General features: G+C 34.7%; 6 protein-coding genes, 1 non-coding gene and 1 pseudogene across 21 annotated transcripts; 1 reads left to right on the forward strand and 7 right to left on the reverse strand.

Moving 5' to 3' along the window:
• Positions 1 to 7811: 7811 nt before the first annotated feature.
• Positions 7812 to 20241, reverse strand: LOC126974119 (uncharacterized). 5 transcript variants are annotated; one of them, XM_050821541.1, is made up of 7 exons: positions 20095 to 20241; positions 17454 to 17571; positions 15997 to 16233; positions 11435 to 11677; positions 10208 to 10372; positions 9127 to 9357; positions 7812 to 8073 (listed from the first exon to the last, which is right to left on the reverse strand). In XM_050821541.1, exons 2-7 carry the CDS (start codon positions 17542 to 17544, stop codon positions 8060 to 8062), a joined length of 981 nt encoding a protein of 326 aa, XP_050677498.1. In that variant the 5' UTR covers positions 17545 to 17571; positions 20095 to 20241; the 3' UTR covers positions 7812 to 8059. The 5 variants fall into 5 exon arrangements, with proteins under 5 accessions (XP_050677498.1, XP_050677499.1, XP_050677500.1 ...); XM_050821542.1 differs by having other exon boundaries at positions 19998 to 20137; XM_050821543.1 differs by lacking the exon at positions 10208 to 10372 and having other exon boundaries at positions 20095 to 20229.
• A 96440-nt stretch (positions 20242 to 116681) lies between these two features.
• On the reverse strand, positions 116682 to 139695 carry LOC126974122 (homeobox protein XENK-2-like). Of its 2 annotated transcripts, none has more exons than XM_050821549.1 (3): positions 139486 to 139695; positions 126249 to 126472; positions 116682 to 118355 (listed from the first exon to the last, which is right to left on the reverse strand). In XM_050821549.1, the coding sequence occupies exons 1-3, from the start codon at positions 139632 to 139634 to the stop codon at positions 117775 to 117777; spliced, it is 954 nt and encodes a 317-aa protein (XP_050677506.1). In that variant the 5' UTR covers positions 139635 to 139695; the 3' UTR covers positions 116682 to 117774. The 2 variants fall into 2 exon arrangements, with proteins under 2 accessions (XP_050677506.1, XP_050677505.1); XM_050821548.1 differs by lacking the exon at positions 139486 to 139695 and adding an exon at positions 128061 to 128290.
• Positions 139696 to 141572: 1877 nt separating this feature from the next.
• Trnar-ccu (transfer RNA arginine (anticodon CCU)) lies at positions 141573 to 141645 on the reverse strand. Its single transcript has one exon. It is a non-coding gene; the product is annotated as a tRNA-Arg (tRNA).
• Positions 141646 to 154429: 12784 nt separating this feature from the next.
• Positions 154430 to 170010, reverse strand: LOC126974070 (vam6/Vps39-like protein). Its single transcript, XM_050821465.1, has 13 exons — positions 169660 to 170010; positions 169419 to 169568; positions 168927 to 169054; positions 167653 to 167856; positions 166581 to 166824; positions 166055 to 166175; positions 165404 to 165530; positions 163566 to 163946; positions 162185 to 162407; positions 160984 to 161439; positions 159984 to 160213; positions 158337 to 158471; positions 154430 to 157154 (listed from the first exon to the last, which is right to left on the reverse strand). The coding sequence occupies exons 1-13, from the start codon at positions 169727 to 169729 to the stop codon at positions 156996 to 156998; spliced, it is 2628 nt and encodes an 875-aa protein (XP_050677422.1). The 5' UTR covers positions 169730 to 170010; the 3' UTR covers positions 154430 to 156995.
• Positions 170011 to 174727: 4717 nt separating this feature from the next.
• On the reverse strand, positions 174728 to 175355 carry LOC126973981 (uncharacterized; annotated as a pseudogene).
• Positions 175356 to 181303: 5948 nt separating this feature from the next.
• On the reverse strand, positions 181304 to 240696 carry LOC126974100 (glycogen synthase kinase-3 beta-like). 9 transcript variants are annotated; one of them, XM_050821506.1, is made up of 11 exons: positions 240292 to 240696; positions 214756 to 214818; positions 208035 to 208225; positions 206833 to 206916; positions 206486 to 206548; positions 204187 to 204297; positions 202876 to 203113; positions 201279 to 201376; positions 200628 to 200723; positions 192083 to 192341; positions 181304 to 184387 (listed from the first exon to the last, which is right to left on the reverse strand). In XM_050821506.1, the coding sequence occupies exons 1-11, from the start codon at positions 240398 to 240400 to the stop codon at positions 184335 to 184337; spliced, it is 1365 nt and encodes a 454-aa protein (XP_050677463.1). In that variant the 5' UTR covers positions 240401 to 240696; the 3' UTR covers positions 181304 to 184334. The 9 variants fall into 9 exon arrangements, with proteins under 9 accessions (XP_050677463.1, XP_050677462.1, XP_050677468.1 ...); XM_050821505.1 differs by lacking the exon at positions 240292 to 240696 and adding an exon at positions 214982 to 215240; XM_050821511.1 differs by lacking the exon at positions 214756 to 214818 and having other exon boundaries at positions 240292 to 240695.
• A 13130-nt stretch (positions 240697 to 253826) lies between these two features.
• On the forward strand, positions 253827 to 268638 carry LOC126974114 (leucine-rich repeat-containing protein 58). The gene is made up of 4 exons (XM_050821532.1): positions 253827 to 254441; positions 263565 to 263781; positions 264683 to 264872; positions 267957 to 268638. The coding sequence occupies exons 1-4, from the start codon at positions 253921 to 253923 to the stop codon at positions 268130 to 268132; spliced, it is 1104 nt and encodes a 367-aa protein (XP_050677489.1). The 5' UTR covers positions 253827 to 253920; the 3' UTR covers positions 268133 to 268638.
• On the reverse strand, positions 268196 to 269883 carry LOC126974134 (28S ribosomal protein S2, mitochondrial). 2 transcript variants are annotated; one of them, XM_050821568.1, is made up of 3 exons: positions 269865 to 269883; positions 269518 to 269610; positions 268196 to 269300 (listed from the first exon to the last, which is right to left on the reverse strand). In XM_050821568.1, exons 2-3 carry the CDS (start codon positions 269603 to 269605, stop codon positions 268636 to 268638), a joined length of 753 nt encoding a protein of 250 aa, XP_050677525.1. In that variant the 5' UTR covers positions 269606 to 269610; positions 269865 to 269883; the 3' UTR covers positions 268196 to 268635. The 2 variants fall into 2 exon arrangements, with proteins under 2 accessions (XP_050677525.1, XP_050677526.1); XM_050821569.1 differs by lacking the exon at positions 269865 to 269883 and adding an exon at positions 269682 to 269849.
• Between the last annotated feature and the right edge of the window lie 3581 nt (positions 269884 to 273464).

A 273464-nucleotide genomic window follows, 5' to 3' on the forward strand; every position in this document is an offset into this window, starting at 1 on the left:
GCAAACATTCCAGAAGCGCTACAACGCCATGGTAGCCCCAACAGCCTCCTAAACGCATTATTATATGTGACACGTAGAACGCTATAAGCCCCGCGCGAATATGACACAAGCCGCTCGAGTAAAAAGACTGGCAGAATGCTTTGAATAAAAACGCTTTAACATTATTTGTGCTTCGAGCAAACCTGCGGGCGAGCATATTACTCCTCACTGACAGCGCTCAAAGTATATTTGACAAGTTTCATGCAAATTACAAATACAAGTTGTATGCAATGTTTTCAAAACACAATAACATAAAACTTGTCGTAGACAATATTTGTATGAAACTTGTCTGATCAATAGGTGACAAATCACCTATTAGTTGTCTGCATGTATGTGATGTCATGTTTTATACTTGTTGAAGGCTTGTAGCTAAACTTGTATAAGACATGTCAGTGAAGAAGTTAATGAATTTTACAACACAATTGACTACTGGCACAGACAATAGAACGTGAAGGTACTGAGGAACTTTGCTTCATGAGTGCAGTATACTTGTACATCATGCAGACTGAAGGAAATTCAAGAAAACCACGCAAGTACTGGTCGCTATCATTTTGGAGGAGACGACACCAAGAAGGGCCTATCGTTCCTTATTGAATGATTTAAGAATAGAAGACAGAAGTGGATTCAGAAATTTTGTTAGAATGAGACCAGTTTTGGAGAATTGGCTTCAAAAAGTTGCACCATACTTTTCTTAGCAGAATTCACAGTATGAGACTCCATACTACTCTCATGAGATGCTATCACTCCGGCAGAGCAATTATTTTTTTTTGTGCAAAAGGAGGACAAACGAACGTACGCACGGGTCACTTGGTGATACGTGATCACCGCCGCACACATTCTCTTGCAACACCAGAGGAATCACAGGAGCGTTGCCAGCCTTCTTTGGTTGCTGGTTAATTGAGATATGTAGCTGGTGACTCATATTCTTCTTTGTATTTGTATCGCAATTTGCATATCAAAGGCAAAATGTACTTAATGCATTACCTACTCATGCTTGAGAGATGATTATAAAAGTATCGAAAGAATATCAATATAAGAAATATTTTGGATGCTTGGGAGGATTTATGTGATGAGTTAGGAGTGTTTTGTGATTTATCCAAGGCATTCTACTGCGTCCATCATAAAACCTTACTTCAAAAATTTCACCACTATGGGGTTAGGGATGTTTCACTAGATTTAATAAAATCATACTTGTGTAATAGGATTCAAAGAGTAGACATTAATGGAAAAAGATCAATTATAGATATAACTATATATAGAACAAAGATATCATATCGATGGGTGTACCGCAGGGCTCAATCTTGGGTCCTTTTTTGTTCCTGGTTTACGTCAATGATTTACCATACCTTATTCAAAATAAACATGATATTATACTATTTGCTGACGATACATCTTTGTTATGTAAAATAAAGTGCCAGCAAAAAACTTTCTGTCAGGCTGACAACGACATTGCTGAAGTAGTAAATTGGTTTAATGTTAATAACTTACTTTTAAACGAAAGGAAACCAAAATGTATAAGGTTTACACTTCCAAATATAAAGCACCAACCAACACCTATAAAAATTAATACTGACAAACTTGATGTAGTAGAAACGACAACATTCCTAGGCATTACATTAGACTTTAAGCTACAATGGGGTGCTCACATAAAAACTTATTTAATCGACTTAGCTCTGCAGTATTTGCGATAAAAAAAATTAGGCAGCTGACAGATGTTGAAACGGCTAGACTTGAATATTTCAGCTACTTTCATAGTGTCATGTTACGGAATTATATTGTGGGGTAGGGCTGCAGATATTGACAACATATTTGTGCTGCAGAAAAGAGCAATTCGAGCAGTCTATAAAATGCCTTCAAGGGATTCATTGAGAGAAAAGTTTAGTGAAATAAATATTATGACAGTACACTGCCAGTACATATACGAGAACCTCCTATACGCCCATAAAATATTAGCCAATTTAAAAAGAATAGTGATGTACACAGTGTCAATACTCGAAACAAACATAAACTCGCAATTCCATCTACTAGGCTCCGTAAAATTGCTAAAACTTTTAAAGTGGATTGTGTTATATTTTATAATAAACTCCCAAATGAAATTAAAATGTTACCTATTAAAAAATTTAAATGTATCGTAAAAAATTAATTAACATCTAAGGCCTATTATAATGTGAAAGATTATTTGAATGATAAAGATAGTTGGAAAAATTCTAAATTTTGTTAATGAATATTGTTATACTCATTCGAATGCTACTGTAACTTTTGTACTTCATCCTGACTTGCACTAAATAACTTATAAAGTTTTACAGTGAATAAAGATTTTTTTGACTTTGACTTTGTCTATCTTAGTATAAGCCGAGATAAATATTGCTAATAAAGCTTATGTCTTTGACCACTTGTCTTTTCCACCAAAAAAAGCGGTGCGTCCGGTAAATGTTTAAACGTTAATCCACAAAGTATGGATAGAGTATAAAACTTGTTTTAAATAAGTATTATACATAAACTTTTTTTTATGGAATAGGAGGACAAACGAGCGTACGGGTCACCTGTTGTTAAGTTATCACCGCCGCCCACAATCTCTTGCAACACCAGAGGAATCACAGGAGCGTTGCTGGCCTTTAAGGAAGGTGTACGCCCTTTTTTTGAAGGTATCCATGTCGTATGAACAATAAAACTTCAATAAAATTAACAATACTTGTTAAAAACATGTATGTTTTATGTTGGTGTGAACGCTGTCAATGTATCAGAATGTATCAAACATGTCTCATATCTATATGTGAACGCAAATGTGTTTTATACTTGTATAAAAACTTGTTTGCAACGCAGTGTCAACGTAAGAATGTTTCAGACAATTACAATACATGTTAAAAACAAATAATTATGTTTTGACAAGTATTGTATAAAACAAGTTTTTGACTTGTTTCTTGGTGTTAACGAGGGGTAAAAGCTTAGAATATTTGGAGTAACGTAACATAATATTTTCTAGTAACCTGTTATAAATTGAAAAGTAAAGATAAGGGTGGCGCCAGTTCTAGTTATTTAAAAAGAGTTCTTCTTTTTCTCTCTTCAATCCTGAATAACATGAAGGATAAATAATTATTAAATAAGTATGCATAGTATATTTTTTTTCTGTGTGTATGATATGTGTGTGATGTAATTATATGTATGAGTAAGTATGCTAGAGTACTGATTATCAGTGTGAGTAGTAAATAGTGTTCAGTCTAATGGGCATCGTTCTCAATTTGGGATATGTGCTCGATCACCAAGTTAAAAAATTTATTACGGCTGAGGAAAAAATGTCAATATCTTTTCATATAAGTTTATTCTATGCAGAAAAGAATGCCATCTTTTAATACTATAATATCATTACTTTTATCTTTTTATGTGTATCCCGTGAGTGTTTTGTGAAATAAATGTTTTTCTTTATTTCTTTCTTTTTTTTTTCATTGGCTGTAATCAGTACGCAGTTGGCCAACGCCGAAAAGGCGCCTACTCCGTGTAGGTACGTACTCTACTAGCCCACACTCTGATCCTTTCGGTCAGAAGCAAACCATCTATTATAAAGAGCTAGCCACATAATTTTAAATTTTTTACGCTTTACAACGCCCAATAAGAAATTTGGTTCCAAAAATACAGTTGAATTGAGAACCTACTCCTTCTTAGAAAAATAACTGTTAAGGCGACACTAAATGCCGGCGACCTTGAGCGATATGAGTTCACGGCCCCTATGTAACAAAGCCAATATTTTCAAAATTCTAGCGTCGAAAATTTAACATTTTAACAGGTGCAAACAGTTTAATTGCTTATAATCCTCATTATTGATTACTAATCTTAATAAATGTACCAACACAAAAAAGTAAAAGCTATAAGAACAACTTCTATGAGAGCAGTATACTAAACAAATGCATCATGCCACAAAAAAACTTGTTTAACTGCAAACACAACTGGTAGTTCATAACAGCTCTGGAGTGTTAAGTTTAACTAATAGCAAGCATAAGCAACCTACAAGTAAGACTTAAGGGTATGTGTAACAGGATAAAGTAGTGTTTATAGGTCCAAATGCTATATTTTCACCACAAAACTTGTCTAAAAACACCATGTTTGCCTGTTTTCTTCGCCTTAATAATTCTGTTAGAAAAATAACATGACAACCCTATTGCTTCAATGGAGTGTAGGCACGTGTAGGTAAGTATTTTATCGGCATAGTTTCCGTACTGGTACATAAATTATGTCTACTGTGTATGAAGCGACTGTTTATTTTTTCCATACTTTTCATGTAAGATTTTACGGCGGTCCTGTAGTCTCAGAGACCAAGTTTCGGCTCCATAGAGAAAGATTGGAAAAAAATGGCATTTCATCAATCTGACTTTAGTCTTCTTGGTATTCCTTCTGTCCCTCCAAATCTTTCCCAGTTGTTCCACTGCAGAACTGGTGATGGCGCACCGTCGTCTGATCAAGTCGCCACATCCTCCAGTACTTGATATAGTAGAACCAAGATAAATATAGTTCTGTACCACTTCACAGTTGGCTATATAGGGTACGTTGGTTCCAATTTGTTCGGCCCGGTCTACTATCATCACCTTCGTCTTGTCTCGGTTAATAGTAAGTCCGAATTGGAGACTGGTAATCCGCATTACTTCATTCGATTTCTCGCTTTATTTATTTATTAGGAATGGCTTTTTTACATTGAACTTATAACATAATAAAGGTCCGTTAAATTATGTACAAATTAAAACAAAGACAAAAGTTGTCATAAAGTTAACGGAAGAAGGGTGCGGGGACTTCAGTCTTTATCAGCCGACGTGATAGTGGGCGCAGAATTTTTGTTTTTTTCGAAGTTTTTCCCAATATTTGGTAACTTGCTATTTTTATAATACATGTACGGCCCTACAAAAAAAAATGTTTTATAACAACTCTACTCCACCTCTATACTGAGTATGGTTATACTTGGTATAATAGGAAAATAGAACAACAAAGTTGTTGACAATTAAACCAAATATTGCCTTCTCTAATTCAAATTCAAAATTCAAATATTTTTATTCAAAATAGGATGTGACATCACTTATTGAAAGTCAAAAACTACCACCCATTCCAAAATAAATGCCTCAGACCTGAGAAGAACGGGCGCAACAAACTCATTCTCTTCTGTGAAGTCAAAATACGTCCAAAATCATGTCTAAATGCACGGTTCGGCATCAGCGCAACCAAAGAGAAGACACAAAATCTGTGTATCTTTGTCTGCTCTGTGTATGTATGTTAGTTTGACGAATACGTCAATATATATACTGAAGTATCAATAGATAATTCACTATATATATCCATGTGACCGCGTGCAACGCAGAGCAGCTCGAATTGTCAGAGACCCCGTACTCTGTGAACGGCTGGATCACTTGGCGTTGCGTAGAGTATCGTTTCATTGTGTTAGTCCTCCTGTTCCATAAAATACCAAGAAAAAAGCAAGCCTCCGCAGCCATATTTATCTCTTGACATTATATTAATTGTATGTACGCATTACCTATGGTGTGCCATGTATGGTGTAAAAATAGATACTGACAATTTTTATGCACTTTTCAAGGAAATGTTGGTTGCGCTTAGTTTGCAACGAGCTGTCATAAATCGAGCGGGCCCGATGGCATTCTACGATAATATCGGGCATCACTAGCTGTAGACATGTGCTCCGGAAGTGGCGCCGGTCCTTATCCGTCTTTTCCGGCTCTCCTACTCATCAGGCGTAGTCTCGAAATCATGGGAGGCGGCTTTAGTGCACCCGATCCCTAAGAAAGGTATACGCTCGGATCCCTCCAACTACCGCCCCATTGCCATTACCTCCATTTTCTACAAAGTAATGGAGTCGATCATCAACCGCCAGCTCTTGGGATACCTAGATGAGTACGGTTTCCGTCAAGGTCGCTCAGTTGGTGATCTTCTTGCATACCTCACCCATAAATGGGGGCGTTGGCGTTGAGGTTGGACGCTGTGCAAATGGGTCACTAGCTATCGAAGCATCAAGGTTGTTATCAACGGTGCATGCTCCATGACTTAAAACCTATAAACGCTGGTGTCCCGCGCGGCTGCGTGCTATCCCACTGTTTCTTCTGCATATCAATGATATGCTGCAAATCAGCAGTATTCATTGCTATGCAGACGACAGCACAGGGTATGCTTCCTACACCCGGGAAAGCGTCGACGAGAACCGGAACAAACTTGTGTCTGAAATCGAGACTATGCTTTGCAAAGTCTCGGAATGGGGCTGACAAAATTTAGTCTAATTCAACCCCAAGAAGACACAAGTTTGTGGGTTCACCGCTAAAAAGTCTCCTTTCGTCCTATCCCCTCGATTCGAGATAACTCCTCTTTCTGCCACAGCCTGTATTGGCATACTTGGCGAGTGTCGAGTGAGAGTGTTGAGTGAGAGTCGCTTACCGAGCGACGTTCAGTTCCGTGGTCACTTGGAAGAGAAGGCCAAACATGCATTTTAATCAGTGGCAGTAGTATTTTTACTTTAAAACTTCATCCGCAGCATATGTGTCATTTATCCTCAGTTTACAGTGACACACCAGAACCAGTTCAGCTGCTATGTTCTGTAAAGTTTCTGCTTTTGTGTGATAGACTTTAAACTGAATATCATTCAAAGTAAGCTTCACTAATATTATTTAATTTGTTTGATTTTGCGATGAAAAAATTTAGTGATTCAGAGATGGCAGCAGCAGCAACGGCTATAGGATAGCGCGTAGATTATTTATACATCTAGATAGAGCCGTTATATATACATCTAGATTGCTGTTAACAACCGATGAAAACAGGCCAGGAATATTACTTTCTCGACGTTATCACAGTCAGGTATACGTATAAACGATCTAAGGGATAGAGCGACATCTAAGTGTGGTCATTGGAATGATACATGCAAAAAACATCGAATTTACTCAATTAAGGCTATAACTATGTAAAATGTATAGCTGTTTGTTTTCCAAATAAAAAAAAATTTAGTCCCTAAAACAATCCGTACGATTGGCAGTGAAGAATTTTCCCATGGAAAGAGTGCGTGCTTCTATTGATAACTGGCCTCAACGTTTAAAGGACTGTTTTGCAGCCAATGGAGACCACTTCGAATAATATTTTTATTAAATTGTTTTATATTTATGTATTAAACTAACACATTGTTAATGTAATAAATGTTATAATGCAATAGATATTTTTTTTCTTTGTTTCAGTATTTATCGCAAGATTAGGTATATAAATCCAGTGTCCCGATGTTTGTTTCCAGTGAACTTTAAACTAATGGACGGATTTTAATGGGGATTGCTTCATGGAGTGCAGTTTCATACAAATTGAGAGAGAGGATAGTTTTTATTCCCATTATTTCCAATATTGGTTTTTTACAGACATATTTTCTATGAGAGATTAATGACGCAAGGTTTGACAGTACTGCTGTGAAAAAAACTCATTATCACAACAGGGAGCATATTTTACGAAATACTTCTAGATGTTATGAAATATGATTGACAAACTCATAAAAAACCGTATTTTATTTATTATATAGGTACAGTATAACGTCTGTCGGGTCAGCTTGTATCTATATAGTAATAACTACTTAAAGCGCACACATTGATAAATAAAAACATGTCACGTATTATCGGGCTGTAGGTGTTTATTACCTATGTTAGTATATTGTGATAACAATAGGTACCAGGTACCTACACTCAAACCACCACCGTATATTTTTAGGTATTTATAAAAAAAACAACAGAAGAAAACAATAAAAAATAAAAGAACAATTGATTTCAACATTTTATTATTTTTTTTATATCATTGTACATAAAAATAAATATTTAAAAGGGCAACATTGTAACAGAATAATAAATATTGCTTAGCAATAATGACTATGTTATGGCAGTCTTAGAGAATTAACAAAAGATGTCCATTCATTATTAATATTATAGTCATTCGTAAATGTAATATATCAATAAAATTATTGATATTGTTCTGAGAGTTTACTTTGGCTGTGACACTGTAAGCCGGCCCCTTAATAAGCAGCAGCTGAAAACAAAGGGTGATTAAGATTACCTATATAAATATATAATCAAAAATAATAATTATAATTATACTTATTATGTATATATACAACACAGTAACAACTATTTCACTGTCAACCCTGTGATCAATCAACACTTAAGTTGTAAGCTTAACTACTTAATTATTATTTTTGCACCCAGTTGATATAATTTAATTTTACAATGTTTTCTATTCAATTTTCTGTTTTGTATTATGAAGATTAAAATTCAGGGTCGACAGAAAGACGATTCCTAAAGCTACTGTAAAACAGATATGTTACCAAATGATTGTTTTATGTTAATAACATTTTCAAAGACGCATGGTAACAAAATCTTACATCACGACATAAAAATGCCTCCAACCTTCTGTAGTTAGACAATAATAAAACAAAGCATCACCTTAATTGCTTAACACAGGAGGTAAAAGTAAAACTGAAAGAAAAAACAGATGAAAAATGGAAATAATAAATTGTTAAGCATAATGGATGTTAGTTAGGATAAAAATGAGTGAATGAAATATCTACTATGATATCAGTGTGAGATTATTAACTTTTTATGTATTCTGAAAATATATAGATGGGTAGGTACTTACGAAAATATTAAAAAAAGATTTAATAAAGTGCATAGAAAATTGTATACAAGCGCAAGAGATGATTATGAATTACAAAAAGAAGAGATGTATTTTATGAAACATCAAACTCGAGCATCAAGATAGCATCACTATTTCTGGAACTGAACATAAACTTTCAATGGACTCGAAACTAAATACCAGCTATCTACGTGGGATCCAAATAGGTATATAATATACCTACTCGTTTACCTGGTGTGTTGACAATTTACAAACTACGTATGTATGGCAAACTCTTGCTCAAGTCATCCACAGTGAATAAGTCTGCCATCATTAAATCTGTTGTCACCACAATTATAAATTAGAATCATATTTGTAAAGTTAGCCATAGAGCTGCTGTTTGATATTAGAAGGCGAGTGCGGACAGCTCAGTAATGATAAAGCAACTAAATAAGGTAACGCGTAACTAACCTAAAGGCCGGATCGGGTGTTTGTCCCACAAGAAGGTGCGTTTGACAGGTGACAAGTAAGAATCGCGTATGTATGAAGGGCTGCGGTCCCATCTTGCTACGGGCCTCAGTTCGGGCCAGTCGTACCAAAAGGGATCCCTGGTAATCGCCGAGATCGGTAGTGATGGGCTGGGGTTGAATATGTCAGCCCACGGCCTTCGTCTCAATCCACCCGCGGTGTACAACGGCGCACCTATATGTTACACTCATTAGTGAAAGGACAACAGATACCATTTCCGGAAGTACTTCGTCATAGCTAGAAAGCTTTCTAAAAACTATTACAGTTGAACCTCTTTAGATCGAACTCTGATGTGTCAAAGTAACTCGAAAAAATATCACGTTCCTTACTTTTCAAGACCCAAAACCGCCATTAGTTAGGTTCTGTAAATCAATTTTTTTAGAAGTCAAAATATTCGATCAATCCTAAAAAGCCATTTTAACATAATATTGGTATTTTATAATTATATGACCTGTTATTTATTCAAAACCAAGAAAAGTAAACCTTTGCAATTTGAATATTATTATAACACCTGCACCATTTGAAAGTCTTCATATTATGTTAAAAACGCAATTTATCGCAAGGAGCTCGTCCTGCAGAGGTTCCACTGTATAGGAAGTCTAATTTAGTGTTTTATTTACAAAATATACAAATCTAAATTAATGCTTAGGGTCTAATATCATGTCAATATGAATGTATTACTTATTAGAATGTAATAATTATTTGTAAATGGATGTCTATTACCGTTTTATATACTGTTAACTAGTACACAACATTCGAAAACTCTAAATTACTATAATTAGTGTCATTTATGAAATTATGTTATGTTATTTAAGGTTATTATGTTATCGCAGCAGATGAGAGCTAACAGAACACGAACAATATTTTGTGAATGTCGATGTCTCTAATGGTTGTCATTCACTTGTATCAAGAAAACATTAAGTATAACTAAGTTTGTCTAAGTTATTAGATTGAGAGCCAATCAGGGCACATAAAAGTGTTGAGAGGGTGACGAAGACAAAGGGAAGAGATCTGTTGCCCTTACCGTCGGCGTCAAATGCGATCTCACAATCGCGAGGTTGGCTAATTCTTGGCTTCACCGGTGTTGGGGATTTTCCTCGGAGTGAACGATCAAATCCGGCCCATTTTTCGGCGTCAGCGAAAAAGGGATCCTTATTGAAGACGTCCGAATTCCTTGACGGCCACGATCCTTCATGGCAAGTCTCATAATTAACTCAAATTATATAATTCGGGAGAAGACGTGATTCCAATGTCGTACACTTACATTCTAGTTCGATGAAGTGAAGTGTTCATGAAATGTGACGCACTTATTAGAACATTCCAAATTTTCTTGCGCTTATATACAATGCAGTTCATGCACATGATTTGAAATATGTTTTTATTCAAATGAATTGAGTTCACAGCACTGTAGATAAAAAATAGTATGAGATATAACAGGATGAGAATGAAAGGAAGGTTCTAAGCTACTAAATTAAACACGGTTTTGTCTCTTATTTTTTTTAATAAAAATATGAATTGGGGTTAGTTTATGTAAATAAATTTGTATTTGGTAATTTACTTATAAAAAAATATAAAACCAATAGAAATAAATATTTTGTCATGACTGTTACATTCTGTCTTTAGCTAATAAATTTCAATAACATTGTTTGTGGTGAATACTGAACAGCTTTGAATATACAAGAAAAATAATAACAAATTGTATAAAATTGTAAGTAAAAGCTTCAATCTTAATAAAAGATGTACCAAATAAATCTAAGAGTAGATCACATCACATACAAGATTATTTTACAAGCAAATCTTGTTGTAAATATGATCTATTCTTGTTACACTGTTTCTGAATCCACGGAGCTCGCTGCGACCGGAATGTATTCATTACTTTGAACAAATCCAATGCAGTCCAGCTATGGACCAGTCGTCAAAATTGATGGCCGTTTGTTAATTTTCAACACAAGCAGTCTTTTCGAGACACGTAAAAAGACGTTAATGAAACCTCACGAAGAAGTTCTATCATCAATTACTATAGATGAACATCCAAGTCTTAATCCCGCTTAAGAGCCTGGAATTATCTGGTGCTCAGTATGCCAGCCATGTGGCGTGTGCACCTCGTGATGGTCCTTCGAGCCGGATTTTTTATCAGTTTACTTCAAAGGTTTATTAACTTGTGCTGAAATCTAACGTTCGACCCTCAAAAACTAAAACAACTTAACCAACTTAAACTAAAATGTTCGTGCATAGATTTAATAATATTTACCTGTTCCCCAGTGCGGCTTATTGTCGGGTTCATATTCGATGCCTTTAAGACTCTTGGGCGAGAGGGGATCGATGATGGGAGCGGTCAGGTCGGTGATGGGGTATGCGCGGTCCTTTAAGTAGAGTCCGTAGCGGGACGGATAGAGACGGTCGATAGCTGCCATTCTGTCAAGATGGTCCTGCCACGCCTTGTGGGCGTCGAAGGGGTCAACGCCGCGCCTGGTGCGCCTTGGCACATGGTAAACTAACAAAGAAAAATCTTATGAGAATACGTATTCGGCGGTACTCCATAATAACATCAATATGAGTAGTAATTCTAAAATGGAATATGTTTCTGCTTAGATAATTTATAAGTATAGATAGACTGTGACAACTGTGAACATGTCCAAAAAAATAGAAGTGAATTTTTAACCACTATTTTCAGCAAACGCACGCACACTAAAACAAAGTATGACGTATCGCTTAAGACATTGCTAAGCGAGTTGTCATGCATTGGCTAACAGGAAGAGGTTCTATCTAGACGTATGAATTATCTAAGTGTTTCTGCTTTAAGTTCAAGGCCAAGATCAAATTAAGATCTTTTTTTTTTATAATTACATATATTACAGAAAATTATGAAAGTCAGGGCGAGGCACAGATTAAGAAACTCCATTTGCTTCAATTCTTTTAGCACTCCATGAATAGTCTGACCTGATCATACACATAATACTGATAGTATAGAGGGGTGACTTCTGAGTGTTAGAATTTATAAAGGCGTGGTCGACATCAACTGTCACACAGGGAAAATTTTTATGATTATCTTCAATTAACTCCAAATTTGAGCGCTTGACTCTAAAAATGATCTTCCAGGTCGATCTTTCACCAAAATACCTCAACATCCCTTCTTTATACTGTCAGTTCATCTTTGACTCTTCGCCCTGTGCTTTCTCGGGGCATCAAAATAATAGGGAAGAGTGTGCTCAGAGGCGACTAAGGGCATTTACCAGTGGTAGGCTCCTTTGCACAGGATGCCGGCTAGATTAGGGGTACCCCAACGGCGCCTTTTTCTGCCATGAACCAGTAATGTGTAAGCATTATTGTGTTTCGATCTAAAGGGCGCCATTGCTAGTAAAATTACTGAGCAAATGAGATTTAACATCTTTTGTGTCAAGGTGACGAGTGCAATTGTAGTACCACTCTGAATTTTTGGGTTTTTCACTATATTGTGATGGGCAGGGCATATCAATTACCATCAGCTGAACGTTCTGCTCGTCTCATCCAAGTCCATCACTTCGTTACAGTAATAATGTTCTGTGACGTACACACTTCACACTGCTCTACCACATGCGTTTTTTTTCTCATCTTATAATTTCCTCACTCTCTATAAAAGCTATCACGGTCTAATAAGAATACATAAAAGCACTGCGTAAGCCTTAGTAATGTATGTTTATATCCACATAGAACTCACCTCTTTATCAGCAGGGAATAAGCAATCCATTGCAATGATTGGAGTAATTTAGGGAATTCAAGGATTTATAAACGTGGTGCCTGGGAATGCTTGAAGATTTAATTAATGAAGCTGAAAAGGTTATTCGACAAATTACAAGTGTATATGCGTAGTATGTAAGAGGTGATTTCTATTTCATGTGGCATGCGGTTTTATTATTTTGCAAGCAACAATTAATGCTAGACAATTACATATGACTTAATAAAATGCATGGGCTTCCTGTAAAGCTACGATCAGCACAACTGGCTCTACGGGATAAAATTACTAATCTGGTTGTAATAAGTGATAAAATTTTAAAACTCTTCATAATATTTTTTCTGTATGTGATGAGAAATCGGAAAATCTTTAGTGAAAATGAGTATGTTATAATTATTGACACATTATCAACAAAATATGTTTTTTGTAGGAAACTTCACATAAATAAGAATATTTTAGAATAATTACGTTTTTTTGGTATGCGGATAACGCGACCAAGAATAACATAATATGACATCAAGGGCACGGACTACTAAAAAAAGAAGGGCACGGACTAGTAAAAAAAGAAGGACTCCGCGCCGTGATATTAGCAAGTGAAGCACCTTTATGCTAGTGTGTGTGCGGTTACGGGGTATACCAGATACACAATTTTTTCTCCCTTAAATAATCATGTATCCACAAATACTTTTATAGTATTGTTTTTACACTTTTTAACCGACTTCAAAAAAGGAGGAGGTTCTCAATTCATCTGTATGTTATTTTTTTATGTTTGTTACCTCAAAACTTTCGACGGGGTGAACCGATTTTGATAATTCTATTTAATATATTCATTATAGAATTCTTATTTTATTTGAAAGCTGGTGCTTCCCGTGTGGTCCCATTGTAATTTGGTCCAGATCTGACAATGGCATCCATAAGAAAGCCATAAAAGTCTTAAATTTGCTATACATACGTATAGCAAAGTGGATGATAAATTTACGAATAACTCAATATCGCGCCAACCGATTTTGATGATTCTTTTTTTGGTCATCTACCATAACATAGTTATGGTTAAGTAATTGTCGTCGTCGAATATGATGATCAATGGGACTCCTTAACGACTTTACAGTAAGGGTGCGATCTGTGGCAGAATTTCTAACTGTCTGTAATCAAATTGCAAAGCACTTACGTTCATTGCTGCATTGAAAAATTTTGTTTATCTACACATATTTAGACAAATTGTTAGTTAGTGTAATTCAAATTCACTACAAATCGTAAAATAAAAAAAAATTAAAAAAAAACAACCGACTTCAAAAGACTATTCCAAAACAATAGATATTGTGCACTAAAAAGTATAAAAATATTTGCGTATTTTTATACAATCTTATTAATTAATCTAATTCTAGTTACGATTATTGTAATTTTTGGAGTCGGTGTCATCCAAGATAGGTTTGTTACTACATACATAGTTATAGGTGAGATGTGCTTGAGTCGTGAGGAGGCGAGAGCGGGTCGCGGCGGAAGGACACCGATTCCAAAAATAACAATAATCGTAACTAGAATTAGATTAATTAATTAGATTGTATAAAAATACGCAATTATTTTTATACTTTTTAATGCACATTATATCTATTGTTTTGGAATAGTGTTTTTGAAGTCGGTTGTTTTTTTTTAATTTTTTTCACAACGCGCTACGGAATTTTCATTTTTTTTATTGCGACGCAAACTGATCTGTCACAGACGATGGCAAATCTCATAATGGCGGCCGATCGGCTTGTATTAGTGTAAGTGTATGCGTTAGGCTATGTAGTTACACGTTTATCGGCTTGTTTTGGTGCCTCACAGTTATGTAAGGCGACACGGAGTCCTTCTTTTTTCACTCGTCCGTGATCAAGGGGTGAATTTACAAAGCATGCAGAAAAATAGTGACAATATTCTCATAATATCACTGCGTAGATTGTCGTGACTCACTTACATAAACAAATTATATTTAAATTTTATTGATATTCGCATGGATAATTTTTTAAGTATTTTCTTGAGTTGAAGTGATTCAATTTAATAGCTGTTGATTTTCACTAGTCACTACTACCTGACATATTAATTATAATTCAGGAAAGCACAAAATTAAGTAGCAGTTACAAAAAGCCCTGCAATTATTTTTATTATTCTGTTATTTCAATAGAAGATTAGTTCTTCTTATAAACCAGAACGTAGTTCATGTCAAACAGAAGATAAAAAATATTATGATGTGTTTAATATTGCACTTTCGAATATGATTGTTGGTATAAATGAGAATGCGTGCGTATGACCACAGTATATGATGGTATCGCTTTAATATTGTGGTTTGACAGTGACACGAAAACAACGTTCATATGTCAATTCGTAATGTTTGTGGCTCTGTGATAAAAGAGTTTATGTCATGTTGTCATAAATCTTCGAGCCTTCAACAGGACTCACTTCAAATAATTTAATAAAATATTTATTTAAAAAAACATACAAATTGGAGACTTTGCAAGCAAAGCATATTTTATACAATCACATTATGTTAAACTGACATTTATTTCTAAATATATTACATTTTATAATTCAACATTATTGTTTTACTACTGTTTGCAACCTACTCTAATACGCTCCGACTTTTGGCGCTGAAACAATGAAAAAAAATGGAGTATCGTTTATACAAATGATAAATGGCAGTGTTAGCTAGAACTCAATCATAAAAATTTATGTAATTTTAATAATTAATTTAATATTATTCACATTTATTTACATAAATATATGCATTTAAATTTACAATAGTACACAAGGCGTATATAACAGAGGAGAAGAGGGACACACGATTCAATTATGAATGTAGTGAGTGTTTTCAAGCATATGTTTCAACAATTTATGTCGAATAAATTGACCGCCTAAGAAAATATTATGTGATACTCCCCAGGGAAACAAAAACTTGTAAAGCTAAAATCGCTAGACCGATAATATAAATCCATGTCATGTGTCACTTAAGCAATAATTAATATTCACATAAGCAAAAAGTGTCCCCCGTCCCCGATAATTATTGTATTTAAAAAGCAAGCTATAATTTAATAATTTTTGTAATTAAGCGGTTATGAGGTACTTACTTGGCCTGTACGCTTCGATAGAACGAGGGTAATTGTGGGTATAGATGGGGCGTGGCGAGTAACCGTAGGTCTCGCGGTGGACAGGCAGGTAGCGGTAGCCAGGGACTGTGATCCTCTGGGCGGCGCCCACGGGGTCATCGTAAATGGACTTGCTGTAAGGGTAGGTCGAGAGCAGCTCAGGGAATATGCTGCGGCGGGATGGTCTGTACCTCTCCTCTGCTCTGATGTCTTCCGATCCTAATCAACAATATTTACAATTTAAACCACAACATATGAATAAAATACATGAGTATACTTTTATGTAGCTCAGTAATAGGGGTTTAACTATGAAATTGCGTACGGCCACGTTGCGTTTTGGCGTACTGGTTTGAAATAAGATCCTCAACGAAACCTCTTTGGTGCGAGATTTTAGAGGGAAACTTTTTTCACATGACAGCTAGAAAATTCTAGATCAAACTCTAGATACAACGTGTGATTGTTTGATTTTTAATTGTAATTTTTGAAAATGGGACTTGGGGTGAAACCAACGCATCAGAGACAGCTCGCGATATCAATGCAGTGTATGGAGAGGAAGAAGCTAATAAACGAGCCATAGGTTTTTGGTTTTTTAATCGCTCCGAAGAGGAAACTTCGACTAGTAGAATGAACTCCCAGGAAGACCAGCCACTGAGGAAAACAATGATGAGTTAAGTGGAAGCCGCTTCCCATCAAACTATCAAAGAATGAGCGGCATGGTCTGATATTAGCATACCCACATTACACGTATTGAACTATCTGTATCAAATCAGAAACATTTCTTGAAAAATGGATGAATAAATGACACACAGATAATCGTGCTTTGGACTGGCTTACCATATTGAACTAGCATAGAAGTAAAGGTACCTTAAGGTGAATGCACGTGATGAATGCATTCTCAACAATAACTCTAATAATAAAACGAAGCCAACCGCAACTGTTTGGTAGTCAGAACAAGATGTTATTCAAACTACAGTTTCCTTAGATCCGGTCAAGCAATATCTAATGTCCGTTGTACGGAACTTCGAGCAATGGTCTTACTGTGAGTCAGCCACGAGTGGTCAACCGAAGCTCCTTGATGAAGTAAGATACCACATGGCTCGAGAAACTGTTTTGACTCCGAAATCCTTCGCCGGACCTGGCTCCAACTAGTACCATTATTTCTTTTCAAGAAGGAATACAAAATAACTTTCTTCTCACTCCGATCAAATAAATATAACTCATGAAATTAATTTGTATGTATTCAGTACAAACCTGGATTGTCATACTTGACCCCTCATATGGATTACTTTTTTGGTTTATATTTGTTTTCTTCATTTGATGATGATGTGGATTTTCGATGAACTATGTTTAGCCTATGTTTTGGCTATATCGGAAGTGCTATAAACTCGGGTCAGCCCTCGAAGTACATCTTACAATTTAAATTATTTCATTGTTCTTACCTTTTAGAGAGCGCACGAAAGATTGCCAGAACCTGGCCTTCTTTGACGCCGTCTCATTCCTGCCAATCATTTCTAAATGACTTTTAAACATTTTGGCAGTTTATGTCGAGCTCGTTTTCTGCAACAAAATTAGTTAATTCAGTGGAATCGTTACGACTCAAAGGGGTCGTTAGGATGTATTAATTTATGGATGACATAATACAATGAAGTCTATTGTAAATAGAGCATTGACGTACACAGTATTAGAACGAAGCATCTGGGACGTAAATAGCTGCGTCGGCGTGGTGCCGTGCTGAGTGGCCCATGGATCTGGCAGTTGGCCAATCCAGCAGTAGCTAGTGAAACTTAAAAGACCGTTTTTACGGATGTTAGATAGCTATTTTCGATGACCTTGCTGTCGTTTTTTATTAGACGACAACAAATTTTATAAAGAGATGACGTTTGTGATTTTGTAAAAGGTTATCTCTTGATCAACTGAAAATTCTGTTACTGCTAGAAAGCCACATTATTTGTGAGTGTCAATGTATTAACCCGAAAATTTAAAAGATTTTTTCATGGTAGTCTGATTCGCAATAGTAGTAGGAGAAAAAACGATTCTTACGAAGGCTGCCATAAAAATGAGAGATATATGATTGTTTTGTATATATGTATGTGGCAACACTGGCATACCAACTAATGTGGTAACACTGGTGAATGCGGACTAAGTTGTGAGTAACAGCCAGTTTTTTCGATATTCTAACTACCTACGTGAATATAAAATATAAGGGTAAGAATAAAATAAAATAATAAATATAAAAAAATATGAATTATATAACATTAGACTGATTCTTTTATATGACTGATACTTTAACATTAATCTGATTAATTTCTCGTTTAGCGTAAGTCGTATAAACGTTTACGATCAAGGTTCAAGAAAATAGTTAACTATATATCGAATATTGGTAAGAGAAAACTTTTTAGAAAGTGTAATATGTAATGCAAAGATACATATAATATCAATGCATATTCTATTATGAGTAGCTATGTGTTTGTAGTAGGTAGGTAGATACATCAAATCAACTAGTTATATATTCAACACAGATGGATCTATCAATTCTGTTAAGTATAAACATTACACGCAAATCTTTAATGATTTCCTGAACAGATTTGCGTCATTCTTGAGGTTTCAGTTTTATAGACAGTTTACTTTATTTATCATCATCCAATTGATATGTGATTGACTTACGCCAATTAATTATTAGATCTAAGTAGTTGGCGATTACTTCACATAGGTAGACACTGAATGGTAATTTTGTGCAAATGTGTTTCAGCTCAAAATTTTGTTATTCATAAAATAAACTAATAATTAATAATTAAATACAAAAAAGTATAAGTCAAAACAAATTTAGGTGAAAATAAATTTATATTAAAAAATGAGGCACCTAGTTTTATATACGTTCCAATTTTTAAGTCTTCCATAAAGTTATCACTCTTAATCTGAAATATCATTAAACATGCGCTAAACTTGGGTATAAGCTGTAAGTCATCAAAAATATTTAACAATAAGGTCAAGAACGAAGGCCAATGTCAAAATATTAGCCGTAGCACGGTGTCCTATTTAGTAGACCAGGTTTAGTTGAGCCCTCTCAAAATAGAGCTCCTTACAAGTCATTGAGTAAGGTGTAAAAATGTAAGATTGTGAAACGGATACGAAAATATACCAGAGTCGTTATGTGGTGATTGCAAATTTGGCGCGGCTGATGTCGACAGAAATAGATTCGGAGCGTAAACGGGGACGGATCGAATTCACGGCATGAAGCATCGCGAGCCCATAACGTACGTCATCGATACCTACTCTTTGTAACAAATCTTTAGCATTAATTTAAACTTAAAAAAACTCAAAACATGCTAACACCACAGAGATGCAAATAAATTTACAATAAGTTTTTGTTATAGTTTTTACATTTTCATTTTTTTTTTTCATTGTAATATTTATTAAATAATAATAAACGATTTTTATAGATAGAACAATTGAGATCTTGTTTTAATGTGAGTTCTTTTCAATTCTAATTTCAGGACCTTAACTAGCTGTAAGTTTTCCACAGAAATTATAAATCTATGGAGACCGTATATGATATTTTCATCAAAGGATCAATGAAATGAGTCATATGGAAAATACTTGACGCGTTAATTCAAAATCATATGATTAATTTAACAATAAATAAATAAATGCTAGAGAGCGGTGTAAGGACAACACAAATTTGACAAAATTTTTTTGATTATGCGTAGACGTAACGCTATACGATACATGCATGTTCTACAGCATGTGAATTATAAGTTGCATGTGGCGCACAATCGAATTAATGATTTATTATAAATAATATTTGTATATTTAAAAACATAACAAAGCAGCAGCTTCTGTAGTATTCTTTAAAGGTATTAAATACTTATAGTTTTATTTTAATTAGCTATTATAAGGTTAATATAATACATCAGAACGCCAGAAGCGCCCCCATTTCAGTGCTGCCAACTTATACTTGACGCGGTGTAAATCAAATAACTCACGTGCCGTCGAGTTGATTCAAAATATATGTAAGTTAATGAGTCGCTAAACACTTGTATCACATCAGAGAACACTTGCACACGTGTACACTCAGCTTACCGGTAAAATAATGATCGTATTAGCGGATGTGTTCCACGGGAGACGAGCCGACGTCGAGTGTCGGACCGGGGCGGGCGAGCACTGGCAACGGGCGACGGAGACACGAACTGGGCGGGCGGCGGGCGTCGCCTGAAATACACAGTACACACATACTGTTTACTAGTTCCTGGGTTCCTTACCTAAAACGAAACAAAATGAACTATTTAATATATATAAACATTTAATATATACAATGTGTCCCGGCATGTAGCAATAAAACTTTAAGAATAGTACCTATAAACTATTTCATCCACCCCAATACCCCATATGGGAGTCAATTACTAGGTGCTCAAATACTGATTCACAAAAAATCAGTTATTTGCCATCTTTTAATAGTATTAGTTACTCTACACCTTTGCCTTTAAAATAAGACCAGCATTGAGCCCCTACAGGACGTAGGACTTAAACCGCCTTTGTTTTACAAATAAAGGGTAATTTTGCTAAGATAAAATAAAACTAACTGCAGACTGGTTTTGCAATTGACCCCTATATGGAGTATTCCGTCGATGAAATAGTTACTACTTCCAAAGTTATAGTACTGCATGCCGGGACACATTGTAAGTATACATATTTTATAATAATAATATGATAATGAGCACACGTTCACCCTGGATCTAATACAGAAATTTCCTTCAGGCTTTCGAACCCGTGCCTGTCGGGATAGCGCCCCAGCGCTTGACCGGTTAATTGTAAATGTGTATGTATAGATATATACACCTTTAAAGCTATTTTGTATCGAAGCCTACCAGGGTAGGTAATAATAAATTCTTATTTCTTATGTTTTAAAAATGAAAACCACTATTAAAACGACGACCACAAAAAGAACGACGCTTTTTTGTGAATTTTTATAAAATTTTATATCTACTCCCGAAATCTAAGCGAATTCTCTTCAAGTAAAAGTCACAACTGATAAAATTACGAGATAAACCTCGACACAGCCTAGCGAAACTCTCTAAGAAAAATGCGATTCACTCGATTGTATGAAACGTGTAGTCATTGATAGATTGACAAATGATGGTTATAACCTTGTAAAAAATGGAGATAGCCGATATCCACAACGTTTGAAGCAACTGTATCCTTTCAAACTTAGCCATATCATACTTTTTCGCCTATCGCCGTAATTACTACTATTTCAATCTCATATTTGACATAAGACTGCAAGTTTCATACTAAACTAAATTTAAATTTTTAGTTAGGCAGTCCCGCTTCTTAATACGTAATATTTACATCCTCTTTGCTCGCATTGAAGTCCATGACGTAAGAAATTTTTCCTTTAAGTAAGAAAAAGAAGGTTTTACTATATATATATATGGGCAAATAAATAGCAATTATATAAACTGACGCAGAGAGTTATTTAAAGCATTTTTGACAGACTAACAAAATTTAAAGTTGTCATAAGATTGTAATATGTTGATAGTAACTAGGCAGTATCGATTATTTTAAAATAAATTGACACACTTTTACTCAAATTATCTTACCTCAAACTAGGCATAAGCCTGTTCTATTAATGAATATACATATATAAATACATATAAATATCCATGACTCGGAAACAATAATCCACAACGCTTCAAATTCATCATATATTGATATGCTGTATGTTTGCACTACCGGGATTCTAACCCGGGACCTCTAGCTCAGTAGGCATGGTCACTAACCACTGGGCTATATGGGTCGTCATTTATTAGTATTATTATTGCATCAAAATATCCGATAGCCAAACAAATGAAGAACAGACTGAAATGGTTTTTCATACAAATTTTCCGCCCCCATAATAGTTCGTAAATGCCCGAACAATCCAGGCCCAGTTGGCGGCACAACGTTACAAAGGCACTTTCCGAAAAGGTATTGCAAAGAAAATGTTTACATCCATTGGCGCACAATGTACTAGAAGATAATTAAATTACATCGTCGAGGAAGACTCAGTAATAAAGTCCCGTTGTTTACGACTAAAATAATGATGACGTCATACAATCTCGTGCATTTGACGCATTTGCAGAGCTGATGCACATACATTTGTCGACCAATTGATGTATCGCAGTGAGATCATTTATGTATTTACATAACTTGCACATCACGACGGAAATAGAGTACCTTAATGCTTGCGAAGCTAAATCTGTTTGTAGTCTGTAGTTTAATATATAATAAATATAACAGTATAATATCCAGTGGAGCTTTACCAGTGGGAGGCTCCTTTGCACAGGAAGCCGTCTAACAACGGCGCTTATTTCTATCGTGAAGCAGTAATCTGTAAACATTACTGTTTCGGTCTGAAGCGCGCCGTAGCTAGTGAAATTACTGGGCAAATGAGACTTAACATCTTATGTCTCAAGATGACGAGCGCAATTGTAGTGCCGCTCAGAATTGTAGGGTTTTTCAAGAATCCGGAGCGGCACTGCATTGAAATGGGTAGGGCGTATCAATTACCATCAGCTGAACGTCCTGCTCGTCTCATTCCTTATTTCCATAAAAAAAAAATAAAAAAAAAGAGATACATAGTAATTTACACATTGAAATTGTGAATGTAAAACTGTTTTTTTTAAGGAGATGTATTATGTAGTTGCAATACGTCATTAATAATAAATTCATAGACCAAAAGATCAATAGGAAAACTATTTATTATTGTTGTTTGTGACTTGAGTTTGAGAAAATTCCATTTGAAGTTTTTTTCTATGTAATCTTCGTGAGGCGGTACTTTAAGCCGCCTTCATCTCTATGAGACTCAAATTAGGTCCCATATAGCTCCCATAGCGCAGAGACTGACCGGCTCCTCGAGCACATCCAAATGGCTACAGATTCCGTGTTGGAGCAGATCCCCCGTACAGAGATCGAGTTTCTTGGCGATTTTAACGCCCACCACACATTGCTGACGCGAAGTCGAAGCACATTGACAGAATTGGCGAGAGACTTGCACGCCTTCCCTCGGGAACTCGTGCGTTCTGGTCGCTCGCCAAGGCTGGCCAAGGAAACTTCTGCCAGCCAGCCTTTCCGCCACTGCATAGGGATGATAACTCGCTGGCCCATGACGCGAAAGAGAAAGCTGATCTTCTGGGCAGGGAGCCCAGCATCGCATCCAATTTGACTCTAGATGACCAAGGTGCACCACCACCGCATATACCGCGAGTCATACATGCGGGAGGTAACAATCCGGCATGGCACCCTGCTTAAGGTACTTTCAACTTGGACATTTATAAATCGAGCGGGCACGATGCCATTCCCCCGATAGTTCCTTTCCCGTCCTTTCTGGTTCTTCTACTCATCAGGAGTAGTCCCGAAATTATGGAAGGCGGCTTTAGTCCACCCGATTCCTAAGAAAGGTGTACGCTCGGAGCCGTCCAACTACCACCCCATACCCGTCATCGGGTGGCAAGTGTGTTTAGCAGAGAAAAGGCAACACGTGGCGGCTCTCTTATACTTATAAGTAAATCATTAAAATTCAAAGACCGTAAAGATATTGTGGGCCTCTCTGTTGAACGTACCATTGAAATAGCCTGTGCAGAGCTTGAGTGTGCCATTGCTGTAAGCATATACAGACCCCCCGATGCATTATATGAGTTATTTGAGAGTGTATTGGAGGAGGTTCTATCAAAATTATCAGAATCTAAGAAATATATTATGATTTGTGGTGACTTTAATATTAACTTATTAGAAAAATCCACCACAAGTATTAGATTCAAATCTTTGTTTAAATCATATAATTTATCAAATATTTTCTTAGAACCTACTAGAGTAACCAGCACCTCTAAAAGCTGTATTGATAATATTTTTACTAATTATAGACCTATTTCTCAATCGATAATTAGTAAACTGAGCTCAGACCACTTTGGTCAATTAGTCTCTTTTAATATTGAAGGAAACAAATGTACTTCAACTAAAAAGTTTATGTTTGTTCCGGTAAACAATAGGCGAAAGGAGAAATATAGAGGCAATGTTTCAGAAAAACTCTCAAACTTGTATTTGAATTAAAACAGTACTCCAAATGAGATGTATGATAAATTATTTAAAATAATTAAAACAGAGTTTGCTTCTATATTTACTTCAAAGACAGTCAACTCGGGTGGTCTCTTGTCATTTAACGACTGAGCAACAGCTGGTATTCCTAGGAGCAGACAACGGTTATATGAACTATATAGTGAGAGATCATCATGTAATCATGATGCATCATTCCTTGTATATGTGAAAAAATATTCAAAATTATTTAAGAAAGTATTTACTATTGCTAAGTCAATGCATATTAGAGAAATAATTAAAAATGTTTCAAATAAAATAAAAATGACTTGGAAAGTTATTATCTAGGAATCTGGAAGAGCGAAAGACTGCAAGTTTGAATATAATCTAATAATAAACAATACAAAAACCACTCTGAGCAGGAAGTAGCTTCTGCTTTTGAGAAATTTTTTTCCGACATTCCAGTTTCCATCTCAATCACCCTTGTCTCCTCCACCAGTGTTGCCGAGTCACTTCTTTTGGAAAATTTTAAGGAATTTAAATAAAATTTCAAATTTAGTGTTGTTAGCCCAGCAGAAATAATTAAAACTTTCAGTTCCTTAGAAATGAAAAAAACTGCGGATATATGGGGCATATCTGTAAAAATAATAAGTTCTGTTATTGACGTCATAGCACCACATCTAGCACTAGTTTTAAGTAGCTGTATTGAACATGGCGTGTTTCCTGACCTTCTAAAGTATAGTAAAGTACACCAATATTTAGATCGGGACTCACTTCTGACCCGAATTACTATCGCCCTGTTTCGGTGTTGCCGACCCTTAGTAAAATTTTTGAAAAAAATATTTTAAGCCAAATGCTTACTCACTTTAACACTTATAAGTTACTTCATATAAAACAATTTGGCTTTACTAGGGGACGCTCGACTACGGATGCAGGTGTTGAACTCATCAGGAACATTTTTGAGGCCTGGGAGGAATCACAGAATGCACTTGGTATCTTCTGTGATTTATCTAGGGCTTTTGATTGTGTTCAACATTCAACGCTGGTCAGGAAGCTATGCCACTATGGTATAAGAGGATCTGCACTCGATCTTCTGATCTCGTATTTAAATAATAGGATTCAGAGGGTCAAGGTGAATGGCAGGAGATCTCCTGGGATTCCTCTCGGTATGGGGGTACCACAAGGGTCTATTCTTGGACCGTTCCTCTTCCTAATTTATATAAATGATCTACCTAACCTTGTAGAAAAAAAACACAAGGTGGTACTGTTTGCGGATGACACTTCACTTATATTCAAAGTGAAACGAAGCCAAGTTTATATGACGAAGTAAACAATGCTCTATCTGACATCGTGTACTGGTTTAGCGCCAATAACTTATTGTTAAATAATCATAAAACCAAATATATTAAATTCACCGCGCCAAATGTCAAAAATGTAGATGCGAATATTTTATTAAATGGAGAGGTGGTAAAACCAGTGGAATCTACTATATTTCAAATCATTACTCTTGATTCCAAATTGCAGTGGGGCCCCCATATTGAAGGATTGGCGAATAGGCTTAGTTCTGCAGCATATGCGGTTAAGAAAATTAGACGGTTAACTGACATAGATACGGCGAGATTAGTATACTTTAGTTATTTTCATAGTATTATGACCTATGGTATATTGTTATGGGGCAGTGCGGCCGATATTAATACTATCTTTGTGCTGCAGAAGAGGGCTATTCGCGCGATTTATAACCTAGGTCCTAAAGAATCATTTAGAGAAAAATTTAAAGAAATATACATTTTGACTGTTGTTTCTCAATACATTTTTGATAATGTTTTGTATGTTCATAAGCACATTGAGGAATTTTCTAGAAACTGTGACATTCATAATGTTAACACGAAGAACAAACATAAACTTGTTATGCCTACTACTCGGTTGGGTCGAGTTAGTAAGTCTTTTGTTGGGCGATGTATATGCGTCTACAGTATGATCCCAGAAAATGTACAAAACAAATGTGTTACGAAATTTAAAAGAATTGTTAAAAAACGTTTGTATGGGAAAGGTTACTATAACATAAATGTCTTTCTTAATGATACCACAGATTGGGAATGGAGCGACCCCTCAGGCTATTAAATAATAAGTTTAATTGTACAATGTTACTTTGTAAATGTTTTTGATGAAAAAAAAAGCCCGCTGAGTTTGTTGCGCCCATTCTTCTCAGGCCCGAGGTATTCATTTTATAATGGGCGGTAGTTTTTTGACTTTTAATAAGTGATGTCTCATCCTATTTTGAATAAAAATATTTGAATTTGAATTTGAATTTTGGAATCGGTGTCCTTCCGCCGCGACCCAATCCCTCACGACCCAGTTATAACATACCTAATCAATTTGTCGTTTGAAACTGGTGAATTCCCAGACGCACTAAAATTATCGGTGGTCAAGCCACTACATAAAAAAGACGATAAAAAACAACTTAATAACTACCGCCCAATTGCACTCGTATCTATTTTTTCAAAAGTCTTTGAGAAAGCAATGTATGGCCATTTAACAAATTTTTTTACAAAAAATAATATAATAAACAAGCAACAATTTGGCTTTCAAAAAAACAAGTCGACAACATTAGCTGCATTTAAACTGGTTAACAAAATAGCAGAAAATATAGATTCAAAAAAACCAAAGTGTGTAATATTTTTTGATATGAGCAAGGCTTTCGACTTCGTATCACACACCATCTTGTTGGATAAGTTGGAGCAAAATGGCGTTAGAGGACCAGCTCTTAACTGGATGGAGTCCTACTTAAAAGACCGTAAGCAATATGTGGAGATCAATTCTATCGACGAAAAGGTTACCATAATTGCCCAACAATCAAACTTTAAATTAAATAGATTTGGTATTCCGCAAGGAAGCGTCCTTGGACCATTATTATTTTTAATTTATATTAATGACCTGCCTAGTGTGACAAAAAATGACTGTTATTTATTCGCCGATGACATATCAATAATTATGACATGTAATAATAAATATGAGATTGATATTTATGAAAGTGAAATTAATAATGAAATTAATACAGTGGTAAATTGGCTAGAGGATAATAATCTTCAAGTTAATATTAAAAAAACCTCATTTACGCAATTTAGTTTAAATAACCGCTCTAATAACTATAGCCTTAAGATAAATTATACAAATACCCAAATAGAAGAAGCTCTGCATTTTAAATTTTTAGGAGTACTTCTAGATAAAAATCTTAAATGGAAAGAGCATGTCGACATGGTATGCCAAAAAATTGATAGATATGTTTATGTGTTATATAGATTGCGTAAAACGGCTTTACCAAGTACAGTCCTGGCAGCTTATCATGGTTATGTCGCATCAGTACTTCTATATAGACTCATCTTGTGTGGAAACTCTAGCGAGGCTAATAGGGCTTTCATAGTCCAAAAGAGATGCTTAAGAGCTATGACAGGAGCTTTTTACTTAGATTCGTGTGAACCAGTTTAAAGAATTACGTATTTTTCCATTTCCCTGTATGTATTTATACGAAATATGTATCTATGTCAAACAACATGACCATTTATTTACAAAAGCAACAGATATTTATCCGAGAAATACAAGAAACGGTGACAGACTGGTGATTGCACACAAATTTCATAATGCATCCTACGGAAAATGTAACTATGTCATGTGTATAAAAATATTTAATAAACTCCCTCCAAGCTTACGCGTATTACCCGTCCAACGATTTAAAAAGGATCTTTTTACATGGCTTATAGATAAATGCTTTTACTCCATAAATGAAATGTTGCACATTAGGTTAAATTAAATTGACTTTTAAATATATATTAATTCTAGTCTTTAAATAATGACATTTAAAAATAATAATTATAATTTAAATTAACCTAAGTGCTTAAAATATAGAGTTTGTTAATCAATTATAATAATAACTAGAATTTTGTTAATAATAATTTTGCATGCCAGAAATGGCCGATATCATTGATACATTAAAACTATTTACACCCATTGTTACATCTTTTCTAGCAAAATAAAGAATTTTATTATTATTACAAATGTTTATTGTACGATATTACATTGTTATTCATATTTTATATTAAAAAAAAAAGCCCGCTGAGTTTCTTGCGCCCATTCTTCTCAGGTCTGAGGCAGTCTCTTTTGAATGGGTGGTAGATTTTGACGTTCAATAAGTGATTTTAAATCCTATTTTGAATAAAAAAAATTGAATTTGAATTGCCATTACCTCAATTTTCTCCAAATTAATGGAGTCGATCATCAACCGCCAGCTCTTGGGATAATTAGAGGAGTACCAGCTAATCAGCAACTGCCAGTACGGTTCCCGTTGGGTCGCTCAGCTGGTGATCTTCTTTCGTACCTTACCCATAAATAGGCGCAAGCGGTTGAATCGAAGGGAGAGGCGTTAGCGGTGTGTTTGGACATAGCGAAGGCCTTCCATCTGGTGTGGCTTAAAGCGCTCATAGTGAAACCGCCATCCTATGGGCTTCCCGAGAGGTTGCGCAAATGGGTCACTAGCTTTTTGGCCGATTGGAGCATCAAGATTGTTATCAACGGTGCGTGCTCCGACTTAAAACCTAGAAACGCTGCGTGCTATCTCCTATTCATTGTTATGCAAATGACAGCACAGGGTATGCTTTCTAAACCGGCCGTGCCAACATGTCCCGGGATAGCGTCAACGAGAATTGGAACAAACCTGTGTCTGAAATTGAGACTAAGCTTTGCAGTCTCGGAATGGGGCAGACCAAATTTAGTCCAATTCAACCCTAAGAAGACACAAGTTTGTGCATTTACCGCTTAAAAAAACTCCCTTCTTCGTATCGTATCCCCTCGATTCGAGATCATTCCTCTAACTGCCACAGCCTGTATTGGGATACTTGGTGTCGATATATCCAACGACGTTCAGTTCCGGGGTCACTTGGAAGAGAAGGCCAAACTAGCCCCTTAAAAGCTTGGTGTACTCAGTAAGTCGAGACAGTACTACATTATAAGCCACCGTGTGCAACTATATAAGGCGCAAATTCGGCCTCACATGGAACAGTTATCACCTCTGGGTGGGTGTTACCCAGTATCAGCTTCTTCCATTTGAGTGCATACAACGAAGAGCAGCTCGAATTATCAACGATCAAGACATCTCCAAACGGCTTGATTCTTTGGCGTTGCGTAGATATGTGAGTTCTCTCTGCATCTTCTACCGATTAATCACGGGGAGTGTTCAGAGGAGCTGTTTGGGTTGATTCCAGCGGCTGGATTCCACCATCGGACATTACATGCAAAGTACCACCCTCATCACGTTGACGTCTGGCTAATCCAAATAAGTGGGGTCTCTTTGCAAGTATTTTTGTATATTTCAAGGAGAGTGTTATTACTAGCTGCCGAGTTTCACTACCTGAACGTATACCGTTTCCTGCACCCCGTTGATGTATAGCGTACCAAAACCACGCCATTTCAAAGAAACTTCTTGCCTTCACGACTGGATTCGGAATTAGCTGCCTCATACAGTATTCCCGGACCTTAAATAGTGTTTAGGGACCTTCTCTACTAAAGGCCGCCAACAGATCTCTATGATCGATATTCCATATATACATGAGCGGCGGTTATTTCCATCGGATGAGTGAATTGTCTATTTGCCTCTAACATGAATAATCTACTATTTTATGCTTCTTACGCTAAGCTACAAATACGTTATTTGATTACCTACTTACTAATAGTACCTATAGTTATCGACAACACGAGGCAACTGGGATATAAATTAACTATGTAATTTGCACCTGTCAACACATTTGGCAGAAGAATTACTGAAGAATAAACATAAGCTTGACATTGGCAATAACAACATATTATAGCATACAATACGTACATATTATTGGAAGTGACTAGCCAGATTGGCGACGATGTCTGATTATAAAAATAGATAAATGTAAGTCAAATTTACCAAAAATAAATGTTTTAAAAAGATATGTCAAAATTGAAATGTTAAACAGTTTTGAATGATAGGTGACATATTATTAATTATTAAATTCAAACTGTTTGAATTTATAAAGTACACATTAGAAAGAAAAGCAAAATTAGAATAGTATCGTAGATCTTGGAATCAGTTTTTGTGCAATCAAATCAGATGAAATTTCAGGATTATTTGGAGAATTTGTTACTTTAATAAGTAGATCCACGTATATTGTTCTTCACTTTCATGGTCTCGATGTTTTTAGTTTTTTCATCATTTTACCTTACCTGATATTAGTAATCTTCGGTTGACTTATGTACATACATACGTGAAGACATGATAGAGAGGAAGCTAATGACGCAATTAAGGAAGTAATTTGCGCTTCGTGAATAGAATAGGTTTTGCTCGTGATGATCTGACTGCTAGTAATAATGGGAACAAAATAAGTTTATTATTAAAGAGTGGCAATGAGTTACTTGCCACTTCTTCTCATTAAAGTTCAACCTTTCTGGAATAAAATATTTTAGTACGAAAAGAACAAAAGTGGTGGTAAATGTAAAAAAGAAAACTTTAGACATTCATAAAGTATCATTTCCTTGACCTATATGAATAAATTGATTTTGATTTGATTTCGTGTACTATAATTATTATACGAAAATTAAAATCAAAATTCGCCTGGCACATCGCAACACTACATGGCTTGACTTATGACTTACTCAAATGTTGCAATACCTCGTTTGTATTCCCTTATTAATAACTTATAAAAAAAACTGTTGTTTAAATTTTGTAGAAATATTGATTTAGAAACAGTATTTATTATATCAATAGTAGTGTGACTAGAACTTGTACTAAATTCTCTTTGCCTGCATGAACACGTTCAATAACATGTTACCTTTTCTTTTCAATGCCGGCAGAGGTCTTTTTTTGGTAACGGTGATCGGTGACCATGAAATGATATGCAGACTGGCTTAGCTTCTATTAGTTAGTAAAGCTATTTTTTGTTAACTTCATAATTTGATAAAAATTGACCAATAAATGAACTAAACATACTTTAATTGTTAGTGAGGCACCAAGTGACACGTCTTCCTAATAATAAGCTTGTGAGTAGGAATTAATAATGATTTCCTCATTCTAAATAGATCCTTGTACCTCATATTTTCTTATAATGTATAGTATACATACGATAATTTGAGTAAGATACATATTTAGACACTCGTAAACTCAAATTATCAACATCCGTGTTTCGACGTAATGTGCATTAGTAAAATTTTATCATCCGTAACAATCATTGTTATATGTAATATTCGAATAGTTCATAAATTTTAATATAACAATATTTAATATAATTATATTCAAATGTACCATATAACGGTATATTTTAATGCAATAAACATACATATATGAGAAACATACATAATAATTACTTACATTACGTGTTCAATTCATTTGTCTATAAACAGTAAAGAACGAAGTAGCAAAATGAGAGACTTTAACACCATTGGAAGTAGCTGTAAAAATATTGTCAACCTTGCCGTTTATTATTTCTAATTCTTTTATTACAGTAAAAAAAATGGTACAAAATAATAGTGGACCTACTACTGAGCTCTTTTCCATATCAGTTTCAAAAGTACCAAAAGTTTTAGGCTTACATTTTAGATCTAAAAAAATATATTACAGAGACAATAATGTCAATGTGTGTGTGTGTGTGTAAGTGTTTTGTTTGTTTGAGGAATCTGCAAATATAAATAGAATCAACAATCATCAAATCAAAGCGATCTCGTTCTTGGAACTCTTGACCTCGTCTCTTTTTAATACACCCGCGCTGAATGTGGACTGTACCCAGAGTCACGATATCTTGACCAGTCAGTCGGTGGCAAAATAGGCATCACTGTTGAGTGACCAGAGCCCCCCCAGTTCGATCCATCGTACCAATGAGTTTTCAGTTTTCAAATTCATGTGTACATTTAATAGACGGTGTATGAGCTCAGCAACGATCAGGTGTTAAAGAGTATGTGACCCGTGTGTTCGTGTGGACTCCTGTTCCATTCAAAAATAACATTTTGTAAACTCTATGTTCATCCATAACTTGCATGACTAGCACTTCAAGATAGACGTGCTAGTCCGTGTTGTGTTACCAGTGGGAGGCTCCTTTGCACAGGATGCCGGCTAGATTATGTGTACCACAACGGCGCCAATTACTGCCGTGAAGCAGTAATCTATAAACATATATTATTGTGTTTCGGTCTGATGGGCGCGCCGTACCTAGTGAAATTATGTACTGACAAATGATACTTAACATCTTATGCCTCAAGGTGACGAGCGCATTTGTCGTGCCGCTCAGAACTCACCAGAAGCACTCTTATGAGCAGTGCATATGAATTACAATCAGCTGAACGTCCTGCTCGTCCCTTATTTACATTTAAAAAAATATACATAATTAAATATGTTGACAGAATCTTATATTATACAAATTTTATTTAAATTGCATAGGTACCAATTCTCGCACCATCCACAAATTTTGGTATGTAAATTAACTTAAATTCGTATATTTAATCCCAAAAGTGAGGGGAATATTAAAACTAAAAAATTATTAACATTTGTAAGAGCAAAAAATGCAGAAAATGCAATTTTTGTATTAGATCCAAGGTGAGGGAATCACTTAACAATAACAAAAAGTATCTTTCAAACTTATGGACGTCATTACTAAATATACTGTCGGCGGTACTGTGTGGTACTGTCAACGGAAATAAATTTATTTCAACACACTTGATACTCGATGCCACACAAACTATTCAAGTACCTACTAAATAATATTGGAGACACAGTCATTCTGAGTGCGTTGGTAATTATTAATAAAGATAATTCTGTTATACTTTTAGAATGAATTATGCTTGTCAATAAAAGTCAAGATTGGACATAAAACGAGTGAATTATTATTCTTCAACATGTTGTACGTGTGTTCTTCAGACTTTGGTCGTTTGTGTTAAAAATATAGTTTTTTCATATTCAAATTCAAATATTTTTATTCAAAATAGGATTTAAAATCACTTATTGAACGTCAAAATCTACCATCCATTCAAAAGAGACTGCCTCAGACCTGAGAAGAATGGGCGCAAGAAACTCAGCGGGCTTTTTTTTTTTAAATATAAAATATGGATTACAATGTAATATCGTACAATAAACATTTATAATTAAAGAGCCTGAGGGTGTTCGCTTTGTTCCCAGACCGTGGTGTCATTAAGAAAATCGTTTATGCTATAATAACCTTTCCCACACAAACGTTTTTTAACAATTCTTTTAAATTTCGTAACACATTTGTTTTGTACATTTTCTGGGATCATATTGTAGAAACATATACATCGCCCAACAAAAGACTTACTAACTCAACCCAACCGAGTAGTAGGCATAACAAGTTTATGTTTGTTCCTGTTTGTTCCATATGGAAAAGACCAGAGGAATCACAGCAGTGTTGCCGGCCTTTAATGAAGTAGTACACGCTTTTTTTGAAGGTAACCACGTTGTATCGTCCCGGAAACACCGCACAAGGAAGCTCATTCCACACCTTTGTAGTACGTGGAAGAATGCTTCTTAAAACCGCACTGTGGAGGACCAACACACATCCAGATGGTGGGAGAGGACGTGTCGTGCGAAGGTGGAATTCAGCGGCAGGAATTAGCTGAAACAGCTCTTCCGAACACTTCCCGTAATAAATGTGGCAGAAAAGACACAATGCAGCGACGTCTCTAGACAACGCCAAGTGATCCAGCCTTTCACACAGCACTGGGTCCTCGACAATTCAAGCTGCTCTGCGTTGCACGCGGTTAAGTGGATTAAGCTGATACTGGGGTGCGCCAGACCAGAGATGACAGCAATACTCCATATGTGTCCGGACCTGCGCTTTGAGTAGCGCTAGAATGTGGACTGGCTTGAAGTATTGCCGTGCTCTATTTCTGACGCCCAGCTACTTCAATGCCATTGCCCTCCAGATAACCGCGAAATTGGTAATCGCTCGTGATTTCGATACTAGGCGAGGCTTTAAGGGACATGTTGTCGAAGAGCGGTGATACGATAATGGGGTTAGTTATTGGTAAATACGCGAACTTAAGTCTTATGGGGGTTAAATTGGACAGGGTTCAATTTACCCCATTCTGCCACCTTATTTCTCATGAGAGGATTCGATAGAAGACACAAGTTTCTCCCGGCACTGGTTGACGATTTCCTGAGAGAGACCTGCATGGCCCGTGTATACGGTGATTTCTTCTGCATAGCAATATATCATTGATATGCAGACCAAACAGTGTGTGAGATAGCACACATCCTTGGGGCAATCCAGCGTTCACGGGCGCTTGGGTTAAAGCAAAAACCGTCGACAACAACCTGTATGCTGCGCCCAGTGAGGAAGCTGGAGGAGGAAGCTGGAGGTCTACTTGGATAAGCGCTCGGGAAGCCCAAATGATGAAGTTTTGAGAGAAGCGCCTTGTGCCATACACGAGCAAAGGCCTTCACTATATCCAGGTGAACTGCCAGGTCTTCTCCCTTTCCTTGCGATTGCCGCCGCCCCCCAGTGCTATATATATGGGTATACTAGAAGACCGCCTGCCGACGGACGGTGATCAACTAGTAACCCTCTGGGATACCAAAAGCTGGCGGTTAATTATGCTCTTGATAATTTTGAAGAGCAGGGAGGTAATAGCTATATGCCTGTAGTTTTCCGGATCCGAACTGTCTCCTTTTTTCGGATTGGATGGACAGGAGTCCATGAGTCAGGAACTACGCCTTTTCAGTATGAGTGCTGGAATTAACGCGTTAGCACTGGCGTAATAAGTTGTTTGGGATACTTACAATCAAAATCATAATTTTGAAACTAATTCAAAGATTAACGAGCTTGAGAAACTTCAGCTTCAAATTATCTATCTTATTAGTTTTGCTGAGCTACTAATAATTTTCAGAATGAATTAATATCCAGTAGGTATTTATTATATGTTGGTATTAGAAGTAAGTATTTCTTATTACCTATCCTGGTAGATTTCGATTGAAAGAAGCTTTAAGGGTAGACATATATTTACACTTTTACAATTAAGTGCCAGTTGAAGTGTCTATAAATTTTATTAAAAACGCGCTCATATCTAAATACCACTCAACAGTAGAAAGAAGCAGATTTTTTATAGCAATAGCAGATCAACACAATATTGTGTTGTTTTTAAAAGTAATGGGAGTCTCCGCCGTTTCCTCTCTCTCACCGTCAACTGAGAGAAAAAATGTAAAGAGGAAAGAAAGGAAAAAGGAAAGAAAAAATCGTAGAATATCAATATATATTTCTTTGAATTACAAATTAAAGGTTTGCTTAGGTGTTTTCGTAAAAATAACGAGCTTTGAATCAAATATGTAAATAAATTGATTGGACAGGCACAGAGTCCATTTTTTTCAATTCGTTCTTGCGAACAGGCTATAGCCCGGGATATTTCATTATTTTTTTAAAGTTTTTAAGAACACGATTAACTTTCCGCTATGTAAGTATCAACTTTTTTCAAATCGCTCACTTTGACACATAAGCTATCCAGTAGGTTGAAATATTACCTCATGGTACGAATGAATGAACGAACTAAATCTACTTGATATGACGTCAACCTTAATTCGATCGCTTAAATGATGTCGTCAAATGAATCGCAATAAGAGTCCATGGTAGGCCCGCAGGACGTGAGTTCACACTTTGACCTTCCCTTTGCGAGAATAGATAAAAGAATAAAATATATAAGAACAGATAAATGTAATACGTTAGAAGAAATAGAACCAACATTTATAAAATTATTGTGGTAACTGCATAATATTTAAGAAAATAGATGTAGCTGTGGCTGTTAGGTGATTAGGTTACATACTCCACAGGCATTATTAAGAGAATTATATAATATGATATCCTGTAGCTGTACGCATTCATATAAGAATATGAAGGAAAGTGTGTGTACGAAGACAAACACATCGAAGGTGATCTTGAGAATCTACCAATTATCCTAGACCTCTCATTGAACACTTATTCTTTAATATCAATACAAATCGGAGAGATCAGGTTAAAATTGTTATAGAAAATGTGTAATACTATATTTCAACCTTGCTACAAATAGACACCACCTACACGCTCGCTTGGGATGTGATGTGTTATTTTAATACACTATTCATATGGAAATAATAATAATATTATTATCTAGACGTTTATTTTAAGATACTACACTTTACAAATAAGAAAACTGCGCTCCAAAACTGGCGTTGCTGATTTGAGAGAAAAAAGGCTACAGTGAAACTGAGCTGGGCGTGTATGTCGGATGTACGCAGACCGGTGGATACAGGTCGTCATGCATTGGGTGCCTCAGGACGGGCAAAAACGTCAAGGCAAACCCCGAAAACGTTGGCGTGACGATTTGGATGCCTATAATAAGACTTGGTCAGAGCTGGCACAGGACCACGATAAATGGAGTAAAACAAGGGAGGCCTTTGCCCAACTCTTATGTTGAACAGGTCGGGGATTCGATTCCCGCTGGGATTTTTGCATATTTTCCTTAGTCTGGATATGTTTGATTTGTCATTTCTGTTGCGCCTGTATATATCTATACCTTTATTCTGGGTTGTAAACAAAATTTATTAATAAGATATCTATGACCCGTAGTCGTATCTATGTTGTTAGATATGATGAATAAAAATCATATAGGTACTTTCCTAATATATTTTCAAGGCCTTTTTGTATTGTCGTGCTGATGGTCTCTAACTCTCCTGTGAGGTGACTTATAGACCACTTCTTCTCTTCATGGTTTGCATGCTCACGACTATGATGACGTTATAAAGATTTCAACGTGACAATGTTCCAACGCGGGTGTTATAGCTGCCCGGTGATAACCAACCATCAAGCTAATAAAATAAAATCAATATTGTTTTGGACAGTGATAAAAAGCGATTCAAAGAATTAAATATGTTAATATCGCTATATCTAGCTCCAGGTAAAATATCAACGCAAGTTAATTTCATTTCATCACTTGTCTCACTCATATTAACAAAACTTAAATAACTTAACTTAATTCAAAAAAACTAACCAATTTATTATTTATTTTATTTATTTAAAGCAATGGTAACAAGTGGTTTACTTGATGGAAAACCAAACAAACCAACCACCCATGAACAGTTATTCCAGGAGTCAAGCTGCCGGTAGTTGGTGCGAAGTTGCGAGCGAGGCAAATTTTTGGGAGCCTACCCTTAAATACACTTTTTACTCTTGAGGTACTTTTACCTTTCTCAATTTGGAATGTTTCAATTCTTCAATCTAATTGAGGTAATGAGGTCACATTGAATCAAAACACATTCTGTTTATTTATGCTACACACACGTCTTCATTTAAATCTAATCAAAATAATGAACAAAATCCAAAAATAATCAAAATAAATGGTTTTCCTTTTTTAGTAAAGTTCATTTTCAGTAGATAATGATTTTACATAACCATATATCAACTTTTTCTGATAACTGGTATTAAAAAAATAACATAGGTACTTCATTGTTTTGAACCTCGAAAAATCGTAGACTTTACAATATTATAGTGTAAGCAGTCATAAGACTAGCGACATGAAAACAGATTTAATTTTAATCTTTTATTTGTATTTTTACTAAGCCGTGTGAATTTTTAACCTTGGCCTCCCACACAAGACCACAAACCATTAGCAAACCACACACTTATGGCGAGAACAATAAAGTTATTTAAATAAGTGTTATCTAGTACAGCCCCCTCTTATGCAGTAGGCCCCCGCTCAACAACTGCTCAAATCAGATACAAATCTTTTTTTTGGGAGAGAAAGAAAAACGAGCATACAACTCCCCTGATGTTAAATAAATACCACCACGCTCTTGACCTTCCACCAGAGGATAGATTTAAATTAAGTCTTCTAAGTTTTAATTCCTACGACACTTGGCCCTTATCTTTCACTAACTATAAAGTATTAAAGTTTTAGAAGTTTTTAAAGACAGACATGTGGGTACGCGGATGAAGGCGCGGGTATCAGCTAGTCTTTAATAAAAATATATGAATTTGATGTATAAGGAATTGACGTGTCGTCCGAAGGTGGAACTCAGCGGCGGGGATCAGGTCCAACAGCACTTCGGAGCACGTGATACGGACAATGGCATAGAAGTCACACAACCATAATAAGCGAGGTCTCTACGCAGCGCCAAACGAAGCAGCCGCTCATACAGTAGCCATCTGCTGGTTCCGTGACACTTCCAACAGTACTGGGCTGCACGCTGCCAAATTACCATTGACTTCTTTGCATTCGGTGTCAGCTTGGTACCACAACTGCGCCTTTTCCTTTTTTTTTTGTTTTTTTTTTATGGAATAGGAGGACAAACGAGCGTACGGGTCACCTGCAGTGTGATTCTCTAACAAACGTTTCAACGTAGCCAGCATCGATGCGGTCTGCGATGTAACATCGTACAGATCGACAAGGCCAGCAACTGTTGTAAATTTGTAATTCTGTAGTCACTTTAAGTTCATCGGTGATCTTATGGTCGAGACGGGCTCTATGATGTTGTCTCGAGCGAGTCAGTGATGTTATCTTATTTTTTTTAACCGATAAAAAATACGGTTACGAAATGTGGCATTTAAAGTGGATTTTAAATTAATTTCTAATTACTTTTACTATTTTGATACTAAGTTGAAGTAAGTAATGCAAAATGGCAGAACTTGTCTTGCTTCATTAAAAAAAGTTGTTTATCGCCGCGCGAAATGTAAACTCAAGATTTGAAGTGGTTTAAAATTAATCACCAACACCCTTAGAAATGTGCTTACTCCGCAAAAAAGTCCATGTTGAACCGAACTGCACAAAAAATAAACCTAGCGGGACACTTAAAATTCCTATACAGCCATGGGGATTATAGTTCTTTAGAAATCAACCAAATAGCGTCAATACAACACTATAATTTCAAACAAGCGATCTATAGATATTTTTGGAGATACAGTAGCACAATTTAAGAGAAACCTGACACTGATTAGTAAAATGTAATGACCTAATTTATAATAAAAACGCATTGACAAAATATATTGTACCTATATTGTATTTTAGTGATTATAATGAAGTGACTGTATTGTAGCTTGTAATGATTTGTGGAATTAATTTATCTTTTTATATTGTTTTAACATGTTAGCGTTATAGGACTTCAATTTACTTTTATATAATTAAGAACTAAATTGTTTGTATGTTTATGTGCATGATGTGTTCACCTGTAATTGCAGGAACACGATTTTTGAAATTAATGTTATAATCTTATGAATTGTCTTGTGTATTCTGTGTTGGTGGACCTTGAATACATAAATAAATAAATAGTGTCGTTTAATTGTGTTTTGTTTTAAAATACAAGTAAGTATTAATTAAAGCATTGCTAGTATGTTCCTTGATTGTGTACAAACTTTTATTAGAGAGATAATATTCATTGTGTAAAACTATTTTTTCAATGCCTACATTATTAAATAAATTTCAGTGCCTCGCAATCTTGCCCCACCCACTGCTCAATTGGAAGTTGGTCGAATTTATGGAGCCAAAACCATGGATAGCCACCGGGCATGCTCGCACTCCCGTGCTAGAGAACGCAGTCATCAAGCATGGATGTAAATCACCAACTTCTTGAATAATAGCAATGGAAATGGATGCATCAAAACATGGCAACAATGGCAAAAGGTCTGTAAATATTTATTTTCAAAGACACACATAATTTACTTTTAAGGAGAATAAATGCTAGTATAATTTTTGTCACACAGTATTGGAAAGATAAAAAAGGTGCCGTAAAGAGGAAATGTAGCATTGCCATTGCTAGAAGAACAACAGGCGGCGGCATGGATGAAATAGCAGTAGCAGAACTGACTCACCTAGTACAGAGAATTGTTTCTCTTATGGGGGGAGAAAGTTTTGCTACAGGACAGGAAGATTTAGAATTGCCTGTTATCCATGTATGTATTTGCCTTAGTATACATTAATATTTAATTATGTACCTACTTTTAGTTTATTTATATATTTATTTACTGTTTTAGAAAGCTGAAAGTGTTGTTCATAATCAAACACTTTGTAGTGGACAATCACAAAGCATACTGCTACAACAGGTAGGCAACTTATTTATATTCAATTATTTAAGATAGTCTTAAATTTTAATTAAAATAAGTACAAACATGGAAAATTATTTAAAATGCTTTTTTATTTTATTTCAGATTAACATAAATGATGACACGTTACCACAACTTGTAACTTATTTGGCATCTGAGGTGAGTATATTATTGAAATAAACCAGAGATAAGTTGTTAGTAGGTTTTCATTGATGTACACATTTTAGCCATTAAATAAACTGCTTTAATGGTGCAGGAAAACATTGTGAGGAAACCTGCATGTTGGAGAGTTCTCCATTATGTTGGACAGTATTTTGGCCAGCAAGGTGGAGTATGGTCTCAACCCTTTCAATTTAGATTGCAAAGCAATGCTAATGGGTTAATGATGTTGAATAATTATTATCATTGAAATATAAAATATACAGAATTTTGTTAATTAAACATAGAGTTAATGTAATTTAAACTATTTCAGAATCTCTCTACTGTAGCTGTTGCAGGCGAGGAATTCACAAGAAAAATTTCTACTAATACTTCGCAAGCAGAAGAAATTTGTCAAACTCCTAGATCTCCTGCAGTAGAGGAGTAGGTACAGTTAAACATTGTTTAATTATTGACAACATTATAAACAGAATTATATATATAGCTCATGTGAATCATCATTGTAATGTGTTCTTATAGGAAAATATATTATCGTAATATTATTTACTATCTTTATTCAAAAATACTATCTAACTACTAAATGTAATTATTTTATGCAACCCAAAAAAGGAGAGTTTTCAGAGTTCATGTATGTATGTATGTATGTAAAGTAAATAATATGCATTTCTTTGTTCCACTGTAAGTTTTAAATGCCTGAATAGATTAGGATCTATGTAGCATTTTTAGAACTCTTACAATATCTTTTTCTTTTTTAATTCAATGTGGCACAGTAGTAGTTTTATTTTTTAAATTGCTACTTAGTCTTCTTAACAGGTGCCGCCAACAAGTAGAGTCACACACATCACATTCAAGACTTGTAAGTGATAGCACCCATATGTCACGTAAGCAATATTTTTTAATTTAGGTAGGTACATAGGTACTTTTTGCAATTCTATCAACCTAGTTATAATACCAAAAATGTTTCAGCTGGTGAGAGTGAAGGTCGGCGATGGGCGCACAGTTCCCCGAGAAGGCGATCGAGACGTGGTGGCAGTACGCCAGCGGCACGACGCCGACTCCTGCAAAGATCTCCTCCGTCACAACGTCGCTCTGAAATAGCTAGTTTGACCGAAAGTTTTATAGCTATTGAACAGCGACGTGTTGAAACAGAGGCGCGTATCGCTCGAAATGTACGCCCAGGCTCAGCAGAGGACTAGAGAGAGTGTAGCTCAGCTGGCACAAGCTTGGTCTGCACATGCTCAAGCCCTCAATAGTTTTGTTGAAGCTCTAACAAATAGAGATAAGAGTTAGATTTTTTTATGAAAATAAGGGACAAGCCCAGCCCATTACAATGCAGTGCCGCTCAGGATTCTTGAAAAACCCCAAAAATCCTTAATGGCACTACAACTGCGCTCGTCACCTTGATACATAAGATGTTAAGTTGTTTGTTCAAATAAATACCTTTTTATACATGTACATAAATGTTGGTGCACATAAAAATGTTTTAATTGATTGTAAATTATTTTATAAAAATTTTATTATTTTATTACCCATGTGTTTTATTCCACAGTTTAGTGTAGTGTAGTTTATTTGTATTTACATAAAGTCTACTAAATCTGCAAGTCTGTAAGGTAAATATGTAATTAGGCCATCTTTGGTTTGGTAGGTCCAGTAAATTCTTTTTGTGATAAAATGAAATTAATTTAATGAAAGCATTTCGTAATTTATAGGTTCAGTTATATCAACATATCATTGTACATAAACCAGTGATTACCTGGACGTCATACGAATTGCTTTAATTTTGAGATTATATTACATTACTAGCTGACCCGACAGACGTTGTTCTGTGCATAGTAAATAAAATACTGTTTTTTTTTTATGAATTTGTCAGTAATATTTCAGAACACCAAGAATTATTTTGTAAAATATGCTCCCTGTCAGAGACGTTCTATATTATCTATAGAGCGTCATTGCTCCCTGTTGTTGTTAACTATAACGAAATTGTTTCACAGCAGAACTGTCAAACCGTGCGTCAATAAATTCTCTCATAGAAAATATGTCCATACAAAACAAATATTGGAAATAAAAATAATTATGAGTCCCAAATCGAAATAAAAACTATCCTATCTCTTAAGTTGGGCTAAATTGCACTCCATGAAGTAATCCCCATTAAAATCCGTTTATTAGTTTAGGAGTCAATTGAGGACAAACATTGGGACACGAGATTTATATATATTAAGATGTCAAATAACATCAAACTCGGGTTTTGATTTCAAAAATGATAATTTGATGCAATTCTAGGCGATACATTTTAGAGCGATCTCATTTAGCGATGTCAAGGTGTGAAAACGAGTCAAATAGACACACTTTCGTATTTAAAATATTAGTTATACTATAGTATCGCTGATCCGACAGACGCTGTTCAGTCAATAAAACAAAATATGATGTAAGTATTCGGGAATAATGTAAATCCATCGGAAATGTTTAATAAAAGTTTATGATGTAAAATAAAACAAAAACGTATTTCAGTACTGAATAAGAAGGAAAGAAGACGTTCACAGCTGGACAAAGGCCTATATTGCTTTTTTCTGAATGCTTTTATGAGGTAGTAATTAAATGAATAAGGTTAATTTAGTAGCTTTAAATTAAGTAACACTTTAATTACCAATTTTTTAAAACATTAAAATGGATATAGTAAAGGCATATGGCATCGCGGACTTTTCTGTAGACTAAATATAAGATACACAATTCCATCATACATTATTTTTTATCTCAAAGGGCTTAGATAGCGTTTTCGCTGAATGATCCCAGACGGATTATTTTTTCTGACACCTCCAACAAATATCGTTAATGTATACAAAAACTTGACAAATTATATACTACTCAAGCGTCAATAACCACGCTATCGATTAGTAACAAAATGCATGATATTGGAATGCATAGATTTAGGAAGGTACCTATATGTTTTGAAATGGTTTATCTATTCTTATTAAATACAAAAATGTAAGTATACTATCTTTATACAAATACTATCTTTATACAAACTTTATACACAAGAAATAAATACAAATGAATGAGAAATACAATAAAATATATTATCGAAATGTTGTGAATTTTCTTGAGTGTTAATTCCGTCTAGTGCCAGAGTTTGAAGAGTCAACGTCTCCTGAGGATGCCTCGCGTAGAGGCGAAACACGTGTCGAATTGTTTGAAGACAAATATTGGCGGAATTAACACTTAAGAAAACTCACGTTTGGAGAAATCAAATCAAAATCACGGAAATGACACTTATGAATGTCAAAAAATTATTGAATTTACACTTCGTAAAGGGAGAATTGGCAAGAAACTCATTGCCACTCTTAAAAAATCATCATTTTGCAAATCATTGTAATTACAATACGTATATGTTAAGTGATGCAATAAAAATCAATACTCAAACATCAAATATTTAATGCCTTACGTATGTCAAAAAAATAAATGTAAATTAACAAAACAAAAGTTATTTAGTACAGTCTGCATCATACACACACACCGTAAATAAATAAAAGTATTTTGCTAGCATTTTATAACAAGTAGCGCCCATTCACGAGAATGACGCATGGGCTAGCCATCACCTCCCTCAACCATATTTTAGGGAAGAGAATAATCCGTCCCACGTCGCCACCACAAGCAGTGAGATTTAAGTGAGCATGATGAAAACTGTCATGAGAACTCAACCAAATAACAAAAAAAGAATATTCATCTACACTGCTGTCTACTACTGCTTTCTAGCAAAGAAAGACTTAATAGAAATCATGGTTGAAGATCTGCAAAATACAGATAAATTTGACATACTATGCTTCACGGAAACATTCATTCCAAAAGGGCATGAAAGTAATATAAAACTAAATGGGTATCTGTTAGCATCAAATTACAGTAGAATAAAAAGAAGGGGTGGTGTTTGTATATTAACATGACAAGGGATAGGATCAAAAAATTTAGAATACCTACATACTTTGTGTGAACCGAAAGCATTTGAATGTTGTGGGATAGACATAGTGGATAAAAATTTGTTTATCATTTGTATCTACAGGACACCTGATTCTGATGTAAGTATATTTTTTGAAAAACTAAGAACCGTGCTTCAGAAATACTGTAAAAAGAATAAAAAAATTATTATATCAGGAGATTTTAATATTAATACACTGCATTGTAATAAAATCTCTCAACAGTTAAAGCAAATCGTGCAAAACTTTAACTTTAGATTACACATTAATCTACCAACGAGAAATAGCACATGCATTGATCATATAATAAGTAATATTGATGGCGCTATAGGTTCTTTACATAATTACGATATTTCTGACCATAACACAGCACAAATTCTAAGTTTCGAAAGTGTTAACATTAAAAATAAAATATCTATGTTTATGTACAAACGTAATTATAGTAATTATAATATTGAGATATTCAAAAATTACCTAAAAAGCTTGTCGTTGATCTATGAAGAAAAAAATTTCAATAACGCTTTTAGCAAATTTCATTCCTTAGTAACTCTATTATATAGACTTTGTTTTCCGAGAATAAAAATTAAAAATATGGAATCCAATGGAAAGCCCAAATGGATAACTAAAGGTATTCGAATAAGCTGTAAAATAAAAAGAGTATTAAGATATAGAAAATGTAGAAAAAAAGACGATAGCAATAAGAATAATTATTTGAAATATGCAAGAACACTTGTATTATTAATATTGTATTGCCACATCAAAAAAATTGAGTAATACCCATTATGTAGCAAACAGTAAAAACATATGCTATGCGACGTGGAGAATTATTAAAAATGAAACAAAAAGTAACAATAGTGACACTTGTATAGAATCAGTTATAGTAAATAATAATGAGATTAATAACACTAAAGATATAGCAAACAGTTTTAATGATTATTGGATAAATTTGACTAACAGCAGTGATAAATGTCTGACAAAGCGAAAGTTGAAACCTTGTATAAATCAAAATAAAACTGGAAGTAGTATTTTTCTCAATCCAGTAACAGAAAACGAAACATTAAAAATAATACAATTGTTGAGGAATACTAAAGCAGTAGGCTATGATGAAATTCTCACAAAAATTATTAAAATATGCAAAGATGAACTAGTACCAGTTATAACATACCTAATCAATTTGTCGTTTGAAACTGGTGAATTCCCAGACGCACTAAAATTATCGGTGGTCAAGCCACTACATAAAAAAGACGATAAAAAACAACTTAATAACTACCGCCCAATTGCACTCGTATCTATTTTTTCAAAAGTCTTTGATAAAGCAATGTATGGCCGTTTAACAATTTTTTTTACAAAAAATAATATAATAAACAAGCAACAATTTGGCTTTCAAAAAAACAAGTCGACAACATTAGCTGCATTTAAACTGGTTAACAAAATAGCAGAAAATATAGATTCAAAAAAACCAACGTGTGTAATATTTTTTGATATGAGCAAGGCTTTTGACTTCGTATCACACACCATCTTGTTGGATAAGTTGGAGCAAAATGGCGTTAGAGGACCAGCTCTTAACTGGATGGAGTCCTACTTAAAAGACCGTAAGCAATGTGTGGAGATCAATTCTATCGACGAAAAGGCTACCATAATTGCCCAACAATCAAACTTTAAATTAAATAGAATTGGTGTTCCGCAAGGAAGCGTCCTTGGACCATTATTATTTTTAATTTATATTAACGACCTGCCTAGTGTGACAAAAAATGACTGTTATTTATTTGCCGATGATATATCAATAATTATGACATGTAATAATAAAAATGAGATTGATATTTATGAAAGTGAAATTAATAATGAAATTAATACAGTGGTAAATTGGCTGGAGGATAATAATCTTCAAGTTAATATTAAAAAAACCTCATTTATGCAATTTAGTTTAAGTAACCGCTCTAATAACTATAGCCTTAAGATAAATTATACAAATACCCAAATAGAAGAAGCTCTGCATGTTAAATTTTTAGGTGTACTTCTAGATAAAAATCTAAAATGGAAAGAGCATGTAGACATGGTATGCCAAAAAATTGATAGATATGTTTATGTGTTATATAGATTGCGTAAAACGGCTTTACAAAGTACAGTCCTGGCAGCTTATCATGGTTATGTCGCATCAGTACTTCGATATGGACTAATCTTGTGGGGAAACTCTAGCGAGGCTAATAGGGCTTTCATAGCCCAAAAGAGATGCTTAAGAGCTATGACAGGAGCTTTTTACTTAGATTCGTGTGAACCACTGTTTAAAGAATTACGTTTTCTTCCATTTCCCTGTATGTATATATACGAAATATGTATCTTTGTCAAACAACATGACCATTTATTTACAAAAGCAAGAGATATTTATCCGAGAAATACAAGAAACGGTGACAGACTGGTGATTGCACACAAATTTCATAATGCATCCTACGGAAAATGTAGCTATGTCATGTGTATAAAAATATTTAATAAACTCCCTCCAAGCTTACGCGTATTACCCGTCCAACGATTTAAAAAGGATCTTTTTACATGGCTTATAGATAAATGTTTTTATTCCATAAATGAAATGTTGACACATTAGGTTAAATTAAATTGACTCTAAAATATATATTAATTCTAGTCTTTAAATAATGACATTTAAAAATAATAATTATAATTTAAATTAACCTAAGTGCTTAAAATATAGAGTTTGTTAATCAATTATAATAATAACTAGAATTTTGTTAATAATAATTTTGCATGCCGATAACATTGATACATTAAAACTACTTACACCCATTGTTACATGTTTTCTAGCAAAATAAAAATTTATTTATTTATTTATTTACAATATATTAATCAATACTCACTAAATAAATACTACTACATACAATTTGACCATTTTGCTAAAACTATAATTCATTATAATATTTTATTAAGAGTAATTAAAGCTCAAGTCTTTTACACTTAGAGCAATTCATACCCAATCATCTGAATAATCATTTAAATTTTAATACAATTTTCTTTATATTTTGTTTCATAAAGGCTTTGAACTTGTTGAGGGATATTTCCAAGGGAGAAAAAGGGAACCAAATCCCTTTCTAACACTTCAACAAGTTCCTCCGTGAGCGTAAATATTCTCACATAATCTCTGTCTGTCGAGAGTAGACGAAGATCTCGTATTTGGCAACCTTCTCGCCTTTTTGTTTCATTATCCTTTCGTTTACCTTCTTCTAATAAGAAAAATGTACAAGCTAAGCGAGCAGCCATCTGAGTAACGAAAAATAATAAATAATTTACGCAGATATTTTCTTATTAACTAATTATACTTACTTTCGTAGTTAAATAACAAAATAAAACTCACACTTTTTTTGTTTTTAACTATTTTTATGTTCACAACAAAACTTTACGCATACATCGATGGTGCATCGTAGGAAAAAGGTACAAAGGAGACGCTTTTATGTTTGACACATAAAATCGAAGGCGAGGGCGTACGATGTAGTCGAAGGCGAGCAATTAGAATAGCAAATTCCAAACATATATGTCAAAAAGATGTTTCCTACATTCGTCACACTCGCTCGTGAAGCGCTAGAGTCGCAGAGGCGGGTCGAACGTAACTAATGGAATAACAAAAATTCTACATCTGAGAAAACATCCGATGTGCATCCGATGTAAATATTATTTTAACTTAGAGAATCACACTGCTGGTGTTAAGTGATCACCGCCGCCCACGTTCTCTTGCAACACCAGAGGAATCACAAGAGCGTTGTCGGCCTTTAAGGAAGGTGTACGCGCTTTTTTTGAAGGTACCCATGTCGTATCGTCCCGGATACACTGCACAAGGAAGCTCATTCCACATCTTCGTAGTACGAGGAAGAAAGCTCCTTGAAAACCGCACTGTGGAGGACCGCCACACATCCAGATGGTGGGGATGATATCCTAACTTGTGGCGTGTCGTGCGCTGGTGGAATTCGGCGGCAGGAATCAGGTTAAACAGCTCTTCGGAACACTCCCCGTGATAAATGCGGTAGAAGACACACAATGAAGCGACGTCTCTACGCAACGCCAAGTGATCCAGCCGTTCACAGAGCGCTAGGTCCCCGACAATTCGAGCTACTCTTTTTCTATCGTGTGCAGGCATTTATTGTGTTTTGGTTTGCGCCGCAGATAGTAAAATTACTGGGCTACCAGCGTCATATAAAGTAATAACGCGACAAATAAATATTTGTCCTCTAATATATTGTTTATGTTAAGTTCTTTGATATTATTTCATCAGCATGCAACAATGAGTGCACGAATAATAATCTATTTTTGGGTTAGGTTCAGTATGACACTGAACCCTTATATTTGATGCGATCACTCGCGGGTCTGTTCATCTGTTGTATACTGTATGTACTGTATGTATGTCGTGTTACGTAAATAAATTAATTTTGAATTAAAGGTCACGAAAATCAAAAACTGAAAATTTTCAAACTGTACGAGGTAACAAGCGAGATTTTACGAGGGCCGCAAATATATTTATCTATGAGTTCTAATTCTAGAGAAAAATATCAGGTAAATTTTATACTTATACATATTAAGGAAAAAACCATCAGCAGATTTGTGTGGCTGACCCATATTAATATAATAATAATAATTTGCAATAAGATCTTACAGAACGCTGTCGTAGTGAGTTTTAGATGGAATAAGATTTTTATATCTAAATATGTTATGTATTATGTCTTTCGAGCAACAAAACACCGTGAGGGAAAAGACATAAGTTCCTGCAAGACGATAACTCCATATAATTTCAATAAGAATTGGAATAGTTCGTACAAAAACCCTCGAGGAAACTCTACTTTCCAAGTTGAAAGCTCAAGACTTTTTGAAGAAAAACCGGAAACACGTCACTGTACCGGACAGTCCTAGACGACGTCACAATGGCAAATTTGCGACTTACCCTCCGTGAGTTGTAAGTTCACAGCTTCCGGTTGCGAGTTTTCCGCATAGAAATGGCAACATTACACACTGTTACACAAAACTTTGACAGTAATGCTCTTCTATCTATGCGTACTTCACTCGACTTGTCAGAATGGACTTCCTTATGTACAAGTTGGTCAATAAACATTTGTGATTCATGACTCTCACTCTTGTTTGACTCATTTTTTATTCATCTTAAATCAAAAGTTATATTTTTAGTCATTTACTTTAAAAACCTTAAATTACATACATAGTTTACAAGCAATACCCTATTTAATTATTATATTATTAAGTTTATTGTGGGTTAATTTATTTAATAAGTACAACCACATTACACTTATGTGTGTACAAAACTTTGCCAAATAACTATGAGATAATAATAATACTAAATGATTTTAAATTTTAAATAATTAATAACAATAATTCAACTAAATATTGAAATGCTCCCAAATCTTTTTCTTAAAACTATATAATAACTCGATGCGACCATTTAATAAATAATTTATACTCCTCAAGAATGCGCTTAACCGGAGACTGTAAGCCTAGATTTGCTCACAGGGCGGAAAACTATAGAAATATAGACTATAGAAAATTTTGGATAATTTAGCTCTCGGATACTTGTAAGGGACCTTAAGTGCAACGCGACTGAGCAGGTACTCCCAATTTACTTTATGGTTGTTGTTGTACAGAAAAAATAGGTCGTACATCAATCTCCTGTCTCTATGTATGACCATGTTAAACTTAGCCAGTCGTTCCTCATAGGGTTGTCGATACAAAAAACCATGAGAACAGAATGCTAAGTGACGCGTAAATGATCTTTGAATACTCTCAACTCGTTGTGATTGGTTTGCATGAAAAGGACACCATGCAACACTTGCATATTCGAGATGGCTGCGGACTAAGGAGTTGTAGATCAGAATTTTAGTTTGATGAAATTTAGTTTGAAACCATTGGTATTTCTTTTGATAAAACCTAACATCTGTGCTGCTTTAATAGTACAATAGTTTATATGAGAAGTGAATTTCAGCTTATTATCCATAATAACTCCTAAATCTCTCATTTCTTCCATCCTCTAAATGAACTCCGCCAATCTCGTATCGATAGACAAGTGGTTTTTTCTTCCTAGTGTACCTCACCAGAAAACATTTATTCAAGTTGAGAGTCATAAGGTTAGCGACGCACCACTTTCTTATCTCATCAAGGTCGATCTGGATTAAGGTGCAGTCGTAGTGAGATTTGACTGGATGAAAAACTTTGCGATCGTCGGCGAATAGGAGTGCCTTGCAATGATTAATTTTATCTGTTATATCATTTATAAATATGGAAAAAAGTAAAGGCCCTAGATGGGAGGCACACCAGATGTAGCAATATACGTCTGAGAATTATTTTAGCTGCTGAATCAACTCAAAATCAAAAAAGGCAAAATAACATTACACTAATTATAGCAATTAATATAAGCTATTGTAACACTAGCTAACAATGCATGGAATAGTTAACAGGTAAATAAAGTGGAATCAAGTCCACAAAGGGTGCGGCGTGTTTGTTAGAACATGACATACACCGCCTCTGAACAAACCAACAGAGTGCACACGAGTGACGACTCGTAAACCGTTCTCACAATATCTATTTATATTTGCTCTATTTGTTACGGTAATGGCCGATTTAATTGTCAGCTATAAGGTCATATGTTATTTGTTTTTGGCGCGTGTATTACATTTTACTTTCTGTTATTCTAAATTCACATTATCTTGTTTTCACAAACTTATATTGTACCGTTTTAGAGTAACAAAGTAATTGCTATATGTTTTGATACTAAACTGCCTTTTGACTGACTCTGAATGTAGGTAATTTTTATGGAAGAGGTGGTCAAACGAGCGTACGAGACACCTGGTGTTAAGTGATCAATGACACCCACATTCTCTTTTAACACCAGAGGAATCATAGCAGCGTTGCCTGCCTTTTAGAAAGAGGTAAACGCTTTTTTTGAAAGTACACCGCACAAGAAAGCTCATTCCACAGCTTGGTTGTACGCGAAAGAAAATTGTTCGAATACCATACTTTGGACGAACGCCACAATCCAGATGGTGAGGATGATATCCTAATTTGAAGGGTGCCATGCGAGGTGAAGGCGGCGGGAATCAGGTCGATCAGCTCTTCGGAACACTCCTCATGGAGGTCATTATGCAGGGAGGTGTGCTTAAAAGTATGGTATAGTACCGATTTTAAACAAAAAAATATAGTATACCTTGAAACACCACTGATTCATGTATCTTGTGTCGTAGACGTATTACTTTGTAGGTTAAGTTGGAGGATATTACTACAAACTTCACACAGCCACTTTGTGGAATCAAATACCGCTTGCAGTATTTGCGAACCGCTCCGAATTATCTTCAAGGTGAGAGCATACCTACTTCCAACTGGACCTAGACCCCCGGTGTTGTCTCACCACTTCCCATTACGTGAGCCTCACACCCGTTTGCACCCTTCTTTCATCTTATAAAAAATAACCAAAGTGAAAAAAAAACCAAACTTGGTGACATTTTATCAAATTTTTCGCTAGTTAACTTCATTTAAATAAAACATTGATGGTTTATTGGTTGGAAATTACATGATATACTTCAAGGATCTCTCTCCTTCTGGGGTCAGTCCCTCATGTCTGTGGATCATGGTCAGCATAAGGGTTACATCTGGAGCGGATGATCTGCCTCCACCGGTTTCCACCCTACAACCGTTAATAATTTGGAGTTCTTAATCTGGTCGGTCCATCTTGTTAGAGAGCGCCCACGCGATGTTTTGCCTTCGATATTTTAACCGATTTCAAAAAAGGAGGAGGTTCTCAATTCATCGGTATGTTTCTTACCTCAAAACTTTCGACTGGGTGAACCGATTTTGATAATTCTTTTTTTATTTGAGAGCTGGTGCTTCCCGTGTGTTTTTTTAATTTAATATCGCGCCAACCGATTTCGATTATTCTTTTTTATGCTATTAGGATATTTAAGTCATCTACCATAACATAGTTATGGTCAAGTAATTGTCGTAGTCAAATATGATGATCAATGAGACTCCTTAGTCGTTAACGAGTTAAAGTAAGGATGCGATCTGTGGCAGAATTTCTAGCTGTCCTTAATCAAAGTGCAAAACGTTTACGATCATTGCTGCATTGAAAAATTTTGTATATCTACACATATTTACAAAGATTGTAAGTGTACTTCAAATTCACCAAAAATCAAAAACTTTTTTTTTTTTTTAACAAAATCATCAAGTTATAGGTGAGATGTGCTTGGGTCGTGAGGGATTGGGTCGCGGCGGAAGGACACCGATTCCAAAATTCAAATTCAAATTGAAATATTTTTATTCAAAATAGGATGAGACATCACTTATTAAAAGTCAAAAAACTACCGCCCATTATAAAATGAATACCTCGGGCGTGAGAAGAATGGGCGCAACAAACTCAGCGGGCTTTTTTTTTCATCAAAAACATTTACAAAGTAACATTGTACAATTAAACTTATTATTTAATAGCCTCAGGGGTCGCTCCATTCCCAATCTGTGGTATCATTAAGAAAGACATTTATGTTATAGTAACCTTTACCACACAAACGTTTCTTAACAATTCTTTTGAATAACGTAATACTTTTGTTTTGAACATTTTCTGGGATCCTGTTGTAAAAGCATAAACGCCCCACAGTCATAAACGTCCAGTTAGCAAGTCTTTGCTAACTGGACTAAGTCTGTTCCTGGTGTTAACATAATGGTTTTGACAGTTTCTGGCAAATTCACTTATGAACATACATAACATTATCAAGAATATATTGAGAAACAACAGCCAAGTTGTTAATTTCTTTGAATTTTGCTCTCAACGATTCCTTAGGGCCTAGGTTATAAATACCGCGAATAGCTCTCTTCTGCAGCACAAATATTGTATTAATATCGGCAGCGCTGCCCCACAGCAATATACCATAGGACATAATACTATGGAAGTAACTAAAGTATACAAGTCACACCATATCTATGTCAGTTAATTGTCTAATATGCTGCAGAAGTCGCCAATCCTTCAATATGGGGGCCCCATTGTAATTTGGAATCAAGAGAAATGCCAAGAAATTTAGCAGATTCCACCGTTTTTATCACCTCTCCGTTTAATAAAACACTTGCATCAACATTTTTGACATTTGGTACGGTAAATTTTATATATTTCGTTTTCTTGCTATTTAACAACAGGTTATTAGCGCTAAACCAGTACACGATGTCAGATAGAATATCGTTCACTTCGTCATACATAGATTGGTTTCTTTTCACTTTGAAAATCAGTGAAGTTCGCAAACAATACTACCTTATGTTTTTTCTCTATAAGATTAAGAAGATCATTTATATCGATAAGGAAGAGGAACGGTCCGAGAATAGACCCTTGTGGTACCCCCATACTGAGAGGAGTCCCAGGAGATCTCCTGCCATTCACGTCGAACTTCTGAATTCCATTGTTTAGATATGAAATCAGAAGATCGAGCGCAGTTCCCTTTATGCCATAGTGACATCGCTTCCTGACCAGCGTTGCATGTTGAACACTATCAAAAGCCTTAGATAAATCACAGAAGATGCCAAGTGCATTCTGCGATTCCTCCCAGGCATCAAAAATATTCTTGATAAGCTCAACACCTGCATCCGTTGCTGAACGTCCCCTAGTAAAGCCAAATTGTTTCAAATGAAGTAACTTATGAGAGTTAAAGTATGTAAGCATTTGGGTTAAAATTGTTTTTTCAAAAATTTTACTAAGGGTCGACAAAACCGACACAGGACGATACTTATTCGGGTCAGAAGAGCATCCCGATTTAAATATTGTTGTAATTTTACCATGTTTCAGAAGGTCAGGAAACACGCCATGATTAATACAATTATTAAAGACTATTGCAAAATATGGTGCAATTATTGAACTTATTATTTTTACAGAAATGCCCCATATATCAGCAGTTTTTTCCATGTCTAGAGATCTAAAAGTTTTAATTATTTCTCGAGGGCTAACAAAACTAAAATTGAAACTTTGTTGACATCCTATAACATTTTCCAGAAGAAGTGACTCAGCAACACTGACAAGAGTGTTTATGATAGAAACTGGAATCTCAGAAAAAAATTCTCAGAAGCAGTAGCAACTTCCTGCTGAGATTAAATTATTGTATTGTTTATTGATAGATTATATTCAATGTTGCGGTCTTTCAATCTTCCAAATTCCCAGTTAATCACATTCCATGTCATCTTTATTTTATTTGGTGCATTTTTAATTATTTGTCTGATATGCATAGACTTTGCAATAGAACAAATACTTTTAAATAATTTAGAGTATTTTTAACATACTCGAGAAAAGATGCATCATTATACAATGATCTCTCACTATATAGTTCATATAGACTTTGTCTGCTCCTATAATTGCCAGCTGTTGCCCAGTTATTAAATGACAGGAGACCACCTGATTTTAGAATTAGAATTAAATATAGAAGCAAACTCTGTTTTAATTATTTTAAATAACATATCATACATTTAATTGAGATAAGTATTATATTTGAATAAATCCAAATTTGAGAGTTTAACTGACACATTGCCTCTATATTTCTCCATTCGCCTATTATTCACAGGAACAACGTAAACTTTTTAATTTTAGTACATTTATTGACCTCAATATTAAAAGAGGCTAACTGACCAAAGTGGTCTGAACTCAGTTTGTTAATTATAGCCTGAGAAATGGGTTTATAATTGGTAAATATGTTATCAATACAGCTTTTGGAGGTGCCAGTTACTCTAGTGGGCTCTAAGAAAATATTGGTAAAATCATATGATTTGAATCTATTTGAAAAAATAACAATAATATTAACTGATTAATGAATTAGATTGTATAAAATACGCAATTATTTTTATACTTTTTAGTGCATATTATGTCCATTGTTTTGGAATAGTGTTTTTGAAGTCGATTGTTTTTTTGTTAAAATTTTTTTTCAAACATTATTACTTTTTCCGAACTTTCGTGGTCTCTGCGCATTGATTGATTGATATGAAAGAATACGTTGTCTGTATATGGTGGACAAGCGAGGTTATTAGCAAAAAAGACGAAGGATGCTAGATCCCTTTCAAAGAAAACTGATTTTTTAATGCTCGCCTTCACTTAGTTGTACCTTTCAAACTTAAAAGTGCGTTAAGAATTTTTTATCATAAGGATAGGAAGTATTCAATACTATCATACTTATATTTTTTATCACTAGCTTTATGGTTTAGTACCTTCACCATAAAGGACTTGCAGCCTCAATGTCTTGTGCATACCACGAGCGATAGATGGAAATTTTTAATCATCTACTGTCCGTAATAATCCTACAACTTTTGCAGATAGGTGTGATTTGCATGTGTTGATTACCAGAATTATTTTCACCCGACTTCAAAAATAGGAGAAGATTCTCAGTTTGACTTTTTTTGTATGTATGTAGCGTATGTATGATCTTCGCTATTTTTGGAGCGATTCGAAAAACAATTTCTGAAAGGTAGTATTTATAAGTTAATTATGACTACCTGAAACCAATATAAGTATTAATTAATATCACAATTTTCATGTTTTACTTGTCGTCGACTTTAAAATGTTGTAGGTAGTATGTAGTAGATGTTTTGGCTTTTAGTTAGGTACTTTGTGTATTTACCTTTATATAATATGCATGTTTGAAGTCGCTATTTGTTTGTAAAATTTATTTTGAAGAGAAACTTCTTTGGCGGCGTTGAGCACTTCTCTTGGGATGGGTATAAAATGTTAAACTCGCGTCAGGACACGTGACCTGATAAAAAAATCATAAGACAGTCATTGAAAATAATAATAATAAAATTAATAATAATAAGTTGTAATAGTATTGAAGTGTTAAATTTTTAATATTATACAAATTGTTAAGTTTGTGTACGATAGAGCAATAAATGAATACTGTAATTAACCACATTAATGTGGTGTGGTGCTAGTACTTTTATACTGATAAATAAAACAATTCGTGCGAAATTATTGCCTAACCATTCCAAAATATTCAAAAATGCACACGGTTAATGTTCAAGTTTTCACTTTTGCCGGCACTCCCGAAGTACAATCCGTAATTCTTTTTTCATAATATTATAATATTGAGTTTTGTATTTTACTTACGCCACTGTATTTGCATAAATATTTACGTAAATAAATTGTAATCGATAATAAGTTTACACCAACTCATAATACTAATATTGACTGTATAAATTTATTCATTTAAAGTCACTGACACGACTTTAAATTATACCCATCCTGTGATGATGTCTAAAATCATTTTTTAAATTATTATTGACTATAACAATAACTTGATTACTGGCACTGATATTTAAAAATAGTTTTTATTCAAATGGGATACGGTTGTAAAGTGTACAATCAAATTTAGAAACTGATTGTTATTTTTGCTGGCAACATTGCATGCTCTTTGTAGGGTGTAATCGAAAGATGGCGCGGCACGTGTCGCACCCGTGTCGGAAGTGGGGCCGGAAGCACACGAACGCCCTCGCCCGGTGAAATAGCCGAAACAATACCATCGTGTAAATTGAAATAAATTGATGCACTAATATTGTTTTTAGACTCATTACAGAGGTCCTTAAAATTGGGCATCATTTTTAGATCGGGTACATAGCGATCGGGGTGTCGTGAGAAATGCAGGTTTATTTTTAATTATGAGATTAAATGAAAAACCAGTGAGCCATAAAGTTAGCATCAAATTCGTTTTGAGTATTGAAAATATAATCAATATTTTATTGTTTATTATCAGACATACTTTAGTTTTATACGACTTTACAACTTCCTCATGATATATTAAATATAATAAAAGTTATTTTTATCAAAATTAATCACTAAAATTAATATATCCATATTTAAAAATTAGTTTCTCGTTTTTAGTAGGATTAGCATAAATCATACCAAACACTTATACATTGGTTAAGTAACATCAACTAAGAAACTAAAGTCACATTGTTAATTGTGTTTGGATTCTAATACTTCACTTTGTCAATTTTTATATAAATTAAGTTTTATATAATATAGATATTAACAAATGGTTTTTAAACTTGTAATAGGCAGGCATATTTAAAATGGCTTTGTTAAGATATTATAATATTATTGTCAATGTTCTGATGTGCATTACTGTAAGTGTACAAAATAAATAAGTATTTAATATATATTTTGTAGTATAGTTTATAATTGTAACAAAATTTAAAAATTGGACTGAGTTACAAGTTTGCATGTCATATAAGTTAGGTTAAGAGCACCTGTTGGGAGTCACCTAATTATAATCCAACAACACCATATCCTGCAAATAAATATGATTTGATTTGAATAAATAATTATATTAAAATAAATACAGCGTATTGTTTGAGTTTCTTGATATATATTTTAACTTATTTCTTTTCTCGTCTCAATAGTCAATCTCAAAATTAAATTATCCATATTCAAATCAATTTAAATCAACATTGGTCCCCTAAAAATCGTCATCAAAACATTTAGTAAGTGAGTAAACATTAGCAATTAATAGGTCCCACGGGTGTAAAAAACAAAGGAGCGAGGGTTGGTGATTCCCGCGCCCTCAGTGACTTGTCGCGGTAATTACGCAATCAGTTCTCACAATTAGCTGCGACACTAAAGATGACCCGTTTATAATAGCCCATATCAAATTTTCATCATGAATAAATTGAGTTTTGGTGTATTGCCTTTATTGCGATTCAGATATTTTTTTAACCTTGCTGTTAGAAAGTTTAGATATTAAATTAATTATTAAATAATTTTAATCCTAATTTCTACTAAATTCTACCTTTAGCAACATCTTCCTCGTATTGATCTGCTGTTAGTCTTACCTTGGTTTCTGATCTTATATTTTGTCTTTCTTTACGATTACCATTCTATTTACCTCCACTCTACCACGAATGCGTGTCACTTCAATTATCTATCATTACCTACCTTAGTTACATTCTGTTATTTTCCTAAAAGTGTTTTCTGTATCTAAACAAAAAAGTGCAATAACGTAGCTAAATTAATGAATGTTATTGGTATAAATGAATTATAATGATAAAATATTATATAAATGCAATAAAAAACTTGGGATGTTTTCAAACAATTTATTACAATATTTATAAATAATAATAATAATTTATTTCTGACATACTCATATAAATAATACATAATTTGTTAGTTACAATATTCACTTCAACCTAAGTTGCAATCGCTAATCCTTAAGTTTACCTTATAAAACTACTTGCACCCCCTAGTGCTAACATGAGCCTCGTTCCATGTTCTCCAGAGGGAAGTGTCTAGTCGACATGCCAATGTCTGAGGAGGGCGTTAGTGCTACATGCAAGTCTACTCATCATGGAAGCAGCGTGTTTATACATAGCCGCATAGAAATCGTAACGCGAGCATCAGCAAACATTGGTGACTCGCTGCAGCGCCGCGGCTTCCCCAACACTCAGCACATTGTTGTACTGAACACGTAGGGCGCTGTAACTTCTCTGCGTATAGTTAGTCCACAGGCTACACGTATAAAAAGACTGGCAGTATGCTCTAAACAGAGTTATTTTGACATGCATAGTACACCGTGCAAATCTACGACCAACATGTTGCCTCGGACCGACAGCTGCATCGCCCTACGCTTACGTTCCATGTCACAGTCGTCATCGATACGTTCGGTCACTACGTGTCCAAGGTACCTGAACTCAGATACTTGTTCTACGGGGGCTCCGCACAGATGTAAAGTAGGAGAGGATGTGACTCTTTTGTACCGCTCCCTGAAAATAAGAAGCACACTCTTTTTTATTTGTATATGAGTCCATTTATGACGACCGATCAAAAAAACAAAAATTTCACTCTCATCATTTTTTCATAACACACCTAAAGAAGTATAACATCAATAAAAATCTTGCAACGATCGCTTTGACAATTAATTATTAAATAACGAATACGGCTGTACGGGCTTGAACCCTTTGCCTATCCTAATAATGGACGAAGAAACCAAAAAAAACATAACGAATGTCGCAAACGTCAGAATATTTTAGGAACCAACTACACCCTGTTACTTTTGTGGTACAGTGATGCGCGCGCATCTTAAAATTTCACTCTCATCATTTTTTCATAACTCGCCTAAAGAAGTATAACTTCAAAAAGGGGCCTTTTATATCTTTCTATAAATTGTAATTTAAGTTTCATTAAATTTAAATTACAATGACCGTCCTAGTTTCATACCTTTATTAGGCTAATATCCGAGTAAGTATTATGTAGTATCTAATTTAATATTATGTAAAAATATGTAACGCTATTAATGATTCAATTCTTAAAAAGTGGATAGTGGGTATCCTATCCACAAACTTGTTCACCTATAGAGAGATAAATTAGTTGTTACGAGGTATATTTTATTTTCAATCCAGATCAGAGATCCTAATGATAGTTATAATAATATAACCAAGAGCACCAAACACCTAAAAACCCAATATTATACTTGCACTTTGAAAAGGAAGCAACAGCGAGTAACTAACGTTGACGAGCAATCTGTTGATTTTATGTCAAAAAAGTATTATTGACTTTTTACTAATATGGGCTGAATATTTCCCATAACCTTAGGATATTACCTCAACACTAGATTGGCAACACCGGGCAATGTAACTTAACAAACACTACTATAATTTCCAAATTAAGGATTAGCATTCATCGACATGCAATAAATAAAAAAAAAAACAACAAATTAACAATATGTCGAGATAATTATCGTTTTTTAACGCAACGTACCGTTAATTGTATGAACTTATTTTTTTATTTTCCAGCATGCTTATGAGTTTTGATAAAAGTTTACACAACAACAGCACAACACGGCACAGTATATTTTTAAAGAGAGTGAGTGTTAGCTTACATCATTAATACGTCTAAATAGACTATGGCAGCTGTGAAAACGTTGAAAAAAAAAATTGAGTTAAGAACTATCCTCTATTTAGAAATTAGAATAATTCACGCACACTAACGCAAAGTGTCATACAAATCGCGAGGGTAAGGCGTAGCTTGTCACGCACACTAAACTAATATTCCTGGCCTGTTTTCATCGGTTGTCTAACAGCAAGAGACTCTATCTAGACGTACAAATTATCTAATAGCGTAATTAATCGCGTTGTAATTCATGTGACACTGGCGTAAATATAAAGCGTATCTACCATATTATATAGGAGATATTTTATTGTCCGTGTATTGGCCGACATCTACACTATGGGTTTATAATATTATATCGTTTATTTAGAACATATAAATGGTACTTTGATAATAATACAAAGTTGGTATTGTATACGGAATAAAAACATATAACATATAAATAGAGCCTACCAAATTATTTACATTTAATACGGTATTTCAACATTATTCAGTACCTAATTATTCTATTTGGATTAATTGCTATTTACAGAAAATTGTTTATGTCATGGACCATTACATTAGGACTTCGCCCTGTAAGTGTTTGTGAGGGTGAATCCCTCCGATTAATGGAAGCCAGGAAAGTACACGATAACGGATTGTTTAGTGTTGCCAACATTACACCAAGATTAAATCTGATATTGTTGGCAATCATTACTCTTTATGATTATGATATATTCACTGCCGGACGTATGTGGGGCTGACTTGTAAAGATATGAACTGTATTGAATATATTTAACATTAAACATTTAACAAACAACAAAACAACTAGGTGATATAAATTATAATAGTTGTAGGATATACTGAAAGGTATTTGAGAATGGAACACTCCACGAGTACATATTAGTTTGCGTGATTGTCATTTGAAGATTAAGGCATCGTTTTTGAAATTGTGTGGCGGCAGGGCCTTACTTCGAACTTGAGAAAAAATTCGCGATATGATTTTTATGATTTGCCAAAGGCTTAATCGGTACTTGGCGATGAAGCTCGATTTCGTGGCTGTTTGGACGTAACCCGTGGACATCCTAGAGATGATTGAGTGTACTATAAGGTCCCGGTACTGCTGTTACTGAAAAGAATACGAGTATTGATACCACACGACAAGATTCAGTTACATACCGAGTTCTCCAAATTTCTTCTTAATTCTAGTTAGAAGAAGTACCTACTAGTGTTATAATCTCATTAGAATCTTTTTCTCATTAGAATCAATAGCCGGTTAATATAAAAAAGTCTTTACCTAAATAAGATTTTTTTCTATCACTTTGAGTGAAGTCGTTTATTAAGATCGGGACCAGCCATCGAAGCATCGAAAAGAGAAACTTCTTTGGCTTGGATTTTTGGTGGAGGCAAACCACGTCAATATCGGATGACGGACGCCAATAAAATCGTAAACGAATACTTTTACTTGTAGGCTTTTACCATCCAAAATAATTTTATGTATTTTTGCCATGCCCCCTTGCTTGCCACAGGTGGAAACACTTGTGAAACCGCGTCCCCCTGCTGTGAAGTCACATTTTAAAAGTAATCAATTTATAGCTATTTTGAATTTTCCAAATTTTCTCTCTAACATAGGGCTTCGACTTATGCCTATAAGCGCTCTTATAAATAAATTTCGAGTAAGTACCTAATTGTTATTTTTTTAAATTTTGCGTTACATGTTACATAATATAACTTTCAAGTTTTTGTATTTGAATGTGATGTCACAAAACTTTTGACACCTCCCCCCTTGTCCTTGTTACCCAATGTCACATTTCGTCGAAAGTGCGACGTAATATTTTGTGAATGGTCTATAAGTCATTATATTATGTTCCTATTATTATTACATTGCACATTATAGGCACTAACAAGAAAATAAATGTGTAAAACTTAATGCCATCAACGTTTATAAATTCTACTTCTGTTTTACTAACTAGGAAGAATGGGAAATGACAAATAGATTCCGGAAGCGATCCATTTCGGCGGGAAACGGTTCTCAGGAAGTCGATCCGCCGACCGCGAATATTGTCGGCGCCATCTTGGGACTATGCGGTTATCCTTTTCAAAATCACTTTATCCTTATTTTTGTTTATCATCAATAAATCATTTCGTTATTCGTTTCAATGCTAAAATATTTTATTCTAAGACTAGCTGACCCGGCAGACTTCGTACTGCTTCAATCGATAAATAAAAGACCTAAACTTTTGTATAAAATAAACTTAAAACAAACAAAGGGAATTCTTTTATTATTAAAACAATGCTCGGTATGAATGAAATTTTATTATTATCTTATTATTTCGATTAATTACACCTGATGTCGCTTACGTACAAAACAGAGTTTTCCTGAAATTCTGGCTATTTATGTGGATTCAATTTGATATTGACAGACACACACAGTTATGATACAGTCTATTATCAAATTAAAGCTTTCTGATTCTGATAAACCAATTTGTTTTGTTTTTTTTTTATGGTGCGGTTAGGTTCAGAAATTTTATTTTTTGACTTAACTTAAGATTTATCAAACTACATAAATACTTTGTTGTCAAATGTAAAATAATATTGTTTGCATACAGAAATTTAATTAGTGACAAAACTTAAAAAATATCAATGTACATAAAATTAATCCGATGGATAGTTAACAACTGTAGTTAATCTACCTACTAAAATAACCTAAAATGAAGTTTATTTTTTACCTCCTGAGAAAGTTAGAAAGATATAAAAATTATAATTAGGTAGTTATTCATTTTAAACTATTATTTTAATTTGATTTCTAAACGACGGGGGACACATCAAAGGAAAATCAAAATCGTTGTTTTTATTTAATTCCAAACATTTTCATATTTATTCACCTTTTAAACCTTGTCTGGACTTCCACAATTAATTTAAGACCAAAATTAGCCAAATCGGTCCAGCCGTTCTCGAATTTTAGCGATACTAACGAACAGCAATTCATTTTTATATAAATAGATAAACTAATATATCCTATTTAAGACCTGAATTCTTCTTCTACTGAATACTTAGATCATTTAGACATATAGACTGTGACAGCTGTGAAAACGTCGAAAAACATTGACGTTGAGAGATAAACTCTATTTTGAGCACGCACACTAACATAAAGTGACATACAGATCGCGAGTGTCAGACGTAGCTTGTCACGCACACTAAAGTAATAAATCTTGTCTATTTTCATCGGTTGTCTAACAACAACCAAATGTATCTAGATTCTAGACGTATAAATTACCTAAAACTTAATATTCGTTACGGCTAAGGTATAATAGTAAGTACAATATTACAAGTGCTTTTTGAATATTACAATATATTAACTCTAGTTCTATACTTTTTATACAATTTAAGTTGTGTAGCTATTAATATGACGGTCTTTCTTTAGATGGAAAATTCAATAATATCAAATAACTATTTAATGCTATCTCCATTATAACAACGGATTTGATAAAATTAAAACGCATTAAACTTTAACATTAAATATATCAAAAATTCCTTAAAGTTACCCTTATTTTCCTATGATGGTAGTATCGGGCATCTGAGGTTGATAGAGAAGGTTCAAGTCAAAATCACTTCACGGAAAAGCTTCTTAAAGACAGGTACAAAAAGTGTGATAATATTAGGGGGGAAGCAGCTGCAATTCGTTCAACCCGCCCCCTGCATCTGCACATGTTTAAAGAGCTACTTAAATAAAGTTTGAAGATTACATAATATAAATTAAACAATCATATTGACAAAGTCGGTGGCGTCGCGAATTTATTGTGTAGAAGCGTTACGGTAACGGGTCGTCGCGTGATAGCCAGGTGCTTCTGCGGAGTCAACTTTTGGTGACAAATTATAGCTTTATATTTTGTACAGTTACGACAAAGGGAACAAAGTGATGATAATACTTTTTTGATTCTAAATGATTTGATTGATGACGATGCCACGTTACCTTAAATAATAACTACCTTTGCTATTTTGAATACTCTACGCTTTTAACCGACTTTAAACATGAGGAGTTTCTCAATTCGATAGGTATTTTTTATGAATGTTCAGCGATTACGCTGAGATTTATATTCCGATGTTCATGATTCTTCTTTAGTTCGATGCGGAATATTTGAAATTGGCTTACAAAAATTTTGATTTTAAATTTTTATTTGTGATGTAAATGTAGTTTGTGTACGGTTTTTTAGGAGTTTTCATTCAGGTTAATATATAGGTATTATTATCAACCCATGTCCCGATAAGTGGGTCTAAGGTTGCACGTCATTCACACCAAATAAACGCTCTTCACGATATTTCACCGTCTCACAAGAGCGTAAAATAGAGTTTCAAACAGAATTTTTTCGGAGTCAATTCCATGTTTCCGTTCCGAAGTTGTTGCCAAACCAAAAAGGTTACCTCACTTTTTATATGTATATGTTTTTGTTTTTCCATTAACATGAGTAATAAACGAATTTTAAATCTTCTGCGAATAACAATGGAGTTGACTTAGTAACTACTTGGGGTAGATCATTTAAAATTAAAATAAATAGTAATGGTCCTAAATTTCTACCCTGACTGACACCTGACTTTGTGGCATAGGGCTCTGAATTATATCCGTTACAGTCGACATACTCACTTGTATCACGTAAATAGTTGGAAAAATAACGCCAAGGTGTGAAGAGTGCAGCCTACACACGCCAGTTTATGTAAGAAAACATCGTTACCGTTATAATATTTGAGTATATTAATAATATTTCCTACTGTTAATACAATCTGTACTTATAGCTAACGTTTGGACGATGAAACTCAGTAATCTGTCACTATGTTTAGCCGTGAAGTTAGAACCGTGTATGTTATGGAAATCTATGTAAGAGGACTGAATGTATTTTGAGAAAGAGTTTCTTAATATTATTATTTATTTTGTACTCTTATATTAAATGTAATAGATCCTTGGATCGTTTATACGTGTCCATATCAATGTCAGTTGTAAGACTCATGGAGTAGAACCACTTTGATATTGGTTCCACAACCACAAAAGAGGCCAATTAAAATAGTTTAAACGGGGGTTTCTTGTAAATGCATTCAGCCTGATGACGTCATTTGAGTTTGGTGTTATTAGTGTGTTACTTACAAACAATTTAATTTTAATGAACTACAGCTGCGATGTTTGATATGTTAATTGCAGGTAGCTTCATAATACAAGTTCATAAAGTCAGTATTTCTGTCAGTACTGTAATTATTTTGTCACATTCTCTTAATTCCGTTCAGCCAGATCTTCTTTATCGTACGTAATTTTACATTATTATCATCTAAGCTTTGTTTATTCTAACTCAAATTAAGAACTCATACTACTAATACTAATAAATTAAATAATAGAGGATAACAATATAAGCCTTCTCCATCCTCTTCCGTGTCTCCCTCTTCTTCTCTCATCTCTATTTCCATCCAGCCAGGAATGATATATTCTACCCATAATTTTTTGGCCTATCAATATTCCCTTTTGAATGCAAGACCAGCCCACTTTGTCATTAGCAAGCCAACAACCAGTTTCTGCAGTCTCTCTACATATTTTCTGTTCAAATGATGAAAAATTGCATGATTGCAACACAAATTTGAGTAAATTAATCCCAAAACTTTGCAAATCTAATATTTTTTTACAAAACTTACTTTCTGTCACAGAGGCTAATGTATTAGGTAAGTATCTATATGTTCATAAAATATATCATTCTTATTTCAGCTAGGTAACAAAACATAGATCTTTTTTAGATAGTTTTGGTGCTTCATTCCAAATTCAAAATATTTTTTGTGTAAACTTAAAAAGTATTTGTAAATATTCAGAATATATACTTTCCATTACAAAAACGTAATAAAATATAATAATATAAACGTGACCCGTACGCTCGTTTGTCCTCCTATTCCATAAAAAAAAAAAAAAAAACAAGTCCGCAAAAGCGTCCATAAGTAAACTTCGTAAGCAACGTAAAATATTCTTATAAATTGGAGGCACTAGATAAATTTCCAAGTAGATACCAAACCAAATTTAGCTTATCAAGTTGAAAGTAAAAAAATACGTTAGTAGTAAGGAGGCGTCATTTTAGTAGAGTAGTTTAATAAATTTATGTATAATTTTCCTAGTAAACTCAATATTTTGATAAATGTATTCTGATGTAATCGTTATCTTAAATAGTATGTACTGCTCTTTGTTTTGTACCCCAGAACAGAATGTCGGACGTACCGACCGCGACAGTTGCCTTATCTTCCACACTGCGTAGGAAGCTGAACTTAATCAAGATTATGTAGCGTCTCGATTACTGTTGATGAAACTAAGTCTACTCAAATTAAAAACTAACGTAATTACACAGTAAAGGCTGTACAGTTTAATCTATAAGTGTTTTATGGGTCCATATTGGCTCCCATAAAATTCTAAATCCTATTCTTTGTCTTACTACCGGTCTGTGCTCATAATAATCTCTCTTCATAACTTTTTTTTCATACTTTTTTATTCATACATTTTTTATTACTACCAACGGATCTCATAACCGTTAGTGACCATATATTTTTTTAATTAATACTATTAGTACTAAGAACCAATTTAAAATTATATTTTTTTTCTTCATAACATTCAATAATCATATTGCTATAATTAATAATGTTGTACTTAAACATACTTCACCTCATAACGTCTTCCTACGGAATAGCTTACTGTGTAACAGACAATTATCATAATATTTGTATTAATAAAGGCTTGTTATAAAGATTTTGTATTAATAATAACATTTTGTATTTAATAATGGTTTCTGTAAAAGGATTTGGTTTCTAGATTAGTTTTAGCATGGTATACCCATAGTAGTTGTTGCCCGGCCCGAGGCCGGGTTCTAACTTAACCTAACCTATCTTTTGTTTCTGGAATAGGATTTGGTTTCTAGATTAGTTCTAGCTTGGTATACCTATTATCTTTAATCTCATCTAGACTCTGTTATCTGAAATATTACTGTAAATACAGGAGGTCTACTCGCAAAATCGACAACGATACATTCGAAACGATACTATAATACTCCAAATATATCGCTACTGTCCTACTCTAACAAATGTTCGAATTCCTTATTGTTTATCGTTACCATAGACTAATATTTTGTTTTTTTTACGATGTTAGTGTGAATAAAATATGTTCAAACCTAAACATTATCTGTGCTATGTCGCTGTTAAGTGTCAAAAGTCAAAACATAGTTTAGGCGCTAAGGACCATGCCAGACTCTGCACCACCAATTTGGTATCATTTAAATATAATGTAAATGTTAAAAAAATATGTAATGAATATAATATGACTATTTAAAATTGAATAAATAATACAAAACTTGCGGATAATAAAATGTAAAAAAAGTAACTCAACCCTTCTCGTCGACTTCCTATTTCTCAGGCGGCCATTTGCATTTTTTCTACGCATAAACGATCAACAAAATGACTTAAATGACTTATTCGTAAAAAATCCTGTTGAATAGTAAATAACAAATAATTATTTCAATAATATATATTAATTACGTATATTGTTTGGCAAATATATCTATACAACTTGAAACGTTAATAGCCTCGACAGCCTAGAAGGTGTCGTTGAGATTATCGTAAAAGTGACGTTTGAATATTTGTGAAATTCGAATATTCGTCTCTGACATTTTCAACTAAGAGTAGGGTTAGGACAGATAATATGGAATAATGTTTCGTTCGTTCAATCATCGTTTCGACATTGATTACGATGTAACTAAGAGTAGGATTCGACACGACTAATGCTACGATTTATCGAATATCGATTTTAGGAGTAGGCCTCTGGTTGTTGCCCGGCCTACTGCGGCCGAGCTCATACGTAGGTATTTATGTTCTAACATAACATAACCTAACCTACCTTTAGTTTCTGGAACAGGAATGGTTTATGGTTCATATCTATATGAAAATGAATATGATTATGGTTTATAATTATATGGATAAAAACACTTATGATTAAGAAATTTATAAAAACGAATATTAGAATAAAACACATTTATTAATACTACATTGGCAGAATTGGGGAGAGACTTGCACGCCGTCCCTCGGGAACTCGTGCGTTCTGGTCGCTCGCCAAGGCTGTCCAAGGAAACTTCTGCCAGCCAGCCATTCCGCCACTGCACAGGGATGATGACTCGCTGGCCCATGACGCGAAAGAGAAAGCTGATCTCCTGGGCTCCCTCTTCGCGTCCAACTCGACTCTGGATGACCAAGGTGCACCACCACCGCATATTCCGCGGTGCGATTCATATATGCCGGAGGTAAAAATCCGGCATGGTGCCGTGCTTAAGGCGCTTCTCACCATGGACATTCACAAATCGAGCGGGCCCGATGGCATTCCCCCGATAGTGCTGCGGACATGTGCTCCGGAACTGGCGCCGGTCCTTACCCGTCTTTTCCGGTTCTCCTATTCATCAGGCGTAGTCCCGAAATTATGGAAGGCGGCTTTAGTGCACCCGATCCCTAAGAAAGGTGTACGCTCAGATCCGTCCAACTACCGCCCCATTGCCATTACCTCCATTTTCTCCAAAGTAATGGAGTCGATCATCAACCGCCAGCTCTTGGGATACCTAGAGGGGCACCAGCTGATCAGCGACTGCCAGTACGGTTTCCGTCAGGGTCGCTCAGCTGGTGATCTTCTTGCGTACCTCACCCATAAATGGGCGCAAGCGGTTGAGTCGAAGGGAGAGGCGTTGGCGGTGAGTTTGGACATAGCGAAGGCCTTTGATTGGGTGTGGCATAAAGCGCTTATAGCGAAACTGCCATCCTATGGGCTTCCCGAGAAGTTGTGCAAATGGGTCACTAGCTTTTTGGCTGATCGGATCAAGGTTAAGATCAGGTTCAGATCAAGGCATCAAGGTTGTTATCAACGGTGTATGCTCCGACTTAAAACCCATAAACTCTGGTGTCCCGCAAGGCTGTGTGCTATCCCCTACGCTGTTTCTTCTGCATATCAATGATATGCTGCAAATCAGCAATATTCATTGCTATGCAGACGACAGCACGGGGTATGCTTCCCGTGCCGTGCCGTGCCAACATGTCCCGGGATAGCGTCGACGAGAACCGGATCAAACTTGTGTCTGAAATCGAGACTATGCTTCGCAAAGTCTCGGAATGGGGCCGACAAAATGTAGTCCAATTCAACCCCAAGAAGACACAAGTTTGTGCGTTCACCACTAAAAAGTCTCCCTTCGTCGTATCCCCTCGATTCGAGATCACTCCTCTAACTGCTACAGCCTCTATTGGCATACTTGGCGTCGATATATCGAGCGACGTTCAGTTCCGTGGTCACTTGGAAGAGAAGGCCAAACTGGCCTCTAAAAAGCTTGGTGTACTCAGTAAGGCGAGACAGTACTTCACTAAAAGCCACCGCCTGCAACTTTATAAGGCGCAAATTCGGTCTCACATGGAGTACTGTTCTCACCTCTGGGCAGGTGCTCCCTAGTACCAGCTTCTTCCATTTGACCGCATACAACGAAGAGCGGCTCGAATCATCGACGATCAAGTCATCTCCGATCGGCTTGATTCTCTAGCATTGCGTAGAGCTGTGGGTTCTCTCTGCATCTTCTACCGCATTTATCACGGGGAGTGCTCAGAGGAGCTGTTCGGGTTGATTCCAGCGGCCGAATTCCACCATCGGACATTACGTGCAAAGTACCACCCGCATCACGTTGACGTCTGGCATTCCGCGCGTTTTGGAAGAAATTTCTTGCCTCGCACAGCCACTTTGTGGAATTAATTACCAGCTGCGGTTTTCCCGAACCGATACGACTTAGGGACCTTCAAGAAAAAAGCATACTCCCACCTTAAAGGCCGGCAACGCATTTCTTGACACACCTGTTGTTGCGGATGTCCATGGGCGGTTGCCTCACCTCTCCCCATCCCGATATATTAAAACAAATATTAGTAAAAAGAAAATGTATGATCAGTGATATTTTTAATTTCAATGATTATATATTATAATATTAACTTGTCAATATTTTATAAAGAATGATCATTATGACTTAAAATGGCATGAAAAATATTTTCGGTTATTCGATGATAGGAGTTGAAAAGTTATGTAACTAAATGCGCACCCGTTTTTTATGTATAATGTGTTCGCACCGATAACTGTTGCTTTCCCAATATTGCAAATATTATAATAATAAATAAAAATAATTTATTAGTATAAAGTGTACCTATATTTACAATAAGTGCCTAATTACACCAGTGGGAGGCTCTTTTGTACAGGATGCCGGCTAGATTATGGGTACCACAACGGTGCCTATTTCTGCCGTGGAGCAGTAATGTCTAAACATTGCTGTATTACGGTCTGAAGGGCGCCGTAGCTAGTGAAATTACTGGGCAAATGAGACGTGACATCTTATGTCTCAAAGTGACGAGCGTAATCGTAGTGCCGCTCAGAAGTTTTGGGTTTTTCAAGAATCCTGAGCGGCACTGCTTCGTAATGAGCGGGGCATATCAATTAACATCAGCTGAACGTCCAGAAGCTCGTCTTTTCCCTTATTTTCATTACAAAAAGAAATAACGAATAGTACGAGGAACTTAGTGTGCCTAGAATACTGGCTGAGTTACCGCGTTGGATAGCTGGGCTGACCGTTGACCGAGGTTGTTGACAACACTCGGGCTTCCAGTAGCCCCCCTATTGAGGCGCGTAGTTATTACTTCTACATTCTCCGCGCCTCTGAGCCACATGGGCCAAGTGTTTTCATAATATTATAAAACTGTTCAAGAACGAATGGATCGGCCCGATCACACTTTTCGTAACGCTCTCGTAACAAATTCACCAGCTTCCTCCCCAAGTCATGCGTGCGTTACGAAGTTTTACTTCAATAAGTTTTTTATGAATGTCAGATTTAATAAATAGATTTCGCCAACTTGAGATCTGAGATGGAATGTCTCAAGGGCCAGCTTTACCAGTATTGCTTTGCGTTGTTATAAAAAAATCTTAGTTATTCAATATAGTAGTGTAACGAAATAATTAAGGCATTTATGAGGCAGTGAAATATCGGCGGCTAATGACAGTGCTGTAATGACGACCAATAGGCCGTAGTTACGATACGCGATAATAGTAACAATGAGGTAATGGCGGCAGCGACGCCGCTTGTGTCCACATTGTCGCCCCACGCTAACAGTACCATCAATTCATTACTGTGTATTTATTGTTACGACAATTACTTTGAACATATTTTGTAATATCTGACATTAAATCAGTTCAATCAAAAGAGCAAGGAATACAGAAGTTAACATATTTTGAGGTAAATGCGTTTCGACTTTAGCCATTTCAACATTAAACCTAAACGCGATCTTTCAATTTTGTTTATACGTGTTTACGAGTTTGAAGCTGTTATCAGTTCGCATTTCACCGGTTCACAAGCGCAGTGTTAGATGCTGAACGCCAACTGGTCAATTAAATGCATTCAAGACCTGTCAGTGTTCATACATATTGATGCTACATACAGGTCCGTGACGACGGTTATTGCTCGAACCCGAAGCCCGTGAAAGTAGGAGTTCCCCAAGGCTGTGTGCTATATGCTACACTGTTTCTTCTGTATTTCAATGATATGTTGGACATCTCCAACATTCATTGCTATGCATACGACAATATTGGTGATGCCGTTAACACGGGCCATGCAGGTCTCTCCCGGAAAATTGTCGACCAGTGCCGGGAGAAACTTGTATTTTCTATCTTGAGACGGTCGCGTAATGGAGTAAATTGAACTATATCCAATTTAATCTCTAGAATACTCAAGTTTGCGCGTTTTCCACTTAAAAACCCCATGTATCCTATCACCGCTCCTCGAAAACACTTCCCTTAAAGCCTCGCCCAGTATCGGAATATTAGGTCTCGAAATCGCGATCGATTGCCAATTCCGCGGTCATCTGGAGAGCATAGCCAATTTGGCTTCGAAGGAAGGCAATACTTCAAGCCGGCCTAAAGTCTAGCGCTCTACAAAGCGCAGGTCCGGCCACATATGGAGTATTGCTATCATCTCTGGTCTGGCGCACGCCAGTATCAGATTGATCCATTTATCCGCATGCAACGCAGAGCTGCTCGAATTGTCGAGGACCCAGAGCTCTGTGAACGGCTCGATCACCTGGCGTTACGTAGAGACGTCGCTTTATTGTGTGTCTTCTATCGCATCTATCATGCGGAGTGATCCGAAGAGCTGTTTCACCTGATTCCTGCCGCCGAGTTCCAGAACACGCCAGAAATTAAAACATAATTCCCACCACTGTGATTCCTTTGGTGGTGCAAGAGAGTGCTGGCGGCGGTAATAATTCAACGCCAGTTGACCTGTACGCTCGTTTGTCCTCGATTTCCATAAAAATAAAAGTTAAACTATATTGAATATGTTGATACAGTTAGCTCGTTACGAAATAGGTGATACCGTGTCGGACAGGTGATAGCGTGCGGGCAGACTCCCAACTCCAACAAATCTGTCGTCAGATATAAGCTCGTAGGGCACGTTCCTGACCTATTGACAGGTTACTCACACTACTAGGTACTAGGTATGCAGAGATTATCATGAAACTCTTGGAATATTTTTAAAATTTCAACATTTGAAATTAATCAAATATAAGTAAGTCTTTATAACGGAGTTTGTGTCAATTTGGTCCGGTTTGTTTAATTTAAAGTTATAAAGAGAATTGATTTTTTTAAATTTGTATTTTTATTTGTAATGTAATAACTGAAAAAATACTTAATCGATTTTAATTATTCTCTCACGAACACTACTCTAATCAAGATATGTAGGTGAAACAAATAAATATATACTTTCAGATTTGTTTTACATGTGTGAGTTATGAGCTACATTTTATTTTCATAAACATATTTATGAGTGAGAGCTATATTTTCCCATATATACTCGTATATGGGAAAATAAAATCAGATCTTTCAGTATTTATGTATCCAGCGTGGCGCTAATTGTCCAACATCCCGCCTTATGTGACCACGTAAGAATGATGACAATTTTGTTTCTTAAATATATGATTTGTTTGTTTGAAAATTTGACAATTTCTATTATTAACTTTAATTTTAGAATATTTTTTCTACCGCCATTTTGTCACCATTATGCCTCTACGCTGAATACCCAACACATCATATTACTCTTGCTATTTGAAAACTATAGATGACGCATAGAATATTGTATAAAACATAACGCTATCGGTAAAGTTTATAATTTGGATTTTATTTTCATGAGACAAGACAAGACAGCAAGTCGTTCAACTCATGGTCCATGCTCTTACTATGGACTTAGAATACACTAGCGTATACACCACCTGACAGCCAGATAATGTGTGACCAATTATATTTGTCAATGTGCGCGTTAACAAGCGATTTAATATTCAAAATGCTAAGGAACTAATGTCAAGCGTGGCTGACTGTGTACGACTTGTTACTCAAAATCGGTTACAGTAACAATAGATTCGCTTACCTTTTCTTTCTTGCTGTATCTCCGTTAGAGATGTTCTTTTCTCTCACTCACTCTGTTAGTTTGTTCGCTAGTATATTGTGTAGTCTATCCTATTACAATCCAGAGCGTAGTGCTAGCACGCATTGCAAATTTTTCCCGCACGGTTTCTTCCGCATAATTTTCTAGCATAATTTGAAATTCAATGCTGCTGCACGCACTTGCGGAAAAAAAACCGCGCGAATATTTTACCGCAAACAATCCGCGATGCGGATTTTTTACGTGGGCGTGACCGCTCAGTTGCGTATCGCCTATGAGAGAAGCATGTCGTGCTCTTAGCCTGTTGCCTTCAAACTAATGATTATATAAATGACATGATGAGCAGAACACACACACACACGCACATTTAGAATTTTGAAAGAAACCATTCAATAATTTATTATATTTCATTATGGCTAGTAAATACTATATGGGACCAAGAGGGTCACTTAGATGTATATTTTAAAATTATGACAATTGACACGGACGGTCGACTCAGTCGACATTGTCCTAAAAGCGCAACTGTGACAATTATAATGTCAACACGAGGAACAAACAAAAACTTGTTATGCCTACTACTCGGTTGAGTCGAGTTAGTCAGAATTTTATTGGACGAAGTTTATGCTTTTACAATATGATCCCAGGAAATTTACGAAACAAATGTGTTAGGAAATTTAAAGGAATTTTTAGAAACATTTGCGTGAGAAAGGTTATTATAACATAAATGATTTTCTTAATGTTACCTTCCACAGACTGGGATTGAAGAGAACATCCTCAGGCGCTTTAATTAAAAATGTTTATTGTACGCATATGATACATATCAAAACAGGTTATATGCATGTAAATGATGTAACTTATAAAGTTGAAATATTATTAAAGTGCAATAAATACGCGCGAAATATAAAACATCGAAACAAATATATATATATATATATTATACAATCTATCAATAAACAATACAATAATTCAATCTCAGCAGGAAATTGCTACTGCTTTTGAGAATTTTTTTTCTGACATTCCAGTTTCTATCACAAGCACTCTTGTCTCCTCCACCAGTGTTGCTTAGTCACTTCTTCTGGAAAATGTTAGAGAATGAACAAACTTTCAATTTTAGTTTTGTTAGCCCTGGAGAAATAGTTAAAAATAATTAAATAGGGCATTTCTGTTAAAATAATAAGTTCAATAATTGATGTCATAGCACCATATCTTGCAATAGTCTTTAATAATTGTATTAATCGTGGCGTGTTTCCTGACCTTCTGAAATATAGTAAAATTACACCAATATTTAAGTCGAGATGCTCTTCTGACCCGAACAACTATCGTCCTGTGTGCCTTAGTAAAATTTTTGAAAAATATTTTTAAGACAGATGCTTACTTACTTTAACTCTCATAAGTTACTTCATTTGAAATAATTTGGCTTTACTAGGGGACGTTCAACAACGGATGCAGTTGTTGAGCTTATCAAGAATATTTTTGATGCCTGGGATGAATCGCGGAATGCACTTGGCATTTTCTGTGATTTATCTAAGGCTTTTGATTGTGTTCAACATTCAACGCTGTTCAGGAAGCTATGTCACTATGGGATAAAGGGAACTGCGCTGACTTCATATCTAAACAATAGAATTCAGAAGGTCGACGTGAATGGCAGGAGATCTCAGATAGTTACACTGAACTACTTATATTTAATATTTTACTTAACTACTATCAATTTAAGTTCTAGAATCTATTATCTGATCGACGCAATAAACAAATTACATTTCATTTTAATAAAGGTTATAAGATTTGCTATGCAGATGACAGGGTATGCTTTTTACATTACTTGACAGCGTCGACGAAAAACGGAACAAACTTGTGGGTGAAATCGAGAGTATGCTTTGATAAGCTTCGAAATTCGAAAAAAGACACAAGTTTGAACGTTCAATGAGACTTCCCGGCGTCCCTTTGCCGTACACCCTTCATTCGAGAATATCACTCCTCTAACTGCTGCAGCCTGTATCGACATACTCAGCGTCAATATATGGTCACTTAAAAGAGAAGGCCAAACTGGCCTCTAAGACGCCTGATGTAGGTACTGATTCAAGCTATTCCCCGTTTCCACCTCCTATAATAAAAAAAATGGTAGGAAAACATGAATTGTCAATTATGTAAATTGTTTTCCATTTACTTATTTTTTTTACAGTTTGAATTCAACATACGACATTGCTGAACACCTGTGTGTACGTCGCAATATTAACGTCATTGAAACTTTTACTCGCATTGTACAAACAAGTGCATTAAAGGTTCCGAAAGTTCGTGAAGTCATTTCCGACTGTGAGTAATGAACGATGGGCTCTCTACAGATTGTGGGTGGAAACATCCCCGCCTCCCCTCCCCCCCCTGCCACAACGTCCGGAGCATTCTTTGCCGTTGCGTAAAAAAACTCTCTATTGCGTTTGACGGCGATTCGGCACGAATTGCATCCGCTGTTCCGACTTTGTCGTTCCGCCATCCATTGTGGCTTGCGATATATTTTTGATAAAATTACGACGTACAATAGGAAGAACGCTCAATAGCTTGTTGGTCGATTGTTACCTTATTCAGTGAATGATGTATGACCTATTTTACTCCCTGTTCCTTCCGATTACATTTGTGTTGCTAATATTGCGCAACATTTCGATTGCAATACAATTTTGACCCGAATGACAAGCGATTTGGGAGTAGTAACAATATCTAGCAGGCTTGTGGCTTAGATTACTTGGCATAGATCTTCGTGCTACGATTTTTTATATATTTGTGTATTTTTCAATTGTTAGAAGAGCTAAATTCTAAAGATCTATTAGAGATTAGATTAATTTGTAAGTCAAAGGTAGTTGTAGTAGTAGTAAGTTGTAGGTTTAATAAAAATTATTTCAGGGCCTTGTTTGAATATTGTATAGAGCCACAATAATAATGATTCTACCAAATCGATAGAAAAATAGAACAAACAAAAATAAGTAGACGAACTGTTAAAGTACAATTGTATCAATACTAATGGAAAAATATTACTTTGTCAATATATATGTATTAGTAACAATAAATCTATACATACCTGTGTGTAACTGTTAGTATATAAATAAAATCAAACTGTCGGTGTTTCATATCAAAGGGGTATCTCCATCAGCCATACCAACTTCGGCTACGAGTGCACACACCGTAAAGAATATGGGGATTACAATATGAACTATAAATAAGAAAATAGTTAAGATAAAAATGGGTTTTTAAGAAAAAAATATTTTGACTTTTCATAATATCACTACTTTTTATCGTATTCCAAATATATTTTTCGTAACTTACGCATTATTTTGTGGGACATACATTATAATGCTTCAAAACAATAACAAAATAAAAAAGGATTAAAAAGCAATAACAGAGAAAAACAAATTGAAAATGCACACGCAAATACAAACATTTTGTAACGACATAGATGTTGCCAAATAAAAGATAAAGAAATTGAATAGATAAAATATATCGATTTTAATTAATTTAAACTGTGCAACAATAAATTTGGTACAACATCCAATGAACATTTATAAGTAGGTATTATGACTGTATGAAAACACGCCCAATCATTATAAAACAAAACGCTATTCATATAATCCTGTTAGATAATATTTATAATAATAATACCATAGCATATTGTAATAAATATATTGATTATTATAATAATTATTAACTGGTTCAAAGTAGATTTAGCATCGTTATTAGTAATTGGCAGCACTGTACAATACAAACAACAATATTGGCCTATGGACTTGCATCCCGTGCCACTAAATAAATTAAAAAAAAAATCAAACAACAATATGTCGTCATAATATTGTAGTTTGTATTGTAAAATTATTACGTACTCATTCCATGTATAAAATTATAGCAATATTTTTTTGATATAATATTAATATTTTTATAAAAGAAGAAAAATATGATTTTTTTTTAAATTAAAGTAAATTACTGGGCATTTGATAGCCTAAAATGGGCATTCCCCTTTAGTTAATTTGTCTTTACTCTCGGTCATTAATCAGGGTGAGTGTTCGCGAGAACGTCCCGTCTCATACCTGCTGATAGTTTCATGTGGTTTCAGTGTGAAACGGGTCGTTATCAGACCTCCAAATGGTCTGAAACTAGTCAATACCAAGACCGACGAACCGTGAGTGAGGCCGTTAATAAAGATTATCAACTTTAAATTATTAATTTGACGTTTGAGTATTTTTTGCGCCCTCTACATACGATTGCAATTAAAATAATTGGTAAGACGGTGAACTTGTAAATGCTGATCTAAAAGACGTTTAACATTTCCAAAGTCATTTATTTGACCTAATTTAATAAAGTGATTCTAATTTTATTTGTTCGGATAGGTGCAATTTTATATTTTATTATTTATTTAATATTATACAAAATATTGTTTGCTTAAACTCGCTAATCTCTGAATGTAGCAGTGGTTTTTAAATTTTTAAATAATTTATGTCAGTTTTTATGGAAGAGGACAAACAGAACGTAAAGAGGACGAACAAAGTGATCACCTTTATTACAGGATACTCTTCTGATGGCCTCTTAGGAAGGTATTTGTGTTTCAGAATGAATGTTAGATTCACGAGGAATAATGACAAGATTCATTATTATATTTTATGACATTCAAATGTTTTAGTTGACAATTTTATAAGTAAGTTTAAAATTAAAGTGATTTAAAATTAACTTAATTTTTCTTTCAATTATTAATTTTATTTCTATTATCTCTTTTACGTATATTTTAATTCCTTATAAAATATAATAATATATAATATGGCCATGGAGTAGAACAAGATAGTCTAGCGAGCGATGTCCTGTTATACATTACGTGGCATATTAGACTGTTATAAGTACATTAAAACAATGTTATCAAAAGATACTTTAAAAAGTCGGGGGTAGCAATAAGAAATAGATTTGATTTTAAAATGTATAACCCGAATATTGATCAGGCGAACAATATTAATGCAACATTTTATTTAATCATACACAATAATTATCGTAAATAAAACACGTCAACAAAAATTAGAACCCTTTTGAATATCCTTGTCAGAGTTAATAGCCCGAAAAGAGTTCTACTTTCCTGATTTCGGGATTGTTTTATGCGCAATTAAACTTGCAATTCAATTATGAAAAAAGGTTGAAGAGTCCTGTTTGTTTTGTTATTGAAATGTAGAAGGTACAGCCAAGAGTTTGAATTATTTATAATAGTTTCATGTGGAAGGCTCATTCTAAAGATTTTCTCCTTAATTGGTTAACAACTCTATATATATTTGAACAATGGAATAATAGGTAGATCGAGCAGATGTTCATTATCTGCCCATCAAGATGAACATCCTCCTCGATCACATCAGGAACACACAGGCTCCACATTGTGTGGCTTCTACTACATTTATCATAGGGAGTATTGTGAACAAATTTTTCACCTGATTCCTTCCGCCAAATTCGGTGCGGTTATCAACGAACTAGACTCGCTTTTCAGTAAAATGCTGATGGTTCACCAGTGAGAGGGGTCTGTCTCTAGGGGTACAGCAAGCTACAGCAATGAGCCACGCTTTACCGTGTTTTGTCAAGATAATTTATACGTCTAGATAGAGCCTGCTATTGTTAGACTACGCATTACTAATGGCCAGGCCAAGTCTGAGCAAAGCTAAATGCTTTGCTTATGCGAGAATTTTAAATTTGCTAAATTCGAATAAATATCACTATGTTACAATCTTATGTCTCAAAGTGACGAGCGCAATTATGCTGCACTTAATTTTGGGTTCAATCAAGAAGCGACACTGTATTGTAATGTCTAAGTTGAGATTATCACATAACATAACGTGAGTTGTGATTTAAAGGTGTTAATTGGTTGCGAACCTTGCTAGTTTTAATATATATTACGTTTTTGTATACATTAACGAACGATATTTGTTGGAGGTATCGGAAATAAAGGCTGTCTGGGAGCTTTCAACGAAAACGTTGTCTTAACCCTTTGAGATATAACAAAACAATGTACCGTGGAATTGTGTATCTTATATAGCCCTACAGAAAAATCTGCGATCTCTTAAAGATAAAACTATAACCATTTTAATACTTTATAAAATTGGAAATAATAAAGCGGTAATATAAAAGCTGTTTACACAATAACGATATTTATGCTTATCATTTTTTATTACTACATATTATAAAATCATTCAGAAATAATTTTTTGTTTCATTTTTAACACATTAACTTTGTTTACACATTTCCGATCGCCTTAGACTACATTATTCGGCTAGTCAGCTAGTATTCTAATAAAAAAGGTAATATCAGGTAAAGGTAGATCATATTCATATGTAATTGACTCATCAAATGCAGTTTAATCTAAAGGTTTTATCGAATCAACGGCGTGGGTGATAAAACACGATGAATGTTAAAACAACTGGTTGTTAGTACTGGGTGTAAAAGCGGGGATGATTAGACAATATCCTGAACCCTCCGCCGCGACCCTTGCCCTTACATCTTACTTAATGCACCCGAATTAACTTGATCGGGTGTCTCATTTCCCTTCCCGTTTTGTCTATATGTTCTGCTTATAAACTTTATTCAAATCATTTAATATCCGGGTGATTAATATAATTTCAAAAAATGTGTGTATGCACTTATGTAGGTTAGAAGTTCTTAATTCTTATTTGGCGTAATAAAACAAAAATCCTTAACAATTTTGATTCGTCGTGCTATTTTACGATTGCAGAATAAACAATATCCTAATAAAGAAGCTATTAAATACAAAGAATGAAGATATACCACTAGGTTGACATACAACTCGAGACTATTTATTGAGATTGGTGGTGAATAAAAAAATATTTTTTTTTTGGGTTTTCTTTTTTTATTAATCAATTCATTTTATTATGAATGAATATGTATAGGAAAGTGTTTTTTTTTTATTATAGTTTTGTTTAAGTTTATTTACATTTAATTACAGTATATAATATGAACAACTGTATATTCTATTTTGTTAGATGACTATTTACCATTGCTTGTTTATAGAGACATTTTTATGTTTTATGGAAGAGGTGGACAAACGAGCGTACGGGTCACCTGGTGTTAAGTGATCACTGCCGACCACATTCTCTTTTAACCCCAGAGGAATCACAGGAGCGTTGCCGGCCTATTAGAAAGGTGTACGCGCTTCTTTTGAAGGTCGTATAGTCTCAGAAACGCCATTCACCCAGGTGATGGGGATCATATATTAATTTGTGGCGTGTCGTGCGAAGGTGGAATTCGGCGGCAGGAATCAGGTTAAACAGCTCTTCGGAACACTCCCCGTGATATGAGACACAGAATGAAGCGACGCGACGGCTCGACGCAACGCCAAGTCATCAGTTCTCGACATTTCGAGCTGCTCTGCGTTGCACGCGGTCAAATGGATCATGCTGATACTGGGGTGCGCCAGACCAGATATGACAGCAATACTCCATGTGTGGCCGGACCTGCGCTTTGTAGAGCGCTAAAATGTGGGGCTTGAAGTATTATTGCCTTATCATATTAACATTTTAGATTAATTAATAAACTGTATAAAAATGTATATACTTGCTCGGAGTGCCAATATATGTAGAGTTAACAATATCAAAAGTTATGAAATTCAATCAATTCAGATTTTAAAATACAAAAAATATCACAGTTATTCCATTATTTTGAATTTTTAATTCTGTGGGTAACCTTTATGACTAATAACCTCTGTTTTTATTTCAATGTATTTTTGTATCCATAGTGGTATTCATCAGCTTTGATTTTGGAATCATTTAATTTGATGAAGAAAACGAATATAAATAAATAATTAGCTTTGGCATTCCTACAAAAACGCCTTTGAGAATATAATATATTGAAAATGCAATAATGATTTATCTATATAATTTCAACTATATGCTATTAACCTACAGCCAATAGGTTTAAACTGACTGTAAACAAGGGGGCTGAAGTCTAAATTAGACGTCTAAGGCGACATATTAAAATGATCCATCACAACAGATTTGTGGTGTCACCCTTTATTCGCTTAATTACATTCTCATTGTTACTTTGTGCTTTATTCTAATTTTAATCTCATTTCGAATTAAATTGACATCTGGTCTGTATCATCCTCATATTTTTAAGGTTAAATTAAATCTTCATTCATATAATTTATAAAAGTATTTTACAAATTTTAATGTATTTTTCCCGTATATCAGAATTTCTACATTTATATTATTTTTCCGTCTAGGGAACATAAACATAAAGTTATTATAATGTTGCCCCACTTGCATTACAATCTAGCCTTAACTTAGGCTAATAAGTATTTCTACTTTAATTCAAACTGCTATAAACTAAGAATTCGCTTTGTTCATGTATCTTTTTTAGTATCCCTATTTTTATATTGTTTTGTTTACTAGCACTTTACTAACTCAAGGTTTTGTTTGTTTTAGTCTTCTTACTATATCAGTGTTATCAAGGAGCTGCAATGCCTCGACATTCACGTGATTGTGAACTCTATGTTGATGAGCTTCAGCGTATTTTTGATTACTTTGTTATGATGTTAAGGTCCCGATGGAGTACGCTGTTATAATGTACCAAGGTGCATTCAAAATTAACCTTAATACTTTAATCTGCAAGCGTTCTGTGATTTCAATATTTGTTTGTTGTGTGCAGCCTCACAGCTGGATCCCATAAGTAGGTAGATACTTGCTTGTACAATATAACTATATTTTGTACTGACATCTAAGAGTGACTTCCTAGAAGCCATTAGATATTTCTAAATGAAGTTCTAATTGATATCTGTTTTTCTTGACGTGAGTCTTTCAGCAGAGCTTTGTGTCAAAAGTCATAGCCACATATTTACCTGTATTTTCGTATGGTACTATTTTATTATTAATGTAAACTGGCTCGTAATCTGGATTCTTATTACTAAAGTTTACACGAATAGATTTACTTTCATTAAGTTAATTAAATCTCCATTTTTTAGACCACATAACTACTTTGTTTGCCGCTATTTGAACTTTCTCTGCAGCCACATTATTTTTACTATCCATATTTTAATAGGCGTGTATATATCTCTAATGAGAAGTATTATCATCAATCAAGGGTCCCAACAGCGTTTGTGTATAGTAGGTACAAGACCGGACCTAGTACACTTCCCTGAGGCACTCCAGGTTTTATCTCCTTAATTTCTGAACAGATATCCTCTTGTCATCTACTATCATATAATGTCTAATATTACTTTATGAGGTAGGCAGGATGGAATACAAAAAAATCTTGTTCATTTGTATCATTATTAATGTATTATTATCTAAATAATTAAAACGCCTGAGGTCACGTCCTATCGTTATTAAAAGGTAACCGTCATCAGAGTGTGATGAATTTCTTTATTTATTTAAAAAAAGAAGTAGTCCAGTGCAAAAACTAATTACATTGTAACATTATTACCAGTAGTTTCATGAAACAAAATGATTCTATTCTTGCATTGATATCATATAATAAACAAAATGTCTGACATCAAATTTAGTACAATTAAAGTCGTTTTGTTCTACTGCTATTTAGGAATAAAATATATTTTATGAGCTGTGGTCATATCACTAAATATGTCCCTGCGTATGTATACATCTATGAAAGATCTACCCAGTTTTTATAAGAACTCTGGATAAACCAATAGGATAAAATTAAAAATTGTTCTTTCAGGACTGTTTATGATACCAACTTAAAGTTATATAACGGCATTAGACCGAAAGTAAAGAGAAACAGTGTTTAAGACCGATTGCAGCACAGTACATAGAATTATTATACTTACTTTGAATTTCCTAGGAATAATAAAAAATTACCAAAATGAAACCTGGGCTCACTTATTTATGACTGTACCGGTGCTTGAATGACGAGGAACCGATGTTAATAGTCACTTGTGCAAAATTATTTTTATTATATATCCTACTGAAATACATAGTTTTCATTTTATTTTATTTCAACAACAGTAAAAACATACAAGTTCATAAAGCATTTTATTAGTCTCAAATAACGTATATATTGCACCCATGCAGAATAAACAAACATGCAGTTTAATAAAGTTAACATGTTCATATTGGTACCGTCGGGAGTCATAGGACATAGGTTAGGATTAGAGATAAATCCGTGCATGGGTTCGCATACTCTGAGGGTCGTAACTACTCTTACTCTGTGGTCCACTTCATAAGCATTAGCGGTGAATACATTCTACAATGAATGATTGCAAAGTTCAGCGTCATTTATATTCATAAAAGTTCGTCTTATTTCATACAATGCTAATGCAAATATCAAATTGGGAGATGGATTGTTGATATTTTGAATTGGAATGAATAATTTATCGATATATTTCTAGTTTTATTTATGTTATAAATGGTATGCTTTGATTTGTGATATGTATTTCTTCCAAACCTATTTGATGAAAACATGCGGTAGATACAGTAAATAAAGTGCAATAATTAATATGAATAACTGGAAACCCAAGCGCTGGCAGCTATTACGGCCAACGGGTCAGCCTGGCTATCCAACGGTTATGTTGATAGTAATGTAAATACTCTTCCTTTTAGTGATAGTTTATCTTCATTCAATATGAATTGAGTATTGTTTTGAGCATTATTTTGTTATGAATAAATATAGAACTGAAATGAATAAATATTTGCAAAAAATATTTACAGTAAGTAATTTATAAAATATGACAAACTGATCTCCGACTAAGGGTGGGTCCGCATAACGAAATAGAAAGAGTGAGTAGCGAGATGAGTGAAAAAGAAGGAATACTATTAATTCGTTCGCCGTTGTCTTTTGCATGTATGTATATATAAGATAACCTATAACATTAAAAACGCGTTAAGATTGTATGTTAGACCAAACAGTACGGCGTGAGGGTTGTATCCGCGAGACAATCAAAATGTAATGGTGGTTTTAATATTGTCAACGATTTATAAAGATAAGTCAGAGAGAGTAAATATTAAATTTGTTAACGATACTCAGAGATTAAGTGGGAGGGAACGGCAACTTGTTGGTGTGGACGAAATAATAAAATTATTAGTACAATTGATTTGTTTTACTGTGACACAGCTTCGCTCTTTTATGTATGTTATAAATACAATATTTCTTTTTTAATCTCTTTTTCGTTTTAAACTCATGGTAATATATCTAATATTTTCACTAAGTTTAACTTTTCAAATCATAACCACTTTAAAGTCAAAGTCAAATAAACTTTATTCAATTAGGCTTAAGCTAAGCGGTTTTGAATTGTATCTATAAATATTTCTTTTAAAATACTGAATTATTGTGAATTGAACATACTTACAATAAACTCAACGGCCACTCTTTTTAATCACATAATATAAGAAATTATTTTCTAAGGTGCTGCATCCAATGTATGAGTCGTGTTAAAATAATATAAATTATTTCATAAAAAGTAATAAATAATTAACTGTATAAATATAAATTATCGTATATTAGGTGCATCAACCTTTTGAGCCTGAATTCATTGTTTCTATAAGGATGCTTCGTGAACATGATGGTCGTGATTACTGTCATTAATATTTAGTAATTACATCCAATAAATACAATGATTTATTAACTATAACAGGTCGACCTAGCACCACAAGCATCACCCGTTCAAGAGATGACACACGACGCCGCCGCAAGCAATGGCATTTCAGTGAGCTCTCAAATGATTGTATATATAATAGTGGATTCTATATTTAAACCAAAGAATATATTATATTCATGTTATATTCTTAAGTATAAACTTCTATTAATTATATAATCATAATATTATGAAGAATTAATATTAGGTCGATAAGGAGCATCATAAGGATGGTATAGTAGGCTTTTATGATTTTAGAAGATATTACACATATTACTTGGAATTTTATTAAAGAACTTCACACTGAGACAAACAAACGAATTTTGTATTTTACTGAGTTATATTATATAGAGATATATCAGATGGCCCTGCCCTAATCGCCCTTTTTTGCAAAACAAATAGCAAATAGCAAAATTCCATGACATGCTATGGAAATTACTGAAATAAATCAATCATTAATTCATGTAGGTAAGTCAACGAAATGACACTTATGAATATCAAAAGTTTTCATTTCTTTTAAATTTACCACCACTTCGGAAAAGGTTGAGCTTTATTGAGAAGAAGTGGCAAGAAACTTATTGCCACTCTTTAAAGCATCAGTTCGTCGTTTTACAAATTATTTAAATTACAACATTTGTAAAGTGACCAGACCTAATTAAATATTTAAAAACTAAGCGCTTTACACGAGTAAGTGTAAAAATAATAAATGTATATTACTAAGTAAAACACAAGAGTTATTGAGTACAGTACTTGCATCAATCCACACAGACCGTAAATAAATAAAGGTATTATTTTCACATTTTATTAGCGATTATTAACAATAGTTAAAAAATGAAGAATAGTTTCTGGTAACATGATCATGCTGCCACTATCGTCTCCCTCGACCATTATTAAAATAGTTCTTTTAAGGTAACATAAAAGTGTAAGTGAAGCTTGTATGAGCGTCGGAAGCAGTGATCACTTACTATTAGCCTCAGGTGACTTGTAAACATTATCGTTCTTCAATCACATACATATCTACTATTTGCAATATCTGTACGGGATTTGAAATTAGTCGTATTTTGGGTCGCAAGTGAAAGCGTTTATGATAACGTAATGGTGTACCTTTGGTTTCCAACATACGTAACTTGTACATTTATAAATCACCTTATATTTATTTATTTGTTTCAGAGAATCCCTCATGTTAGTAAATGTGCTAATAATAATGTTTCTTAGTATTGAGAACAAAATATGTTAAAGTAAATGTCTGATTTTAATATAAATTATTTCTAAAAACAGTCTTCGATAAATTGAAGTAAATGGTATCTACATCGTAAGTATTCCCTGAACTCCCCGCACCGAGCTCATAAATCTCCTCATATTGCCTCGCTCCGAGCACGCCTAGTGAAACTCTAACCCTTGGAAGCCTCGTTATGTAGCTCTCACTCATCTCTCCTTTCCTTTTCTCTCCCGCGTATTCCTAGCTTTAAATAACAATGTTCTTTCTCCTTTCAATTTCAATTTACTCGAGACGGATTTTCAGGGCTTTGTGAGATCAGCGAAATGAAGGCGAAAACAAGAATAAATAATTTTCGCTAGCAAAAGAAAGTTAAGGATTTATATTGATATTACAAATTATATAGGTAATTAAGTCTCAACTTTGTGATTACTTCGAAGATCCTTTGAGTAGCTAAGGTGAAAATCTATGTTAATCTTGTTATAAATTACTTTGATACTTGTGGGTAAAATATTCTTGTAATTGCTCGTTTTTTAATTCGAAATTGAGTAAAATTCTTTCAACAAATCATTCGTTTTATCATTTGCAAAGCTCTTTTTCTTTAATTATGTGTAAAATATATTGAAATGATATTGAGCTCATTGTAATGCATTGGATTTGGACATCAACCCGATCCAAGTAATAAAATGCCGCATCCAAATATTACTGGTATCATGCTAGTGATGCGAATTGACATTCTTTTCACGGCTAAATTACTCACACGGTTATCATGGAATGATGAAGAAACTTGTAACAGATGCAGAAACGGATGTGTGGCAGAAAAGGAAGGAATCTGGTTGTTTGGCGTTCTTCCACAGTGCTTTCCAAGGAACTTTATTGCACGTACTACAAAGCTGTGGAATGAACTTCCTTGTGCGGTGTTTCGGGGATAATGCGACATGGGTACCTTCAAAATAATCGCGTACACCTTCTTGAAACGCTCCTGCGATTTCTCTGTTGTTGCGGTAGAGTGTGGGCGGCGGTGATCACTTAGCACCAGGTGACCGGTACGCTCGTACCAACATTTTATTTGGTAATTTTGAAGAAACGCGATAACAAGGATTTCATGTGTACTATGTCTCGGGCAGAACAGAATAATAATTTAATAGTACAACCTTCAAGTTAGCAAAGAGACACAAAGTTATGATCCAAATGGATAACAACAGAACATGTGGTGGGCGGAGAAGTATTCATGTTAGAAGTGGGAGTGATCAGCTTTATAACTCACCGCTGCTAACATGAATGGTGCACATTACTGAAATGGCATTACGATGTCCTTCGTTCAACCTTTGATTAGTTTTATGTTTATAGCCCGCGGTATAACCTCCATTCACATATATTTAAACATGCTATGACACATTGATATACGTAAAAAAAACAATTTTAAAGGCAGGCATTTATTTTTTTTCTCAAAATTGATCCCTTTAGAATTCTTTTTGATGTCATTTCTAATAAAGTAGATACTACTACCGCTTCAGAATCAAATGGCTCTCTGAGAGAAGAAGGGGCGCAAGAAACTCTCCCAGAATTCTTTTTTTTTTCGCTCTTTTCAATAAAAATATACAATATTGTACAGTCATTTCTATCGCTATGAAATAATTAAAATCTAGTCCCAGGCTGTCCGATCACTTAGATATTCAACTGTGGAATAATATGATTTACGACAGAGCCATTTTTTTATAAAACATTTAAATTTATTTATAGATAATGCCTGAACAGTGGCTGGGACTTTATTATAAAAGTGTATACATTTACCCCTAAAGCAATATGTATCTTATGAAGCCTACTAGAATTAGTTACAAGCAATCCATTATTTCTAGTGTTATAATAATGAAAATCACTATTAGGAGCAAAAAGGTGACGATTATTGTGAACTTATATTAAATTTTCATAAATGTACTGACAATGAACAGTCATAATATTTATTACTTCATTTTTTTCTTTGAGAGACTGTCTATAACCAAGCTAATATATAGCACATTTTACACCAAGCTGATATTTAGCACACCTCCGCCCAAAATTCACTTTTCTATCATGTTATTCCGTGCATCATATCATTCGTCAACAAATTTAGAGGGCCGAAAAGTGAAAGGCACTTTTCACCCGGAAAACATTATAAAAAAGCGAACTTTCCTTTACAAGTGTGGAAAAAATGTACTTGCCATTCATTGACATTTTGCACGCGGTTTGGAATGGCCTACTTCTTTGTTATAAAAATATATACTGTTGTCACAGATCTGATATCATTATCTATAAAATCATGTTTCTATGCGACACCGGACATTACATTATGACTCAATTCCCTGGTTTCATTAACTCTCATCAAAACGAGGGCTTGTTTGAATGAACGGATCACACAAGCTCTGTTATTCTGGCTCCTACAACTATTGCCCCGGCCCTTTTCAATATACCCCCGACATAATCCTGAAAAGTACGCCTAGGTAGGTCTAACTACCTCCATCCAATTTCGCTGTGTAATTTGCTCAGTCAATCTACTAATTCTTAGTCTACATTACATTTTTTTATATATATATATATATTCTTCCTATATTATATATTACAGATGTCGACATATGTATTGACTCATCACGATATCTCTAGAACCATAAGGCGTAAGAGCTTGTGTTATGAATTTCCACCCGCAAGAGTTGTCTTTTTACTATGAACAGAATAACGTGTGTCGGGTCAGCTAGTTGCTAATAAAATGCTAGCATAGTACCTTTATCTATTTACAGTGTGTTAGGATTTATACATCTTCTGTACTCAATAACTCTAGTGCTTTTATTTATTGACTTCTCGTGTAAGACATTAAATATTTGACACTTGATTATTTTTGTCGCATCACTTTACATAATGTTGTGTTGTTTAAAAAAGTTTGTAAAACGACGAAGCTGTAAATGTTGATTCATAAGAGTGACAATGATTGTCAAGCCACTTCTCATTAAAGTTCAACCTTGAAAAAAGTTTTGACATTCATAAGTGTCATTTCCTGGACCTCCTTAGATGAATGAAGTTATTTTAATTTGATTTGATGAATTTATGTAAGTATAATTAATATGCTCACCATCTGGACTCTAGGTCACATAAATCGCTGTCATATATATAAAGAGTAAAAAGTAATTCACCGGATGGCGTAACACATAAGTTATTTTTACATCAGTCATTGAAATAACTCAACAGCGTATTGATCTTGAGCAGCTCGCTGGGTGCGTACGCGCCGAGTGTGCGGTCGTCATTCACGGAACATCCCTCATTGTTCCATTGTCCATCTGTCAGTGGCATCCCAAACAAGTATTCTCTCTGGGCATTTGAAAAAATCAATGTTTACCTTTATACTCGAGGACATATTTTTATACAAAGTGTGGTTTCATAATGAGGAGCGTTTACAGAATAACGCCCGAACACAATGATATAACGTAGGCTGGAATTAAAGGTGTCGTGATAAATGGAACTGATTGTAATTTTAGTATGGCACCGAGTAAAAGTTTGAGCTTTTTATTTGTGTACAACAGAGTAAATATTAGATAGACTACAATACACAAATCTGAATATATATTTCTTTAATCATCATTCAAAATTAAAAACTTCATGCAATAAATCGAAAGAAAAATCAGAAGACAGTAACCCTATTCTGAATGTGTAGAGAGACTCACTCAGTCCACTTTTTGTATTTATCAACTGGATAAGCGAAATCATGCCCAGCAAATTAGTATGTCATATCGCTGTGCTAATAATGTGTAGCACCTTGTTAACGATCGTCAGCTGAAGACAAAATATTAACCCGCTTATTCATAATGCTCCGCTAACTTAAAATAGCCGCTAAGGAGTGTTTTTTCTCATTCTGACTTAGGTCAATAGAAGAAGACAGAGTGAAAATTAGCAATGCTTTAAGTTAGCAGACTATTATGAATAAGGGGGTAAGTCTCAATAGTAGAGTTATTTCAAAATCTAAACACACAGAAATATAGGTGCTGCGGCCTTCTAGCAATCATACAGGATGTTTCAGAAGAGAGCTCTGTACCCATAAACCTCAGTAACTACTACTTCTTGGTTTTAACTTTCTGGACCAAGAATAATCGTTTCCTTAAATTAATCCAAATCTGTTCGAACATATACTTGATAGTTTACGAATTTCGAAAAGAGAAGTATTTAACTGTTATAGTTGATGCTGGAATTTTACAGATGGTGTGTTTTATACATAATTTAAAGATTTCTTACTTTAATTCGTTTATTTTTAGATATTAATATAGATTAAGGTCATCCTATAAATTTTTTTGATGATTTGTAGCTGCCCGTCTATATAACAACTAACTCAAACGTCCAAGAAGGTCGAAATGCAATGAAATTTTGAGCCTGAACATCAGATAAGGGCCACATGCTCGTAACTTGTAAAGTAGTCTTTACTAAAAAACAATACATGTCGTGTATCTTCTGCGTTCTACATTTTATAAAATGATTATTTAATTAAATAGAAGTTAGTCACATTATCTGAGTGTTGCGAGCGAAGTGATCCGTGCCAACATTTCTTCGGCCTTCGCCTTAATTCTCTGTTCTCGTTTTTGATGGTCAGTATATTTTTATATTTTACAATCAATCTTTGCATTCTTGCGTCGCAGACATTAAACAGAATGTTTTTTATTGTGTTTGTCTAGAAATACCTAGAAACTATTCAGATAACTTATTACGCAAATTATAGTTAACAAATTCATTGTATTGGCATTGCAAATACTTTTACGGCTGTTTAAGTATAGTGAGGTAATACAAATGTGTAATAAATAAATGCAGGTGGGGCAACGAAGCCCGTTCACTAATATATGAAAGGACAGTAATGAGCGGATTGCAAGTTTGGTTTCTACATTAATGTTAAAATAATTAAAAACTCATCATACATTTAACTATATGTACCTGCGAATACTATGAAAGTCTAAAAAACCGATAAAGTAAATTTAACAATTATTCAAAAATATGTCGCGTACTTTCTTGGGGCCATACATAACAATAAGTACTGGCTAAGTTCCTGGACACACTGGGTGGTCAGATCTATTGTTAGTGACAATAACATTGCACACTTCCGTACAGAACACCGGAACAATTTTGTTATTAATAATATTTGAATCTTTATTTTATCGTACAAACTATTTCTTAACGTTATTGTTGCATCTACTTACCTAATTACTTTTAGTTCTTTAATTGACATGTCAATATATGGGACAAACAAACAAACCGTGGGTACACTTACTTACAGCACCGCTGCATGAGGAATTATAGTGTTACTAGTTTTTAAAGATATTCATGTAATATATGCCTTGGAAACACGAAACAAATTAAGTTCATTCAACAGTTTAGTCGAAGACAGTTCCTTGAAAAAGGCGCTGTGGTCTATGGAGAAACACCATACCATTCAGTCGTGATTATAACTTAGTAAATTGCTGTTTTGCTCAATATGATAATTTGCATGTTATTCGTATTCAATTTTCATAATACATTACATAACTTTAACTTAAATAAAAGTGTATGTGTATAGACGCAACAACCTATACTTCTGGCGTAACAAAACAAAAATCTTAAATAAAAATGTCTTATTTTACGTTTGCAGAAAGCACAATTCCTACTAATATTATAAATGTGAATGTAAGTTTGTTTCTTACGCTTTCACGCCTAAACCGAGTACAGAGATAGACTAGAGCTTGAAAAAGCCCATAGGCAACCTTTTATTGCAAAAAAGTAAATGGACGGGTTGAAATAGGGGATGGTAGTTTTTATGAAATTCGTCACTATCGAAGATAAAACCATGAATATTTGTATTTAGGCACTTGACAAGACATAATATATAAACATTTGTTCGAGCATTTTCGAAACTTTGACCTACATGAGGATGAAATAGGAGATTAAAGTTCACAGGGAAATACTTTTTTTTATGGAATAGGAGGACAAAGAAGCGTACGGTCTCATGGTATTACATACTATTAAAGAGACTGTCCACAATGACAAGGGATATGCGCTGCATCAAAGATGAGCTGCCAGCAGCGGAAAGAGCAGTTTGTATGTGTATTATTAAAAAAGTATACTAAAAATTGCTCAAAGTAACTATTCAATGCGGACGAAAAAGCGGGTAAAAGCTAGTATTATTATAAAGAAGCTTTAAATACAACCAATAAATTATATTAATTTTATTTAAATTATGATAGCTGTAGTATGATACAAATGGTCTAGTTGTCCAGCTAACGTCAGTGTGTCTGTTGGTGTGCGCGCGCATCGTAATAATTCACTCTCATAAATTTTTGCAAATGCCAAAAGAAGTATAACTTTAAATGTTGAAATGTTAAGCGAAATATTTAAGATGATGATTTTGATTAAATAAATATGTTTAATTAAAAAAAAAAACAATTTATCAATACAAATCGGCAATTTTATACTTTAACCCCTAATACTAAGAATAAGTGACGTGTCGATTTTTATCTTTGGTATTTGTATTTTGTAGTATTTGGATAATATATATTAAATTGTAGTGTGCCCAATGCTAGTCGTAGTTTTGTTCTCCTTTGGAGGTGTAGAAGTAATAATGCATGGAGATAATATATTGTCTTCTGCTGCGTAGTTGCAATTTTACTTACTTGTATCATGACATATAGGTCTTGTATCTCGACATTTTCTGTTTTCGTCTCTTCGATAGAATATAGGAAACCAGATAGAAGAAGCAGGTGCTCAGAAGTCCTAACCAGCAATAGTATTTGTAAAAAATGAGAATTCAAATTAGATATTTTTTGGAGGTAGGCTTTCGCTGGATAGCAATATTTTATTAAGATGCAGACTCTTGTACTTTTTAGGCAATTTTTTGGATTAATGAAAATTTATTTAGTCACCTGACATTTGATCGGTTCGATTTCAAATGAATTAAAATAATAGAGTATTTGCCCATTTAGCAAATACTTAAATTAAATAAATACTTAAATTGTCACCGAAAGTGTAGATGGTGGCAACATTATGTCCTAAATATAAATTAATTGATTTACGACTTGAATAATACAATGATTTTTATTTATGTTAAATAGTGCGGGGATGAAAAATCGTGCCTGTACAACTTACTTATAAACAGGGATAGAGAAAATTTAAACATTTCCTTTATAAGTTATGAATCATCAGGCGCTTTGTCAAATGAGCGGCCCTTTTACAAACAATGAAAATAAGTGTTAAAGTTGTCACTTATTAAAGCTTAACTGTCCTTAGTCGTGGGAACCAAGCTAGAATCGTATTCGCATCCGGGTCCTACCTGACTTAGTGTTTTTTGCATTGTAAAACACTTGTACTACAAGTTGTATTGAAAGCAATATTTAGTGTCCATTCATTGATGAACTCTTCGGTTGAAGTATTCAGTTATATGACTCATTGAAACAATATGAACATTGAAACAAATACATGTGTTCTATTCAAGTATCTTATACGTATTGATACTGTTACTGTTAAGTAAAATAAAAAATTCTTCTTACTTCTCGCAATAATACAGGACTCTTAGATAATTTATACGTCTAGAATCTAGATAGAGCCTCTTGCTGCTAGACAGCTGATGAAAACAGACCAGGTTTATTAGTTTTGCGTGACAAGCTACGTCTTACACTCACGATTTGTATATCACATAAATGATCTAAGATAGGACCATCTTTTTTCTAGTACGTAATAAATACGTTTTAATAATAATATGTTAGTTATGACAGGTTTGGCTTGTTTGTGTTCTAATGTATTATTGTGGTATTCTTCAGCTCGAGGCGACGGTTTTGTTTTATATTCTTCTTCCATCGAGTCAGTGGTCTTCTTCTGCTTTTGTTTACCTCGAGCTCAACCTTGTATACCTATAATTGTTGTGATTAGTATAAATTTATTGTATTTGAGGTAAACCCCAGACCCATTTTTATATCATATTAAAATAAATACTATAATCATATTATAAGCATGTAAGATTCTATCTTTATATTATTTATAGTAATAAAAGCTGTAATTCGAGTGATGTTATATACCTAAATAAAGTAATTTAGACGTATATTACAATATTTAGCTTATGTATGCTCGATGGCTACTTATCTATACTAATAAATGGAGAGCCCTTTTTACCTTCGTTTATACTTTATACTGTGAAAACTACTGAACCGATCCGAATAATACTTATAGCATAAGATGCAGCGTGTTACGGAGAATGTTTTAGTATGTATCTTATGATATGTTGGTGATTAATTAGCAGGAATATATATTTTTTAGTTTAATATACCAATATATTTGCAATACAAACAATTCAGGCAATGACATTTCGTTACATATGACAATTCATACAATGAACAAAGCAATCAACAATAATTTACCTATATGGCAAAACAAAGTTTGTCGGGTTGCTTTTATATGCAATATGTAAAAACATTTAAATTCTATATAAGTATATAGGTATGTAAAAATATATATGTTTATAGATAGATATAGATATATAAATATATCTGATATTGAATAAGTAAGTATTTTATAATTTAATTTATTTATTTGTTCGCAATTTATGAAGAGACACTCTACTATAGGTACTCGTAAGTCGTAACTATTAAAGGTATTACTCGTATTATACTTCCCAGTTGTCAGTCAGTCTGGGAAACATGAATGAATGAGTAAATTTGAAGTGACCATCAAATACTACCTGCGCTACGGCCTTACTACATCGAATATTTATGAATGAAACTATCTAAAGAAGGATTGGACCTTTGGGCAGAAACTTCCGTTCTTTTGAATTATATGCGACGAATCAATTTCACGTTTTACACCATTGCATAAAACTGACTTCAACTAACTAATGTACCGTGAAACTAACTGAATACACAGCCATAAGTCCGCAGGGATTTCGTACCCAATAACAAATGAACATGAACCAACACCTCACAAGAATAAACTTGATTCAAAACATGCGTTGGTTGAGTAGCTGCCTGCGATTGTGTTGAACTAAATATACTGTCATATAAGATTAGCTGTTACAAATATTATTTCATTGTTAATTCACCCCAAACATGTAATGTGGTCAATTCGTTCAAATTGCTGGATTATCCACCTAAATCTCAGAGTTATTAACATTCAATTTTAGACGATTTTTCTAATTGAAATTATTTAAATTTTTTGTTACATTGTTTCTACTAAATAATAACATCATATTTGTCATTAATATTTAAAAGAGGATCTGTTAATTTTCTTGCCGATTCTTTTCATCTTTTGAAGTTTCTTATATAAAAGCTTTAATATTCGGCGGTAATTATAATAAAGGCGTTCTAAACAATAACTACTTACTAATATTTTATAATAACTATTTGTGTTTGAGTTAATATTAAATATCACCCGGCCCATGTAACATTATTGCCCACAGATTGTATGTATGTTTTATTATGATTCTGATGTTTTCGTAGATGCTTGATAGTTTATACCAAAATAGTTTATGGATTTATATCATAACTAGCTAGTTCGACGGTTTTTCACCCAACGTATTTTACAAATATAACTACTATGAAAAAGTATGTTCATTTTTGGGTTAATATATAGTATATACATATATATATATATATTTGACACTCACAATAATTTTAATTTCTATTCGTAACAGAATTTTCAAAATCGGTTTAGTAGATCCAGAGGTAAAGGCGGCAATGCTCTTGTGATTCCTCTGGTGTTGCAAGATAACATTATCTGGGCGGCGGTGATTACTTAACATCAGGCCCGTACACTCTTTAGTCCTCCTTTTCCATAAAAAAGATTATCCTCTAAAAAATTGTGATAATGATTTTAAATGTAAGAAAGTATTTTCTTTTGTCGTCAATTTTTCAATGATTTTATATTATTCTGCGATTCCAATGCAAATGATGATCCGATGCAAATCCAACAAATTAAAAAATAATGAAAATCAGTCCAGTCGTTCTCCAGATATAAGTGTTCGAACAATTATATTGTTTAATGTATGTTAATTTGTACTAATAATTTTTATGATGATTTCACCAATAGGTATTATAAACGCTATAGTTAGTGAGGATTAATTAGGTATCAACATGCCAAATTATGTGCATATGTTGTTGTGTACTTCGCTATATAAGTGAGTAGAGATTTTTAACTGTCCCACGGGATCTCTTAAATTTTCCCGGATGAAAAGTATCTAAGATGTTGACCGGAGATGTAAAGTATCATCATGCAAAATTTCAATTAAATCGGTCTAATAGTTTCAGAGATTAGCCCGTACAAACAGACAGAGAAATAAGAAATTCCAAAAAAATCGGGACTTGTTCTATTTCTCTTCTTACATCCCCTTGACTCGCTTTTGATCATTTATTTTCTTTGTACAGAAATTTGATCTCTACAGATTTATTATAAGTACTTATAGATGATTTCAGCGGCAATATTGCTATCAACATTATCGCATTTTCTATAATAATTAATTAATCTATTAGATCTATCATATATCAGAATTATGCTTGAGGATCACCTAAATGAATGATATATATATTTCATTCAACAAACAAAATATAAATATAAATTCACATAACGGACAGATAGCAACCACGTATCACGGAAAACGGAGTGTTGGTAGGACCGCCACAAGATGGTCCGACGATCTGGTCAAGATCGGAATAAGTTGGATGTAAGCAACACAGGACCGATCGTCGTGGAGATTTCTCGAAGGTCCCTAAGTAGTATCGGTTCGGGAAAACCGCAGCTGGTAATTAATTCCACAAAGTGGCTGTGCGAGGCAAGAAATATCTTCCAAAACGCGTGGAATGCCAGACGTCAACGTGATGCGGGTGGTAGTTTGCATGTAATGTCCGGTGGTGGAATGCGGCCGCTTGAATCAACCAGAACAGCTCCTCTGAGCACTACCCGTGATAAATCCGGTTGAAGATGCAAAGAGAATTCACATCTCTAAACATCGCCAAAGAATCATGCCAATTTTGTAGATACATGTGATTTGTTTCATGTAATAAGTATTAGTAATATATTTGCTCGTGCAAAATATTTATCTGGTTGGTGTTTAATAATCTGTCTGTAATCAGCGCTATTGGCCATTAGATACTAATAATTGCAATACTTAATGTTATCAAACAATACAAATTGATAGACGTCAAATCACTATTATCAATTGTTTATTATCTAAATATTGTAAAAGTACTTCAAAGTAATGATAGCATCAGGTTTTCTTATCGTCAGTCACCGTATTAAGGTTTTAGCAGTGTAATGTAAGTAGGTAGGCTCTGACCTTCCATATAATTCACTACTGATGACTTATATAAATAATCTTCTACATTGTTTTATCTGTTTAAAGAAAGGCATTTATTTTCTCAAAATTGATTGTAGTAGGATTTACGACAGAAATTGGAATTCATTTACAGTTAATGCCTGAACAGTGGCTGGGACTTTATTATAAAAGTGTATACATTTACCTTTAAAGCAATTATGTATCTTATGAAGCCTACTAGAATTAGTAACAAGCTATCCCTTATTTCTAGTTGTAATAAGTAAAGTCACTATAAGGAGCAAAAAGGTTTTTGTGAACGTATATTAAATTTTCATAAATGAACAGTCATAATATTTATTTCTTTAAATTTTTCTTTGAGAGACTGTTCATAACCAAGCGTATATATATAGCACGAACAGCTCACTTTTGCAGCGCAAACACTATCAATGTCAGCAGCATATGTCATGACCCCATAGTAAAATACCGTCACGTATGTTTTTTACCTCAATATTATAGACTTAATATTTAGATACCTCTTAGACTCGACAAAGATATTCTATTCCTATCACTGAAAAAAGATCTTTTTCTTCGCAATCCATATTAAAAACAAGAGTTTTATTAAGTGTGTGTGTATCTGTGATGGAATCATTGCCGATCATAGGTATATTAGCCATGTTATAGTGAAATGGCGAACTCAAAAAGTACTAATTGTAGAATGCACGGTGAAAGATAGGAAGATGAAGAGTTTCTTTATGTAATAATGATCCACGTCATGCTTATTATAAAATTGCATTGTCATGAAAATCAAATGCGTCGAAATTTGCAAGCATACGTTGATAATTGACCCACACAATGAAACTAACTAATATTAATAAGACTTATTAAATAAAAGCTTATACAAATAGGCCTCTAAATAGCCAGAAACATTGGTGGCGTAAAAGTCTACCGCCTCTTATCCTACGCCTATCCCGGAAGCTGCGGGTTCGATTCCCGCCCGCCATCTACCAATTAACGTCATGTGTGTGTGTGTGATATAATTATAAAAGGTATAAAACAAAGTCCCTACTGCTCGTATTAGAAAACGTTTTCCAACAGCGTTTGTTTTGTTTGTGAAAACTGAAAAGAAAACGAACACTAAATGTTGAATAATATTATTGTTATAATTAATGAGAATTTATTTAAGGCATTTATAATTAAATCTTTAATTCAGATTTTTTCTCATATAACCAGATATTTATAAAATTATTATTACTACATCATTTGACAAATTATTTTTATTACAATCTATGTGATGTGATGCAACAAAAATACTCAAATGTCATTTACTCGAGCCTGTAAAAAAAAAGGAAATTAATTTAAAAACAACCACAAGAGCTATAATAATTCAAAGTATTTTATATACTTTTCCGATTGTTTTAGTAATTAGCAGTACCTACACATACACAATGATACAGCCTTATTAACGCCTATGTTAGTAAATTCAAAATGAACATTAGACTGTGGTAAGAACCAGAGCCATGTATCTAATGTTTTGTGACAGAATATTGGCGACAGACTGTCTGGTCACATCACAATGCCATTGGCTATTCTCAAATCACAAATCTCTTTAAGGCGCGATACATTGACGTGGGTCTCCTTTCCGGTGGCAACACATAATAGAACCAATTATAAGTATTGCCTTCGTTTCTTAAAGGGCTCTCCACTGTAAAAAAAACGGCTTCCGAGTTTCAATGAATCAAACAATCGACGGAGATTAATCATATTCAGTTTATTTTTATAATTGTAAATAGATAATAGTATAGATATGGACCACAGTAAGTGTGGACATTAAGTGGACACGCTGTTGGGTGAAGTTACAGGAACAGATTGTTTTTGACAACGGACCGGACCTCCCGTAGTCATCCTATTTCCACAAAATTTTCTCATTAATGTTTTTGAAGTGAAAACTTGTTTAGCCGCTTTTGGCACTTTTTAGTAGGGCAAAATGTTTTGTGTTCGCTTCACCCACATGCTCATGATGGGCGCACGCGATAGATAAATAATTCAAAAAATAAATATATAATATATTAAGACACTTTTTGGATGGGTCAAATCTCATGAGTTTGCCTCACTATTTCAGTGTAAGCATTTGCTTATAGCAGTATATCTGTAGCTACACAGCTGCCGTATTGTGCTATATTAGTGCTGTGTTTATACTGTGCATAGTAATTGAGATCGTGTTTGTGTTTGATTATTATATTATTAAAAATAAATAGAAATTAATACTATAATTGTTTTTAAGCATTATGAAATATCAAATTTTAAAACGACTTCAAAAGGAGGAGGTTACCAATTCGATCGGTTTTTTTTATGATCCTAAGAACGTAATTTTTCTTAAGTTCGATGCAGAATAGATGCCATTTGGTCCCATAAAAATTTTAAATAGTTTGGCCCAGTAGTTTTCATTTTATGAACATTTATAATGAAAAATTTTGTTTACCTTGATGTTATAATTGTTTTTTGTGTACGGCTTTTTTTCATTCAGGTTGATTATATATTATAATTATTAAATGACACTAAAATGTAAAAAATAAAAAAATTACGTTTAAAAAAGCCGACTTCAAAAACTGAAAAGTATCAAATAACCAAAAATTTAATTTAATACACCTTTACCTTTAATATTAATAAAATACTATTATTTGTATATGTGCTACATATTGATAGCTTTGAAGTCGGTGCCAATCCAAATGTACCATGTGTAAGTACCTACACTCGCCACGCGTGACTTTGAGCGGGATAGCTTCGTCTAGACTGTAGAACAAAACAACCCCAGCGGATAGACACGCGTGGCCAGACAACCTTAATAATTAGAATAAGTAAGCTGTTTATAATATTAAGTTTAATATTATTAAGGGCTGGCACCGACTTAAAACCTATCAATAGGTAGCACATATAAATAATAGCATTTTATTAATATTAAAGGCAAAGGTATATTAAATTAAATTTTTAGTTATTCGATGCTTTTCAGTTTTTGAAGTCGGTTTTTTTAAACGTAGTTTTTTTTAAATACTTATAGTTCTAAGTTTTGACTTTTATCGGCACTCTCTACAAGTGCCAATTGTTTTATAAACTATTGCGTAACGCTTGGTTGTATAAAATTCTGTGCCTATCTAACTACCTACCCCTATGTTACGAGACATTTAGTCGTTAATTGATGTCGTATTATATTTTTAAGTCTTGCTGGAGTTATGTTGGATGATTTCTAAACCGAGTGCGCGGTACAAAGTAGTATATTCAGTGTGAAGTAAGATATAAATAGTCTAATGACCAAGTAACGTCAGGTGGTCAAGTTGTCCACTTAGGGTGTCGATGTACGCTCGCATCGTAAAATTTCTCTCTAATAATTTTTCCTTAACACGCCAAAAGAAGTATAATACCTTAAAAACTTACATAGATAATTTATTCGTGTAGATAGAGCCTCTTGCTGCTAGACAACCGATGAAAAGAGGCAAGGTTTATTACCTTAGTGTACGTGCGTTTAGCTACGTCTTACGCTCGTGCGTTGCTCAAAATAGAGGTTAACGCTTTCACAGCTTTTACAGTCTATCTAGATCAATAAATAATCTAAGCTTAAATAGTAGTGAAGAATATATAATTGACAGTTGTAGTAATGTCCATACTATTCCTCGCTAATGGCAATCTTACTCTATTAACAAGATCGGCTCTCATCATAGAGCCATCAGCTGGTTCGGCTCGGACGCGTTTTGATAAGAACAATTAATCATGTCCCAACAAACCAAATGACCATTAGCTCTCTGCTGACTCACGCATCAACTGTGGTGGTCGGCTCCAGGGGAGTCCTTACCTCGATACAAACTCGTGCCACACTTTTAAACTTAATGTATTTTACACAGTACGATGACAATTTATTGCAAACAATTTACTGGTCCTTTAGCAATAGATATCTGGTGGCTATTTGTGGCCTCATTAATTGACGTTTGACAGCTCTTTCACAACAATCAGCGGGGTGCAGTGGCCGGAAACACGTCAATATAGATGTCTCAATTCAGATGTATCAAAACGACGGAAATCGCGATGAAAACGCTTGGTGGTGGTGGACCGAACTGACAGAAATACTTTATTGATTGACCACATATTATAGTATAGTTACTTTAGAGAATACACACTTAATAATAGTGTACAGGAATCAAACCACTTTTTAGATTCAACTCATCGCGATAGTCCTAAACGCGCTTAAAGTAGTATAACTTAAATCATTATTATATTAATAAATTTATAAACTATTGTTATATCTCATGCTTTTATTATAATTTTCTATAGTTTTACTAATTATAATTTGGTAATTGATTCGTCCTATTATAATATACTTATACTTATTAAAAATAGCCAAATCAAAAAATATAGTAGGTCAGTACATCTGCAGATGGTGGTGATATTAAGTATTGTGCGCTCTTTGAAGATACCGAGGGGACGTACATTACTGATAATTAATACTATTCCATGGATAGCAGAGGCTAAAAATTGTGTAGAAATTGGGATGAAATGTATACACGGCCTTGTCGACGATACACTCTCATTCCATTTTTTTTTTGTTTTGATATAACTCCTAATAATTTTACGCATATTTAACCTTTATAATTACTTACGGTCCAAGCATTGGCTAATTAAAGGTTTGTTTTGAACTTAATGTCGCTTAAAAGCAATTTAAAGAAAAAAAATATTCTTATTAAATTATTTAAAATTATTCTTATTTTCAATAATATAATAATCAAATATTAACACAATTTCAACTATGCACTGTATAAACACAACACTAATGTTTCACAATACGTCAGCTGTATAGCTACAGATATACTGCTTTAAGCATATCGGTGACGCGAACTCGCGAGATTTCACCCATCTCAAAAGTGTCTTACTATATTATATATTTTTTTTTATTTATTTATCGCGTGCGCCAATCATGAGCATGTCGATGACGCGAACCCAAAAGTATTTCCCCAAACAAAAAGCGCGCAAAGCGGCCAAACAAATTCTCACTTTAAAAAATGATTATTTACATAAATAATTATTTATTATCTACTGGTATATTAAGATTATATATTATAAGCATATGAAATTCATCCAATTTATATATTAATTTTCGCCCTTACACACATGTAAGAATATAATATTATATAGCATCGTCTCAAATATTAGAAACTTTAACCAAAACATTGTTAAGTAAAAGTAAGTAAGCATCAGCCGAGCGACGAGCACAAGTAAGTCGCCGTCGTTCATTATTGATTATTTGATTTAGCTTCCCCTTTATATAGCAGGCGACAGGTAAAACTCTGTTTAACTACAACATTTAGCACCAATTTCTTACAAGTCTACTAACTTTTACTTTTATTTTATATTAGCATTTCATCGAATAAATAGGTATCTACTGAACCATGAAGCACATTACGTTATAGTTGAAAGTCGACGATCTTTGAAGACATCATGCAATGTGACATTACGAAAGAAGAATTTATTAGATAATTTATACTCTAGATGGAGCCTCTTGCTCTTAGGCAACGCATCACAACATTCCAGGTTTATTACTTTAGTGTGCATGACAGCTACGTCTTACACTCGCGATATGTCAGTGACTTTGTTTTAGTGTGCGTGCGTTGCTTAAAATAGAGGCCCACTGTTTGCTGCTACTTTTTTCGACGTTTTCGCCGGTGTCAGAGTGAATCTAGGGATATAAATTATGTAAGCTACATAAGAATCATCATATTATAGAACTTATTTAAAAAAGATTCTTTGAGTTTATAAATTCTGTTGGATTAGATAAAGATTTATTAAATTGTATTAATAAAAAGCAGACAATTAACAAAGCGATGATATGGCAAGCGATAAAAAAGACCAATAAAGTAAAGTATGGCATTAATAAAGATATACGGCGACACAGCGAGGAGGTTTCTTTGATTGGGCGGCGATTTATTGTGCGGAAATAACCTAGCCGTTACTCGCTAATATTTCCGGCCCGCAATATTCATTTTTTCCTTTTTTACGAAAAAAGGGCGCGAGACAACTTAATCGAACTGAACGTTCATAATTCATATGTTCAACAATGATATCTTCAATTTGTTCCTCAGTAAGTTAAGTAAAAAGGGCAGTTGATTAATTCCTTTTTTTGCTCGTTACTTTAAAGATTTGGCAACGTCTGGGATTGGAAAAGGGATAACCGTTTTCACCGCAGGGGACATTACAGTGATTGTATTGTTTTCAAATTGATTCTTTTTTTTTCTTTCTAAATTATCACCATCAACATTAAGTATCTGCTATTTTTTTGCCAAATTCATTTGCTTATAGTTCTTAGTATCCAGTTTGCGATTTCAAACTCAACACGTTAATAATAACGTAACATTAAATTTTTTTGAATTATTTATAATTAAATTTACTTTTTATAAACACAACTTAAAGTTTGATTGCTTTAGAATTATTTTTGACGCTAATTAATCCACCGCATCAGAAATAAATAGCACTCTGAAAGATATGAATCGACGCAAGAAACTATTTCGTATGCTCTGCGCTCGTTTAAAAAATATCGTTATTCAATATTATACAAAATTAGTAGTGACAAATGCATAATCATAATAATTAGTCCCAGGCAGCCTGCTCATTTAGTTAATCTGCACTCAAGTGACATGATGTTGGTGACACAATATGAATCGCACATCTCACGGACCACGGCTAGTCTGTGTATAGCCTGTTTAAAAAATTAAAAAGAGACTATGGGTAACAGCAATAGGACGACAACCTCAGCATAGACAATAGTTACACAAAATATAAAGAGTAAAATAATAAAGCCCTCTCATCGTCCTTTACAACAAGCAAATTTGAGGACATGGGAAAAAGAAATTGAAAAAAAAAACGGATTGAGTGATTCTAAGCTCTCATATTGCGTTTACCCTTATTAACATTACAATGAATCACATTAAATTAAATAGTTTTTATATGGATTTTCAAAAAATTTTACGTAATGAATATTTATGCTATCATTTCATCTGTTTGTTTATGCCAGAAACCTATTAATCCAGTGATTACTTAAGGCTCACTTTATTCCTATCGATAGATTGTATTCTCATAAGTAATGCTTGGTGCATTCATCTGTCCAAAGCTTTATTTATCAATTTTAACGGAAACTTTGAGATTCACAATTTACTTCAAGCCCTTTATATTTGTGAATTATAACGAAAATTCCTCGAACACGTAAACGTGATTAAATATTTTTTAATGGAGGATTTAACAGCAACAATTTTTATGATTTCGCGCTTATGTTGTAGCTATTAGTAGTCTTGTAGTACTTCGAGTATTCAAATAAAATCAATGTTAATGTTAAATTTAAAATTAAATGTTATATACGCATCATATTCAACATTCGTATCAAATTCGTATAACAGTTTCATCAATAAATGGTTGCTAAATAAGTTCAATAATATAATTATACGATTTAAGTTAAATAAATTATGAAACACAATATTTAGTGCCTTCGGGGCTTTACATTACTTTCACTTTAAAATGCATGATTACTATCAATCTATATAATAATTAAGAAAATGCTGATAAAATGAATGCTCGAAAAATATTGCAAATTTGTATATTAATTCCCAACACGGACTAATCCCTAGTTCAGATACAAACAGACTGAACTCATTGACCTAAAAGACAAATGATCACCGGGCTCGCCCTCCGGAATTGAGACATAACCCCAAAATGTTCATATCCGCCGAATATGAAATACGCGAGGGTACATCCTGACGTCGGCCAGTTGCTACTTGATTTAGCGGAAAGTCAGATAAAGCTAATGCGAACAACAAAAAATATCACAATGCCGACTATAAATATGACGGTCCATCGTAAACCTTTATGTCGTAGGTGCCACGTGAAAAATGTATCTTGCGATACATAAAACATGAAACATTATTCGGTAATAACGGTGTTTTCGTCGTATATTCGCAACATAAAGTTTAAACATCGAAGACGAAAATAACATACGTTTTACAGATTATATTATTTTATATCTTGTTACGTCTTTTAGAACATAACTTTTACGCTAACAATACAAACAATAATTTCATTTGCAGAAACATTCATTCAGCAGTCTTTTTAACCGACTTCAAAAAAGGAGGAGGTTCTCAATTCGTCGGTTTGTTACCTCAAAACTTTCGACTGGGTGAACCGATTTTGATAATTCTTTTTTTAATTACCACGCATGCTATAACTGAGGTCACATGCGACTCACACGCAGTCTGTAAAGCACGCGACACATCGAAATAATAATTTCAGCAACAATTAAACTTTATGTTTTTAATAGACAAGTTTTAATATATAATTTGATATGATAGTATTATCAGTATTACGCGACGTATTGTTTTTATACATTTATGGCCCATTTAAACGGAGATATTTTCTCGTCTCGAAGATACGGTTATTGAAGAAATATAAAACATTTTTGTATATGTCTAAATGGGACATAAATATATAAAAACGACTATCATGCATTATAATAATTATCTTTGTTACTTTAAGAAATCAACCATTATACTAAATGTCAATTTAACTAAACATAATATAACTTATTTTTATTCAAAGTTAATTTTCGTTATTATAACTAAGTTACTAAGTGGCTGTCATTACACAGTGATTGCTGAGCAATCGTAAACACAACAACAACTTTACTGACACTTATATCATCATAATTGCATATAATATGTTAAATTTAAATAATAAAATATCATCAACAAAAATCATCAATTGTGGACTTATTAAAGTCAGCACCAAATTATGTATTTATTAGCGATCGCAAGTTGCAATAAACGTCGGGTGAGGTCGGCGGGCGGGTTAGCCGCAGAATGGTTTAAACGCGTGCTGTTAAGCCTCAACGATGTTCTCGAAAGCTCTACAACGTGCTTCGTAACTTTGATTTACTTTAGGATTTAGTGCACGTGCTTTATTTGTAATTTACTCCGAGAAGCGTGTCAGTATCGTGAATGTTAGCTATTAAATTCACTAATACGTTTCTGTGGATATAAGGTTCAAGTTAAGTGGCTTAGATTAATCTACAATAAACTATCAATAACTTACAACAATTCGCCTTTGTACTGATACATCACTTTATTGACATGTTAACGTTGGAATAGAAAAGAAATATATGTATTTATCATTGGGAGTGACAATAACATAACATATTATAACAACACTTGGTAAACGTCATGAAGCTGCATCAGTTCTAAAAGGGCCTTTGACATGGGAAGAAGAAATGATAGGAAACTCCCAAACCATTTTTTTATCATACAATAACTATACTATGCTTATTCTTCTTTATGTTATAATAATATTATATTTATATTAGCTTCAATGGCAATGCTCAGAGAACAAACATGAGGCAGGAAATTTGTTTTTTTTAAATGAAAATGTTAATGTATGGAAGTGAGAGTTGGGTATGGCAGAAGAAGCATAAAAGCAGAATTAACGCAGTTGAGATGCGATCACTGCGTAGTATGTGTGGGGTAAGACTGACTGATAGAATTCCGAATGCGGTAATACGAGCGCGCTGTGGTTTGAAAGAGGATGTTGTGACAAGGACTGAAAAAGGAATGCTTAAATGGTTTGGACACGTGGAGCGAATGAGTGAAGAAAGAATGACGCATCAAATATATAAGGCAAGTGTGTGTGGGCAAGCCGGTCGCGGGAGACCTCGTAGAACATTCGTCGATCAAATTGGGGACGTTTTGAGAAAAGGAGAGGTCCGAAGCACCCGCAACCGGCGAGCATGTATGAAAAGAGTAATGAATGTAGAGGAAGCGCGTGAGGTTTGTAAGGATAGAAGCAAATGGCATTCTATTGTCTCTGCCTACCCCGACGGGAACAAGGCGTGAGTATGTGTGTGTGTGTGTGTGTTAAATGAAAATAAGGGATGAGACGAGCAGGACGTTGAAATGATGGTAATTAATACGCCCTGTCCATTATAATGCAGTGCTGCTCAAGATAATAAAAAACCCAAAAATTCTGAGCGGCACTTAAATTGCGCTTGTCACCTTGAGACATAAAATGTCAAGTCTCATTTGTTTCCCAGTAATTTCACTAGCTACGGCGCCCTTCAAACCGAAACACAGCAATGTTTACACATAACTGTTTCATGGTAGAAAGAAGCGCCGTTGTGGTACCCATAATCTAGCCGGCCTCCGGTGCAAACGAGCCTCCCACTGGTTGATACACTTCTAACTGCATGAAGAAATTAAATAGTCATATGATAAAAAAAAAACTGGAAATGCACAGGTGAAGGTTTTTTGTTAAAATAGCTATTAGCTATCAACACCACCAAGTGAGATGTGGAACTATAGTGCCAGATTACATAAGATACGATATTGGCGTTATTTTCCATTAAGGAGAACGTTTGTTTTCAAGCTGAAATCCTTAGTACGTTTGGACTACTGCAACCCATAATAACAAAAATGAACAACCTAATCTTGACAGATAGCCATGAATGACTTAGACTCCTATCATTGTACTAAAACACTAAAAGCAGGAGAAATTAATACATATTGGTGCTGGTAGTAGCACTACATCTACTCGGCTTGTATTAGGGTACGGGTTTGTAGAGGTACGCTATGATGGACTGGGCTGACTACCTAGATAAGGCATAGAATGATCTTCCATAATGCCAGAACATTTCTATTGATTGATCAAATAAACGAAACAAAAATTATTATCTACGTGGGATAGGTACCAAGCAGCTCTGATAGAAATCTGATATATTTCTCAAGAAGGACGGTCAGATTTTGTTAATTAGGTTAAATTTAAAAATAAAATTTGGATGTAAGTTAAAATTATGCCATGCTATATGAGTTGCTGCTTAATTTCTAATATTGTTGTATATTTTTGCCAACCACTAAAAGCAACTTCACTTTGTTAGCAGACAAAGTACAATTTGGTGCAAAACCTCTCTTATTTGAGCTTCACCTGAGCTATAGATATTAACATACTATAATGTGTAGTTACTAAATATATTCCACATCGCGGTGAACAAACAAGGTATATGAGTAATAAACATGGAGAGACATTCCTGTTATCGCGTTTCTGCTTGATTGCCCGCTGACCAAACACCGCTCGTCCATCATAACGATATTGCGCTTACATCAACAATATTGTCTCACTTACCTCAAATACTGTCACACAATAGCCAACCTTACTACGCTCTGATAAGACCAAATCTTGCACCCATGGTTATCAAATCAATACAACCCTCTCGTGTACGTCTACCAGCACTGTTCCAACCCTTAACTAACTAAGGAGAATTGAACTCTAAAACCACAACAATAGAATCCACTTTTATTTTTTTGATTTCTTGATGGTATTTCATAGTGTGCCTTGCTTTCTCAAAATGGGAAGCATAAAGAAAATAAACAAAATGATGGCCATATTAATCAAATAAGACATTAATATTGATTCAATAGTAATCAGAGGTACAACGCCTCAAATACTTACGCAACTAAGTATTGTAAAGGTGTTTAAGAAATAGATGAGAATTTACGTTACACAAAAGTAAATCGAATTTTCGTAAAACAAATTTGAAATGACACTAGTGAAAACCTGTTCACACACATTACACGATTTTATTAGTACTAAATTTACGCATTAAGCTTGACTTTCGATACTGCAGATCACCTATCATCATATGAGACGGGTGATCAACTACCATCATACGAAACGGTTGATCACCGTTAACTAACTTCGTGAAATAAATTTTCAATACTGTTATAACTACTGATATAAAAGATAAATCTTGTTTATGCCACAATATTACCGTAATATTTGATTTATTGTGGAATAAAACAACAAGCGTCTACTTGCGCCATACTGAAAATTTCTGGTCTAGCCATATAATTTAATAACTCTCCCAGAGTATGTGTAGATTGAAATTTTAAAAATTTGTGGTAATTTTTTGTAATAGTGTAGGAGCAGTTTATTGAATTTCTTGAAAGAAAATATTCGTGCCATTATTATTTATTATTTTTGGTGTAGCTTAAGTCAACAGGAATGAGAGACTTCAATTGACATTTGGTGATAATGCGGCACCTCATAGCTCTGTGTATTCCGCTAAACTTAAATAATCGGAACTAGTATTAGAATAATTAATTATTAGATTGTATAAAAATACGCAATTATTTTTATACTTTATAGCGCACATTACATCTATTGTTTGGAATATTGTTTTTGAAGTCGGTTGTTTTTTTGTTATTTTTTTTTTATTTTATGGTTTTTAGTGAATTTGAAGTACTCTAACTAAAAATTTGTCTAAATATGTATGTGTAGATATACTAAATTTTTCAATGCAGCAATGAACGTAAGTGCTTTACAATTTGATTACAGACAGTTATATCTGCCACAGATCGCACCCTTACTGTAAGTCGTTAAGGAGGGACTCCATTGATCATCATATTCGACTACGACAATTACTTGACCATAAATATGTTATGGTAGATGACTTAAATATCCGGCTAGCATAAAAAAATTGGGCTGAGTATCGTTAATTTTCTCCTAAGAATTGAAGAGTTCCGTTTCTTTGTCATGGATTCCGTAATCAGAACCTAACCAAACTCTGACTAAACTATCTTTGAAGTATATCCTTTCCAATAAAAAAGAATCATCGAAATCGGTTGAATATCATCCACTTTGCTATACGTATGTATAGCAAATTTAAGACTTTTTTTGGTTTTCTAATGGATGCCCTTGTCAGATCTGGACTAATGCGACAACACGGGAAGCACCAGCTTTGAAATAAAAAAAGAATTATCAAAATCTGTTCACCCAGTCGAAAGATTTGAGGTAATAAACATAAAAGAAGAACATACCGACGAATTGAGAGCCTCCTCCTTTTGTTGAAGTCGGTTAAAAATAGCACAAAAATTTGTTTGTTTTAAATAGTATGTCCATTTCAAACAATACAATCATTTTTTAGCACAAATCACAAAATTATCTTTTTTTTTCTCCGAAATTTGGACTAGAAACCTCGTGGCTATTGTAAGTCACGTGACCTTATTAGAGCCAATAGTAACGCGCCAAGCAAGAACGCAGACAGCTGCCGAAAAGCGGTCTCTCTAACACTACGGCTTCCCTATAGCGCTTCCCACTAGCATCTATACATAACGTTTTAGATCACCTGGCAGATAGAAAGTCCCACTAAAATGACCTGTCTTTTTGGGAATATTATTATTTTGTCATAAATAATGCCCTATAAAAAATTTCAAGTTGTCTCAAAAACATTTTTTACATATTTTTGCAAAATATTTTTGCACGCGCCTGGCAATCTAAAAACCCCGACTAACTGTCTGGCTTATTTTTTTTTTATTTTGTAAACATAAAACTACAACATATATAAATTGCATGTCAAATATATTTTTTGAAAGAAAAAAAACAATATTTTTAAAAATTTATTTTATGGTAGTTTATTTTAGGGTTTATTTAGCCTCGCTACTCACCAGCCAGGTCTGCAGTTCCAAGTTGGGGTATATCAGGAGAGGTATAGATAGACTAGTTTTCAGGTTGCCTCAAATACCTACCCAAAAATTGGTGCCAGCTCTCGGACCAAGAGTGTAGTTACCGTAATAAAAAAAAATAAAGAGTTCACAATCTGAATTAAGGATGTAATTGCAGAATCTAAATACACAATTAGATTCCAGTCCAATCCAGAATCTAAATCAAGTGAAAATTTGTCGATGCAAATAAATAGGTACGTGCAATACTAAAAGCACCGCACCAAGAAATGGCACAAACAGGTAACAGTCTGTGTTTAGACGTGTTAAAACTTGAAAATAATAATGTTTTCTTCACATTATTGTTAATGCCTCTGTTAATTATATCTATCGTTCATTTTCTTAAAAATATTCCATTATATTTTAGCCAGATTATTAAATCTACTTAAAAATTAAATAAAACATATGCATTTTTAAAGTGAAACTTTTATTACATCGTCTCAAACTATTTCGTCTGTGTGGTGCATGTCGCGTGACGGTCGGGCGGCGCCTATAATTCGCAGTAGCTGAGCGGTAGTGAACTGTAGTGTATAGACTCATTTGTGCCAGTGCTCCACGCTATATTGATTATTTTTGTCAATGTTTAATGTAAATGTTGTTATTTATTAAAGTGAAACTTTTATTTGCTTAGTCTACTTTTATTATTTCACATTATCATTCAAATTTTCCAAGTATAAAATTAAGATTGATAAAGCGATTTTAATACCATTAATGGAATATTATTCCAAAAATTTTTAGTAAAATGTCTATAACGTGAAAAAAAGTTTTACTTTTACCGAGGTCTCATAAAACCAAATTATCCTTTTTTTAAATTTGTATCATAATATAAGTAGAAGATACTTAATTTATTGTAATGAAAAAGTAAAATATATTAATTGTAGAACTTGCAATAAATTTACGATCGAATATTGCCATGAATGCGTTATGACGTGTGAATAGACAAGATTCGCCCGTTAACATATTAGGTACCTATTAGGGTAATTCACATGTGTCACATTCGGCAGTTCCTCTCAACTGAAAGGCTGTATTTGTTGTGTATCGAGCTAATCGGCTTACGTCGAGCTGCGTCGATCAACACTGGCCCTTTTAAAACGACTCTTGCAATTGAATCGAAGGCGTTTTGAGAATTCATCGAAATTAATTCTCAGTTTGTTTGGCCATTGTCGAGCTACCGGCAAGATACGGCTTTGTATGGTTATTTATTTAATAAACGGCGACAGGGCTTTGTTGAATAGTTCTCAATCAATGCGCGGAGGCGTTAGTGCATTGTTAGATGTGGCATTATCGGAAATGTACACGCCTTTACAAACGTTTATAGAAGTATTTCGGTTTGATAGAAACACGAAATAACAAACATTACATAGAAGTGATTGTTACATTTTATACAATGATCCCACGATACTTTTATTTTTGAAATCGAAAAGAGGGTAGGAGGAGATAATTTGGTTGATTAAGTTAAGAATATTAAGGAAATACTAGATGTCGTGTAAGATACAAAGGTAGATTTCATTAGCAAACTTATATTACAAAAATATGTCAACATATCTAGGAGATTTAAGCAATTTATCAATATCTATACTAAAATTATAATACAGAGGATAGATTTGTATGTTACGTATCTTTTACTGAATGGATTCCAACACTACTTGTGCGATTAAAAATATCACAAGTAGAATGTAGTAGTACTAAGTACAATATAAAACTACCTTACTGGTGGTACTGTACTAGTATGGACGTGCTGCAACAACTTTTCACTACTTTATTAACTTTTATTACAACATGAGGTCGCAAATGGACACAAGATTAATTCACAGATTCTATTGCTTTGTTTCTTTATACCTGTAATGGAACTTAACGTTTCCTTTCGTAACAACGATTTCATAACATTCTGTCTTTTCGAAGACAAATATATAAATGAAAGTGTCTGTATTATTTCTGTGATTTCAGCAATAGGTATATTATAATATATGTAACAGCTAGCTAGACATGTAGTTCGTAGTGGTAACAGAAATAGACAAACACCTCTACAAACCTACTAATTCTAATTTTAATTATTGAACAAACGTTAGTATTATAATACACTTGCATTTTATTCCGCGCTTAATATATAAATACATCGTCATTCCAATAATTTTAAACAGTCTTTCCAATTTGAAATATTGGAATAATTTAAAGGCTTGCACTACGGCTGAATATTTATCTAATTCAAATGAATATCTGTGGATACAAAGAAGATTGACTAGAAAACTTTGCAACAGTAAAATAATATAGGACATGTATAAAATATACTATGTGGTGCCTATCTGTGTGAAACAAGTGTGTCAGTAATCGGGTCGTCGGCTATCTCTTCGGCAGCCTGCGATTAGATAAAATGTACCAGCAAATATTTAACTGGCAAACAATGGTCACTCTTTATATATTATAGTTAAATATATATTACCACCTCGCTCCAGTTTACTCACCCAATGTTACTTAGAACGCCAATACTTCTCATCATTAGTTTCAATATTGTGCGAGTAGATATCTTCTAGTCGATTTTATTCACAATTGTCTGAGATATCTTTAGCTTGACTCTCATAAGCGGTCTTGACCTGAATATTTCTGTACATATCGGAGTCAATGCAATAATAGTTTGGAATCGCTCAATTCGTTTTTACTTTAAATTTCTTCCTTAAGATTTGTTTTATCTACAAGATTTGTTTGTTGTAATTGAGATGATTTTATATTTTGCAGTTTTATATCGTGATGGTGAGGCATTAAAGTTGCCAACACTCTCTTGCAACAACTAAAAGAGAGTTGCCATGGATATGCCGAAAGTAAGTTTATTCCAAACTTGATTCCAAAAAAAAACAGGTAAAATAGCAGTTCTGTTTCTGATTTTTGGCAATATATCTTATGACTGAGATCATTAATCTAGTTAGCAACATAATAATTATATGTATAGTAACATAGAAAATTTAAATTCTTTTATAAGCCTGGTCAACTGGCTTGGTAAAAGCGTCATATCTAAATCTGTTTGGCTTATATATTGGTCAGATTCATTTTTAGGTAGGAGTAGGTTCCTGTAAAGTACCTGCATATATGGAATTTATATTTTTTCCACAAAATCCTTTTACAACCATTGAAGGTCATTAAAGTGATTTATTTTCTCAAAATTTATTCCTTTTGACGTCAATTAATATAAAAACAATTATTATTTATCCATTTAAAATTTAACCTTCAATATTGGTGTGGCGTGAAAGGCTCCTCGGCAATTAAACTCATCAATCGGATCCAATTTTCGTGCAGGTTTAGCTGGTTACTCCAACCAAACCAACTTCTTTTCTATCAGAAGTTTTAAACCTTCATGGAATTTTAACAGGCATTTCGAAGCAAAAGCATAGCATTACAAGAGTGACTCTATCGTCCTTGTCAGATAACCTGTACACTTGGGTCTGTCCGTTGTGACGAACTAAGAATAATAGAAACAAACTCACATTTGCTTTTTAATATAACCAGACAGATATATATATTAGCAGTGTAAAATATGTGAGCATTTATTTTATATACCTAGTTTCTCCGTAAGTTCTGTAACATATACAAATGCACTTGTTTCTTGTGACGGAATCTTAATAAACTTGTATGTTTATTGAAGTCTCGGGTAATAGGAATTCTATGCGCAACGACTAGGTACATTTGGCGCTGCCCTCATTACGAGTCCAGTGGTTACTTCATTCAAGAACCAGGTGCCGAGTCTTGCTGTAAAGTCCAGAGTATATTTTTTTGCTAAGAGTATCACAACAAAATGAAAGACAGTCTCTTATACACATTGGTTTAAGACTTCATTCTTTTTCACAATGAGGATGCTTTATGTCTTCTTGTTAAGATCCACACCCCACACAGCTTGATAACCACGTTGCACCATTCCGACCACTTGTGAGACTTCTTTGGAACTATGAGGTCCTGGTACTGTTGCTTATTGTAGTGAAATATTTTCATTTGTTTAAATCTGTGAAAATGATATTTCTGTTCTTTTCACCGCATATCAGGAGACTAAGAACGATCGAGCAATTCTCTTTCATCATCACCATCATTACGGTTGGAAGACTTCACTTGCTGAACAAGGGCTCCCCCAAAGATCTCCACGATTATCGGTCCTGCGCTGCCCTCATCCAACCTATTCCAGCGATCTTGACCAGATCATCGGTCCATATTGTGGGGGGCCGAACTGCACACCGTCTTTTTTTTTTTTTTTATGCAATAGGAGGACAAGCGAGCGTACGGGTCACCTGGTGTTAAGTGATCACCGCCACCCACATTCTCATGCAACACCAAAGGAATCACAAGAGCGTTGCCGGCCTTTAAGGAAGGTGTACGCGCTTTTTTTGAAGGTACCCATGTCGTATCGTCCCGGAAACACCGCACAAGGAAGCTCATTCCACAGCTTAGTAGTACGAGAAAGAAAGCTCCTTGAAAACCGCACTGTGGAGGACCGCCACACATCCAGATGGTGGGGATGATATCCTAATTTGTGGCGTGTCGTGTGAAGGTGGAATGAAAGTGAAAGTCGTCTTCCAGAATCCATTATCTTTAACGGTGGGGATTGATTAAGGATAAATACTGTATGCTAACGATAGACACCAAGCTTCAGTCTTCGTCTTTGATGATACGGAAAAGAGTCCTAACAGGAATCTTAATTTCAACAGTTGTAACAGTACGCGGTAGCCTCGACCTCTTATGATCTTCCGCAGAGGATGTGTCTTTATATCTATCGATAGTACGATATACAAGCAAACGACTTTTGAAGTGCAAGCTAATCTGTTTCTTTAACACAGGCTCAATTAAACTCAAAAAATGCGCAAAGTACGGGATATGATCGAAGCTTCTTACATAGTAAAGGCATTCCAAATATGAATTTAAAAAAAACTTAGAAGTTTCTACGTTGTGACAATATTTTTATAGCCAGATTAGTAGTAGATATACTGATAGTCTTTGAGCCCACACAACACCCGAAGAGAAACTGATCACCACGCAGACACATTGAGATGATGATGGCGTGATTAAATAACCTTGAAAGTAAGATGACAGCTAGTCTTAATCACCTTGTGTAAGTAAACGTTACTGACCTATGTCAAAATAAGTCCCAATAAGGACACTTTCAAATCTCACGATGTGCCTGCTCTTTGTCTATTACTCCTTTTTTAATATAATATTAGTGCTTCTTACATTATGGTATTTGAACGTACCTAGAGTTTTATAGTCGGACATTTAAATTTATTTCTCGTAGAATTCAATCATATAATTGTCACTTGTAATACCAGCGGAATAGCAAGATCATTGCGGTGTTTCTTGCTTAATATAATTAATTCAAAATATTTAAGAGAAGAAATAAAATAACATCATAAATTTAAATCATTTAATATAGTATAGAAATAATTTAAAATAATAGATACATTTTTACAAAGTTAAGTACCTACTGGGGTTCTCACTCCTATAACGGTCTATGACAAGAAAACCTGTGATAAATTATCTACACATATACATGTTTTTACAGGCTCTAATGACTTTTATAAATATAATATTCTATTCATCATAATATACATAAATAGCTACTCTTAGCATAATCATGCTGTGATAATACTGCACCTTATATTTATCTAAATATTGCAATCTGATAAAATCTGCTAACATAATATTCTCCCAATCAGTTCTAGGTTTATACATCGCTATATACATTATACTAACAAATGGAATGTTACAATGATTATAATACTAACTTACAACTAAAGTAAATACAAAAGTGAAGTAGAGTTTTTGACCACAGACCTCGGTGTCTATAATGCATCAAAAACTTAGGTCACTGTCATCTGTTCCGCGATACTACAATATATTATAGAATCAATAATAATAACAAACTCAGATTTTTCGATATTGGTAAGAAAAACATATTTGAGTTCTTAATAATTTCAAATTTTCTTGTTTGCCAAGTTAATGATAGTACAGAAAGAGTTAAAAAAGTAAAAGTAGCTCAACATTATACTTAATATAGATTATAATGTAAGTGACATTATAATAACATCAGTATACAAAATAAATAGGAACTTTTGACACCTTGCTGTATAAGTAACAGGGTAATATAAATATTTAATAAAATCTTTTGTTTACTCAGTTAGTTTATATTCGAGTTACATGAATTTCTAGGTTCTTTGAAAACAACATTTAAGAAGACAAAATAGAAGGCCTTTCAAAAGACTAATTTAAAAGGAAAGTTCTTTGGTAATGATTTCGAAAATCATTGCCTCCAATAATGTTTGTATTAAATTTAACTAATGATAATCTGTGAGACCATGCATGAGCCCATTGCGTGACACAAACGGATAAGTAAATATTCCAAATTATTGTTGATGCTGAAAAAATATTCGATTTATATTCGTATTTCGATTACCATTGCTCTAAATTTAACGACTAGTATTCACTGGAAGGTATCTGTATAGTTCACCACCAACAGCCGTTCTGCGCTGCGTGGCCTGACACTGACTGATGATGCATCCCCTGGTACGGAGGGAGAGACAAGCCCAACGGTGGCAGGCCGTCGGGCTTCCCGAGACACGGTCGGCCATCTTTCACCAACACTGGTACGGCTACGCGTCGGGGTGAATTCAAGCCGCCTACATTCAGATCGTGGCTGCCCTTCTCTTGCACAGCTCGTTTGGTCTTGTATCTGTGGTTCTGGAACCAGATCTTCACTTGCGTGGGTGTCAGTCGTATCAGGCTCGCTAGATGTTCTCTTTCTGGTGCAGACAAATACCGCTGCTGTCGGAAGCGTCGCTCCAACTCATACGTTTGAGCTTTGGAGAACAAGACACGCCGTTTGCGTTTCTTGTGAATCATGGGATCGGAGCTGGGTGTCTGGTCGAGGTCGTGATCATCGTCGTGCTCGGTTGTGTCGTGGTCGTTGTCTTGGTCGTCGTGGTCGGGTCTCTGGTCGGTGGAAGGGGAAGTAGCAGAAGGACCGACGTAGGATAGTTCAGAGGCTCGCGATGTGCTGTCAGGACTTGCTTGCTGTCCGATCATACCTGGAACAACATATTGACATTAGCATTGATAAATGGCAGTGGCAAATCAATGAGAAAAGCAACACCAACAAAAAATGTAACGTTTAAAAATGTTTCCTCAGGGAAAGAAAAAGATTTAAAGAAATGCATTGAAGACGAATCACACATACTATAAGTAAAAAATTGCTTTTTATTGATGACTAGATAGTCAATAGAAAAAATGTGAAAGTAATCAAAGTTAATCAGTTTAAAATTAAACAAAAATGTATTATTAATGTAGTAAGAATGACTTTATTTTATGTAGTAAGGTAATAAAAAATATTAAGGATTAATATCATATTTGTGTAACAGATTCTACATTACCGCTTCATTAATACCATTATACCATAGACATATACCATTACAGACTTTTCGGTAGACCTAAGTATATAAAATAAAAAATCACGATACATTTCCAACAAATATCGTATATACAAAAAATATACAAAACCTCACAAATAATATACTAAAATCTTTCTCGAGAACCACACAAGTGGATTATTTGTGAAAACATAATGAAAATCGGTGCAGTAGTTTTCGAATTGATCGCGAACAGACAGACACACGCGGCAGAGGATTTCGTTTTATAAAGTACAGTTTAAAGTTAACGGTTACCACTCTAAGAGGTGCGTTAGCTTTTAAAAGTTTGTAAGTCATTTCATAAATAGTAAGTACCTACTCATACAATATGGATGAACAAATAATATTATTAATAATCTTGGTATTTGTCACTACTATTTAAGATATTTTTATTCGACTTTTTCTTAAGCAATATTTAGTTGATACTGTCTCCACGTACGTAAATATTTTCTTCTACAATTTATAAAACGATTTCTATTTTTACAACTACCATTATTAAACTTTAACATTGCATACAAGGTCAATATTTTATATTTTTAACAATTGTGATTTGTGGTCATGTTGTAAACTGTATCTCAGCTGGTACACAGAGATCTAATATTCTTATAAACTCCCATATCACGCTGCTAATCTCTACCAGTCGCTTTATTTAACCATAACAGAGATCGTTTCAAGCCCCGGTCTGTTTCCATCTCCCCTCGGTAATTCGACTCTTTTTCACACGGATATGATAATGCCTCGCAGGAGTGAAGCTGGGCGTGGTAGAGTCGTTTAAGTGGGGGAGCCACACCCAACCCCGTCGCTCTCCATTGTTCTAAAGATATATACTTAATCGCCGTTCACGTTAAGATAAATGAAGTAGATATGGAATAAGATAAAGTTAAGAATTGTATTATTATTATTAACGCTACTATGGTTAAAGTGGGGACATACTCAATTATTATTTGTCAGAAAATACCTTTTCGGCCTGACATATAAACTTGGTATATAGTTATACCTGAGAATAAACCAAGAATATGGAAAATGTTGACTATATCGCTGACAACACTGTCATTACAATGATACTTATGAAGTTTCCCGATTGTCAGGTAGCCTTGCAAATAAACGCGGGAAACGTTATATGTTCGAATAAACCGATCATAAGCAAAATATTAATTGGGTCGGCCGTACCAAATCGGAACATGTGATTACGCTATAATATTACACAATTTCACTATTTCTCATACATGAGGATAATACACAGGATGAGTTATTCAATTATACGGGAAGATGCAGAAATAAGAGCGTTCAAAAGAACAAACTACACATACGAAAAAAAATATCTATAATATCAGTCAATAGCTGTAGATATCGAATGTTTTTTTTTTTTCAAATTATTATATTAACATTCATAAATGGTTGTAATTCTTAAGTAATTGTGACTTTGTTAAATTATCGTATATGGATGTGTGTCTGAAATAAACATTTATTATTATTATAGTACAGATATTTAAGTAGTAATAGTACACTGCTTTGTTTTTAATATCGAATGTTCAACAATCGTAGACGCTGAGTAATCTCAGCGTACCTACGTAATGTAATTTGAAATAAAGAAAATATAATAATTGAAATAATGTTTAAACTACCCTAGATGATGTTACCTCATAATTGTCACGAGCAAGGCTTAATGACTTTATATAAAAAGGCAAAAATGAATTTTATTTTATTAAAATTGATTCCTTTGGAATTATTTTTGATGTCAAATAAACGCTACCACCGCTTCGGAAACAAATAGCGCTCTGAGAGAGGAGAAACGGCGCATGAAACTGTCCCAGCATTCTTATGGGATGTTATGAATGTGATCTTATGAAGCCTTCTATAATAAGTTACAAACAATCCCTTATTAATAGTGTTATAATGATGAAAATCATGATTTAGACCAGAAGTTTCATGCGCCCATTCTTCTCAGGTCTGAGGCAGTCTCTTTTGAATGGGTGGTAGTTTCTGACGTTCAATAAGTGATTTTAAATCCTATTTTGAATAAAAATATTTGAATTTGAATTTGAATTATCAAAGTATATTAAAATTTCATAGATGTACGGACAATGAACAGTCATAATATTTATTTCTTTAAATTTTGGAGCTTACTCCTTAAGACTCGATTTTAATATAAGGCGCCCGGTATGAGAAAAATATGGAGAGTAAAACCTACTCATAAAATGGCATAGTAACGTTTTTGGTTCGCATTATTTCTCGCGCACCTTTCGCTTTCCTGTATTTGAAATGATTTATTATTACACTTTCATAAAGTTAAGTGAAAATTCTATAAATTATGGAAGAAAGTGGTGCAAAATAATAGTGCCGGAAAATTTGATAAGCTCGTGGGTATTAAGTTACAATTCATATATTAATATGACATGTATTGTTTATATAAACATGTGTGCTTTGTATTTATTTAATATTGAATTATCAATATAGTTGATACAAATTTATATGAGCTGTGCACATAATTAAATGTTTAATTTAATATGGAGATATAATTAAAAAGAGAAAATTAAAAAATACACACTTTTTAACCTAACCTACTTTTTTTTAAATATCTGTAAGATTTTTTTAAGTTATTATGATTTATTTTCTATTAACTATTTTTGTAGTTTCGGTTATGATAATTAATGATTCGATTGTATAATTACAATGATGTAATAATGTAAGATCTACTTAAATGTAAAATATTTGATTTATAATAATAATATTTGATAAATATGTATATATATTCTTTAAGAATTTTCAATAATGCGTTTATTTACCCTTACATATGATGTGGATCTTTTTTAATTAATACGCTTTTATTAGCTTCTGCTGTATGTCTGTTTGTAACCGACTCCATTGGACTTGAATTTGTTTAGTACCTGTTCAAAGACAATCGTTCTTGAGGAGTAAACTCCAGTCGTGCGTCGAAGCTGACACACACACTTTTTTTTCTATGTGCACTGCACGTGCACGAATCGAATTGACATAAACTCATTGAGAGCAATCAAAACTTCCATTACAAGTTTCAAAATTTCAAAACAATTATTATAATATATGTAAGTTAAGAGCTATGGTTTCCAATTTACCACACATACCTACACGAACACCCTCGAACAACATTACATACTATGGGGACATCCCAAATCATGGGACAATAAAATGTTTAACTGTCATGGAATAATAAACGTATAGAGCCCTAACGACCGCAAGTTTAGTGTAATTGATAGCTCACAGCTGCTCGCAGGGCATCAGCTATTGGTGACGAATTTGTTCCGCATCACCCCTCGGGAATGAGGTTAAACAATCAGCTCACAGCCCCTGGAGGAATAAGGGCGTGATTGTAACCCGCGGAGAAATGGTTCGCGCCTTAAAAAGTTGTTTAATTCATTGTTTTGAATTCAATTATTGAGTGTCGAGTTCAACTTAGGTAACAACGAAAGACGTGATCGTATACAGTTTTAATCAAAAGCTACAAACTAACGACAAAACTACAAATTGACACACACATTTTGAGTATTTAGATAGTTCATATTAATTACGTATAGAGATTTTATTTTATATGAAATAATAGATGGGGTGGTCTTATTTCGTCTATTTCAGCCGACTCTACCCGAACGAGAGTTACAAATCCGAGCGTGACGCCTAGTCTCGTTCAATACACAAAAAATTAAGTCGTCAAGAAGTTAGGATCAGAACTCGCTCTATTTAGGGTAAGGGTCTAGTTAAGATTTCGGATGCCAATCTTAATAAAATAATGTATCTTTGACAAATAAGCAAAGTCATAAATTTTCGTTATATACTTACTTAATTATGTTTGTTTTTTCATTTATTATTATTTATTTGGATCATTTGTTACCTCATTACAATAGTAATAATTACTGGAGATCAAAAATTATCAGCATACAAATATTAAATTCACTCTGTGCAAATTGATGCAACTAACTACCTACTTAAATGTTAGACAATTCATGAATTGTCTTGAATATGTACATTATGATTTTGTGTATGTACATTATTAATATCATTTTTTAATCCTATAAAAGTAACAATTGGTTAGAGTGAGAGAGGAGGAGGCTGCGTACCGCCGCCGTATGCGTGAGAGAAAGGGAAGCCAGACAGACTGGCGCCGTAACGCGTTACGTTATGGAGCGGTTTACCCTCTCTCAAGAAGAAGAAAACTTCAAAAACAAGCTATTTGTTTGTATCTGAAACCTTTTTAAATAAACCTCAACAAATAATCAATCTCAACCGATTGGATTATCGAATTACAAGCAATCGAGTACAAGCAAGTGCCGAAATGTTAGATAAGAGATAAAAATAATTAATGACAACTACAGATTAGCGGGCTGCCACTTCATTGGAGGAGCATTCGAAAAAATAATCTCACTCTCCAATATTATGACTTCCGAAGTGGCTACCATTATGTTTCGAGTGGCCTAATATATTTTTGTATGATAATTCGTCTAGTGTGTGTGAATATGTGATAACTCTTAAGATATATAAACAACAATCTGTTCTCTTTGTAACAGAAACTTGTTGTTTTTGGAAACACGAGTAAGTGTATATACGTGTGTTATTATCTTTTTATGGTGGGGAGGAGATTTTTTTTCACGACAGACTAGTCTATTTCCGAATCTCTTAAACAGGTATGATTTATGCGAATTCATATAACTACATATATATACCCTGACATTAATCTTGAGCGAGTCTAATTTGCAAGTGGGTATTACTTGTGTATTTACCAGTCACAGGCTCCTTTGCACACGATGCCGGGTAGATTATTATTATTATACATTATACCACAAAGCAGTAATGTGTAAGCATTGCTGTGTTTCGGTCTGAAGAGAGCCTTAGTTAGTGATATTACTGGGCAAATGAGACTTAACATCTTATGTCTAAAGGTGACGAGCGCAGTTGTAATGCCACTCAGAATTTTTAGGATTTTTCAACAATCCTGAGCGGCAGTGCATTGTAATGGGTAGGGCGTATCAATTACCATCAGCTGAACGTCCTGCTCGTCTCGTCCCTTATTTTCATTAAAAAATACTTAGCATACGTTTATATATATTATACAAGCGAGAAGTTTTTAATCCGTTTTGTAGGTATATATTATTTTGTTATCTTTGTTAATTTACAAGTACAATTACTATTGTACGATTTACGAAGGTATCTTGTTTTGGATCTTCTGAGATTGGTCTTCGATTACGGATACAATTAAATTGCTTAGTAGCATGAAAATGATACCTGCCATGTAGATTGCGCGCTTCACCCCTGAGTACGTACCAAATAAATACGAGTTTTAGTAGAGTAGTACTAGTGTGTGTTAACTAATTTATCAATGTTTTATTAATCCAGCGCACCTATGAACTGAGTACGATTAAAAATGAGTCTTATCAGTGGACACTTAAAGCAGCTTTTTACTGAGTAAACTTTGTACCTATACTACCTAGTTACTCATGTTGCCTATACGGTCTGTGTGCGAAAGAGTGCACAATATTGGCAACACCGTTCTTATAAGGTTTTGATAATAATAAAATAAAACTAACGGTTGTTGTTTAGATGGTTTTTAAAGCAATTTATTGCATAAAATAATAATATAGTATCATAATTTATCCGACGTGTCAACTTTTATGAGATAAATGTGTGATATGTGTCGTAGAGTAGGTATAAGTAATATCTCTCAGTAATATTATGAGATCAAATGGAATTATGATAAACTCACATGTATTTTCTTACGTTACCTATACTTAGTATACGTACATTAGATACCTATCGAATAATAATAAGAAAAGTAAAAACTACATTGAATAATTTTTAAAGAAAACTTTATGTGTGATCAACAAACTATAGTTTGGAAGCAGGAAACCAAAATTGTACTTTATAGAATTTTTGTCTGCTTGTTTGTATGTGTCCGGGCAAAACGCAAAAAATCTGCATAGATTAAATTCTTACTAGACATGAATTTAGAAATAAGAAGTCTGTAGAACATTTTGTATGTCAAATATGTTATAAGTGTGTGACTCTAGATGTTTGTCCATGCGGAACATGTCACCTGCTGGTGTTGTATAATAAAAAAAAATATGCCAAACTCACGCTTCAGTCATATATTTAAATAATTACTGATTTTTTTTAACCCCATTCTTACATTTTTTTCTGAATACTTATCTCATTTGTAACTAATTCATTATAGTATTGTATAATAGGCGTGTATAGTATTGTGTAACTTATATAGCTTGTAATTAGTTGTTAATTTGTATTACTTTTGTTTTGTGATTCTTATCTTACCGTTGCTTACCTTTTTATTAAAAGTGGACCGTATAAATTGTTGGAAACTTCACTGGTGAAAGTGTAAGTTTTAAGATTTGTTTCCTTTACATGAATAAATAAATAAATATTTTATAAACGACGCGACATTCAATTTATAATAAACTTTGACGTGATTTTTCTTTTTATCAACTTACGAAAGAAAATTGTGTAACTGTATTGAACTTATTATCATAATGTATCACATACGAGTATACCATTATTGACCACCTTTGTGAGTTATCCATACAGTCGACAGTCTTTTGTTGAATCTCATACCTATCTTAACACTTGCCTTCTAAACCCACCTACAAATAATATTATTGAAAGGCAGCTTTATCGTCTTATAAAAGTACCTACGTAATCGAAGGATTGTTTCGTGCTAAAAATAACCTCAAAATGTTTCCTTTTTTTTTCATTAGTCTTGTAAATTACATAAAAAAATACCGATCGAATTGAGAACCTCCTCCTTTTTGAAGTCGGTTAAAAATAGTAAATCATTGAAAAATGTTGTTTAATTCACAATTTCATTGATAAATAACTAGTTCAGCTTCACTCACCATCACCATCAGCGGTAAGTTACTTATTATATTGATACTCTCCTATTAGTATCGTATCTAGTATTTAAGGCAGGAATTTTAAAAAGTTTAATATTATGTGAGTATTCTGTTAACAGCAAAAAAAAAATTGGCAGATGTACAGACTGCAGAATGAGGTGTAAACTTAGAACTTAAATTATAAAAAAATTGAAATTTCGTACTGTTTAAAAACAATTTAATTATTACTTTCTATTTATTAAATTCTATGTTTTAAACTTATTTTCAATAATAATATATTAATCAAACAAAAATACTATTTCAACAAGGCACAGTATATACACAATGAATCGTTCACTAAATCCATTAATTTCACGTATATGATATATACAGCACTAATGTCCGCTGCATAGCTACAGATATTCTGCTCAAAACATTTCGGTAACGCGATTTCACCTACCCAAAAATAACTGTATATTTATATCTATCTTTTAATTATATATTTATCGCGTGCGCCGCTCATATGATAGTCTGTGACACGAGCTCATAAGATTTTTTCCTTCCAAAATGTACCCAACGCGGCTAAAGATGTTTTCACTTAAAAAAACTGCATTTTTACGATCTCTGAACTATTTGAAACATAATGAGTGGAGAGTGAGAGACATACCTGTAGTGTCATGCTGTTCCAATGAGAGCCAGGGTTGGTGGTGTCGGAGGAGCTCATGAGAGTAGCCAGTGTGGTGGGGGGGGCCGTACGGAGGCATATCCAGTGGACAGCCACCCAGCGGGCCCTGCGGAGGAGCCTCCAATCCCTTCGCTTCGTTTAATCCCAGGATGTCCGATATTTGGAAGCCCGGGCGTTGTCCTGGCATTTTCATGCTGTCTAACAACCTAAAACAAATTATTATATTTTTGAATAATGGTGAATTAATCAATCAGTCAAGTGCTTTTTCTGCCGTGAAGCATTAATGTGTACGCATTATTGTGTTTCGATCTGAAGGTGCCGTTGCTAGCGAAATTACTGGGCAAATGAGTCTTAACATCTTACTGCCGCTCAAAATTTATGGGTTTTCCAAAAATCCTGAGCGGCACTGCATTGTAATGAGCAGGACGTATCAATTAACATCAGCTGAACGTCCTGCTCGGCTCGTCCTTTATGGTCATAGAAATAAGTCTTAGGTTTTATTAATACATCATAGAGATTGCTCGAGATATATTTTCTAGATGTCATTCGATGAATCAAATGAGTTATAGCTCATATTTTCAGGACCACTACTTGTTAACTTATATGATAGATATCTGAATTTCCCAGATTTTGTATAAGTAATAGATGTCACTTAAAACATTTTAAAAATAGAATAACTGACTTTAAACAGCATCAAATGAACCATTTGTTGCTGTTCAACCTTTAATATTTTGGAATTGAATGAAAAGTAAAAATAAAATGACTTGTTTGTTATCCATATACTCGTAAGATAGACTTAGATGAAAATACAAATATTATTAGAATTTGTACTAAAACAAGAAAATTAACAATGTATTTAAAATTTAATAACAAATATTGCTTTAATAACAGTCCTTACTGTAGTTATGCTTAAAAAAATTATTTAAGTGAAATACCTACCACTTCAATTTAAGTATAAGCCACTAAAACTTAAGTTTACAATACTTATGTAACAGTCCTCATAGATATTACAGATCTAAGTGGAACATGTATTACTCACAATAAATACACTTTCAAGAATTCTCGAATTAATTAAGAATAAGTACACAAAATTCTGTCAAGGGCTTTTGTAGATCGAGTACCTCTCCAGAAAACGTGACAAGTATAAAGGAATCGGTTGCTTCAATAAGCACACGAATAGTCTCTATTAAAACATACAGTTTACATGGAGCTGAGAAATGTTCCCGAGATTGGTACGTGACGTGCTCAATAGGCGGTGTGTGAAAGAACCTCTGGCAGGTTGTAAACAGAACGATTAACAAGCTCTTACGACAATAACTTAAATACTGTCACATATCACGGCTTGGAAGACTAGAAACCACGTAAATATGATTAGTTTATTGATAATATATAGATAAAAAATAGATTCCTTTATGTATATCGCCACAACAAATAATTAAAATGCGATATAAAAAATATAAGTACTATTACAGAAAATGATGATGTCAAAAATAAAAAATGTACAAAATTTATTGGAAAATAATATTCTGAAACACAATGTCTCGCAAGAGAGTGGAAAGTGAGTTTCTTTTATGTTATCACATAAATTTATTATGTTTATTATTTAATTAGAACAGTTTACACCAATTACATTTAAAAAAATAAATTTTTCTACATACGAAAATAATTAAAGAATTTTTTTTTAAATTCATTGTAAGCACTGTCGACATTAAGAATTATTTGATTTTGCTGAGTTATAAGACACTTATTGACACAAACACTAATTAGTAGACCGAAAATGAATCCAAAGCTCACCCTGGGAACGCAGAGCGAAACGCCGCCGGATAAAGGGCTGGTAGAAAAGCAGGTCCCCATGGTGGTAGTAAAATGGGACTCCAGGCCAGCAAGGACGCCGGCGGCAGGAGCGGCGGTGGTGACCGCTGACTGTCAGCCTCCTCGCACTTCATCTCCCGAGTGGGAGAGCTCGCTTTTGGAATAATTTTGGAGAGTGCTCGAGCACACTTTCCTCAACACGTGCTGCGCCTTGTGACGCCGCTCCCGTACTAAACAACCCTCGAGTGGCTCTCGGGGTGAAGAACACCCTGTGCCGCCCTCGTGACTCGACAGCCTACTCACTTGGAGGGTGCTCCATCGCCGCGCACCAATCACAGCGCCGCAACCGGTAGGCGTCACCCTCGCCGACCAATAGCAACACAACGAAAGCCTTCCTAACCAAAAAAACTGAAGTATACTCTTTGAATGGAGAACCTTTCGAGGTAGAACGTTACGTTATGTCGCTTTTGTAATGAGTGTGCGCATTAAGCCTATTGTTGAAGCCGGGTTCGTTATGGACGCCGCTCTAAATGCTCGGGATAATGATTTTCATTTAGAGTGTTAATAACATTGTATAAGCTCATTCTTTACATCGATCGATGTGCGGGGCTTTCATAACTGTTTAAATGCTTTACAATTGACATCTTATTTGAGCCCTACAGTAAAGCATTTTGTTTACAAATAGGTACTTTAAAATAAGTTTAAATAATTTAAAGTGTGGCATGAACACAATGACTATGTCATAGTAGTAATACTTGATGTAAATAATATATTTTATCTAGTAGGTAATATGTATTACATTGTCCACCGTGTAGCTAGTCAACTGTTACTTGAGATTGTTTCATCAGAGGCTTGTGACTTACTAGCGTATAAATCACCTGACAGCCACATAACACGTGACTTATTTTGATTTGTAAATGTGAACGTTAGCCAGTGGCTTCATATTCAAATTACTCAGGAACTAATATCAAGCGTGGCTGTACAGATAACGGTAACAGTCACAGTAGGTTCACTTACTTACCTTGTCTAAGTTGTTGTATCTCTGTTACAGATTTTCTTTTCTCTTGCACGCATTGTTTGTCTATACGCTAATATATAGTTTGTCTATGTGTGTGTAGACAGGAAGTATGTAACTGTCCAGAAAGTTCAATCCAAGAACTTGCATGGAAGGGTTGATACGAATGGAATAAGCCAGGTATGTACACAAGATGTAATGCAAAGTATGTACGTACCATCCTAAATAGTATCTCATGTCGAAGTATTTACTTAAGAACTTACCTCAAATCCATTGCAGGTGTTTGTAACGATCCGGACCTGATTCTCCGACCCAACAAACACCAGCCACATGTGCAACTACTTAACACATTGTCACTTTACAAAACAATAGAGAAATATCTCGAGGTTCCCTGAACCAGTACAAAAGTCCCAATTTTTATCAGTTTATGACTTGCACGTGTGCGATGTGCTATTGTTTTGTTTTCGTGTTTCTCTAAGTAATCTTATTGTAATAAAGTTTGCCTTTCAGTGATCGAATCATAAAAGGTTGCTTGGCTAATTGAAGCTTTAATTATTTTGGCCGTGTCTATACCTGCTATGGCGACGATATTCAGAAGATAAGCCCTTAGTTAGGTACGTAACAGTGGATTACTTTGACCCGGGGTTACTTTAGATCAAAATAGAAAACGATATTTTCACTGACCTGAGTCTCTTTAAGAAACAGTTATCTCGATATCATGTAGTACATGCACGAAGGGCAGTTAATATATCGGTTGCAAATTTAGGCTTAAGTATCCCTGCAGGGCTCAAGTTACCCATTCCTATGATCTAGGTATGAGTATCTGTTGTAACGTTGTTGCGGATCCGACTTGTGTTAATTATTCGAGCAATAGTGGTAATTAATAAATTGGAACAGCATGATGCTTATAAATTAGACGCGAATTTGGACGCTTAGGGCCTTACAAATAAACTTGGCATAAAGTTATACCTAAGAATATATCAAGAATATGCAAAATGGTTACAAATAGACATCTTGCTTATGATTGGTTCATTTGGTCGTCTAATGATTCCCAAGTTTATTAATTATTACAAGGCAGCTTCATTGTCGAAAAACTTCACAATTATCATTGTATTGATAGTGCTGTCAACGATATTTATTTTATTTATTTAAGCAAACCTTACAGCATTTCTATAAACTATATACATGTACCTTTTGCCTTTAACAAAGTTTGTCAGATTAAATTATAATGAAATAATAACGCTGGTAAATAAATGGTTATTATATAAAAAAAGAAGAAGAAGTAGTCCTGAATAATGTGTGCTTGTGATACATGATTTTTAAATAGATGTGTGTATAGTGTGTATGAATATGTGTGAGTGTTATGAGTTGTGAGTGTAGTGTTCAGTGTAATGGGTATCGTTCTCAGCTAGGGACATGTGCTCGATCACTGTGTTAATAAATTTATTACGGCTGATGAAAAAAATGTCAATATCTTTAAATTTTTTTTCGTATAAATTTACTATCTTGTGCAGAACAGAATGTATGGCATAATAAGTACGCAGCTGGCCAACGTCGAAAAGGCGTCTAGTCCGTGTATGTGCTGTACTGGCCCATACTCCGATCCGTCCGGTCAGAAGCGAACAATCTATTGCAGAGTAAACCACATCGAATAATAATTTAATGTGTGCAACTTTCCGTCTGTCTTCAAGGGTAAGTAGACCAAAATATGTAAGTCTATCCTCGTATTCGTCCTTTTTTCGTAGAACATAACTTAGGCGACGTGTAAAGGACCGCTGAATAGACTCTAATTGGGCTGTGTAAGTAACATACGATGGGGAACAGATCGGTGAGGCGTACTCCGTAATGCTACGAACATAAGCAAAATACAAAGTTTTATGGGAGGCAATTTTTCTAAAACTTTTAACATTTCTATATAAAGTCAATATGTTGCATTATTTTGTTTTATTCTTAGGTATAAGTTACACCAAATTTATTTGTAAGGCCTTTAGTGTTTAGTTTGTGAATACCTGTACTACAAAGAAAGATACAAACTCAATCAGCGGTGCATTATTACTTAGTGACGTACCCGTTCCCATATGGAATCGATCACCTACTCGTAACATCAAACGAGCCCCATTCTGTCGTCCGTTGATGACTCTCATAAATCATCAAATTTTTTTAACAAAATAATTAACAAGTATCTATATTAATCTAATATATAAAATTCTCGTGTCATGGTGTTAAACATTGAACTCCTCCGAAACGGCTTGACCGATTCTTATGAAATTTTGAGTGCATATTGGGTAGGTCTGAGAATCGGACAACATCTATTTTTCATCCCCCTAAATGTTAAGGGTGGTCCACATTGGACGAATTTTTTTTTTAATTTTTTTGACATCTACGATCAACAGTTACTTTTGTATCGCGATTTTAATATCGGCAATACAACGTTTGCTGGGTCAGCTAGTATTAACGTATATTAATTTGTCAATCATCGCAGAGAAGATGTCGTCATTAAACGAGTGAGTCCCTTATTGAATTAATAATAATAATAATAATTAATTTATTGATTCGTTACACGTTACAACGTTGTTCGTTGTAGCTGACTGTACTTCTCTATGTCAACTTATTAGCAGCACAACTACTGCTATTAACAGTTATCCATACATGACATAATAGAAAAAATATTATAAGAATGGATCACTTGGCGTTAGAGAAATAATTTAGCCTATACATTGCCCTTCGTCCATGTTACTCATGTTATCAAGTTTCTAGTAGTAGACTTAGGACAGTCAATGTATCGCTTCAAATTTTGAGCTAAACTACACTTTTCAAAAAAGGTCATGAATCCTTTGTTATCCCGTTGACGCATATGATCGTTTGTCGTCATCTTCCATAAAAAAAAACTGCCAGTTGTAGAGACCGCCGATAGAAGTGAAAACTTCTAGTTTGATTTGATATTTCACAATACTTATAAACAATTAAATTATTATTTTTAATAATATAATAATCAAACATAAACACCGTTCCAACAATTCACACAACCTACACATTTAAATTTTCACTAAATCCATTCAATTTCTCTTAAGTATAAGATATACATTATACACAGCACTAATGTTGCACAATACGTCAGCTGTATAGCTACAGATATACTGCTATAAGCATTTCAGTGACGCGAACTCATGAGATTTCACCCATCCAAAAAGTGTCTAACTATATATATGTATTTATATATTTTTAAATTATTTATTTATCGTGTGCGCCAATCATGAGCATGTCGGTGACGCGTACAGGTAAGATTTTCCCCTGCCAAAAAGTGCTCAACCCGGCTAAAGAAGTTCATACACTTCAAAAAATATTTACCAAAAAATTACATTTTCCCGTGCCCTACAAAATTCTTCAAATGGACTAAAGTTTTCGCATCGTGTATTAAAATATACCTAGCTATTATAATGATATTTCATTGTTTTACCCCATCATGGAGCAACAAGCTGATGTTATTATTGATATCGGAACCGGTGCATGATCCCTGACGTGGCGTGGCGTTGCGTGGCGTGGCGTGACGTGCAGCGCACAACACATCACTGTTTAATTGACTTATTGAGAATCGTTTTTTAAAATTATCTATTGTGAGCTTGCATACGTTCGTTTTATGTACGTTTTAGTGTATAGTATAAGGTCATTTGGAGAGAAAACATTTAATTCAATTTAAAAATATCTAAGTTTTAATAGTTTAATTTTTTATCACGAATTTAAGTACTTACATGTTTAAAATAGATATGCTTTATTAAATAAAAATTAAAAATTAATGTTTTTCTGTATTTGGTGATTTAGTGGTCATTAGTCAGTCATTAGTCTTATATTACAGAATTATAATTCAGACAAAAATCCAACCCAGATCTAGATAGACTTTTAGACCAGAGATCGGTTGTTTTGACAGAATGGTAGTAACGAAACCCAAATATTATCTTTTAAATTTTAAATATTGTCAAACAAACAAGGAAGTGTATAAGGAACTTCTGCAAGTGACTAAGTGACTAGGGAAATAAATAAACAAATGTTGACAGTGTGTATCATTGTTTCTGTAATCGCAACTTATCATAAAAACAAAATGGCAAATTTCAAAATAGCCGAAACACAATTTAACAAAAATATTTTGATCAAAATAATTATCGACAAAAGTATATAAAACTTTTGATTTTGTAACGTATGTGGACACCCCAGCTCGTACAATATGGGCCCTACTTCAGAGCCTAAATACGTTAAGTGTATTTTCCTCCTGTCAACAAAAATAAAATCAGAGAAAAGCCATCTTCTCAGAACATGAAATAAATATAACACTCGCTTACCTTCTCATCAAAGCATAATTAGTATAAAGTAGTTACTATATTGTAATCTAATATAATAGTTATAATATAAAAACATAAAATAAATTCAAATTCAATGATAACCTAAAATAAATATTTCAAGATCTAGCAAAATTTTGTCTGCCTTTTTATATCCCTGCTGTGAAAATACATCATGTTTCTTATAAAACATTTCTTATTAAACTTGTACTTTCTTGAAAATTACATTTCTATACCAAAAACTAATGGACGATACGGGACTCAAACCCGCCTCTCGGGTTATGTTCCAGCGCTCTACCAACTGAGCCAATCGTCCCCATGCCGCATAATCCGAACATTCTCCCTGAACTTCCGTGTCATAGTAGTAGTCATATACAAGGGTATCATTTATATCATACAACAGTTTAAAGAGTTACCTATTCTGTGATTTATATCTACACTAACTGTTCTATTCCAACTGTCACCTCGCCGCTAAATAGATAAAAAATCTAAATGCGATCGTCAGATTACATTACTGTTGACTTATAAAATTCTTATTTATAATCAGAATTCTGGTGAAGTTCACACTGTACTATGTTGTGAGGGCCAGATTTGTTGGGGTTGTAGAGCAGGTGTGATAGCATCCCTCCGATACGGAGTACGGAGTGCAGGCAGGACTCCTCACCTCATAAAACACGCTTCATTAAACATTACTCACACTCACTCAATACACACGGTCAACATTTTACAGAGATCATTGATTCTCAATTACAATAGCTAGGATCATCGAAAGAAACAGAAAAAGGAATTGCAATCAACACTAATTGTCTTGTTATCTGCAAAGTGAAGGTTAAAAGTTAAAACGTTAGTTAAAACTTAAAAGAAAGCCTTATCATATTCAAAATCTCATTGGTTTAATTATAAAAAATGTGTGACGGTATATAGTACCTACAGCTAAATTCAAAATATGATATTATGATATCTCGTAATGAAAGTCAAAAACTACCCATTCGAAAAAGTATGCCTCCGCCCTGAGAAGAACGGGCGCAAATAAACTTTATTTGGTTAGGCTTAAACTATGCGCTTTTAAATCGTCACTATAAATATTTCTTTTAAATTACTGACGCCATATGTTCGGAAAAATTATAGCTCGTGAGAAGAACGTACAAGAAACTTAACGGCCACTCTTTACAATCAATAGAGTATTTTACAATGGGTGTAATTTGTAAAACAAAAGAATCGTGTTCAAAGTCAAAAGCGTTTTAAACATCAAATATTTCATAAAAACTTATAAAGAATAACTGTATAAATATAAATTATCCTATATTATATTATGCATCAACCTTTAGCGGTTGAATTCATTGTTTGTGTAAGGATGCTTCGTGAACATGATGGTCGTGATTACTGTGCAACAGTAATTACAAAACAAATACAATATATTATTAACTATAACAGTTCGACCTGGCACCACAAGTATCACCCGTTCACGAGTTGACGTTTGAAAAAGCCATCATTCACTTCGCACATATTTGAGAGAAGGAGACAAGTCTGGCATTGTAGTAAAAAATAGATTGTCTTTTTAATATTATAATAGCCAAGTTTCTGTCTGGATGAATTAAAAGAAATAGAAGATGACTAAGTCATTCCATTTTTCTATCATTTTTCAATCCATATTGTAAAGAATTTAAGTTAAGATACCGCCGACTCATGACTGCATATTTTTTATTTTTTTAAAACAAAAAGAAATTAGAAGTTATAAATCCTACTGGTGTTGGTTTTTGGTAGGTTAATTCCTATTTACTCTACCAATAGATAGAACTTGGAAAGTAATGATTTAAATCAATCTTACTGTTCCATCAATATTTTGGGTCACATTTGCTTTTTAATTAATCGAATTGTGGTTAGATTTTACCCTTCGTATCATTGACGAGCATTGTCCGGAAAACTTTAAAGACATATTCAATGAATGAGCTAATCAGAATATAATTTGATAACTTTCACTCTTAATTCATTAACATTAATTTTTATTTTAAGGCCATAGAGCTACAAACCTAGAATAGACACGTCCAACTTGTACGTCCTTTGAACTGTGATATTTGTATGTTAACTAATAATATTCCCCTTCAGAGTTATTTGTTCTATTAATTAATACTGCTACTAGATAAGACTATTATGCTAATATTAAATTGATGCTTGATAGTGATTTAACACGGTCCTCGCCTGTTTACATGTTACCTTATCACCAATCCGTAACAATTTGAAGAGAGAAATTTCTCTTGACAGCAGCTCACGGCTCTAATAATCAACGATCTAGTCAAAGATGACTTGAAATTTCCACTAGAAATTTCTTGCCAAGCACAGTCACTTTATAGAATCAATTACCGGCTGCTGTTTTCCCGAATACTATTAGGAACCGTCAGTAAAAGAGATACTCCCACCTTAAAGGCCGACAACGCATCTCTTGACCTCTGTGTTGCAGATGTCCATGGGCGATTGCTTCACCACTGTCCATCACGTAAGATTCTTGCCCGTTTGCCCCCTCTTATATAAAAATACCACAACTGATCGACCAACAGACAGAAGTCTGAAAAACATTCCTCAACTACACTAGACAGAAATAAAAGTTTAAAAGCATGTCGCAAAATCAGGTATCATTAAACCTAACACAAATAGGTTGAACCATAACATATTTGCATAGCTTAATGATAAAATAATGATCCCTGATAGCGGGCACGATAGGAAAGTAATTTGTGTAAAAGTTGAATATTGTTCCTTTTGGTTGCCGCGCCGTCGGTACCACCCACCGAGAATTGTCAGAAAAAAACTACCCCATAACTAAATTACTCAATTGTATTCCCTATTACAAGAGAATAAACAAGGAGACGACGCTGTTCAACGACAATCATTTCAATAATTTTGCGCGTTTTTTCCAAAAATGGCATTTTTCCTGCAGAAATTATATCGTTCCTTTCATGTCGCATTTGAACTATTACAGTACTTTTAATTTTTGTCACGAAAGACAAACATAATTCTAAAGACATCTAAGTAGATTTCTCGCCTAGCGCCTTAACTTAACAATGTATATTTACAAATGTATTTGCAAATACAAACGCGGAAAGAGAAAGTCGATGGGTTTTCAGAACATTTAGTTACGGCAATCTGGTTAGGCGCAGTGGGTTTAAATGGTTACAAGCACGCCAGCCCACGAAGAGGGCTTCCAAACCAATTAAGGACTTCACGAAGGCATGGGAAGGACGACAGCTGTTGGATTATGAGCTCAATGGTACTCAGGGAGACGACCACCACCAGGGAGCGGTATGGGTGTGCGACATACAACTGTAACCACCCGAGCGAATATTACTTTATGTAAATAATCTTCACTGTAATTTTCCCTTATATTTAATTTTCCGTTAATATTATTATTGTTTCCATTGCGTAGACATTATCATATCACATTTTTACATTCAATAAAGTGCTTGGTGTTTCACCAATGGTGTAAGACATTAACGGCCTTACTAATAAACTTGGTATAAAGTTAAATATGAGAATAAACTAAGAAATATATTTTTATGAATTGAATTTGACAATTTAAAAAAAAAACTTTAGATATAAAGAGAATTCACTAAAAATATACTTAATTAATAGTGACTTGTAATTTTGCGTTATTTAGCAGTGAAAAGGTCTGAAGTGTCATGTTACGTATTAGGCTGTGTAACGACAAAATTTTTGAAGTGAACACTTCTATAGCCGCGGTGGGCACTTTCTAAATAATTCAAAATATAAATGTATATAGTTAGACACTTTTTGAGTAGGTGAAATCGCATTACCGAAATGCTTATAGCAGTATATTTGTAGTTATACAGCGGACATATTGTGCAACATTAGTGCTGTGGCCTGTATATATGTGAAAATGAAAAACATGAAATTGAATGGATTGTTGAAAAGTTCAATGAAAATAATTATACTGAAAGTTGTTGAAATAGTGTTTTTGTTTGATTAATATATACTTAATTGAACATTTTTATATAATTTTTAAAATAAATTAAATTGTTTTACAACATTATGAGACTTCAAGTTTTAATATTAATAGTTCTAAGTTTTCACTTCTATCGGCAGTCTCTACAACTGCCAATTCTGACCTTTTTCAACTCACAGTGAAAAAGAGAAATAGAGACAAGGTAAACAGCATTTTTAGAAAAAAGACCCTCAATCTATACTTACAAATGTAGAGCCGTTCTTCTGTTCGGTCATAGATACTGCGAGAACTACTGAACCGCTCGGATAATACTTATACCATTCAGCTTGTTTCAGAGAATGTTTTAGTATATGATTTGTTGCTGATCACTTCATTAAAAGACATTGGCCATTTTCCCAAATTAAAGTTGAAATATTTTCAATCAATTTTTTTAAATCACTCATTCAAGTTCAAATATTTGTCAAAAACTACCTCCCATTCGAAATAGTGTGTGTACCTTAGCTAGTGTTACCTGAGAAGAACGGGCACAAGAAGCTCAGCGAGCTTTTTTTTCATAAAAATATGGTTACAATTTAATATCGTACAATAACAATTATATGTATTTAAATAGCCTGAACGTGTTCGCTCTATTACTCTAGCCATCATCTTTTTAACAATTCTTAAATTTCGTAACTATTTTATAACAATTGAATGACATAATCCACGTTAATAATACGTTTGACATTAAGAATATTGTATTTTATAGAACGTCATTGTATTTTATATACTTATCTCAATGACGTGACTTACCTAGCTAAATAAATAATATGCTGAAAATATACCATATCTACTAGTAAGTACTACTAAACAGAATAATCATTTAATCACATTGTACACAGATACTACATAGGCTTGTAAGACAGTGGTAACCACTGAGTCACAAGTACTTCTAGGAAACTTAGCTAGGAAGGTTCCAAGTGCGCATGTAACAACTTTACTTATCTCAACATTTAGGTAGCAATTTTAAGTCGACACTTGACTAGACACTTATAACATGTTGGCATTTATAGGATTAAAACGATCTTAATAATAATTTATAGCGCCAGCCCACAGACAGTATAAGCTAACCTCGAAAAAAAATGCACAGAGCAACTACACAATTAAAAAACATGGCACGTTCCTAACCCTTTAAGGCCAAAAATCTCACAAAGCTAACTAACCTTATAAGACATAGTTATCAGTCATTCCCATAGATATATTATTCCACTGACTTCGGTATACATCTACGGTCGTTCCCAGCAACCCATCCTAATTTAATTTTAATACTTAAGTATCCATCCCTACTTTGTGTTACTACACATCAGGGACTCAAAAATCGCGTGTCTCTTGAAGTTGGTCTTTCAGAGGCTCTCCTATATAATATATCAGATGAAAATGATCAAGACAATTTAAATTCTATTATATTTTCTCAAAAAAAGAATTTAAATCAATTATTCAACGTCAAACCTACAATCAATACGAAAAATTATGCCTCAGACCTGAAAAGAACGGGCGCAAGAAACTCTGCGGGCTTCTTCTTTTATGTTAATTAAATTTTTCGTATTGGTTCGGTGCCTTCGGAATTTAATAAAAAACATCTCTACAAGCCGGAATGTGTGACGTTTCTTTACAGGGCGGTTTCCAAGCAACTTTCTTCCATGTACAACCAAATTTCAAGAGAGGTGCGGTGTTTCTAGGACGATACTATATGGGTACCTACATTAAAAAGCGCATACACCTTTCTAAAAGGCCAGGAACACTGTGATTCCTCGGGTGTTACAGGAGAATGTGGGTGGCGGTGATGAGGTAGATTATGGGTTCCACAACAGCACCTTTTTCTACCGTGAAGCAGTAATATGTAAGTATTATTGTGTTTCGATCTGAGGGTCGCGGTAGCTAGTGAAACTACTGGACAAATGAGATTTATCATCTTATGTCTCCAGGTGACGAGCGCAATTGTGGTGGCACTCAGAATTTTTAGGTTTCTCAAGAATTCTGAGCGCCACTGCATAATAGGGTAGGGCGTTTCAAATATCAATTACTCGTCTTGTCCCTTATTGTCACAAAAAAATTAAAAAGTATACTAACGCGTAAGTATTGTATCTATAGTCCTCCTCGTACTGCGGCTGACGGTACTGGCAGCTCGGGTCCCCGTTGTACTCCGGAGGAAGGGCCCAGCCGTCGTAGTTGTAGTAGTCTCCGTAACCCATGTCGTTGTCTCCCATCATTCTCATCATCAATCACAACACAGATCACAAATTACGATAATTATCAAATAAAATCATAATCCCACGTAAATCCCCGATAGCGAGTCTTGGTCCGAATCAACTCAAAATATCAACTGATCGATCGCCCGCACTGTGTTATCGATAAAATTGTGCTGTTATCATATCTAACAGCTTTCCCCGCGATATGGGACTTTTATAAACGTAACTCGCAAGTATATAGTAACGTTTTATCAGTTTCAATAATCGCGGTTCATCGCGATTTTGAGAAACAATAATGTACGAATCACTTTACTAAACCTTGCTGTAACATGTAACTGCAATTCCTATTCCATCGAGATTTATTGATCGATTTCATCAGGATTGTTTTATCTTAGAGGGAACATACGGGCAAATGGCTCACCTCCGTCAAGAGATGTGTTACCGATCTTTAAGGTGGAAGTATGCTCTAAGTTTGAAGTTCAGTAAGTCGGTAATTGATTCCACAAAGTGACTGTGTGTCAAAAAGATTCTTACGAAACTCGCGGATTTTATAAGCCATTAACGTGATTCGCATGAACTTATACAATTTGACGTGATGTCCGGTGTTGTATTCGACTGATGGTTCGGCTGTTAAATGAATTGTCTGTCTGCGATTATAAGTATCTTAATGTTATAAATTATGTTAAGTGTTCAATACGATAAGGTTTGTTATTAGTCTACATGCTGAATGTAGTAAGGCGGTACACACATCCTCCAAGAAAAGATCAGCCCAGATGTCTCGCCGAATTCACTGAGTTGGTGAAGCAGAGTTGATTGAAAATTGAAAACTTTATGAATACTTAATTAAATTATTTCAGGTTATGTAAAATGAAAGACTCTAGTTATTTGTAAAAAAAATTACTAGGCGTGCTTATTTACACAATACATTAAACATTATCTTTATACCTTGCTTGAAACTACCTACCTTTATATCCGACATCAATTTGTGAACTAGACGCCCGTCACTCGCTTCAATCTTGCCGCACATGTCGGGCAGGCGTTAATTTCTTTCAATTCATTTTTTTCTGTACTTTTGACTAACTATAAAATAGCACCTACACATAATATGGTCAGAAATTTGAATGCCCTGAACTGAGCGTTTTTATTCCCGGACACAATGACTCTCAGTGCAGGAATTTCCAGATTTCTGCCCGTCTAGTGTAAATACCACGTTTTTGTCATTATTCTTATAACAGATATATTCATAACGGATTTGTTTGTTTTCACTGAGGTGATCACTAATGTATTATACTTACTTGAAGTGCACGTAGACAGGTGACATGTCGATAATATTACTTTTATTTCAGATGGCTTACACATAAAAAGATTGAATTATACCTACACCTTCTGGTCCATACACAATAAATACACTATGCGTCGAGTAAATATATTACAGAAAGTTGCATAAAATTCCATTTGTAACGTAATCCTCGTCAGGTATTTAGATATTTAATATTTTGATGGACAAAAACTGTTGGCTAGTAACTGTTTATATACAAACTATGTGTCAGCTATATTTTTTTATTAAAAGGCAATTAAAATACTTCAAATAACTCTCTGCGTTGAATCTATAAAATTAATATTTGCAATTTATTTACTAAAATTTGTTTTCATATTTCTGGAGGAATTGCGTTTCCTCTAGGTACTTAGGTGTATTGAAGCCCTCGGCTATGTCTCGAGTCTACAACTGCACACTCGTAGGATTTACCCACTTTCTTCCCTTGGTAAACAATGTATTAGGTCAAATAAAACAACCCAGTCTTAAAATTAAACAAGTTTTAAAGTAACAATTGCAGGGAAAAGCTATAATATAAATTTATATAAATATTATGACATAATAAAACACAGTACCTATGTCTTTCGCAACTTTATAATTATAACGTACAATTAACATAAAGTAAATAAAACTACACTAAAAATTGCAAGATGTACCTCTGGTGGGACTCGAACCCACAATCCTCGGCTTAGGAGGCCGATGCCTTATCCATTGGGCCACAGAGGCGAGCGACGATAGCGACGTATTACAACTACCAGTTCCAACACGATATGCGTCACATATTGGTTACAACACGTGAGTAAATTAAGAACAGACAGACTGTATATTAATTATGTTACTAAATCAATCTTATTACCGACCGCGACGTAGCGTTGTGATGTATGTAAAATGCTTATTGCTGTGTAATATTATATTTGTAACTTGATATAACAAATATATAATAATATTATGATTTAAACATCGTCACAGCTACTTCAATGGCGCTATTTAAAAAATCAATATATTTGAAAAACGGTCAAAATCTGTTCGGCATTGAACGGATCACTTATTTTGTGTTGTAAATATCAAATTTGTGTTTCTGTCTGATGAGTCTTAACTGAATATGTGTCAAAGCGACGAGAATAATTATGATGCCGTTCTGAATTATATTTTTTATGAAAAAAAAAATATATAATAAAAGGGTCCGAACAAGAATATTAAGCGGCACTGAATTGCATTTGGCAGGGCGTACCTATCAAGATACTACCTACTTTTTTCCTTGCATTTCTTGTATGTACAAAAAATAATTCATAGGTTTCTGAGTTTTAATGTTTTTATTTTCTTTACTGCTCGTGTATTTTGTGTAAGGACTGCTATGAACTTATCTACAGGGTGTCCCGTAATCAGTGGACCAACGGGATACCCGTGATAGGGGTGGTCATCATCTATCGAAAACACCAAATTTTTCTGTTCTAGGGCCAGTAGTTCAAAAGATATGATTTTTTAAGCATTATTTTGAAAATTCTACCCTTATCAACACAAAAGTTGAAAAAAAATATTTTTTATTTTTATTTTGCCCTGTTTCTTAACTTAAGGTGGCTGAGGAAACATGTGTCTTCACAATTAAATCCATTTTTGTGAATAAATATTGCCAAATTGAAAATTAAAAACCAAAACATGCGCAAATATCAAATAACTAAATTTGGAACGTGATGTTTGAAGCAAGCTAGTGCAAAAAAAATGTATGACAGCCTTGCGGACCATTATTTAAAAAACATCTGCAGTTCATACTGATTCCAAAAAGGTATAACAATATTACATTTTACAAAAAAAATAACTTAATAACCAATTTTAGACTCCAATTGCGAGAAACATTTAAGCGCTATCTATTCTGAGAATTATTTTGTTATCGAGAGAGAGATAACACAATATGCTATCTCTTTCTCGCTCAGGTACCTTTTTCGTTTACGGGGTCCTATTGGCCGACGCCTATGATCCCCACACCCTAATTTTTCAAATTATTCTTAGTTTCATCAGAGACTTGCTCATAGCTCGTAGCTGCACACGTGTTTTTTACTTCGCTACCATTACGACTCTTTTTTTTGGTGACTGACGCTTGAATTGGACCTTGTTTGTCTTTGTGATTTGGATACTGTTTGCCCGGATTTTATAAAATGCCTAATACCTATACTCCTCGTGAATATGCTGAGATGTATTTTATTTACGGTCTGTGTAATGCAAACGCTCGGCAAGCAGCCCGTACGTATCGTGAGCGCTATCCTAATCGCGACCGCTATCCGGATCATCGAATTTTTCTCCGTGTAAATAACGCGTATTTAGAAGGCAGAATTCCCGGAGCTGCAAACAACGTGGGAAGACCTAGAAGAGTCGATGAACTTCAAATACTGGCCGAAGTGACAGAAGAACCTTCTACGAGTGTTCGTCGTATTTCAAGACGTACTGGTATAGCAAAAACAACAGTACATCGCATTTTAAAAAGAAACAGTTTATACCCTTATCATATTCAACGAGTGCAGGCACTATTACCTGCTGATTATCAACGGAGGATAGATTTTTGTGCAGAGATGCTTCGCCGATGCCGACAAGATCCACTATTTTTCAATTCAATATTATGGAGCGATGAATCGTGTTTTAAAAGAGTTGGAGTGTTTAACATTCATAATTTACATGAATGGGCTGTTGTGAATCCACGTATTGTACGAGAAGATAGATTCCAGCACCAGTTTGGAGTCAATTTGTGGGCTGGAATCTTAGATGGTAAACTTATTGGTCCATTTGAGCTCCCACCGAGGCTTAATGGTGCTCGGTACTTGCAATTTTTAAGAAATGACTTAAGTAATTTATTAGCAAATGTACCACAGGAGGTATGTGAGAGGATGTGGTTACAGCATGATGGCGCACCCGCTCATTATTGCAGACAAGTGAGGGAATATTTAAACGAGTCTTACCCAAGTAGGTGGATTGGACGAGGAGGTACAATCCCATGGCCAGCTCGATCACCTGATCTTAATCCATTGGATTATTTTTTATGGGGATATTTTAAAGAATCCGTATATGAAACCGTTAACGATAACGAAAGACAGCTAAGACAAAAACTGAATGTGGTGAGTGAAAAAGTCAAAAATAATGAAAGGGCGTTAAAAAGTTTAAAAAGAAATTTTATAAGAAGATGCCGGCTATGCCTTAGAGTAAGAGGAAGACATTTCGAACATTTATTATAAGAAATAAATAAAAAAATTCTAACTATTTACTTTTGTTTTATTGTAAATTCCGCCAAGAAATTGCTATCTAATGTTGATTTAAAATAATTATTGTCTTTTATTGTTTCACAATAATGATTAATTATACCTTTTTGGAATCAGTATGAACTGCAGATGTTTTTTAAATAATGGTCCGCAAGGCTGTCATACATTTTTTTTGCACTAGCTTGCTTCAAACATCACGTTGCAAATTTAGTTATTTGATATTTGCGCATGTTTTGGTTTTTAATTTTTAATTTGGCAATATTTATTCACAAAAATGGATTTAATTGTGAAGACACATGTTTCCTCAGCCACCTTAAGTTAAGAAACAGGGCAAAATAAAAATAAAAAATATTTTTTTTCAACTTTTGTGTTGATAAGGGTAGAATTTTCAAAATAATGCTTAAAAAATCATATCTTTTGAACTACTGGCCCTAGAACAGTAAAATTTGGTGTTTTCGAGAGATGATGACCACCCCTATCACGGGTATCCCGTTGGTCCACTGATTACGGGACACCCTGTATATGCAGTCATTGTTAATTCACCAAACATAATTATAAGTTAGTTGTGATCATAAAAAAATGTATGTATGTACCAACGTAAAAAGTTTTACTTCATAAGCGTAAAAAAACTTCCTTAAATTTTTTATTCCTCGTGCTATTTTACGTTTGTACAATATTGTAATCCTATTAAATTATATATTACATACAACCAATTAAAATATAATGACATCTGCCGCATAATTCATAAATTAGTTAAATAACCTTTATTTAAATATAATTTGGTAAATTATTTTCATATAATTAAAAAGAAATGAATTTTTTACTTCTTTTGGCGCGTCAGGGAAAATATCAGAAAATTTTTACGATGCGCGCGCATTCCCAAATTCAACACCCTGACGTTACCTTGTCAACTACACTATTAATGTGTCTACTGTCTACAGCCAATGGACGAGATTTAAAACAATTTCAATATAATATTTCATTTCTATATTTGTATAAAAATATTTTAATAATAAAAAACGTTATTTGCTAAATTATGCGTTACCATATTATTTTGATTGTGAATACCGAATATCAAAGTATCGAATATGCGGCGGTGTCGGTAAATGTAAACAGAAAAGATAATTTGACATTCATAAGTGTCATTTCCTTGACCTACATTAATAAAGTGATTTTGATTGACCTTATTACTAAAAAATAAATATCGCGAGTAATATTTTTTAATGATTGTTGTTTTAATGAGTGTCATGAGTTTCCGCCGACATATTGTGACGTTTTAGCTGAGGCATCACAGCCAGCTATTAAAATAGAATGAAAAACTTCCATCGACACATTTTAGAACGCTTAAACAAATGGAAGGGATGTAAACCTATCTTTCTGGATAACGAAGTTTGTAACTATTCCCACATATTGTACATGTTTGTTAAATATTTACATAATTCATGATATTAAGTTTCTAGCCATCTCTTCTCAGCTCGACTAAGGGACCATGAGCACCTTAGTAGGGCAACACCGGCGCCGTGCGGAAACAAATAGAATAGAATATAAGAAAAAAATAACAATGGAACAGCTTATATAAATAAATATACGGTTATTTTAAGCCCATGATGAAATTTATCGAGTTAACAATTCCTATAGCACAGGTAAAACACTAACTACCAAATTGCGATTTATTATTATATTATTTATTGTATAGTTATATGTAAGTGTAGTACTTACTACACATTTTGGAGAGTGGAACCAAGGCCCTTCAGTGTCCGAATATAACTGGTTTGGTGGCATAATGTAGGTACATGTTAATTTGATCTCGACTATCTCGACTGAACCGAGTATGAGGTATAACAGGTTTGTGTTTGTAACTGGTGTTAGCATTGTGATGATCACAGTTTCTAGATAATGTTCTAATTATCTAACCATACATAAGTACATTTATTTAGTTTCAGTACATGTTATGAGGTCATTCGTTCGGGCTTTCTGCACTTCTTTCTTCTCCTTGACGTAGTCTTCCACTACACCAAAACGAACACAACCCCGGTCCCAAGACATTCTATACGAGTGATCCAGTTTTCGGTTAAATATTCATATTATTATCTCGTAAGATTTACACATACAATAGGTAATAGCTAGAACAATAGATAAATAGCAACTTCTTAATTTTCCCGCCATTTTAAGCGTATTTTCAGGCACCCATGACCAAGATGTTTCAAATAATGTTGAAATATTTGGGTAATTCAACCACTAAATGTGTACCAAACTCCAAGTGGAATATAAAAACATTTCTTCAATATAATCTAACTGTAGGTAGTAAGGTGTGTTCCTTTTAGGTACCTATAGTCGGAAATGTAATTCGAGATCAAAAATGTAAATGGTGTTGCTAACTAAAAATAATAACCTTGTTCATTGTATGTGTCGAAACATACTAAAATATTATTTAAAAAAAAATTCTTGAATTAGGCGTTACTTTGCGGAAATCCAAAATTATACAAATGATTTAAGTTTTCTTTAGTGTTAATTCTTTAATTAAAATAGTGTTAATAATATTGGCGGAATGAACACTAAAGAAAACTTAAATAATTTGTATAATTATGGATTTCCGCAAAGTAACGCCTAATTCAATAATTTTTTTTTTTTTAAATTTTTTGTATAAAATATTATTTTAAATACATATTAATAAATATTGCACAACGTTTTCTCTTTGTAATATAGCAAACATTGCTCTTACACCTAGAAACTCTAAACATTTGGCATGTCTACAGAACAAAAACGTAAATAATGTTTACTTAATAATAGTGAATTTATTTACTCAGCAATAAGACGAAAAGTGAATGCTTTCTTTTACAGAAGTGAACCACCTACAGAAAACCAGGTTAGTATGTAACAGTATTAATTTGATGTAAAACTTAATTCTTATATAATTTTTCTGGAGTGGTAGTGCCATGTTGGGTCCTCACGGACACAACCGAATTGGCCCGGCACGCCCGGAGAAATACCACTCCCCCACTTAAAAACCGGCGTGAAATAGCGGCTATGCCGCTGAGTTTCGTCCGATGAGTGGGGTATCCGGAGGCCTACAAATAAATACAAGGGGGGCTTCGCTCAAATTTAAATGTTAAAAAATGTTAACTTGTACCTGGAGATGGCGAAGCCGGCCCTGCCCTTTTTAACCGAGACACAGATATCCTCTCTGGCTGATTCATCTTACCTTTCATACCCGGGGTATAAATTGGAACACTCCTTTATACCACGGGCTGGCGTGTGCGTTTACGTCAGCGAGGATGTCTGTTCTCGACGCCTGAGTTTTTTTGAAGGACAGGACCTATCCATCATCTGGCTGCTTGTAGACTGCGATGACCATCCGCGAATCTACGCATGCCTGTATAGGTCCCTTAGCGATAACGCAGAGACTGACCGGCTCCACGAACACTTTCAAATGACTTTCCACTTTCACTGTTGGACCTTCTGTTGACGTCACATCCAGACGGCTACCTAGTTTCCGTTAACCCTCCTCTGGGATCGTCGGACTACTGCCTGATCCGGAGCACTCACCTAACACGGCTCTATAGGTCAGCAGAGTGGGACGAGATGCGGTGTTTTTTTGCATCTTACCCGTGGAGGCAGATCTGTTTTTCGCTGGGTGATCCAGATGCCGCTGCTGACGTTGTTGCTGATGTGGTACTGCAAGGTATGGAACTCTTCTTTTCATCCTCCTCTGTGCCCATCGGTGGCAGGTCCCAACATTAGTTTGACCGCTCCTGCAAAATAGCCTCTCGCCGAAAGCAGGAGTGCTATCAGGGTTGGGTCAATGCGGTGGTATCTTATCATGTGAATTCCAGCGAACTTAAAAAACACTTTAATCATGCCTCCAGATCCTTCAAAAGAATTATTGCTGACGCGAAGTCAAAGCACATTGACAGAATTGGCGAGAGACTTGCACGCCTTCTCTCGGGAACTCGTGCGTTCTGGTCGCTCGCGAAGGCTGTCCAAGGAAACTTCTGCCAGCCAGCCATTCCGCCACTGCACAGGGATGATGACTCGCTGGCCCATGACGCGAAAGAGAAAGCTGATCTCCTGGGCTCTCTCTTCGCGTCCAACTCGACTCTGGATGACCAAGGTGCAGCACCACCGCATATTCCGCGGCGCGAGTCACACATGCCGGAGGTAAAAATCCGGCATGGCACCGTGCTAAAGGCGCTTCTCACCTTGGACATTCACAAATCGAGCGGGCCCGATGGCATTCCCCGATAGTGCTGCGGACATGTGCTCCGGAACCGGCGCCGGTCCTCACCCGTCTTTTCCAGCTCTCCTACTCATCAGGCGTAGTCCCGAAATTATGGAAGACGGCTTGAGTGCACCCGATCTCTAAGAAAGGTGTACGCTCGGATCCGTCCAACTACCGCCCCATTGCCATTACCTCCATTTTCTCCAAAGTAATGGAGTCGATAGCACAGGGTTTCCTTCCAACACTGGCCGTGCTAACATGTCCCGGGATAGCGTTGACGAGAACCGGAACAAACTTGTGTCTGAAATCGAGACTATGGTTTGCAAAGTCTTGGAATGGGGCCGACAAAATTTAGTCCAATTCAACCCCAAGAAGACATAAGTTTGTGCGTTCATCACTAAAAAGTCTCCCTTTGTCGTATCCCCTCGATTCGAGAACTTGGCGTCGATATATCGAGCGACGTTCAGTTCCGTGGTCACTTGGAAGAGAAGGCCAAACTGGCCTCTAAAAACCTTGGTGTACTCAGTAAGGCGAGACAGTACTTTACTAAAAGCCACCGCCTGCAACTTTATAAGGCGCAAGTTCGGCCTCACATGGAGTACTGTTCTCACCTCTGGGCTGATGCTCTTCAGTACAAGCTTCTTCCATTTGACTACATACAACGAAGAGCGGTTCGAATCATCGACAATCAAGCCATCTCCGATCGGCTTGATTCTTTGGCGTTGGATAGAGATGTGGGTTCTCTCTGCATCTTCTACCGCATTTATCACGGGGAGTTCTCAGAAGAGCTGTTCGGGTTGATTCCAGCGGTCCAATTCCACCACCGGACACTACGTGGAAAGTACCACCCGCACCACGTAGACGTCTGGCATTCCACAAACGCGCGTTTCGTCAGAATTTTCTTGCCTCGCACAGCCACTTTGTGGAATGTTTTACCGGTTGCGGTTTAGGGACGACTTAGGCACCTTCAAGAAAAAAGCATACTCCCACCTTAAAGGCCGGCAACGCATTTCTTGACACACCTGATGTTGCGAATGACCATGGGCGGTTGCCTCACCTCTCCCCATCCCGTGAGCCTCTTGCCCGTTTGCCCCCTCTTATATAAAAAATATTGTGTGGTTTTATGAAACCACGGTAAAAGTGAAACTTGTTTTCACATTATAGACATTTAACTAAATAATAAAAAACATTTACATGAAACACTGATAAAATCAAACAAAATAGCGTGGAGCACTTGGCACAAATGAGTAATAATAGTCTATACACTACACGGTCAGCTGCTGCGAGCCGCCCAGGTGCCAGGTTATAGGTGCCGCCCGACCGTCACGCGACATGCAACACACAGACGAAAATTTTTGAGACGATGTAACAAAAGTTTCACTTTAAAAAATTACTTATATAAAATCATAACTTTGCACTCATAAGTTATTTGATTTGGGTGATTAAAATATTAATAATTATTTAAGATTGCTCAAGCTGTAAACTCCGATCCTTATCTGCCTGGTATTTCAATGAGAATCGTCCTAAACGTATAAATTTTAAATATGCTATCCGCAAGTGCCACAGCAGTTTTATAGATCAGCATGATGGAGAAAGCGATACTTGCTAACTATATACTACCATAACGAAACATGGTTCAATGAAGATAATTTGTTATGTTTTTAAAGTGATAACCCTCACTTCTAGGATTAATACACAAATAAAATTTGAAAAACAAAATTTTATGAAATGTGTATTAATAAGACATTCCTATACTATATACATATTTATGTGGCAGCATATTGTGTATCTTATATTTGCAAAAAAAACTGGAAAGTTAATATTTTGCTTATATACAATATAGAGATGTTATGATTACAATTTTTTTTTTTGGGTTTAGTCAATAATGACTATGTCACCCCCGTAGCTTACAAAACAACCTTAATTACCTCACACAATATATAAAAAAACAGAGAGCCACATATAGCCAAAAAATTTAAAACACATTAATAACACATCTTAACGAGCGACCGCGTGGCCCTTGATAGTGGAGTACTGGCTAGTAAGCTATTACACATACCCACATTGTAATTATTCTTAAGAAGCCTCGGCCGCTCTGAAACGTTCCGTACACATTCCATCAAAAGATGGAAAGCATCATCGATTCTTGTGCCTCCACAGTCTGTACAATTTTGTGTAAGCGATCTTTTCATTCAAAATTTAAATTTATTTGATGGAATGTGCCCGGAACGAAGTCTTAACATTGTTACGATATCCGTCCTTTTAACTTTGGATTCTATAAACCATGGACATCGAGGGAGCTGACACACTATTGTTTTATACCATATGCCCTTTTCCCGCGATCTTTCGTCAAAATATTCTTGCCAATCTAGTATACAGTCCTGTTTAAATTTTATCAAAATTTCATTTGGTAATGGGACAAGGTCATATGGTACTCCGTCGCCAGTGGCGCTTTTGGCTGCCGTATCTGCTTCCTCGTTGGCCATGATCCCTACATGGGAGGATATCCATTTAATTATGACGGCTTTATTTTTATTTCTAATTTCGCATATGGATTCTAAAATGTCATAGGCTAATAGGCGAATATTCGGGGTTAGCCGAGCTAAATGTACAAGGGCGCTCTTTGAGTCAGCTAAAATCACAAACTTATCACATTCGAGTGACAATATATAAGACAGGCATTCAGATATTGCAATCAGCTCAGTGTGCATTATGTTGGTATCCTGCCTGATTCCTGCCTGAGGGTCGAAGACCGCCGCTCCTGAACCTGACACATCTTTAGATCCATCAGTATACAATTTATAAAATGAGTTATATTTATCATATAGAATCCTTTCACAGTAGTTAATCGTGTTCCCTCTATTACATTTTTTCTTTAAGGCATATTTAGCCCCTCTATAGTCGTAGTGATAATCTTTGACAAGTCCAAACTACCAATCCATGTAGGGAGACATTGAATTTGAAGTTTTTTAATGGATTTAATTGAATGTTGTTTTAAGTTTTCGTGGACTCTGATTAGCAACGGTAATTTTTTATTTCTCCAATATACATTATTAATAATAATAATAAACTTTATTGGCAACATAATTACACTGCTAAAATAGGTCATAGTTTATAATATAATAACTTTAACAAACAAGTAATTTTAACATAAAATATTAGATTAAAATTATAAGTTAACCAAAATTATAAACTTAAACTATCAAAACCACTAAAAATAATTAAAACAGACCTAGTAAAATAAAAATAAATAAAACAATTAGATTGAGAAGCAGTGCAATCACTTTAGTATTGCCAATCGGAGGCCCACTCAGTATACGTCAAAGAGTATAATAATATATAGGGCACCGTGTTACGCAGCACGGACAGCGACTGCGGTAGACAAATACTTCCTACATCTTCAATTACAATTTAAATACATATTTCTACACTAAAAGCAAAATTTTATAACTATATTAGCAAAATAAATAAAATATGACACTATTCTGATGTTTATAAATTTTTATAACACATATCATTAAGTGACTTTAATACCTCTATAGTTATGTTATCTTCAAACGATCTAGACTTCAACCAGAACTTACCAGCCAAATATTTTCGGCGGATATGTAAAGGTTGGAGACATAATTCACTCCAATGACTCGCATAGCCTGATTCTGGACTTTTCTAGTTTGTTTAAATGGCTTTTAATACTATTATCATATAAAAAACTTCCATAATCAAGCCTACTTCGTATAACTGATATAAAAAGCCGTCTTAGGTGTTTCAGATGAACCCCCCATTTACTGCCTGCTAAGACTTTTAAAATATTTAAGAATTTTAGCGTTTTGTCTCTAGCCTCGTTTATGTGTCTACCCCATTTTAAACTTCTGTCAAGCCACATACCATGATATCTCACACTGTCTACTTGATGGATTTTGTGATTATCACAAACTAAATATACATTAGGGCTAGTTCTACGTTTGCCCCTGCTAAAAATACATGCTTTAGTTTTTTTATGAGAGATGTTAAGACCAAGTTCTTCTAAGAGTTTACTGAAGTTAGGGTAGTCCCAGGCCTTAGGGTGTCGTAAGAGGCGACTACGGGCTTATTGAAAGTGGGAGAGTCACGCTACCGTCTTTTGACGTCAGCACAATCGGGCCAGACTCGTCCGGGTTACTTACCACACTCGCACAGAATACCGGCGTGAAGTAGCGGCCTAGTGCCGCTATGTTTCACATAGGTTAGTGTCGAGGACCGGAGGCCATTAACATTATTATACCACCACAAAGCAACCAACTGTTGGGATTCCCTTTGTAAAACCTTTTTTGTGCGAGTAATTAATCTTACTAAGTTGTCATAACTGGACCGAGATCTTCTAAAACCACTATAGGTTTACTCCTGAGAGAAATGATCACTTTTTTCTAAAAACCAATCCAATCTACGCGTGAGAATAGTATGCAGTATTTTGCAGACACAGGATAACAGTGCAATAGGTCTATAACTAGCTGCTGAACTATTATCTCGACCAGGTTTCGGCACAGTAACAATTTTAACTTTTCTCCATTGTTTTGGTATAAAACTTTGAGTAACGAAGCGATTGTAAAGTATTACAAGTATATTTTTCCCTGCATCTGGTAAATTGAAGATCATAGAGTATAAGATTAAATCTACTCCCGGCGCTGTGTCTCAGCTAACCTACCCAGCGATTTAAACTGTTATTTAATATAATAATTATAATAAAATTATATGTATTATCCTATACTACCTATATACATATTTATGTGGCAGCATATTGTGTATCTTATATTTGCAAAAAAAACTGGAAAGTTAATATTTTGCTTATATACAAAATAGAGATATTATGATTAAAGTTAATAATGGCACCTAAATACATTTACAAGACACGCAACATCGAAAATGTGGTTTGATACTCAAATTTTATCTCCTAAACAAGCCTTCTTAGAGGGGCTTACAAGCTCCAACCGGAAAAGGAAAGCGTCTTATAATATCTCATATAGGCAGTGAGGACGGTTTTGTAGATGGAGCATTATTACATCGGATCTAAAAAAAACACTCAAGACTCGCTCATTTTGAAAAGTCGTTAAAGGGACTACTCACTGCCCAAGCTAAAAACCAATTCGGTATACGTTTTGATAATGCTCCTTACCACTCCCGACCGGTTAGAATCGAACCTACAACAAATTACATATTTTTTGATCTCGAATGACATTTCTGTCTATGGCTACTTGTGTTTATGGGATTCGTTGACCTGTACCTACAAAACACCCGTAAATTCCTATACTCTTGTATTGTTTTTTTTATGTTTCTTAGAACTATCGACTGGGTGAACCGATTTTGATAATTGTTTTATTTGAAAGCTGGTGCTTCCCGTGTAGTCCCATTGCAATTTAGTCCAGATCTGACAATGGCATTCATGAGAAAACCGTAAAAACTTAATATAAGTATATGCGCGACAAATTAACGAATAACTCGATATCGCGCAAATCGTTTTCGATGTTTGTTTTTTATTGTAAAGGATATACTTCAAAGGTATGTGAGATCCATGACAAAATAACGGAATTCTTCAATTTTTAGGAGCAAATTAACAATACTCGGCCGAATCTTTTTTGTGCTATCCGGATATTTGAGTCACCTACCGTAACGTCGTTATAGTCAAGTATTTGTCGTATTCGAATATGATGATCAATAGAACTCCTTAACGACATACAGTAAAGGTGCGATCTGTGGCAGAATTTCTAACTTTCTGTAATCAAATTGCAATGCGCTTACGTTCATTGCTGCATTGCAAAATTTAGTAGATCTACACATATTTAGACAAATTATTAGTTAGTGTACTTCAGATGTGCTTGAGACATACGCGCGACGTGAGGAGCCAGAGCGGGGTCGCGGCGGGAGGACATCGATTCCAAAAATTGTAACTAGAATTAGATAGATTAATAAGATTTTATAAAAATACGCAATTATTTATAAATACTTTTTAGTGCATATTATATCTATTTTTTTATAGTTGCAGTAGGCACTTCCTAGCAAAATAAAAGAATGGTTATAAATAAATGTTTATTTTAGCTAAATATACAAATTTACAAATACATTGCTATAATTCTCGCCATAATCCAACACACGGAGACATAAATAGGTACTTATATTATCAAGCAGTAGTGGCCCATGAGTGTGAGGGAGCACGCACCATGGGAATCACCGCTCTGAATGTACGACAAGAGCCTTCTATATAGAATAGCATAACATTTAACTTAAGCGCACAATTCCTTTAATAATATAATATACTTAGGAATGCTTTATATAATATACAATAAAATATTTAGTAGGAAAACGTTGCCTTAATACACGGGCGAATTTATATGAAATTTAAAAGTATTTCATCATTTATAAACAACCAAATAATGTACCTGTTATTTACAAACTAGGCTATGTTTTAACTTTACAGTAAGTATAGAAACACCTTTAATAACAACATTTCTATACCTACATTACGACGTGGAAGACCGACTAAAAGTCATTGACATGATGATTCCCTGGACTTCTAAATTACGAACTCTTAAATTTTAAGCTGAACGACACAAAATACGCATTAGGTCGACTTCTAAACCGTTACAAGAGGCATGATGACAAATTTTGGATATATTATCAATTACTTCGGTGCACGTCTATTAGTTTGCAGAAAACTTTATTTCACCAGTTATTAATCTGTAATGCACATTCATGTATTTTCTAGAAACAAATTTTCTACATGCAAAAACACGCGTGTCTTGGGTGCCCTTCAAATACATTCGTTATATGAAAATCCAATTTACAAACGACGCAGCGATGACAACGAGGAGTGACGCGATGTTTTAGTCAAAATGGCCGATTGCCGTATTGTATATATCTATATATAATCTCAGTATATAATGAAAACTTTACAATTTTTTTTAAATTTTTTCACCCTCTATTTTTTCTTAAAGCCATTCATTCATTCTTTGGTTCATTTATAGTGTTATTTCCATATAACAAGTTGTTTTAAATTCGCTTCGTCAGGTTGATAAATATTCGATCCGTCCCTTACTCCAATTAAAAAAAATGACCAGTTCTGCTAGTATAAAATGAGTTTTGATAACATTTGTGATGACGCAGGGAATTGTTTATCTCTGTTAGGATTGGTCCCCGCTGCGCTCCAACTAGATACTGCACTACCTAAGAACAATAGCTTTTATATTACGACAACTTTGTTTTGAAGTGTGTATCTGCTATTTGTAAAGATGCTTGTGTGCGTGGCATATTAACACTTAGTTGGCATATTTCAAACTTTATAACTTACTAGCTGACCCGGAAAACGTTGTTTTGCAATATATAATTCACGCGATAGTTTTATAAATGATAAATAGCCTATGTGTTATTCTGGTGTGTAAGCTATATTATTAAATAATTAATAATTAGTAGTTTCATCAAAATCCAATCAGTAGTTTTTGCGTTAAAGAAGTTCAAACATACATCCAGACATACAAACATTCACATTTATAATATTAATAGGATAAACGCTACGTGTTATTTTACATTTAAATTAATAAAATACTTACTGATGATATGTGATCCCAGCGTCTTTCAGAGATGTAATACGCACCCGGCATTTTAGTTTCAATTAAATATTAGCAAAGTTTAACAGAACACGTGGCACGTCATCGTCACACATTGATCGAGACTGGCTCGAGTATGCCCACTTGGGCGTAGTATTAGTTGCTGCACTTTGCGACTACGCCTGCGGTATCTAGTTGGAGCGCAACGGAGACCAACTCTTAATCTAAAGTTTTTACTAAGTGGTCGTTGAGGTGGACTTAAGTGTGAGGTAATGCTCTTAAGTCAACTCTACTCAACTCACACATTAATCTATTAAAATATGTAATACACACACCTGATTCCTGCTTTATGATATGAATTGTATTTAAATCGGAAAATCGTGATTACCGATGTTAGGAAATCCCTCCGTTGGATAGATTTTTATTGCGGCTACGATTTTTACAGTCTAAAATGGCACAATAAAAATTTGTATTTTGTTAAATGGTAATTACGCTTCACTTGACATCAAATGACTGATCTCACTTGAGCCTCGAGTACGTACATTTGATTTAATTAATTAATTTTATTGCAACTAAATTTTATTCAAAAAAAGAAGCCCGTTGAGAATCATGCGCCCATTGTTATCAGATGTGAGTCAAACATATTCCAATGGCTGGTACTTTATGACTTTCAGTAAATGATTTGAAATTTTTTTCTGACAGTAAGGGACGAGACGAGCAGGACGTTCCGCTGATGGTAATTGATACGCCCTGTCCATTACAATATAGTGCGCTCAGGATTCTTGAACAACCCGAGTGCGGCACTATAATTTCGCTGGTCACCTTGAAACATAAGATGTCAAGTCTCATTTGTCCAGTAATTTCACTAGATACGGCGCCCTTTAGACCGAAACACAGAAATGCTCACGGCAAAAATTGGCGCCGTTGCGGTACCCATAATCTAGCCGGCATCCAGTGCAAAGGAGCCTCCCACTGGTAAAATTTTAAATTGAGTTTAAATTGATGAAAACATTTGATCAAATAAAATTTGTGTGGTTTTCAATACTTGTCCATCCGACACGAGTAGTGCACTATGTCACCGTTGGGATATCGGACGAAGGCGCTCTGGTTGCCGAACCGTTTCTTACAAACTGGACATATGTTGTAGTCGTTTATTATAATACTTTGAGACTCGTGGAATCGCTTCATCTCTTGAACCTGAAATTATAACAAAGACCAATTATAATACAAATATACTGTCTTATTTATAAGAGCAATGTAAAGTTACTTCAAGTTTAAAATTACTGCTTCCTGTTATGTAATTCTGTAGTGACGAAGGTAAGATAAAGACAAACAGTTTTAAATTTGGAAAAACTTTACTTCGCGTCTATTAATAGCATAGATGGAGACTAAGAAGTTCGTGAAGACTATATTTCATTACTCCCGGCATGAATTTGGCAAAGTACGTCGAAATATTTACGTGTAAAGATTGAAAGCAAAGTATACGCGTGTAATCAGCGCGTAAAATGGGGATCAGAGTTTGAATGCAACATTGAAGATCAAACAATTGTATGTTAAGTAAATAAAGCTAGTATTCATTATAAAAATGAAAGCTACATTTAAATATTTGAAATAGGACGTCAATGCTCACAACGAATAAGTAATAGAATCGCGACAAATGTTTATTTTCAACAAATCCTCTCCGCTTTTGTTTTTATAATCTATACCGTCATTGTTCGCATAGAAAAGAGCACCAAGATGACTGGCTTTTAAAATATCCACCTCCGCTAGTTTAAACTTTCTATAAACTTAATAATGATATAACATACATTTGATATTTTCATAATTATTTGGCATAAGCGCGTATAAGGAAGGTGTCCTTAAAGGCCGGCAACGCTCTTGTTATTCCTCTGGTGTTGCAAGAGAATGTGGGCGGCGGTGATCACATCAGGTGGCCCGTACGCTCTTTAGTCCTCCTTTTCCATAAAAAAATTTATATCGCAGGTCATATTTTCTGGCGCTGGACGGGACTTTGGCGAAATTGAATGACTCTATCCTATTTTTTGGTAGCATTATTGATTGTAGATTTAATTTGGGGATTTTTAAGATCCCACGTGTTGGAATTTTTGCACTGTAATTAATTAATTAATATAATTCTTTTTGCCAAATATATGCAATTGCCTCAGCCCCGTAGATTTATTAATATAGGTTGAATTACAGCAATTATTGAACGCTATTCTAATGAAAGAAGTCCATGAAGTTGGTCTATACGGGTGAAAGAATTATTTAAATTGGTAATTAAGTATTTTTATTACCTGATAAATAGGTATAGGTACTCAGACATATTATAGAAATAAGACAAGTGTTTCAGACCCAACACGAATCACAAACCCCTGTTACCTGTGTATGTTCGGCGTACAGCAGTCCCTTGAGTAGTTGTGTACGTCGTTTGGTAGTAAGCTGGGTTTCCAGAGCACATTCCAAGAAACTCTTCAGCCTACTGAGCGGCACTGAATCTGGTAACACTGACAGAGCCTGCAATATTAAATTTATTACGATATAACAATACATTTGTTTGAAATGTGCTAGGCATAGCCAAGCGGTATTATATTTACCCTCGGGTATACATGCGTGAGTGGATGAATACAATATATCTCCTTCTCATTTCTTTTAATAAACATATCTACTACCATAACGGTTTTCTTAATGTGTAAGAGAGACCTCACCGATTAAAAATATCCACTTCTACAACGCATAGTAAAAAGTTATGTTCAATAAATGCTTCTGATTATGTTATACTGCAATGAAATACGATAATACTCAATAATGGCTTCGACTTCTGTCTTAAAACTAGTATCAAATACGAAATACCATTGTATCATGAGACCTATTAGTAATCTAATATAGTTTAGATATTTATACAAATAGTAGGCATATTAAGTGTAAGCGTTAAGTGAAAAGTAGGGAAATAAAAAGGTTGTGGCTTCTATTTCAAAGAAAACAGAATCTTACAATACAGGGATTATAAATATGCTTTTATATTACTAGTAGATAATTAGTGAAAGTATTTAGAAAAGTGATAAAAATAGCCAACCGACGTGGACACTTTAAACGGCTATCATTTGAACAAAGACGTCATAGTTCATGACATCTCACAATCAAGCGGAGAGGATTGGTTCAAACTGATTTTTGTCAAAATTATTTAATTTTTATTTATTTATTTTTTATGCGGGAAACAAACAGTACAACTTAATACACTTAAAAAATAAAATTTAAAATATAAATCACTAACCAATAAAAGTTTCCACAATTAAATTATTTTATCTCAACTATTTTTTGACCAATGGCATTTCTTTCCAAATATTTGAATTTAGAATTTTTTGTAGTTTCTTAAGAGTTTATTTACCTACCATACCATATCAAAAATATTGATGTATAGGTATGTATAGATATAAATGGCATTATATACCAATAAACATATTGTCAAACAGACAGTGAACCGAAAGCGTGGTGAAGCGTTTTCATTTTGTTATGTATAGTATCGTTAGAATCTAGTCACATAGTAAAGCGAAAGCAAAACGAATACGTGGCGAACCGAAATTCGTGTCACGCCAGGACAAACGCGATATAAGCGAGATAGTTGTATTAGCTGGCTTTGTATGACCGACGTCAAACAGAGAGCGAATGAGAGACGCGAACCAACAGCGAGACGCGAACCAAGAGCGAAACGTGACGATTGTGTTTATTTACAAAACTATGGCACGAGTGGCGCGGGCGGCCTGCAACGCTTCGCTTTCGGTTCGCTGTCTGTTGGACAATAGCTTTATTGGCAGATAATAAAGATTTTGGTAGTTTGACGTCTCTGCTTAGGATCGAGAAGCAATGTAGTCATCACCTTGAGACTAACGCTGTAATTGCATTAAAGATTTCTATGGCTTGAGCTGCTTTTAATATATGCTATGGTGTGGTATGATGATGATTTAAGAGTGTTAGTTACAAAACACTCTAAAATCGATTCTAAAACAGTTGTAGAATATTGAATGATACCTTAATGGGCGATATTTTATCACCATGTTTCTCCAGTATAGCAAGAGCCGTCTCCATATCTGGTATAGAGGCTCTCGGGTGCCTGGGGACATTGGCCAGCGGGCCGGTCAGAGGTGTGGCTTGCTCCGGGTTCATAAGTATCTTCATCAATATAACGTAAACACCTGAGCTTTTGTCATTCGATTTCTCCCACACATTGTCACAGTACCGAATCGCTCTTTCGACATCTCCTGAAAAATACATAAAATTTTTATTTTATTAAATAAATTAAAAAGTAATTTAAAGATTTTTTTATAATCACACTATTGTTTTTAGTATAAATATGAAGAAATCATCTACTTGAAAGAGTTGGAAAGCACCAAGTTTTAATAAGAAACTTGATGTCTCGAAGATAGATAGATCACCTACCGCCTTCTAGAAAGACATATACTATGGGTGAAGACACATTAAATTTTTTAGGGCTGTAGTGCTGTGGGATACATAGACATAGACAATTTAGCACTCCGACTTCTAGCACTCTCAGCTCACTCTATTTCTCTCGTTTCCTTGTCTTTCTATGTTGGAAATACTCAGCCCATTCTCTGCCTATAGTCTGAAATAGCCCTTTGCCCTCTTCTGTATGTATATGTTAATTATGTGGCCACAAATATTTTTAGTTAAATAAAAATTTGCACCACAATAATTAATGATCAGTCCATCAATGATGAAACGCCGACATGAAGTTGCTTAAGAAATCTCTAGAACTAGCAGTGACTAAATTTCCCCTGAGAACAGTGCGTAATTCAAAGATTCGTGACCATACCATTAAAGGTCTACTTTAAAGGAAAAAGTAGTCTTTTCAAATAGAGTTCTTTTTTATTTATTTATTGCTAAGGCTTCAATAAATAAATACATAGACCAATAAGTTTTATTAAGATGACATTACGTTATAAAAATAAATGCGTTCTTATTGATAACAGAACCTATGGCCCGACGAGGTAGGTATATTAAAACTACTCACCTAAAATGTGTACATAAATAGCTAAGGCCTGCTCATGTCTGTCCAGTTTTCCCAAAATGATAGCCCTCTCTTCGAATAGGGTATCATTAGGGAAATGCAGAATAATTCTCTCTGGCGTGTAATGCGAAGACCTTTCCAGAAACGAAACTAATTTCGACTTTATATGCTGTAGTTCCTCCTCTGTAATGTTGGCTTTTTTATCCGTGATTTTCTCTCGGTACATTGTGACAAGGGCGTCGTGAAACAACGAATTAGTATCGTTCCAAGTGTGAATGACGTGTTCCAAATACGGAATAACCAATGGTTCGTGTTCCCGCAGCAAAAAGTCTAGAACCTTCGCACGGGGAAGATTCTCGACTTTGGCTATATCTTCGGTAAATATCTTGAGCCCTTCTTCGGGGTGCTCTTCCAAAATCCAGTCGGAGAATTTGAATATCAGATTTATATGTTCAGCACCTGATGATATAAAAGTTTAAAAATAATCTTATTTCTACAGTTACATTTACAAAAAGGCAAGACAAAACAAACAAAAGACCTTAGCAATAAATCAGTTATTCTAGCCATTTTACATTATCATTTACGAGATTAAAATTTTGACACACATAAAAATTAACAGATATTTTCCAAAAGTTTCACCAATAAAAAGTATTTAGAAGTCTGTTAATATTTAAATTTTTTTAGAACTAGTAATTTTTCTTGGACTCTGTCACATGCCATGAAACTATTTACAGCAGTATTCCTTATTAGGGATCTCTTTCAGGTTGTTTTGAACACAGCCTATCCTGTAGTATTTCTCATTGATATAATTTGTTTTTAATGTGTTACTAACCCTAGAATAAGATTTTTATTAACATTATATTGGCCACATACAGCCTGAAATAAATTATATTATTATTATTATTATTTCTTCAAAAATCTTTCTCAAAACTCATTAAACTTATATATTAAATGTGCAGTTACTTCGATCTTTATTAGAAATATTAACTAATTTATACAGACAACATTTCTTCAAGGTCAATTCTCAACACTTTTAGTGTAGTCATCATAAAGTTAGCAACTTCCTCGCCTGTTAAATAATTAACTATGCACACCGTCATATCAATGACCGAAATAATCTGCTCCGCGACGAGAATACTCTGGTACGTATAAATTAGATAATATTTTTCCAAATAAATAATTAATTATTTTAATTGTGTGTTACCCAGATTCTGCAAATAGTTCTTAGTTCTATGGTATCCCTTCAAGCTAGAGTCGGCTTGTTTGGCTTGCTCTTTAAGTAGCTGGAGTGCTTTAGTATGTTGTCCCTTTGTTTGGTAGAGTATTATCAGCTCGCTATGCTTCCCGTGCTGTAGCAATGTCTTCTCTGCTTCTTCAAGGCGACAGTTGTTTAGCCGAAGTAGTGGGGCTACATAGGCGTCGTTTGTCTGAAAGGGTTATTTACGCCAGATCTAAAAACCTCTTCGAAAACATATTTTGAGGTTATTTTTTTTTTCATTTCATACATATACTATGGGTAGATAGACAAAGAAGACACCATTCGTGTTATTTTAATTATATTTTTTACTGATTGTCTGTTTATTTCCATTTACAGAGGTAAATTGTTGCGAATTATTGCTTTCCTTAAACTAAACAATGTTTGTTAATTGTATATCAAAACAAAGTACACCTTATGTGGGAATTTAAAGCACAAATTGTACTTTGAATTTAAATACATTCAGACTATACTAGGACAGTTTACTGTTAACTTACGAGATCGGTCTATTTGGTCTTTCTGCGAAGTAAAAGGGGACAGATTCAAGGGCATGCAGTGAGCCATTTGAGCTGAATACTGACTGTCTTTACTATTGCTTATTTTTACCTTAGTACTTGGTGAGGTTTAAATTAATTCAGAAGCTAGGTCAGGTTCAAGAGGGAAACATAAATTCTTGCCTTTTTGCTTTGTCGCAGATAACTTATATCGTAGAGATTATTTTCATCAGCAGCTGATAATTGTCCAATGAAACACTGTTTAATTAAACCCCGCTTCATAGTGCCACGACTAGCTAAATTACGAACTGTCAAGAGTTTTTCCTTGAATGTATATGTTACAAAATATTTATTATATTAATAAAAGCCCCAAATACGCAATTTACGGATAAAAAATAGAGGATCTATATCCTCTATTACATATATCATATTATCTACACTAGGTTTGTGATTTTTTTATTTTATCCTATTATAAAATAAAAAAATCACAAACCTAGTGTCAATAGTTCTTCAGTAAAACTCAATGTTCTTTCACTGTAAATTTAATATTTGGGGTATAATAATACAATTTTTCGCTATTAAAACTCCTATGCTACACTAGTATTCAATGCAACTAAATTCTTGTTTTACTTAAAGAATAACCTGATTGGTCGAGTAAATAGAATGCGGAAATTTAAAAACCTGAAGATTTTATTGTGATTGTTTCATTGTGGCCTGTGTTTCATAGATCCCCACTTGTCCCTACTTATATTAGTAACCGTGGCTATATTAATGACAGATAAAGAGTAGAGGAGTAGAAAAAATTATTGAAAGTCGATTTAAGTGAGAAGCGTTACCTGTAAATAACATTTAAGTAGAGTAGTATCAATCAGCTCCAGCTGCTGCACCACATTCCTCTGATTCGAAGCATCTTCCTTGACTTCCCGAGACTCCAGAGCCTTGCCGATCGCCAACCGCGTATCAACCAGGTACTGAATCAACGCACTTATAGCGTTCTCAAGGTCTTTTCCCTTCAATTTCTTATCGTCACTTTCGGTTCCAGGTTTACAGTCTAGTTCAGGGAACAGTTTGATAACGTCAACAGGATCTGTGTTCAGTTTAATGAATTCCTTCATAGACTGTGCATACTGCTTGTTATCAAATAGCTCCATAGCGTTAAGCATTTGAATGGAATGTATTGTTTGTTTCTTCTCTTCTGGCGAGCATTCTGATAATTTCTGTAATACAGACCATTGGATAAAATAATTAAATTTACACGAATATTTTAGTATATATTTGAAAGAAGCACTGTCTATATTATGTATAAGTATGAAAGTTTAGAAAAAAAATAATGGAAATCTATCTGTGAATTTGCTAGAAACTGTCATAACCATAATGTTAACACCAGGGAGAGACATAAACTTATAATGCCTACCACTCGGCTAAGTCGAGTTAGTAAGTATTTTGTGGGGCGATGTATATACTTTTACAACAACATCCCAGATAATGTTCAAAACAAATGTTTTAAGTTATTCAATAGAATTGTTAAAAAATGTTTGTGTGGTAAAGGTTACTATAAAATATTAAATGACTTTCTTAATGATACCTACCACAGATTAGGAATGGAGCGACGGCTCTCAGTCTATTAAATAATAAGTTTAATTGTACGATATTACATTGTGACCATATTTTAAAAGCCCGCTGAGTTTGATGCGCCCAGTTTCGGAATGGGTGATAGTTTTTGACTTTCAATAAGTGATGTCACATCCTATTTTGAACAAAAATATTTGAATTTGAGTTTGTGGATTTCGTCTTGGTGGTACATGACAACATAATGGACGTTTCAAGTGTTGAATAAACTTCATTATTAAAAATTCTTTGATTTTAACTTAACTTTATAATATTTATAGTATGTATTAAATGTCGTAAGTGACCGTAAGTAACAGTCTTGGCACACGAAACGGTACCTACAATCTTTTTTTTTCGGAATCGCAACATTTGTAATACGCAAGTGCTGTATTTGTTTGTACAGTGTTGAAACAGGGAAGAATGTGATGTCACCAAGCAGTGGTCAGCTTGCAAACGGTACTTTTGATTAGCTATTTATGGAGGGTATGCCTGGAATCTGATCCTGACGTCACTTATATGGCGGTCTATCCACATATCATCGCGCGGGGGTTTTTAAGATTCTCTTATGATAACATTCATGAAATCCCTAAATTGTGATCGGCACCGCGGTTATACTCATCACTAGAGACCGGATTATATGCTTTTGCATATTTAGTACCTTTTCAGCGGTAATTGCATATTTTAGAGAAAAAAATCCATTTTTACGCTCGATCTCGCTCATCGTTCGATGCTTTTCATAGTAAGCCCAAACTTTGCACTCAAATTTAAATTCTGCCCAGTAACCTCAGTGGACGTTGAACGCTCCTTTTCCGCTTTCAAATATTTACCAAGCGATAGTAGACACAATTTGTCTACAGAACAAATACGATTGTCAGTACAAGCCTTTATAAAAATAAAAATATTTAAAAAAATTACTTTTTATTTTTTCCTGTTCAATTGTATGCATATTTTGGCCCTTTTTATGGATTTTTGTGCATATTTTAGCTAATTTACTTGCATTTTTGCATGCATACTTCGGGAATTTTTTGTAGCATATAATCCGGTCTCTACTCATCACCATACATACCATTAAGTCGATGGCAATCTGGAACTGTTTGTCTTTCAGCAACTGTTGCCTCTGCTTAGTGATGTCGACGGATGTCAGACACCACACTTGTCCAACAGACGAGACAAAGATCAGTCCCCGCTTACATCTGGCTCGTAACAATATATATTTGTAAGTGATACACTTGTATTTTCTGTGATTAACGCGACTGTTACTACACCCATAAATAAACACTTAAATGGATTAACACGCGTGTTATTATTAGTTATTCACGATTAAAACAATAAATTTGTTGTATCATATACACATTTATTTTTCAGTATCGCAGTGTTAATATAAAATCTAAAAAGAAAATTTTGCAACACAGGAAAGCGGAAGAAACGAACTCTAACAAAAGCATATTGACTTACGATCTTATTATGAATAAGGTACATAGTGAAACTTATAGGGTTTAACTTGTTATAGTTAAAAAAATACCGCGTACACCATACTGAACGGCCGGCAAGGGTCTTATCGCTCCTTTGATGTTCTTCCATAAAAGTGGGAAATGTTCGCAAAGATTACACCACAGTCCTTTAAACGGTGGATCGATGTAGGAAGCTAACATAACAACAGGTTGGTCGCATTGTTACGTCACCATTCCATAAATTGCGGAACGCTAATCAAACTTACCTATACATCAGTCTTGCCTTGTTCAATTCAGGTAAAGTTTGAATAAACATCGGTGGCTCCACAGTCTGCACGACAACATTATCTTGTGACAGTAGCCCCAGGACGAAAGGTTCGTCCCATACTGAAATTATAAAAGTTTATCAGAGTTAGGATATGGAACAGGCGTTCACAATAATCGTAATGACGAGAAATCCGATATATATTTGCAATTAATAAACAGATTTCGACCAGAAAACAAACCACAATTCACAATTTAATACTATCACCATTTAATACTATCTTTGTGACTAACTTAAGCTCAGCATAATTTCAGCTGTTAAATGAATATAAAAATAAAAGATTATGCAAAGCTTACACACAGCTATGTTTTACGTGAGTAAAGTCTGAGCAAAATATTAGTGCACTCTATAGATCTCAGTCTAAGACTTAAGTATCAAAATGTCACTTATTCTATTGTGTTGGGTACTTTTATGTAATGTATATTAATTCATTTTGAGTGATAAAGTTTGTAGCAAGTAGCACATACCAACAGCAATGGGTGCATCAGTCCATTTGATTGTTTTTTTAATAACAATTCCTTGTGCCTCTTGCCCAGTTTGTTCCTCCTGTCTAGCCTGTGCCTCTTGCCTGACCTGTGCAACTTCTTCAACAAGTACCGAGGTGTTGTCACGACCCAAAAGGAATGACGAGTCAGAATACTTAGCTATTGTGGGCTCAAGAGATTTTGAACTACTTGTAGGAAACAGTTCCTTGGAAACATGTGAAGACAGCTACAATATAAGAACAACTGTATAACTATTAGACAGTTTATGCAATGGCAGTGATGCTGAGATTACATATGTAAATCTCAGCTGAGTATTAGCTTAGCATATTTCTTAAGTTTTCATGTCAAATCCCTTTGAGAAGTCAACAAAGCATATGTTAGTTGGCTTTATGAACTCTTTGACAAAAAATCATAATAAAGTTCAAACTTAAAAATTAAATAAATTCCTAGCTAGACTAGTTTGTTTTTATATTCCAAATAGGTGTATTGAACCCCCTACTTTGTGTGTTGCTTGCAATTTTCACCCCTTGTTCAACAATATACTATTTATGGTAGCCATCAACATCAAACTCATTTTAAGAGAGTCCACTTCTAATGATGTAATTAAAATGTCAAGTTAGGCTTCATAATTCTATGAAATTAATTTCTAATAGCAGGTGCAAACATTTGTATGATGAATATGAACATTTGTTTCTAAGTCATGAATGTTTATATTGAATTTTTTATTATATGGCAACCATTGTACAAGCGTAGATAATTTATATATCTAGATAGAGCCTCTTGCTGCTAAATTATCAATGAAAACAGTCCAGGTTTATTACATTAGTGTGTGTGACAAGCTGCAAGATATGTCAAACACTCTCGATTTGTATTGTCAATTTGTGTATGTGTGCATTACTCAAAATAAGTGTTAACTGTGAACCTCAATTTTATTCCACATTGTCAAAGCTGTCACAGTCTATCTAGACATATAAATGATCTTAGAGTACAAGCTATGTCTAATATGATAAGTTGTTTAAAATAGCTTGTGAACAGTACTGGCCATCATACTTACATCAAAATATGTATATTCTCCTTTGAAGCCAACACATAAATACTGCTGACCCCAAGACATAACTTTTGGTACATCAGGTACAGTGAACTCAAATAAATGTTTCTTAAATTCTCCCTTCTTGCCACAATACAGTTGTAATTTTCTTCTAACTGCCACACACAATTGAAGAACAGAATTTGATTCACCTGTCATTAATGTTGCCGACTGTAACATGTGTTAAAATATAATTTGCTTATTGAATCATAAAATATAATTAACTAGCTGACTCGGCAAACGTTGTTTTGCCATATAAAGTATAATTCACGTGATAGTTTTATAAGTAATAAAATAATGCCTATATTATAGCCTGTACATCATTTTGTTCTATTGTCAATAGTTTTTGCAGCGCACACAAAAATAGGTTTTCGATTTTACACCTTGTGTTACAAAATAGCAATTTTATTACGGATCCCTAATTTTGAAAAAAAGAACATAGCTTATAGCCTTTCTCGATAAATGGACTACCCAACACTGAAAGAATCATTTAAATCGGACCAGTAGTACCAGAGATTAGTGCATTCAAACAAACAAACACTGCAGCTTTATAATATTAGTATAGATTACTACCTACAATACAAAACATTTACACTCTAAAAATGCAGTGTTCATTGACTACATGAAAATCATTGCTTGTAGAATTCAACATCTTTCTCTCATATTGTATTACCGTTACAACTATAGATATGACATTATTTTTCACAATAAGACATAAGATTTTATTGCAAAATTCTACCCACATCATGTTGGTGCCTGGTATTCCATAACCACACTTTCAAACCACGCTTCTCAAAAAACTTTTTGCCTCACACAACCATTTTAAAGGATCAATTGCCGGTAATGGTACTCCAAAATGGATACATATAAAAATATTTGTGCAAACAACTGGACAAACTATTATTGCAAAATTTTTTTACATAAACATTCAAACAAGAAATGGTAGTAGGTTTTTATATCACATTTTTGTGTGTTAACAAATAAGAATATCACTCATTTAAATTCAATACTTTAAAAGGATTAAGAGGAAGGGCTGACACATAATATAAATTAGGTTTGTTTTGTCACAGGCAACGTAACCTGACCATATGTGAACTGGAGACTTGGCTAACTGATGAGATAAATAAAATAATGTTCATTTTGAAAAATATTTAATATTAGCTTTCACAGATATTTATATTTTTTTTACCCCTTTCAGAAGTATTTTATTTAATTATTTATTGTACTAATTGATTACATACCTTATTATCTAAAGCGAACAGTGATGCACCTTTGGTATCAGAAAATGTGTTTACCAAAGGAAAGTTCACCCCATTAATATCATAAGACGAGAGCATATTATCGGTGAGGCAAAGTAGTAAATTATCTTCTGAAAAACACAGGCCATACACATTTAATTAACACTCATTCATGACTCTATGAACATTTAATACAAGTACAATCAAATCAAAGCTTGTTAAGTGGTTGGCTTTACTAGAGAATTAGAGATTTCTTAACAGAGTAGGATAAAGTGTTAGTCTAGAATAGACCAACTTTGTATAATGTTTATGGTGGGATTAACTTCATCACTTCACATTAATATAAATATGTAATCAACATCATAGAAAATTTTATATGAAGTATTTGTAAATTCAAATTCGAATTTAATATAATTTTTTAATCAATTTATAACATTTTTTAATTATTTAATTTTACAATGATTCTCATTTCACACACACATCAATTACACTAACCTGGTATGACCTCTATCTGTTGAATCGGTTTTTTACTAAAATTTTTGCAATACCTTAACATTTTTAGCTCATATTTCTTGGTATCATTATTGAGAGACAATGAGTACATTAAGAGATGCCCTTGCCGAGTTCCCAAGAGTAAATTTCCATCTAGAATAAAGATGTTGAGAAAGAAGATAAGGCAACAAAGTTACTTACATTTAAAAATTTTAATATTGAAAAGTTATTGATAATAACTTACCATATGCTGCAATGGTCTCAATTTGAACAGAAGCATTTAACAAATGTGTTACCTCATATGCCTCGTGCATTTTGACTATTCATTCAATAAACTTGTTGGTTTTCAGAACCCTAACAGCTTGATTGAAAAACAGGTAATTGTTCTTAATTTTCAGATACTATAATTATCGTATACTGTAGTATATGTTAGTTTAAATCATTATAATTATATGTTGCACAAAATATCGGATAAAATCGTTATGACACAAGAGCAGAATTTGTAAACTAAATCATGTTATCAGAATTTTATATTGTTGTTATTTCACTAATTAGGTACATTTATTGATCAACACCAAATTACAAGTTCAAAATAAATAATATAGTTTTTTTTTGGGAGTTTATGGCCAAAGAGTATTTAAGCACTACGTTCAAGAGACGGTAGTGCCATACAAAATAAAAAGAATTAAGAAATGACACTCGTATTGTATTGTACTAAATGTTGATCCCAACATAATCAACTAATGACGTAATATCAGAGCTGCCAATATCTATATATATAGGGTTGGAATCAATCCATATTTTTTATCGATAATTATATGTATACATATATATATATTTTTTTGCACATCATAACTACAATATAATAAAATAAAAAGGATTTTAAAGGTTATTAAACTTACAAACTATTTAAAACTTAAAACTTAAAAAAAAAATGCACAAATAAACTGAAAATAGTATTTTACAGGCTATATCGCCACATGAGTAAAAAAAGGTAGAGAGACTAAGCTTCATACAACCACGCGAAACGGCTACACTTCTACAATGATCCTGGACCATGTGTGAGTGTCCGCTGGCTGCTTATTTTTGTTGCGTACGCGGCGAAACTGGATATAACTGGCTGACGATCGCACAGACAGTTGACAAGAGTTAGCGCGACACATGTATGGTTTTATTTAATTGCAAGTTTGAGTATTTTAACAAAAGTGATATAATTAAAATGGTTGATTACTGTACTGTATGCATAAATAATACGAGAAACAATAAAAATGTATCATAATATTATGTTGACTATCCCATGGTCTATAATAGGAAAGTAAATATTTCATGATATATATGTTAAGGATTATAAAGGATTTTATGTATGAGAAGAGATTACATCACGGTATGTTTTCAACATTTTATTATATCAAATTCTGAAAGAATCGTTTATAACACTTCCCGATATCTGAATGAGCTAAAGTTTTGTACGCCTACATAACATTGATGAAAATGCAATTATATGATATTATACATAATCTGACGCTGCAGCCAGGCTAATCTCTTCAATGGAAAACTCTTCAACGGTTAGTGGCACGGTCACGAAATTTTGTATGTAAGTTTAGTTTTCGTATATAATCACGTTTTTATTACGAACCGTAGATGATGATTGTAGGTAGGTAAATATATCTTTATTTGGAATAAATACGACAAATACATGTAAACATTTACAAAATATAATAATAAATAATATGAACAAAATATGAAAAACTTATCTAAATAATTACAAATATAATATACATGCACAATTAATTTAATTAAAACTAAAATACATCAAGAACCAAAGAAAAACTAAAGTTAGACTTATTCTAGATCATCATGATGGTGGTCAGCTGGTGTTTGCAATATTTTGCCCCAAAAAGGTTTGCTACTCAGCATATAAGTTGGGTATAACCCAACAGTGATTTTCAGTAGCTACCTTCAAGAAGGTGGTTGTTACCTTGCGAGTGGGAGGCTCCTTTGCACAGGATGATTGCACAGGCATACAATGATTATTGTAAAGTATTCCGAATGTCAGGCAGCCTTGTAAATAAACGGGCGAAACGCTGCACCTTCAAATAAACTAGACATTAAAAGGGGACGCTAGCAGCGTTATTCCATACAAACGTATTCCCCTTTTTTCTCCCTGAATAATGCTTCTAGAGAGGAGATTTATTTGTCAAAAAATCTAGATGCTAGAGCTATGTCGGTACGTTTTGTTTTTTTCAATCAACTAATGACATAAGAAAATGTGACTCTTCAAACATCGTAGAAAATGCCATTTTTATACCGCCCTGTTCAGACGAATACGTAACAATTTTGAAAAGTTTGTAAGAAAAAAGGAAAACGTACCGACACAGACTCATTATTCCCGAAAATATTGTACCAAAAACTTTTTTTGTAGGTTCAATATTCTAAGGAAAACAGGGGAATACGAAACCTCTATTTAGTCAAAATTTTATAGGTAAAATCAGTCTGAGCTGCATTTGTCAGTTGATTTAGTAGAATTTATTTATTGATAATTTTCGTGAATGTGTGATGTATAGTATGTGTGTGACTGATGATTGATTATATTAATTTATATAGAATAAATCAATGCAAGCTACCTACGGATAGACAAGCATGTATAAATAAAAATAAACACGCAACTACAAGTATAAGGGCGGGTTTCCACTGACACGGAGCTGGGCGAAACTGAACTTGAAATAGATCAATCACAGCTGCTTCCATGAACGACATGGAGTAGAGTTTTTGAGTAGGTAGAATGTATATACTGTAGACATACTAAAATAATATACATATGTAAAAGGGGCACTTATTATTACACACAAAACATAATATAGTTATTTTTCAAATATTTAAATAATTTATTAAATCGTTTTTCTACTCTGCCCCGTACAGGTAAATTTCTTGAAATACGACTGTCAATCAATTCGGCTAGTAGCATTCGTAAAAATATTACGCAATAATACGCTTGCGCCTCTCTAAAGCCTACAATTCATCATCACTCTGATCAATTGTAGTGTGTTGAAGCTCTTCAGCTTTTTATCTATAAATTTAACTTATACAGAGGAGACATATCACTTATCAGGATCCTATTCTATCCGACCTAATTAGGTACATTCTTATCATCACCAGTATCAGAAACTTTTTACTTTGCAGTCCAACAATGCAGCACCGGGCGCTGAGCTACATACAATTTTGTATGAACGCTTTGCCCAAGAACCATCTGCAACTACTGCTATCACAGGACAGCAATCTTTATCCACTTCTCTGTTTAAAATGGCAAGCATTTTTTCTTCTACACCTTCTGCGATCAAAGAAGTGCTTCTTCCATAAACGTTTTATTTATACTTTGTTACAAATTAAGGTTTTCATTATACACTATTTCAATATTTATATATATTTTTCATTCGTGATTGAATGTAAAATGTACTCGTATCATCATCACGACAAAGTCGTTCCCGCTGTCTGTCCCTATGTATCCATAGATCTTTAAAACTACGTAACGGATATTGATGCGGTATTTAATAGATATAAGATATAGTGCTGGTAGGCCCCCCACATGGTCCGGAACAGGTTGGATGAGGGCATCGCTGGACCGATCGTCATGGCGATCTTTGGGGGAGGTAATTTGTCAACATTTGTTTGTAACAGAAGTGGACGTCTTCCAGCTGAATGATAATGATGATGATAGTAGAGAAACACTGATCATTTTAGAGTTTTCTAATGTGATGTAAATAAACACATTGTTGTTCGATAAACACATGCGCGATGGTAGGAATATGTCTATCTCTTAGTGATAACCCACAATAACCATTTTTCATACTTTACTATTTACGAGAAATAATGGTTTATTTACGAAGCTAATTTAAGCAATACAACATTAATCCTTATAAAATAAAGTATACATTGTGCATTTAATATATTTCAACATGGCCTTTTACAGCATTTAATTTAAATGAATATTTTCGAAGATATTAAAGATTTAAAATATATATTAATACATAAACTTTTCAGTAGGTAGTGAAAATAATTACTCAAAATCTGATTCACAAGCCAAGAGCGAGCAGAATCAAAGTATAGCAACGTTACAAGTCCGTGTATCAATAGCCAGGGTCAAAAACTAATTATGAGCGAACACAGAGTAAGTTGATAAATCAAACGGGATTTGTGGCGTGCGCTACCCCAGGGGCGGGAAAAACGGCTCATCAAACTTAGCCCTCCAAAAAAAAATTTTTTTCTATTTTTGTATTTTCAATATCGCATATCGTTAGTTCGTAGTTTGTTCTTAATTGTTCGCTATAAATAATTGTTTGCTATTTATTTAAAAACAATTAATTAAAAATGAGGGGAAACGCCTACTATTTGGTTCTGGCACTCGCCGGCCGCTGCCGCGGCACGCTACGCTCGGCTCGTGCGTTGTTTTAACTGTTCTAACAACCTAACCTAACCTAACCAATTTTAATGAATTACAAATTTAAAAAAAAAAAAAAAAACAAAAACAAATGTTTATAGAGAACAACTAAGAACAAACTACGAACTAACGATGTAATAAAAAAAAATAAATAAATAAAAAAAATGTGGGGGGCTAACTTTCTTGAGCTGGGACAGACGCCTTAAAGTGACGTTCTCAGAAGACTGTAGTGCCATCTGTTAGTTGGCCCGAAAATGAAAACTTTGTCAGCTGTCACTCGCTTTGAAACCTTTCAACTTTTCTTTAATTCTGTCACTGCTCACTAAACTGGTCATAAAATGGCGGCTACTTCTAACGTTTGCGCATGTACTCTTGTGTTCCATTTTGCATATTTACACTACTAAATTTCAACATGGTAAAAAATTGCAATATCTACATTCAAAATTAGAGTTAGTTATTCAATTGCGTCACAGCATTAAAAATGAATTTTATAATTTCGAGCTTATATATAGTTATTTTCGGGGCCAATCTCCAGATGGCGCTAGTTTTCAAATAGACAGCTCATAATGCGTATAGTGCGTTTCATCAAATAGTTCCTATGCCGTCATGTTGGCAGTAATGGAAATAAGTGCTGTCACGTTACCCTTTTGCGATTACCCCAAATTCAGGGAGATTAAAAAATTAATATGATGAGTCGTCCCTATTAACTACTAGCAGTCAATATTTCAGTCCTCTTTATTGTTAAAGGCGTGGGAATAACTTTTAATATCATTAATATTATCTTTCATTTAATAAAAAAATTATGTATAGAATAAAAATAAAAATATTACAGGTTCAATGAGAACAAAACACGATTTTAATCTAAAAATGTTTATTTTCATAATTTTTTACAATAATTATGTTCATCTAAATCTGACAAATTATTATCCTCAGCATCGCTATCATCAGAAGTATCAGTATCTTCGCCTACTTCGATTATGAATCTTTCCGTTTCGCTATCTATTACTGGGCCGTCGGCGTAGTATTGGTCTTCTATTTTTATGACGTGCTCGCATTCTTTGTTCCATTCCTCTACAGTAATAGTTGCAATTTCTTCCTCAGTAATTTGCACTATTCTATTAGCTTCTTGGCCAACGTTTTTTTCAGCAACTCGTCTTTTTAACACACTCCATATAAGCTCAATTGGATTTAAATCACAATGATAAGGCGGAAGTCTTAATACTTTATGGCCATTCTCTTCTAACATTACATCTGCTTCATTTACAGGTAGTTGTATATGTTCTATAATTATTTCATACAGCTGCGCTTTCAACATCGTCGGCAAATACAAAAGTCCTTTACTTGTGATCCAGGACTGCATTTCGGACTTAGTGCTTGACTTTGTTGGGTGCCTTATCAACTTGAACAGTATGATAGGAGGCATTATCCATGACATCAATTGATTGCGGAGGTAGATTTGGTATCAATTTTTCCCTAAGCTATTTATTAAAGTTAACTTTATTCATTTCATCATGATAATCAGCTGATTTTGATTGAGATCTAAAAATTAGCTGAGCATTGGGTAAAAATCCCATGGCGCCACCTGCATGAACGATAATCCAACGTGGGCCTTTAGAATCAGAAGATAAAACACCTTCTTCAGTTTCGCTTTGCCAACATTTTCCAGCGCAATATGTGGCGTGTATGTATGTACAACTGGCCGCTGGGTTTCAAGACAATTTTTTCTTAATTCTTCCAGATAGCGATGACGCCAGGCAACAATGTCGTATCGTTCCATCAAAAGCTTTCTCTTGGATTTGCATTTTTTGAAATAAAATCCCATACTTTTTATAATTCTCCACAATGTGGTGCTTTTATAATCTATCTCATTTCGCATTTCATGCAATAGTTTTGTTAATGTAGGCAATTCCTTTCTTACAGAATAAAATTCATGTATTTTATGCCTTATAGCGCACAGTTCAAAATCATCCAGTTCGTGGGTTTTTCGTCGTGGGCCACTTTTGCGAGGAGTAGTCACTTTAGTCGACGTTGAAGCTGCTACTTTACCTTCTTTAGTAATTTTCGTCACGGTCTTTTCAGATATTCCTAAAAGAAAATTCAATTTTATAAATTATAAGAAGAGCACATTACTCCGATATTATTGCTTTCAATAGGTAGAAGATAGCTAGTTCTACTTTTGTAGTGCAACAATTATTATTTAGGTTATTAACAAATGACAAATATTTCAGACCCTGACTATTGTCAGATTTTTGTACCTAGGTACTTTATTAAAAAGGTCAAGTGAACTAACACTAAAAATACTATAGGTAATTAGAATAAAATACAATAGGAATATTAGAATGTTAAGACACAATAATTTGAGTTTAGTCGTGGACCTGGTAATCAGGACCCCAATTCTCGAATTACCCGATAAGCATATCACATACGATATAATGTCCTGTCTCGTTTGCGCGCACGGAGAAACCTGCACGCGCGATAGTGACAGGACGTCATATCACACACGATATTTATATCGGGTGGCGCGAGAATTGGGGCCCTGACACTGGCAACCCTATTTGACTTACCTGTAATGGCGGCGACCCGAGCTTGTACACAGCTTAATGGAATAAGTGGGGCCTCGTTACGTTTTTCACGCTCACAAAAGTCTTTCACTTTCAACACCATCATTCTTTCACCACTTTTTAATGTTTTCGGCATGATTTATGACTGAATCTCATTAACTTGTGAAAATTTGGAGCAGCGGCACACCGTGTTGACACTTTTGACAACCAATGCTACCAACATGACGGCATAGGAACTATTTGATGAAACGCACTCTAGAGAGGGCTCTCTTTTCCCTATATATTTTTTTTCTCTTTGGTGTACCCCATCATACGCATTACTCACACAAAACCCGGGCTATTCATACACACATAAATTGTTGTGTTTCGGGCGCGGCGCGACAGAAATAGTTTCTTCAAATACCTATTTTCCAAATTACGCTTGACCCGGGTCCCCTATTAACAAAATGTCTACTCATAAGATAAGAATAATTTATACCTCATATGTAATTACGCTTTATACATATAGATATATCTAGATAGATATTATCTCAGTAAAGTCGAGGATATTGTCATGACGATTTTCTTCACTCCAACTCAACTTACGGAATCTATATATACAGGGTGGCGCAATAGAACGTGCATATTGCATCATCTTTTTTCGCGGGGTAGAAAGTGCGTGGGCGGGGGGAGTCTGCATCGTTGGGTAGGCGGGCTCATGGAGTTTTAGTCACTACTTCGACGGGAAGCGTCGCGCATTTTACGAGAACTCTCGTTCATACATCGTTACTAGGCGTTTATATTGTTCTGAATATGGACTACGGCAAATTAGTGAAGCTCCGAGTGCTAATTTACTTAAAATATGGGTACAGCGTTTTGAAGAGACTGGTTCAACGTTTAAACCACAAGCAAAAGGTCGTCCAAGAACATCTAGGACCGACGACAATATTGAGAGAGTTATGCAGTCTGTACGAGGAGATCCACAAATGTCTACTCGCAAGAGATCGTCTGTCTTACCCTTATCGAGACGAAGTTTGCAACGAATTTTAAACTTGGATCTTAAACTGCATCCTTACAAGCTGCAGTTAACACAAGAATTGAAAGAGTCTGACTTCGGAGCAAGGCTCGCATTTGCTAATGAAATGCTTAATCGATTTTCCAATTTTGACAATATCCTTTTCTCAGATGAAGCCCACTTCCATATCAATGGGTTCGTAAACCGTCAAAATTGTCGTTACTGGAACAGTGAGAATCCCAAACTCAAGCACCAGAAACCACTGCATAGTCCTAAAGTGACAGTATGGGCAGCAATCTCTGGTAGAGGAATAATTGGACCGTTTTTCTTTGAAAATGCGCGGGGGCGAAACGTCACTGTTAATACCGAACGCTATGTTGCGATGTTGGAAGGTTTTTTGGCTCCAGAGCTTGAAAATTCAAGAATAGTGAATTCTAGGACTTGGTTTCAACAAGACGGAGCTACCTGTCACACATCAAATGACTCCATGGCGGTTGTGAAACAGATCCCTGGCAGACTGATTTCGAAAAGAGGTGATATCCCATGGCCCCTACGTAGTCTAGACGTGACGCCTCCTGACTTTTTTTTTGTGGGGATACCTCAAGAACAAAGTCTACAGCAATAATCCGAAAAACATCGATCAGCTCAAGGAGAATATCCGTGGTGAAATGGCAGCAATTACACCAGCATTACTGAAGAAAGTTTTCAATAACTTCCGTTTGCGATTAGAGGAGTGTCGTCGTAGAGAGGGTCATCATTTAGACGATGTTATTTTTAAAAAATAAACTTCAGTTATTTCTTAATAATACCTCAGTTTTATTTTAACTATACCTTTTGTATTTATTTTTTAATCAATATTTTAAATATGCACGTTCTATTGCGCCACCCTGTACTTACCCCCTTATTCATAATGGTCCGCTAACTTTAAACAGCCGCTTAGGAGTGTTTTTTCTCATTCTGACTTAGGCCAATAGAAGAAGACAGAGTGAGAATTAGCAATGCTTTAAGTTAGCAGACTATTATGAATAAGGGGGTTAATCTATAATTAGGTATGGTATCCCAATATGGGGGTAACTCAACAGTAATAAATAGACTCAAAATAGAGCAAAAAAAAATTTGAGGGATTCGACTGCTTTGTCTATACATTTCGGCGTTTACTCCAATTGTTTAAAATATTTTTAGTCAATAGGCAGCAATGTAAATATTTTTTCAGTTTATGCTTCGTATTATTGAATGAAGAACCCGAGGGGACAGTGACATCAGTGGAGTAGCAGTGAGGTTATTTTTTAAGCCCTGACGAAAAAGAGGGTTAGTATAAGTTTTACGTTAGTCAGTCTCTCCCTATTTTGTAATCAAGATCTGTTCAGTCGGGAGGTATTTTACGTTTTTAATCAAAAATTACACTCATAAAGGGGAAAGTTTGTGTCTTTGTTACTTCTTTACGTTCTAAATGGATTTGGATTTATTAAGTTAAGGTAACCTTTAATCAGAGAAACTAACACTAAAATATAATATTTTTATTTACATAAAAAAATAGTTAAACTGGTTATGAAAATTTTAAGTTGACATTCGAAAGAGATTTAAATTTTTTGGTTTTGTAAATTTCTTCACATCTCTCTCTTGCTACCAACTGGCGCCAATTTTCGTGTACTAATGTATTCCATTATCTCGTGTAGGGGAGAGCTGAAAAATATTAGCTTTTACATATTTGCGGTGTAAATAAGTATCAATTATCAGTAGGTAACGATAGTTCCTTAGTAACGTGTAAATATAGCACTAGTATGTAATTGATCACTAGTTGCTTATAATTATTCACTATGCCTTTAAAAAAAGAGCGACTTTACATTCATTTCTGATTGTGTCCTTTCATCTGTCCCATTCTGACAAGCGGGTCATGTCTGGAGACTTGCTAATTGTACCATATTTAATAAAAAAATATACGTTTTACTAAATTATTTAAGCTTTTTGCAAATCAATCTTAAATAAATAAAATAACCTTACCGGTGATAAGTCACACCATCTCCTTTTTTGAGTCGCTAACGTATTATTTAAGCACTTTTTATAGCACATTAACACTTTTTGATTGACACACAGTTGGCACTCGACTAAGGAGAAAAGTGTGCTTACATTGTTTTTTAGCACACTTTTGCCGTTCCGTTATCAGACTGCGAATGATATGTTCATATTATGTATAAAGCAGGGCATTGCCTCATTTAAGTGACATATCAGCCCATACAATGATGATTTTGATGTTATTCTTCGTTGTTTAAGTCTAGTATAGTTATGAAAATAACAGTTTGAGTGTGTTTGCATGTATTTCCGTACCTATTACTATTTTACTACAATTGAATTAAGCCTTATGGATAAACATGGAGAAAAAGAAAAATTGAATGCTCTTAAAGAACAAGGAAATCCTCGCCGCTTTCCTGGCGGGCCACCCCGACACTAAACTGCCACCTGCCGCTCCCGTCGACCTGGTGACACTCTCCTCCCCCCGCCTCCCGCGGTCGCCCCGCACTCGACTCCGCCCTTCGCGACATGCGAGTGCACTTCCACTCGTTTGTTCTTCCGGAGGAGAAGAAACTGTTGTTATCGTCCCGAAGGAGTTAGATACTTCAGATATAGAGACCTTAGATATAGAGTCGCAAAACTATCCCGTGCGTGCGGTTAGCCGCATGCACAATCGCTTCTACCCTTGTTCTTGTCATTCTGAATCCCACTCGCGATGGGAAACAGATCTTCGGGATCTCGACCCTGTGCTTTCTTCAGGGTATCAAGGTAGAGATTAGTCGCCGTAATGGCCCCGGGCGATGCCACCGGTGCTAACAATACTCATACTGCATGTCCTCGTCCCGGCCACGGCGCGAGCCCACCCGCCTGCGCCCTTTGCGGCGCCGAAGGCCCGACCACGAGCTATCGCAGGTGTCCCAAGGCTGCCACACACTATATACATCTAAGATGGTGGACAAGACCACGGCCTCCTTAGACAACTTGAATCGCTTCTTTTGACTATGAAGCGCTTGGGGTCTTTGCCGCCAAGCGTAGAGATCCCGATGACCACTTCCAAGCCTCTTGCGTACTGAGGTACATCTTATAATTTTTAAGAATTTATCAGGTGTTTTAAATGTTGAAATGAGAACTTTATAATTTTGATTTTTATGTGATGTCATCAGCTCATGAGCGCCCGCCCACGTTTTTAAAAACCTTCGCCCGGAAATACGTACGTTGATCGTAAATATTATCTCAGGCATTTTTTAAGATATTAAAAGTAAAAAACAGTTTTCTTTTTCATATCTTAAAAAATTGTATAAATTTTTTGTAGATTTATTTGGCTTGTAAAGTAAAAACGCACTCAACAGCGCGATCGCTTGCATTATATACCTCAATATCGCTTCTTTGTATATCTTCTAGCGAATGATTCAAGTCGCGGAATTCCACCATCACAAGATACGCCACAAACTTAAATATCTGGATGTGTCGTTTTCAAGAATCTTTCTTCCACCTCCAACCAAGATGTTGAATCGAATGAGCTTCCTTATGTAATGTTTCCAGGACGATACGACGTGGTTACCTTCAAATAGAGAATATTGTTTGTGCTTTGTGTAATTTTATATAAAAAATAATGTCTATGTGCAGAAGATCATTTCGTCTGTTTTTTTAATAGTCTTGTTAGAAATTTAGGATTTTCCTCAAATATAACTGAAAATTTAAATAATATAATAATTTATGATACGTGTGCCACTTACTAAATAATATATAATATCAGATTATAACAAAATTTAATATGCAATCATGATAATATACTGTAGTGGAACCCCAATATTGCCCAATTTTAAAAATAACTATCTTATAAAACAGGCACAAATAAATATGGACTATTTAAAATAAAAAGCCATGCTACTATTCATTTAATATTTACTTTTATAATTATGTTATTTTCATTCATAACTAACAACGATATGGGTGTTATGATGCTTTCAGTTTCAATAAAACAAATTAAAACAAAATACAAATTTCACTCACTATTAATTTAATTATACAGAACTAGTAATAAGAAAAAACTCTTTTACTTTAAATAATTTATATGTCAACCCCACTGCCAACAATGTGATACGGAGACTAACATTCTCAATAGGAGGTGCACCGAGTGGAGAAGGTGACAGTTCAAATAAGTTGCACGTGTTTACTTCAAATGTTCAGGTCACTAGTATATAATGTCTTAACTTTTTACACAGAGGATCTTTAGAAGCAACATTGATTACAAAATTCATATTAGATAGTCTTAATAAAATATGCATATCTAAACTATCATACTCCTTACTGAAATCCCAAACTGCCCGTCGTTAGGGTTAGTGTGGCAGCTCCCACACATAGAGAAGGTGAGTTACTCTACCGATAAACTTTAATCAAAAGTCATATCATAAAGATTATAATAATAATAATAATATATTTACATCAACTATAAAGGTGTGTCAGCAATTCAAACTTAGGGACAACATCAGCTAAGCTCCACTATATGTGATTTGAAATCTTGCGCCGAGCGCGTTATACTCTTAAAATACTACAAATTTATATGTTATTATTAGATACATAATAGTAATACAGATGTATTGATCCGCAGCCGGAGCCATTCCGGGTACAAACGACTAACAAAAGATTGATATTGTAATTATTATTACAGCATGCGCGAAGGTACTCCGTGGAATGAATACCTTGTCTTTGTACACAAAAGATCAGGTCAGATTGGTCACGGACATTTGGTGACTTTACATAAAACCCGTGTAAACAAACCGAGCGGACACCCGCTTCTAGTCTCTATAAAAGAGAAGTGGTGCAACACCACACCCATGATTACGCATTACAGCTACATCTAAAACATGAATGAAAGATTTCGTTACACTATATAATAAGAAGGTCTCAAGTAATACCTTTTCTAATCGTAACTGTACGCCAACGCGAAAGTGCAAAATCAAATTGATCAAATACTTAAAAACTATGACAATGAATTTAATTATCTTTAAAATGACTACTTTATCGTGTTCTCGATGATAATTATAATTTTACATAGCTGAATTAATGATTGATTTAAATATAAGAATACAATATAAAATCGAAAATAGGTGTTTCAGTAGGACATAGTGCGATAAATAACGTTGTACATACAATCCGCCATTGAATAAAATAAACAATATATCAATTAGCAAATTGTACAAACAAACGTACAGATAACACATTTATTTATACAAAGTCCACATTTGTAATACACATAATTAAACATTAAAACTATCTTGAGAGATCAGTTAGTGCTATATAATTTACAAGATATCTTTCACATGTCGTGGAAGTGCGGTTGGGCGATGAACGGGCGTGCGCTTACGTACGCCATTGCGTGCATGTTGCGTCCATGGTGCGTCCATGGTGCGTCCATGGTGCGTGCTAACGAACCTACTGTATACACCCCCAACCGACAAAGCACTACCGGTGATGCTCACTAACGAATTACAACGGACACGGCACAAGCATTGCTACTAATTACTGTTTACTAAAGCTTATAAATATCATGGCTATTGAAACGTACTACACGGCTAGAACATCGCGGATGACGAATCTATCGAAAGAAAAATGTAAGCAAAACAAAATATATGGGACAAATGCACATGTATCATATAGGTATGTACACAGAGGAGTTTTGAGCTTACAAAAGTACAAAGTAATCACATCGCGACGGTTTAGATTTACCCTTCTTACCGACTACGACAGCTCAAGCTTGTATCGACAATTATTACACTACAGTATCACACGACAACTCGCCGAAAACACCTATTATGCATTAAAATTTTCCCGATGGCCAACACAAATAAAAACTATCACTAAAACAGCGTGAACGACTCACGTACGTCATCCTACACGATCGATGTTGACAACTAATCGGTAATCCGTTACATTACTCTCATAATTTAAATCGCCTACTCGAGCAGTCACACATAAAATATATTTATAAATCAGCTGTCTGGGCATAGTCAAAGTTCAGAGACCGATAATATACATGGCCGATATTGTCGGCACTCACATAAACATTTAAACCGCTCTAATACAATGGGCACTAACAAATAAGGCGTCACTTCAAATTCTAATTTGAAAGCTTTAGTATTGAACGTTTACGATACTGTTGACATGTACTATGCTTGTACGGTACTTCCACCAACTCATCCTATTTAACAATAAATCCTCATTGATATTAATAAATAATAAAAAGCAAATCACTACCTGGTAACCACAAATCGATAGATAACTTTAAGATAGTTTCTTTTATCATTTTAGCATTATGGCTTTACAATATATGGTAAAATTATTCATACCACAAACAAAAATGAGACCACAGAACCTTAACACATTGTACAGAAACCCAAAAACTGTGTGTTCAATTAAATGTTTTTTTTTTTTAATAAAAGGCCAAATGAACAAGCGAACTGATTTTAAAAACGAAAAACCAAGATGTTTTTCTAAGCTTCAAGGTTAGACTATATTATGCCCTTGAAGGTTCTTTTGGATATGAATTAATATGTTTGAACAAAAGCTCTATGCCGTGTTTTCCTATTTATACTTAAAAAAAAAAAAACAGTGGATACATTGATCGATAGCCATTGGTCCACACTAATTAGTTTATTATTTTTGAAGGCTGCTAATGAAAATTAAAAGCATATCCTTGTCAATTTGTGAATAAGACTCAGTTTATAATGGAGTTAACATACTTGGAAGATAAGTGGATGGTAGACGTACAGGCAGTTTATGGTGTTTGTTTTTGAGGTATTTGGGTAACGTATACCTAAGGGTACAGTTATAATTCAATCGGACTGGATCTGTTGGAGGGGTACCGGCTGGTATCGGCTGGTATCGGCTGGTATCAGGTGTGCCGCACGCCGCTCGCTCTACGAGGCGCTCGGGGAGCCACCACTGGTGCCGCTGGCGGCCGCGTTCTCGCCTGCGACAGACACACGACTGAGTACAGTGGTTACATACACGTACAGGATAATGGAGGATTAGTAATTGTCTGCGTCTGTGCAGGACACCTATAATTATATAATACGTAGGTCACACTAAAATTTTGCTTAACTTAAAAAAACAACACGTTATAACCAAAATATTATGTTAATTGCTTTTCACAATGCTCTTCTTTACATTTTCCATGCGATAGAACCATTTTTTAAAAACTTCTCAGGTCTGAGTCTCTTTTGAATGGGTGGTAGTAGTGGTAGTAGTGGTTTTGACGTTCAATAAGTGATTTTGAATAAAAATATTTGAATTTAAACTGCGTCTTCGGAATTGGTATAAATAGTGTAACCTCTCATCAAATCTTTGAATTTGGGGAAAATATGGAAATCACAGGGTAGGTCGGGGATATGTGCGGGACGGTTAACGAATTGTACTTTTCGGAAGCTAAAAATGGCTGGGTTTTGTTGGCCGTGTGAAAAAGCGATGTCATGTAGGAGAACGCGGCTTTTCGTGGTCGTCGTCGTAGAATACCACTCGGCATTAGCACCCTTTTTTATCTTCAAGTCGAACTGTGCAGATGGGACCCGTAGCTGAGAAAAAAACGCGATAATTTTTTTACCAACGTTTCTCGCCTGCCTCACTTTTGTTGCCCTGTTCTCATTTTCAAACACAAATTCACAAGAATGCTGTTTTTTTTTTTGGGTTCAAAACAATAAATCCACGTTTCGTCTCCTGTAACAATGTCATAAGCAACATTAGAATGTCGTACTTTCACGCGAGCCCGCTTCTGCTCCGCTATCAGTTCATAAGGGATCAAACGACAACAAAGTTTCCGAACTTTCAATTCTTGGTGTAAAATTTTCTAAATTTGGCTCATACCCATCCCCAAAAATCCTCGAATTGTCTCATAAGTAATCCGCGGATTTTCTTCAATTAGTCGCTTAATACTGGCCACATTATTTTTGTTGACAGCAGTTGAAGAAGTTCATAAAATTCGTCATGTAAAGAAACCCGACCTCTCTTAAATTCAGCAAACCATCGCCTCACAGTGCTCAAGCAAGGTGCTTCTCTCCCAAAAGCATTTTGAAGACGAGCGGCACAGTCTTGCGGGGAGAGAACTTTTAAAATCGTAAAAAATCATCGCTCTAAAATCTTTTCGACTTAATTACATTTTCGTTGCGTACCTAGAACTTTGATGTGTGATAAAAACAATTGTCAAATGATATCCCGACAATTGTTTTTTTTACTATGAAGGTTGCAATGTTCCAAAAATATAACATTCGAAATTCAAATAATTCCGATTAGCTAGAAGTGCAAAACTTTTAGTGTGCCCCATGTATTAGATAAAATACGCTAAGTTGTTAAATGATTTACAAGATGGGCTGGGAGTTTCTTATCAGTTCTTCTCACGACGTCATAGCCCCTTTACGAACTGATGTAGCTTCATGACGTTTCTTCTTCACAGTCGTTCCCTCATTGCTAAGGATCGTGACTCCGCTTAAGTTTGTCTACAGCTTTCCTCCATCTGTTTCGGTCTGTCGCATGTTGGAGTGCGATGCTGATGGGTTGGTTAATCTGCTCGGATATTTGGTCAGACCAGCTTCGTGGGCTCCGGCCTCTTGGTCTCTTCCTTTCAATTTACCCAGTGACCATCAGACGTTCTAGGTTATCAGCACCGCGTCGTGCAATGTGGCCAAAGTATCTCATGATCTGCTGCAGACATGTAGTGGATAGACGTGGACTGCTCCCTATTTTTAGCTGTTTAAGGATCGAGGAGGCGTTAGTGCGGTAAGCCGTCCATGGTATCCTTAGCATGCGGCGCCAGCACCACATCTCAAACGCATCAATCCGTTGTGACAAGAGAGCGGACCAGGTGAGTTTTCGTCTGATTGGTGATATTTCTGTCCTTCACACCTTGCTTAGCTGTGTCATTGCTGTTTTGGCCATTCCAATTCGCCTCCTTATTTCGATCTCGTAGTTACCTCTGTTCGTGATCACTGAGCCAAGGTAGTTGAACAAGTTAGTGCGCGGGATGGATGCGTAGCGGTCGACGACCATGACCTTGGTTTTGGCCGTATTTATTGCCAGACCCATCCTGAGGCTGGTGGCCTCTAGCTTGTCCAGCAACTCTTTCATGTCCACTTCGGATGATGCGAATAGGGTGGTGTCATCGGCATAGCGGAGGTTCGATATTTTGACTCCACCTATCTTTATGCCACCTTCCCAGTTTTCTAGCGTTTGTCGCATTATCTGTTCTCCGTATATGTTGAATAGGATAGGGGAGATCACGCAACCCTGTCGAACACCTTTTTGGAACTTAAATGTGCTCGATGTGACATCCTCAATCGTAACTTTGCCATACCCTGACTCATAGAGGCTGCGTATTAGCATAACAAGATGCGCTGGAACACCTGACGTTGAGAGTACATGCCACAGTTCTTCCCATTTTTCGCAGTCAAAAGTCTTCTAGTAGTCAACAAAGCACATGAAGGTCGGCGTGTTGTACTCGTAGCATTTTGCTACTATTAGTCGCAGATTCAGGATTTGCTCTCTCGTTCCTCTGCCCTTTACAAAACCTCTGTTCTTGCGGTATTTGCCAGCCGAGAAAGGATCGCAATCTCGCGTTGATCGCGTTGAACTCTTCCATCGGTTTGGAATGGTGATGTAGTCCATCTGATTCCGATATCGGTCACCAGGGGAGATCCAAGTATAGAGTCGGCGTTTGTGATGTTTAAAGCAAGTGTTGGTGACTACCAAGTCTTGGCTCACGCAGAAATCTATAAATTTTTCACCCCTTTCGTTCCTTATACCAAGTCCATGTTTACCGATTATGTGGCGAATATGATCATCGTGCTCCGTGTTTCCAAACTTAGCATTCCAGTCTCCTTGAAGTATCAGCATTTCACGCTTACAGATACCGTCTATGGTCGTTTGTAGTATCCCGTAAAGGTCATCAATGTCTTCCTGTGATGAATTTGACTTTGGGGCATAGACTTGAACGATGTTAAGAGGGAGCGGTTTGCAATCTATTCTGATAGTCACTATGCGATCGTTTATTGTGTTATAGCCAGTAACGTGATGGGCCAGTTTATGGGGAACTAAAATTCCGACGCCATTCTTGCTTTCGAATTCGTGGCCCGATAAGAAAAGCGAGTTTCCGTTTGACGTTTTGTAATTACCTCTTTCCTTTATGTGTGTTTCACAGAGCCCCAACAGCATAAGTTGGTATTCTGACATTTCTTTCTCAATAACTTCGAGTTTTCCAGGTTTTAAAAGTCCTCTCACATTCCAAGTACCTATGCTGCGGTTCGAGCGCATGGATGGTTTTGTTTTTCCTTCAGTAGCATTAACTGCTTCGGTAGCCTGATGGTTCACCGCCGAAGAGTCTTCGGTAGCATATTTAACCGTCGTAGTCCGACGTTGTTTCTTTCATATCTGTGAAGTCACAAAACTCCCAAGAGAACTCCATGAGAGAGAAGCAAGTCTTCATGGAGTTCTCTTGGGAGTTTAAGCGTAGTGGGTTCCCATTACCTTCTACGTCGTTCTTATGGCTACCGTTGCCTATGTTTGAGTAGGCGGAGTCATGACGTTTAAATATATATAATTATATCATATAGTTAAATGCCTATCGCGCACCCTCTTATTGTGTGAAACATGTAAGATATCTCAATGAATATTACAGTTTCTAATTAATACAAACCAAAAACCAATGAACCATAATATATAGGTCGGGGAAAACGTCTTTTCGAATATAATATGCATAAACTTGTAATAGAATCAATCATTTATTCTATTTTATGGCTTGTAGTAAGATTTCTGACTGGTTATGATGACACAATATTTCACATTACATTTCAAAAATAGAAATATATTAGTGTTATTTTATTAGTGTTCACGTTCTGATTCTGAACCTAGTTTCTCTGATGCTAACTGTTTAACTTGCAAACTACAATTAAATAATCTGATAATTATAGCATTATATCGATCACCTAGCGCCCACAATACAAATAACTTCTTAGACAGCCTAAATAATATTCTTACATCCACTGCAAAATCAAGCGATATCGTTGTTATGGGGGACATGAACATAAATATATGTCCATCAAATCAAAACCCAGAGATTCATGAATATCTGACCTAATATGCTTTGCATGGATTATTACCTACACATACTTTGCCTACTCGTGGAAGAAATTGCCTTGATCACGTCTTTCTTAAATCCAAATTTAAAACTACAACATTAGTAATTGACACATATATCACGGATCATTATATTACGGATCCGGATCGGATACTAAACTAACACCTGCTAAACGCATGTAGACACGCACCCAAATCGATTATCCCGCTATTCATAGTGCCATATCGAACACGGACTTTAGCCAAGTATTAAACACCTCCAGCGCCAACGAAGCAGCTGAACTGTTTGTGAGGAAACTTGGCGAAATCCTTAAACAGCACACTAAAATTAGATAAGTTCCATCTAAAAATAGATTGATAAAACCATGGATTACACAGGTTTGCTTAAATGCATTCGCAACAGAAACGCTATGAGCCGTAAACTTAAAAGTGAACCTAATAACTGCACTTTAAAAATAACTTATATAAGGTATCGTAATTTTTGCAATAAATTGCTAAAAAAATTGAAATTAGCATATGAGAAACAAGAATTCCTTAAAGCAAAAAATAACCCCAAACAAACATGAAAAGTGATTAAAAGCATTGTTCAAACAACTCCCGCATGCAACCCACCACTGGAATTGCTAAATCTAGAAAATAATACTATGTCGTCAGTCAACCAAGTTAATCACTATTTTGCAAATATTGGCAGGGACCTCGCGTTAAGGATAAACAATAAAATGACGCCTTCCTTGAAGCCTACTGGTGACCACCCCCAGTGAACTGTCTTACTCTCCTTCCAACGGATGAAGCTGAAGTGGCTGAACTATCTTACTCTCCTTCCAACGAATGCGAACCAAAGCTTCATTGCTTTTGCGTAGGCTAGAGATGATCTATAGCCTAGGCAAGGATGCTGCCATTGGATGAGATGGAATTACGAGTAAACTACTGCAACAATGCAGTAGTATACTGGTCCCAATTATTACCAAAATATGTAATAACTCTATTATGAGTAGTCAATTTCCAAAAGTATTTAAAAAGGCTATCGTCCATCCTATCTACAAAAGTGGAAACAAAGAAGATATCAGTAGCTATAGGCCAATATCTGTGCTGTCAACTCTATCTAAAGTGTTAGAGAAAATACTCAACAATCGGTTACTTTCCTTCCTAGAGACTCATAACATTCTAGCCCCAAACCAATTTGGATTCAGAAGGGGAAAATCAACGGAGGACGCAGTGTCATTTCTTGTCGACTATATTGTTAACAAACTTGACACACATAACAAATGCATAGGAGTTTTCTTAGATCTTTCCAAGGCATTCGACACGGTCTCTGTTCCACATCTGCTAAATAAAATGGAAAGAATGGGGATACGTGGTGATGATCTAGACATCTTCAAAGACTATCTTTCTGATAGAACCCAGTGCGTAAAAATTGACTCATTTGTGAGTGGTGAAGTATCTCCCACTTTTGGTGTTCCTCAAGGGTCTATCTTAGGCCCCACCCTTTTCCTCATATATATAAATGCCCTCTGCAATATTTCTATTACTAACTGCTCGATCATCACCTATGCAGATGATACAGCCCTCCTAGTCCATGGACGCGACTGGCCTACCACTTATGCTTTAGCGGAACAAGCTCTCGGAAACGTACTTGACTGGCTTTCTAATAATCTCCTGACCCTTAAACTTACAAAGACAACTTACTTAACCTTTTCGATAACAGCTCCAGGTCAACCATCTCCAGAAATCTTCCCGTTTAAGGCTCACTCCTGCCGAAATCGTTTCTCACCTTCTTCATGTGATTGCCCAACTTTATCTAGGTCTAATAATATCAAATATCTTTGAGTCTATATTGATAACCAATTTAATTGGAAAAAACACCTGGAAAAACTCACCTCGCGTATACGAAAATTAATATACATATTTAAAATGATAAGATCATCCGCTGATAGTGATACGCTAAAATTAATTTACTTTGCTCTGTGCCAGTCCATCATCAGCTATTGCATTTCAATATGGGGAGGTGCCACAAAGACCAGATTTCTGGAACTAGAACGGGCACAAAGAGCTGTTATCAAGGTAATGACGTGTAAACCTTTTAGATACTCTACGCGCTTTACAAAGCAAGCGCGTAGAGCGTAGAGTTCGACAGCTCTTTATACTTCATTCCATATTAAGAAAACACACCACACTCTCATACGATAAAAATAAAAGTAAAAGAAGAAAATCGCAAAGAGTTTGTCCAGTTCCAAATTTTAGAACTTCTCTAGCCAGTCGACATCATCAAGTAATCGCAAGTCATCTCTATAATAAAATAAATCAACAATGTAACATATATCCTCTTGCAAAATATACCCATAACACAAGTTAGATCTTATCATGGGTATCAGAGTTCCAATTCAACACTGTATTTTATTTAAGATAAGTTAATTTTTAAGACGTACTTCACACAGAGGTTCAGAACCTCTGTTTTTGTGAAATAAAGTTTATTATTTATTATTATTTTTACTTATTATACTGTTTCTAACTATTTTTCATTTGAATTTTTTCAGTCAAAATGAGTGATTAAGAAAATGTTATTAAGATAATAATAATTAAGAAAATGTCGTACAATTTAAAGTTCTACTAAAAAAGGGCGCCGCAAATAATTTTGTAACGTTTATGAACCTAATGTAGTTTTAGTAAGAGGAGCACAAAGTTGTTTAAGTGTTTTCAAATCGGGACTGATGTCAAAGACACAACTTGCTCTGGTCAGCCTCTTACAAAATGGACGCCCATGTTAAAAGGGACAAGCAGGATCGGCAGTAGTTACTGCATAATTGGAGAAGTGGGAATTGACCGCAGAACAGGTTTCAGTCATTTGGAAAAATATTAAGACTTGACACGAGCTCACCAAAAGAAATCTAATGAATTGATACTCTTTTGCGATTTTACCTGATGATGGAATGTGGTACACATCGGGTAAAGGCAAAATCGGCATTTATTTTCTCAAAATTGTTTTTATAGAATTATTTTTGATGTCATTTCTAACACTACCACGGCGGAAACAAATCGTGCTTTGAGAGAGGAGAAGCGGCACAAGAAACTTTCCCAGCATTATTTTGTGCGCTCTTTTTAATAAAATATACAATATTGTACTGTCATTGTTATTGCTATAAATATTATGAGCTTTTACCGCCCGGCGGAACCATTAATTCGGATCTCTCTTGCCAATAACTGATGAGATTAAGGCAAGAAATAAGAGAGTCGATCAGTAGAAAACACCAACTTTAGGCGCTCGGCAAAAATGAAGATAGTTAGGCTGACAGATGTTAATGCATCCACCATATTATAAGCCTTGGAGCTTTAGATTTCCTCCTGTTTAATCTTTAGACAAGTTAACATAGATGCCTACAAATCCTTATTGTATCGTATTGTTATCACAAATTTCTATAGCAACATGGGGTCATGCCACACGATAGCGAAAACATCATCGACCAAAATGGAACAAAACTGAAAAAAATGTCTCGAGCTTTCATATAAAACGCGAAGAATCGTAATATAGTATAATGAGCGTACACACCCTGCGCGTCGTGTTCCTTCGCGGCCTCGCGCGGCTTGAGCAGGTCGTTGAGCGACGGCTGCACCGACAGCTCGTAGTCCGTGAAGTTGAAGAGCGGCGGCAGCGGGCGGCCGTTGGGCAGGCGCGCGCCCGCCTCGCGCAGCTCGTCGAAGAACGCGTGCGTGCACGCCTGCAGCGGGGACAGGCGCGCGCCCGGCGTGTACTCCAGCAGGCGCGACACCAGCGCGATGGCGTCGGGCGGCGTGCACGCGCGGAACACCTGCGGCCAGTGTGTGATGATTACATGCCCACAGGCACAGCCTGCCTACCATACCCGCACTAGATTCTAACTTAATTCAAATAAATTTAATTCTATAATCGAACTTCTATTGAACACAGAACCAGTATTTTTTTCGTTACGATATACACTAAATACCAATAGTAGGCAGTTCCGATAATGCCTACTCGAGACTAGTAGAATACGTTCAACTTCTTTAACAAAATTTATTTATCAAGGTTATCCGACCGGTGCAAAAAATATACAATGACTATGTTTATCGTTCTTAAAAATGACCATCGCAATTTTACTTCTTTGGCACTTCCTGGGTAGGCAAGCTTATGACAGTTCGAACGGACAACTGCAGCGGTCCTAGATTAAACTAACCAAAGTTATTATACCTACATTATGATTTATGAGTGATTATTATGACGTCTCTCGTTCGCTTAGTGTCCGAATTACAACCTTATTGCGCTGCCATGAGAGTTTTTAATCAACAATGACAGCGCCATTTTTTACTTGCTATGTTTTCATATACTTTATATCACGGGCGCGAATTATTAAACTAATTACATTAGTTATTTGTTGTGTGTTGTGTGTTGATTTGTTTATTGTTAATAATATTTAGTGTTTGTATTGGCAAAAAAAAGAAGTTGCTGTGTTTTATGTTTAAAATAGATAACTAGTAAGGAATTAAAATATAATGAAAAAATTCAAGTGTCGCCATTGTGCTGAAAATACGATTTGTTTTCAGAAACTAGGTACGTATCCTTTTACACAATTTTGTTCGTAGATAAACAAAAATTGTTTCTCTTAATACACCAATGCCAAATATTAGTTTAACTCAACAAAAAGGAACTATGAGATATTTCAATACTAAATATTACGAAAAATACACTTGGCTAGCTGAATGCCGCCATTCCAATCTATTGTTCTGCTTTCCTTACTGTTTATTTTCTACAACGAAGAATGTGAATTGATACTGGTTACGGTTACTTGAATAATTCTTGCTAAAAACACGATCAATCTGACAGAACGGCAGAGAAATGTTGGTAAGTGAACATATATTTACCCTTATAACAGGAACAATTTTTTTAAATATTAGCGATTAATATTAACTAACTACGACTAGTTAGGCTTCCAGTGTCTACCGCGCTGGAAAACCAACGCACGCCCCTGTGCAATATGTATCTGTTGTGAGACACTCGAGTGTACTAGTGTAGTCGCTGAATAAACGATCTGTGACAAACATGATAATATATTAATCCATCACGATGGTCTACACATCACGATCACAGTAGACATATGTACCAGTACGGAAACTACCTACAAACGTTCGAAATGACACACTCACACAAACAAGCGCATCGACGATGCCCCTAAGCGGTTTTCGCGGTCAAGATGAGTCGAGTGTAAAGTTGTTATTTGTTTCCGTAATCTTTTTAAAAATGCCAGCGTATAATTATAATATATTTATTTGCAAAAAACATAGTATACATTGGTGTTATAAATATTATAATAATGAGCTTATATGTTTTGCGAGCACTATTCCTAGCATGCAAATATTTAACTACAATGAATATCAGAATTTTATTTCCATAAATTCCTTAACAATATAAAAAATTATAAGCATTTAGCCAACTATATAGCTTATTCTTAAATAATCTAGAATTTAAATTTTTAATGCTACTCGGTAACTTATTACGAACACAATTTCATACACAACTTTTATTATATTTAGTAATTTTTGGATCATCATGTAAAACGAGTCTGTGTATCACGTCGGTTCCGCGGATTTAGATCATTAGCTGATTTAAACAATTCTTTATTTTTTTTACAAACATAAATATCTCAAAAATATAAAGCGACGGCAAAGGTAACAGTCCTAGTTTTTTAAATGTGGGTTGACACGATTGCTCAGGATGCATCCCGTACATTGCCCTGATACACTTTTTTTGAGCAATAAATGCTCTGTTTATATCTGTGCTGCGTCCCCATAATATAAGCCCCTAGCGCAGTAGGGATTCCACATGTGCGTGATAAAGTAATTATAGCAGTTTTTAAGCTTGTTACGTTTTTGACTTGCTTAAGCGCATGTACGAACTTATTTATTCTCTTAGATATATTATCTACTTGCTCTTTCCAATTGAAATTCTCATCTATTATTACTCCTAGAAACTTTGTATGTGCTACTTCTTAATAATTGTTGTTATTGTTACTTGTATATTGTATTTAGGATTATAACATTTATTGAAATTGATATATACGGATTTATTAAGATTTATTTTTGTTTTATTATTTTATTTCTTTTATTATTTATTTTGCACAAAAATGTTTTGTCATGATTTTCGTGGGTGTTGAAACCAATACCTACCAAGCTAGTGCTGTCAAAATGAAAATTCAAGATGGCAGCTATTATCAACTTTTACACGGGTGTCGTTTTCATGGTTTTTAAGGGTACTAAAATTGATAGGGCTGTCAAAATGTAAATCCAACATGGCGACTGTGTCCAAATGGAGCTACATAAAATTCGAAATTAACAACTTTTTTAACATGGGTGTTGTTTTCAGGATTCCCGAGGGTGTCGAAGCCGATAATGCTGGACTTTTGCAATAAAATTTAATTATTTAATTATTATTTTTTTATTCACCGACACTCCCGAAAATGTCGAAATTGATACCTATTTTGATTTTATTGTAAAAGTCACATCCGCCATCTTGGATCTCAAAATTCAAATCAAATCAATCAAAATACATAGACTATACATAAAAATCTTACGCTTTTTACCTTTTTTATGCTCCGCAACGCCCCATAAGGAACATTTTAAAGTCGGTTAGAAAAATAACCTGACAACGTGAAAATGAGTGTACGCACGTATAGGTAAGTATTTTGTCAATAAGGCTTAGTTTCCATACTGGTACATATGACTTCTGTGTCACGATCACCCCTATGCAAGTAATAGTTCAAAAGGAATAATATAAATAGTATTCAAGCTTTAGGATACACAATATGACAGCCGTGAGTGAGGTACATGTAAAGTAAGTTCCGCCACGGCTGTATATTATTGTGTCATTTCGCACGCAATACGCGACAGGCTCTTGAGCAAACATTTTTTCTCATGCAAAAGTCAAATTTTTTATTTGCATAAACATGTTATATACAAAATACATTGTTATTAAACATTACTAAATAATTAATTACATAAATATCAATTTAATTCATATAATTGCACATCACATAATTTTTTAAAGTAGTGTTCCACACTTCTTAAAAAAATTGTTGGTAAAGACAGACCTGTTAACATTAATCATTGCACCTTGAAACACATAATGATTTATGTAATTATAACACCATTAAATGGATTGCCCTATTTTTCGGGTAAAGTCCCCGTTTATTTTGCGGTCACACCGGATGTTACTATCACGCGTTTGTATTATGAAAAGATCATAAAATAGTGTGATAAAAACTATTCTATCTGTGAAAGGTAATTCCTTGACACTTATTGTATCCTAGCATTTTTTTTACACAATTTCTCAAAACACGGCAGCATTTTAAAATTATTTATTGCGACGTAAATTGATCCGTCACAGACGATGTCAGATGTCATAATGGTGTCTGATCGGCTTATTTTAGTGTAAGTGTGTGTGTGGGACTGTGTACTTACACGTTAACTGGCTTGTTTTGATGTTCACTGTTAATGTTGTTGATTCACTGTTATGTTAGGTGACACGGAGTCCTTATTTTTTTACTCGCCCGTGCCAAAATTTATCAACGATGCGGGACTCGAACCCGCCACCACTCGGATTTCGTCCGAGCGGTCTAACCATCTGAGACAACCGTGCGAGTGACGCATGGATCGTAAATGTTGGTATATGTAAACAACTCTCAAATTGTGATTGGTATCACTTGGGGTGTGGACACTGAGGAGCGGTTATTGTACAAATTATTATTCTACGCATCTCTATATAGCATAACTGAAAACACAAGTGCTGGATGTTATTATTCTGAACATGAGAATTCTGCCAGTATTCTTATTACATTTCCTCGTAGCGATAGTTTTTGCTACGTGTAATTAATTACAAACAGTATTGAAACGTAGTTAGTGTAACTATAAATATATTATTAACTATCTATTCTCTCAGAGAATAAGGATAAGGAAGGAGAATGAGAGTCAACGGTTTAACCTATTGCGTCACCGACGCTTTTAATAGTGTGTGTGTGTACCTTGTATGTAGTAAGACATTTGTGGATATTTAACCCTCCACTCTATATTATACAATTACTAATATTGATAGATATAGGAAGTAATCGTGACGAAATATCATAAAAAAACATTTTGATTATGAACACTACGAAGCGGATCACCAAACCTATGAAGCCAAATAATTGCAAAATAACTAATAATTACATTTGGGTAAATAATATGTATTATCTAATTTAATTGCATTACATTGACATAATATGAAACCTACCAAGTCCCACACCTAATAACACCATATAAGCAAACATACATAATATAATCAACTAGTGGTAAATGAGATTACAAGTGGTGACAATATTAGTGATGTTACGAATGATAAAACACTCTCGTAGCAGATGTGTTTGTGTAATTATTTTGTACATTGTTAGACTTTGTTAGGGCACTCGTTCAAATATCATTTTCTCACATTATGCTGTATCTGGTACACAGTAATGGTTTCAGTAAAATTGCCATGATTTTTAATTACGCTTCAACAGTAAAAAATAATTGTAAATTATTATTGACAAAGTTGCACATCTCAATGCTATTGACATATGTATTCATTTGGTTCAGCACTCTAGATAGAACACGGTTACTTTGTGTGTATTAAAAAAAAATGCAGTATTCACACTGAAAACCAACAAAAATCAGCAGTGGTATTGGTTTAACACGTGCCCACATTTATAATGTACTTGCTTGTATCAAATACACAAATAATATTAAAAGTTTTCATGACAATATTGTACTTATAAATATGTAACATAAGGGTTATGTTTTCGCACTGTAATAGCCAGTCATTGCAGTCAGGAGGTCTACTCGCAAAATCGACAACGATACATTCGGAACGATACGATAATACTTCGAATATATCGCAACTACCCTACTCTAACAAATGTTCGAATTCCTTATTGTTTATCGTTACCATAGACTAATATTTTGATTTTTTTACGATGTAAGTGTGAATGAAATATGTTCAAACCTAAACATTATCTGTGCTACGCCGCTGTTTACTGTCAAAAGTCAAAACATAGTTTAGGCGCTAAGGACCATGCCAGACTCTGCACCACCAATTTGGTATCATTTATACATCATTTATTTATTTATCAAAGATACAATGTAACATTACAGATTAAATCTAAAGCGTTACAAAGATATTATACTAAAGAAAAAACAAACAATGAAAATTATAAACTATTTATCTTATTTTATAGAGGCAGGTCTCTTACAGGCATCAAACTCTCAAATCTTTTCTTACGTTCTTTGACCAAACATTCCATCGAGCTGGCAAATAGAATTTATATTCAGAAGAAATTATATTCATTACATATTTTTTTAACATTTATGTCAATGTTAAAAAAATATGTAATGAATATAATATGACCATTTAAAATTGAATAAATAATACAAAACTTGCGGATGATAAAATGTAAAAAAAAGTAACTCAACCCTTCTCGTCGACTTCCTATTTCTCAGGCGGCCATTTGCATTATTTCTACGCATAAACGATCAACAAAATGACTTAAATGACTTAGTAGTAAAAAAAATCCTGTTGAATAGTAAATCACATATAATTATTTCAATAATATATTTTATTAAGTATGTATATTGTATGGCAAATATATCTATACAACTTGAAACGATATTAGCATCGACAGCCTTGAAAGTGTCGTTGAGATTATCGTAAAAGTGACGTTTGATTAATTGTGAAATTCGAATATTCGTCTCTGACATTTTCAACTAAGAGTAGGGTTAGGACCGATAATATTGAATAATGTTTCGTTCGTTCAATCATCGTTTCGACATTGAATACGATGTAACTAAGAGTAGGATTCTACACGACTAATGCCACTATTTATCGAATATCGATTTTAGGAGTAGGCCCCCAGGTACATTAAGGTAGGTCGTTGGGCCTTGCGTGGTGCCGAATAAAAAGAAAATGAACCATGTTGTTTCACCTGTAACATCTTGTGAATGTATATGTAATTTTTTACAAGACTGGTTGTAGCTTGACCAGGAACCAGGACTGATATTTTAACTGCAATTTTTGTGTATGTTTTATTTTACATCTGGTAGCATCTCTTTTGAACGGGCTTCTAAACAACGGAGATGTGGAGTTACAATTATTACATAAAAAACACTAAATTTTAAACTCCAGGTCCTGCTTCTGTTTGCAAATTATGCTATAATAGAGTGAGGGGGTTTCAACTTTTATATACATTCATAATCTATAAGCTTCGATTTTTTCTATATCAATATTCTATTACACTTTTGAGTTGTGTTAAGTTTTTACTTTTTTTTGTCAAACTAAAGGTATCTTTAATACAGTTATAGGTGGTTTCGGCTTGGGTTTACACAGTGCGAAAAAATAAGCCTTTATACTTATTAACTTCATTAATTTTAAAGGATGTCCAGTATTTTTTTCACAAAAAAATACATTACACACCTCATTTGTATATATATCTCCATTGATATGTTTATACATAACGGAATACAATATTATATGTATTATTATAATAAATATTGTGAGATTAACAAACATCTGATCTAATTATCTCTGTTTCGTTAAGAGAAATAAGATGACGAATATAAAACGTTTGGGCAGGCATAATAATAATAATATATAGTTTCTAGTACTATATATACATGTTATGTATTGGTGTTTATTTCATTTGTGTTCGAACACCAATAGTTATTATTAACATTCTTACAAATAATATATTACAATGATTAAAATAACTATTTGGACTAAAACGGCAAATCCATAAGGCACCGCCCCCACCGGCCGGTCCAGGTTGGACTTTATATTGAGTAGGTAATGTTTGTCACTGGGCCTACCCAGTGGCATTGGGCTTGAACTTGCTTTCGACAAAAATCGCTGTGTCTATAGACACACGTACTTAGAGCCCGCTCCACATTCTCGCCTTTGATCTCAACACTCACATGTTTCTTAGTGTTGGTGGCGAACGAATCGTCGCTTATAACATTTAAGCATGGTATTTACTGAGCAGGACTTGGGAGACCGAGCTAGAAATGGATTTCCTACATTATTTTCATTCAGAACCAATTTTGTGGAATATAAGTGTAAAAGATTATAAAAATAAACTGAAAATGTACGGTGCGTGGAAAGTATTAGCACCTACATGAGATGAATTAAAACACTAACAAAATAAGCTTTCGCAGCAGTTACTTGTGAGTCCGTCGTTATCGAGCGTGAGAATTGTATTGAGAACCTTGCGATTGTACCCAAAGAAGCTCTCGCCGAGAATGTCGCTCAGATTCTTGCACAGATTATCGGCGTAGTTCTGGCGTGAATGAGGAGCTGGCTCGACAGTGGACGTGGAACACAAGGAGTGGGAGCTGTGACCGGCAGCGGGGCCGGCGCCTGAGCCAGTTGTATTGTTAAATGGAGCATGACACAAAATGTAGGCACTTGGTTGTTAGCAGTGTCTTACTCTGATACGTTGGTGCTCAGTGGCCGACTTTGGCATCGTCAATCGCTCCAACATATGCTGTAAGTATGCGATTCTATCAAATTCACATCTAACATATTATGACATCTTCATACACTCTTTGAAATTACATTCTGAATTCCAGTGCTATGGCAATATTTAAATTAGTAATGACTAATGAATTCATAAGAATATTGTATAACATAATAAATAATATAATAACACATAAATATTTTCAAAACATTATGCGAGACCGTAAATAAGTTATTTTAATGGATATTAAAAATAATTTATACGTCTAGACAGACTGTGACAGCTGTGAAAACGTCGAAAAAATTAAAGTCGACAGTTAACCTCTATTTTGAGCAATACCCGCATACCACCACATACAAATTGCGAGTATAGGACGTAACTTGTCACGCACACTAAAGTAATAAACCTTGCCTGTTTTCATCGGTTGTCTAGCAGTAAGAGGCTCTATCTAGACGTATAATTTATCTAAGGTAAATATATAGAAAAACATTGACAAAAATATATAAAGCGGTATGTATAAAAAATATAATATACTTATAGCAAAAGACAAGAATATTTTAATATCACCTTCGCCCACGGATGACTCTTGATTTGTGGAAACTTGAACTCTGTGTAGTTTGGATTCATCTCGCGAATCTGTTCTCGTGTTGGTGTGCCCAAAACCTGGAACAAATATAAATGTTTTAAGAAAAAGAAAATTAAGCAACACGTTAATGTTGTTGCATTTTACTTTGACTTAACTTAGCGAACAGCTAAATATAGAATAATTATTTGAGATTATATAAATAATAAAATGAAGTAAGCCGCTAGTTTAGGGTCACATTCATATGTTTATTTAGGTCGAAGAACCAACAATAATAATAAACCTTAAGCTGAGGTTTAACCAACTACAGATTCTAATATATATCTATCCTTTTTATAGAATTTATAATAATAAACACAGCATATACAAAGTTTCATTTAACAATGTAACAGTTCTGAAGTTATTCACATGAATTTGGCATTAACAAAGAATATAGTTGTGTATAACAGAAAAAAGGAATAAATAATCAATGAAACAAAACTAATGTTGCAACTCGAAAATTTACATTACGATTTTATCGGGTTGTATCGAATTATTATATAAATTGTGTCTTATTTCATATACCACTCAGTATAAGGTGTCTATGTGCTTGATACATCAGTCGCTCCTACGAACAGACAGAATGCGGTAGTCACCTTAATGATCTCGACGAGTTGGTCGACCCCTGAGTCACCGGGGAATATGGGCTGCCCCAGTAACAGTTCGGCGACCACGCAGCCGGCGCTCCACACATCTAACAACAATCATATAACAGTATTAATCCAATCAAATCAAAATCACTTTATTCATGTAGGTCACGGAAATGACACTTATGAATGTCAAAAAAAAATATTTTTCTAATTGAATCTACCGCTACTTCGTAAACGGTTGAGCTAATGAGAAGAAGTAGAAAGAAACTCGTTGCCTCTCTTTTATATCAAGTTTACATTAACATCGATTTACAAATCATTTCAATTACAATATAATATGTAAAATGATGCAACAAACATACTCAAACGTCTAATAGTCAATGCCTTACAGTACTGCACATGAGTACAGTAGCTGCATCATCCACACACACACCATAAATAAATAAAAGTATTCTGTGAGCATTTTATAAGCGATTATAAATAAAATATATATACACACATATATATATATATATATATATATATGATAACTTTAAAGAATCTAAAACCGAGTCTCCGGCAACAGGATTATCCTGCCACCACAAGCAGCGCCCGTTCACGAGCATGACGCGTGAGCCAGCCATCGCCTCCCTCACTCAAGGGAAGAGGACGACCCGTCCCATGTCGCCGCCACAAGCAGTGACATTTAAGCGAGCATGACGAAACCTGTTACGAGAACTCAAGCAAACAACAATAAAAGAATCCTAATCTACATATCATACAATACTCACCAAATACCTCTACTTACAATTTGACAATTCTGCTTAAACTTGTAATTAATATAATATTTTTACTAACAGTAATCAATAGCTCATTCCTTTAGGGTAATCAAATCAAAATCACTCCATTCATGCAGGTCAAGGAAATGACTTATCTTTTTATATTCCCACCGCCTTTGAGGGTTGAGCTTTAATAAGAAGACGTGGCAAGAAACTCATTGTGACAATCACTCACTCACAAATCATTTCAGTTACAATATATGTAAAGTGATGCAGCAACAATACTCAAACTACAAATACTAAAAAAGTAAATTATTACGTAAAAACAAGAGTTATTGAGTTCAGTCACGGCCGACTACTACTGTACCAACAATAATAGTAGGCCATGGTACAGTAGATGCATCAATCCACACACACCGTAAATAAATAAAGGTATTATTTAGCGACCATTTAATATAGTACCGAACTTATCAACGATGTATGATTGGAACCCACGCGCTCTTTTGTGCCTCCAGCACTCCTGAGTGAAGTTCATTTAAAAACAATTTAACAAATATAATGTTGCAGATGCCAGCGACCTCGTTTGGCCCTAGGGTTGTAACTCTTTCGGTGTACTATATATCTTACATCCTTTTCTGTACTCCTGACAACGTGTGTACTAAATTCTGGTTAATATTCTTTCGACGTTGTTTCAAATATCATCACATCAACGTGAAACATTGAAGAACCCAAAAATATTTTATTATTGTTTTGACTATAATGTTTAATGAAACAGGATTTAAGTTACAGTGAACAAAGACTCAAAAGGGTCTTAACATGGGATGGCCTGTGTCTGAAACACTCACCAATCTTAGTCGTGTAGTCGATGGCGCCGAAGATGAGCTCGGGCGCGCGATAATACCGCGAGCAGATGTACGACACGTTGGGTTCGCCGCGCACCAGGTGCTTGGCCGAGCCGAAGTCGCACAGCTTGAGAACGCCGCTCTTGGGGTCGAGCAGCAGGTTCTGTGGCTTGATGTCCCTGTGGCAGATGCCCAGCGAGTGGATGTACGCCAGGCTTCTGAACAGCTGGTACATGTACAGCTGGAACACGCAACAGGAAAATCATTATAACAAGTTCTCTGTCTATGGAACACTATCACAAATAACCGACTTCTAGTCACCAGGTGCAATATGGTGCAGGCTATTCTATCATACTTTTAAAACAATAATAGTTTGGACACTGTTTGCAATAAGATCGGGTATTCAAGGACCTTTTTAGTTTGTAAAGTTTTGTATGATAATTAAATGATAAACTTATAGATTAAAATATGTATAATAAAGTAAGAAGCAGATTTACAGTTTGATATAATGATTGATTGATACGCGGTGAATCACTGTGTGATAGATCGCGCGGAGTGCTGTATTACAACTACTGAATATTTGAAATATACCAATCAAAATCAATGCGCGTCGTACGAGTTTTCTCGTACACTGATATTTCGGAGTAATTTCAAACGTTATGGTCACACTACGGCATGTGACAGGATCTACAAAAATTATTAAAATTGTCTTATATTAGTAACATTAAAAATATAATATGTGGCCAAGTAATATAACTATAATAAGTTGTAACTCTTAATAGAAAAGAAAAACTCATGTGCATATACACAATATACTTACACATATCTTTCAATGCATTATACCTAGTGCTGGTTATAAGAGAAACAATGTTTTATTATTAGTACAGAAAGGAAATAGAAAATATTAATAAAAAATTACCTGATGTTTATAAAATATCCGATAATTGTTCTTTCCTAAGCTAAGTTAAGGTGTACATTAAAAATAAACGAATCAAAGAATAAATGATAACAATATAGTCGACAAATAGATCGTAAATAATTACTCACCTTTGATTTAAACAATGTTTAAAATGCGGCAGTCAGTCATATTTACTGAAGACCCGATACCAGAATGGATTACGCCACATTTCAGTAATCAACACAGTGTCGTTTAAAGCTAATATTGTCATTTTTCATTGATTCCTGAAGCGTGACATCATAAGCCCTCACCATAAAACTTCCATTACAGCTTTGATGAAATAAAAAAAAGGTTGTGTTCGGACAATATAAAAGAAGTACGCACAATCTGAGATGATGTCTTTCAAATAATCTCACCTTTATAAAACTAATAGGTATGGTTTGTTCGTCTTTGGAGTAGTGACGTGCAACCTTATACACAGTCTCCGGTATGTACTCCAGCACCAGATTCAGGTACACTTCGTCTTTCTGTAATCAAACGTCAGCTTGAAAGACCTCAAACCGAGCATTAATGTTCAACACGTTCTAAATTAGTACTGAGTATACATATCGGCAAAAGGGGCTCTATAATTTAAAAAGTCTTATTATAGAAATAGACGACATTAGTATACCGAAATAAAATTTATCTCTGGGCCTACATTGAATGGTTTAAAAAAATATAAATTATTGCAAACACAATACTGTTAAAAGACTTAAACGTTAGTAAATATGGAATAATTATTTTGAAAACAATTTCTAAAGCATAATACGAAGAAAATAACATTGAGGATGTTACAACTTTGAAATGACAGTCAAAGTGATATTTACAAAGAATCCGAAAAGATTTAAGGCCTGAAGTGCACAGGAAAATGGAGGGTGTCGAACAAAACAAAAATATATTTAGAATGATAAAAACAAATATGTAAACCTTATCAATAATTATATCAAACCACCAACCATACATGGATCAATTGTCATCGCCTCCGTCAAATGATTTGTCTTGAAGGGAATTTCAAAGGTAAAATGAACAAGAGTTTACTATGATGCACTATGTTGATAACGAGTGAAAGTTGAACGATGAAATAAAGTCGAACTAAGAGAGAACATTATCAAGTTTAAAAACAAAAAGTGCTTTGAACCATTGTGAAACCGGTACAGAAACTCTATATTGTCGGCCTCGGAGTAACTTAAATAGTCCACTAACTAAGGTCTCGGCGGGGATAAATTAATTTATGAGCGGCTGCCCGCAACCGAGTAGATTTGTATTTGAACTAATATCAGTAACCTAAGTGACATTCAACCTTCCTACACTAACAGCCTAACCTTTCCAAAATGCCTATACATTACTCTTTCATTAAATTACTCAGATTACAAACAGTGGAAAGATAATAATATTCCAGGTCTACATCCACTGTTACTGTTACCGTAAAAACGTAAAAGTTTAAGGTAAATTCAAATATTTTAATTTTAATTTATTTTGCTCATAATAACACTTGAATCCTCAACTATTCGTTTACCAGCACCGATTGGTAAAGTTTATATTGAGAAGAATTGGCAAGTACAGAATAATACACTTACAGATATACCTACAACCGTAGGGACCCACCACAAATGTTATCACACTTCAAAGCAAACAAATATAAAGTCACATTGTATATTATACACAGCACTTACAAAGTGCACTTTGTAATAAATATTATTGCATTTACTTTGATTAAGGCGAGTGTTATACATTTAAATAAAACACTTTTTAATGATTAAAACTGTGTTTTGACCATTACATTATCGAAAATCAAACATAAAAACACAGTTACAATAACACGCGTTTTAATCCTTTAACAGTGTTTTATTTAAATTAATATTATTGTCAAAAAAAGTCGACAAATAAACAGGATATTAATTTGCGAAACTATTTTAAATCCTTTTGAAGTCTAGTGGGAAACTTATTGTATTTTCAAAGAAAAATTGAGTTAAAAAAGAATTAATATTTGATTCTACTTCTAATACAATTAACTGCCGTTTTCAATAACCTAACAATCCTCAGTTTAACTTACTAGAGTTAGACAAATCTGTCCTTTTACTCTTACCTACATTTCAATAACCTATCGACATAAAGCAAGGACTATAACTATATTGGACATAACTATGGATAGATAAGATCTTGTCATTAAACGGAGACAGCAATGTTTCCGTAACTATAAAGATACGTTATTGAAGACGGCCGTAAATTACACCTGGCTTTGTACTAGCTTGTTTAGAAGATATACAAGATGCTAAACACTTTGTTTATTTTTACAAGACAGACAAAAAAGTTCAAAAATGATAAAATATCAACAATATTAAATGAGAGCTAAATGCCTTGCTTCCTACTCAAATTGACATCCTGTTATTTAAATTAATAAGACAATTTTTCCATTTTTTTTTTAATATTATTAAAAAATGTGCAAACAAAAACTTAAAACCCAAAAAAAACACAAAACATGTGCCATGTTGCGGCAAAACAGATGAACGAAGTAAAGATGAGAGAAATGGGAGCGATGATATAAGAATGAGCAGAATGTAAAGCACATAGCTGATCCTGAACTAAGTCGGTAACTCCAGTTGATCTAACAGACACTTGTCGGTGACCTAACAAGTACGCTAGCATATAATAATTATATTGAATCATGGGACATACTGCGACGTCTTTGGGCTGCATTGCGTTTAGCAGTGAGCAAGTTACGGCCTCGGGGACTGCCATCTTAACCCCAAATAAAACAAAACATACAATTTATAACCCACATTGACACAGGGACATAAATAACAATATAATATATATACAATTTGTTAATTTCAAAGTGATATCCCTTACTTGTGGGATTCATTAAATTAAATTTGTAACCAAAATTTATGAACGATTCGGGACTATAACCTGCGACCGTCTGAGCGCTCTTCCAACTGAGCAGACCGCTCGAGTGACTCTCAGGTTGTGGCTCCATCTTATTATAATATATAGGTAAATAGTATGTAAATATATTCTTTTACCTTCTCTCCACTGGAGTAAAAGAAGTATTTCAACTTGACAATGTTACAATGCTCGAGTCGTCGCATTATTTGAAGTTCTCGGTTCTGTGGAACAATAAAATAAACAAATGTAAGATTAAACACAACGAAAGTGATCACGTAACTATTAACGTAACAACCAGATAAAAGGCATACGGAATAATCGTGGATACTATTAACAAGAATCTACCTTTTAAACATACGTATAAATATTATTATTACTTCAACCTTCAACAAAATAAGAAATTAATGTTCGAACTATTAATATAGCAATACTGAGTAAATGTTATAGAAGAGGAAATAAGTTGAATTGCTTTTTTACATATTTGGAAAAATCGTGTGTTCAAGAAGACTAACAACACATTTTCATACTAAAACGCGTAAACATTTCTCGCAAACATTATGAGTAACAATAAACAAATTTGAACCACATATTTAAAATATAATAATATAACTGAATTCATATTCAAAGTATCTTAGATATAGACAAGGCAATATCACTGAAGTAGAGACTGTCAATGTAAATTTAGCGCGTTTTCAAACGTCAGGGTTTACATTTTTAAACTATAAAACATAGTTAACATGTGGAATAAATGTGAAATGTGAGTATCTCCTTCGTTGAGCTGTTATACGAACAACGCTGCCTCGATGTCTAGTAGCCGCCTGTAGAAGTATGCGAGGGTTGTCACCCAAACAACGTCTTATACGATGTTGACGCACACTTACGGCATATTTAAAGAAACAAACCACTAATTTGATAATTAATTTCACGAACTACTAAAATCATGTTGTGCCACGAGAACACCAAACTGAATCAGGTGATTTGTACGTGACACCAGTGGAAAGAATCGGTACGACCGTAGACATCATTTATTATCGCACCACATCGTTTCTTCCTTTCATCTTATATCTATCTAGATTCACATTCTATTATATTATAAGGGATAGTTCTCCATTCCAACTGTTTTCTCATGAAACATTAAGGGATGTTCAATACAACAATAATTCACTACTGCTCTATTGGTCGGGGTACCGCCTACGTACTCTCGTAAGGGCGGTACCACAACTGCCTATTTCTGTCACCAAGCTGAAATATGCGCTATTCCTAGGGGCAGACAATACGAAGACTTACTTTACTTAGGCACATTATTGTAACAGGCGGGATCAGATAAAGTGTTGCTCACCTTAAACCTCTTGTCCTGCAGCACTTTCTTGATGGCGATCAGCTCGCCAGTGTCGCACAGTTTGGCCTGGTAGACGACGCCGAAGCTGCCGTTGCCGATCAACTTCATGTCGGCATAGCTGACCTCCTGAGGCCGGTCGGGGCCCTGCCCCGGCGTCGCTACCACAGTCGTCACCTTCGAGCCGTCCTTGCCTGCAACGTGCAACGTGACCAATCAGTAACACACGCACACTCACATAACACGCACGCAATTAGTGACATTCTATTTTTAACGAGCGGCTTATTGTAAGCTCGCTTCACTAATGCCGAAAATTACTTTGGCACATCACTTAAAGTATGATTAAATTTTATTTTCATGCCATCTATTCGAAAGGTTTATAAGTGCGCCGCAAAAATTTTAAATTTGGAACATCTTAGTGTTCAGCGCCAAAGAAATCGAACGCAAATATTGTTTAAATAAAGACTGGCTGGTACAACGGCCCATAGTCACGCCGCCGCCGGCTGAATAAAAAAAAAATACAAACGCGCGAACTACAGCCCGCGTTTTAGTTAATTTTCAAGGATTGTTAGAAATTCACGGTTTTGTTTTCAAAAATGAGTTAATCAAGTGACAATGACTGTATAGAATTAACTCCTATCTATTACTTGCAAAATCCCGGGAGAAATATATGAAAACCTATGGTAATTTTATTGAATGGAGAAATGCAAGAGGCGCCAAGAATTTTTCAGAATCTGTGTTTATGGCCTACTTCCAGTACTTGGCCAAAACTAAACAACCTTCCAACTCTTTGGAGTATGTATTTCTTTTATCTATTATTTTATTTTATATACCTACTCAATACTAAAATCAAGTCAGTTCTTATAACGACGCAAAACTGGACACACAATCGTTATTAATAGCGTATCTGAAGAGGATTTAAATCTAAAAATGTGGTTTCAGTCAAAAATGTTTCCTCAATGAGGCACCCGACGAAGCCTTTCTTGCGGTAAAAGAAAGTAACTATGTATATATATGGTTAATTAGTAAAATATAACCATAGTGTTTTGAAATGTGCATTTTATCGTTTACTTTTTTATCTTTAATTTTCGGAGTACGTGGAGCTTTTCGTGGCAATGAACTTTAAAAAAAAATCACTCGGATGATATACTGTTAGTAAAACTGACATACACAAAAAAACAAAAACTGACCTCGATCCTTCGTTATCCGAGAAGAATACAAAACTATTGTACAAAAATACTTGGACCTGTGTCCTTCTGATATGAAGACCAATCGTGTTTTCATCCGTTATCAAAATGGAAAGTGCTTATACAAATTATGGGAAAAAATAAAATTTCTGACATGCCACAAGAAATCGCTACTTATTTGAAGTTATCAGATACCAAGGTGCATACAGAATATTGTTTTCGCCGTACTTCTACCTTTTTGGCAGATTCTGGAGCGGACTTAACTGTTCTCAAGCGACATGGAGGATGGGTGTTGTAGCAGAGGGTATATAGAAAATTCCATTGAGATCAAGGCGAAAAAATGTTAACGCATCGTGGAAAACAGTTAATCCATCCATGCCACTCATCTACATCCAAACAACGAGAATTACCGTCACATATTCCTCAAAATGAGCCAGATTCGGACATTATTTCGAACACGCAGAATATAAAATCTACAACAATCTCTATTCCTAATAAAACAATTAATTCTCCATATTTGGGAAAATTTCTAAATTGTAAATACTTATAAGTTTTTAGTTGTTTCATGTTTAGATACTATTTCATTTTAATATAGTTGTTACTCTATATTTAATTGAAAGATAATTGTATAATATATGAGGCGCCTTTTGTTTCCTCACAGTGGATGATGAAAAGTAGATAGAGTGTATCGCTCCGAAGACGTACTTTGAATCCAACAATTTGTTCAGGGTTCAAAGAAGTGTCCTCGCTGTAAAAATATTATTTTGCTTCCATAAGATACAATCTACTATCACTAACGTTAACTACGGAACAAAGAGAATGAATATTATAATGTATATAAATTATTATATGGAAACTAGATATCAGAACAGGATGGTCAAACTACTTGCAGTCAGGAAGGTCATGTCAGAAATACAATATTTGTATAAAGTATCTGGTGCGACAAGGGATAACATGTTTTTTTCAGGTTTCACGCAACAGGAAACAATTTTTTCTATTTCCACGAGAGGCGTACAGAGTCGTACCTACTTAACCACAAACACGAATTTCCTACGAGCGATTTTTCTTGTCGGTAGACTTAAATAAGAGAGATAAGTTTAACATGAATATTGTCTTCTAATTTGCTTCAATATTGCGAGCAATCAAAAAATTATAATCCACATCCAAAGTTTAATCAGATTGCTAAAGAATCCAAGAAATATTGTACTTATATGGAGTGAAGACTGTACATTATTGCGCCCGGTAGAGGGAGGAGGCAACAATATGTAATTTTCAATATGACGTCCCTGTTCATGATCACCAAGTGCAACAAAATAAGTTTTTATAAAAAAATAATAACTACTATAATATATTTCTATGTGTTTTCTTTTATTTTTTTCTTTAAATACTATATATTTTTAATAAATCTTATTTTGTAACACACTTTATCTTGCCGAAAAAAAATGTTGGCAACCCTCGCTGCGGCCGTACGACACCAAGATATGACTTGCGAATTGTTACAGATAATATAATATAACGCCAACTATGACGGACTTAAAAGATTGTGTGAGGAAACAATACCTAATCACTACGTAACATAGCTCATTTATTTTTGTAGGATCGGTTGGACAGGATGTTCCTATCTTAATCAGACATTTTACCTCTTGTTAGGAAAGTGAAACGAACTTACATAATATAAGCATCCTTGGAGAAACAAAAATCATGAACGAAAATGAATATGGAAATTGGTCAAACAGTCTGCCTCTCGCTTCGGCTGCGACGAATCGTAAATGACGTATAAAAGTGGTAAACTTACTGAAATAAACAAGTTTTGTTTCATAGCTGAATATAAACAAATAATAAAATCAATTTTAAGTGTAAATGACGAAATAGCATTGAATCTTAACGTTAGAGAGTCCGAACTTATTCACTCATATAATATGTTGGTAAACGAGCACCTCTACCCTTCACGTTCCTTGCTATTAGGAGAAATTTGACCTCGTTTCGTAGATGGGATCGATGCGGTTCAAACAAATATTTTATTTTTATATGATAAGAGATGATGGATTTGATAAAATAATATTAACGAGCTGATCCGACGGACGCTGTTCTGTCAATAGAATTAAATGTAAGTATTGGGGAATAATTTAGTCTAAAGCCATCGGTACCTGATAAAAGTTAATGAGTTAAAAATTAAACAAAAACGTATTTCTGAATTATCTTATAATATGTAAGTAATAAGAAAAACTATAAGAATTACGTTGTAAACTCCCAGATGAATGTTTTTTCCGACACCTAAAACAAATATCGTTTTTTTATAATATGTAGTGATATTTATTACAGACTGAATATGCATATCTACGGACAACATGAAAGGCGCATCGAATTATATTGGACATGATTATTAGATTTAACAATTTAACTGAGTTAAATTAAACATACCATAATTTTCATGTTATTAAAGATTACTTAAGTATTTAAAATGACGCTACCTTGTGATATAACAAGTAAAGACTACGAACAAAGCGACACAAAAACATAATAATGTGACGTTAATGTTCTTTGTTTGTCATTGGCAATTAGGAAGTCGTAAAAGGAACTACAAGCACCGCCTCATTACGAAATAAGTTGCGCGGAAAACTAACAGAAATCAATAAAAATATCCGTAAAAATAGGTTTTGAAATTCCGTATTTTTTTACAAACCAAACAGATTTGTAAAAAGCAATTTACCGGTAGGAGGCTCCTTTGCACAGGATGCCGGCTAGATCACGGGTGCCACGACAGCACATATTTCTGTCGTGAAGCAGTAATGTGTAAACATTTTTGTGTTTCGGTCTGAAGGGCGCCGTAGCTAGTGAAATTACTGGGCAAATGAGACTTAACATCGTATGTCTCAAGGTGACGAGCGCAATTGTATTGCCGCTCAGAATTTGTGTGTTTTTCAAGAATCTTGAACGGCACTGCATTGTAATGGGCAGGGTGTATCAATTACCATCAACTGAACGTCCTGCTCGTCTCGTCCCCTATTTTCATAAAATATTAATATATTTAACTCCTTAGACAATTTATACGTGTAGATCCGTCGAAATTTGTGACCGTTCTCGTGACATGTTTTCAAACAACAACTGTTATAAATTGAATTTTTTAGCAATTATCGTTAATAGTAACGACATAAGAACATTTCTATACGTCACAAGGTAAATACCAAGGCCCAAGGTGAAATTAAATTGATTATAGAAGCCCGCTAAATGGAGCCAATAGTAAAACAATCGTAACCACTTTTCTAGGGCGTAATAGATTTGCGATGACTTTTTTATGAAATGCTAAATAACACTTGTTCATGCGAAGACACGTCTATTATACATATACAAAGATTTAAAAAATATTATAAGTTTCTGTTTCACTGAACAGAACACCCAAGCTTCTCAGGAAAGCATAATATTGTACTTATGTCGCATGTGGTTATATTATTCTTATTATTTAAAATATTGCATATATATGATTTATTGAAAATGTAAAGTAAAATAAATTGGAAATAGAATGCGATAAGGGTTATTTTATTTTTAGAGGTAACGTTAGATTTTAACGTTAACTTTCTTTGTAAAGTAAAAGTAATCATATTTCCAGATTGTACTATTTATTCATTGAGTAAATGATATAACCAAAGCTTAATAATATAATAAGTATACAGGAAGGTAGCCAACGAACCCTTTTATTTATCAATTAGAACCTGCGTATCGCTGTCTCGTCGGACACAACAACAGTATTAGAGGATTGATAAATTATCACATTATTAAATATTGGAGAATTTTATTTGTAAAATTTAATTAAAATATACTCTAATATCTTTTTTATAATAAATCTATAAAAGTACCAAATAATCTTATAGAAAACAAGAAAATTAATCGACCACCACATTGGGGCCATTAAGTCCACAAGACTTAACGAGCCAGACTCAGCAACAATATGTTGGTAAAACTGCAATATATTTCAACGACAAATTTCGACAGAGAAGCCCGTTGACAGATCTAAATGCCGTGTAGGGCGAATTGCACTAAAACTTTATCGGCAGCCAATTTTTAGTTATGTACCTATAAGGAAGGATTGAAATAAAAAAAATGTACCATTTCTACAATATATGTACCTAAGACAACATTTATATGACTATTTACAACTTTTTTAATTAAAATGTATAGGTAAGCACCTCGTATTTACAAAATTAGGAGCCCTATGAGAAATTTATCTGTATCGAACTTCTGCCGGACCAAATCTTTTAAATAGAACAATGATGGGCAGTGAGTACTCACACAAAGTCTTATACACTTAAATGTTTATTAACTTTTGAAACATGGTTTAGGTTGCTTATTGACTGATAGGTGCAACCAGGCCTTCACAAGATAAAAAACACAAAAAAACGCTCTATAGTATTTAAAAGAACAATTAAGAACTTATTTGACAGTAGATGTATATTTACTTTCCAATGATGCATTCCTCTTTTCGCTTGATGCATACAGTAATAACAGACTAGTTATGATCGCATATGATGGAGTCAGTATTGAGTATGTTACCGCTAACAAGGCTGTCAATCATATAGGTATACTATACCTATAAGGGTGATATTAGATTGCCACGAACAAACAGGGTGTAGCCACCAGTCTGACTTGCGTCAGTTTGTCTGGGTGTGGCAACACTTTTATTGGTATCGATTTGGAAGTCAATACATTCTAGAGTATTTCTTTGAGTTACTCTAATTTCATACTAAATTTATTATTAATATCACTGCAATAGTCTGACAACTAAGTAATTCAAATTTTTTTATGCAAACTACAGGAGCGGTCCTTGTTTTAAGGGTGCCTATTATTAAGACTCCACTGTCCGTCTGTTCGTCTGTCACAAGGCGTATCTCATGAACCGTGACCGTTAAAAAATTGAAATTTTCACAGATGATGTACAATTTCTGTTGCCGCTATAACATCAAATACTAGAAAACAGAATAAAATAAATACTTAAGGAAACTCCCACGCAATAAAGGTGATTTTTATAGTATATAATACGGAACCCTTCGTACGCGAGTGCGACTCGCACTTGGCAAATGAATTTTCGTTCTTTTTTCTTCGTCGATGTGGTGTTAGTAAGGGAAAGTGCATTTCCACTGTTTAAGTGTACCGAGGCTGCCCTCTCATTGGGAATTGTGAACTAATTAAGCGATACCTACTAATTACAACGTTCCTTTGTTTTGAGAGTTTAAATTTTGATAAGAATAATACATATTTACGGTGCATAGATTCACAACTACTACAATAGCTAAAATAACACAGAATTACGTAATTATACAGTAAGTAATCTAAAATACGACACCAATTACTATAATGATATTTAAAATGAATAATAAGGACACAGTAACATGACTGATGATGATGAACTCTTTGCAAGATAATATGGAGGATTGTCGTGGAACAACTACACTACAATATATAAAGAACACAGCTAAATGAAGCGAGCCGAACTATCACTGACACAACTGGATCTAATTTAGTGCGACACATCTAGCACTTACGATGGGAAGCAGTTCCCTTCTTTTCCGAAGCCAGCTCGCCCTTTATAAGTGTGTCCACGTCGCCTGACACGCAGCAAAACACAAAAGCCATATTAAAACACACAAATATAAAACATGATGAACTGTGCTCAGGCAGCAAGTCATTAAAAGCCGCAATAATGTAACAAATCCACTGACTGATGCACATGAAACATTTGTTGTGATAATATTGTTGTTTGAAACTCACTGATGGTGCGGCGCAGTTTCTTACAGAACGATGATATTCGATCACACGCGCGGCTCAATTGGCCGCTCTTATCGCTGTCAAGTATTCGGAAGAGAACGGGCTCGGAATGTGGGCCGGTTTCTCCGAGAGGCAGGGCCATGTTTTTCGGCCCATCGGTAACTCTTAAGGTGTCGACGCATACTGGGCCTGTAGGGCACTCCAGTTTGCTAACGTATCGCCCGCGAGCGCGATTCGCGATCAACTGCCGAGTGCCGACTGCCGGCAACGATGTACTAGTTAGTTACTACACGCAGGGCACAACCAGCAATGACGATGAGCAAACACTGTGCCATACGATACGTGTGTTTTAGATATGGGATCGCACTGAGCCTGTACTTTCAGAATAATTTATTACCTTTTTAGGATTTATTAAATTTATATCGCACCGACGGTCGTAAGTATGCAGTAGATACGATGCGTGTTATAATCCAATTCTTTATCCGCACGAATAGTAAGTATATACATTAGAGTTAGTATACACTACCGTATACATGAGCTGTTTTTCAGTTTGATATTTAAAGTAGTAGGGGGCTAGATGATCTCCTCTTTCACGCGCTTTAATCGAGTGTACGCTTGTATATTGTAAGTGTATGTACTCGCCAAATTACAACACTGACATTGTTAACTGAAGTAACTACCACTACACTAACACTCATAAAACCGCGGTGATCTTCGTATTTATCAATCAACACAATAACTATATTGAGAAAGATAATAACACAAAGTTTAAAATAAATAATAATATATTATATAACTACGTAGAAATACAGCACTAATTAAAGCTAATAGAATATTTCTAATCAAGGTGATATAGGTTTCAGTGAGTAATGTCTTATGCAACTTTTATTACACACATATGCTATTGCCACAATTGCAGTATTGATAATCACAGCAAAATGCATCAATATCTGTACGGTTATTACATTACAAGTTATGTTAATTTTAATTAAATCACTTTAAGTCAGATAACGAGTTACGGAATAGATCCCCGTGTTTTTTATGGGTATAAAAAAGGACAATGTACAAACGGCCTATAAAACATCTATATTTCTATTTGTAATTCAATTTTAATATGTCTGTTGCAATTCACTTTAATTATCGAGGCTTACTTTTAACAATCTTTCGCCTTTTGCATGCAGCCAACAGTTGTCGATTGCTTTCAAATATCTTTTCAAATTAGCAGAATAGAATAGTCAGCAACATCAAATGAATAGCAGTGGTCGACACGACGTGGCTTTAGTTATATTCGCTAATGACACGGGTCGATATTGGCTGCGGTTCACAAATCGTCATTGAAAGTCGCATCGCTCTCCCATATGTACAGACTAGGTATTTCTTTGGAAACTACTGAACAGAATAGTTGATTAACGAACCAGCATTTCAATAGTGAATGAATAATTAATCAATCGACTGACCATTCGCGTTCAATTTTAATCACCACGCCCGCAGCTATGATAAGGATTTTAGTCTCTTTTAGCCGCCTGCGACCTGGCCGAATTGAGACGGCCGGTGTTATATGGCTTTAGTGAACCGTACACACTACGTAGCGGTCATCCAAATAATTATCGTAATAGTAAATCAAACGATAGTTGACGAACGATCTTATTGTACGCGGTACGATGGTTCGCTCGGATCAAATCCGACCATGTGTTTAGGGTGTAAAGTCAGGCTCCACTTTCGTTTGTGGAACTTAAGTCACCCGTGTAAATATATGTACATGTGTAAGCCTCAGCGACGTTGCCACTTTCGTGATGCGTGTCATAGACAATCATCGGCTGCCAGCATGAGCGGCGTGTCTATCTTTTTATACAATTGATGATAATTTAGTGATTACGTCACACAAAACACACAATAACAGTTTATTTATGTACTTAATCATTCGCGTGCTAAACACTGAGTCAACAGAGTCAAGCAACATCAATAGGGTGCATTACTAGAACTTACATTTGCCAATATCAACTAATTTTATAAATATTGGTAAGGTTTTTGAAGGGGTCCTTATTTCAGTAGTTTCTTATGTGGTGTTAAGGGTTACGTTATAGTAATAATTACCGTGCATAATAAAATGATCCGTATTTTGGCTGAAGAAAGGGTCAGTTCATTGAAGGTTATTTGATGGTTTGTAATGTTACAGACTCGTTAAGCCCCCACCCACTTGACTGGTTTGTGTATTTTTTTTTGCCCTAAATGTAAAAAGTGCATATTTTGCATGAAAGAATTACGTTCACGTGGAAGTCTAGTAATTCTATGGAATCTAGTAATTTAAATATATGTATATCTATGTAAGAGACGTCCACATGTCTTTGGGACCATAAGGCGTAGCGACTTGAAATTTGGTCGGAATATTCCTTTCGCCAAGTAGAGGTCACCTAACGAGGATTCGGCTTTTACGAAATTCCACAGAGTTTTTGAACTTATTTATATGGCAAATCACGTTTGACGGGTTAGCTTGTACCTACTACTAAATACTATTAAAAATTATTCAAAGATATTTAAAAGTAACGTTTTTCAACTAAATTATTATCATAATAATATTTTGATTGGTTGTATGTAATAATATAATATATCTCAATAACAATATTGTTCCTTGGACATTAATAAAATGCACGAAGAATAATTTTTTAAGAAAGATTTTTGTTTTGTTACGCCAAAGAAGTATAGAAGTATAGAACTAGCTGACCCGGCAAACGTTGTATAGCTATATAAAGTATAATTCACGCGATAGATTTATAAATAATAGCCTATGTGTTATTCTGGTGTGTAAGCTATCTTAATATATATATTTCTTGTGTGCGTGTGTATGTCACCAAACTCCTCCTAGACATCTGAACTGATTTTGATGAAACTTTCTGTGTGTCTTCAGCTGGATTCGAGGATGGTTTAGATTCACAATTGAACTACCTCCTAAACGGCTGGACCGATTTTGATGATTTTTTTTGTTTGTTTCAGTGAATTTGAGATTGGTTTAGGTTCTCAATTCCGTCCATATTATATAACTCTCCTGCTCACGTGTATGTTAGTGAACTCCTCCTAACGGCTTAAAATTGAAAAATCGGTTATTTTCTTGTTTAAGACGTTTACGTACAGGACAACGTCTGTAGGGTCCACTAGTATTATTATAAAGTTTCATGAAACTCCATTCAGTAGTTTTTGCGTCAAAGAAGTTCAAACATACATCCAGACATACAAACTTTCACATTTATAATATTAATAGGATTGCGTACGTACATTACAGTACACACTCATTTTTTATATTATGAACAGAACAACGTCTGTCGGGTCAGCTAGTAACTATATGAGTGTGAAAGAGTAACATAGAGCTAACAACACATGCCTCCGATAATGAGATCAGAGGACAGTACGTTGTACTCCGGAGCACGCGCATGTCATATAACAACAGAATCCATTATCTTTGTTATCGTCACATTATATATTATTGTGTCATGTTTTCTTTTCTCATCAAACACGCGAGAAGTTAGATTTCCCTTATGATATGAAAAACTGAAAAAGATACGCCCTGTCCATTACAATTATAAATTCATACATAGATATTGCTATAGGTATTAAGGTTTTCTGTTAAAATGTATTTTGTCACGTGTGTTCATCAATATTAATTAGAATTATTATTATTAGTCTATCTAGACGTATATATATAAATGACGTAAGCTGTGCACCTATCAAAATTTGCCAGTATAACCAGAAACCTCTACTAATAGCCAGATTAGTACAAGCCTCCTTGTTGCACACCGAGTCACCTATTGTGTTGAAAGATGACACTCGCCACGTGATCGTATTCACTCCTTTGTACGGTGGCATTACATATGCAGGTTCTGGCTGCGGCTGACAAAGGAACCGGTCCGGGGCCCGCGCCGGGGATACATGCGGCTCACGGGACGATCTAATATGACACTAACTACACATTTATAAATAAACTTAATAGATAGTTTGTACGAGATACCAATACCAACAATAATACAACATTTGCAAGTAGATTGAGCACATACTTACACACATATAAATACAACACACACCCACTTATGAAGACTTGGTAGCTATTCTTAAGGTACACACACACATACACACAGTGCACTCTTTGACCTTTGGCTTCTTAACCTAGACTATGCCTATGTAGGGACCAGATACTATGTAATATTATGCGATAAAGCGTCTATTTAAATATACGGTAAAAATAAATAAATTATTGACGGTATAATATATGCAGACGACGTATTCTTTCATATTTTGGCCAAATAATGCGCAGAGGCAGCGAAAGGTTACAATAAATAATTCTGGTTGGATATACCGTAGACAAAAGATCGTCCTCAATTCTCCACGGTAGTAAGAGACGAGCTGGACAGAAACAGGTGGAGGCAGATAATATTTAAATAAAAATAGTTTATAAACTAAAAAACACGCTTTGATTGAGAAGATAATGTTTTAAATTTAAAATGAATATCAATTCCTGCCTTATCCACGATAGATTGAAAGAATTACATAAATTAAAAAAATCATATTTGGCAAATTGAAAAATGGAATATTTTTTTCAAATGAATGTATTGTCATCGGTCCTCGATAAATCTACGAAGTTTGAACGACATCTGGCCGTTTAAAGTAGGTCAAAATCGCGCGGAAATGATTCGGTTACAAACAAACATACATACAGGTGAAGCTAAAAAACAGCGTGTAAAAAAGCTCCGCTGAGTTTCTTGCCCCGTTCTTCTCATGTTTGAGGCATACTTTTCGAATGAGTGTTAGTTTTCGACTTTTGAATTTGAATTCACGAGGCTTTCACTCCTTAGAGTTTCGTATAATAGTTAAGGGTCGTACTACAGTATTTTCCGTCATAGGTAAGACTATTCAAATTATTTATTTAATCTATTAAAAGTAGTTTAATATTTAAAAACCATCGCAGAATGAGTTTGGTACGACTGTGGTTTGGAGTTAGTTTCTACAACATTTATTATATTTTCTATTCTCGTTTTTCAATAAATAAAGCATAATCTATATAACTAAAATGGGCATTATTACAAAACTTAATCAAAGACTAGTTTGACATTGCTATTTCAATTTAAAGCTCCAAAATGTCAGATCAGCGTGTTCGCGCAGTCAATGATTGATTATAATAGTGTATAAGGCCTTATTATTTGACCGATTGAACGACCAAACTAGACATCATACAGACACCAGAGTCATGGCGCGACACCAGGTGAGTAAGTCCCTATAGAACTGTATACATTTTGTTGGTAGAGGCGACTGGTTGCACCACCGTGGTGTCCCGGTCAAATATAGCACGGTTAGCTATAAAGCAATCATTAGTAATTGCAATTTATAACTCTTGTTAATAATAGGGGTTAAAGTATGAAATTGCTGTTTTATTCTATAGTAGGTTCTTCGAATTGACATAGAACCTTCATGGTTTGAGATTTTTTAGTGAAACTTTTTTCACATGGTATCTATCGCTTATCAGGTGACTATGTATGACCGTTCGCCCTTTCCGATAAAAAATAATTTTCCTCGTATCCCAGAAATACCCTCAATGCCTACATCTATTTCAAAACTTTCTTAGGATTAATTACTCACTCAGAAGTTTTATTTTAAGGATACACTGCAGAGGCCTTTTAAAGGTCAAAATAAATAATAGGTAAACGCGTATAATACAAGTCTCAGGAATACAATCTAACAACAAGTTTCCATAATATTATGATCAGAACAAATTATTCTCGTTATATTTTTAACAAGTTCGACACATATCTATAGATATATTCTAATCAACAATAAAACAAGAACATTATCGAACTCAAGAGGTGCCTGACAATGAATGATAAGACATGAAGATAAAAATATACACATGATATATAAATGTTTCTCACAAAAGCTATACTTTTTCTGCATTTTTTGCTAGAGTATGTGCAGTGTAATGTTAGTCCGGGCCAGTTCCTCCGCAAATATTTCTTCTTTTGTTACGGTTCACTTGAAGGGACTGTTGTTGCGATGACAGGCACATGAGGTTAGAGAATACAATATCGGGATTCTGGCCGTTATTTGACCTCGAAAAATCTGTACTTGAATAGTCTTTGTATTGCCAAAAAAGGCTGGTACCGATTATGACCTCTTAGAACAAATAATCCACTCAGTGGGATCAAAAATGATTGAATCTAAAACATTGTTAGTGTAATTGATCCTCTAAGCCCCGACTGATAATAATGTAAATATAACGAAATAGGATTGGTAGGTACTTGGTAATTGGTAGGTAGAATATGAGAGGAGCCAGTTAAATAACCATTTAAATATGTATTCCTACATGTCTACTCCACAATATGTCTATTCCTACACGTAGTGTTACAGATCGTCAGTATCATCAGCTGCAGATAATGGAAATACACTATGAAGCAAGCTCGCAAGTAAAACATTGGATGCTTTGATATTTCTGCGATTGTAATTTCGAAAGTCTATTTCAAAACAGTTTTTTTGGATTGTCTGTTTTGTTTCTCTTTCTTTCCTTCGTCGTTCGTTATGCGTGGACCTGGCTTGAGATATTATATCATCTATGTCTCAGAACACGTCTAAGGTCTTGTTGTGACCGCGAGCTATAAAACAAACTCTTACCTATACTTAGCATATACTTAGTAGGTAATTATAAATGATAATACTTACATAGTTTATTATATAGATTGAAATAAGCCGCACGACAGAAAAAAAAAGCCAATACTTCTCGTTCGTTCTCGAACAAATTGTTGGCTTTTATGGAATTACCCGAGACTAATTTATGTATTGATTTTAGAGTGCATGGTTGGTTCGCATTTGAAACGGCCTGGTTCAACGATTGTCTATAATATTAATCTGATTTTTATGAGACCAGGGACTAGTGAAATAATCTAGTTATGCCAGCGATATAATAATAACAACCGAAGATGAATAATTCCATACTAATGTTACACTAAAATGTAATTAGATATAATAACTACATAAACATCTATTAAGAAATGCAGATTAAACCTAACTGCTTTAACGCAAATGACAAAGCTATGTCAAAAAAGCAGAGTTCATTCTAAATTATACATAAATAAAACGTCTCATTGAATTCGCTTTGATCATTACGAATTATTACAAAAAAAAATATAACTAACGAAATAGAACTTCTTCGACATCCGACTTTTCTGTCTCTTACAAGTGTGAGAGCTAGCGCAACCGCATGTTCATTTCTCTTGTTGTTTTAAAACCCTTTAGTTAATAAGACTTTTAATCTAGTGCATGTTTGAACGAAGACTAATTATAAATTATAATAATTGTGTTACGACCCAAATAATAAGTGTGGTTATTGACCCTGCCTACTGAGATAGAGGTCGAATCCCGGTAGGTCCACATTAACATGATGAATATGTATGTGTGTTTCTGAGTCATAGATGTTTATACAATATGTATATAAAAGTTAGTATAAAATAATTATATCGATGTCTTGTAGACACATACACCACACTTAATTAACGCGCACTCGAGTCCAGAAAGTTGAATGAGGGACATTAAGAGTCGGTAAATTGTAGTTGCACTTTTATACAAATTATCTTGCCCCAAACTAGGGATAGCCTGTACTATGGGTACAAGACAACGATATATTTAATACAATATACTTACTTAAACATACATAAATACATATCCATGACTCGGAAACCGAACCGGATTCGAATAAGGGACCTCTCAGCTTAGTAGTCAGGGTCACTAACCATTCGGCTATATGGGTCGTCATTTTAGCTCCTCTCTTTAGAAATCGTATTAAATATGAAGTGCGGTATTATTTTTAAAAGTTGATGGGACACTGGTCTTAAACCAAATCCCGACTCTTATAAGACGTACAAGAATATTTCATCATAATAGCACGATACCGTGCATGCCACTCTCAAGCCCCTTCCCATCTTTGTCAAGTACACATTTGAATCGAGTATTTCTTAGTCACGATTACTCCTTGAACTTTGTCATCAACTTGGACTACTGCAATCTTTCCACTTGAGTTTCTTGCCAACTTTAACGAAATAATTGAATAAAGAATTACTCTCTCGATGGTATCCACAGAATAACAGGTAAAAGACATTAGAACGGCTTGCTGTTAGCCGGATCTGAACTGTCTCTTTATTTTTTAGATCGGATAGACAATGGCTGACTTCCATGAGTCCGGGACCGGAGCTCGAGTAATGTAGCCGAACAGAAAATACATCTCTACCATTTACGGCTATTAAAATGCATTTGTTTAATCATAGCGGCGCAGCTTTAACGCCCACATTACCCTTTCAGCCTTTTTTACCTATTCCGTGTATGTATAAATGTATACACATCCTTAATATCGATATTGTTTACAATTAGGTACAACCCTATCGATACGCATGGATTCAACTTTGATATATTTAATAATTACAAATATCTCTTGTATTTGAAGGTTTTTAGACTTTCCGATGAAAAGAATAGAAAGCGTTATAATAGTGCAAGACGGCAAAATTCATCATTTTCGCGGAGATTCATACGTATTAACAATAAGAGCGCGACTGTCAGCCGGTCAAGTTTAATTCTTTGAAATATGCTCCTTCGATCATATACGCGGCGCGTCTGCCCCTCCCACAAGGCCATTCTAATCTCTGTTCTGTGATGGTATCGGTGTAAATGACGTATCAAATTGAATTTTGTACAAGCTATAGAAATAAACGACGCGATGCGATGTGATGTGATTAAGAGTACAAACGACCGTCCAGGTTACCTGATGATAAGTGATCAACCCACCGCAGCACACGCACTTCTTATTACTGTATTAGACACGAAACATTTAAATCAAAATGAATATGCTTACTTGATCTTGTAAGTTTATTTGATTTAACGAATTATCAATCTATCTACGAGTAATTAACTACCGCAAAGATAATTATTGCAGTAGGTCACTAAAGTCATGTTAGTGATTTACTTAGGTTAAAACAACAAAAAGATTACCGCCGGCCGTGTGAAGCAGTGTCTTTACTACCCGGTTACATTATCTCTGGGCGTGACGTCAATGACGTCACAACGTCGCTTTGTTACGATGTGCAAGACAAGCATCACTAGGATATTATTATAATCTACGTAATAAAATAAGAATCAATAAAAAAAATTATCAATGTATAAATTGATGTAAAGGTATTGTGTTGTGATGCTAATTATAATGACGAAAAATCAGCAAATGCATCTAGTTTAAGTACAAAGAGAATTTATTTTCTGACAGAACTATTAAAGCGATACAGAAGAACAAACACAGAACTATTTAACAAAATTCAAAAAGTAACAATAAAAACTTCAAAAGCAAAGCAGTGATAGCACAAAATATCCCTACGTGTACCTAAAAGTAATGACAGTTTCATTTTCAAACCGTACTGAAGCAACAGGATGAACGCGAGGGGGTGAAAGGGGAACGGAAGGGGGCTTCACGTTCCAGAGATAATGTGGCCGTGCAAATAATAATTTTCATCGTTAACAAAATACTCGAATCAAGATACTCTGACAATACTAACCATACAATTATAATACAATATACTTTATCCGTTTTCATCCTCATTTTTATTCATTTCATTTTCATCCATACTTTATCAATATACTCCTCTCAGTATGGGGGTACCACAAGGGTCTATTCTTGGACCGTTCCTCTTCCTTATCTATATAAATGATCTTCCTAATCTTATAGAGAAAAAACATAAGGTAGTATTGTTTGCGGACGACACTTTACTGATTTTCAAGGTGAAAAGAAACCAAGCTATGTATGACGAAGTGAACGATGTTCTATCTGACATCGTGTACTGGTTTAGCGCTAATAACCTATTGTTAAATAGCAAGAAAACTAAATACATTAAATTTACCGTACTTAATGTCAAAAATGTACATGCAAATGTTTTGTTAAACGGAGAGGTGATAGAACCGGTGGAATCTGCTATAAAAGGCATAAAAGGCATTTATTTTCTCAAAATTTATTCGAATATACATATATATAGATATAATGTCATGTATGTTCATAGGCACATAAGTGAATTTGCCAGAAACTGTCATAACACAAACGTTTAACACCAGGAATAGACATAAACTTATGGATGCCTAGTACTCGGCTCAGTCGAGTTAGTAAGTCTTTTGTGGGGCGATGTATATGCTTTTACAACAAGATCTCAGAAAATGTTCGAAACAAAAGTATTACGTTATTCAAAAGAATTGTTAAAAAACGTTTGTGCGGTAAAGGTTACTATAACATAACTTTCTTAATGATACCACATTGGGATTTGGATTGGGAATGGAGTAACCGCGCTCAGGCTATTAAATAATAAGTTTAATTGTACAATATTACTTTGTAAACATATTTATTCGATGAAAACAAAAAAAAGGCCGCCGAGTTTGTTGCGCCCATTTTTCTCAGGTCTGAGGCATTCATTTTGGAATGGGTGGTAGTTTTTGACTTCCAATAAGTGATGTCTCATCCTATTTTGAATAAAAATATTTGAATTTTAATATAATTATTATTACTTAGCCTGGTGACGTCATCTTATGTGTACGCCGCGTTTTGAACTCGCCTCAAAAAAATAATGTTGTCGAGCTACTTTTTAGAGGGTTTTTTTTTATATTTTGTTACCTCAGAACTCCGTCGTTTAATAACAGATTTTTTTTATTTGTAAAAGTATAGTGGCTGTATTAAAATTCAGATCTAATAATGGGATTTATGAGAAATTGAGAGAACTCTTCCGCTCTATTAGATATAGGTACATATCTTTATTTTATACAACAACAAGCTTAATGTATACAGCAAATATAATTTGGTAAAGTGGTATTTCGTAAATCTACAGCACATTACATCACTTATTAGCTAGACAATAATATAATCCTTTAGGATTTTGGCCAACAGTGATTTTATATTAAATATATACATTTATAAGCAAAACAAAAAATCTAAAATTTTATTATAATAAATCCTTACTAGCTGACCCAGCAAACGTCGTAACCCACACAACATATTTAAAAAAATCAATTATTAAAATTTTGATGCAACCGATTCTCAGACCTACCAAATACATCGTACTACAATAATTATTGTATTCGATTGCTATCTTGCAACCCTATATCGGTTTGGTGGATGGAACGGAATAACATAAAAATCGTGATACAAAAATAGTTGTAGATCGTAGAAGGGCGAAAATTTAATTTTGTATGTATTTTTCAATGATGAATCATAATAAAATAAATATACAAAAAATTGACAAAAAAAAAATAAAAAAAAATTGTGTAGACTACCCTTAACATTTAGGGGGATAATATGTGTATAGAGCGTCATTGAGTATATATATAATACCACATTACAACTGAGTCATGTGTTGAGGACTTAATCATTTGCCATACTAAATCAACTTATATTGGATACGATGGCGTGGACCGCCACTTCACTGCCTAATACTATACTTAATATATATTACATTATAATAAGTAAATAAGTAGGTATTGAATGGATTTTATGTTTTACTTAACACGTGCTATGAAATGTTCTCTTGTAACAACATCAGGTAAATCACTTGCCATGTAATATAAGAAAGTAAGTAGAACAAGAGGAGTCATCTGTCCGTAACCAGTACCAATATAAACTGAGTGAATCTATGTTATGAGAGCCTGGGACTAGATTATGATTATTTTATAGCAATATCAATGACACGATATGACATAGATATACCGACACCTACCTTTCACATCGGAATCAAAATGCACCAACATTTTGCCCAACTTTTTGTTGTTTACTAGCGGCATTATTCTTGAGATTATTTTTCACTTATAATAACATGGCAGTTAATAATATAATTAATTTAAGTAGGTTATGAATGTAAAACTGTTATTTTTCTATAGTGGCCTCTACGAAGCAACCGGACGTAAATAACTACTAACAAAAAACCGAGCTCATTAGCTGATTGTACAACTTAGTATTTTGTAACAAATATTAGGCAATTTTATTTTGTATAAAAAATTAAGTATAAGATCTACCAAATAAGTTGTTATTTCTTGAATAACATGTTATGTATATGGGGCCAGGGCAGTGCCCCCGCCAAGTGTAGCGGCACGGCTGTACCATCCAGACCATGCAGACGACAGCACTGGTGATGGATGCCGTATACACGGGCCATGCACGTCTCTCTCAAGTGAAGTTCGCGGAATGGGATAAATGGAACCTTGTCCACTTTAAGTAACTGAATTCTTTATTTTGGCTACAATGGCCCACTCAATCAATTTAACCCCCAGAAGACTCAAGTTTGCGCGTTTACCACTAAAAAAACGCATATGTCGTATCACCGCTCTTCGACAATACATTCTTTAAAACCCCGCCTAGTATCGAGGTCTCGAAATTTCCAGCGATTGCCAATTCCGCGGTCATCTGGAGGGCAAAGCCAAATTGACTTCGAAGAAGCTGGGCGTCATAAATAGAGCACGGCAATACTTCAAGCCGGCCCATATTCTAGCGCTCTACAAAGCGCAGGTCCGGCCACACATGGAGTATTGCTGTTATCTCTAGTCTGGCGCACCCCAGTATCAGCATGATCCATTTAACCGCGTGCAACGCAGAACCATAAAGTTGTGGATTGAGCTTCCTTGTTGCCGGGACGATACGACATTGGTACCTCCAAAAAAAAGTGCGTACACATTCCTTAAAGGCCGGCAATGCTCCTGTGATTCCTCTGTTGTGTTGCATAAAAAATCCTTTTCTAGAAGCAGTTCAGGACATTTTCGATCCCTATTCTATAACTTCGTTACGGATAAAATTAGAAGCCTGAATTACAAACAAAAACACATAGAAAGTAAAACCGCGAAAATAATAAGATGAAATTGAATCAAACGTCATAAGTAAGCATATTCTAGCATGTTATCCACCACGCTATTTTTATGTACCTACATAGCCGTAATCCTTTTTAACGATGCCTTACAACTGAATTACAACTCATATTGTTTTTATCTCTATAACTTTACGTCCACAAGTTATCTGCTCCTATCGAAGCATAATTCAACGTAAATGAATATATTTAACAGTAATAAAATCGATGACGAACATTTTTATCAAAGTTTAGTTACGCCCATTGACGACTTACCACTACATTCAAATTGCGCACTAGAGGGTTGAAGGTAAAGTTAATACATATTTCGCGGTATACTTTATACCCAAAATGTATTAATAAAGTATACCCGACCGATTGATGCGTGATCAAGATTGATATGCTATTCAAATTTAAATTCAATTATTTTTAGAGAATATGATGTGACATCACTTATTGAAAGTTAAAATCCACAACCTATTACAAAAATAATGCCTCAGACCTGAGAAAAACGGGCGCAACAAACTCAGCGAGCTTTTTTTTTTCATAAAAAATATGGTTACAAAGTAATATTGTGCAATTATTATTTAATAGCCTGAGGGTTACTGTTACTGTGTCCTTGTGGTTTTATATTCAAAATGAAGGACATGTGTGGCTGAAGCTAAACTAACTATATATCCGTACGAGATGTTGTCCTCCCTAGGCGAGAGGAACTACCTCTATAAGAGTTATCTAAAAACAAGGTTGCTGCTTTGATCATTAAGATTAAATAATGCTGAGAAATTTATAAAGTTACAATTACAAAAAAAACTAAAATTTATAGATCCAATTTTAATTTTGGTGTAAATAGTATTTTAAATGACAGGCAGAGACAGAAATAGACGTTAGTAGTTGATAATCACGTTGAAAATAAATTATTATTTAAAACGAATATATACTATTTGCGGAATAATATTTTCCGACATCTATTTTGTAAAAGTAGCCATATTATGTTTTCTGCGAGAATTTAACACATTTTAAGGAATCAACTTTTTTAGTGATCAAAACACGCGTAATTATAACAGAATTTTACCATTACTCATTGAATATTAAATATTAAGTAATATTTATCCCGACATTTCATTGGCTTTACAATCGACATAGTCACGGGCGATGAAACGTTCATTTTACAACCTATTCATAATGTTAAAATTCAATAACAATCACATGCGTTGGAATTTAAAAGTAAAACATAACGTATAAAGAGTGTCCTCTAAGACACATGAAGGACCAAACGCAATTAGCATTCCGCAGCATCACTACTCATCGTGTGATGACGTACCGACTGTCTTCACGAGCACGTAATTAGAATCAGACGAGTGAGTGGAGCGCCCGTGACGTGCACCACCATCAGTGTTCACCGTGTAAGTCCCTCGTCGTCGCAACATGTTACCACGACACAACACTACTACCTCATTGATCACTTTAGCATGGTCGGTTCCACGGTAACATCACACTTTACCCCACATCACACGCACATAACTCCATTATTTGTGTTCACGATACCACGTATACCGACTGCACTTTTACTAATGGCGCGTCATCGCGGTAGCACGGCGAAAGTCACTTTTAAAAAACAAGAGGACGTTGGCACGTTTGCACTGCTTGTGTTTCGGGATCGAGTATGCCCATTGCTCTGACTCGTGCGATAGCGAGATCGACACTTGTTGATAACCGCAGTGATAACGTCCACTTGTCAATACGTTCGGTTATACTCTACCGGAAACAATACCACGTAGTTAATTTGGTGTATGTCTTGTGTTACATATGGTTCTAATATGATTCACCTGAAGAATACCTAAATGATTACAGGTGAATATTCAAGGACTAACGCTAAATGTTCGCTTTCGTAAAAGTAGTAGCAGTAGGAAAGTACAAGTCAGAGAAGCAGGTCCGTAGCAAATGGAGGACTAATATATAATATACTATAATCATTATTTTTACAAGACTACAAAAAAAAAACAATTATACGCAGTAATTTTGTACTGGCTTGTCCTAAGACACTCGCGGATACTGAAGTGTAATCGCGGGGTTAAATACGTTCGCACCAGTCACGGCATTTCAGTCACCCACCCGCGAGGAATACGTTTGCAATGTCTGGGAAAACACACAATTAAATATTATTAAATACTGTATATATATTGTATATAGAATCAGATACGTAAATACGACAAACATTAATTTTTGCATATAATTATATAAGTTTTGTATTGATTTTTCAAGATCGTATTGTAATTATAAAAAACCTGTCAAATGACATTAATTGCACAAGTTGAGAACCGGAAACCGCAGCCCACATCGGACAAATGAGTGATTATTAAACTGGTATTACACTGTAATTACTTTACAACAAATATAAATTGTTTTCTATCGTCAGCGGTATTTGGCGATACCGTGACTTACATATGACGTGATAATAATTAACTGTAAGCGTTACCAACATAATTACAAATTTAATTCATTTATAATTCTATATTTGGTTGATTTTATTTAATTTACATGTTTTATTTAATAATCAATCTTATTGTTAAATTGTAATAATCTATGAAAATGTAAAATAGAGACAGTGAACTGACAACACCAAGGTGACGTTGTCAGTTCCTATCCTCTACCCGAGAACCACAACCGATTCCGCCTTTTGCCCTTCGTGTGTTTCATTTCTGTCCAAAATAATGCTATATCTATCTCTACCCTACGCAAAACTAACACTATCAAAGACATTCTACGAAGTAGGTAGGTACAATGAACGCTTATCACCATCCTACATTATTCGAAAATGAGTCGTAATTTATTCTCTAATAATAATTTTATTTCCATGAATAGTAATGCCCATCTCAGGAAACAGTTCTGCGCTATCGAACACGTTGCCAAGCTTTCTGTAGGCAGTGTTCAGTCGTTAAAATTTCCGATGACCGTACCTTTCCATGGAATGGTCTCTTCTTCAACAGTCTCTGATCTATAAGATCTTGACTTAACAATCGAGTGCTCATTGCCATATTCTAATAAATTAATAAATTCTCTTGCAACAACCAAGTTGCCTTCCATGTACAGAATACGCACGAGTTGAATACAGAGTTCAGGGATGCGATAGTGCTGTGACTTATGTACGCACGAGTTGAATACAGAGTTCAGGGATGCGATAGTGCTGTGACTTATGTACGCACGAGTTGAATACAGAGTTCAGGGATGCGATAGTGCTGTGACTTATGTACGCACGAGTTGAATACAGAGTTCAGGGATGCGATAGTGCTGTGACTTATGTACGCACGAGTTGAATACAGAGTTCAGGGATGCGATAGTGCTGTGACTTATGTACGCACGAGTTGAATACAGAGTTCAGGGATGCGATAGTGCTATGACTTATGCCCGGTTAGGAATAACCGAATACGGAAAACGGATAATTTTCGGTAGTATTTACTACGCGCGGTATTTGCAAACTGTTTCTATAAACACCAACCGTAATGACATTTTACTGATACATCAATACCAACGTATGAAAGGACTACCGATAACTGTTAGTAGGATATTTGTATGGAAAGAACGATTTTTACGGTTCTATAATATTTTTAACGTTAGTGTGCTGTGAAAGCTACCAGCCATCTTGTCATTGAATGACTGTTCATATTCGGGGGATGAGTTGCTACTTGAAGTATGTTTTTTACAATACAATAGATAATTATCTTATCGAAATATTGTTATAAATATAGCTATTGCCACAAATACCTTATAATAAAGTACGTTACGTAAGTACGTAAGTTTCGAGACGTACGGCGTACCTAAGAAACAAAGAATCTCTGAATTACTTTTATACTTAAAAAAATATTTTACTCTAATTTATTATAATCTGCAAAATGCAATAAAAACTGTTATTTTAAACATAAAATGTACTTTATTTTGATAATTAATATATTTTTTTCTTACCTATACAATAACCAATGTACTTTAACTGCAAAAGATTTGAAAAGGGGTGCACTTAGGGGAGATATATATATTGGTTTTATAGTAAAAGTATTTATTTACTTAAGATACTAAATTAATGTATGACACTTGCTAAATAACTATAATTAATGGTTCTATTTGTGAGTACGCGGATCTCTACTATTAATTGGTTAAAATGGTTACTCAGACCAGTCCTGTTATGGTTATAGGCAAATGGTTAATGGTAACTTGGACCGCACCGATCAATGGTTACTCGCATACTGCATCTCTACTATGCATTGGTAATCATGGTTAAAATGGTTACTCGGGCCGGTCCTGTAATGGTCAATGGTAACCAGGACCGGACCGATCAATGGTTACTCGCGTACTGCATCTCTACTATGTATTGGTAATAAATAATAATGGTTAAAATGGTTACTCGGGTCGGTCCTGTAATGGTCAATGGTAACCAGGACCGGACCGATCAATGGTTACTCGCGTACTGCATCTCTACTATGTATTGGTAATAAATAATAATGGTTAAAATGGTTACTCGGGTCGGTCCTGTAATGGTCAATGGTAACCAGGACCGGACCGATCAATGGTTACTCGCGTACTGCATCTCTACTATGTATTGGTAATAAATAATAATGGTTAAAATGGTTACTCGGGCCGGTCCTGTAATGGTCAATGGTAACCAGGACCGGACCGATCAATGGTTACTCGCGTACTGCATCTCTACTATGCATTGGTAATAAATAATAATGGTTAAAATGGTAACCAGGACCGAACAATATGATGTTACAATTATTATTATTTTTGGAATCGGTGTACTCCCGCCGCGTCCCGCTCTCCTCATCACGTCGCGCGTCCGACACAAGCATATCTCACCGATAACTGTGTATGGAGTTACAAACCTACATGGCTGACACAAACTCTAATGATGACCAGCTTTCAAATAAAAAAAAAACAATCATCAAAATCGGTTGACCTGATCAAAAGTTCTTAGGTAACAAACTTAAAAATCCGCCGAATTGAGAACCTCCCCCTTTTTTGAAGTCGGTTTAAAAAGGTGGCAACCTTATTCACAGCCAAATCTTGGACGTCTTTTGTCAAGAATGGGAATTGTCAAATGTAAATATCCGACATACTTATACAACAATATAAACGTTCCTTTCGAAAAAATACAGTAGGCACTACATATTATAAAAAATGAACTACGTTTAAAAAAGCCGACTTCAAAAAATGAAAAGTATCAAATAACTAAAAATTTAATTTAATACACCTCTTATGCTAACCTTTACCTTTAATATTAATAAAATACTATTATTTGTATGTGCTACATATTGATAGGTTTTAAATCAGTGCCAAGCCCTAAACAAAATAAAACTTAATGTTATAAACAGCTTACTTACTGTAATTATTGTATAGGTTGTCTGGCCACGCGTGTCTGTCCGCTTGCGTTGTTTTGTTCTAGATGAAGCTATCCCGCTCAGTCACGCGTGGCGAGTGTAGGTACCTTTATTACATTTGGCTTGGCACCGACTTCAAAGCTATCAATATGTAGCACATACAAATAATAGTATTTAATAAATATTAAAGGTAAAGGTGTATAAAATAAAATTTTTAGTTATTTGATACTCTTCCGTTTTTGAAGTCGGTTTTTTAAACGTAGTTTATTTTTTATTTATTACGTTTTAGTGTCAGTTAATGATAATATATAATCAACCTGAATTAAAACTCCAAAAACAGCAGTACACAGAAAACAATTATGTCATCCAGGTAGACGAAAATTTTCATATAAATGTTCATAAAATGAAAACTACTGGGCCAAACTATGTAATATTTTTATGGGACCAAATGGCATCTATTTCGCATCAAACAAAAGAATCCGTAAATCGGATCATAAATCTCAGAAAATCAGTGTACATACATAAAAAAATACCGATCGAATCGATAACCTCCTCCTTTTTGAAGTCGGTTAAAAACAAGTCCTTCACCACGTCTGTCTGTCTGTTCGCGATAAGCTCAAAAGCTACTGCGCTGATTTTCCTGCTATTTACACCAAGGATAGCATGGTTATCGAGGAAGGTTTTGGTATATAATTTGTTAAATTTTTGTATACATAACTAACGATATTTGTTGGAGGTGTCGGAAAAAAGTAAGCCGTCTGGGAGCTTTAAATAAAGACGCTGACTAAACCCTATATAGAAAAGTCCGCGATGCCAATATGTCTATCTCTTAAGGATAACATACGGTATCCATTTTAATACTTTAAAAATTTGGTAATTTTAAAGCGGTAATGTAAAAGCTGTTTAGACAATTACAAAATTATTTCTTATCATTTTAAATAAGTTAGCTATTTTACTGTTTTTCACCAAAATATAATTGTTTGATGCGGTACGACCCTTCCAACGTAGCGTCTTGCCTACTACAAACAAGGAACGGTAGTTGACGGGGATTTTCATTCCGAAATACGTTTTTGTTTTATCTTTAACTAATTAAATAAGATAACACTTACGCTTACGATTTGTCTACATTAAATTTAGACTACATTATTCCCGAATACTTTTTAATTATATTTTTTTCTATTGACAGAACAGCGTTTGCCGGGTCAGCTAGTCATAAATTAAAATTGATAATATACTAAACAATAATTATTTATAAATTATAATTAAATACATGTGAATTATGATAATATTTATTTAAATATTATCATAATTTTTTTGGAACGAAGAGGAGTCGGTACCTCATAGGAAATAGACAAAAATGTTGTGATACGCCTAAAACTAAAAACGTTTAGAAAAAACGTTCATAGCTTTTATATTACGACGCCTCGCTTTTTATAGGAACCCGGCATTCATTAGAATTGATGCCCTTAATCATGATTGTGTCGATAAATTTAAACAAATATTAATAAATCTAAAATTTTATTTAATTTGCCTTTTTCAACACACATGTCTAAAACATTTATTGTCATTTCTCGTGCTTGGTGATTAATTAAAAACTCGTTTCTCTTGGAACGGAACCTGCACTCGGATCAGTCGTTATTAAAATCAAAAAAATTAACGCGATAACACGGTAAGCGGCACAACACTACATTGCAGGCGCGCAAGGTGAGGCGTGCGGAGGTGCCACACTGCATTCAACTCGCGCGATATCTGTAGATGTGTAAATTTTAAGGTACCTACTGTCGTCTCCTTAGTAAACACCACCCATTTGAAATAGTATGCCTGAGACCTCACATTAACAGGCGCAAGAAACTCAGCGGGCTTTTTTTATTTCGTTACAATAATATGTAATATCGTACAAAAAAAATTATAATTACGAAAATAGCCTGAGGGCGTTCCCTCCATTCCGAGTCTATGGTATTATTAACAAAATAACTGTCACCCTTACCACACAAATGCTTTTTAACAATTCTTTTGAATATCGTTTCGCATATTTTGTTTGTAATTTTCTGTGATCATGTTATAAGAGCATATACATCGCCCAATAAGACTAACTAACTCGACTTAAAGGTTAATGCTGTGGATGAACGCTGCGTATTCATAGTGCAGTTGGAATTTAAATTTTCAGGCAGAGTACGACGCTTGAGGTGTGGGAGTGAGTGGGATTCAGGGGTTAAGGTCAGATAGCTTTTCTGGACATTCCACGTGATGAAAGTAACAGAAGACGCACCATTATACTTATTCTGTTTGCTATGCATCAAGGGCTTACACGATCAAGATTAAGAGCACCATAAGTCATTAAATACGTCATACTAACTGTTAAGATGTATCAAGTCCTGCATATTATGTATACTACGGTTCAAAAAGTGTAACTCAGAGCTAGTAGGCATAGGCATGAATTGTTTAGTGACAGGGTGTTGTGTTGCAACACTATCAAAGATGCATGCCCTTATATGAACGACTCGCGTGATTTCTATATTTTACGGGTCAAACGAAGTTAGAACAATACTTTAAGACTTAAGAATGTTCAACGTAATTATTATTTTTTATTCATTTACCTATTTACTTTTTGGATATATGTATATCCTATATTATAGAATTAAATTTACAGTAAGTGGATAAGATAGCTCTGCTCGGTGTCTGTAAAGAATCATTGGGTTTGCAGCATCATAATGGTTGACTGGAAAGAGTAAAAGAGATCTGGAATACAAATTGAAAGCAACGGAGAAGAGAGAAGCTTGGCATTTAGTTCATAGCTCGACTATTATCCAAATACTGTCCCTCAAAATCATAAGTAATTAATAATTCCTTGATCAAATGAAAAGTAAAACCAAATTGGCTTCAAAGAAAATGAGGGTCATTAATTATAGAGCGAGATGATACAACAGCTCACACATTTAGTATTGGTCTTGTAGCAGGTGCTCTAATCACAGGGAGTGTTAAAAATCATAACATGAGCAACAAACTTTAATATTATCATTCTCACAAACTGGTTATGTGAAAATTAAACAATGGAATAACTACATAATGCGATGTTCCAGGATGATACGACATAGATACTCTTACAAAAAGAGTGTAAGTACACCTTCTTAAAATACCAGTACAGGCTGCAGTTTTACGGAACCGATGATACAACTTAGCGACCTTCAAGATTAGAGCATAATCCCAACTTAAAGGCTGGCAACGCATCCCTTGACTCATGGTGTTGCAAATGTCCATGGGCAGCTGCCTCACCACCTTCCATCACATTATCCTCTTGCCCATTTGCTCTCTATCATACAAAAAAACACACTGTGCCTGTCACTGGACATTCTACAGGTGAAATTCCATCCGTAGATCAGGCCTACGGAATGCCTATTATAATGCCACCTACACTGCTGTTTTGGTGGCAGCCCTTACTCAGAAAAGCAAAGCACAAACAGTTCTACTAAACAAAACTTGTTTGGTGGTCATTACATAGAAATTACTCTACACAATAACAAAAGATTTCCATTGTTGTTACACTTATATTTCGGCACTGTAGCAATGAAGAAATTACGGAAGTAAAACATTTGTGGTTGATGCAATTTAAATTAGTTTAATTCAAGTCTAAACAAGTGATACCTGTCATTGTCTGAATTAAGTTTTATTTATGATTCTCACAGTCATTATATTTAATACTTCCTAGAAATTTACACAAATTTGGAGTTCTAGTAATCATAATATAATATGTTTTCTTTGTTACTAGTATCTGAAATGGGCTGATCCTGTGTTTTAGATGCTAGTTACCTCCATAGAAATAAAAAAACTCACAAGTTATTTAATTATGTAGGTCGAAAAATGACTTATAAATGCCAAACAGTTTACCATTTGCCACCACATCACCAATCATGAAGACCTATTTATATTTACATTAAATTACAATCTATGCAAAGTGATGCAATAAAAATACTAAAATTATGATTTACTTGAGTAAGTGGAAAATGTAAATTAATTATTTAAAAAAGAATAAAATAGATATGAGTACAGTAGATGCATAAATCTACATATACTTTAAATAAATGAAAGTATTCTGTAAGCACTGTAAAGTAATAAAAGTATTCTATATATATATTTATGTTATGAGTCAATGACAGTAATCATCCATGCACCAGTAATACCCACTCACGAGCATGACACATGGATCAGCCCAACTATTAGGGAAGGGAAATGACCCACCCCATGATACTACCTTGAGCATTGCATTTGCAATCTTATTTGTATGCAGTATATTAGTTAAAAACTGATGTTCCAATTTCGCCATACAGTAGTAAACTGCTTAGTATCAAATTTGTCATTTAAACCATCAATAGTTTTCCACTAATTGAAATTTTTTGAAACTTTGATCAATAAAGATATTGATATACTGAGACCTAAGCCTTTTTTTCATGTGCTCAAAACATTTTCACATTAATGTTTTCATCATGTTGGTAGAAATTAGCAAATTGGTATCCTGAAAAAATTATGGCTGTTTTTAAGCAATATATTTATGAAAATTTTGTATATATATATATGTATCTGTTCGTAAAAATGTTGATAATTTAAGAAAATATATAAAAAAAGGCAATATTCAATACCACAAACAAAAAATCTGCAAATTTCCACTTCTAGGGTAAGTAAATTGTACAGGTCATTTACATTATATAAATTAAATGAAAACTTAAAGGAAAATCTTATTACAATATATTTAGTGTAAACATTGACTCCTTTAGGATTGTTAATATGATAACAATGCTTATATTATATTTTTATATTAAATTTAAGCAGACTGGTCAAATTGTAAGTAGAGGTATTTAGTGAGTATTGCATAATATGTAGATACATATTCTATTTTATTATTTTGTTGAGTTCTTATGGCAGGTTGTATGTTGGTCTGACTTTGGTCTTCTTCATATTGTTTATTACTAGATCCAGTCTTGAATTTGTGAAATTACTGAACAAAACATTGCCCTTACACACAATACATTACCCATGGTTTGTTGCTTCATCCAAATTTCTTAATATAACATCCACCCAGAGGAAACTATTTTGATAATAGTATTTTTAAAGTGAGGAAATAAATACATGGAATTTATTAGCTATGCTGTGTGGTTCTTATCATGTTTATGTAACATTATTGACCATATATCTAAACAAAAAATATTTCAATAAATGCTATGAATTGAAGATGAATTTTTTATATATATATATATATATATATATATATATATATATATAAGTTTAGGATAGAAGCACTTAAATTCTTGGATCTATTGTGCCCTGTATACTATTGCGCTATTTTTGTGGGATCATGCTAGGAATCAAAATATATGGAAGGTTCGTGAGAGAGGCAGTTGATGACGATGATTATTTGGGTCAGACGGGGTGGAGTTTTTTATGTCGCTGCGTGGGTGTGGTGTGGTGTGGAGATGGTGGTGTCGTATGTGTGGTGATGGTTGATAGTGGTTGTCGATCAGTTCTTGTGAATAGATGATCGCGATGACTAGGTTCACAGTGATGGAGTGGGTCGACATCGAATACCTACCTATTGAAGGTATTTATATCATTACTTATAGATATTGTTTCACATTCTTAAGATAGCTCGTTCGTTTATTCATTTCAATAAATTAACTAAATGGAATAGTCTTAATATTACAGGACTTAGGTGACAAAGAGGAGGAGCTCTGCAAAGTGTATTTAAAGGGTATGGGTGATAAGTTACAGCTACATAAAAAAGGTTCACTCAAACTAGTTAGAGGTTGTTACCTCTTGGAGGATGAAAGAAGGAACAATACCTGGAAGACAATGGGAGTGAAAACTCACTAAATTATGTTTCACAGAGATGAGATCTGGCTAGGTTGGTTTTTCACCACCAGAAATCCCCATGTATAGTAAATTTCATCAAAATCTCTTTAAGCCAATAATAACCAAAGATGTAATTTGAATTATAGTTTAGTTATGTGTGAGATAATAATTGTGTATTATATATGATGTGGAAACAGATCATAAGTGTCCTTGGAGCATAAGTTTTTTTTTATTGTATATAAAAAAGGGACAAATGATCTAAGAGACTCATGTTTGCCTATTTGAAGTAAATGTTATATGTGTGTGTAATAGTGACTGTATTAATAATTATAATCAAAAATAATTTAATAACAGTAATTTTATTTTTATATCAGCAAAAAATTATAGAATTTTCAAGTCTAACTAACAGCATGATCAGCATCAGCTCTTTAAAAAAACTGTTGTATTTAAACACTGAACATTACCATTAAATCTAGAAAATTCATCATCACCAAAATAATATTCTAATCTTGATGGCCTAGCTCAACCTAACACAACACAAGTTAGCTTCGCAATTGAAGTTTTGGAGATAATCTCAAGAGATTTGAGTACAAATTAAATTTGTGCATTTAATCACAGAATTGAGGGACTCCTTAAGCATAACAGATTGTTTAGAATATTATTTGCCTCAAATTGCATTACAAAGTCTTATATTTTTATTTAAAATAGGATAGGATTTTAAATCAGTTTCTCAATTCCTTATGAAAATTCTGATCAAACTAGAATTAATTATACATGTGAAATCCAATATGCTAACATAAAAAAATCCTAATTAAATTTCCTACTACAGATGTTCACAAAATATATTCAGTGATATTAGTAGATGACTAGTAAGGCCGTAAATCTTAGCTAAACTATGCATTGCAATGAAGTAAATATAGTAGGTAGGAAGCTACCTATTTTATAGATAAACCTGAATTTCTTCCTCCCAGTTTGATCTTCACTTACTTGACATCCAACCTGTCATACATCAAGCTAAAGCATATGTGGCACGTAAAATTAAAGACATCTACTTCTATTTTATCTACTTAGTCCATTCGAATATCGATTTAATCTAAAAATGTCTTAGGTTACAAATATTCTACGCAGAAATGCTCGTTCACTACCGTTTCGAGTGTCAGTATCAGGAAACGTCATAGCGCAAGAAATCACGATGGCCGACAAAGAATGGTTAGGTGGTACTCACTACTAATTTTTACGCCTCCGAGAGGTGGTTTTGGTGGTTGATTTTCAAATGTCTTTCGAACGGATTTGCTGCCCTCGGCGAATGACGTGGTCCTAGGGCGTCCGCTCATAATTAGATATATAAAATAAACGGCTCAATCTTGAACTTCATAGATACTACTTCACATTTCTCGTTACCACCCTTGCACTCGCACTAAACTTTCTCACTTTACCGACGACAATATAATGTAAGAATTACTTTCGTCGTAAATATATCACAACAATAATATTTGAAACAAAATAGAGCAGTCTATACAATGATTACAATATCATTTTGTTAGTTTTTTTCAAATTTACACGAAATGAACGACAAATTTTTAGTTTCTTCTGAATATTCGGACTTCACTGACATTGGTACCATCGTTCGATCGGGTGTTTCCGGCAAGGCTCGGGATTCATAGATGTTCGATCAGTGACATGGCTTTCCAATTTACGCAATTCAAATAAATGGAAAGATAAAATAAATAAGTTTAGCTAATTAATTAAATTTTTATTTGCTTAAGAAAAAATAAAATCTTTTATAATAATAATAGCAAAAGTCCTGTAAATGTCAATTATAATAATTTTATCCACATTACTACATTTAACTTTATTTTCTTCTGAACTGAATACTAAGACGTCACAAAGAGAATATAAGCACTAAGAAAAAGTAATCTATATTAATATACTAATGATATTATAAAGCTGCATTGTTTGTTTGTTTGAACGCGCTAATCTCTGGTACTACTGGTCCGATTTGAATGATTCTTTCAGTGTTGGGTAGTCCATTTATCGAGGAAGGCTATGTCTTTTTTTTCAAAATTAGGGATCCGTAATAAAATTGCTATTTTGTAACACAAGGTGTAAAATCGAAAACCTATTTTTGCGTGCGCTGCAAAAACTATTGACAATAGAACAAAATGATGTACAGGCTATAATAAAGGCAATATTTTATTACTTATAAAACTATCGCGTGAATTATACTTTATATGGCAAAACAACGTTGGCCGGGTCAGCTATTCTATAATAAAAGGTAAAATATTACATTAAAAATAATAATCATTAAAGCGTATAACGCTTTGTTAGATAACATAAACAATAGATACTGCGTAATTTAAACAAATTTCGTATAAAGGGCTGTCATGTATTTTTTATGATTTTTTTAGGTTTACCTACAGATTACATTTCGATTATTTCTAACGAATGTAGTAATTTCTTATAACTAAAACAGGATTCATAGTTACTAATTAGTAATCGAATAGTTACTAAAACATCATAGATAAAACAAAAAAGAATTTTTAAATCTACTGCTACAGATAATTTTTACGGCTGACCGCATTTTGACGGCTTGTCGTATTTTACACAGATAAAGTTTTAAAAATTGCACAATGGGCATTAAACTCGTCAAAGTAACATAATATTATATTTAAATTACCTTCTCAAAGATAACGTATAAAATATAGTTTATTCATCCAACAATATCGTCACATTTTTTATAGCCACAGACTTAGGAAGGCTTAGAATATTCCTTCTTATTATAGACAAATTTATAGCAGGCCTGTCTCAGTCCCTGTGTAGGTATCGAAATCGTAAGTACGCGCGGATATATATATATATATATATATATATATACAATGGAAAGGCTATCCAGTAAGGACCACAGAACACTTTTACTCTAACGAGGAAAGGACTCACGAGCGAGCAGTGCGAACTTTGTTCGTCACCTACTTCACCGGTCCGACCGATCATTTTAAAAATGGAGAAACAAAAAAAATGCAAGGCATATTAAAAGTCATTGTGATACAAAATAATTTTTTCTCCAATTTTAGCTCCAGAATAATTTCAACTCCTGTATAGTTGCACTCGAGTCAAACGGCCTCTAAATTAGTAGAAGCAAGACAGAACACATGTCGTGCGTTTTTGATGACGTTACAGATGCAGACAATATACACATTTCTATAGGAATAATAATAATGTAAAACTATTTAAATATTTAGGATCAATTATCAGTAACGACGGAATAATTGATAAAGGTGTCACTCACAGAACAACAACTGGATGGATGTAGTGGAGACAACTCATTTGTGAATGTCCAAGGTGAGAAGCGCCTTAAGCACGGCGCCATGCCGGATTTTTACCTCCGGCATGTATGACTCGCACCGCAGAATATGCGGTGGTGGTCATCCAGAGTCGAGTTGGACGCGAAGAGGGAGTCCAGGAGATCAGCTTTCTCTTTCGCGTCATGGGCCAGCGAGTCATCATCCCTGTGCAGTGGCGGAATGGCTGGCTGGCAGAAGTTTCCTTGGACAGACTTGGCGAGCGACCGGAACGCACGAGTTCCCGAGGGAAGGCGTGCAAGTCTCTCGCCAATTCTGCCAATGTGCTTCGACTTCGCGTCAGCAATAACTCTTTTGAAGGACCTGGAGGCATAATTGAAGTGTTTTTTAAGTTCGCTGGAATTCACATACTTAGATACCACCGCATTGACCCAAGCCTGATAGCACTCCTGCTTTCGGCGAGAGGCCATTTTGCAGGAGCGGTCAAACCATGGTTGGGACCTGCCACCGATGGGCACAGAGCAGGATCGAATGAATTCCATACCTTGCAGTACTACATCAGCAACAGCGTCAGCAGCGGCATCTGGATCTCCCAGCGAAAAACAGATCTGCCTCCACGGGTAGGATGCAAAAAAGCACCGCATCTCGTCCCACTCTGCTGACCTATAGTGCCACACGCGGCGACAGCCTAAGAAGCGGGGCCGTGTTAGGCACGTGACCGGCACGGTGCTCCGGATCAGGCAGTGGTCCGACGATCCCAGAGGAGGGTCAACGGAAACCAGGTAGCCGTCCGGATGTGAGGTCAACAGAAGGTCCAACAGTGAAGGTGTATGATCTTGCACATCTGGGATTCACGTTGGCGCAATAACCAGATGCGTCAGACCATATGCTAAGGCGAAGTCGTGAACAGATCTCCCTGCATGATCGGTGGTACGTGAGCCTAGCCATTCGACGTGATGGGCGTTAAAATCGCCAAGAATCAATCTCTGCAGTGGGGATCTGCTCCAACACGGAATCTGTAGCCATTTGGATATGTTCGAGGAGCCGGTCAGTCTCTGCGTTACCGCTATGGGACCTATACAGGCATGCGTAGATTCGCGGATGGTCATCGCAATCTACACGCAGCCAGATGATTTATAGGTCCTGTCCTTCAAGAAAACTCAGGCGTCGAGAACAGACATCTTCCCTGACGTAAACGCACACGCCAGCCAGTGGTATAAAGGAGTGTTCCAAATTATACCCCGGGTACGAAAGGTAAGATGAATCAGCCAGGGAGGATATCTGTGTCTCGGTTAAAAAGAGCAGGGCAGGCTTCGCCGTCTACAGGTGAAAGTGGACGGCATTTTAATTTGAGCGAAGCCCCCTGATGTTACAAAAGTCCACAGCGAGTGTGGAGGAGGGTGGTTTGAGCCTCCTGCTCCGTTTGCCCCGAGTCAGCGCAGATTTGCCCCCTCCAGAATACGCGGGGTAGCCTGGGCAACCACTATTAGGTATAGGCCCTAATTGTGGACGCCCAGGGATGGATTCTCCAGAGCTGCATAGCCTGGTACCGTCCTGGAGTAGTCTATTTTTAGTCCGTGCTGCCATTTGTATTTGGGGGGGGGTTGTAGGTCTCCGGATACCCCACTCACCAGACGAAACACAGCGGCATAGCCGCTATTTCACGCCGGTTTCGAGTGGGGGAGTGGTATTTTTCCGGGCGTGCCCACCCAATTCGGTTATGTCCGTGAGGACCCAACATGGTACTACCACTCCTAGATTTCCCAACTCCTGCTCTGAGGTGGTTGAGCGACTTCCAGATAGGCCAACTGAGGTTGTATCCTTCGCCTAGTTTCTCATTCACGCTGATGTTCGGGTTTGAGGTGGTTAGCCGTGGCCTGCACATGGTAAGATGTGTAGTTTCAGCGGACTGGTTGAGAGGCTGCACTGAGTGTAAGAAGTTATTTCTGGACTAGGGCGGGCCGGTATATGATTGAATAGTGCCATCTGACCTGTGTCTGTTTTGTTCTTTCTACCGAGCTGGAGACGGCTCTTCGCACCTCAGGGGGGGGGGGGGGGAAGGCTTTTCCTTGCAGCTGGTACAGTTTTTCGGTAAGTGTTGGCTTCAGACAACCGTTTATTAAACGACAGGACTCATTCAGAGCTACGTCGATCAGCTTTGTATGTGCCGACCGTTCCCATGGAGGGGAGGCATATTCGGCCGCGGAGTAGCAGAGTGCAATGGCTGTAGTGCGCAAGACCAATTTTTATTAGTTTTATGTTACCGTCACTTACTTTTTAGAGGACTGATCTTATTCCAGCTATAGAAAAGTGATCAAACTATAATTTAAAATACATATTTACATTAATTCGAAGATTCATATTTAGAGACAGTTTTTATCAATATGATGATTAATATATTTCATAAATAAATAAATAAATAAATAAATAAATTCTTTATTTTGCTAGAAAACATGTAACAATGGGTGTAAGTAGTTTTAATGTATCAATGTTATCGGCCATTTCTGGCATGCAAAATTACTATTAACAAAATTCTAGTTATTATTATAATTGATTAACAAACTCTATATTTTAAGCACTTAGGTTAATTTAAATTATAATTATTATTTTAAATGTCATTATTTAAAGACTAGAATTAATATATATTTTAAAGTCAATTTAATTTAACCTAATGTGTCAACATTTCATTTATGGAATAAAAACATTTATCTATAAGCCATGTAAAAAGATCCTTTTTAAATCGTTGGACGGGTAATACGCGTAAGCTTGGAGGGAGTTTATTAAATATTTTTATACACATGACATAGCTACATTTTCCGTAGGATGCATTATGAAATTTGTGTGCAATCACCAGTCTGTCACCGTTTCTTGTATTTCTCGGATAAATATCTCTTGCTTTTGTAAATAAATGGTCATGTTGTTTGACAAAGATACATATTTCGTATATATACATACAGGGAAATGGAAGAATACGTAATTCTTTAAACAGTGGTTCACACGAATCAAAGTAAAAAGCTCCTGTCATAGCTCTTAAGCATCTCTTTTGGGCCATGAAAGCCCTATTAGCCTCGCTAGAGTTTCCCCACAAGATTAGTCCATATCGAAGTACTGATGCGACATAACCATGATAAGCTGCCAGGACTGTACTTTGTAAAGCCGTTTTACGCAATCTATATAACACATAAACATATCTATCAATTTTTTGGCATACCATGTCTACATGCTCTTTCCATTTTAGATTTTTATCTAGAAGTACTCCTAAAAATTGAACATGCAAAGCTTCTTCTATTTGGGTATTTGTATAATTTATCTTAAGGCTATAGTTATTAGAGCGGTTACTTAAACTAAATTGCATAAATGAGGTTTTTTTAATATTAACTTGAAGATTATTATCCTCTAGCCAATTTACCACTGTATTAATTTCATTATTAATTTCACTTTCATAAATATCAATCTCATTTTTATTATTACATGTCATAATTATTGATATATCATCGGCAAATAAATAACAGTCATTTTTTGTCACACTAGGCAGGTCATTAATATAAATTAAAAATAATAATGGTCCAAGGACGCTTCCTTGCGGAACACCAAATCTATTTAATTTAAAGTTTGATTGTTGGGCAATTATGGTAGCCTTTTCGTCGATAGAATTGATCTCCACACATTGCTTACGGTCTTTTAAGTAGGACTCCATCCAGTTAAGAGCTGGTCCTCTAACGCCATTTTGCTCCAACTTATCCAACAAGATGGTGTGTGATACGAAGTCAAAAGCCTTGCTCATATCAAAAAATATTACACACGTTGGTTTTTTTGAATCTATATTTTCTGCTATTTTGTTAACCAGTTTAAATGCAGCTAATGTTGTCGACTTGTTTTTTTGAAAGCCAAATTGTTGCTTGTTTATTATATTATTTTTTGTAAAAAAAATTGTTAAACGACCATACATTGCTTTCTCAAAGACTTTTGAAAAAATAGATACGAGTGCGAGTACGTTCATGGGGATAGATATTATTACTAGGGTAGGTACAGCAGATTAGTGATACATTTAAACTTAGGTGACAGAAAGTATTGTTCCCCTCCAAAAATAACAATAATCGTTACTAGAATTAGATTTATTAATTAGATTAAAAAAAATACTCAATTATTTATATACTTTATAATGCATATTATATCTATTGTTTTGGAATAGTGTTTTTGAAGTTGTTTGTTTTTTTTGTTAATTTTTAGATTTTTATTGAATCCGAACTACGCTTACTAAAAATTTGTCAAAATTTGTGTAGTTCTACTAAATATTGCAATGCAGCAATGAACGTAAGCGCATTGCTGCATTGAACGGACAGCGGTATACGGTGCAAGGCAAGATGCCCCGCCCCACCTTTTTCGCTTGAGCCGCCGCTCAGCTGACGGCTAGCGCTACGCCATACACCGAGTTCAGGTCGATGACCTTAGTTTACTGGTAGAATAAATAATTCAGAGATCCTCAACGGGTGACCCCGTCAGGGGTTTTGAAACCATTTATTATGAAATGTTCTTTTTACTGTAGCATTTAATGTAAGGGGTTTTCATATTTTATTTTATTTTTAAAAAATTCAAATATTTTTATTCAAAATAGGAAGTGACCTCACTTATTGAAAGTCTAAAACTACCACCCATTCCAAAATGAATGCCTCAGACCTGAGAAGAACGGGCGCAACAGACTCAGCGGGCATTTTTTTTCATCGAAAAAATATGTTATATTGTACAATTAAACTTATTATTTAATAGCCTGAGGGCGGTCACTCCATTCCCAATTTGCCACACAAACGTTTTTTAACAATTCTTTTGAATTCACTCAATCACCGCCCCACAAAAGACTTACTAACTCGACTTAGTAAAATTCACTTATGTGCCTATTAACACACATTACATTATCAAGAGTATATTGAGAAGCAACAGTCAAGATGTTAATTTCTTTGAATTTTGTTCTCAATGATTCTTTAGGACCTAGGTTATAAATAGCGCGAAAAGCCCTCTTCTGCAGCACAAATATTGTATTAATATCGGCAGCGTTGCCCCATAGCAATATACCATAGGACATAATACTATGGAAATAACTAAAGTATACTAGTCGCGCCGTATCTATGTCAGTTAATTGTCTAATCTTTTTAACCGCCCTTTATATGGGGGCCCCATTGTAATTTGGAATCTAGAGTTATGCCAAGAAATATAGCAGATTCCACCGGTTCTATCACCTCTCCGGTTTCATTTGATACGGTAAATTTAATGTATTTAGTTTTCTTGCTATTTAATTATTATTCCTGCTATTAAATTAGCGCTAAACCAGTACACGATGTCAGATAGAACATCGTTAACTTCGTCATACATAGCTTGGTTTCTTTTCACTTTGAAAATCAGTGAAGTGTCGTCCGCAAACAATACTACCTTATGTTTTTTCTCTATTAGATTAGGAAGATCATTTATATAGATATGGAAGAGGAACGGAATAGACCCTTGTGGTACCCCGATACTGAGAGGAGTCCCAGGAGATCTCCTGCCATTCACGTCGACCCTCTAAATTCTATTGTTTAGATATGAAGTCAGAAGATCGAGCGCAGTTCCATTTATGTGGTTTCTCCGCACTCTACTTCATATCCGAGACATAATCTCTCAAAACACCCGAAGTAACGATCCCCACGAAAAGTGTTAGACTCTCACAATCAAGAACAAGTTCAAATGGACAACAGCGCCTCAAACAAATGGGTTAAAATAGGAAACCTATTCCCAGAGACCGAAGGATTTATAATAGCGATACAGGACCAAATAGTCAACACCAAACTACAGAAAATTCACAGTCAAAGACTCCTCAATATCACACGACAAATGCCGCAAATGTCACGTTCAACCAGAGACCATCCGACATATTACTGGAGCATGTACAACACTCACACAAACAGATTACACGCATAGACATAACCACGTAGCCAATATCATTCACCAAAAGTTAACACTCAAACATAACCTGTATGTAAACACTCAAAAATTATATCATGTATATCATTTGTTAAAGACTGTATGTTCCCTGAAAAATATTGATATGATAAACTTGCTTGAACATTCTGTCAATTGTACTACCTTTAAAAATTTATTTCAAAGTTTTAATTTGTTCAATGTATTTTGGGAACCTACTAGAATCACTTCTACAACAACAACCTGTATAGATAATATTTTTACAAATGTTACTATTATTAGTAAACTTATAATTAATAATCTTCAGTCCGACCATTGCATTGTGGGCAACTTATAAAAGTAAATACAAGATTGGACAATCTCAGACCAGAAAGGTGTCGATTATACCAGTTACTGGTAGCCGTCTTGAGAGGCTTAGAAATAATTTGGTAAATACCATACCATTTTTACACTGTGGTGAAACTGCTAATTTTCACTATAACTTAGCCTTCAATTCCTTCTGTGAGGAATTTGACAGGATTTTTACTCCAGTAACGGTAACAGTAAACAATAAACATTGTTTTAATGATTGGGCAACAATGGGTATCCACAAAAGTCGTAAACGCTTATATGACCTTTATTATGAGAAACATTTCAATAATAGTGAAGAATTTAAAATATATATTAAAAAAAAATACTCCAAGCTCTTTAAAGTAGTTTGTCGTGCAGCGAAGACACGTTTCATTGCAGATAAAATTAAAAACAGTAATAATAAAGTAAAAGCAATGTGGAAGGTAATTAACAATGAAACTGGTAGATGGAAGTGCCGTAACACCTCTATGTGTTTAAAATTTTTTATTAATTATTTTTTAAATAATCGCGTCATAAATTTGGAAATAGAAATTGCAAATTAATTTGATAAATACTTCTCCGAAATCCCAATTATCACGGCCAAAGACCTAAACTCTTCACCAAAAGCAGCACATGATATGCTTAAATTACACGTACCAGTATATTCCATTGATTTGAAGTTTAAGTATGTTAAAGGTAGCGGTAGCGGTAGGTAGGTATACTAAAAATCTTCAAATTAATTAACCTAAAAAATACAAAGGACCTATGAGGCCGTTTGACTAATATTGTTAAATACATACTTGACATTATAGCACCTGAATTAGCAATAATATTTAACGAATGCATAGATGAAGGTGTGTTCCCTGACCTCATGAAATACAGCAAAGTTATATCGGTTTGTTTAAATCGGGCACTTCTTTTGACCCTGCTAACTTCAGGCCTATTTCAGTGCTGCCTGTTTTTAATACAATTTTTGAAAAACTTTTACTTCAGCAGACTCAGCTACAAATGCTTTTTTGTAAATTATTGAACAAAAATCAATTTGGTTTCACTAGGGATTCAACAATTAATGGGGGTACTAGACTCATTGAGCACATCTTTGACCTGGGAAAAGTCACAGGTCAAAGATGTGCTCAATGCACATGCATTGGGCATTTTTTGTGATTTGTCCAAAGCATTTGACTGCGTCCACCATGAAACTTTACTCCTAAAACTAAAGCATTATGGAGTGAAAAATAGAGCCCTCAATCTTTTAAAATCATATTTAAGCGAAAGAGTTCAAATAGTCGATGCAAACGGTCTTCGGGTAAACCTGTGGTAATAGGTATTCCGCAGGGTTCTATTCTCGCTCCTTTCTTGTGGTAGATGATAGCCATGAGATTGTATTGTTTGCTGATCATAATTCACTTATTTTTAAAGTGAAACGAAGTGCAGATATTGAAGACGAGGTAAACAATGCACTCTCAAAGATAGTGTGTTGATTTGAGACGAATAATCTGCACTTAAACAGTAAAAACACCAAGTGTTTACGGTTCATTACACCAAACACAGCGGAGGTACAAACCAGCGTACTTATAAATGACCAGAAGTTGGATATTGTGGGCACTACGGTCTTCTTGGGTATCACGTTAGATAAAAAGGCTTCAGTGGGGTCCACATATTGCCCAACTAGCAGATAGACTCAGCTCTGCGGCATATGCTTTCAGAAAGATTAGAGAGTACACTAATGTTGCGACCGCTAGATTAGTGCGCTTTAGTTAATTTAATAACATCATGACGTACATATTTTACTATGGGGTCATGCTGCTGACATTTACATAGTATTTGCTTTGCTTGGTTATAGACAGTCTCTCAAAGAAAAATTTAAAGAAATAAATATTATGACTGTTTATTGTCAGTACATTTACTAAAACTACTACTACTTAGAAAGTTCTTGCAAATCGACGAACACGACATTCCACCCAACACATAATTTAACACGCCACACGCTGCGTTTACTTGGTTTTGACCCATAAATGCTGACAAACCAGCTAAAGGCTGAGATAAATAAATAAAATATAATAATAATACATTATTATTTCTAGTGGATCTGATAGACGTTGTCCTGTACACGCTTCTTAAATTTGAAAAATCGGTCCAGCCGTTTAGGAGGTAGTTTAATTGTGAATCTAAACCATTCTCGAATCCACCTAAGATACACAGAAAGCTTCCTTAAAATCCGTCGAGCTGTTTAGGAGGAGTTCAGTTACAACAAACGCGCAAAAGATATACATATATATATATTAAAATATATGAAAACACTTCTCTTTTCCCATCCAGGGACCCCACAAAACTACAATTACCTGCTGTAGAACTATTATACATACATTGTGTTGTCAGAGAAACTGTTTTTGTATGTGCATAAAAATCTATAATCACATTACAAAGATAATAAAAGAGGTATCGTCAAATAGAAATTTCTCATCTAAATTGAAAATATACCTTAGTAAAGACTGTTTATATTCATTACACGAATATTTTTAACCGCCTTCAGAAAAGGAGGAGGTTCTCAATTCGTCGGTTTTTTTTATGTTTGTTACCTCAAAACTTTCGACTGGGTGAACCGATTTTGATAATTCTTTTTTTATTTGATAGCTGGTGCTTCCTGAGTGGTCAAATTGTAATTTGGTCCAGATCTGACAGTGGAATTCATGAGAAAACCATAAAAGTCTTAAAGTTAAGGTGGGTGATAAATTTACGAATAACTGAATATCGCGCCAACCGATTTCGATGATTCTATTTTTATTGGAAAGCATATACTTCAAAGATAGTTTGGTGAGAGTTTGGTTAGGTTCTGATTACGGAATCTATGACAAAGTAACAGAACACTGTCTGTAATCAAATTGCAAAGTACTTACGTTCATTGCTGCATTGAAAAATTTAGTACATTTACACATATTTAGACATATTGTTAGTTAGTGTACTTCAAATTCACAAAAAATCATAAAATAAAAAAAAAATAACAAAAAAACAACCGCCTTCAAAAACACTATTCCAAAACAATATATATAAATGTATATTTATTATACAAACAAAACAAATCTTATAACTATATTTAAGTACAATACTACCACTACATAAAATTAAAACTATCATTACGTGGAAGCGTACCAAGAATACTGGCAGCATTACCGCGTTGGATAGCAAGGCTGATCCGTTGACCGAAATAGCTGCCAGAGCTTTCCTGTAGCCTTATTGAGGCGCGAAGATACCTAGTATTTTGAACATTCTCCGCGCCTCTGGGCCCCACGGGCCAAGTGTCACGACACCAAACGGCACAAAGATGTAGGACTCACTGAGGCCAACATATTTGCGACGCTTGCTGTCTTCGGCAGTCGAAGCAGCAGCCCCAGCACCAACTGATGTAACTTGGACATGAGAAGGAGCCAGAGTGTCGACGCAAGTAGCGTCCCACACCAGCGCCCTAACCCGTGCCCAAGCCATCAGCGTCATTCCATCAGGACGCTTGCCATCGCGGCGGGTAATACCATTTGGCTCTAAAACAGCTGGTATATTAAGAGCGGCATGTAGTAACAAACCTATCTTGGATGACACCGATTCCAGAAATAACAATAATCGTAACTAGAATTAGATTAATTAATTAGATTGTATAAAAAAACGCAATTATTTTTATACTTTTTAGTGCACATTATATAAGTATATTGTTTCGGTATAGTGTTTTTGAAGGCGGTTGTTTTTTCTTAAAAAAATTTTCAATTAAAAAATTTTCATTTTTTTTTAACTAATATTAAATAATACTGCTACTAATCTCTTGTTAAATTGATATTATTGTAACTAATGACTTAGAAATGAATTTTGTAAAATTTTCACGTCATAAATATGGCAAACATGTATTTTATAATATTTATGTAACATCAAACTAATATGTTTATGCAAATAAAAACTTAGACTTTTTGACTTTACGAAGAAACTAAATAAGTACTTATATTAACTAAACAATAGGTTAATTATTTTCACGTCGTGTCTTAACACAACGTGGTATATCTCAGGATTCTACATTAGTCCCCTATTTAACATTCTTCAAACATTTGATTATAGCAAAAAAAATCTTTTTTATATGCAAACGGGCTCATCTCATGGAGAGTGAAAGATATTCGGTATCGGCCTGGTATTAAGGTACTCTAACTAAGCTTGAAGAAAATTGTTGGTGCAGTAATTTATGGCACCGCTGCATTATAAAGGGGTATGGGGGGGGGGGGGGGGGGTAAAAGGGAGGGTTAAATTAAAATAAGAGTACCTTTTAATTGGTATAAAGGGGGTGGCGATTTACTTGCATCACATCTGGCGATTGCATGGTTGGCTGTTGACATAAAATAATATTACTTATTACCTAATTGTACGTTAGGTATATTATGATATTTTGTTATTATAAATAAATTGTAATTTAAAAAAAAATCATCATGGAGCATCGTTAACAAAATAAGTTTTATTTTGCATGGGACGCCCGGCAGACATGAATCATTGAATATTCAAATTTTGCGCAAAGGAAAACGTAGGTACGTCAATTTACATAATATATTTCACATAAACTACTATTTGTTGGTATATTTTCTATTAAATAAGATGATTTATTATATCGCAGCCTACTAAATATAGTTACTTACCTACACATAAAATGATCTGTCCTAGTAGGACTACCTTACCTATCTCCCTCCTACCCGTCTTCTATCGATAGAAGATAGGAGATGAGTGTAGGAGGAAGATAGGTAAGGTAGTCCTACTAGGCATAAATTATTATTTAATTTTCTGTGTGTCTGACAAAAATATTGCATATCGATGGTAATATCAAATATTATGTAGTGTACGTATCATTTGTCATTATCTCTTATCATGCTTGTATAGATATAGGCAGTAAGTAGGTATTTATGCTTTGTGTTTATTTAAATACATAATTTAATCATATATGTACCTAGTATGTCTATACCTATAGTAAACCTATGTGTGATGCACACAGCATTGCAAGAAGATTGGAAGCTAACATAGCCTAGAAGGCTCAGCACTTGTCAATATGTCATGCTATAATATAACCTCACTCTGACTTGACTGATTTAACTATTCAGTTTATCACGCACGTCGCATACAGCTCACAATCATGAATCAACAATACTTAGTATTTAGTTGCGCGCGCGCCGCGGCAGAGGCGACACGTTCGCCTGCCGTATTTTTATTTAAAATAATATAGAATAGCCTTAATTGAGCTCCGATTTTGTCCATTAATGTCCAAAAGTTGTGATAAGTTTATTGTGAAAATGGAATACTACACATCCGATAGTTGCGACAGCGATAGCAGGGAACAAAAAACTTTAGATCTCTCCAATAAGCTGTTGGACTGCGAAGCAATATCATCTGAACTCGACATTATCAACGAGAAGAATTGTGCAACAAATTACGAGACAATATTACTAAATGGCAACAGAATAAAATCAGTCCCATTGAACCTCAACAGATTTACTAACTTGAAGATTCTTGATGTAAGCAATAACGGGCTCGCTGTTTTACCGGATGCATTGAGATTTTGTCCACTTACATCTCTAATTGCAAAACATAATCAGCTGGAGAATGAGTCTTTGCCAAAATCGTTTTTTTCTGCAAAATCATCTCTCAGAGAACTAAATTTAAGTGGAAATAAACTAAAATTCTTTCCAGAACAAATCCTAGAATTAGCGTCGCTGAGATATCTTTATCTGGGCGCAAACAATATAATTAACATACCCAAAGATATTTGGAAACTACAAAGGCAAGTAATTTTTGAAATACATACCTACGAACTTACGTACTATTTACAGAGTTTAAGTGTATAAATTGATTCACGAGTACTTTTAACCATTACCTACCTTAGATTTACCTGTATAAGTAGTTGTCATAACATGTCATGCAGTATTTAGTACCTAAATGAAGCTAAATAAGGTTACTCTCTCTATGTAAAGAAGGTGTTTAGGTATAATAATTACAATTCTTACTTGTAAGTGATTAAACTTTACACCTTACAATGTATTCACGTTGTTTATATAATGGGTCATAGGTCATAAGACATCCACTGCTGGACAATGGCCTCCCCAAAGATTTCCACGACAATCGGTCCTGCGCTGCCCTCATCCAACCCATTCCGGCGATCTTGACCAGATCGTCGGTCCATCTTGTCCACACTGTATCTTCCGGTACGTGGTCGCCATCTGTCCTTCGTCAACTAAGTATAACTTACTAGAATTTGATGCTTAGGTATTGGATCTTTAATCAGATTCTTAATCTTTAATTAATTTCTGTTAATAGCAGATTACCACAAGGCTCACAACTACAACAGCTGGTATTGGTAACGTAGGACTAGGTAGTAGGTACCAGTTGTGACGAACTCTGCTCATTACATAGCAATTGTGTAAGTAACTCAAAAATCGATGTGTTTGTTGCCTAAATGCGTTCCCAAGTAATTGACCAGATTGTGATGAGACTTTGATATGTCTTGGACCAAAAAATCTATACTGTATAATTTAATTTTTGTTTGTTTGTGGTATTGCAACTAATAAGTAAATGGTTTAAATCACTCACAAACAAAGTAAAGTATAAAACTTTAAAATTTGTTTTATTTAGGCTGATACACGAACTAGACACATTAAATAAATACGTCAGAGCGTTAATATTGATTAAATACGTTCTTAAGTACTTACATATATAAAATTCGTGAAAAATTATTGTTCATTTTCTCATTGCTATTCGTATACAGCTGCGTACATTGCTTGGTATCAAAATGCTCTATAACAATAAAAACTAGACTATTTAAATAAAAATCGAATCTTTAAGCGGTCATTCGTTGGAACTTAAAATTTCTAAGGCTAGCAACATAAATTCATAAGGCGAATTTGGTTCGAACTTGGAAGTGTTGAATGGTCTGCCTAGGCATAATAGGTACTTATAATCCAAGATCAATCCTCTGTTTATGAAAAAGTATTGTAGGTATTACAAACAATTTTCTTGTAAAAATATTACATGATTATTACAAATATGTGTTTATCAAAACGACAAATCTAAATTACACGTGTAAGTATATTTTTACAATGGTATAGGTACTACTTAATTTACTTCATCAAAAATCCCTTGTAAAGTTACAGTTTTTACAATATCATAATTCATAGACGTAGAAATCCAGAGACTGCCCGGCAACTCTCCATTCCGTATTTATAACAAGTTTGGCTTAGTACCGCAATTAATTTAAAAATTTGATTCTTTTTTAAATGTTGTCGTCATGTCGTGTGACTCATACGATGATTTTTTCTTTAATTTGAATATATTAGAATATTGGAACCAAGAACTTATAGAACAAGCATTGACCACGGTCATATGAGGACGAGTTACGAATGTAACGACAGTTTTCGACTTCAAGCTGAAAAATTGGGACAATTAATTAACATTTTGTGAAGCCATTTAGAAAGAAAATAGATACAATCAGATAACACGCGCTGTCAACTAAATTATTATTGCAAACTGCTCTACATTAGTTGGGAACAGGCGTTCAATACCATGCTGCTTTCATTTAAAATTAAAATAAGGGACGAGGCGAGCAGGACAATCAGCTGATGGTATTTGATGCGCCCTGCCCACTACAATGCATTGCCGCTCAGGATTCTTGAAAAACCCAAAAATTCTGAGTAGTACTACAACTGAGCTCATCACTTTGAGACATAAAATGTTAAGTCTCATTTGTCCAGTAATTTCACTAGCTACGGCGCTCATAAGACCGAAACACAGTAATGCTTCACGGCAGACAAAGGCGCTGTTGTGGTACCCATAATCTAGACGGTATTCTGCGCAAAGGGGCTGACATGCATGGTGTAACAAAAGGCAAAAATTTAAAAACTAAACATTAGAACAAAAAAAATTGGCGGATAAGTATTTCTGATTTTAGAACTTATAAGTAGAATGTACAAGTGTTCAATTTTAAAAGTCCTGTAGATTTTTTTTTATTAATGTTATTTACACGAATTGTAAAAACTTCCTTGTGAAGTGTAACTTGTGAACGTGTTCCGGTAATCAAGGCACAGAGCTGAGATGTTCTGAAAAGACACCTCATGTAAATACACAGGCACTAAAAAAACGATAGATTCATGCTAATGCAAGATTGTCGCGAAGCGGAATTTGTAGGTAATTATTTTATGGGACAGTGTAAATGTTTCTAAGTATAACAAACTTCTACATTAGATTAGAGAATTGTCAATAACCTACTGGGTTACCATTATTATAAAAGACAGTATAATATATTGTAAGTAAATCTAGGTAGGTAATCATTTTTACGGAAAAAACTTTTTTTTATTATTTGATTTGAAGAAGCTGCCGAGCCAAATACGTAATTTCTTCCTAACCATATGGTAACAGGCGTGATGGTGTATATTAAAATTTTTAACATACCTAGGTAACTATAAGTAGATAATGTTCGAATGATAATCCCAAACAAGCAGACATGAAAATAATGTGGAATCTTTCAACGTGGATTAAACGATAGCGGTATGACTTTCAAATTTTAATCAGCAAACTGGCGAGACACTTGTCTGAACCTAAATTGTGATATCGTCTTGAATTATTCACTATTATAAATCACACTAGTTAACCTGGCAAACGTTGTTTTGCACTATGCATATATAGGGATTTCTAGCTTAGGTAATTAAAATTAGCTTTTATATTATACTATAAGTGAATGGGGATCTAATTATAATTGAAAGAGGAATGAAACGTCGTGCTGTAAACAATTAAAGTATACATCATTTAAGTTAATAAATTATTCTTTATTAAAGTAACAAATAAATATTAAATAACAATTATTGATATCTATCTATACATTGAATAGTTATTAAAATATTAATCTCTAAGCGCAATGGAGTGTACATTATTTTTGGTCAGTCCGTCTTTAGCCAATACAAACAAACTGGATGGAGAAGATGTCAGATAATATAAGTTGGCTCATGGTTGTAGTTAAATTTAAGCCACAAACAGCAAACGTTTGGCTTTGTGACTTATTGATTTTTGCGAATGCCAATTTAATTGGGAAATAATTGCGTTTCAAATTCAATTTTCACATCTGTAGGAAACAAAGGGACTCGTTGCAACAATACATTTTCGCCTCGGAGCTTGCCATTGAAAATGCTAGCTTCGATAAAGTTTTTCATTAGTAATTTAATGACTAATCGCATGCCATTTTTTGAATGTATCCCGGCAAGAAACCTGGTGCATCAAAAGAATTCCCCTTGCCCTGCCGAAACTGCCAGCATAATGCGATCGTAAATTAAAATGAAATTAAATCCTATTTTGAATAAAAATATTTGAATTTGAAATTGTTTCTTGTTCATCATTCAGTAGTGGAATATGCGAGTAACAATCGCTGCCGGTCAGTGTCATACTGCAGTTATATTTGTGTTGATTAAATCAGATGCACGTCGATTTGGTGAACTCATACCAAAATGACTGATTGGTAAATTCCCATTGGATGCAATTATCCTCGATAGCAGTCAATGCTTTATTGTACATTTTTTTTATTAACTTTCGACCGGCAAGGATTCAGATTTACCTAATTTAAATTTATAAACAAAATATAAATAAAGTAAATTGAAACATGAAAATTTACAAAATTTAAATACTTACATAAAAATTTATCGTACCACCATAGTTTTTATATTCGATTGCCATCTTGCAACCTAAAACCGAAAATTTGAAGCTGTTTTTAACGCTAAATCATAGTGAAATAAAAATTAAGTTTTGTCAAAAAAATAAAACTAAATATTTGGAGTTGGTTCACCCTTATAATTTAGAGGTATGAAAAATAGATGTTGACCGATTCTCAGAATCTGCTTTTAGGTACTGATCCGTATGCGTGTACGGTATGCACCAGTCTACCACTAGATTTCACCAGTAGGTACATCCGAAAATGGTTGGTTCCATCTTTTGGATGTGCTGGTGAAACATGTGGAGCGATTCCCAGCGTTTCTACTATCCACCATACATGAGAGGGGTAACGGATCAAATTGGATACCTGTTTGGACAATTTTCCGCCCCCTGGTGCAGATCGGTAGTCTTCTACCTAAGGATATATATGTCTATGAAATTCCATGCGAGTGCAGCAAAAACTACATTGGTGAAACGGGACTCAACATAAAATCCAGACTCACCAAGCACATCCGCAGTGTACGAAAATTGCCAGCAACACCTCGGCAGTGGCAGAGTATGCCCTAAACACCGACACGTCTCATTATAATATTAGGTTCGAAAGGATGAAAGTATTGGTTTTGGTGAATAAAAAACTTTGTATGTCGAAAGTTGATGGAAGCCATAGAAATCCACAGTCGACCGAATTTTAATAGTGACAATGGTTGGGCTCTGCCACCTACTTGGAAACCCGTGTTGTGAAATGCATCTCACAATAGTGCCGATTATCACGTAGTGGACATTGTGAGCACACGGGTGCACAAACCGTGGACACCAATAGTGACAGTGCTCGTCGAGCCTAGAGGCACAAGTCCATACTCCACGGTAAGAGACGGGACGTTATCGCGAACCTACTACACTCACCTTGATGAACTACCTCCGATTCCAGTCGGTACCTACCTACTGATAAATCTTGAGTAAAGCCGTATTAATAAATAACTTAACAATGTCTCACGAAAGTTTTAGTAATTTAATTAGATTATATTATTCCTTTGAATTTTTAATTCAGATTTTTCAAACAAGGGAATACGAAACGTTGATGTTGCTCAAGTTGTTGTAGTGATAATGTGTCAGAGCTGCAGTTGTCCCAATCGCACTCTATACGGGGGAGATCAAAGGTGAGAGGATGTCAGACATTCCGCGCGACGGCAATACCTATCAAATGTGTAATAAATACTAATAGTGACGTGGCTCATCTTCTTTCTGACCCTTAATTACTACAACGCTGTCTCGATGTCTTGTCTAACAAAAAATATTCAATAGGTTGTTATAAAAACTTGCTATAAGATGTTGACGAACAGAAATTTATAGCAGTGGCACGCATTTTTAAAGTAAAGAAGTAGCAAATTTGTGTTGTGGCTTGAGAAAACCGAAACAAGAGTAGGTATCTGATTAAACCAGGGTTGCATCATATTGTTAGCTGTGAAAGATGTTAAGGTTTAAATCAAATTTGACGTTAACCGTAACGCTGACTTTAACATAGGCTGCGGAATGTGTTGCACCATGGTATTCCTTGGCATAGTTAAAGTTAAAAAGTGAAATATCAAGTCAATATCGAAGAATTATTGAAAACTTTTGGCAAGTCGCTATTTAACATTAACAATGGGCCGAATTTAAACAATTTAACCGGCGAAGATTGGACGGTTACGGCTATCATTTAAATTTATGACGTCATCTAAATATATATTGTCAAATGGTGCAACACGTTTTCGGCTTAATCGGTACTTTAACATGTTAGTTATTGCTAAAGTTAATTGGTGCAGCCCAAGTGTAGGTGACTTGCCTAGATAAACATATATATATAGAGTACCGGGACGCAAGCGAGCGAACCGGTACTACCGCAGACGGCGGGGGCGAGAGTGGGGTGCAGCTCTCACTATCATCGCAGGCCGACTACGCTCTTAAAGAGGTCATGTTTTTCTGCTATTGATCAATACAAAAACTTAGTTACATTAAATCCAACAAATATGAACTAATGTTGATTAGCTTTTGTTTGACCTCTAGTTACAAGATTAAAAATACATAACTAGTCTCATGGTCGCTCAGAGGATGAAGGAGAGGGCTATGCTCGGAGTTTCCCTGCGAGATCCAATCCGAAATGAGGAGATCTGTAGCTCGTGTAGGAGAGCCAAAGTCATCGACATACCTAGTTCAGAGGTTTGCAAACGGAAGCTGAAGTCACCGAGCACATAGCTCGACGAACAGATGGACTTTGGAGCAGCAAAATCCTCGAACATCGGAAGACACAGTATTGGTATGCCCCCCACAAGATTAACAGATGATCTGGTCAAGATTGCCGGAACAGGTTGGACGAGGGCAACGCAGGACCGGTCGTCATGGCGATCTTTAAGAGAGGCCTTAGTCGAGCAGTGGTAGTGCTTTGGCAATTATGATGATAATATTTTTCAAAATAAATATATTTTCATTATTATTGCATGAATTAGTGAGAAATGCGCCGGTTTATCGTTATTGATATTGATGGCGTACCGTTTATTTGCGCATAACTTCGTGAGCAGCGTATTTCGAAAGCTTTTATTTAACAATCATGTGAACAATAATATTATGTACTTATTGGATATATTAGACATCGGTTAATAAGATAAATTATATGTTATGTAGGTAGCAAAGTCCTCCACGAAACCAATAGAATGCCATTGTGACGTGCCAGTCCCATTAACGAAATGGTCTTCCTCTTAGCCTTTCTTACATTAGCTTTGGGGCGGTCAATATTGTATAATTACTAGTCGGTCATAGTAGTATTTATTAATGTTATATACTTAATATTAATTGTTCTCGACCTGGCGAATGTAAACACCTTTGTTCTAGCGTTATCACATATTATTTATAAAATATCGTCTGCTATTTCAATAGATATTGTAATTACTTCCTTGATTAGCGATCCAGTTTGAAGAACCTGTATTTTAATATAATAATCTTATTAACATGGACGATTCGTTACGACATTAAAATCCAAATAAATAATAACAAATTTTGGAGGAAATGATAAAATTATGATTCAAGTAGTCAGGAAGTCGGAGTCATAAAAAAAAGAGAGTCGGGACTCAATTGATGCCAACCACCCGCAGACGCTGCGTCGATAGTTATCGTTAGTTAACAACAAGCGATATTTTGAGCTGCCCTATGTATAGCCCCCTAGGTACGTTTATTTGACGCTCTTAGGATAATGCTGGACATTGTGCGGTGTTTCCCGGACGACACGACATGAGTACCTTCAAAAAAATCGTGTAACCCTTAAAGGCCGGCAACGCTCCTGTAATTCCTCTGGTGTTGCACGAGAATGGGGGCGCGCTTGTTTGACCTTCATTTCCACAAATTCTCAACATGTAAGGAAACTTACAAATACCTATATGCAAATAAATTAAAAGGGGTTCAATCCAAGACATTTTCACGCAAAAGCGAAAACTAAAATATCGTGAACTACCCAATTACACTTTTAATCGCCGCATTACTTACGCAGCAATCAAAGTGCATTTTATAACTACTTATTATACTCATGCTCGTATACCTGATTACAATGTATACGTAAATGGTATTATCAGTAATGTGCCACGTGACAGTACATATTTTAAATCACATGCATAATTTATTACTACCTACTTAATTAGGTATTTATCTTCATCTTTTATAGCGTTCCGTTCCTTTAATGAAACAATAACGGTGTGTGATTAAAGATGACTAATATTAAATCTTCATTAAAATTACTTTATTGATATAAATACGTCATATTATACTTATCTTTGAATTTTTCTCCGAATGATTCATTAGGACCTAATTTATAAAAAGCCCGTATAGCACATACCTACCATAGGATAAAATACTATGAAATACTTACTTAATTAATTAGGCGAGCCGTACACTATATTCGGTAAGCGATGTCGAATCAGGATAATAAATGTAGTATGTACTTAGGTATTGTATAAAAAATCCTTAAAAAATTATCTCAACTTATTATTTCAATTTATTGTATTAAATTATTTATAACTTATTTATTTCAATTTTTACATATTAAACAAATAAAAATACAACCAACGAAAATATTATTATACCGCATAATTTAGTTGAATAATGTTTAAGTATTTAAATATCATCAAATTATTTATAGACAATTAGAAAGAATTTCTTTTTTTATCTTATACATAGGTATTGAAATTTCTTTAATTCTCGTCCATTGGTTGTTGACATAATATCATGAGTTACAAGAGGCATATTATGGTAGCTCAAGTACTGGTCGAAATGGTGTGTGGGTGTACGAACGCATTGTAAAAATTCACTCTGAGAAGTAGGTATTTCCCTCACGCGCCACGAAAATATAAAGCCAAAAACCTATAGATACAAGTACTAAATCTTTTAAATATTCATTACGTAGGTACTTATATATATGTTTATCTACACCCATGCTTTAAATCCTCTATTAAAGATTCTGAAACAGTTAGCTTATTGCCAACATTAAAACACCCAATGTTCTAATAACCAATACATCATCCAAGAGTGTTGTAAAGTTGTACTGAATTTCATAACAACACTCCTATTTTTTTTTCATTCCCTTCATGCTCAAAGAGTTTTAACAGACAGCCATATTCTTATTGCTCGATGCGTGGCATATGTATGAATTTCAAAAAAAGAACATTTTGGTTTACGCGCGTTTCACACCACCAGAACGTCGCGCGCCGTAAAAAAATGTAGGTTATTCGAATCCCCGCCATTTTTCTTCGATATTTTTATTGTTTTGTTTACAAAAAATGAGCGATTAATTTCCAAAAGAACATAATATTCAAGTGAATTTTAATTATTGCACTATACAAAATGTAAATTACTACTAAAATATATAATTCTTTCATTAATACTTAGTTTATTTGTATATAATCAGTAATAGATGATATTAGGTTACTACTAGGACTGGCTGTTTTAATGTTAGCAGTAAGCTAACTGTTTCAGAATCTTTTAAAGGATTCATATTTTGGGTGTTGATAAAGTCTTGTATGCAACTGTTGATAATTAGGTATTAAAACACTCATGTGATACTATTATCACACTCGGCTTCGCGTCGTGAGATAAATCCACATTCGTGTTTTAATACCCCTTATTACACAACAGTTGCATAAATAACTATTAGTTGTTGGCTCATAGGTTACTTAATAACTGTTCTGATTTTCAGTCTTCAAATACTATCAATCGGCGGTAATAACATCGCCCAGGTACCTGAATCCGTTGGCGCCCTTAAAAGTCTTCAAGCTTTAGTTTTGTCGGATAATGACATAGAACAACTCCCGGCAAGCATTGCTAACCTCGATCAATTACGATCACTTCTCATACACAAGAACAAACTAAAGACGTTGCCGACGCAAATTATAAAATTGAGAAATTTAACGGAGGTAAGTGTAATTTGTCAATTGTTTAATTTTAATGACGAGCGGAAGAACAGACTTCAGTGAAAGTGATCGACTTGCCGGTAAAAACACCCTCGGTGCTGCTCCGACGCATTATAAAATAAAGTATTTTGATTTGACACATATCAAATTGTTTTTCCAAGGAGATTGGAGCTTTTATACCATCCAATTTGTCCAACCGATCACCATATACAAAGCGAAACTATTATTGTTCCAGAATTACAGTGTTTTTTAACTGGGACAGTATAGGGATATCCTAATCCACAGACCAGAAGATATACAGAACCAGGAATAAAGTTCCATGTTTATATATTATGGAACACATATTTTATGTGTATCTACTATATATACTATCAGATATAAGACTATACAGGTACTTGGCAGGAACTGGCTTTCAGTATGATAAAATATTTTATTAAATTTGACCGATTTGTTACTCAGACTTTTTCTTGCAATATAAGAATCCTCGGGTGTAACTGAGTCGGACAACTCGCGCTTGACTAAAATATAACTATGTCAAAATTGTTGCAGCAAAGAAAATAGTTCCTAAGACTGTTTATCTGTATGCCTTCTGGATTAGGATTTCTCCATACTGTCCCGTAGGTATTTTTTATGACACAAATTGGCGTCAGGTGCAAGACGTTCACCTGATGCTAGGTGAAAACGCCTTCCGCTCAGAAATCTCTATTGAACCTAAAATTGCAATGGCATAGCAATTGCGCAATAATTAGCCTAGTAAATTCACTTGCCACGCAGCCTTTTAAACCGAAATACAATAATGCTTGCACATTACTGCTTCACTGCAGCAAAAGCACACCTAGCCTGTGCAATGAATCTCAGTGAAGCCTGGATAGGCTTATTAAAAGCTGTCATATTTAAATTTCAGCTCAGTCTCCGCGACAATCCGTTGGTAGTCAGATTCGTACGAGATATGACGTTGCAGCCGCCATCACTACTGGAATTAGCTGGACGGACAGTGAAATTGCACAGACTTCCCATTGAACCTGGCGAAATACCTATGAGCCTCATTAAATACCTGACATCTGCACAATGCTGTGTCAATCCGAAATGCAATGGTTGGTACAATCAGCATATTATGCTTAAATATGTTATCTACCAAATATATTCTAGATTAAGTCCAATGACACGTATTAGACAAATTTATTGGGAATCATTTTATTTTGTTTTTCCGTACACAAAAATTGCTAACCATTGTTCACTCGGCCTTTAAAAAAAGATCGTCTCTATAGTTTTCATTTCTGACTGTGTGCTTGTTACGTCCTTTAATCTGTCTCATTCTGACAAGCGGGAGAGTAAAGGACGTGAATACTTGTTAATAAATTTACCATATTAAATCAAAAAACATTCGTTTTACTAAATTATTCATCTTTTTGCCAGTCTATCTTGTATAAATAAATAAAATTACCAGTGATAAGTCACACCATGTTTTTTGCGTGGTTAACGTATTATTTGAGCACTTTTTATAGCACACGTAGACTTGGTGATTGGCACACGACTAAAGAGAAAAGTGTGCTTACGTTGCTTGCCTTAAAGCACACTTCCGTCCTGCCGTTCCGCTTTCAGACTGCTAATGATATGTCCATATGTACATAAAACTTCATTGAGTAATATGAATAGTTTCGCTCTACAAGATGGATTTATTTTTTATTAATAGTTGCTTTAGTAACCAGTATAGACAAAACAATAATTTCATGTTTCATAAAACAAGCCACTCTTATTATGTTTCTATATGTGTTATATTTTATGATAAACTCCCAAATGATGTTAAAATATTACCTATTAAAAAATTTAAATGTATCGTAAAAAATAATTTAACATCTAAGGCTTAATTTCACTTTATGTATTTAATTGGTTGATCCTGTTCATCAATTTTATGCATTCTTAATGGAATAGGAACTACAGTTGTAAACTGCCTATTGACATTGATCAAGTCCAATGTTTGTTTCTGCATTACCTCTAAGGGACATATATATCCAACAAATTATTGGCTTGTGCTCCTCAATATTTGCTCAATATCTACAAGCAGCCATTGGAGTAAAGGTGGTGTGGAGATTAAAGTCAAACGAGGCGGTAAGGAGTATCAGGGAGTCAATATTGCAAATGCTTTTGCAGAGCATTTCAGTTCAGTATTTGTAGATCAGGAGCCGTGCTTAGACTGGCAGAGTACCAATGCCAATTCGTACTCCCATGCAAGACACGTTAATATACAATGCTTCTCGGAGTCTCACGTCCGTACTTCTATCAAAAATCTTAAGGCTGCTTCTTCGCCAGGACCTGATGGATTACCAGGATATGTAATTCGTGGTTGCGTTGATATTTTTATTAAGCCAATCACTTATATTTTTAATTTGGTTTTACAGACAGGTCTATCCTATCCGCGGCGATTTGCCGCTTAAAAAATCTGGAAGCACGGTTGTATTTCCTCTTTAGAACTATGCAGTTCGGATTCTTTGTGCCCAGCGCCGCAACCCAAGTTCGATACGCCTGTCTTTGGCAGTCAGATGCTGCTTTAACTGACGCATCGAACCAGGGCTGTGATCTGCCACCGATCGGTACTACAGAGCTTGGTATAAAAATATCCATGCCCTGTAGTATCACATCGGCTACTGCAACGGCGCAGGCACTAGGATCATCCGAAAGGAAACAAACCCTGCTCCAAGGGTAGGATGCAAAAGAGGAACGCATCCTATCCCAATCTGCTGACTTGTAGTGCCAAACGCGGCGGGTCGCTGGTGGTCTGCGACGTTACGTTAAAGCTTTTTGCAAGTTACCTATCTCAAAGAGAACAATTTGTTAAATATGGTGAGTTTGTATCTAATCCTTATAGAACGCGTTCTGGAATTAGTCAGGGGTCTAATTTGGGACCATTGCTCTTTATCCTATTCATAAATGATCTCCCAGAAGTCATATAGGATTCTGAGGTGTTACTGTTTGCTGATGATCTAAAGTTGGTCAAGGCAGTAAAGAGCTCAGAGGACTTAGATCAGGTTTACAATTGGAGTGTTGATAATAAGCTGTTTATTAACCTATCGAAATGTGAATTCATGTCATTCTCACGCTCCTCTGTCGTGCAAGAGTTCAATTATTTAATTGGTGATGTGCCGGTGATGCGAGTACAGGAAGTACGAGATCTTGGGGTTGTATTCGATCCTAAACTCACGTTTCACTCACATGTGGAGACTATTGTTGAGGCTGCTTACCGACGGCTTGGATTTGTTCTACGTAATGCATCTCATTTGACGAACCAAGCACTTCGTATCCTTTATATGGCGCTAGTCCGTAGTATTCTTGAGTGCAACTCAGTTGTTTGGAACCCACATGAGAGCAAATATACTTTAATGATCGAACAAGTCCAAAAACTATTCCTTAGACATTTGTATAAGAGGCAATATGGATACTATCCATTTATGTACAAAACACTGTTTTTACTAGGACATCTAAGCGTTGATTCACTGCAGTTACGTAGGTACGTAGCTCTTACTAAGTTTGTTCTCAAAATAATTCGGGGCAGAGTGGACTGCATATACTTATTACAACGTTTGTTGCGTTTCTTTGTACCGACCTCGTACGTACGAGCGCGGTGACACGCACTATTAGCGCAGCCACCTGCACGCACACAAGCGCATAAGCACACGCCTGTAATACGAGCCATCTGTCTTCTAGACTCTGTACTTGAGGTAGCACCACAGTGTATTCTATTTGCCAGCTCGATGGAATGTTTGGTCAAAGAATGTAAGAAAAGATTTGAGAGTATGATGCCTGTAAGCTCTATAAAATAAGAGAACTAGTTTATAATTTTCATTGTTTGTTTTTTATTTAGTATAATATCTTTGTAACGCTTTAAATTTAATCTATAATGTTACATTGTATCTTTAATAAATAAATAAATTGCTTTCTGCTTACATAGTCATCAAAACAGAAACAACATATAATATCTAAGTTCAATTAATTTAATTCTATTTAATTTATTCTGTTCAATCTTGCTCTGTGTCTCTGTTACGGATAGAGAGATGGTGATGTACAACTTTTAAAATTTCATTCCGCTCCAACAATGTTTTTTGTAAAACTTACATCAGCAAGTAGCTGCTGAGCTATGCCTTCCCTAGGATTTGATGGACTAATTTTAATTCTCTTTTCAGGTGTTTTCTTCGACAACCGTGTGGAGCATATAAAGTTTGTTGATTTCTGTGGTAGATACCGTATTCCACTTCTACAATATTTGTGCAGTTCAAAGTGTATCACAGGCAGTTGGGAGAGTCGGGAAATAGACAACACGCCATCTAGCCATATGATGAGAAAAGTTCTGCTGGGTTAAAAGACGCAATGAAATTATATCACGAACTATGTTTTAAAATACGTAAAAACAATAACCCTACTGTGATCTTTTGCATTACATTTTATTCACAATTCTGACATATATTTACATGTTCTAACTACAACTATTGGCATTAGTAATTTAAAAAAAAATGTGAGATGTTAAATGCTGTGTTAAAATAATATGTAGGTATATACCCATTTTGAATACCAAAAATTTGTCAAATGTTTTTTATTGTTATGTAAATAATATAAAGAGTGCATTTTATATTAAAATTTATGTCTTATTCATTACATACTGAGAACAGACCTTCACTTTGAAATAAATTTCTTTATTTTAATTTTTAATAAACAGAAGCATAGTCACCAGTCTGCTTGTGTTTTATTAAGTGTTAAAACAAATAAATATACATGTGTACAATTATTGTTATATTAGACCTATTGTTATAATAATTTCTATTTCTTTCCCTACATTATTGTTAAATATTAAATTATATTTTTGTCCTATTTATTTGTTTCAACTTGATCTTCCTCCTGTAAGAACTTCATCCTTGCTTCTTTACCCAGCTGAATGGCTGCTTTAAATAATTTGCAATATAATTGTATTGCCGCTGGTGTGTCATCATTTCCGGGCACTGGGTATGTTATTAAGTTGGGGTTACAATTTGTATCAACAATACCTATTGTTGGTATTAACATTTTTGCACTGTCTCTGACTGCAGTGTGCTGGTGAAGAATATTGTTTTGTGTGTTTAAGAAAATACACAAATCTGGCAACCTTGTAATGGCACCGAATTGATGGTTAGCATTTGTAAATATTCCACCCCTCCAGAATCTAGTATGAGCATATTCTCCACACTCTTGTGCTGTTTTCTCAACGAGGTGTGCATTCAAGGCATTTCTATTAAAGAAACATATAACACCACCTCTGTAAGCAATATGTGCTGTAAAGTTTAATGCCTTTCTTAAATGTTCAGCCGTTATGTCCAAATCAAATATCAAGTGTCCAAGTCTTGATCCATAAAGATATGGTGCCATAAATTCATTCAGAGATCCCTCTTTGTGGCCAAAATGTACCCGGGCATCAAAAAGATCTTTAACAGTAAATAATTTGTGTACCTGAAAGAAGTCTGGATAGTCTAATGGATTTTTTGTGATGGTTTCCGTGCCTGAAATTACAAATATTTTAAGGAAACAAATTGCCAAAAACAAACACCTGTCTTTAGTAGGGTGAATAAATTTTAGTTTTTAGCTTATTATAGTACAGGTAATTTCATTGGGTTTATAATAATACACATAATTTAAATCTGGGATAAATAAGGTAGTAGGTAAATATATAATTATGCTGATAGACTTAAATATTTTCAATTATTAATGAAAACATACCATTAATTTTATTAGTCTCGAGGTCCTCAATAGGTTGAGATGCTGTAGAATTATTTCGAGGGATAACCAATGGTTTACTCTTCAACATTCTCCCTAAATAAAATTTCATGGGTTAGTTTTGTATATAAATTTCAAAAGAATAAATACGGAACTTATCTGCTTACTCAATATTCTGGGATACATGACGATGTTTTATAAATATAGTACGAATACACAATAAGTTTAATTTTATTAAATTTTTCAACAACAAAAGAAAAACAAATAATTAATTTGTTTTTCTTGGGTACTGCACAGTATGCGGTATGGTATGCCCAAAGAGTAGGTATAATAATATATAGGGAATATACCTATAGGGGTATACCCCAGTATGCCCATTCAATATTCAGCCAAATATTTCACTTGTCTTTGTGACCTACAAAGACAAGTAGACAAAGAGAATTTAAACACTACGTTCAGTCGTAGACTGAGTAAACAACTCAAGTCTGGACTGTTCACTCAGCCTACTTTGTAGGTCTAAATTATATTTTATATAATAAGATTTTGGTAAAGAAACCTCTAAGCGGTCTTAATTTCGGGCACTCATTTTCAATAGTGTGTATTTTCACTTATTTCACTCATGTAAATCGTTTTGTATTCCTAAATCTGAATAAAAAAAAATTTTTTTTTTCATTTCTGTCAAGGGCTACCAATTCAAGTGCCTATTACAATACCAGTAAATATATTCTATCTTTAGAATATTAACGCTACAGAAGTAGCGTCGGTAACATCATTACAAATAGAAAGGACAAGCGATATACAACTAAGGCTGAGATAGAACGGGACAAAGCTGGAGATCTTGCAACTCTATAGGATAGCCATAACCCATTTATTTATTTGGCCCAATGTCAATTTTGAGGCAAATAAACAAAGATATGTCATGTTATCGAGCTTGCGAATAGTATTTTTGTGATTTTATTGTTTTGAAGCACTTTGTGATTTTATTGCTTTTTTGGTGTGAGATATGGAAGCTTTTCAACTTATAAAAGTTAAGGCCTTGGTTTTGTGTGTGTAGCTATACCTACAACCAATAACATCAATTAATACTAATGTCTAATTTCTAACTTGTAACCTAATACCTTCTTAGCAATATCAATAGTGCATATTAACTGTAATAAGCGTATGCCGAAAGATTCGTTCTTAAAAGAACATATTATTTTATATACCGTAATATTAGCTCTTATAAGAACCATTTCATAATGATGTACATCAAGTCATAGAATCATGCAGATCACCAGTAGTCACTCATCGAAGTACAAGCATCGTCACGTTCTCTCGAAGACCGCAGATATACTCACGTGATCAGTCATATGCTCCACGTTACACAACCTCACAGCAAGGCCGAGCGTACTCTACTAAAGCGTCGCGGGGTCGATCACTATTCATTCAATTTTAATCAATGAGCGACAGAGTGGGTGCTCAATGCTCATTGACATCGGATGATCGAGGATCGACGCGAGCTTACACAAGCGCTCGCTGGCCGGCTTACTGCGATAGCATTAGTTTTAGAGCGAGATAGAACACATAATATTATTCTCAATTCTTATTGAATGAAACGTTTAATTATTGGTCAAAATGTAAGGTTTTGTGTTGGTGTGTATTTTCTAAACTTGTAAATATTTTTAAGTAACAATTGTAATTGGTTAACTAGTTTTAAGGATTTTGTATATATATCGTGTAACTGAAGTAAAATATATCTTCCACATATTCCTCACAGTCTTCATACTACTCAAGCAGTTGTTTTATTTAATCTCCAAACGCTCAGTCTCTAAATGTGTATGGTTTCCAAAGCTATAACCAGTGTTGTAAAAATCCTGGAGTTAGCTTCCACACGTAAGCTTTCACTAACGTTTTCAATATAAATTGTATGTTGTCATAACATAGATATAGTTTTACCCAAGTTATATGGTAATGATTTATTTTAAGCCTTATTTTATTCAATTTTATTAAAATCACACACAGCAGTATTTGTTATAAGTATAAATAATTTACAACGGTATATTTGTATGGAGTAAAGAAATTAGAACGACATTTGTACGTTTTCCTGTGATTGATAATAAAACAAGGAACATGATGTAAGGATGTTGCACAGTATGTAATAAAATAATAAACAGAATTATCTATTTCAGATTTCCAATAGATCCAATACTAAAAAAAATGGATAAAAGTGTAGCTGTACCTATAACCAATAATATCAATTAATACAAATGTCTAATATCCAACTTGTAACGTAGCATTGTAGATCGTAGAAATAGTAATCGTGCATAATAACTGTAATAAGCGTATGCCGAAAGATTCGTTCTGACAAGAACATTTTATTTTATATAACGTAATATTAGCTCTGATAAGAACCATTTCATAATGCTGTACATCAACTCATAGAATCATACAGATCACCAGTAGTCATCGCAGTGAAGTTTCAAGCATCGTACTTTCTCTCGACGACCGCAGATATACTCACGTGATCAGTCATATGCTCCGCGTTACACAACCGCACAGCAAGGCCGAGCGTCCTCGAATGACGCGTCGATCGCTATTCATGCAATTTTAATCAATGAGCAATAGCGTAGGTGCGGAATGCTCATTGACATCGTATGATCGAGGTTCGACGCGAGTTTACACAAACTGCGATAGCATTAGTTTTAGAGCGTGATAGAACACATAATATTATTCTCAAATCTTATTGAATGAAACGTTTTACTATTGGTTAAAATGTAAGCTCTAGTATTGGTGTGTATTTTCTGAACTTGTAAATATTTTTTAAGTTACGATTGTAATTGGGTAACTAGTTTTAAGGATTTTGTATATATATCATGTAACTTTTTAATAAACCATATCTTTCATATACCTTCCACATATTCCTCACAGTCAAGCAGTTGTTTTATTTAATCGCCAAACGCTCAGTCTCTAAAAAAGCAATAGGAAGAACAGATTTATGGTAACCAAATAAACATGCAAGAATTTTTTCAGTCTACTTTGATGTGAAAGAAATAATAACAAAAAATATAAATAAACGGCTCACTGAAGGTACAGTTAAAATTTATTCATGTAAGTGAATACATTTCCCTCTCTCATATCTCACCTCGTCACGTCGCACAAGTGCGACATAAGCACATCTCATCTATAACTATGTATTTAGTTACAAACCTATCTTGGCTGACACCAACTCAACACCAAAAATAACAATAATTGATTTGAATAATTAATTTTACGTAGTCAAATATTTATTATTTAATTTTACTTAGGAGAACTCTAAAAATAATTTGAAAATAAGGTTAATTATTTAGTTTTTAGTGCATATTATATTGTTTTAGAAAAGTTTTTTTGAAGTCGGTTATTTTTTGTAATTTATTTTTTATTTTTAGTGAATCTGAAGTACACCATCAAATTTGTCTGAATAATGTGTGAAGACCTACTAAACGTGCTGCTCATACAGTTATACTGAGACAGCGCTGTTTTAATGAAACTAACGAAGTCAGGGAGTTACGCCCATCTTACTAGAGGAAATCTACCTCGAGGACAATTTCAAATGATCGTCATAGTGCATTCAGCAACGAACGTAAGCGTATTGCAATATGATTACAGACTGAAATTCTACCACAGATAAGGTGTAAAGTAATAAACGTAATAAATTGTCGTGTCGAATTGTTTTAAAAACAAATATTGGCGGTGTTAACAAGTGTTAGTGTATTACTAAAGAAAACTTAAATCATTTGTATAAAAACAAAATGACTCGCGGCCAAAAATTATTGTAGCTACACTCAAGTCTAAAAACACTCGTAGAATGTGGATGATGGCGAAAAAAGACAAGAAGATTACTAATATCTACCATAATAATAACAATGATCAAATATATATTAACGAATCCCTGCCAAAGTATAAACGTCATCTTATGTGGATGGTGAGAAATA

The sequence above is a fragment of the Leptidea sinapis genome, chromosome 31, assembly GCF_905404315.1.
Source record: "Leptidea sinapis chromosome 31, ilLepSina1.1, whole genome shotgun sequence".
Classification (NCBI taxonomy): Eukaryota; Metazoa; Arthropoda; class Insecta; order Lepidoptera; family Pieridae; genus Leptidea; species Leptidea sinapis.

Bases quoted from the DNA above. Each gene is read 5' to 3' on its own strand.
- LOC126974119 (XM_050821541.1), bottom strand. From the start codon at position 17,544: ATGTTTAAAAGTCATTTAGAAATGATTGGCAGGAATGAGACGGCGTCA. The intron at 16,234-17,453 runs GTAAGAACAATG...ATTGTTGATTAG, and splicing joins TTTCGTGCGCTCTCTAAAAG to GATCGGAAGACATCAGAGCA. The intron at 10,373-11,434 runs GTAAATATTATT...CTTGCCATGAAG, and splicing joins TAAGCCGCACTGGGGAACAG to GATCGTGGCCGTCAAGGAAT.
- LOC126974122 (XM_050821548.1), bottom strand. From the start codon at position 128,212: ATGAAGTGCGAGGAGGCTGACAGTCAGCGGTCACCACCGCCGCTCCTG. The intron at 126,473-128,060 runs GTGAGCTTTGGA...AATTTGTTTTAG, and splicing joins TTTCGCTCTGCGTTCCCAGG to GTTGTTAGACAGCATGAAAA. The intron at 118,356-126,248 runs GTATGTCTCTCA...ATGTTGTTCCAG, and splicing joins GGAACAGCATGACACTACAG to GTATGATCGGACAGCAAGCA.
- LOC126974070 (XM_050821465.1), bottom strand. From the start codon at position 169,729: ATGCACGAGGCATATGAGGTAACACATTTGTTAAATGCTTCTGTTCAA. The intron at 166,825-167,652 runs GTAAGTATGATG...CTTATATTGTAG, and splicing joins GAGAATATACATATTTTGAT to CTGTCTTCACATGTTTCCAA. The intron at 158,472-159,983 runs GTATCATTCAAT...TTAATATTGCAG, and splicing joins ATAAAATATCGCCCATTAAG to GCTCTGTCAGTGTTACCAGA.
- LOC126974100 (XM_050821505.1), bottom strand. From the start codon at position 215,120: ATGGCCCTGCCTCTCGGAGAAACCGGCCCACATTCCGAGCCCGTTCTC. The intron at 204,298-206,485 runs GTATGTCCCATG...GTTTGATTACAG, and splicing joins TGCAGCCCAAAGACGTCGCA to AAAGACGAAGTGTACCTGAA. The intron at 201,377-202,875 runs GTGAGTGTTTCA...GATTGTTGTTAG, and splicing joins CGACTACACGACTAAGATTG to ATGTGTGGAGCGCCGGCTGC.
- LOC126974114 (XM_050821532.1), top strand. From the start codon at position 253,921: ATGTCCAAAAGTTGTGATAAGTTTATTGTGAAAATGGAATACTACACA. The intron at 263,782-264,682 runs GTAAGTGTAATT...TTTAAATTTCAG, and splicing joins AATTGAGAAATTTAACGGAG to CTCAGTCTCCGCGACAATCC. The intron at 264,873-267,956 runs GTTGGTACAATC...TTCTCTTTTCAG, and splicing joins TGTCAATCCGAAATGCAATG to GTGTTTTCTTCGACAACCGT.
- LOC126974134 (XM_050821569.1), bottom strand. The intron at 269,301-269,517 runs GTATGTTTTCAT...TTGTAATTTCAG, and splicing joins CGAGACTAATAAAATTAATG to GCACGGAAACCATCACAAAA.